Source organism: Anser brachyrhynchus (genome assembly GCF_964034855.1).
Source record: "Anser brachyrhynchus genome assembly, chromosome: 4".
Taxonomy (NCBI): domain Eukaryota; kingdom Metazoa; phylum Chordata; class Aves; order Anseriformes; family Anatidae; genus Anser; species Anser brachyrhynchus.
The window spans coordinates 16,832,471-17,117,360 of record NC_137698.1 but is presented as its reverse complement, the minus strand read 5'-3'; the positions used below and the strand labels follow the sequence as shown (position 1 = coordinate 17,117,360).

Genomic DNA, 284,890 nt, shown 5'->3' with positions numbered 1-284,890 from the left:
CCGAGAGAGGAACATTTATATTCTGAGACTTGGCTGAAGTTATTGCCCCTTCCAGGAAGATGCATTTCCCTCTTGCACTCATGGAAAGCACCCAAATGGGAGATGCTGTAAGGGCAGATCTGAGTGACCGGGCCCCGAAACAGCTGCACGGTGAATCAGGCGACAAGATTCAGACCAGACAGTTCAGACTACACAAGTAAGCAAATTTATTTTAAGACAGAACAAATATTGTGGCAAACAACAATATGCAAATTCGGTTGGTAACAGGGGTAAATATCAGACTTTGTTTTCAAATAGATATAAAATATATTCAGATTTTGTTTAGTCCAAAAAGCAGCTCATGTGGGGGGCTTAGGATGGGTCTGTCCACACCATCCGACAGCCCACGGAGCCTCAGGACTGAGGGCGACTCCTCTGCCAGCCGGGCTGTGTGTGCTGGCTCTGCAGAGGAGCTCCAGCTCCCCTTCACTAATTCCCTCCCTTGCTTCTGGCCCCCTACTGGTAAAAAGCCAATTCTTGCCACAAACCCCAGCTCTTGGTGGTGGAAGAGCTCGGGCAGCAGCTGTGGTGCTCACCTACCACCTACCTACAGATGGGGTGGTCCCCAAGGTGTCATTTTTAGGCCTGGACAAGGTCCTGGAAAGCCGGCAGGGAAGCAGCTCGCTGCAGAGGAGTCGCACCAAGTCCTGGCCCTGTGCTCGCCATGGAGAAAAGGGGATGGGATTGCACACCAGAGTATAGGGGTGCCCGCGAGCCAAGGGGGAGAGAGCTGCTTTCTGGAGAAGCCATCCCAAATAAAAGCACACATAGAAAACATTAGATTGTCAATGATGCTTTGAAACAAATTCAAGTTTATCATTTAGTGTGTGTGTGTTCACGTTGTACAAACAGAGGAGAAAGACTGTGAAACTTCAAGCTCTGGACAGCATGTCCTCAGTTAGTGTCCACAGAAGCACCATCAGGTATTGGGAGAGTTTAGCACCACAGAGTTGTAGGACCTAACTGATAACATGCGTCATTGGAAAACCTGGGGACATGGAGATCCGTGGGGGACATGGTACAGTCCATTAGAAACAATACAAGGCAATTTATGCGTCGTCATACAGTACAATACAGCCACTGACCCACCAACCCTTTCAGTACAGTACGGGACATGTAACACTTTGCACCCTGTTAACACTAGGGGACTAGAGGCGCTCACCTTTTCCTTTCCTTCTGGCCAATCCTGGTACCAAAACACGCAGGAAGGTTTAAGAGGTTTGACCCCTTCCTGACACCTGAAGCCCTGATGTGCTTCGCGGGGTCTGCACGTCAGGAGAGACGGGGTCATGAAGGCCCCCAAAGCACTCCTTACCTCTGGCATAGTGAGAACAGGGTCCATTGGAAAAGTGCTAAATTACAGTACATTTGCATTTTTATATGTCAACTATTGAACAGCAAAACAGATCGTTTGAAAACAGAATCAGTATCGTACAGTAAGTTCACACTTAATTCTTCACCGTTTCTACACTTGTAACACATGCATTTTATTTCCATTAGTTTGATGCCAGTAGGACCAACATCCTTCAGAACAATGATCTAACATTAAACAAAACTCCCTAAGAAAAATATTAAGCATCACAGAATTTCCAGAAAAACCTGTTAATCAGCATCACAATGTACTCAGATTTACATTTAGGGTTTCTCATGCCATGACTTTAAAACACCTTTTGGTTCATATCCTGAAAATAAAACAAAATAACCCCCCCCAAACAAAAATAATAAAAATAAAAATAAAAATAAAACATAAAGAACAGTCGGGGAAAATAAATTCTCTACCTGTATGTATATGCACACACACACACACATGCACATACCCGTTGAGAGGTGCATGGGTGTGTGCGCATCTGGAGACTGCTTAGTGCAATGCACGGTTTGTTTGATAAACTTGACTCATTTCAAGGTCATTCGCATGGGTCGGGAAACACTTTTGGGAAAGAGCTCTAAACTATGGAAGGAAATTAAAAAGTCTCTGTTGGGGAGAAAGAAAAAGTCAGTAAAGCATCGTCCGTGTGCCATTATGATGCACTTCCCTTGAGCTACTTCAAACCCAAACAACTAAAAACCCCTAAAAAGAACTGTCTTCTGCTTAAAAAGTCCTTCCCAAGAACGAGGTGCTGTGCTAGGGTTTACATTCGGGCCTCATGTGTGCTGTGCAGCAGAAAAAAGCTTAGCTTTACCTTCCCGAAGGATGAGGTGCCAACTCGGAGGGGCAAAAAACTACACCTGCAGGAAAAAGAACACAGAGACCTGTTCCATGCCCCCCTTCCTTGCCAGCTTCCTTTCCCAAAAAGGAAGGAGAGCGCTCAGCTCCCCGAGTTTTAAAGCTAGATTTGTGGGGTTCATTTGGCTGGGGGTGGAAAAGGTCTGGAATCTATGTACGCTTCCACTTCAAATCACATGATGGAGAATATAAGAGCATAACGCTTCAGGCTGCTCAGGGCTTGTTGCTTTTTAACCACCTTCAGTTCTGACTGAATACCCAAACCCATAAAGCTCTATCGGAGATGAAAGCTTGGATTGAACCCAGGCAAAGACAGCCATTGTCCTGACCAGAGCTGGTCAGGATAATACTTCATCTGCTGAAACAAGCAAAACCAATATGCCTTTTTTTTTTTTAGTTATTATCCTCTAGAGGTTATTTCCACCATGAGCCGCTTGCTGGCAGTGAAGGAGAAGACCTAACTCACTTCTCTCCATCCAAATCATGCAATTGACTGCTCTGGCAGTGGGGCTTATCCACCCCATATCCACGGGCAGAAAGTCCCATCAGGAAGCACTGCCAAGGAGGGACTTGGACGGACTACCAGCTAGTCATCGGGGATGACTGGGGCTCCAGGGGTGGATACCCTTGTGGGAGGGAACTGCAGCACCCTTGCCAGCACCGTGGTTTATTGGTGGCTGCCGAAAACCCGTGAGGGCTTTCTGAGAAGCAAAATACCATCACTGGGTTGAGAGGGTGTGGTTTGGGATTTCAAGGCCTGAGGATTATCAACCAGGTTGAGATCCTAGTGAATTATGACCATCTTTGCCATTTGGGACAAACTCTACCCCACTGATTTCTTGCTGGAGAGGGAGCTCAGGTCCCACACCAGCCATACCGAAATATTGCAGGAATTTTATGAGGATATGGAAGCATGTCTACATGGCTTCCTACCACGTGACCTGCTAAACTCCTAACAACGCTCTAGAAACCCAACAAAAAGCCCAATGGTTATTATGCTCCATCTTCTAAATCATCTGCAAGTCTTTTACTTAAAAATACCTTCTGTAGTTTCAGCCCACAATCAATCCCAACAGCACTTTCAGTACAGGCACAATGATGGCTTTTATTGCAATGGCTTGAGCGCAGTTGCTATTGATACCCGCACCTACGGGCGGATTTAACTTCGCTTCCTCACAGACCCAACCTGCTAGTGCAAATCAGGTTCTCATACCAAACCCGAAATTATCTCCCATACACTCCTAACTCCAGTTCTGCTTCACGTCCTGCCGTCCACGCAAATCGAAGTGTAAATTACATCACGTTGCACTATCCCAATCCCTTTTGAGACTTCTCCTATATCTTTGGTGTTTTTAAAAGCCATGCACTTGGTTTTCCGGATGACCTCAAACTTTACAACAACCACGTCTGCCTGGATGTCATTTTAGATGTTTAGATTACATTTAGATGTTTAGATTTAGATGTTCGGTCTATTAGGTACAAAAAGCTTTGACAGTTTCATTTCCCTAACTTATAAAATCGCTAAGAGATATGCAGTGGAAATCAGGCACCAGACAGCGGTCACATACACCTCGAAATTATCTTCTGATGGCCCCTAAGTAATTAACACCGCGCGTGAGAGGCTAAATAGACTGGGGAAAATAAATGTTTCGAAACTCGGTGCTAATAGTACTCACAAAAGTGCAGTGCTCAGTATAGTCAGAAACAAAGTGACTACTAGTACTTAAAGTGCTAGTTTTAAAGTTGGTTTGGTTCGGTGTCCGAAACATGGGTAGCATGTGTGTGTGAAAGCTGGGGATGAAATCAAAACCAGACGGCACTGCGACTGTACATGCCACACCAAAAGTGCTTCAAATCACACCATCTCAGAGATGCATAATGCTACTGGTCAGCTTGTGAACACAGACAGGCAAACGACTGACATCTTTTAGGTTACGATAAAGAACAGCTCCATTAACTCCATCACTACGAACCGATTCAGAAAGCAAATGGCCACAGCTTACAAAAAAATAAAACCAAGAGTCTCTTAGAACATTTACGAGTCTTTGCAACTATGATACTCAAAGTCTAGCAAAAGCAACCCTGGGAAGCCTGCCGAGCGGCTGCAGCAGGCCTCGCCAACGCTATCATGCAGTTTACAGAGGAGTCACGCTGCAGACTGCCTCCTTTTACACGCTATCTTACAGTTAGCCTATTTACGTATTTATCGGTGGGTTTGTTTTTGTTTTTTAGCTTTCTGACTGTGCATCAAGCCGTCTTTTTCTCCTAACCACCCTACCAGTGAAAGGACAAGTAGTGCAAGGACAAGACAATGAAAACCGCCTAGTGAACGCCGACGTTCCTAACGTCCCGTCTTCGCTTCTGTGAAGACCCCCCCGAGAAGGACTGTGGACAAGCAGGTATCACCCTAACACGTCCAGCACATCCTGCCACAGAGCTGTGAGGATACGAGACACGAGACATGCAAGAAGGAGCCTGGGCAAGCAGGGCTCTTCCTGACAGAGGTCGGGTGCTGCCCTTTCTTCTCTTGAGACACCCAAGACATGCTTCGTGCTGACTGCTGCTGCTTCCCTTCCAGCTGTTGGCTTTTTTGTTCCCTGCAAAGGACAGTGTGGAGCTGAAAGCCCAGACAACCTAGGGCAGACCTACAAGGACCCTCGGTAAACCGAGGGAGGTAAGGGAGGAGGAGTGGGGAGCTGGAGCAGCAGGACCTCGGGAACATAAAGGATCTGCCAGTTTGCAGAAGGATGCTGGAGGAGAACGGAAGCTGTGGCGGCACCGTGTCTGGCTAGTCAGCTGAACGTCACCGTTGTCTGGCTCATCCTCGGGGTGGATAAGGAAGACTCGCAGGAGGACTCGGGCTAGGAGGGACACCTGGGGGTCTCCAGTCCAACCTCCTGCTCGCAGGACCCGAGCTGCTCACCTCAATATGGAGGAGTAGTCCTGATACACTTAATATCTTTGCAACAGGGAAAAAATCCTTACTCATATACTGTTAATAAGAAAGTAACAGCCCTGCTCACTGGAGGCAAGCTCCCAGCTCAGCCCACAAGGGCACGAGATCTGCTTTGGTCCCAGTTTGTGCCACGGACTGGAGGCAGCTCCCAGCAAGCTGGGAAATGCTCACGCAGTGCCCTTCCTCCCACTGCCCGCGGAGCTCATCACGCGTGAAACGCGCCAGTTTGGCACAAAGGGAAGTGCCAAAAACGGGGGAGAGCAGACCTTCGGTTCTCAATAGGTTTCAGCAGGCACCCAGAAAGAAGGTCATTCATCAAATATCACAACTGGCTTCCCGGGCTCTGTTTGCATCGCTGGTGACTCTTGCAAGTGCAGCAGAAAGCTCTTTTTGAAGCAGAAGTATCCACTTTGCAGCCAGAAGCTACTGCCTGTGTTTGGCAGTACTTTCTGTGTTTTGCAAAACACTCCTGGGTTGTGAAAACAGGGGGAAACACAGCTTGCATCCATGGTGAGATGTTTCAGGTACAGCTGCAAACCTGTGTTACTGTTTTCTGTAGGTAGATGGATAATTTGCTTTCAGTAATGTTGATCTCAATGCTGGGACCAAAACTAAACATCATACGTACTGAAAATTTGCCCGCATGAAAAGTACAGTACTGAAATTGCTCCTTTGCCCCCTGAATTTTTTCTCTCTTCTGACTGTAAGGACTTTTGGCAGATGATGATCACTGGATAATAAATCTAAAGCAAGGAAACTGTGTCAAATTGGAGGGTAGTTTCCCACACTGCTCTCCCAAGGAAGTTTTCATACTGTGTTATATTTTTACTGCCTGGGAGAGAGATCCTTACCTACGACTGTGACTCCCGGCGATTTCACCTCCACCAGGATGGCAGCTGCATCTGATTTTTGACAAGCAAAGCTATTCCATGTTTTCCCCGAGAAAAGCAGCAGGCAGGCTGCCTGCTGCGCCACGCCGGGCCCGGCTCACTGCTAACCTGGCAGAGCAGCACCGCCGTCCTTCTGGGATCTCCGCAAGCAGGCAGGAAAGCAAACAGACTGCCGGGGCTTTCGGCACCGAGCTGGTGTGGCACCAAAATGCCACAGGAGATCACGGCAGCCCACGGCCTTACCTGAGCGCTGCCCAGACCTGGATGTTAAAGGCTTTAGCAGAATCACGCTTTAGCCGGTGCGCTAGATTTTCATGCAAATTTTCTTGGCAACTTTTCCAGCTTCCAAAAACAACTCATTTGAAAGTTTATGAGAGGCAACGTTTTATTTTTGGAGGCAGAGGCTTTCACTGCATCAAAGCCTGCAGATATCCGTATGCCACAATTAAATGCTGATTTTCAGCGGTGAATAAAGTGATTCCCAGACACAGCACACTGCAGAGTAAAATGCGATCCAAGATTGCTCAGTACCACAGGCATAATGCAGATCGAAGACATGGGGCCATTTTTAATTATATGCAAATTATCACAACAAAAAACAGATCCCGCAGCGGAAAACCAATTCCGGGAAGAAATAATCATCCATCTTTTGTAGTCCTAGCGGTGGTGCTCGCGAAGGAGCTTATTTACAAAATGGCAATCTCCATAAAAAGGCTGCGCTATCACCATCCAAAAAAAGACACAGATGCAGATATGTACTACTACAGCTCCGTGGATCCTGTGCCTGGAAAATTCCCGGAGGCTCTGGGATGGTGCCTGAGGAACGAGATGTTCTGAAATGTGCCCACACCAACCTGCATGGAAGTAGCCTGATTCCAGCCCAAACGCTCTCTGCCTCCACACCGGCGCTTGGAAACTAAATGTTACAAGCCTCAGCTACAGGAAGCTGTGTCCAGTTCAACTCGTACCAGCTGTGGGTCTAATGCAACCCACTGTGCCATAAAAGCACTTCCAAACTCGTGCTTTGAAATGCATGCTTTTCAGCAGGAAAATCATATGGCCTTTAAATTCTGCGTAAGTGAAAAAATGCTTTCAGTAAAAGCATCGGTGATGTGTAAAACGAAACGATATTCCCAAACTGCAGCTGGCTTTTACACTTTCTGCTTTTTGCAGAAATTTTACTTAAATGTGGACAAGTAGCATCTTTTTTTTCCCCACATGAAAATATCCGCCATGTGGGATGACAAAAACATGCCCTTTTTTTGTGTACAGTGAAAGAAAAAAAAAACAACGTACGTATGGAGCCACGAACTTCCAGTCGTTCAGAAAGGGGTGAAGAAAACCAAGCAGCAGGCATGCAGAGCAGTGGGAAACAAAGAACCTGTAGCCAAAATTTCATGGTGAGACGATTGCACAGGGACAGGGACAAATTCAGGTCACAGCCAAGAAAGCCAGTCCTCCCCTGGCAGCGGCTGCTCCTCGACCACCAGGATGCTATCCTGACCAAACAGCCAAGGCTGGACGTGCACCCAGGGGAACGATACGTACGGGATGAATTTATTCACGGGGACCTCGTGACCACAGCTGCTGTGGCTGGTACCTGGGTCCAGCACTACGAAACACGTTCCTGAGAAGCTGGGGGCAGCAGGAGACTGCTGGCACGCTGCGCTGGTGTAACCATGTGCCTGCCAGCAGGAACATTGCACCACTGGGACCGCACTATGAAAGCAAAGCATTTTATTACCACTAGTTCAGGTCTGTAATGCACGCTTACAAGTAAGGTAGAGGTTGGATGGAAATTGCTTCGCTTGTTGGGCAGTGCGTAACTGCCAGGGGAAAGAAAGGAGGATAAAGTACAGCTGAAACAGTGTGGGGTTAGTTGGCAGAAAATCCTTTTACTTGAAATTCAACCAGGAACCAATATACGTTTTTTTGGTTTTTTTTTCTGTACAAAATGCCACAGCACCTCTGACAACAGCTGGTGACCAAGGACTGCATCAAGAGCCAAGGACCCTCAAAACTCAGGTTCTCACCTAGTACCGACATCGCAAGGCTGGCGGGATGCAGGAGAGTGCGAGGAGGTCCGGGGGTCTCTGCAGGTATGGACCGAGCCCCGGGGTAGCCAGGAAGGCAGCTTACAACTCACACCTAACTCCAACGCAGCGTGCCTGCCTGGCTCCGCGGTGCAGCTCTGCAAACGCTCGCCCGGTGTTGATTCAAATGTGTGTTTTGTTTTCCTTAGGTTTCCATGCAATATTTTTGGCATTAAATGTCATCCCGAGATGGTTTCTAAAGAACGTAAGTTTCTTCCAGCAAAAATCACACCTTCAATCTAAGACCAAAAATCTGTTTATCTTTCCTGGATGTCAGAGGTGACAAAAAAGCTATTTTGGACCATCTACTAAAGCATCCTTAATATAGTTTAATGGCACCAGCTTCTTCAGCCCAAATCAGTTTACCTTCCCAGCCAATCTTCTACAAGCAGCTTAAAATTGCATCAAACTCTATCCAGAGGAACGCTTTGTTCTGATCTCTCCTTTCCTGATATTACAACTCTTTTTTCACATTAGTATCTGCATTCATACAAAATTCAAGGGAGAGGGAGAAAACTCCTTCACTGCTAAAAGAGAACTCTAGGATTTGCTAGCACCCAACTACTGATTTTTCTTCTTAAAAAATAAAAATATCAGCTGTTTGGCTAGAAAGCTGGGATACCTTTGGTGGAAGGTCGAAGTACTGGCAAGCACGACAGCAGAACAGGTTCCCGGAAGACTAAAATCCAGGAGAACGCTGGTGCCTAGGCTGAAGCAAGTGAAAAATACCCGTGCTGTAGCCTCCTGCTTGTCCTCTTGTGCACAGCACCTTCAGCCTTGCTATTGTGGAGGGGAAGAGGTTGGCACAGGGGTTGAACAACTGCAGAGAGCAGCCCTGGGGCATATGGCAACAGCTCAAGTGCTGCTGCAGGGTCTCAGCCTGGACAAAGAGCCAAGCTGTCACTGCATCTGCTGTACTCACCTCAATGCCCAAATGCTGCAGTGGCAAACCCGCCTGCAGGTGTTGACCTGGTGTACCTCTCAGGCTCCGAAAGCAAGCGTGGGCATTTTTGCTAACTTTTTCTTCATTTTTCTCTCCATTTTAAGAGGGAAACGAACCACTAGTGAGCAGTTAAAAAAATAAGTCCATTGCGGTAAAAAAATAAAATTCATTAGTCTAAAAAAACCATGACACACAGACAAGTTTGTGCTTTCTGTGTCACAGAAACTTGTGGACATGGACCGTAATGTAGCAGCACAGAGGAGGATGAACTTCACACTGTCGAGAGCCTGCGAGGGTGAGGAGGGTGAGAGGATGCCCCAGGTCATGGTTTCTCTTCCTCATCCTGCGGCACTGAAGGGCCAGAAGAGCTGTGTCTCACTTACCTCTTACCGATATTTCAAGAGCCTGCTCCTCTAGTTTTTCTGTTCCTCTTTGTGGGACTAACACTTTGGACGTGATGACATCTCCTTTATGGCTTAGCCTGCAAAAACGACTGTTTCTTTACCAGGTTTGGAGTTGCATTCCCTGCAGCACCTTCTCTTTTCTTTTTTTTTTTTTCTTTTTTTAGTAAGACAGCCAGAAGAAACCTATCGCTTGTTAACTCAAAGGGTCACCCTCCACGGTGCCGAGGGATGCCTGTGATAGTGTACGCAGAAAATGTTGTTACTGAGCACAGGGGACGCAGGAAGCCCACGCACTGGCTGCATGCTGACACACTCCGATCCCCAGGACAGAAATGTCCGTACGCTCTCCAGAGTGGCTGCCTTCCTTGGGTGCCAGGCAAGAGTAAGAGTCCCACGAGACAAAGAGGGAAGGCTAAAATAGTTGGGCTCCTGTGGTACCCAGAACAGAGCTGTTTTTGTCTTGCCTTTGCAGTTATATCATGATATTCAGTACAGATGGGAGGTGGTCCCTTGCCTGGCTCAGGTGTCTGCAGCCAGCTGGCAGCGACTGAGGGCCTCCTGGGGCTTCGTGGCCGTTCTTTGCTCACCAGCTTGACACAATCTTGAGTTTCAGGAGCGCTTGCCTCCTGCCTTTTGTCCTGGTCACCAGGAGCAGGGGTGTTGGCAGAGGAGCTCACGAAATGCTGTGGTGAAGGGGCAGTCTCCTGTGAACGTACAGTGCAGCTCCTCCTTTGGCTCATTCTCACCTTTTATGCTCTTGAGCCCAGCCAGAACACCTTCCCCTTGCTGCCATCTTGCCCCAGGTCCCACATGCAGGCTCTGAAGGTCCCTCATCCTGGTGGCTCCCTTCCTTGCCACCCACTGCAGCAGCCAGAGCCAGCGCAGGACTAGGAGAGAGTGGACAGAAGGTTGGCAGATGCTCAGCTCTTATCTCAACGTCTTCACACACGCTTTTCTGTGTGCTCATCCCACCTACCTGAATTTATTAACCCACACCAAACCCTTGGTCTGATTCCCAAGCTGACGTGGAAGTGACTTGCTGTTAGGCACAGAGAAAGAAACAACTCCAATGATTCTGCAACCAATTTGAATGTCCAGGGGAGGACGAAATCCTGGCAACGTTTAGCTCAAAACATGTACTTCCAGACTGCAGCTACCTCTGCGTTCAGGGAAACAAAATTACAGTTACGTATAACAAAGGATCGAGGCACAACATCAAGCTGTGGCAAGAAGCAATAGTTGAAGCTCACAGAAATACTTGTAGTAGATGCAGAAAGGCACGTCCCTGGGGAAGCTGTTATATGCTGACTACAAGCAAGCTTCTGCAGGCTGGAAGTCAGGGGGAAACAGGTAGTCTACAGTGAATGCGTGATCAGATCTGCCATAGGTAACTGCTCCGTGCAACCCTCCTCGAGGTGGGAATGGTCACAGAGGGAATGTGCAAGGGTTGCTGTACGGCTGAGTAGCAATTGCTTTGCTGCAGCATGGCCAAAAAGAAAAGAAAATGTCAGTGTAAAGGTTATGCTCGAAGATGAGAGGAGTGAGGTTTGGTTCACCTTGTCACACGCAGTGCCTGTTCTCAGTGTCCTAAGCAAGGGGCTGAGCCAAAAAGCCATTTTCCTAATTCTGCCAGGTTGGGGGCATTATTAAAACCGCTCAAATTTTTAAAAGGTCCCTTTGGTATTTGGAGGTTAACATAAAAACCTGGCCTATAATCTCTGGGCTGGCAGGAAATGGGACTTCCCCCGGGTGCAGCAGGTCACTGCCACCTGCAGCGAGGGGCACGAAGCGCCCGCGAAGGGCCCAGCAAAAGGCTTTCTCTCGGCAGCCTTTCATGTCTCAGAGAGAAAGCAAAGCGATCACACAACAGGAGACACGCTGTGGCTTTAGAGGACTTGAAAATAAAATCACTTTTGATGATTACGGGGGGAATGGGAGATGGATGTGCTAAATTCATACCAACTGACAACATTCACTTGCCAGAGCGTAGAAAAGAAGCTAAAAACACCTAAGTGGTGCAGCTGAACACAGTTTTAGTGCTAGGCCTTGCGCTTAGCTCTTCCCCTGGCATTTAGCGCTGTAAGTTTGTCCTTTTGGAGCTCACAGGACCACGGCCGTCAGCCCCAAACCCCTGCTGAGGAGTGCTGTGATGTGCAGCCTCCAGCCGCACCGTACACACCCTGTATTTCCCACACACCTGTGTGGGAAGTCTAAGGGATAACCTACAAACGGGGCCACTCAGCACCTCGAGCTCAACCACGCCAGCGTGCTGGGAACTGCAGGGACTGCCGCGTTGGTGCCATCAGCACGGCGACCACAAGCGTTAGGTGACATCCCGAGGCATGCGGTTTGGTGGCAATTATGCATAGCCATTAACGAATGCTGTTGGCTTTCAAGGCGCTCAGTAGTGGGAATTCACCAAAGACAGGATATTCCTACTCACCTCGAGCACTGTGTGCAGTTCTGGGCACCACAGTACAAAAAGGACGTGAAACTGTTGGAGAGTGTCCAGAGAAGGGCTACGAAGATGGTGAAGGGCCTAGAGGGGAAGACATACGAGGATGCTGAGGTCACTTGGCCTGTTGAGCCTGGAAAGGAGGAGGCTGAGGGGAGACCTCATGGCGGCCTACAGCTTCCTCACGAGGGACAGCAGAGGGGCAGGCGCCAATCTGTTCTCTTTAGTGACCAGTGACAGGACCCGAGGGAATGGTGTCAAGCTGTGACAGGGGAGGTTCAGGCTGGACATCAGGAAGAGGTTCTTCACCGAGAGGGCTGTCGCGCACTGGAACAGGCTCCCCAGGGATGTAGTCACGGCACCAAGCCTGTCGGAGTTCAAGAAGCGTTTGGACTGTGCACTTAGTCACAGGTCTGAATTTTTGTGTAGACCTGTGTGGTGCAAGAAGTTGGACTTGATGATCCTTGTGGGTCCCTTCCAACTCGGGATATTTTATGATTCTACTACCTGCACTCAGGTAAAATCGTGGCAGAGGACACAGCATGGCTATGTGAGATCTGTCCCTTTAAAAAGCTCCTCAGAGAGCTTTCCGGATGGCTCTACCTGAAAACCCATAAATTCATGAGAACCCAAGCCAAATTGTTGTCTGGACCATGACAGCTCATCCCCGCCACAACCTCTAGCTGGGAAAAACCCTTTGAAAGATGGCAGCAGCGCAATGCTACAGCTTTCAAACTCTTCTGAGTTTATCCGCACCTCACCAAACAGACTGTCCGCAGAGGTAGCTCAGTTCTGCTGCAAATATCTGTTCTGATCAGTGCTACAAAAATCCTGGGAGTGTTCAAAAATCTGGAAGAAAAAAAAGTAACTATCGTGAATGCCCCTCAGCCAGAAATACATCTGTTGACTATGCAGTGAGTTTCATTTAAACCAGAGCAACTGTAAATGCTTGCTTCTGTCTATTTTTACCGCAACAGTCCATAATTTTACTACCAAGAATTTTACACAAGGCTTCAAAATCTATTCCCTATTCCCTCTGGCCCCCAGGCAGCTCTTCTGACTAACAACGCACGGGGCAGGGCCGAACCTTTAGATTTGCCCAAACAAAAAAAGGAAGATAGGAGTGGATGAGGCACTGCCTTTCTGGATCTGAAAGGCTTCTCCGTGCTCCTGCTGTTAAGTGGACAAACTGCATCCCGCAACGATGTGGGAAAGAGATCGCAAATCTTTACAGGAGCAATTCCAGTCTGACTCCACCTGACTGAATGAAACGTGCATTCTTTTCTTGTCCCACCGTAGGAATCAGTGACACAAGGACTGACTGTCAGTTACCTCCATGGCTGGAAGATGGAGCATGGCCCAAGAGATGGGCTAAGAAACCCATGCCCTTCACAGGGGAAAGCTCAGGGACTGGGATTCCCAGCAGCATGTTGCCCTCAGACACCAGGACGTCTTTCCAGACTGGCAGATGCCAGGCCAAGAGGAAGTCTAGGAATTATTTCAAGCCCTCATCACAGATTATTTCCACGTTACGCACTGCAGCACAACATCACAACAACATAACTACATAATTATTGTCTAACAGGGTTTGCTGTCTGCTCTCTTGACTTCTTATATATGCCTCACATATACAACCACGTACATACGATGTACTTACATGACAGTGGCAGGGCTGACTACAGATCACAACAGGCAATTTTAAAAACTTTCCCGCTTGTCACATTCATCAACACAAGCGCGGTACTTGAAAATTCCTTCAAACTTCATGAGATGTGTGGGACAAAATGATGTTGCTACTCCTGGCAGAGATCGAGAAGCCACCAGTAAAGTGGACTAAAGGGCCAGGAGACCAGAGGTGACTGGAAATGTATTTGGTGTGAGTGTAGAATGAAATGTCAAGAAAATGATAGGATGCCACCTGCCCCGCCTGCTAGAGCTGGTTTATGGTATTAAGGTCTTATAAAGGAAGGGCAGCAAAAGTTAGGAGCTACTCCAACTTTATGGGCAAACATACTGGAAACAGACTGTGAAATTTCAGGAAAGAATGAAGCCCGATTACATTTTAGACCACTTTGGAAACTTTCTCAAGGAGCACCAGGAGAAATGACCGTGACAACTTGAGCTGTGTATTCCAAACCCCAGGCTGGGGGCTCTGTGCCCAGCGGCTGGGAAAGGCTATTGCAGCACTAACTGCAACCAGGTTACAGTCCTAATAAATTTACCGGAGCTCTGGCCAGAAAGAGAAGGCTTCTTATGTGAAAACAGCATCATCCTCTTGGAAACTACTCAATGTTCATCTTCAAAGGGTTCCTATTATCATAACAACAGCAGAAAAAGAAAATCGCTATCTTCACTTTCAGTTCCTGCCGAATTCCCTCCCTGCAGTCTCTCATTTGACAGTCAGAGCTGATTCCCCACTGCTGGCCAAGCAGTTGCTTCTCATACTTGGGAGAAGTCCCCCAGAAGAGCCACGGGGCTTCTCTCCTTCAAGTCCCTCACCCACAAAACTGAAAACAAGCCCTGCGAAATGTTCAGCACCACCATCTGGCGTGGGCTGAGGCCACTGCTCAACCTGCCAGCCTCCATCACCCCTCCTCTGCCTGAACCCACGGGCTGCCTCGGGCTTTGCATTTGCACTCGAAGCTCTCGGGAGGTGAGATGACCTTTCTACATCAGACAGTTCCCAAACACAGAGCAACATAGCTAAATCCTCGACATTCCTTGACCTCCCCCAGCATTTAAAGCTGGCTGAATACTGGTGAGGAAAGCTCTCCTCTGGTGCAACGCAAGCCTTCGGTGCCAATGTCAAACTTGGCCACCCGGGAGCCCGAGAGTCCTCTGGCTTGCTCCTGGCTGCGAAGCCAGCAGGGGCTGCTGCTGCTGGTGTGAGACGTGCTTCGGCACGTGCTTTAGGACATCAACGCCGAACAGCATGGATAATTAATTTATGTTAAAAATACCAGGGCTGCATTGGCACATTCAGCCTTTCCCATAGGAAGAGGATGAAAGAAAGAACAACTGCGGTGTGACAGATGTTAGTCATATGCTTAAACGCGCTTCTGGAAGGCGCTCAGATACGTGTGTCAAGTGATTAGAGCAGTGCGAGAGCCTGCACGGAACGGGAGGCACTGCTTTATGGCTATACCTACACCAAACTGTCAGATCACCTTGCAATAAAAATGTTACTAAGGAAAATCCAATTAACTTTCAACACAGATGAAGCTTCTGGGAGTTGGGAGAAAAAATTAAAACCCAGCGCTTTTCAAGCAGTTATCTTGCATCGCCGGATGGGCACTGCTTGAAGCGCAGCTTGGAAAGAGGTGGCGACGTGACCACATTATGACAAGCTCGTCGAAAGGCTTTCTGAGCAGCCCGACACGTAGCCACTGCCCAAGAAATAAGAAGAGCTGCCTAAAACCGGTACGGAGAAAGCAGGAACAGCCCAGGTAGGAGACAGAACTGTCTGAGAGTGAACATCAACATTGAATATCTTGCTAAATTAAAAAAAAAAAAAAAAAATATTTCACCCATGGAGTACAAGATATTTCCATTGCCTTCTCAGAGCAGTTGCAGTTGTTTGACACTCCTGACAATGCAAGGTGATTTGCAGCCAGATTTCCAAACACCTTGAAAGGCAAAAACCCCACGGTCACACCTTTTCCATTAGAAATACTGATCTAATGTTGGTTTCTTTTTCAGGTCCCGATGATGATGATGCCCCAAATCTGTTTAAAGCAGAACGAGTTCTTTGTGTGTTGAGTGTTTTACTGCTGAAAGGATCATGGAAAACAGAAACTTGTGTTGTCGGCCAGTTTTGCTTTGAGACCCCAATTTTTATCAAACAAATAGCAGCAATGCTAACATTACAGAAAACCAGAAATCCCATCGATGTAAGGTGAGGAGGGAATGACAGAACACAAGCGCAAACAAAAAATGGCAGGAGAATCAGAAGGAACACAGATGAATGCCAATTTAAAACAAAATTTTCTTAAAATTGGCAAAATTCAAGTAAATATGTTGGTGACTATTTAAATTATTGCATGATGAAAATAATGTTTTACATTGTTATGCAACAATCCCTGGGAGGTTTGGGACGCAACGCAAAGCCTGTATTTCAAACTAAATTGGCACAGGCAGCCACTAGGTGCATTCTTTATGTTTGTGCCTAAACAGGTATCTTGTTAGTGCTGGAGGAGACTCTTACACCTTGAGTACCACGGTTTATTCAGCATCATTTCTCCCAACAGTTAGACCATGGGCAGCTTCTGAGGCTGATTTGCAGGAACACATTTTTTCCTCTCCCTCGTATACTCCTGGTTAACCCAAGCCTGTGTGTGCCTGCAAAGAAAGCCTACAGACAGGAACATATCTTGAGCTCGTGACCACTGAAGCAATCCAAATATAAATATTGTGAAGATGGGGAGGGTGTCAATGAAAATAACTTTTATATTTAGGAGAAGGCCTGTTGATGGGCTATTTTTTCTATGTCCTATTCAGAAATAAGCAAAGGCATGAATGTTAGCTGGTGTTCTGCCACCCTACCGTGCACAAAAAAAGATTGATATTGCAAGGCTTTGTGGAAAATGTGTACTGTAGTATCTTAACAGTCCGGATTTTCTAGAACTATTAAAGAAGGGCAAGAACTACTGTTTAGACTCTGTATAGCCTACTCAGACTCAGAAAAAGAAGGGAGAAACAAAAGTCAGCAGCTGGGAAAAATCACAGCCTCGAGGAGGAGCAGGTTATGATTTATACAATTAGCCTGTTTAATTAGTAACACAGTCAATCTGGTGCGATGTATCAGGAGAGGTCCCGACGAGTTCTGCCTACCCTAGGTACTGCTCTCTTCCACATGTGGATGGATGATTTGATGATGGGTAAGAATAATTTAACCTGCAAATGGTGCATCCCTGGGAAGGACCGTGAGCTCTAGGAGGAATGGGATTAGAACTGAAACTGATCTTGACAAGGTCAAGAAATTATCTGAAAAGAAACGAGATGCAACTTGGTCAAGGTAAATGCAAGCTTCTGTGTTACTGCAGAAAAAAGCCTCTGTACAGACGAAGGGTGAGAAACGAGTGCCTTTGTCTTAGCTCTACGAAGAGGACCTGGGAGGATGCAGACTTACAAACAGGGCTCAAGTCAGCAAGTATGTTGTTGAAAAACCCAACATGCTGGGTGTATAAAATCTTAAATTGTTTGTGCTCCTTCTGCTCAAGGCTGGTAAGATGGCAGCACATGTATTTCTCCTGATTTTGGATTCTCTAATTCCGGGTTCAGGACAGACAGACTGATCAGAAGGAGTTTAGAGAAAGCAGCAAAAACATGATGAGGGCTACAAACTACCCTTGGTGGAAGGCTCTGAATGTGCTTAGAAGAGGATGCAGAAGAGACCGGACACGTCTTTAACTATGTAAAAGAGCTGCAAGCAAGGAAGGGAACGAACTGCTTCCATAACTCTTCTTGAGAACGTGGCTTGTGAGACAAAAAGGGACAGAGGAAGATGGTAGCATGGGAAACACAGGCTGGACAGGAGGAAAAGGATCTAACAGCAAGCAGGGTGAACCATGGAAACCATGTCTAGGGAGGATGGTGAATATCCAGCACTGGAGGTTTAAGAGAGCAAATTTTTCCACGTTGTTTAACTTGGAAGAAATACAGGTGTTTTTTGTTGTGTAGACCCTGAAACATACCATCAGAGGTGGCCCCACAACAGCAAAATTAAAGTTTAATGTCAGGTCAATCACTGCCTTTGTATCTTTCTGCAGCCTGAGTGCCAGCCAGGCTGAGAATCAGTGTGAGGAAGGGCTCTGGTTTAGCTAGTCCCACCCTTTGCCCGGGGGACCACCGCTGATGTTCTCTCGAGGTCCCTTATAGCCATACGTAATGTAAAACTTCCCCTCGTCCCCCTCACCCTTAGACTTCTTCATACTTCTTCCTTCCTGGGAAGATGCTGTGAGGTGGAGTTCTCGTACGACTTGTGAGATGCCATTCAGGACCAAAAAAAAACCAAATCTATTTAACAACCAAGTGTCTTTTGCAAGAAGACAGTATACCAGTGTATACAGCAGAGAAAAAAAAAGTTGGAAAACTGAGCAAAAGTCAGAAAGTGCCAGAATTAAGGATTTTCTGAATAACCTTAATTCTGACCTTTGGACATGTGCATAGAGAGTTTAAATCTGCAATCTCTTACGACTGTCCCTTCTCCTCTAGATTATGGATTTCTTTTTGATTCACTGTTCTGCATGTAACCCAAGCCTTACCTATGTGTACCTTCCAAACACTGCAGACGTATCTACTCAGTGTGTTGCACCCAGAATTTCATCTTACTTTGCTTTTGGAGATCATCACTATTGACCACAAAAACTGCAATGCCAAATGAACTCAACTTTCTCATACCCTGATGAGGTAGGGAGGTATCGTTCACCCCATTTTATCAGTGGGGAACACAGGCACAGGCAGAATAAAGCCAAAGCTACCCAGTCTCACTACTGGGAGGCCCAGCTTGCAATGCTGACAGATTTTGTGGAGTACCTGCAGTTATTGCAGCACTTCACTTGCTCAAAGCACAGCTCTCAACAGCCACTAACACTGCCTGCTCCTGTGGAGCAGACCTCTGAGTACCTACAGCAGTGTCCGGGAACAGAAAGTCTACACCGGTGGCGATCACCTGCAAAGAGCCTTGCTAAAAATGACACAAACCCTTTCGCAAAGATGGCGCAGAACGCGTTTCTGGAAAGCTGCTTTCTCAGCAGGGCCGTCCTTTCTTTCCCTCTAGTTCCCTCCAACCTTCCCTGTACGCGAACGAGCAGCTGCCCTAAAGGCAACACCATGCTCCTTCACACAGCTCCCACTGGCTCCTGCAGCGAGAAAAGCACACGCGATGCTGCGAAAACTGAGATGGCATGAGCAACCTTTGCAGGCAACCAACACCTGTCTGTTCCCCTACGCTTCTGCACGTACTCCTGGCCAAGCCCAGGCCCTCTCCAGCATGGTAAAAATGAAGTTACCTGAGTCTTTGAAAGCAAACTGGAAAAGCAGCAATGTCCTCAGCTGGATCCACTTGGCCCTGATGGGGTCCGTCGGTGAGACTCAGCGCTTCAAGTCCACAGTGCTGCATAGTCTTGGGCTGGCAGGTGACCCAGCAGCAGGCTGTTACCGCCGGACAGACGTGCCCAAAGAGGAGCGAGACAGGGCCAAGGAGACCCAGCCTGGTCCCTGAGAGCAGAGATATGGGCTTGGGCTCCCTGCCTCTCCCCGAGTCGCTGCAGGAACACAGGCACCGGTGCTGGCAGTGCCACCTCTTCCCCTACCGCAGGCAGCACTCGTCGTGCACTGTGACTCCGTGGAGCACGAATCCTGTCCTTGCCTCCCTCCACCCCCTCCTGCCTATTCATTCCTCTACCTTGGTGGGAAGCGCTCGTCTCTGCTCTCACTCCCCCTCTCCTGCTGCTTCTTGCCAACAAAATGTGCTGAGAACAACGACCAGATGGGAATACTTGCAGGAGCCTGAGGTTAACCCGCGCCTTTTATCCCACATCGTCTCTGCTGTTCTGAAATGGAGATTCTATTGCACGCAATTTGTAGTGTAAAGATCTACCGTTAAGAGTATGTTATGCTGATATTGCTTGCGAAATCTATCTCCCTGCTTGTATTGCACGTTGAACATATCTGATACGGATAACAGAACAGACGACAGCTAAAATTTTAACGTACCAAAAGTGAAAGACCTATTGGAAACGGGAAAATAATACTATTTTATATATTTATGCATATATATATATATATATATATATCACACTCCTCTCTCCCTTGCCTCTATGTTAAACAGTGTGTCATGTATATAAACTCACAGATGTTGTATCAGCACTGTGCTCGGTGGGGCTAGGCAGAGAGCCTTAGCTTTCGCTGTCTTCCAGCAGCTGACATGAAGGGTGATCGTTTCCTCAAATTAAATCTGTGCAGGGCAAATTATCAAGATTATAAAACAGCTAGACACAGAGTCCTTCTGCCTGCGGGAGGGACTTGCCCCACAGTGTCTGAGCAACCTATCTAACTAGCACATCTCTGCCCAAGAGCTCGGATGCAGGAGCTGTTGCTCCTTCCTGTTCGATACCAGTGTGTAGCACAGGGCTGAACGCCTAAAAGACAGTGTACGTCTCTGTAAAGAATTTACGGCAGCCACTTTCTAAAGAGCTAGCGATTTCCACGTGCCGGGTGAAGCATTTCAAGGTAGCCTGTCGAGTAGGGAGATGACCACAAAGTCATTAGTGAGAGCTTCGTTGGGGTGGCAGCCAGGCACCTCGACATGGGGTCAGTACTGCTGGAGACGGTACAAACACAAAACACGCTCAGCACACGCAGAAATACCAGAATGTAACACCAGTGTATGGATTTCTAGAAGTTAAGGGAAAGAAAAGGCCCCCCGAGGCTGTGGGTTTACGTTTTGCAGGGCACCTCGACACGCGGCAGGAACAACCTAATCACATTAATCGCAGAAATGCCAACGCGCCGTCCAAGGCCTGAAACCTCGGCATATGCTTTGACATTTCTAGAAAACCAATTCTTAATCAATGTCTCCTATGACTTTCATTAATGTTATTAAAGAAAGAAAGAAAAAAGACATAAGATTTCTCTGCGGAAGAAGCCAGAGGCCTGGCTTCTCCCGAAGCGCCGGCAAGAAAAGCTACCTGATAATTCCTGCCATTTGTTCCCCTGCCACGTTTCATTAGGGGCACACCGGTGGAAATGCGCCGCTGTGCTCTGCACGCTGCCGCAGCCGAGCTCCAATCGTCGGGAACCCTCCGAGCTCTCCCTACCCACCGATGGCACCCTGGGGAGCTCCCGGTATCTTATTTTAACACAATGCTTTAAAATAGCATTGCCTTTGTGGAGATACAGGTGGGGAACCCAGCACGGGTGTGACCAAATATCAGGAAGAACAACTCCATTACAATGACAACCGGTAGCACCAGGATTATCGTGTAAAAATTGGCGTCAGCTGATTAAAGCTTCTGTGGATTTTGGAGAAACAGAGCAGCAGCAGATGTGGCTTCAGCTTTTATCCCAAATGCCCGAGCCCAGGAGCACCTCGTACCCTGTCAGGGCTGTTTTCCTGTTATCCTACGGATTTCAGCCGTTTTTAGCCAAGGCCGAATTACCACGAATGCCCACTGCTGTGTGCGCACAGCCCCGGCAGGCTGAGAGATAAGAAGCTACAAGCGTCTCGGGCGTGGAGGGAAGCTGCAAAGCTTCATGAGAACCAGGCCCCGTGTGGGCCTCATGTCAGACTCCCACAAAGGAGAGCAAAGCATGTCGGGTGGGTCTTGCTTCTCCGGCTACTCCCACCTGCTTGGTTTTGCAGCCACGCAATGGAAATTTCATGGCTCCAGATGAAAACGACAGGACAGTGGGGTCAACAAAAGACATTGCTAGTAGTAGCGTGAATAACGTACAGGAGACAAAGCCACTGCTGAATGGAGACGATGCCCTACAGCCCTATCAGCAGAGAAACCATGAGGAAACACCACGTGCACAGGTGACAAGGAGCACAGCTTCAGCCTGGGGACACTTTAGGCCTCTGCCAGTGTCCTGGTCCAAGAGAACACAGCCCGAGGTCCCAGCCCACAGCTAGGAGAGCACACCAGGTCCGCAGTGGTCCGAGTGCTGGATGTACTCACTACCACGTGCATCTGTAGCTCTGCCACTGTGATATTCGCAAGATTTCTGCCGAAAGCATCCATACAGAGGACTAAAAAGCAAGGAGCTTGTGCTATGTTCAGCGTAGCCTTTACTTCCAGTCTTACTTGGGTAAAGTAGGCATCTCAGATACAAGCTTTGTTTAAAAGAAATGGACGGGCAAGAGGGGAAAGGCAGATTTTAGACAACACAATTTGTTAAATAATTAAAAATAAAGGACATTTTAATTTTGGAGGAAATAGCGTAGAAAATTAAATGGAAATTATACTTTTCTTTAAGAATTACTTTATAAATTGTATACATATACCGTATGTACAGCAAAAAGTATGAATGCAATGAAACTAAAACCTGCTTATTAATTAATTGTTCACAGGGTGCAAAGTCTGCACAATAAAGATACACACTAATAACCCCTTTTCTGCTAGAAAAATCACTACACTTGGCTAAAAGGGCTGCAAGTCTAGCCAGCAGCAGGCTTCCTAGCGACTACCAGACACCGTCCCCACGAGTTCAGGTCACGCCACCAGGCCATGGGAGACAAATGGTACCACCATTAGACTATAGCATCAGGAAAAAAACAGATGCCAAAGCCGATTTTGATAATTGCTTGATGTTTTTTGTTTTGTATAAGGGACAGTTTTTGAATACTTCCAACGGCACATTTTATGAACATTATAATAATAATGGTTTGCAGTGGATTTTAAAATGGCACGACGTGGCCCGCAGCGCAGCAGCTGGCTGTTACCTGCAGCTCTTGCTCTGCCTGCACAAGGCCTCGCAGGCAGAGTTTTGCCTCCTTTAGCCTACGTTTCCCCTTGCAGCCTTGCTGGAAACCTAAGAGATGAGATGAGTGCTTAAGAGCAGAAATCTTAAAAGGGCCGAGATAAGCAGCAAAGAGCTCTCAGTGAAATAACGCGTTTATCCAAACCGCTAGTAGGAGACACTGCCTCTTGAGCCCCATCTTTTTAGTCTGTGTACTTCTGATAAATAGATTATTTCGCTACGAGCTATTACAGGCTAGAATATACTCACATAAATATATTAATGCCTACACGTGAATATGAACTTTTATATATTGAATACATATAAGGAACACGACGAAGAGCAGATTGCCGCCACTGCTGCCTCTCTTTGGGTGAAGTTCACGAGAGGTGATGCAGGGAGGCTGGGCCGGCTGCCTGGATTTTTGTCACCTCCTCCGTAGTGCCACACAGGGAACCTGGCCACAGAAAGCCTTCCAACCTCCGGCCAGCACACTCGCCTGCTAGTCCTTCACCGAGAAAGGCCGCGGGCTGAGGCCAGTGCTGCGGGGAAGCCCCCGCAGCCCCTTCCACCAGAAACAAACCCGTGAGGGACAGCATGAGTGTCTGCTCTGATGGAGGGGAAAGCCGAGCACGACAACTCGGCTTTGTAAAACTATCTCCATGAAAAACTCCTTTTTAAGCCTTGGCATCAACGTTCAGGGCTGGGTTCGGAGCCGCCGGGGAGCCACAGCAAGCAGCGGAGCCGCCAACAGCTGAGGATGCTCTGGAGCTCTGCAAACTGCACCTCAACATCCCGCCTCGAAGGGGCCAGGAGGGTCCACACCGCCGCGCCTGTCCCTCTTACACGGGAACGGAGCTGGGTCAAGCGAGCACAACAGGTCCGTACTAGACACAGGCATGTGGGATACGACCTCTTCCAGAATTAGACTATGCTGCTGAAGCACCCCTTGCCAGGCCAGTGGCAGAGACGTGCCCCTAGTATTTACACAATATAAAGTGCATTAGGATTTCATTATTGAACTGACAGACTTTCTGCCCAGACCACACAATTTTGAAACAGAGGTGAGGGCTTTCATAGGAAATTCTCTTGTGAGAAAAGAGGTTCAGACTGGTGCTCTTCACCCTGTCCTCCTAGAATTGTTTTTGGCCGTTCTTTCTAGTGCAAATAAGCTTGTGTTTTCTCAAGTTTAAGGGACATGGCAGTTTTAGGGCACAGAGCACGAACACTTCAAATGCATGAGGAATTCAGCATCCCCAGCACTGCAATGGGCCCGTCGGCGCACAAGCAGCCTACATTACTGCTGCTCTCGGAGGTCGAAAGCGCACTGCCAAAAATAATGAGGAACCCGTTTCCAAACCTAACCGGTACAATCTTGCATTGCTACATTTTGAGTTAGTCTGTATTATCCTCCAATGACAATATCTGCAAGCATCAGTGCTACACATTTCCGTGGAAACCCGTCGTTAGTGGTTTACCCATTGGTAGTCGGCTATGAACTTGGAGATCCCGATCCAGTTTCAGATACTAAGGTGCATCCCGCGCGGGGAGTACATGCATTAGTGAATCCCATGGGACCCAGCGCTGCCCCACAGCCAGCAGGCACCGAGTTCCTGGGTGCTATTCACAACACACTAATGCAATCAGAAGGCCAATTAATTAACACAGGAAAAAGACTTTAAAAAAGAATGGTTTAAACGCACGCTGATAACCAGCCTAACTAAGATACAGCCAGCTGCACTTAGTTACCCTTTCGTCAAAGTGCCAAGTGGGCAGCAATAAGGAAAGCCATTTTGCATCTTGCCTTTTTTGTTTGTTTGTTTGTTTTAACAGTGAAGAAAATAGGCCTTTTCAATCGCTTCGCCCGTTGTGACTCTTCTCCTCACTAACAGTAAAGGAACAGAAGGAATGCATGACCATCTACAACACACCTAACCGAGGAAGATTCCAACACAGGAGCTTTCACGATGCGTGGAGGCAAACAGGGGCGCGGACTGGAAGATGTCAAGCACGTAGGGGAGGAACGCCACAGGGGCACGGGAAGGCGAGCGTAAAAGGGTTGTACATTCATAGCTCCAGGTGGCTGCAATCTGCGGCAAGTTCCTCCTTACTCCAGGCACTGTGACGAGCAGCAGCAGCCAGAGGTGCTCTCGCATGCGCATCCGTGACTCTTTTGCTAAATTCTGGTTTCACACCAACACTAGGACATGAAGTTATTGTAATGTTTTGTTTTTTAATGGGCCTGTTAAAAACATTGTGAGCAAAACCCTAAAAGCAAAGATGAACCAGCACCCCACATCACCTCCAGCTGGTTCACAGTGGTCCACTAGCAGTTCCAGAGGTGGAATGAGAAAATCCCTTACAGACTTGAAAAAGTACCTGAAAGAGCAATCTGTGCAGAAACGGATGGTCACTGTGACACTAAGCCAAATGTTTGCTTGCTGTAACTGCAATATGTAGTTCACAAACAGGGGGAATCACCTAAAACAGTGAAATTAACTTTCTTACTTCCTGTCACAACTGTAACATTTCCTAAAGGTTCTTTGGTGACTTTGGTGCAAGCTTTTTTTTTTTTCTTTTTTTTTTTCCTTTTTTTTTTTAAAGTTAAAACAGATCGACTATCGTTAGTACCCAAACTAAAGTCCAGATTATCCTCTTAGTTCCCACCCCCGCCTCCCCAGCTTTTCTTGCTATGGTTAACGTCGTAACAGGCAATAGCTTTTGGATTTAGCGTGGCCGTGCAGTGTGCAGGTGGGTCCAGACTAAGAGTGAAAACGGTCTGGTTGCAGATAAATACCTTTCTGAACAGATTTAAAAAAAAAAGGAATGGTTGGGTCAGAAAACAGCTGGTCCACATGTACACTAGGCCACTCTGCAAAAAAAAAAGCAATTCAAACGATTACAAATATCTGACTAGACAGAGCAACGCATTCTTCAAAAAAATCTTAAAGGTGGGCAACGCATTATTTAAAGGACCTGGAGCTCAACCAAATGCCCACTGCCTTCAGGAGGGAAGGAACCGGTCACCCAACAGCTGAAAAAGACCCCAAAGTTACACGCATTTTGAAGAAATGACCAAGAATTTTCAAAGTCTTTCTTCAAGACTGCTAAACCGGTAACTCTACGCACTCTCCCTCCAGGCAGACAAATACTCTTGCAGGGACTGCAAGGTTCAGGCTGCAGGGCCACCAGTAGGACTTTGTGCTGCAAGGTGAGCAGCCAGACGCCGAATTGCTCCGTTACGGCCCCAGCTGTGACACGGGGTGGGAAGGGGGTGACGGCAGGGCACGGATATTATCTTACGGTAATAACATCTGCAAAACCGAACTGACAGAAAACCTGACACAGCCTTAACCACGGCTTTGAAAATGCGCTACAGATCAATATGACAGAGATGCATTTTTATAGGAATCAAGCGGTGCACCAAACCCCCCAAAGGCCTTTCTCTCAGCAGGAGGAGAGAAACGCCCAGCTGTTGTCCTCGTGCGTGTAACACTGACCACGTTAATCTCACTTTTGGGAGGGAACCCTGGAACCTCGATCACAGCAGCCATCCAGCCTCAGAAAACCCGCTCCGCAGCCGCCTGCTGGAACCCACAACACCCCGCATACAAAAATAGCTCTTGAAATTTTGAGAAACGCGTTAAAAAAAAAAAATCATCAGCCTCGCGTGGGCAGAGCACGTAGATGAAGAGTGGGTTATTACTCATTGCCGTTAATTCGGAAGGCTTAGCACTCGAGCACAGCTTCGCTGTCCTGGGATACTCGGGTCATTCCGTTAGCATAGGACTATGAGGTTATTGACAAATCTTCTGCTCTCCACCAGCACATCATAAAGGTCTGACCGGTTATCGAGATTTCACCCACATCCTTTCAAACTCAGCAACCAGCAGGTTCCAATTTTCAAACATCTACCTCTCCTCATACATGTATGAGCAATTAATACGGGCTTGGTTTTTGTACGAGGTGCCCTATAGCTAAGTTTCTCAGCCTTTTGACTGAGTACGGACAGAATTCAGTTCCAGAAAACCTGTCATAAGCAGAAACCGATACATTTCAGCATGAGGGTGTTTTTTTTTTTTTGTACCATGCTGAAGTGCAATACAAGCCTTATCTAGACTATTTAAAGGTCAGAATGCTGTTTTTTTTTTGTGCTGATACGCATACTTCCATAGTCTTCCACACTCGAAGAAGCTGACTCATACAGACTCGGGAGGTTGTTACTTTCATGAGAAATACAGAGATGTTTTGGGCGTAATTTAGCACGATAACCAGACTCCCGCAATATTATGTACTGGAGTTAGTACGAGCTACCGGAAAGGACTTTACAAAACAACGGGGCAACTTCAAATGACTACAAATCAGTCCCTCTCACCAATTTCTGCTTTTTGTTTTGTTTATTTTGCCAGACGGCCAGTCCAATGCACTCTATTCGAGACCCTCTTGCTCTTCACCACTGTCCCCTCTGACATCCATCCTTTTTTCTTTATGGTTGTTGTAAATTCTCCTCATCTCCTCTTCATACTTGATAAAATTTTCCCCAAACCTTGTCCATGCTTTGTATGGAACCGTGATGGTGTTACGGTAGGGTGGTCTCACCTCACTTACCTTCAGAAAGATGCCATACCTGTTGGATCCCACATCAAAGTAGAACCGCTTGTTGTCCACCCGGAACGAGGTGCCTTCGGGGAGCTCGGGGGGGTCGTCGCCCCCGCCCCTGCGATCATCGATGTCCCCCTCGCCGTACTCTTCAATCAGCTGGACCAAAGCATCCCTGAACTCAATCATCCCTTGCGCTGGAAGGACAATAGTCTGCTCCTGTCCCAGGCCGTGGCCGAAATAACCGATCATGCCCGGTCCCCTGCTCATGGTTTGCCTAATCCGCAAGAAGCGCCCCCGCTGGTTCTCCTTCAGGTCGAGGTAATACTTCCTGTTGTCCCTCTCTATGTACTCCGTTTTGAGGACGCTGTGAGGGTGCTCTTCGGAGCCCACAGACCCCGGGGGCGAGGGCGGCGGGTGCTGCTGGCGCCGCCTGGAGTGCTGCTCCTTGCCATTGCTATGCTCGTGCCTGTGGCTGCCCTTCAGGCCCAGGTGGGCGTAGTGCTCGATGAAGTCCCCCAGGCAGTCCTTCAGCTCGGCGGCGACCGACAGGGAGAGCGTCAGCTTGCTTTTCCTGATGTTGTCCTGCCTGCCTCGCCCTATCCACACCTCCGCGATCTTCAGGAAGCGGCCTCGGGAGCTCTGCTTCACGTCCAGGTAAAACCGCTTCTTCTGGATGTCCACCCTCTTGGAGGCCAGCTCCTGGATCTCCATGCAGCCCCCCTGCGAGAGGGCCGGGTAATGGTACTGCTGCTGGGACTGGGAATAAACGCTCCTGTGCAAGCCGGAGCCCCCCAGGTTCCTTCCTCCTGCGCCTCCTCCTCCTCTCCCTCTTTCCATCTTTACCAATCAGCTGGAAATAACACACAACAGACACACAGATGACAACAGCAGCACCAGGGGCCTGCTACGCTACTCGCCGCGGCTCCGCTCGCTGCTGCTCCCCCTACCAAGCCTCCTGCCCAGCACCGCCATCCTGCTCGGCCCCATGCCTGGCGTCCCCCCGGAGCCCCGTCCCCACCACGCTGCGTGTCCCCCCCCAGCGGCACCGAGCGCCCCGGGTCGGCCTCCCAGCACCTCCCGTGACCTCCCCACCTTGGCGCTGACGGGCACCCACGGGGGTGCCCCCACCCCGGTGTCCCCTCCATGCCCTGCAGACCTCCCCGTGCCCCCAGCCCACGCGCAGTCTCCCCCCACGGACCCCACGTCCCGCACCCAGCCCGTGCCCTCTGTGGGTGCCCCCAGGCCCCCCCAGCACACTGTGAACCCTCTCCCTACCCACCCGTGGGTGCCGCACCTCCTGCCTCCCCAGTGCTCCCCAGCATGGCCCCCTGCCCCCCAGCACCGCATCTCCCCCCCCCCAGCGCCCCCACCACTGCCTCCCAGCGGAGCCTCTCCTGCCCCCAGTACCACATCTCCCCCCTCCCAGTAGAGCTTCCCCGGCCCCCCGGCACCACATCTTCCCCCCCAGTGCCCCCAGCAGAGCCTCCCACGACCCCCCAGTGCCCCCCAGCACTGCATTTGCCCCCCCCAGCATCCCCAGTAAAGCTTCCCCTGCCCCCCAGCACCACATTTCCCCCCCTCAGTGCCCCCAGGGCTGCCCCCAGTTCTTCCAGTAGAGCCTCTCCTGACCCCCCAGTGCCCCAGAGCACCGCATCTACCCCCAGCGGAGCTTCCCGTGCCCCCCAGCACCACATTTCCCCCCTCCGTGCCCCCAGGGCTGCCCCCGGTACCCCCAGCAGAGCCTCTCCTGACCCCCCAGCACCACGTTTCCCCCCCAGTGCCTCCACTGCTGCCCCCCAGCTCTGCATTTCCCCCCAGCAAAGCCTCTCCTGCCCCCCCCAGTGCCCCCTAGCGCTGCTTTTACCCCACAGTGCTCCCAGCAGAGCCCCCTCCAGGCCCCCAATTCCCCCCCCGGTACCCACAATACAGCCCCCCCAGCGCCCCATTTCCCCCCCATTTCCCCCCCAATGCCCCCAGTTCGCCCCCCAGCCCCCCCCCCACGTCTCCCCCCCCACTCACCCCATAGCGCCCATCGCCGCCGCTGCCCTTCAACCGGCGGCCCCGCCGCCCCCCGCCGCGCAGAGCCCGGGGCTGCCGCACCCCCGCCGCCCCGCCCCGCCCCGCCACGGCCCCGCCCGGCGGAGAACGGCGGCGGCGGCGGAGACACAGCGGTGGGCGCCGCCGGCCCGCCCGGCCCCGGGACTACATTACCCACAACGCCCCGCGGCGGCCGCCGCGCCGCGCATGCGCGTCACCTCGGGTAACCTCCGAATGTTCTTGGGGGGGGGGACGCGGGGAGGTGGACGCGGAGCGGGGAGCTTCTGTGACGTATGAGGCGCGCGCCGCGGCGTGACGTCAAGTGCGTGAGGCGGCAGTGGTGGGTGGTGGGGCAGGGGGGGGAGGAGCGCAGTCTGCGGGCTGGTTCTCGTCGTGGGGGGTTTTTGGCCTTTTTTGTCCTTTTTTTTTTTTTTTTAAGTGAAATGCGGGAGAAGTGAGCGCGATGGAGCCGCTGAGCGCCGCCGGGCGGGAGAAGTACCCGCAGTGGATGCGTGCGCCGAGCCAGGCGGGCGGCGCTGAGGTAGGCGGCGCTCGGCGGTGCTGAGCGGGCACCGGGGGTGCTGGGCGAGGCCTCCCTCGGGGTGAGCCTGCCCCGCGGCCCCGGAACTGCGCCGGCAGCTGGGAAAGCAACCCGTGGGAGGAAGCAGCAGGCTCCCTTCTGCGGTGTTCCCTCCGTTAGGCCGTAAGAGACAGTTAGCAGCACGGATACCTAAAGAAAAATAGTAAAACTCAGCTTTTTCTGGTTAAACTTCTCCCTCCGTTAACGGGAAGAAGTGTTACCTCGCGTGAGCGTGAAGCCATCGGCGGTATCTCCGTCTGTACGCTCAGGATCTCTCCCTCCCAGGCAGTTTATCGCTTCCCAGCCTGTTTTACAAAGCTCTGTCGCGTAACGGGGCCTCTCAGGGCCAGCACGGCCTCGTTCTCCAGGTGTTGCCGTGTTACCTGCCTTGTCAGCACCGGCATCATTACTTGTATGTTTCTAACCAACCTCAAGGTTATGCAAGCGGGTAAATGTTAACAGATGTCTTACCGCTCCAGTGAGTTTCTTGGGCAGTGACTTTTCATTAACAGGTTTCTGGAAGGGGAAAAAAAGCTTATCTGGAGCCTTCAATGCCACCTTTACCCGTAGACTTAACGTTTTCGTCTCTGTAAGCCACTGTCCATGAAAGATCCCTCCTTTTAAATACCGCACGTGGTTTTAAATCCGTGGATTTTACTTTGCGCGTGAGGAGCTTCCCAAAGATCCATCAGTGTGAGGTGCACTGAGGTGTGGGACCGAGGCAGTGGGCAGCTGAGCCATGTGGGGTAACCCGCTGCTGCAGCGGCACGCAGCTGCACCGTGCCACAGCTCTCAGCCTGGGCCTTGTTCCTGCGGGCGTCACTGAGCTGCTCTCGGCTTTCCCCAGTTCAGAATTCCTCTGATGCACAGGTTTCTGCTTTAGGCTGACTGTGTGCTGAAATAGAGAAGCTTCCAAGGCATCCTGACCAAATCTGAGTGACTTGGACAAATCGTTGTCAATCGCTTCTTAGACTCCTCAAATTTCTGCGGCATGGAAGTGCTGCAGCATTTAAAATAGCATTGAGGGGCTTCTGACACTGTCAAAACCGTGTGTTTTCCCTAACCTTGGTATTGAAAGCAGTTGAATCTCTTGGCCTGTGAGAATCCAAAGAAATTAAACTGAGGTGAACATTTAGCCTGCACGCTGTCAGCCTGAGTGCTTGGAGTTTGGCAAAGAGATGGGGGCATGAACCCAAGAACAAAGCAGGGGATCCCACAAAGGAGAGGTATTGCTCTGCTGTTAGCCGAGTGATTTGTGTTTTATGACATCCACTATAATAATAATAAAATAAATACCTAGCCCTGTGTGTGGCGCATGCAAGGCTCTGGTCCTGAGTCCGTTACAGGCTTGCTGGGTTTGGCGTTTGGTGGTGGCGGGGCTGCTGCATCTCTGTGCCAGGGTTACATGTGGCTGGCAACAGAGCCTCTTCCAACTGTTGTTCGGCAGAGGTGCGAGGTGCAGAGGAGCCTCCTGGAGGACGGGCTGCCCTTCCTCGAGTTCTGCGGCTCCATCGTTTACAGCCACGAGGCCAGCGACTGTTCCCTTCTCTCGGAAGATATCAGGTAAGAGCTCTTCCCTGTGTTTCTTTGGAGTGCCCTTTCCTTTCTGGGAAGGCAGCTGCTCTTCTCTGCCTGTTTCTCCTTGCTGGTTGCACGCTTCAGCCTGAAAAAACAACCGGCCTGTTGTACGTGTCCTGCTTATCGGCTGCGAGCACAAAGCTGTAATAAATCAAGTGAATTAAGTTAATTCATAATTGGGAGTGTAGGTTTGGGGAAGGGGGGGAGGTAGTATTTTACGATGCAAATAAATATATTTCCCCCCATTTTTACTTAGCATAGTTCATGTTACTGGGGGGAAGAATTCTGTACAGAACTTTCAGCGTAGCACAAGAAAGAAAGAGCAAGCTTTCAGGGGAATGCAAGCTGTTTTGTCTACTTCTGTGTCTGTTTCCCAGGGCTCCCTAAGCTGCCATTTGCATGCAGTAAGATCTGCTAAAAATCTGACTGTTTTGGGGGTATAGCATAGCTTTCTGGAACAGCAGGAATTTCAACTCTTAATATTAAAATGGTTTTTTTTTTGCCTTATGGATGTGAAAGGAAAGATGTGGCTGTGATTCCCTTAGTTGTCCTTATGTGAGATGACTCAAGCCTGATGTTCCAAGTGCTGGTAGAAGAACAGTTAAATGTGAGGAATATTGATGTATTTTCAGGCAAACTTTATCATGCGGGGCTGCTGTTGGATTTGATATTGAATGGCCACCGTCATACACTAAAGGAAAGATGGCAAAAATAGCTGTCATACAGCTGTGTGTAACGGAGGAAAAATGTTACTTGTTTCACGTCTCTTCAATGTCAGGTACTGTACTTCCTCTGCTCCTGCCAGGGTATGACCTGTCTTCTGTTTCTTGTGATTTGGTCTGAACTTTAGCCTTGAGCTGCAGCCTATTTCACTCTGATAGTTGGGAAAAAAAATCCATCCGTATTCTTCCCCGTGATGCTTAGGATACAGGTGTTTATTCACTGAGCACTCCCCAGGTATTTAGGGGACCTTAGCCCAAGGTTTGGGTGGTGTTCTAGCACACGGCCCTGTGGCTTCTAAACAGGGCAAGAGAATTTTACCTAAGGATTATTTTTTTGTTCAGGGAAAGAGTTTTAATTCTGTTCTGAAAACTGCTCAGATAATGAGCTTTCTTCTTTTTGGTGCCAAAATAAACACCAAACCTAAATTTAGCTGGCTGTGTCTCATATTGATTTGACTTGGGTAACAAAATCACTCAAAAACGATGGCCATCACGCTTTATTCCTAATTTTGTGCCATTAGTTTTCAGGAAGAATACTGAATACCTGTGTGATGCAGCTGTGTGGAGAGGGGGGACACGTGTTCAACAGCATCTGAATTCATTGTGGATGTGAATAAAAGCTTCCAAATAAGAAAAATAAGAATGGGGGGGAAGGAGGTTGCAATTTTATAACCTTCGGTTTGAATGCTAGATTGAAACTATGCCTGTGAGATGCCTCTGATTTCCCTGGGGTGTGCATGCTGAGGTGTAATAGGGATAATTTAAATGTTGGTGTTCAGTCCTTTGTCATTTATAGCAAATGAGGTGGAAAATTTAATTGCCAGAGGCTATTCAATCCAGGAGGCAGATATTTTCAAGTTCACAAAGGAAAGATTGGAGGAAAGGAAGCCAAGGAAAGAAGAGATGTGAGGAGGAGCTGAAACACTTTCGGTTTTAGGGTGAAGCTGTGTGTTTGCATGTCGATGCCAGACATGGTTGCGTATGTGCTACTGCTAACTACGAGCCTAACAGCAGAAGATGGTGTTTCTGCCTGAATTGTTTTCTAAAGCTTTTGTTTATGCCAAAGGGAGATGCACTTTGAACTGGGTAAGATGTCAGCGCTCTGCCAACAACCACAGCCAATTTTTGCTTATTCTGAATATTTGACTTAAAAAAAAAAAAAAAGCCTTGTCCAACTCAACGATTCTGCTGTTTATTACTTCTTTAAAAAAAAAAAAAACAAAAACTTTTTCCTGCGGGAAAAAGAGAATGAAGAGTTGTTGGGCTGTGTCTAAACACATCCCATAAAGCACAAAGTTTATATATGTATTGATCATGAAGGTTCTTGATACGTCTCCATTTCTTACCCTTTTTCCTTCCATGGAACGTGTCCTACTTCTCACGTTGTAGCCTCTGGGTAGTCTAGACCTAGACCTCTTTTTGGTTTATACAGTATTTTTTTCTAGAAATGAGGTGGAAGAAATGGAGCAGAAGTCATCTACTGGGAAGTTCCCACCTTTTCAAGGTTTTCCTGATATTTTTGGGTAGGGGAAATCCCTTGTTCAGTAAGTCAGCTGCATATGTGGTGTGCCTGTGTCCAGCTCAGCTGGATTTATCTCCTCTTCAGAGGAATCTCCCCACATTGTGTTATGTTTGAGGTGAAGTGTTTGTGTCTGTTTGCTCATGTAGCAAACCAGGTAGTAAAGCTGTGTGCCTTACTTGAGCCTGTGAACTTGAAAATACCCTTTTATCTAGCATTGCTGTGCAATCAGCTTGGGCTGAATCAAAATATAATAAGCAAGCATGCACACAGATGCTAAGTAACTTCTTTTACTTACAAGACTGACCTGTCTTGGCTTGGTGAAGGATATGGTTGGTTAATTCTATTTTCCAAGTGCTAGGAAATAAAATCCCGTGGAAAACAGCAAAATAGCACTGCATTTGGTGTGACAAGCATCCAATTCTGAGCATTAAAATATTTTTTTCCTCTGCTAAAGGAGTTGCCTTTTTGTTGTTTGTGGTTTTAGGATCAGTAAGACAAATGGAATAAGGTTGTCTCGTTTTTTTTGACTTAATTTGTTTTCAGATACAGAATGAATTTGCGTAGCAAGTTTTTGAGCTTTTCTGCCAAAAGCACAGGTTTCTGCAGGTGGCCTCTGTACTAGATTTTGTCGTTTCCATTAGACTATCTGGCATCTTTCCGTATCTAGTTTCTCATGTTTGGGCTTAATCTATTTTAGGTTTTCCCAAGGGACTCAAAAGACTGCTCGAAGATGAAACAATTAAAAAGGTTGGCGTAGGAATTGAGGGAGATCAATGGAAGCTGATGAGTGACTTTGAAATCAAGCTGAAGAGCTTTGTGGAGCTGGCTGACGTTGCTAATGAGAAAGTAAAGCTTAAAACCTTTTTGTTGTGGGAGGGAATCTTGTTAATGTGCTGTACAAGAGATTTCCTTGTCTTCACAGGAGTTAACTTCTGATACAAGCCTGTTCTGTAGAATAATGCAGAGAGGTGATGCAGCTTTAAAAAAACAAATAAATAAATCACGTTTCCAGAGAACTCAGTCTGCAGATTTAAGTATTGTATTTCAGTAAGCCAGTATGTTCTTGGTATTTTTCCTCTCTCAGGTCTGTTCACTGTTTGCATTTAAGAGGCACAGCTCTTTAAATCCAGCTGCTGGTGCATTTTTCTTACTTATTAGTGACAGAGATCAGCAGGCTGTGTCAAACTGGGGGTGTGTTGGCGATGGCATACGTGTTCCAGCAGAGGCTGAACCTCTGGAGTACCGCGGAGGTCTGATGCCTGTTCGCAAGGAGGCTTCTGGAAGGAAGCCAGGTCTTCCATGAAGTCCTCCGTCTGGAGGTGGAGCTCCAGAAGTATTTTCCTTTCTGTGCCTCAGAAGCTGGTGCTACCTCAGCTAACCTGGGGGCAGCTTCTGCTGTCTGACAACCCACTGCTCAGAAGCAGTGTTGTGTCTGGCATATCTCACGTTATGCCTTAGCTAGGTGCTGCTTAGGTACCACCTGATGCAGGTAAATCTGCACTCGTGTTGGGGAAGAGGGCGAAAAGTTCATTACCATCCAAATCATCCTGCCACTCTTCTTGCTTTCATAGGCCTCAAAGGTTTTTTTTGTTTCTTTTGTATATACAATGTTTTTCTTCACCTGTAGTCTGCCTCTCCATGACCTTCTATTTGCTTCTGTGCATTTTTTGCATAGTAGGATAACAGCCACAGTCACGGTTTCCTGGTGGAGCATAGATTTATGCCAAGGAATAGTACTTCCACTACCTTTTCTCTGATGCTGTGTATTCAAATCATGGTGGAAGAGAGGGACGTGATGTACCTTCAGCATTCAGGGCAGTGATGCCTTGAGCTTTAGCTCCTTGTGGGCTGGAAGCTATGCAGAGTTAATTGTTTTGCTCAAGCACTAAAAGGAGCTGTTCCTTTTTAGACTTGGAGTTTCCAGAATTCATCCCCACAATTTATTCTCCTCCACCCCCCCCCAGCATCCAGCTCTAGGATATTTTGTTATGAGGATAAGTAATGTGATCTTTGATAGCAGCTTTAAAGTCTTTTGCTGAAGAGAAAACAGTCCAAAAATAAATTTGAAAATGAAGCCTGAGAGAACAAAGAATAGCAGCTTATGTAATGGCACAGTGCAAGGGGGAGAGGAGGGGGAACCTAAAATCAGCACTGGGTAGGCTTTTGGTACCTGGTTGAAGGGGATGAACTGATAATGCCACGCTGCTGCTGGCACTGCTAGGCTCTGCAGGCCGTGTGTTTTGGCAGGGCTCTCAGTTAGCATAGCACAAGGCTGTGCCTGCAAGTCCCAGCTCCTTGGAGTCAGAAGGAAAGCTTCCCAAACTCTCAGAGCCCAGTGAGGCAATGGGATGTAGCAGCTGTGACTGACACCTAACATTATGAAAGCAATTGGAAACAGCAGCGTGGCTGGCTGGTTTCTGGAGCCTTCCGGGAACCGCTTCACAGTGCAGTGAATAATGGTTAGCATGGTATATAACTGCTCTTTGGCTTGCACTTGGTTTCTCAGGCTTGCAAAAGATGACAAAACAGTTACAGGCTGACCTTGATACTCCCATGTTTCCATTAAATACATCCTTGTCGCTATTATTTGCAGTATCAAAATATTGTTGCCAAAATCCTGGAGAAGAGCGGGGCTGACAACTAAGTCTCTGGCTCTTGTTTGCTCAGCCTGGTGACTGTGTTGTACAAGTTTCTCTTTTTTTTCCCGTAATGTGACAACACTGCCTCACAGTGCGTGGACTCACCTGGCCCTAATGTCTTCCCAGCTTGACAATGTAGGGATGTCCTACAACAGTACAGTTTTAGGGAAGGAGGAAAGTAGATGTTTCCGATGACCAAGTTATCTTTTAATATGATGACAGCAGAATTAGGCCTGAGGAACAATCGCTGCTTTGAAGAAGATAGTTTATTCTACCTAATCTAGATCTCTGCTTCTAATGAAGTATTAAGTACACTTTGCTGTTTCTGCAAATGCATTTTGACAAGTGCAGTTGCTTTCTCCTTTAAACGAGTCTTTTATTTTTTTTCCAGCTGAAGTGTAAGGAAATATGGAGCCTAAATGGTCTGGTAAAACACCTTTTTGGGAAGCAGCTTCTGAAAGATAAGACTGTCCGCTGCAGCAACTGGGAAAAGTTTCCACTCAATGAGGAGCAGAAATTGTATGCAGCCACAGATGCTTATGTATGTACAAGAAAAGATCTATAAATACCTCTTCTAACATGCTGTTTGTTTTTAGCACCCTTCTGCTACAGAACTTGGTCAGCATTGGAAGACTCCATGGTCCAATGTGGATATGGGGTGTTTCAAGGTGGAAATACCGCCACGTTGTTTACTCTCCTATTCTTTGCCCGTATTAAATTGCTTTTTAAACTGCAGTGTTCATCCAGCACTGTCATGCCATCTTCTCTGCTGAAAGTGGTGCTGCTTGTACCTGACTCAGCATCGAGACAGGCTACTGAGATCACTCGAAAAACATGCTTCATTGGATGTTTCATGTAGAAAATTGAATGTAGACAGAGAAAAGAAACCCAATTCCACAGCATCCTTGAACCTCCTGTGAGGTCTTCACCTCTTACTGTTTTATGATGTTGCAAAATCTGCCTTTTCGTTGAAGCCTGTTGCTGAAGCAGTTCTGGAAGCTCTGCCGTGCTTTCAACATGCCAAGTACTATGGGCATCGAGAAGTATGCCAGAGGAATCTCTATCCGTTTGGACTGACTTCAAGCTGTCACCTCAGGAAAGTAAATTTTGATGGAGCAATCATGTGAATTTTATCTTCATCTGTGTGAAGTCTTTCAGAGTGACTGTCCCATGTGTGGCACAGTTGATATGTAGTTATTAAGCACAATAACTACTTATGGAAGTGAACCGTGGGTAATTTTTCCTGGGTTCCCTGGTCTGCAGGTATTTGCTGTAGCTTGTTAGTGTTTTCAATTGATTTTTTTTTTTTTTTGTTGGGAGCTTTCTAGTCATCTTTGCTGAGCTGCTTATTGAGCAAAATCCAGGTTCCTCAGCTCCTGCAAAATACGATACGTGAGATAAAGTTAATAAGCAGCTTTGAAGAAGTATAACCTTCTCCAGTAGCTAATGCAACTTGGTTCTGCTGTATATCAATTATTGTAGCTCTGCAGAAGTCTGTTTTTTCACCATTTTGAAAGGAGAGAGCTTTTCCCTTGGTTGTGCATTCTGACTCAGCCATGTGCAACTGGGTGTTACCTGCTTCCTGGGAGAAGATTGTTCTTTGTGCTGGTGCTTGAACATCGCACTTCATCTCTTCACCCCTTAGGATTTTATTTCTGTGATTAGGTTGGATAGAGGAAGGGAAGCAGGACAGCGTTCACTGTTTTCTGACTTAGAAACATTGTGTATTTTCTAGTTAATTATTAAGTTTTCTAGTTAATTATTAGGCTGTGGAGGGTTTAGCTCCTGTGGAGATGTGGAACTCAAAACAATAAGGAAAGGGGTTCTATTTTTGGTCCTCAGAGCTGCCTGGTGCGGCAGCTGTAACCAGCATTTTCTAGGCAAAGCCTCTTCCTTGCTGTGCTGTCTTCACCTGGCCTGCCTTTTGGAGCATCACGGCGAAACACGAGGGAGTAACTTGTTTCTTTCTCTTTCTTCTTTAAGATGCCTTGATTAACATATGCAGCGTAATTAGCACATTGCTGGCTTTAGGCTGCATTCTCCTGTTAGAACTTCTTACTCACATCAAGGGAAATATAAAGCACGCAGGATCTTAGTAGATTCATAACTATTCTCTTGGAGCATTACATAAAATCTGAATGAGGTGGAGCAGATGGTGAGACTGGGAATGATGTACTTAGAGCTTTCTATCTGCAGCTAACTTTATAGGATAACTACACTGGGACCTAGTCACAAGTGTCCACTCTGATGTAGACCAAAGTCAGGACTCTGCCTTTTGTGAAACATCCTGTAAACTGTAACGTGGTTGTGATTAACAAGGCAGTAAGGCAGACCATTGACTGTTGTATGACATGGCCTGAGAACGCAGAATTTACGATGCTTGCAATGAATTAATGCCATGGCTTGCCAAACTAATTCTTGGCAATTTTGTTTAGATAAAATGTGGTTTAAAACGTGGTTTCTCTGTGGAGTACTAAGTATTAATCTTTTTCCCTTTCCTTTGCAGGCTGGCTTCATCATTTATCAAAAACTGAAAAATATGAATAGCAACGACAGGAAGTTATTTGGGGAAAGAAGAGGTAAATTACATGTTTGAGCATAAAGAATGTATTCAATTTCCCAATGGCTTTTTTTAATAGTATTTTAGTGTCACAATTTTCTGGCTTCTTGGAGGTTAGAGACAGCTTCCAGAGAGTGCAGACTGTAAAGGTTCTTAGGTGACCTGTGTTACCATACTCGTACTATTCCACGCTGACGTGGGAGTGCAGTCTGGGTATGTCATTTGTTTCTGCAGTACGAGGAGATGCTAAGAATTCCTGCTGTCATTCCAGTTTGGTTTTGGAAACACTTCAGTGAGTTACTGTCAATTCTGCTGACCCACGGAGGAAAATCTAATTTAAGAAGAAAAAAGACCACAAAATAAATACATGTTATTAAGTAGCGCTTTTCTTGATGCATATAAATAGGGCCCATTTTTTTTCAGAACAACTCAGCTCTATTTACTTGATCAGAAAAGTGATTCTAAAATCTTGGTTTTCCTTCAGTTATGTGATTCATAAGGAAGACTGAATATTGCATATAGTTTATGGCTTAAAAAAGGAAAAAATTGTTTCCGTATTGTACTGGCTGAGTTCTTGTCTCTCAAAGACAGCAGTACTACCCCTTTTATTATGAGGTGCAATTTTTGGCTTTGGTTTAGTCAGCACGTCGGTGTTAGCAGCTTTAGTGGGACTGATATCTGAAACTTATGGGAGAAACTTTTACATGAGAAAAGGGCCCAGGAGTGACGTTATACTAAACATCTGGATTCTTTTGTTACTGATATGGCTACAGTCCTAAAATGCGCACGACTCGCTCATGCGAAGGAAATAGCTATCTGTTTCACACAGCTGCATTGCTTTTGTGAAAGCAAAAGTGAACAAAAGCCCACAGGTGAACAACAACAACACCAAACAAATTTATTTGTGAGTCTCTGCTGATTTATGTGAGTAATGGTCTCTGACACGATGTGACTCAGCTGCTCCCAGCTGCCTGATATTGAAGGGCTGGTTGGGAGAGAAGGGGAGACTCGTGCAGTCTGTGGTGTGAAGAGTAGTGGCCCAGGACTGTAGGGCTGGTACTGTGTTAACGTCTGTGCAAAACAAGTCGAGTTTCTTCATTTGAGAAGCTGTTAAAAGCTAGACCTTATGTTAGCAGTCGTGAAGGTTGTTCACGCAGTCCAATCATTAAATTCCTGTCAGTAGGACAGTAGTTTCCAGCTGTGCCAAAGATGCATATTGAATAATTTGAACTCTGTCTTAAAAACACACCTAGTAGCCCTGTGCGTTTCTGTGTACGCTGGCAGTCAGTAAGCAGAGCGTGTCTGTGCATCCAGGGTTTGGCTGGGGATGGAGAGATGAGACTGAAGGTCTTCAACCAACCAACCAAAAAACCACCACAGTGAGTCACCTGCAGATGACGAATGTGGAACGCTGAGTTACAGTTCCTTACAACTCCAAAAGCCAGGAGGTTTCAGGTGAAAGTGCAGCTCAAGCGGGAGGAGTGTATCTCACAGGCATACACCGTGCTGTGTAAGCTGCGAAAGCGAAGGGTACAAGCAGATTCAGGAAGCAACTAGATAGGTCACGGAAGAAAGTTCAGACAGACTGCTTCTTCCCCAGCATACCCTCCGGCTTCCAGAAAGCAGCAGCTGAGTGGGATGGAGCCTGAACGGTGATCGATTTATACCAGTCCTGCTACGTGTCCTCTTCCCATCAGCATGTGTAGCAGGCTGTTGGAAGGGGTGTGCTGCTGAAGGACGTGGAAGCTTTGGCATGCCTCACTATACTACACTTTTAAGCACAGGAGAAGGCTGTCTTATCAGCTTCTGGAAGTACAAACGAGTTTGAGTACCTGTGTGTAGCTGTTAAACCTGAATGACTGTGGAGTAACTGTGGTGGCGCTTCCTGTAGGTAACGTGTCAGATGATGTGAAGGAGCACCTGGCCTCACTAGCTGAAGAGATGGTGTACCTGGCTTCTCGGATCCCTGACTCATCCGGACAACCTGGAAGCTTGCAGAGGTTAGGCTTCTGTCACCCTGACAGGTGTTTTGGTCTTGTATGCTGAGGTTCAGTACAACAAAATTTGTTGGCAGCTGTCGTTGTTACCTTTGCATCCTTTTTCAAGAAAACGCACAGCACAGTTCACTTGGTGGGAACCCTTACCTTTACATATAGATACAGCAGAACACAGATACTCGCTGATGTTTATTGCAATGGATTTGACATTGAACTTTGCTAATATGTTTGTTTTCTTGCTTTTAAATGCACAGCAAGACATTTTTAATAGAAACTACAGAAAAACAGAAACTGACTAATTATAAGTCTGGAGCCTTACTGCATGGCGATACTACAAGCACTGTGTGTAGAGAATCTTGTAGGCTTTCGTCTGTGTAAAGAAATTGAATCTTTCCTCTGAAAGTGGGATACCAGTTGCAGTTGTATGATGAGCTTTTGTAAGCGAAGTTTTGGACATAATTTACCTGGAGAAACAGAATACTTTAGAATCTTCAGTTTTATTTGGTGGCTAGCATGTATTTTACCATTTACCATTATCTTTACCATTTTGGCTTAACTTTCTTATTTTAACTTCCAGGGCTGCGGAAATACTAGCTGACATTTCAGAGAATGTAAAAGCCTTAAGAAGCACTCTGCTTGCTGCTTCATGTTTCCCTTCTGTACTGGAGAGGAGCTGTGGTGAAGCTCCAACAAAACTTGAAGTGGAAGCAACAAGCGTTGGAGCACAAAAAGTTGAAATGCCTGAACTTGCTAAAAAACTTGAAGGTGACATCAACATCTGCTCTGATGCTACGCTAGCTGGCCTCTGGGAGGGAGATGTTGATGAAGGAGAAGCAGAGAGAGGTAACGCTGCTGTGGGAGATGGGGAGGAAGCAGCTGGCTCTAAGGGCAGAGCAGACAGAAATGACTTCATGTCGCTAGACATTACTGAGCAAGAACTTCAGATGTTGGAACATCAGGCTGCAGAAGAATATCTCAACAAAGCCGTGCCTGAGGTAATGAGAGAGGACCTTGTTAATCATGGACACTCACCAGAGGAAATGATCTCACTCTTCCTTTCCCACAAGACTTTTAAAAGTTGTTGCTGAGAGAAGATTAAGGTGGGCTAGTGGAAGGAAAATGTTTGTGGAGGTAGTCAAGCATCGAGCTGCCCTTTAGGCATGCAGTTGGGAGGATTAGCGCTGAATACAGGAACTCTAGATGTTCTGATTAGCTTTCCTCTTGCTGGTGCTAGTAAATTATGATACGAAGTTCCTGCTGCACGGGGACAAGTTCTGCACTCCAACATCCCCACCTTGGTCATAAATAAAAAGCAGATCTTTAAGGGCTCTTTAAATGGCAGTCTTTCTAGTGACTGCTTAATGTGGATCGATGCCTCTTAATCTGATTATAATCTCTTTTTGTTCCCAGTGTTTCCCACATCTGGTGATACTTCTGTTGTTTTTGTCTCTTACTACAGGGCCTTGTTGTGTTCTAACACTTTTTGCAGACGTGCTTTATATAGACTGGGCTTCAGAGCTAAATATTGAGCTTATTTATTTTGTTAGTAAGAGGTAACAGCATACAGAGGAAGCTTGTAGTGTGTACAGAAGGTTGAGAAGATGTAGGTGAAAATAGCAATAACTTTGCTGATGGGGAAAAAAAAATACATGTGTTTTTTTCTTAGGAGGAATGTGCCACAGATAACAAACATAATATTTCCTGTGTCATTGAAAGCGATGAAGAACTGGAAATGGAGATGCTTAAGGTGAGTGCCTCAGTGTTTTGGGTTTTCCTCTTTCTTTTGTAATGATGATACTGTGTCAGTTCATGGTGGAACATGGCATCATTGAGGCGAGGGAACGAAGCAAATAGATACTGCTCAAAAAATGTGGACAGAAGAATGTGTGGATACCTGAAGAATTCAGTTTACCAGTGTAGGATCTCAGTATCCCGTATATCCTGCCACAACTTTGCTGTACCAGCTTCAACTTGACCCAACTGTTTCCCACACCTTTGTAGATCATCATTCATCAGCTGATTTGCTGTCGTGCATTCAAACCCTTGTCCAAGAGGCTGAGCTGAGAGAGCAGTTTGTGCTCTACAGATGCTGCTAATCTGGGCAGTAGGTCAAACAGGCTGCTTCATCTCTGTATGCTTTTCCGGCCTCTTAAGTGTTTTATTTGTGTAACATTTTTTTCCTAAGATGATGATTTAGGTATTTTGTCTCTTTCTTTACCTTGTTTCTTGTCCTGAGCCCACAGAGTTCATGTATTTCAAGTGAATTGATGGGTTTCATTAGAGCAGTCACGGGTGTTCATGTACTTACACACATGCGAAATAAAAAGCAAGATTCAAAGATCTGGGGACAAAAATTATGAATTTTCTTGTAGAGAAGGACTGAGTCTTTTAGGGAAGGACTGAGCCTCTTTTACATGGATCTGTGCTGCATGTCTATCTTCTGTGCTGTAATTAGATTACAGTTCATGTACCCCTATGTCGTATTACCTCAGGCATGCATTGTGTCTACCCTTTCGTGTACTGAATTAACTTTTTCTTCTGAATTCTCAGTCTTTAGAAGATGTAGACAGTTCTAAAGGGATTTTGACTGAAAGTGAGTCCAGTAAAGCAAGGAAAACTCCAGATGACACAGAATGGAACATTGCACCAGATGGAGATGGAGATGAAGATGAAGGCATTGAAGAAGAGGAGGAGGAATGTTGGGGTATGTTTTAAATCACAGTGCAGGATTGGGGGGGGGGGGGAAATCACTATAGAGTCAGGTGTGTAAGCACTGATATTTTGTGCTTGATTTCTTGAAACAGAAAGTAAAAGCTGATCTGGATTATTAAAGGAGTACTTAATGATGTTTCAAGATGAAAACTTAAAGGCATCCCTGTCGAAGCATAGATTTCTGCCATGATTGTAGGCTGTCTCTTCATCTCTCTAAACAATTGCCTGACATCCTGTTAGAGGGGATGCGTACCTGCCCAGCAACCAAAAACGAGGTGGAAGCGTAATGCCTTCTACTGCTGAATATTACCCATAAAGTTCGATGGACATTTTGAGCATGTTTCTTCTGAGTTTGCTGTAAGATCAGGTTCCTCCCCATCTGACATCTTCAGACTGTGACTCTGTTAGCAAATTGCAGCATTAGGGGTTAAATAACATGACTTCAGTGAGGTCTTAAAAGGGATGCCAAGTAAAACATCTCTATTACATCTTCTGAACAAGTTCTGAGTAATGTAGCTATGCCTTACAGTGTCTATTGTTTTATTATCTCATTAATAAAGCCATATGCTCTCCTTCATGCAGGGTCTCCAAGCAGTCTGTTTGTTTCTCTTTCAATCCTTAATTTTAGCCCAAAAATATCTTCAAACTTGCTATCTCTTTCTACTGGCATTTTCCAAATCTTAGGCCCTGGGCTCGCTAGCTGTCACTGTCTGTCAAGACAAAGCTTTGTCTCTTTAACAGATGATCACATACAAGTCTTTGTTTCTCTCACTAAAGATCCGTTGCTGCCAGTACCTAGTGAAATCCAGGTCACATGTCTGAAGACTTATTTTGGGCATTCTTCTTTTAAACCGTAAGTATGTTTTCAATTTGCTTTCTTTCCTCTCTTTCAATTCAGAATAGCTTTTATTACTACTTTAAGAACCACTAACAAACTTGGACCTGTGCAAAATTCCTAAGAAAAGCAGCATTTGCCACAGTGAAATACCAAAATAAGCTCATGGAGTGCTAACTGCAGTCCTGTACTTTCACAATAGGGGATGAGTTCCTTGACTATGCTGTTGGCAAACCTCTTGTGATCTAATGTTTTTGTACCAGGTCTAGCTCAGGTATTTCAAAGAACACTGTAAACTTGCACAGATGTTGTTCTCTGTATGATAAACACGCTAAGGAAGTTTATCTTTGGTGCATAGCTCTAGTTAAGGAGGGACGGGCTTCTGGCTGTCTCTGGACTATCTAGTGGAACATAATATCGTTGCAGCGTGTGCTTATTGACTCCAGCATTGCTGTTCTTGTTATGAAGGAGAACGGAATGAAACCCACCTGAATGACTTGCAGTGGAATGCTTTCTGTGCACGGCATAGTCTGAGAGCGATACTTGGGCTTTAAAAGGTGGAAAAAAAATACAACTCAAACTTTTACTCATAGTATTTAGTAAACTCTTCAAAATCATGAAGGAGGGGATTTTTTTTTTATTTCACTGCGTTTTATGTATACCTGTGAGGCCATAAAAGGATCAAAACTGTTTGGCACCATTGAAGTCCTGTTCAGAATCCTTTTTATCAAAAATGACTAGTTTTCATAGTGCATGTGGATCAGTTACTAGCGTATGGGAGACATAGTTTGTTTTGTAATCTCTGAATGTCTGCACCAGATGCTGATTGCCCAAGTCTTATAAGAGATCCCTATTGTAACACTGGTGGAACCACCTGCAGTAAACACTGGTTGCAGCATGCAAAGAGAAAACTATCAGGCAGCTAAAAGGGTTTCTTCAACACAATTTACATGTAATGTGTGGTGGCAAAAATAAAATACTATTCTTCCATTAATTCAAAGGGTCCAGTGGAAAGTGATCAGTTCTGTTTTGGAAGACAAAAGAGATAATCTTGTTGTAATGGCAACTGGTAAGTTACTTTTACGTCCTAAAAAGCAGTGAGAAATCTTTCTCTTTTAGGGGAGAATAGGACCTTGGAACTTGGGGACTGTCCATGTGGCTCTTAGGAGCAGAATGCGTAGGACTCACCTTTTCTGTGTGAGACTGCAAACCTTGGCCAGCTGTGCTGGCTGCTTGTATTTTTCTAGGTTTTTTCCCCACTGACCTTGAAGTAGGGAGGGATGCTGAATGGATGCCAACAATATATGTCTTGCATCTTTGTTCATCTGCTAATGGGGCAAACATCAGCTTCCTTTTTAGGGCTCAGGAAGGTGTTAGAGTTGTCTTATACTTTCTATGCTGCTATACAATATAGCTATACATTGTTTCACTTCTGCCTGTGTTTTTCTTTTTTCTTCAAGGATATGGGAAAAGTTTGTGCTACCAGTTTCCTCCTGTTTACACTGGATGTACTGGAATAGTCATCTGTCCTCTTATTTCCTTGATGGAAGACCAGGTACTGCAGCTGACGTAAGTAACTCAGTAGTAACAGGCTGCTGCTGTACTTTCTGTGGAAACCAGTGGATTCTGCTCGTGGCATTTCTTAGTGTTTAATGCTGCAGCTTTGTACAGCGAGCTGTTTGTGTGTCAGCTGTGAAACGTACGTTTCTCCAGAAGTGCATGTAAACTAAATTGTTTAATTCAGTGATCTAAAGATCACTGGATTTGGTGACTACAGGAATTGTAGGCTGAATTTGCAAAGGACCTGTGCTGGTGGGTGGTTTCTGAAGGTAGATCCTTCTCAATTATTTCTGGATTCAGAGGTTCTGTTCATGCAGAACAAAATGGATGGAGGAACTTCACATGTTATCTGAGCCCGTGAGAGCTCTGTCAAAATTTCATAGGGCTGCCTTTGGGTCCAGACAGTAAGATCTGAACAATACAGAGCTGGAAGATGAAGGTTGTTCAGATCAAGGTTATAGCACAGATTTCTAAGATGGATGGTGAAATAGGTCTAACACCTGTTGTCTTCGCTTCTAAATCCTGCCGCAGACCTTTTAAGTAGGCGACACTGAGTCACTCTTACATGAGCAGTTATAGGTGTGGTCAAAATCTTTGATTTTAATACCTGCTTTTTGTACTTATTTTCTGTTATAACAGCTATTCACTGTTGATATCTTTAGTTTAGCTACTGCCTGGGAGAGTTTGTTGGAATCACGCTGAGTTATCTAGTTCATTCCTGCCTTGTCACCCTTAGAAAGGGCATGTCTTTTGTGACAGAGGGGATATGAAGATTTTGAAGAAAGGAACATCAATTACGTGTGGTATTTTCTGCTGCAAATTCTGGCTTTGTGCAAATGAATAGCTGGAGAGCCTCAGCTGGCTGTATAGCCAGCTCCTGGACTAAGTATTAATCAGCAGGGTGTCTATATGTATTCAGCCACTTCTTTGGCTTTTGTACTGTTTTCCTCAGTGTAAAGAGTTTATTCACTACCTTCTCAGTAGGTCATTGATTTTTTGAAGGCTGAAGAGACTGAATTTCTGCAGCCTAATGCAATTCAGTGATTTGGCTGTCAGTCTGGGCGCAGTTCTACCGGGGACTGAAGAATGAGTGGGGGTAAAAAAGCTATCAAAACATACTGCTGTATTAAAATGCAGCAAATCACCAAGTTAAGGAGACAGGGGTTGCATTGTCCTGGAAGAGGTCAAATATAAATTAGCTGAGTTGGTAAGCACCATTATTGAATCCACCACTAAAAAGCAGTCACCTGATTGAAAACTAGCAGATGTAGCACCAGTAGCCTAGGAGAGATCATGGGGTGGGGCAAAAAATTGGAAGCTAGTAAGCTTATATCTAAGTGTGGTCAACTGCATAAGGTAATAAGAAAATGTACCTGCTATATTTTGTTCTTTTGGATGCTTTATTAGGAAACTTATGTGAAAGCAAATGTTTTTAATATGATTGCACTAATGAAGTCTGTGTCTAGAGGGGACAACTGGACAGGGAGTGGACAAGGACGTGGGTTGCAGGAATAGTGACTGATCGCTACTGTTTTTTGGAAAGCTTTTCCCATAAAGGGCCTTGGAAGAAAGTAGTCTCTGACCCCACAGCCTGAGCTTCCTTTACCAAGTGCTGGCATAGGCTGAAAACTGAGGTGGAATGTATTCATGAGTAAATCGATACGTGACTGTGCTTTTTTACTGCAGAATGTCAGGGATTCCAGCTTGCTTGCTTGGTTCGGCTCAGTCGAAAAACATCAGAGACGGCATCAAAGCGTAAGTCCTGTTTATGCTGTTTGGGACTGCAGGCCCTAATGCAGCTGTATTTGAGAGAGGTGGATCTGTCATCTTAGAAACTCTTGGTCCTGGCTCAGGCCTTGAACCTGGCAGTCAGCAATAGTGCTTGCGTTCACCCACAATGAGTGTTTGGGAGGCATAGAGCCACCCTCCTGTGCCCTCTGCATGGGGAGGGGAGGTTATTGGTTCAGCTTTGTGCTATGGTTTGTACAGGAATCACAGGTCTTAAACCTGTATTTGTCACAGAGTCAACACAGCAGCCCTTTCCAGTCCTAAAGGCTGGTAAATCTCTCTCCTGGCATACTATTTTCTGCTTTGCTTTCCTACTGATCTGGAATGCTTTACACTATCTTCATTTCCTTCCTTCTGTTGCCCACGCAGAAGTCTGTCTGGGTTCTCATTTACATGTAGACAGTCATGATTTCATCTTGTTTGGTTGGGTTGTCTGGGGGCTCTCCTTCTGTAACAGTGTATTTTCTTGGTGTTGCAGGGGTCAATACAGAGTCATATACATGACACCTGAGTTCTGCTCAGGGAATTTAGAGCTACTTCAGGATCTTGACCAAGCTATTGGTAAGTTGGGGATGAGGTTGAGGATGAGGTGGCAGGCAGCTTCATTTCATGATTAACTTTTTTAATGGTGTGACAACTTTATGCCTGTTCCTCGCCACTAGTCAGCTTGGAGGCTAGTGTATTGGCTGCCAAAAGGCAATGTCAGAAGATCCTTTATAATATCTTAATTTATCAGATTTTCTCAAAATACGGCAATAAATTCTGTTTCGAAACACTATGTTGCATGAAACACTATATTGCATCTTGGTCAGTTTTCTCAAACAGAATGTTGCAGCTCATGCATATCATAACAGCAGGGTAAATCCTAGGTACATAACACAGAAAAAAAAATCTTTGTTTAAGGAATTGAGTTTGTAGAGCTGCAGACAAGCAATACTGTTTAGGAAGATGGTGAACAATCTGAATGTCTGGAGTCCTGGGAAGCTGTATGCTTGGCCTTTCTGACACCAGGGCACTTTGAACATGTCGATTAGAATGCAGTATCTGGACTCAGGTAAAGGAGTTTTTTGATTTGGAAACGGCAAGGGTATTTTCCAGGCACATCTTTGACACTTCTCATCTTGTATTTTTCTGAACTTATATTTATTTCCTCAATACAGTCCTGAGATTCTCAGGCTTTGTTTTACAATCCAGGAAACTGGTGACATCTGTAAACAGCGTTTTTGACAAGTAGTAAGGCAGTTTGGAAAGGGGAGTAAAAAAGGGCATAACCATCAGTAATAGCTTAAGAATTTACCCCCTTGTAGGAGATGTGTTGGAGACTTGAAGCTTGGATAAGGAAGGAGAAGTGTGTGGGGGGGAATCTGTTAGAGCTGTTTCATCTACTTTGTACAAAAAGCAAGCCTATATAAAAATTGGTTTGGCGAGTCCTTACAGCAGAAGACATCCCAGAAACAAGAATGAAAGCACACTGGTGCTTTTTGAGGAAATTGAACAGAATATGGTGTTAGTATTTTGTAACTTCCCATGTTGGTTTATTTGCCATGTAAGTATTGCGTCCATGCTGTGGTTCTGTCCCCACCAGGTATTGCCCTTATAGCTGTTGACGAAGCTCACTGCATTTCTGAATGGGGCCACGACTTCAGAAATTCCTTCAGAACCTTAGGCTCACTAAAGAAGGCTCTGCCAACGGTAAGGTTTTCAGAGGTGCTTAATTACAACTTAATTTCACACAGTAGCTTGACATTTCATCGCTTGATGTTACTCTTTGGGAGTACTTACCGTGCTGTTTTTGGGAGCTTGTGCAAGTCCTTGCTAGTGAATGAACTTCATTGTGGTTTTGATCTTTTTTCCAAATCTTTAAAGAGAGGATATTCCGAACCTGGACTGCCAAAACTTCTGAAAAATAATTACTTTTGTTGGATCCCTGTGTGCTGAAAGGTGTCGATCCTAAGCTCCTGGTTTACTTGCAAGGACAAACAGTTATCACTTCCAAATGCATTCCGGAAGCATTTATTGCATAAACTCCAAAACTTAGACCTGAACTTCAGATCCTATTCTTGAAAATTTTCCCTACGTGTTCCCTAACCTTAGCCAACCACATCAGAAAATAGCTGCAGACTCACAAAGATGCAACTAAAGACAGGAATTAAGAAGTCTCTGTACATTAAATGTTCTGTCGATGGTCTACACTGTTAAGGAGGGTAGACAGAGCTCCAGGAGGCTAAATATTAACTGCTTTCCAAATAGCTGAACTGATCCAATGAACATAATCAGATTAAAGTGCCTGTTTACATGCTAATCAGTTTTGACTTGTGATCTTAAATCATTGAGAGGTATTGGACTTCTGTTGTCTTTTTATTTCAGGTTCCCATTGTTGCTTTAACTGCCACTGCAAGTCCCTCAATTAGAGAAGACATAGTGAATTGCCTGAACCTGAAGAATCCCCTGGTCACATGTACAAGCTTTGACAGACCGAACCTGTACTTAGAAGTTGGACGACAGAGTGGAAATATCCTTAGGGATTTGAAGCAGTTCCTTACTAGGAAAGGAAGGTAAGGATTTAAGCCTGTTTTGTGTTGTTCTGTCAGATATAAATCTATTAAGTACTAAGGTATCAGTAGGGTGTACAAAAAAACTGGTACCAGTCTTCAAATGATCTGGTGAGGAAGCGTCTGGGCTCTCTCCCTAGCTTGTCTGATATCACGCTAGTCATTCATCACGTTCTCCCCCTTGTCCCTCATCTTCCTTCCCTAGTTTAAAAAAGGTTTGAGGCAAAGAATGGTGGTGTCCCACTGTTTGCATGTTGCTGACTGTAGGATTTTTGACTGTAGGATTTTCAAGATCGTTTTATGCTCAGGAGACCTGCCAGCACACTAGCGCAGTTAGAATGAGAGTGGTATATTAGCTGGTGGTTTCCTACCTAAACAACAGTGTCCATAATACGTGAGTTGATAACTAATATAAAATAAGATTTTTGTGGTATTTTTTTCTGAGGAGGCTAATCTAGCAGAAGAAGAATTGCAGTCTTTCTCTGTTAGCAGACCCACCAGTATACCCACAAGAGTGGGTTTCCTGCCACTTCCGTCTCCTTGTCACAAGTTACAATGTCTGATTCTACAACAATATAAATAAATCTCATAGCTCATTTGTATGTTGTTATATAAATGTAGACCCTTTAAGTAGCATCTGTAGAAGTTCGTTTCCCGATGACTTTTGGGAACCTGGAAGGCCTTATGCTGCTACTTCTCCAGCACAGACCAAAATAATCTCTTTTGCAAGAGACACAAGACTTCCAAGTCTGCTTTTCCAAAGGACAGACAACTTGAAGTACTGCGTTTTTGTAAAAGGGGCGAAATGCCTCCTCTTTCTTGCTTTGCAAAGAGCTCATTGGCAAACTCTTCGCGTGCTGTGAAGTCTGGAGATCAGTCTCAAGCACAGAAAGCTGTGTGCAGCCTAGGAGCACAAATATGTTTGATACAATGGCTCTGTGGGAAGATGCTAAGCTGGCTTTAATCTGCGTTACTTCAGTATATAGTGATGACATTTCGTTCTAATTGTGATATTATCTCTGCATAACAACGTATAATCTGATCTGTTTAAATCTTCAGAATGATGAATTGCTGCAGAAAGCTACGTTGCTTTTTCAATTAGAGTGAAGCGGAGTTTTTGCCAAAGGATCACTTCATCTGTTCTGCATTTTAACATGTTGCTATCACTTTTAGCAGTTCTGAGTATGAGTTTGAAGGCCCTACCATCATCTACTGCCCTTCAAAAAAGGCCACAGAAAAAGTTGTGTCTGAACTGACTAAACTCAATGTGCTTTGTGGTGCGTACCACGCTGGAATGGGAATTCAAAAAAGGAGAGAGACCCACCACCAGTTCATGCGGGATGAAATACAGGTACCTAGGAAACTAAGTTCATGTTTTCTTATTTATAATTGCAGGGTTTCTAGTAGGGGAAAGAATTTGGGAAGATAATTGTGTTTCCAATTTACTTTGTATATTCTCTGTTCTGGACACGAAATTGCTGGCCTGTGCTGATAGCAGTATGGTTCCTGGCTTAGTTTCAAATTCCTCTAGTAAATCTCTTAAAATGCATAGCATGTAAGGAAGCTGGTGGTGACTGGAACAATGTCCTCCAACATCCTGTGAATTGCTTTCTTCTTCCTGTAGCTGAGCAAGGAGAGAGCTATCCTGGGGCTTCTGTTGTTGTTCAGGACAGATTTTGTCACTGGTTTGAGGATAACTGCCTGAAAACACTCAGGATTTTGCCATCACATAGCATCACTCATGGCTGTAATCCAGTGTTCATGCTGTGACCCAAATCAGGCTCCTTGTTACCAGCGAGGTAGAAGTCAAATGAGAATTTGAAGCCATTGTATTTTAGGCTGAATTTTGAGTCATGGCAAGAAGTTGTCACTGACAGTGTGAGCACTAATAGCAACCCAAACATATTTTTGATGCTCGTTTCAAAGCATATGCTGCGTGGCTCCTGTTTTGTAGTGTATTGTGGCTACAGTGGCATTCGGAATGGGCATCAATAAAGCAGATATCCGGATGGTTATTCATTACGGTGCCCCTAAGGAAATGGAATCCTATTATCAAGAAATTGGGAGAGCTGGTCGCGATGGGCTTCCTGCTTCTTGTCATGTCTTGTGGGCTCCAGCAGACTTGACTTTTAACAGGTAAGTGACTGAAGACAGCTGCTTTGGCACAGATAGCCGAAAGGTATCCAAAGAAAGGAGCAGGAAAGGTTTAGTTGAAATCATCATGAATTTGTCAGCATAGTTCCGAGTATTTTTCTGCATACACTCGGTACTGGATACTAAGTATGTTATATTTATTCTAGAAGATGTTAACATTACCATACTTGTCTGAATGTCCTTGTTCCTGTTCTGCTTCCTGAAGATGTGTTGCAAGGCAGACAGTGATGAAGCTTGGTCACTTGTTCTGTAAATCATCTGACCTGTTTATAGACCTCTCAGTGCCCTTTAGGAGTTCTGGTGCTGTAGAATTTTTTTCTCCTCTCTTCTGTTTCAGGAAACCCTGATAGTAGAGGTCTCTTCCTGACTTTGTTGATAGCCAGTGTAGGATCGCAGAAATGTCTTAGCTCACTCTTTGGAACTTGTGTGACCAGACTGCCAGTCTGTGAAACCATGTACTTCTCTGCTCTTTCTTTTCCAGGCAGGCAGAAGCTTGCCTCTTTCCACGTTGAGCTGGAAATGGTGTAGCTGCATTAATGTGAAACCCAACGCCTGCAGTACTGGCTTGTTTTCCATGCCTTGTGTGACAGAGAGCATGGTGCAGGTGGTAGCTCAAGTTTGGCTCGTGCAGCAGCTCAGAGCATGGGCAGAGTGAGTTCTCCATACACCTATAAAGTACTCCCATGCTATTTTTTTTCAGTTGGATGCTTCCAGTGACTATTGTAAAGGCTATTACATTAGGCATTAGGTAGATGTGCCCTAGCATACTGCCCCTGAATTTCTTAAAAGGAGGGTGGTTAATATACTAGCATGGCTTGTGATCTGGCAGTAGCATCAATAAGAACTTAACAGACCTTATCTGGAAAACTAGAGGCTGAGTGAAATTGCCCTCTGCCTCTTCTTCCCTGCTGTGTGGCTTTCAACATGGGTTTCTGAAGCTTAGTAGTTTGTGGTGCTAAAAGAAGCTCAGTCTCTCCTTCTGCCTAGTTTAGAATAATTGTCGTATGTAGAAAAGCATGAACGTGGTGTTCTGACTGTGCCCCATGCTGTAAGGATCCAGATTATAGAGAAACAGGCAGGTAGCTCGCGTCTGGCTTCAGGAGGATATTTTCTCCAGCTGTTTCCAGTGAACCTGGCTGAGACAGTCTGTGATACTTCATTGTTGGTATGGCGCAGGGGAGTAGTTGTCAATACCTAAGGTTCTTCACTTTTTATTTTGACTGACAGACATCTTCTAACTGACATACGCAGTGAAAAGTTCCGATTGTACAAACTGAAGATGTTGGAAAAAATGGAGAAGTACCTTACCTCAAATAGCTGCAGGAGGAAGTGAGTACTGTACTTTATTACATGTTTTGTATAACTTCAGTCGTTGTGACTCGGTCACAGGGGTAGACTGTGGCCATGAGGCCTCTTCAGTATCAAGAAATACAGCCTTTGGCGTATTTATACATATGTATCAAGTATTCCTTATTTACTTCTCAAGGAAAAAAAACACTTCCTTTTCTTTAGAGGAATCAGGGCCAAGTAATTGGCTCCCCAGTGAATTAATTAATGATGCTGATTTCAGCTCTGTTTTCTGCGATGAATTTAATGTAAATTCTTGTTCTTTTATTTAATTCCCTACTTTTCCCTTGGGTAGAATCATTCTGTCTCATTTTGAAGACAAACAACTCCGAAAGGTCTCCTCTGGCATCATGGGCACAGACGAGTGCTGTGATAACTGCAGGTGCAGGTAAGCGTTCTTCCCTTAAGACTGATACAAGAGGTTACGTTCTCTCAGGCTGACTTACAAGGCAAATTACCTGAAAGAATTGACTTTTTATGCATTTGGTTTTGCAGATGTTCAGCCTGAAGCTTATCTTTGTTTGAACAGCTGTCCCTAACTTGCTACTCAATAATTGAAGAAGCTGTGAGGCAGGTTATAAGCAATAAGTTATGTTGTGGGAAAGCCTGTAAATAAACTGTGGCCACAGTTCCCCAAGTGGTTTAGAGCACCTTTCTCAGACTGTGAAATACACAGTGGTTCATCACTTTGTAAGTCCTGTTGGGTAATTAATCCCAAAAGAAACACCTTGAAAGTGGCATGTGGTGCCGTGTGTCTAAGGTTAAATGGCCAGAGTGTTAAGGGAGCTGCTCTCCTGTTAACAGTGTGTGCAGACATGTTCTTTCTGGTGCTGGTAATAATCTCAGATGTGCTGAAGGGAAGCCAGGGGGTCAGGGGTCAGTAGTCACACAGAAATGAGCAGAAACACTTTCCTCCAGCTCTGGCGTGTGTGCACATACTCACTTTCCCTGAAGCTGTAATAAGTGATCTCTTGTTCTTACTGATAGCATAGCCCTTTATGATCAGAGATGAGATGTTACAGCGTGTTTCACTTGGCAAAAAAAGTTACGAGCTCACTTACACTTCCTATATGTTCTAGGATTAAAGAAGCTTTGTCTGAGCCCTACCAAAACTAACCAAAGCCTCTTGTTTGAGAGGTCATACATACTTCCAGTCCATCTGCGGTTACGGTGTTGTGCCAGTGAAGGGCCACACAGTGAATTTGTTACATAACTGAAATTATTTGGAATATAGAACATTGTCCTTCTTTGTTTTTTTGCAGCGATTTGTGCCAATAATTTTTGGTGCTTTTTTCCAGTCAGTAACACATGTAGTAACAAGCCATAGAAAATAAGAATTGCTGTCCCTTTCTGTTGTTTTCATTTTGTGTGTGTTTATTGGGGAGAGGAAAAAAAAAAAACTCTTGGCTATTAGATGCAATTAAACAAAGTCTGATGCCAAAGACAGTCCAAATATTCAGATACTGAATTCAGAAGATTGCTGAGATGACACTGTTCTGTCACAGTAAGTACCGTGAAGAACTGCTTAGTGTTTGGACGTGCAGCTGGGTTAACTGTGTGTGATTTTGGTTTTGGCTTGGTCTCACACTTTTGATCTTAGTTCTTTATGCTTAAAGGAATCTTTAGTTGCTCACATAAATGTAAACTGAGGTGTGTATTTTATTTGGTTACCACTAGCTAAACAACCTTTGAAAGAAAGGAGGGAGGACTTGGTTTGTATATGCTCAAGCTTCATTCCCTTGTGCCTTTCAGAGCCTCCTGTCTTGCGACCTCCAGTGACTCAGAAGGAGGCTTACAGGACTTTGGAAAGCAGGCATATCAGCTGCTGTCTGCAGTGTGCGCCCTGGAAGAGAAGTTTGGAACTAGAGTTCCCATTTTGTTTCTACGAGGATCTGTAAGTGATATTAAAAATCATGGTGTGTGCTCTGAGAGCAGAGGGGCCGTTAAGGTGTCCAGACCATTTAATGATACACCAAACATCACATTGATACACATTTATGTGTTTAGTACCTTTTTCTCACAGTAAATAGATAACTCAAGAGAGGTAGGATAAATTTCCTGAAGCTGTTCAGCAACACTTCCCATGCAGCCTTTAAATGCAACAGCAATAAAAGCAGCAAACCTCCTAAGCATGTTGTACTTTCCTCTTGTGCAGCTACAGTGAAGGAACAGCTGCTGTCTCCAAGCTCTTGCTGTCTTGGCTCTTTTTCTAAAAGGTGTAATGTGCAGCCTCGTATGGCCCAAGAGCTTAGCTTAGAAACAGTGTGTTATTTGCACTGGACAGAGCTGTCCTGTATTTTGTGGGTTACTTGGAGTAGGTTATTGACAGTTGGCTATTAACCCAAAGAGTGGTGGGGATTGTGAAGCTCTTCCTGTACGGCTTCAGCCCCTATGCTCTTTATGGTGAGTGTAATGTCTTTGCAGAGACGCTTAAGTGGCTTCTCTGTGAAGACTCATCCTTTCTGTTGTCCTGAAAGGAATAACCTCTTCAGAGTTAGACCAAACAGGTCTCTGTTTGGTAATCTGTTGGTTTGTGTTTGAATAAAGCACACGCTGGCTTGTTTTCTGGCTGTGTACTGCTGACTGATTCAGAGCAGTGAGACGGGAAGTAGCGTATTAGAGGAATATGAGTATAAATCATCTATGAATATCTTAACGTGCAATGCTTTTTGAAATACTGGGGAGGAATGCACCGGATATAAAACACAGGCATAAGAACAAAATCACTTCAAATGTTTACAGCCCAGAAAAAAATCACCTGCAGTACCTGATAACACTCAGTGAATGATGTCACACTTTCTTTTTATTAGAAAAACTGCTAATTGTCATAGAAGTGTGGCTAGGATGAAAATACATTGTTACAGATTTTAACAATCCAAGCTACTTGAAATTATTAGACGTTACTGGGAGAATTGACAATCATGCCAAATCGGCACTGCAAATATGGAATAACTTCTTATTGCTTACAAGAATACTCTTTTCTGGGCTAACATATTTTTTTCAAAGTGTTTTTCTTTGCTCTATTGCTGCAGTTTGACCTCTAGAACAAATGTATGAAATATTTTCTCAATATCACCGTAAGTTAAACATATCTGTCTGAAGATGATGGTTGTATTATTTTAAGAGGTCACATAGCTTCTGGAGAATTGATGTGTTTTTTTGTTGTTTGTGTTTTTTTTAAGTTAGTGGTATCTTTTTCCACCAAATATGTCCAGGTGACCTCCAACAGACTTCAGGTGGACCACAGGGGAGGCCAAGTTTCACTTAATATTTGAAAGCTGAGTCAGACTGAACAAGGTCCTCAGGGAAACCTTGAACTAGAGCTGCATTAATAGAAATATTATACTACCGTTCTAAACCAAGAAGAATGTGATATTTAAAATGTGCATTGTTTATCAGCGACTGGGAATTTATAGTTATGTCAGCAATGATTTTGTTATTAATAGGCTTTGTGACTCATTGCAAGTGGCTTTTAGTAGTAACTCTAACATTTAGTCATTTCTAAGTAGTTAAAATTGCAAGTGTGGCATAGGACTGACTTGTCAGAAGACAGAACAGTATGACATTTGTCCCAAATATGGACAAAAAGTTTATTGTTCTGCATCTTATTCCTTTTATAGAAATTTCTATCGTTAACTTGCTCTTAAAGTCAAAACTGTGTTCTGAAAATATGCAGCCATTGGAGTAATTAATGTAACTGGCATAACTGAAAGGAATATTTCCAGCTTTAAAGTAATGCGTGTTAAGAGTTGAATGAGGGCTGTCTAGACATGAGGATGCAGGACTTGGCTTTTTCTGCCTGCTGAGGAGGTGACTCCCTTGAGTTCAGAGTCAGGGCTTAGTGCCCTGGTCCCATGCAGCAGTGAGGTGAGTCCCTCTTCCACGTGGCTCCTGTGCCCTGCTGCCAAAGGGGTGCAACAAGCCCCTCTTCCTGCTGCTCCACTCGCTGCATGTGCTAGACAGGAGCTCCCTGGCTGCCTGAAATTCTCTAGAGTGTTCTTCCCTGCGGTCCCTGGAGACGTTAGGAAGCTCAGCAGGCCTTCCTGTTCTAACCACTGCCTTTCCTGCATCTCGTATTTGTCCTTCTCTGCTCCTCTGCATCAGCCTGTTTTGTTCTCCTTTGTAAAGCAAAATGGGCTCTTGAGGGTAGGAGACCTATGTTTGTATGGCTCCTAACACAAAGATGATTCCAGAAAACGTGCCAACAGGCATCTGAAAAGCCTACGTGAATGAGTCCTGTAAATGCAGAAGGCAAGCCTCCACACCTTTGTCCCCTGTTGTCTGAGATTATAATGTAGTCATCTTTCATATCACAATACACTTACTTATAGTATACATTTTAGAATCTTATTTATATTAGAAATAGCATGCTATATTATGTATGCAAATATTCAAGTCTTTGTATACACTAGAGCATATGTTTAGTGTAAATATATTTGTGTAATCCAAAAAATGTAGTTCTGTAGATCATGTAGTCCTCCCTAGGGGAGGAGACTTTCAGCAAAACGGCAAATACAGAGTCTGAAGCATGACCTTCTGTTTCTTATTCTAGCAAAAAAAAACAAAACAAAAAAACTTCTTTGTCTGAGACTCGTTGACCTACTATCACTTGATCCGCTGTTACTTCCCTCTTTCAGAAATGTTCTCAGCTTTTCAGACTGTCAGTGTTTCCCTTCCTCTGAAAGGGGCTTTAAGCCCTCTGCACTCTGTTTGGGTCTTTTGAGTTCATGGGGTGAGAACCTGTCAAAGAGGACCTCATAGGCTTTTTTGTCCCCCAGTGTGGACCACTAGTAAGAGATGAGGAAATAGGCGACTTTTTCAAAACAAAAAGGTCCTTGAAGTGAAGGCCAAAACATTACAATGGGCAGCTGAAGTAGAGGAGGAGCCATAGAGCAGATATCTGTAGTCAGCTTGTTGCAGACTCTTCACCCTCGTCATGTCCTGGGATTTAAACAGGCTTTTGTTTTTTTTGTTGACCTATTCACTTTTTCTTTAAGTTTTTTAATTAAAAACACAGGTAACTGCTTCTACTCAAACTCAATTCTTAGATATTCGAACATAGTGATGTATTGAATGGATCTGAGATTGCCCTGAACAGGTTAAATACAAACTGCACTAATGTGGTTTTTTTCCTTTGATGCCTTGAGTGGCTGGGTTGTTCCTATAACTTCCTCCATGTGCAGAAATGGAGATATTTTAACAGTATTATAACCTCAATGTAGTTCTGTCTGGGGGCTTGCTTCAAAATGAAGTTACTGGTTGTGATCTTTTTCACAGCACAGAAATGGGTTAGGTTAGCAAAGACGAGAATGCTCTTCAAGCAACATGGACGAGGCAATAGGAGCTGTTGTAAATGTGGTTACTGTGGGGGGTGTTATATAAACTTGAATAAATGTTTTTGGCTTGTGACTTTACAGAAAAGTTCTTCTGTGAAGATATGTTCTTGGAGACACCGTCATATCAGGATATATCTCACTGGGTATGTTGGAAACCTTCTTTCACAAAGGCTGGAGAAGCCTGACCAGTTCTCTCAATTTCAGAATTCCCAGCGTCTGCCAGAGAGGTACCGAAAGCACGCTCTTTATGGTAGTGGGAAGGACTTGACAGAGAGCTGGTGGAAGTCACTCTGCCAACAGTTGATAATGGAAGGGTTCCTCAAAGAAGTCTCTGGGCGTAGCAAGTTTGCGACCACGTGTGGGCTTACCCAGAAGGTACTTCTTGGTGTGAGACTACCTATCGAAGACTTCTGAGTAATCTATAGCTAAGCCATACGTTGTTTTTTTTCTTACAGGGAAGAAATTGGCTTTTGAAAGCTGGATCTACCTCAAATCCAAGTCTTCTGTTACAGTCCAACGAAGACTTAAACCTACAGAGACCTCCTAGAAGGTAATTATAGTATGCATGTCCTCTTGAGCACCTTACATTATTTTAACGTCAGATTGGTGTCTGAAGCCTGCTTCTCGAGGTGGCAGGTTTGACAGGAAATAGCTGCGTTAGACTTTGCAGCCAAAGTTTTTCCCTTATGCAGTAACATAATATTTTAAAGTCAGTAGATCAGGTGAAGATAAGAAACATTAAAGGAAAATCTGCCAAGGTTTACCTTCTTTTTAATGCTGATGAGTTATACCATGAGTCTTTAACTAGAGCAGCTAAGAGTTTTTTCTCTGTTTTGCACTTGACCTACATTTTCATAAAAGTTAGCTTTTCTGCTTCACATGCTCAGCCTAGGTACTACATGCCTGTGTTGTTACAAGAATTGCTTCAAAATAAATGTGTAACGGTTTGTCTGACTTTGTGTATTTTCTGAAATTTTAACTTTCAAAAATCTTGGTGAGTATATCTGCAAAAGTGGTGTGTGTTTTCAGTGGTGGTCAGTCGATTTGCCATCGGAATATATGGCTTCATGAAAATGGCACGTGAAGTTTTGCTTGTGATCTTCCACTTCACTGTTTGTGAAGTATAACTCATTTTGTTGGTCTTCTTAAATATGAACTTAGGCCAACTGTCTTTGAAGTGGAAGGTAAAGAACTGAAGGCAGCGGAGGCTTTGCTGTGACAACAAATACTGTTAGAATGAAGCTCTTCAGTGTTGGCCTTTGGACATGTCTTCAGATGTCTAGATTGTAATTACCTGATTGATTTATTTTTTAGCGACACATTGTCAGAGTGCCAGTTTTCTTTTACCTTCTCTAATTTTCTATTGTGACTTTTTAGCTAGTCAACAGGTCTTTTAGAAGAATAAAAACACTTGTTTGTTCATAAACAGTAAGAAGTGGCTAAAAGCATATGCTTAGTGCAAACCAGAAAGTTGATACTTGCATGTTTTCTCCAGAAATGGGATTTTTAAAATTGAATCTTTCTATCAAGACAGCATTGTCACAGAACTTTGATTTCTGTCATCGGAAATCCTTGTCTCTTCTGTAAGACAAGATTCTTGTTCCTCATTAAAGCTTTAGTATTTTGCATGGGCTTTGAGGTCCTTGGTGTTTCCCTGGAAATTATGTTTCTAATAACTTTAATAATGATAAGGAAGTGTGATTTGTCAAAAATTTACCTGTACGAAGTTCCATTCAGTTTGCTTGGCAAAATAGTAACTTTTTTCAAATGGCAGCATACAAACAATTCAGTCTGATTTGAGTAAGATAGAATTATTTTTTTTTATTACAACAGTAGATCTTCACCTGTGGTGTCAATGCAGGGCTCCCCGAGCATAAAAGGAACAAAGCAGTCACCAGTCAAGCAGGTCAGTATGAGTACAACTCCTCTTGTGTTTTTACCCATCCTTGTTCGTATTAAAAACCTTGCAAGTGTGTCATGGCATCACAAATGTACATTTTGCTGCTTACAGCAACTTCATTTGAAATACTGTTAAATTAGCATTTGTTTGTCTTGTTCTTCTGTGTTTTATAGATGTCTTTGTATGAAATGTTTTCATGTGAGAAAACAGCTGGAATGCCTTCAGGAAGGAATACCATGCTTAACAGGTACACTATTCTAGACTAAAACAGAATTACGAAGTTCCGACTACATAATAGAGGTGTTGTTGGTGATACAATCCTTAAAACCAGTGCTCTGCTTTGAAGTGACCGTCAAAATGTTTTGACTGCAAGTAACTAGTATTTAAAAAAAAAAAAAGACTTTAAAAATGTCATTGTTTCAAAACATTGAGCTACAACATTTAACAAGCTTTGCAGAATTTGACAAGATACGTTAAGTTTAAATACTTCTAGCGTGTCATAGGCAAAGCAAGTTTTATTAACTGTGAAATGTAAACTTTAACTGATTTTACTTCAAATCCAGTAACAAGAAAAATAGGAAAATGTTAATTAAACTGGAGTGATTGCAGCTTTATATTTGATACTTTTACTGTGGCCATTTATTTTTCAGTCAGTATTTTCTATGTGATGGTTGAAACTGTAATTGATTTTAAATTGTGTTTTAGACAAGCAACTGAGAATAATTGTTTTCAGTTAAATGTAATTAAGCTAAAAAAGACAAGCTGTGACTGTATCTTAATACTGGCAGAACGGAACATGTTCCCTGTGTAGTCATTGTAAGTGAGCATATAGGTTTAGGTTTCTGCCCTTTTATTCTCTTCTGAGATCAAGTTGAGGCTTTGTGAGGTTAAAAAATAAAGCAAGCTTTTGCAAAGGGCAGACAAAGTAATTTGTTCTCGAGGATCGTGTAGTGCTTCAGATCACACTGACCTAGCATTTTTGAGCAGTTCCATTCTTTCAGACAAGCGGCCTGATGCTGGCAGAAGATGGGAGCACCAGATGTCATTTAAGCTGAGAAACTGCCACTGTAGCCACATGGAGAAAAGTTTTTCTAGGGACAGCTACAAACTAAAACAGGTTATTTTGCACTTTGCTTAGCAAAGCAAGGAAAAGACACTCTTGTTCTAGTTTGTCTACTTGCAGATACTGCGCTGCAATGATGGCAGTCTAATTGGAGATTCCCTGAACACATGAGTCTATGATAGCTGTGATGCTGCTCTCCACACAGACATACCTAGTGGTAACAGTAGCTTATTTGGCTTACAGTATGGCAGCTGTGAGCTGTGTGAGCTTTTAAAGTTATTAGCTCTTTCTGGCAAAGATGAATATTACTGGCCATGAGTAGAAATGCAAGGTATTTCGAAGGGATGCTGTCAAAATAATGTCATGAATGGACAAGTGCCTGTAAGAATATGCTTTTGCTAATAATACAGAAATCCAGGTGTGGGTAGGGATATAGGTGGCTTGCTCACTGTTTGAGTTTTGTACAGCAAAAGGTTATTTTTGAGTTATTGGACTAGCCGTGGAGGAATTCTGATAAATCTGGCCTTGGGATATTGCTAATTCTGCCCTAATTAGCTCAAGTCCATAATCAGTGCACCTGCTAGCTTGAGGTGCTGGGCCATGGTCTGACTGTGCTGTCAAAGGGCAGGCAAAAAAAAAAAAATGTCAGGCTGGTGCTCTCTTACAGCCTTGGGCAAAGTTAATGAATAAATTAATAGAATACAAGGGCTGACTTTTTACTTCATTATCTTTCTTTTAGTTTCCCAGAGCACTCGCCTGTGAGATCTCCTTTGAAGTCCCGAGAACCTGTTTCATCTCCGGAAAAAGAACTAGAGGTAAGTCTTTGGAAGAGAGGATATCTGTGAATTGCAATCAGCCTGTAGAGCACAGTCCTGCTGTACTGAAGAAACTGGCTTGGGCAGCTCGTGATATTACAAAGATGTCTTGAAAAGGAGCCCTGAAAGAGAATTTTCAGTATGAAGATTGTTAATGGATTGTAGGCTTTTTGTGTATTAGTGGAAAGATGAGGGAAGCTTTAATTTTACCTCTCATATTTGAACTATTCCTACATGCCTGATCACAAGCTTCTTTCTGGGAATTTGGCTCTCTTCTTCACAGACTGCTCTGTATGGCAAGCTGTTGACTGCTAGACAGAAGGTAGCTAATGAGAAGGCAATTCCTCCAGCTGTCTTGGCAACCAACAAGATCCTGGTGGAGATGGCCCGAATAAGGTAAAGCCAGCATGCATGCCTGTTAGATAAACTCAAAAACCAATTGCAAGCCAAGTCACAATTTCTCTTTCTGCTTTTGGGAGTTTGCCTCATTAGTAAAGGAGCAGCGTTTTTCCTGAGGACTCTGTCGTAATACCCTTGTAAAATGCTTACTGGTGTAAGTTAAATAGCCATTAATGTTAAACTTGTCTCTTCATGCTAGTTCTTATTTAAAAAAAAAAAAAAAGCCGACTTTGCATATGTCTCTGTAACTAAGTCTTCTGTCAGCTTGACAGTCATGGAGGGAAAGGTGCGTGTTGTCTGATTCTTACTTGTCCAACTTCTCTCCAGTGTGTTTTAATCATTCTACTATGTTCATACCTGGTAAGGATTACAAGAGCATTCAGGTCAGGAGCTGTCCCTTACCTTGCACAGGTAGCTCTGTAGCACAAAAGAATAACCAAAATTTTGTGTTGCTCTTGACTACTGAAAGGAAAGGAAAGAAAAACACTTTCTTCATTGTAAGAGAGGGTGTTGTGGTGCAGCTTGGTGTTTAGTGCATCTAAAGAGCCATCCCCAGCTGCTAAACAGCATTAGGTAAACTATGTTTGGAATGCATATGTTCTTCCATACATCTCTAGGCTTATATATTTTTAGGAGGTAAAAGCAAATAAATAACGGATGTAGCTAACATCCTCTGAGGTATTAAGCAGCAAAACTAAAATTTTTGCTATGGTCAAGCTTCAAGATACCAAAGTGCAAACAGTGAACTGAACTAGTTCCAGAGATGATAGTGCAGTAAAAATATTTTCAGGTAGTGATTATTAGATCTGCAGCTCAAGCACATATCATTCAGACACTTGATGTTTCAAAGCATCAACATAGGATGGTTCCATGGCTTTTATTATTCATCCTGAACCAGGCCTACAACTGTTGAGAATGTGAAGAGGATTGAAGGTGTATCTGAAGCAAAATCAACCATGTTGGTCCCTCTCCTGGCTGAAATTAAGGACTTCTGCCAAGCAAATGGTTTGCAGGTATGATTTACTAAAGTGTCTCCTACCATGTAAGAGCACTAAAAGACATAATTTGGTTTGCAGCTCTTGGATTTCTCCTTCAGGGTTTGTCCTTGTCACAGCTTTCCTGTCCAAGCAGGGCAGCCAAACTGTTAGCCTTGCTTACAAATAGGCCTTCTACATCTGAACGTGCTATGTGGTGACAACATGAGGACCTGGATGATAAGTGTTGTCATCTTGAAAGTCCAGGACGTACTTGTAGAGAACACCCACCTAGCAGGGCCGAGTATCCAACCAGTGCCATATTACTGAGAGCTTGCAGCTAGGTTAGTGATTTTTTGGGATGGAGTCCAAGGTTTAGGAAATGTTCCCTCACCAGTTTATTGCTTCAGTGGACTCTGAGGGCAGGACTGAAGTTTGCTTCTGTAAGTTTCTCCTTAGGAGACTGACAGAGATAATAAGTCTTCTGGCTTTCATGAACACTCTGCTCTCTTTTCATAGTTGGTTTTACTTCTGTCTGAGATTTTCTGTAAAGTGGCTCTTCATCACTCTTACCCTTGCAATGGCAAGAGACTCCACTAGGGAGGGGCTGTGGAGCACAGGACTGGAGGAGCTGTGCAGCTGTTTAACTTTGGGGGGTTGAATTCTCCTGTAAATCCACAGGTATGGGGATTTAGATGTCTAGAAAGCAGGTAGAGCAGTAATACTGCTTCTCTGTGATGCTTGAGATAACTCCTTAGTACATTGAACACCAACTCATCTTTTTCCTCAACAGCAAACTATTAGGTATGGGGACTGCAAGCATTTCTGTTTTTCATTAAATCTGTGATAAGCAAAAGTTTAAAATAAATGGAGGAACTTCCCATACAAAACAGCAGACAGAATACCATAGTTTGTTCTGATGGAATAGTTCTACATATATCGTAAGCACTAACTAAGAAGTTTTGTGTTGATCTGGACACCTCTTGGGGCTTTTTTGCAAGTCCCTTGACCAATCCTATGCTTTTTGTTAAGATGGAGTATATGGGTGTCCATCCTGATTCCCTTTCTGCTTTCTTTATGTGGAATGTGGAATTGGGGTCAAAACCAACCTGCTCAGAGATGAGTAACTCTTTCTGTTATTTCCTCAGAATTTCTTCAGGTAATGGCAAGGTGATTCATTGGTTGTTACTGAGATATAATCCTTTTACTCCTCTTTATCTTACTCAGATGGATGCATTCCCTACATCTGGACCTACAGATCAGAAAGAGGCATCTCACCGGAAGCATGCTAGAGCCCTTTCTCCCTCAGAGCATGTCACATATGTCTTGTTCCAAGACAAAAATCTCTCCGTGGTAAGTTTCTCCTTGTGGAGGTCTCTTCCTTTTTGAGAACTAATGGTGGGGATATTTTGTCTAGAGGTAGGGGTTTTGCAAGTGTTTTCTCGTAAATCCTCTGCTAGGTTTTAGTTCCACTTAGTTCTGTATCTTTGCCCTTAATACTGTGAGAAGACAAAAACTTCCTGATCAGGTAGCCTGCTGGAAAAAGGATAGTCACCAGCTTAAAGTGTGCCTAAGGACTAATTAACAAGAAGCAGTTGTATAATTCTTAATGGGTAACTTGATGCTCCTTATGATTGTATACATGGTTGTATGCGCAGTGTCTGTATTGTCTGGGGGAGAAATCAGTAGAAGCATGAAACCTATTTCAAGAGAGACAAGTAACCAGTTTCAAAACTCTCCTGAAAAATGCAAGTTTAAGTGGAGTAAACGTGAGATGTTTCTCTTCGATGCAAATCTCTTAAGAGAATTTATTTAACATATTTGAAAAACAAGAGGGAATTTGTTTTGGTGCTGTTAAACATGTTCTGCTCTGATATTGTAAATCATATGGACTACTGGAAGGTCAAGCGCGTCCTAGCTACTGAACAGGAGACATGTGAAGCTTTGTCAGAGTACCACCATCTGCTTAACTATGAGGCAAAAGCCTCCACTTCCTTTGTAGTAGAACTTTCTGGGATTCAGCTGCCAGAGGGTGGAAAGAGGGTGGTAGTAAGTTGTGACACAGAAATGTGAGCTATAGAGCAGGCTGCAGTGAGCCTTCAAGGTGGCCGCACAGCACCCTCGCTGACTAGAGCCTCTCCTCATCTGAAGTACGAGGTAAGACATTGCACTCAACCTAAGAAGTAGCAGCCTTGAGAGAAAAATGCTTTTCACAAGCTGGAAGAGAAATTAGGGAAGCAATAGAAGTGATAAAGTGCTTGTGGGGTGAGGGGTCGTTGCACAGCTATGTGACAGTATCCCCTGTTGCTTTTTGGACATGGGAGCTTGCCAGGCTTTGAGCTTTCAGTTGTATTTCAGAACACGTCTGCCACCTTAATTCCTTCTGCCTTTGTTTCCCTGTTTCCCTAGAGGACTATAAGTGAGACCAGATCTCTTCCTCTTTCTGAGATTGGCACTCACCTGCTCCAGGCGATGAAAGCTGGCTATCCTGTCAACCTGGAGCGAGCAGGTTTGACTCCTGAAGTTAAACAGATCATTTCTGATGTTATCCGTAATCCTCCTATTGACTCAGGTGAGCATTACAGCCCTCATCTGAAGCTTCTCATGGCAGTGGCGTACTAATAATGAAGGGAATGCAAAATATCACAACTCTGGTACTCCTTTAAGTAGCATCTATCACTTTTTTGGAAGACCCATGACAAAGCAGAGCATGGCAATGACAGTTATTTTCCTTCCAAGGTTGTGTTTCAAAATAGGGCAGTCAGGCCTCATTAAATATCAAAATTCTACTACTCCACAGCATAGTGGAAGGATTTGTATTGCTCTGGAAAAGACCCAGGCACCGCTCTTAAATGTGTACTTACTCAAGTGGAAGTCAGGCAAGCTGAAAGAAATCAGCCTGGTGGTGTCTTCCCATGAGCAATGGCATCTGTGAACAATATGCTGAATAAGAGCAGTAGAATTTCCTTGGGGAAATGTCTCCAAGGTGATGCTTATTTATGAGGATAAGGCTGAATAGTGCAGGAAATCACAGCGCTGTGAGCTGGTGCTGTTGGCTAGTTCAGAGGCTCAAGACAGCCATGTACTTGTGGCTCTGCTCATGGGGGACTTAAAGTTCAGCCTTGCCCTCAGAGCTTAACTTCTTAAGTTAGCTGAATTTTCTGACTTTATAGCTTCGTGACTCCTGTCCTATTTTGGGTGATCGTATCCTTTCAGCAGCAGTTACAGGCCCAGCCAGACTCTCAGCTTACTTCGTTAAACCTACTGCTCTGCAAGTTGTCCATTCCAGCATAACAGAAGATGGGAGGCTATTCAGCCTGAGTTAAAACAGCCTTCCTCTCGAGAGAAAATGGTTGATAGGAGGTGCAGGTTAGAAGCAGGCTGATTATGACATTTTAGACTAAATTTGAGGGTGGTAAGTTTGTGCAAATGAGTGGGAGATTTATCCCATGATCTCACATTCTGGTTTCTTATGATACAAACCTATGGATTAAGTTTCACTTCTTCTAAGGCTTTCTATGCCTTAATCTGTTTGTGCTTTAATGAGGGAAAACTGATGCTTTACAACATAAAACTATGAGTGAGAGAAAGGACAATTCTTTTTTTTTTTTAAATAAATAAATTATATTTGTATTTTTTCCAAGACACCACCAAAATTCAAGCAATTAGAACACTTGTTCCTGCAAATATTGAACTGTATCTCATCCAGATGGCTATTGCATTATTGGAGAAAGAGAATGGAAATAAGGCTCAGCGTGGGTCAGCTGTCAAAAGGGTGTTGGTATGGTCGGATGGGCAGCAGGAAAAAAGAGGAGCATACCAAGCAAGCAAGGAAGATGCTTTGTGGAGTGAAAGAAAGGTTAGTAAAAGAAGCTACAAAACCAGGTTTGTTTAAAAAAAAAAAAAAAGTTTTCTTTTTCCTTTGTAGGAGCAGGCCAAAAGCTGTTGTTTGTTGCTGTTTTCAGTAGTGCTTGGCATTTCCATCTTCCCAATACACCTTTTCCTGACCTCTGGATAAGTCTTGCTACCCTCTAAGACAGGACCAGAAAGTTCCTCCTGCAAAGTGTTGGCCTAGGAAGAGGGCTGTCCCTGTGCATCCCAGCTGTGGTCTGCTCAATGTCACTTCAGCTGATCTCTTCCAGTTGATCTCTTCCTGTGTGGAACTCTTAGCTCACATCTGCTGTAGTAGGTACTGGATGTGCAGCCTGGGAAAGATTAGATACCCAGTGGTCCCGCTGCTGTAGACTGTCACAGCTGCAGCTTAATAATGGCGTCAGAATAAGGATGAACACTTTCTGCTGTTGTTCAGCCCTTCAGAAAGTAGATACGAAAGGTTCCCTGTAGAAACAAAGGATTTCTCAGTAGCTGGGACAGCGGAAGAAAATTAAGTTCATATTTCTGCCTGGTATGAGAGGCTTTGGTAATCTGGACCCTTTATAGACAGTGTCTACGTTCTGCTCTCACCTTACTTCTACGCATTGGTACCCGATGACCGATGTGATGTGGGAAAAGTGATCGTTTGTCTAGAAAGCTCAAAGATACCGGGGAGCTGAAAGGAAAAAGCCAGGGCCAACACCTGCCGGAGTTGTTTGACAGCCCTTCATGGGTGCCTCTGTGTAGCTGTGATAACACGAAAAGTGTCGTGCCCTAGGTCTGAGTCTTTGGGGGGAGTTTCCTTTAGGAGAAGGAAATACGGAGCTCTCTACTGCAGTTTGAGGAAGGCTAGACAAGCCTTCCCAGCCCTAGGGTGGCCTCTCAGCTTCCCCACAAGTCTCTGAAAGTCCAGCTCAGCACCTTGTACAAAAGGTTGCCCTCCACCGAGTGGCTCAAGGTGAGAACAGCAGAAATTCCTAACTGTAAATCGTCTTGCTGCCTATACTAGGATTTCATGTCTGTTCCTTACAGGGTTTTGGGATGCCGCCTTTAACTTGGGATCAAATAATTTTTGGAACCTTGCCATTTTGCTGAATTGATTGCTTCTTGCCTCCCTGAGCACTATTTTGTTCCTAAAATATTAGTGTCTGAGCCTTTTTTCCCCTGAAATTCATCTGACAGTCCAGTTTCATCAGCTGTAACTATACTTTTTTTTCTGTTGCTGTTGGAGCTAATAACAGGAATGACATGCTATTAGAGATCAAATTAATATTGTACAAATGAGTAGACTGCAAATCTAAACGCTAATCAAAATAGACTTCATTCCCTTCTCTTACAGAAGATATCCTTGTTCAGACAATATCCTTGTTCCAATAACTCTGTAGCAAACAGCTTTTAAAACTGCTATTAGGTGTTGTTTTTTAACATTACTGCTGTTTTTACAGGGTAATTTGATCAATCCTGTGCTGAAGGAAGGAGCTGAAAAAACAAATCCACAAGTGGTGCCCTCAGCTTCGGTAAATAGATGTCCTTACTGTAATAAAGCATGCAATAGATTTGCCGTTAGTGATGCTCTAAGTGAGACTGAGATGTGCACCTGATGCAAAAATCTAAGCTTTAGTTCTTTCAACCAGTGACCAACAGGTATTATATACAAATTGGGAATTAATACCTCTGTGCCTTCCGCCCCATTGTCATCTAACACCTTTACTTGAAAAACATATCTGAAAATACAGTACTTGAAATGGAAGCAAGTATTTCAAGTTCTTGGAGCCACTGGGACAGAGGAAGTATTCTTTTCCACTACAGATGTCCTGGTCAAACCACAACAACAGGGGAAAAAAAAACAAAACTACAACAAAAAAGCAACCACCCAAGTAAAACTTCCAGTTCCTGTAATTGAAATTAGTGCATTTCACTTGTTCAAATTTTATTTTGGTGAAATGGATAAATGGATAAGAAATAGTTAGGGATCTCATTCAACAGAGGTGTTGAACTCCTGTTTATAATTACAGGCTAACTTATTTCCCCCTTTTAAAAAAAAAAAAAAAAAAGACCCAGCCTTTCTATTGAATGTAGTTATTGCTTTAATGCATGCATGTAACAGCCTGCTTCATTCCTGTCACATGCAAAGGCGCAGAGCACAGATGACACCCAGCCAGGAGACAGGGGTGCAGTGGGCCACACGAAGCCCATCGCATTAGCCTCCTGGAACCAGCCAGCCCTCAATCCTGAGGAGGAGGAACTGTTTGCTGACTCTCAGCCAAAGGTGAGGCTGCCTGTAGCTTTGTGCCAGGAACAAAGTCCAGATTTGATGATTTTGCTGATTATCTTAAACCAAAATCCTGGCTTCTGTTTGGGTGCTTTTCTGTGCCTAAAACTCTGCAAACCTTTTCTGTTAATATGCTTGATGCGGATGCCCCCTGTGTTGCCCTCGATGTGCCTGAATCCGATGTGTCTATGCACTTCTACAGTAGCAGCCTGCTGTAGGAATTTTTTTCCCCTAGAAGATCTTGCCAGCCCTCTAGTGGCAGGTGCTCCCAATACCTCAGGAGGACATCTGGCTCCCTTCCCTCTATTAGGTTGCATGAGATGGGTTTCTGGTTACACTGAGGTTTTCTGTGCTGATGTTCATATGAACAAGCTGTATGAGCATACAGCTGGTGTTTCTCTAAAGGAAGGTCGCATGGCTCTGAGCAGCACCACTTGCTGTACAATTTGCCTCAATTTCTGGTTCGAGGCTGGGAAGTGGATGTGAACACACAACCTGAAGCAGACAAATCCACTGTTCATGGTCTGGTCAGTTTATCTCCATCCATAAACTAAGTTATTAGGTAGTTAAAATTTGTAACAGCACAGCAGCTATCTTATCTGAACCACTAAACATATTAGAACATTATCTTTGTTTCCTGATCATGGCTTCAGAGAGCTTCAAGAACATCAATTCTGAGTAAATTGCCTTTGTTCTCAACCAGGAACGGTGTAATGGTGTGTGTACCCTTCATTCTTCATCTGAGCGTGTGCTGAGAGCCCTGGTGTTGTGCATGCACCTCTTGTTCTAGGCCCTGCAGCAGCCTGTCTTCTGGCTGTAGATCAGTCCTCCTGGTGCATTTCCCAAGGGCAGCTCAGCAGCAGTCTTGAGACGAACATCTCAACAGAGTTTGGTCCTTCCATTATTTAAAAACAGGTGGCTGAATGGTGAGCAGAAACACATTTATCTCTTGGCTGAGAGCTATTACTGAAATTCATGGTTTATGTTTCTGTGGCATCTTTCCCATCACTGCAAGATGCCTGCTGCAGTCACAAAGTGCAGCATGTTCACACTGTCCTCCACCAGTTCTGCGGAGCTGATGACTTTCTTGTGGAGGGAGAGAAGGAACATTGCACGGCAGGTGGCAGGCGCCCACAGTGCCACTGATGGCTTTCAGCCCCTGTTTCTCAAGCAGTCATTAGGAGAGGTAGCTGATACTGCTGATCCATTACCAATTTGGGGTACCCAGGTTTGTCATCTTGGGTATGTGCTCTTCCACAGAACACCTGCAGTTCCATTTGCCATTTTGACAGATTTTTGTTTAAAGGCAATTCCTGAGGATCAGGATAAAACTTGTAGAGCTGTGCCAGCATGCTTTGGTGCAGGCCCAGTGGTTTTCTTGGGCATGCCTAACGTTTCCCTGGTATCACTTGATTTATGACCAAGTTGATTATACACTTGAAAAAGGTTCTGAACTTCAGGGATACAGACATAAGCCGTCCTGGGGCAGAGTTAGATGGTTGATGTCTCCTGATTAGCATGGTTTGGCGTGCAGAACTGTAAGTTAGAATGAGATGTAAAAAATAAAAGCTTTTTTTCTATTTTTTAACACCTTTTCCTTCTTGCAGAGTTCACAACCCCCTTGTAAGAGGAAGGTGCCTGCATGGTTTGGAGCCTCAGAAGCCCCTCTTGTGCCTGTGCCCCAGATCAAGAAACCCAAAGCGGACACAAGAAAAGGAATATTTAACTGAAGATTTATTTTTTGTAAGAAGTATACGTGTACAAATGTTAGGTGTACTATGACAGAAACTACTTTATATGGAGCGATATTTTATATGTAGCACTGATGCCTGATTTTGCTTGATCTATGCTTTTTTTTTTCACTGTGTGAAAGACTTTATTAAAAAAAAATCTTATTAAAAATAAAAGTGTGGGATACGTTGGGAGATGAAGTAAAAAAAAAAAAAAGGGGGGGGTGGAGGGGCCCGTTAATGGCCGCCAGCGCGCGCGCGTCACCCTAGCAACGGGTGGCCGCCCCGCTTCCGGGGCGGGGGCGGCGCGGGGGCCGCCGGGAGGGCGGCAATGCCCAATCGGCGGCGAGCGGCCTGCGCCTCGCGCCGCGGCGGGCGGGTGAGGGAGGGCGGGGGGCGGCGGCGGCGGCGGCTGGGGGGGAGACAAAATGGCGGATACCCGCTGAGGGGGGCGTGAGGGGAGCGGGGGGGGCGTGAAGCTGCGGCATGGGGAGGGCAAACGGGTTCGTTATTAGCTGGCCGTGCCTTAAATACTGGGCCGAGCCTGATGCCTGCGCCCCTTCCTCTTCTCGCTGAGCAGAACTATGGATCCGAGCTTGCTGAGGGAGCGAGAGCTCTTCAAAAAGCGTGCCCTCTCCACGCCGGCGGTAGAGAAGCGCCCAGCGCCATCTTCTGACTCCTCGTCCTCAAAAAAGAAGAAAGCAAAGGTAGAGCAAGGTGGCTCATCGAGCTCGAAGCAGAACGCAGGTCGGTGAGAGTGGCCTGCGCCGTGCTGCTTTTGTGTTTCCTGCCTTTTTACTGGGTGTCTTACCGTGGATCAGCCTATCCGCGAGTTTTGCTTGTGGCTATAATCATTCTTTCTCTTAAATTGTCGCTTTTTACAAAGAAATCCAGTTGCACGATGTGAAAAAAAAAAAACTTTGGCTGCTTGGGTCAGGCCTCCTCCTGTCCGTTGCTGTTACTCGGCTGGAGGAATTGCTGCTGCCAAAGCATCGCTTCGTGTCACGCTGGGGTTTGGTTTGTGGATGTCAGTGAATGCCAGGCCCCTAGGTCCTTCTGGTGAGAGAGTGCTGAAAACTGAATTCTGCCAGCCTCAAGTCAGGTAGCTGTGAGATGGATCTTGTAATTTATGCCGTGTCTGGCTGGCATACTGCGGCTAGCAGCCCTTCTCATTTTACTTGGGAACTATTCTCAGCTCACAAACACGGCTGTAGGTATCTGCCTGCCTTAGTCAGGAGTTGCCTCGTTCCCCTGAGGTGGTGGTGCTGACAAAGTGCCTCTTGAAACCAAACGAGTTCATAAAGCAGCACCCAAAGAGTGCGAACAAATGAAAGGCGCAGCAGGGAGAGGGCTTGTGTGTGCACAGCAGCCTGCTCTGCGTTTGCTTTTACTGTGTGAGAAGAGTAATTTGGGGGCCTTGCGAATACTTCTCTGCAAGCCCTGGCACAGTTCTCTGATGCGCTCTGTTGGGCAAATTGGATGTCGGGAATTACTAAGATACAAAGTAATGCTGTTGTGCAAACCGCTTGCAGGCTTGTGTTTTGGGTGCCATGTGTAGCTCACTTCTAAACTCTAAATGAAGCAATACAACTAAAAAGAGCAGTGAAGAATGTCAAGGACGATGGGAGGAGTGGAGCATCTTCTGTCCAAGGGGAAGAATAGCGAGTTTTTCTGACTTCCGTTTTCAGAGCCCCTCAGGGCACCAAATAAAGTTATCAGCCAGACGTTTAAAATAAATCAGAGCAGGCCAGGTTTCCACTGCCCCTTTGCCATGCTGCCCTTTCCAAATAAAATCAAATTGTAGGTGGGATATCCTAAAGTGCGCATCCAGAGGGAGGGGGGTTTACTGGGAAAGAGCAAGGGGCAGGCAGTCCAGGTGTGACTCTCGTCTGGAGGATTTGAGTAGCTATGTGACCAAGCAGCAGAATAAATAGAGAAAGTGTTGTTTTGTTTCTGCGGTTTTGTGGGGTGGGTATTTCTGCAAGTGCTTTTGCAGTTGTCAGATGATGAGCTTACACAGATAAAAGGTGTGGCTGTGAGGAAATGCACTTTATTTTTATGGTGCTGGCTTCGCTCCAAACAGTATCAGAAAGCTTTCAGGACTTTTCTAACATCTTTATGCACAATGAGTTCGGTCTCCTTTCAGTTTTCCCTGTAGAGTATTTACTAACTGCTGCAGAATCAGCAAGGGTGGAAGTAATGGAGAGTGAGCAAACCAGCTCTCTCCCTTGTATTCGTAGGGGCTGGTGCAGAACAAGTGTGCAGAGTGGCAAACGACAGAATGGGCCAAGCAGCCACAGGCAACACACGCGTTGCCCTGTGATGCTGCAGAGTCAAAGTCCTTTGCCTAAAACCCCATTTTTTTATTTGAATTGCCAGATCGCTAGGTACCTGTTGGGATATGCTCATGGCAGAGGGGGGCCTTGGGGAGGTGGAGTAAAAAGTGATGTTGGAGAATCCCCGAACCCCTGAAGAAGTGAAAACATAGAGGGTCCTTTCCAGTTTTGTTGTGTGGTGACCACAGAGATAATAAATAATGTTCCAGTGATTTTGTGTTAGCATCAATAGTCCCTGGGTGTGCAGAGCCTGCAAGTTCTCCGTCATTCTAGGACTCAGAGAACCTGCCCTTGACTCTTTTTTGGGATGGAGGGGCATTGTGACCATGCTAATCCTTGAGTGACCACATGGGTAAATCTAGCACGTGTCTGCAGATTTGTTGTGAGCTTTCCAGTGAGAATAGTTGTTACCAGAGCTGTCTAAAATTATTATGTGAACGAGTTACTTGACAAATTCAAAGCTGCCTTGTTTATTCAGTTCAGAATAGTAACAGGAAAATAAAGGAAATAGATCACATCTGTTTATTTCTTTTTATTGATCAACACTAAGTCTTTCTCTTGAGACCTTTGTGGCGGTGGTCCTGGCCATCAAGAGCTGAAATCTCCAGGAGCTGTGTCGCAGCCTTGCCTCTCTGGCTTAGTTCACGTGAGGGGAAGAATTCTCCTGAGGCTGTAGGGCTGCGCAAGGGGAGATCCTTGTCTTCTGCTCCTTGTGCAGACACCCAGCTTCCTGTGAAACCACTTAGCTGGAGAGGGTCCCGAGACTTCTCCATGTGTGTGCTTCCCGGGAAGGCACGAGGACACGAAGCCGGTGCAACGCGCTTGTGCTGCTCCTGCATGCTGCCTCCCCGCGTGCAGGGCAGCGGTCAGGGGAGCGCTGCCGGTGGAAAGCAGTCCTGTTGTGTTTGGAGTGGGTGCTTTCAGGGAAGAGGTGCGTTAGTGCAGCGTGTCCCAACGGCTTCCATTGCCTCTCGTGAGCAGGACAGCAGTCTGTCAAATGCACAGCGCCCCAGTCCAGAGGACATCACGAATGGGACCTTCGTCACGTGTCTTGGGGTGACTCCTCGATTGTCTTGTAGCTGGGACGTCAGCTTCTGGTAATTGTGCTTGTAGTTTGATTGTAGCTGAAAGCATTCTTTGCGTACGGGGCTGACACCATTTGGTCTTGGTTAGTGTGCGGGAGATGAATGTTTGCGGTGATAGTGGTGTCGTTTTGTGACTGAAGAAGGGAGATTGCTCTTCCAGATTAATCACTGGAGCTTCCTGGTTACTGGTGGCCTGGGTACTGTCTGACTGCTGCTCGCCAACCAGGAAGAACATGAGTCAAATTAGCAAGTCCTTCAGCGTCCGTGTCCACATCTTCTGTTGCTTAGGCATACGAAACCTGAGAGAGGGAGTTTATAAAAAAAAAAACTTTTATCAGAAAAGTTTATCATTACAGGTACTGGCCATGGCACGGAGGTATTTCTAGCAGGGATAAAACTGCAGGATTGGTGTTGTAGCTTACTTGTTCATTTGGCCGTTAGGTGGGCTTTGTTTCCCTAATGTCAGGAGCATTATTTAGGTTTTATGTAGTTAAATATCTTGTCCCACGCCTACCTTTGGTCTGGTTGGGACATTTCTCACTGGCTTGCTTTTCTCTGCGTGTCCAGCAGTGAGGGACTTACTGGGTTGTACTGAGGGCTACGCATTTGGGCATCATCATTACAGCTGTAATTTGTAAAGGCAAAACTTTCGTCTTTTAAAAGCTATAGATGCCACGCAACACGGAAGGATGATGTGGTGAGCTAGAGGTAAAAGCCGATGGTCCAGGTTTTCTGTGGTCGGTTTGTGAGAAAGAGAGGTGTGAGAGGTCGAACTCTGGGATGCATCCGCAGGCTGCTGAACTTCTCTGAGGGTCTCTTGTGCAAAACAAAGCCACGTCTTGCTGCTCATCCATCCCACCATCTCTAGTGCAGGGATTATCGTGACGTGGCCTCCTCTGTGAAGCATGTGGACACCTGCAAACTGCGTGGTGGCTGGGAGGGAATGTTGTCGTTGGTGAGGGGAGATCTGCAGCCTGTCTGCTTGCGTTGTGGCAAGAACTCGGTCAGCTGCAGTTCAGCTTTGAAAAGCTGAGGTGGGGCTGACACGTCCAGCACGTCTGATTCCCTGTAGTGTCACAGGTGGCATAGAGGCAGCAGCCTTGGGACGGAAAGGTGACCCTGTTTCTTCCAGACCGTGGTCCTAAATTCAGTGTGCTTTTGTGGAAATAATAGGAGTTAAGATAGTGCAGTGTCATGACACCCAGAAGCTGGTAAACAGGTTGAATATGAAGGAAGGGGAGAGCAGTTCTCTGGAACTGGAGAAGGGAGGGAGAAGGGGTCAAATTGTACCACAGGAGGTTAGCAAAGACTATTTTAGGGATAAATTTCATGCTGGCTTGCTTTCCCCCCATCACCCTATTTTCTTAGAGCAAGGAACCTGCAGTAAGAGCTGCCAAAGGCAAGAACTCACACGAGCCCCCCTGTCTCATGGGATCTCCTGCCTTTAAACCCTGACGTTTCCTATCTTTCTTCCCCTCATCCCTTATATGTCTGTCTTGTGCCTGTATGGCTGACCTCAGTGGGAGGCCGGTGCTGTGCCATTGTGCTCTGTATGATCACATTGCTGAGCATTTCTATAAATGATTTTTTCCAGTTAAGCAACACCGTTTTATGCGTGTTAAGCAGCGTTTGTTCGTTCAGGTAGACAAGGATCTACTCTAGTAACTCAATATGAACAACAGAAATGCATTTAAAAACAAAGAATTTTTCTTCCACCATAACATTGCAACAGATCATCCTTTTGCTAAGCACTCAGAAAGCCTTTGCTAATTATTCAAGTTCACATCCAGAGATAAAATGGGAACTGCTGCTATTACATTTAAGTCCAAAAGAAACAAAAAAAACACATGGGACTTGCTCGTTGGTAAGGTACAAGAGGATTTGTTCAAGGTGTTAAACGTTGTTCAAGTGCTGATGATCAGTCCTTCCTACACCACCTCTGTTTCGCTCTTTCTGAAGCTGTTCATCATCGCCCTAACAGGGTTGGGTTCGTTCTCCAAGTCCTTCATAGTTTTGTTTTTCACACAGCAGCAACAGTCTAGCAGTTCGTAGAGGAATGCCAGCACCACCAGAGAGACGACAGTAAAGATGAATATGATCAGAATAACAAAGCAGGCAGTGTTCCAGTTATCGTGGAAGGGGTAAATTTTTTGCACTTGGAAGCCCAGGTACTGGTAAATGGATGTGGTCTCGTTCCAGTGAGTGGCGTTGAGGGTTGCCATTCTCGCAGAGTTGCCTTAACGTATTCTCTGTCACAGATTTGGGGGCTGAAACAGAAAACAAAGCTGTTGAGGGCTCTGTTGATCAAGAATATACTGTGATTTTTATCCCAAACTAGAAGAACTTTGTCTCAGACTGTCTGCTCACACCGCCTACAGTACATGGATTGTTGAATGGGTTTATTTGCTCACAAAAGTATCAGACCAAAATGTAAACTTTGTGACTTGTCTGCAACATTTGGTTCAGTGTGACTGTTCCATACATGCACAAAGTATGTAAGTTATTCTGAACTTAAACAGTTTTGTTTCTTTATTTCAAGTACCTGCAAAGACAAAGAGGTTACAAAGGTAATTTGAAGGTGTACAGTGGTTTCAACAACCGGTCTGCCCTTACTTCTGAAGCTTAGTATTTCTGTGCCGTGAAAGCTTGCTGCTATCTTTTGGCATTCCTGGAAAAACGGGAGATCATTTTGCCATCTCCCATAGCTGAGTGCTTAGGAGAACTTTCTGTATGTTAATATCGTTTGAATTTGTTTGCTTGTTTGGTTGTTTTTTGTTGGTTGGTTGGTTCCCTATTTGGCATAGAGAAAGAAAGCTTTTTAAAGAACGGATATATATAACTATCTTGGAGGATTTTTCCAAAGAATGGGGCTGAGCTTTCCCTTGTCCTTCTAGTTCACAAATACAATCTTGGTTTCTGAAAACTCATTTTGGATTTGCCTGTTAGTACAGACTCATTACCACTGCAAAACCTTTTTGACCTAAGAAGGCCGGACTTCCTGAGGTGTTCATTCCCCAGCTGTTCCTGCACATCTGGAAATCTCAGTCCATTTGTGGCCATTAGGAGAGGCAGAAGGAACACCCAACCCAACCCTTCCTGAGCTCTGCCTTCTTATTTTCATCTGCCGTCTCTGCTTAGCCACCAGGACAGTATCCTGTCTTTTGCCCAATGCCGTGTGCTCGGACCCAGGAGAAGACAATACTGCTTTATGGTGTGGGGGAGAGAAAGTGAGAAGCTGGTTTCGGCAAATACAGCTTTGGCATGAGTGATATTGCTGTCAAGGCACGCAGTTTTAGAAAGGCCATTGCGTGAAAGCGTGAAAGCAAGCTGTGTCTCAGTAATTGGTGTAGTATTTCTAGAACACAAAAAGCAGTTGTGTCTGTCTCTGGATTTCTCTGTGGGTTATGGCAGATGAGGTGTTTGGCAATAAGAGCTTTACAGTTGTGTGTCTCTTTTTTGGTTTCCTTCTTTCTCTGGCTTTGTCTCCCAAAACAGAAGGAACTTACACTACTGCTGGTATATAGTCTATGAAGTAATAAAAAATATATCTGAGGAGCTACAGTAACTCCTGGTTATCTGGCCTAGCATACTGGAGGATACTGTCATGGCCTTTGGGTCCCTCAGGCAATTATTTCTTTCTGGAGTCTTATTTCCATGCCTCAATGAAAGATTTTTGCTTTGAACAGAAAGCAAAAAGTAAAAATGTTTCTATATTTGTTACAAAATAGTCCTGGTTACCCACATGTAGTTTAATTTCATTCAATAATTAAAACTACAGAACCAAGGGGCAACGCCAGTGTTTTGTTCGTTAAGCTGTGCTCACAGATAATGCTTTAATGAACCTTGCATAGCCTAGAAATAATTCTGCAATCAGCCTGTTTAGCAAGTGACAACCAGAAAATGCCTAAATAAACAAGATGCGGCAAAGGAGAAGTGTGATGGGGTCTGCTGAAGCAGGTTGCTTAAAGCAGTTCAATCATCTGTCATTATTTAATAATAAAATAAATGGTGTTAATGAAAACCAGAATGATGCGGCCAAGCCAGCTTGCCATGCACATCTTATTTTAATCATTCAACTGCTATACATTTTGCTCTTCATCCTTCCATCTCTTTATCCTTCCATTTTTACTGGAGTTAATTGAAACGGACCAGCTTTGTTGGTGAGAAGAGGGCCTGGCGTTAGCCTTTGATATTTACTGGAGGAGTTGCAGCAACTTACCCTTTCTTCTGTTAAATTTGTAAATGAATGCACAAATTTGTAAATGAATGCACAAAGTAAGACTGAAATGGAAGTTTGTATAGCAAATCCAAGCTAAAAATGTCAGTGAGTTGAGTTGGGTCTGGCTTTGAGAGACAGGTTTGGTTTGGTCACGGTCTAGGCAGGACACTCAGCTGGCTTGTTTCACAGGGGATGGAGCTAAATTCAAGGGAGTTCTTGAAGGGGTGGTCTGAGGAAATGAAAATCAGTGAGAGAGGAGGCTGAATAAAAGGATTTGGAGTCGCTTTTGAGGGATAACTAACACAAGCAAGATTTAAATATATATTTTAAATGGCAAGAGGATATCCTCGGAAGAACATAGGGGATTTTTGTTTTGAACCTTTTGAACAGATCTCTGAGATGGGATTTTGTTGGCATCATTACTGATAAATTCACTCACTCTGTAAACACCAGGTACAACAATTATCTTATTCTATCGATAAGAAATACCGTATTTTCAGCAGTATCAATGGAAATCAAGCTCTGGGACCACCGGAGGGGCTGGGCACGCTTGTGTCGCATAGCGACGACCCGTTCCTAGCCCGGCACGCTGCCCAGCCACCAGCTCTGGAGGTGAGGTGAGAGGAGAGGAGCTGCTCCCGCAGGGCTGGCTGCTGCCACCATTAGGGCTCTGCCTGCGTACCTGGGGAGGCTGAACTGAACTGAACGGCTGAGCCGGTGCTCCCCCAGGGTGGTGGTCAGCTCAGGCTTGGCTGGGGCGAGGCAGGCAAGTAGCAGCTGCTCCTGGCTGTCGTCGCTACTGCACCAGACCAAAGTAGCGCAATTTAAATTCATATTGTAAGCCAGTCTGATCTGCATGCGGTTGGGCTACCCAGAATTGAGTGAGTTAAATGTTTAATGAACTGGGTTCTCTAATATCTATGTGGGGATTTAATTTAAAAGTATCCTCCTTCCCAGGTGCTGCAGGAAAGCAGCTTTATTTGAAATCATATGCATGGAGCAGAGGGAAATGACTGGCAAAAAATCATTTCAATGCAGTACGGAGGAAGTCCTGTTCGAGAAACCACCGAATAGACATCTTGGGGTGATGGCATTTACAAATCAGCTGGATTATAACCTCTTTGTGTTGGATTGATCAGTGCTCCGATCTGTACAATGATGATAATACGCAAAGGGGTTTTCTTCCTACCCTAACAGACCGGTTTCTGGAACACGTTTTTAGCACATCCATGAACACGCATCTGTTTTAGCCGGTGTAATTGATGAGGTTTACAGAATACCCTCCTGGGAGACACATTCTCAAATTTCAGCTTTAACAGTCTATTTTAATTTTTTAAGGAAAATCCTTTCACTGTCATTTCCGCAAAACCATACGGAATCAGTTATAAGGAAGTGAGGCTGCAGAAAACAAGCGGCCTCCCCAGTAAGCATCAAATCCATTTTGTTTACTGAATCTTGGCTCGTTGTGTTAGCTTTTCCGTAAGATGGAGCGGTCATCAATTTTCCATTAGCACACAGATGGTGAAAGTGCCTGCCTGATAGTGCAGGACGAGCTCCTCTGTGTTCAGCAGAATAAAATCCTGCTACATCTAGAGAAAAATCACCCTGATCCTAAGAAGCTTTTTACAGCCTTGCATGTTACAGGCATATTTTCCTGCAGTCATCAAGACAAACCGAAGACAACGTTAGAAAATGATGCACACCTACCTCTTGCCTGAAAGGATGCTGAAAGAGCGCCGTGCCGTTCCCTGTTTTAATGCAGCCTATGGCACAGCTAAGATGGAGCTTCCCTGCGATTGGCCAGCGCATGGTGCTGCTGACAACTTCCTTTGTGCTCATTTGCATCAAGCCCTCAACCCCGGGAGGAAATTATTCACAAACTGGACTTTTGCTGCGTATATTAGGAAGCTGCCTCTCCCCGACTCGTTATTTTCAGGATGCTTTTGTGCGTGTTGGGCTCGGTAGCTGAGGAGCGCACGGGGGCGCGCTGGTGGCCGTGCCCCGCGCTGCTCTGCACTGGAAGGCAGCCGATCAGACCGTGACGTTGGAAGCGTTAACATCCGCAGGCTCCAGCCTCACAGCCTGCCCAGACTGACTTGTCAGGAGCTGTGGCGTGCCATAGCCAGGCCGATTAAACAAGATAATCTTCTTGATGCAATTGACAGAACAAATACGTGATAAGTCGCCTTAGCTGTTTGTTCTAGCTCCTGATTTTTACTTCAATTGCTTCAGACTTGCCGTTACACGTTGCAAAATTTCCTTCAGATAAATTTTTAATGTTAAAAGGGGATCCTGTGGGGAAAAATCCCCAAAGGCTAGACTTCTAGGGGGAGCTGGCTTTTGTTCTTCTCACTTAATTTGGTAACCAGAATAAAATGTTCTTATGTAGCTGGAGTTACACTGATTGTCCTGCGTTAATTTTAGAATTGTTACATGGCAGTGTAATGCCTCTAATACAGCATCATGTAATCGCTTGGGAATTAGCAGTTGCCAAGTTTTAGATTTGACAAGCTTTGCTTCAGCATTAGCCTTTTACTACACTAGCACCAGTTTCCATCTGAGTTTTCACCAAAATTACCAGAAGTAGATTTGTTTGAAAGCTGACTACATCCAAAATTCCCACTTCATGTTGCCTTTTATTACCAACTTACAGATCAACTAAGAAGAAGGCCGAGGTGCTGTGGGAGAGACATTGACAAAATTCAGATGAATCATGGTGACTTTGGAAACTTAATTTGCAATTTCCTTGGAACTTAGCAAGGGCATCGACATTTAACCACAGTGAACAGCGTGGCAAAGACTTTGCTTAGCAGCTCTGCCTGGCACCCACTGCAGCCTCTGTCTCGGCTAAGGCACTTCCATTGTTCTTTCTGTCCCTCAACCTATTTTTCACAGAAGTAACAGGAACTCAGTATCTCTGAGATCTCAACTGTCTGGTCAAATTTAATTTAATCAACAATGGATTTTAAAAACTCCTGTGGTGACAAAGAGGGGACTTTCCTTTTTCTGGAATAGTTGAAATTCTGAAAAGCTGTTGCTCTTAAGTTTGAACAACGTTATGCTGGTAATGGACCTGTGGCTTTTGGTAGTGGTTTGTGGATATTCCTATTTAATGTACCATGTTACGCAGTTAATAAAACTCATTAACTCAGCCTTGCAAGAATTTTTGAAACTTTATGCAGTAACAGACCTCATGATACGTTCAGATAGAGCCAGACCTGGCAGCAGAAGGGATGCTTAATTGTTGTTTCAGTGATGCAGCACGCCAAGTGAAGCAATTTGAATTTATGATTTTTTGATAAGATTTCCCCTAGAGCTAGTTTCAAAACAAACAAACTGAAAACCAAGCCCATGACAACAAATACAACCTTACTTTACTTGGGGTGCGCTAACTGAAATAAGTGGTGCTTTCTGCTCCTACTCAGCGTTATGAAGCTATCAGCAGCGATAATCGTGGGGCACAGATGAAGTGTGTTATTTCAGCATGAATTAAGGTAGCATAAATGATTATGGTATGTTAAACCACAGAATTAAACGTGTGCTCTTAGGGTATTAACGCTGCCGTTGCTTGCTGTTTTTTTAAAGCTCAAGTCCCAATACCTTCATGTTTATGGAGGTCTGCTCAGAAGTGTTCCACACCCAGCGTGCTTATAACACTGAGCCCTCCAAGGATGACTGTGCCTGGAACATGCGTTTCTGTTCATCACTGTGCTCCTGAGGGGCTGTGGAGCTAGAGTCTATCGAGGTGTTGTTGAAACCATTGTTTATTTGTGGTTTTGTTTTTTTTTTTTTTCTCCTGTTGTAGATCACAGCAATGGATCATTTAACCTGAAAGCCCTTTCAGGAGGCTCTGGCTACAAGTTTGGAGTCCTTGCTAAGATAGTGAATTACATGAAGGTACAGTGGTTTGATGTAAAAGTATAATGGTTGGAAATGTTTTAGTTACGTATTCTCCTCTGGTAGCTAAACGATGCTGAGTGTTTCAGTCTAAAATTCTTTTACTGAATTTCAAGAAACTAGTTTGTTAAATTTAAAATGCTCTCTGTAAAACAAAGCGTCCAGTACATTGTTTTGTTACTGGAATCCCAATTATTCCAGGTCAACGTAAAACCAGGAGAATGGTTTTTATTTGCATTAGAAATAGGAATTGGAAGATGTTGCCAGCTTGTAGGATTCATGAGCTATTTATCAAAGTAACTTGTAATTTGGTGCTTGACAAATTATTTTGTTCCTGATCTCAGCTGGTACTAACAATTTTTTTGCTCGTTCTCAAAAACCCTACGTTATCCCACTTTTATAGAAGTTGTAAATTATGCTTTTTTATGCTTTTTTAATGCCTTTTTAATGCTTTTTATGCCAATTTTTGTTACTTTACGATAGTTGAATTGCTGAATAAAGAAGTACAAATCACTGATAGAGGCTGTTTACTTTTCCAGACTCGGCACCAGCGTGGTGATACGCATCCATTAACCCTAGAAGAGATTTTGGATGAAACACAGCATTTAGATATTGGACTCAAACAGAAGCAATGGTTAATGAGCGAGGTAAAGAAAAGTTTAGATTTTAATAGAGATCAAAGGATAATGATAAACCTGAACTATACAGATTTATTTAATTACAGACTCTATAAATATAAAAGTTCTTCTTTGAGAAACTGCATTGATTCACATTTCTGTCTTGTGCCTCCTGCTATTGAAATAACTCTGAAATGAAAGCTCTTCTGACATTTTTAAGGAGCAGTTAGAATTACTGCACAAAGAGTAAGTTTTATGTCCAATGAATTTATTCGTTACTAATTTTGTATACTCAAATTGTTTTTCTCAAGGAATTTCTTCGTAAAAAAATCAAAGCAGAGAGTTCTTCCAGTGTCCAGGATGTTAAATTAACTGAACAAAAGGAGTTTGGCACAAAATTCATAGACTTACAGTTCTTTGTTATTTACTGAAATGAAGAATTCTGATGCGAAATCCATGTTTGGAATTGGGGGGTGATAGATCGCAAAGTTCATTAGTCTCACGCTGTATGCTAGGTGTCCTTCCTACAGAGTTGTTGTAACTTGCCACTATGTCCATCTTCATGCTTAATTGATCTGAATGTCTTAATGGGATTTCAAGACTAATAAACCAACAAAATAACCGTATTTGGTATTTATACTTTATCTGGGTTTGCTCATATCATATTTAAAACCCTTGCAACAAAGTAGTAAAGGCTGTTGATGCATGGGGAAAAAACCTCTGTGTAGTAAAACTAGGCTGGTTTTAACTAATACAGCCTGTAGCATTCCTTTGGTACCAGTGCTAATACTCTGGGGTACAGAAATCTCCAATCCAGCAATGCTGTTACCATGAAAAATTGGCTTCGTTGAAAACTTTGAAGGGTAGCTCCAGGTTGTTTCTGTAATTAATCAGAATATCAAGTCTGAACCAAAGAGCTCTTCCCAGGAAGTTTACATAAAGTTACCACTGAGTTGCTACTGGGTAAGAAAAGGTGAACGAACATCCCGCAGTGCCAAATTTAGTTACCTTTTCTGTTACAGGCGTTTTCTCCCTCCTTTCTTCTTTCTGTGTCTCTTCTCTTTCTCCTTTCAGGGTCAGGCTGGCATCTGCAGAAGAAACTAAGTAGAGTTGCCCTCTGTTACAGGTGAACTTCCATTATGGTACTGGCTGCACAGCAAAACTGATTCGGAGCATATCTTAAATCATTTCAATTGTCCATGAGCTTCTGGTCAGCTTCACTCAAGCTGGCATCATAAGTAAAATCCTGCTGTGCAGGAGGTCTGCTCTTCTCAATTTCTTCTACAGCTGCTGGTGCCAATTGACAGCAGTTGGGGAAGACTGACTCCTGTTTTGTTCATCCCAGGGTAATGCCTTTCACGTTCATAACATGCATATGACCCGATTTTGACATGCTGAGTTGTCTGTTTGCACTCTATATTCAGCCAAAGCACTTTTTTTTTTTGCATTCCATCCTTTTTTTATTTTCATTACTTTCTCAAAAAGGAACATGTGCGGCTTTCTGCCATAAGAGGCTTCATGGACCTTCAATCCCAAGGGCATTAAGTGAATGATGCTAAGCCTCCTTTGGTGCTTTGTGCTTCATGTTGCGGTGAATTACACCTAGGCTGGATCTAAGATCCAGGGGTTTAAAATCCGTTTCAAACTCAAACCTCCAAACTGGCAGCTCTAACGTGGCTGATGTGTTTGTAGCTGTTGAAAATCATACTAGAAAAATGTACTAGTGTGCACTCTTTTTCAGGTTTTAAAGTTGATGTTCCTATTACAGGCTCTAGTCAACAATCCGAAAATAGAAGTTGTAGATGGGAAGTATGCTTTCAAACCTAAGTACAACTTGAAAGATAAAAAGGCTCTGCTCAGGCTCCTGGACAAGCATGACCAGCGAGGGCTGGGAGGAATCCTTTTAGAAGATATTGAGGAAGGGCTACCCAATGCACAGAAAGCCATAAAGGTGAGTGAACCTGCTCTAGTTAGGTTCTCAGAGGGGACACGGAGGCTAAGAGAGAATTTTGTCATGAGTTATTTCTGTTCTTTAGATAACTCAAAACCTATTTCAGAAGGTCGAATAGCTTTTTCTGGACATCATTCTTTACTTTCAGATTTGGCCTGATGTCTCAGCACAGCTGTCAAAGTTCTTTCCCCCAAAAGGCGCTTGATCTCCCATGGTGCAACTGAAAGCATTTAGTGGTGCTTTTATCCCTTGATCTCAGCCCCCTGTATCTCGTCTTTGCTTTATTAGTGCACTTATTGACAATGTCCCCTTTGGATGCTTTTTGTTGCAGGTTACTTTGCTGCTTCTCTGGTTGATCTTTTTGTAGCACAAATCTGGGTCTGTTGTTCAAGCTGGAATCCCTGTGCTTGGAAATGAAGTGATTTTGAGTTCTTCTTTTGTGTTTGTTTTCGAGGCTTTAGGGGACCAGATCATCTTTGTTAATCGCCCTGATAAGAAGAAAATTCTTTTCTACAATGACAAGAGTTGTCAGTTTACTGTGGATGAAGGTAGGTGTTTGTTTACATGTTTCCATGATAGTTGATTAGCATTCATCTTAGGCAGCTGTGTGTATGTATAAGCAGTCTTTTAATGTCATAATCAAATCTTAGGTATATCCAGATTCAGTCAGTAGAAGGGTTTATATTAACACAAGGCTAACAAAAGTAATGAGCAAGTGAGTTCAGAGGTAATAGCCTCTGATTTATATTGGATACATGGCAGCAGGAACCCAGCAATTCAAGTGTAAGTATGACAGAAAAGACCAAAAGTCACCTGCCTGTGACTTAAATGGCATCTAACATCTTGCTGCCTAAAGGGCAGCCAAAAAACAAAGGAATTCCTTCTGGGTTTAAGTTTGCTCTTTTTTTCCAGCTTATAAATCTTGTGTCTTTCGTTGGTGAATGCGATGAGGTACCAGGAATGGAACAGAAGGAAAAAGCAGACAGGGAGGGGATATGAGCAGAAGTACTGAGAAGGGGCAGTTGACAACTGGGAGGGCAGTGTAGGTGTGGGGTACTGCTGCTTCCTAGAGCTGGGAGTGGAAATTAATTACGCAAATTGGGATGTGTTGCAATAATGACATTTATGCCAACATCAGATACTTGTAAGTACAGAAGGGAGAAGGCAATCCCTGGTAAAAGACCAGGGATTTTAAATTTTAAACAACTCAAGGACACTGAACACTTACTGTTGTTCACTTGTTCACAAGCCATATAAAGCCATCTTATCGTAGAAGGAAAGAGTTGTAGAAACTTCGGCTGCTCTACTTGCAGGACCATAGGAATGGAACATATAGGAACATACAGGAACAAGATATAAAGCTCTTAGTCTTTGAATAGCTCAGAGAGACCCTATTTTAACTAGGATTGAGCAACTTATTTGTTACGTACCACATTTGTACACTCAGTAATAATAGCTTTCTTCCACAAAGATAATTTAGTAGATGTCACCTACAGCACCTAAAAGTATAAAAATAGTTTCAAAATATTTGAGTCTCTTTTAAACCATAATTTCTGGCATTTCTTCCTAGTGGGAGCCCAAACTATATGTGAAATGCAGAATCGTAAGCCTCAATCTGCCTTTAGTGGGGAATTTGTAACCTCCCAAATGCCTGCAGTTTTACCATTAACACTGTCATCTTGTTCAGATTGGGTTTCTTCAGTCCAACAGCCCACGGCTTTTAGGGATCCTAGCTTTGCCAAAACCTTTAGAAATCAGCTCTATTGCAGTAGACAAAGCTTTTAAGTTTTTAGCAGCTACTGGTTGTGTTACAGTCACAATTGCTGATCATTTCTTCTTTTGTACCTTTTCCAGATAATTGGCACCCAGCCAGTCTAAAAGGGTTAGCAGAGCAGATCTCTATTCTAGTGCTCTTAGTTTGTAATAACTCCAAGATTAACTGTGAAATTTAATAAAAGAACCCGTTTTATTAAGAAGTAGCAAAGGAAATCTGCCAACTCTGTCAGGGAGCCAGTAAAAATCCAAGGCTGTTCGTATGCAATGTATTATATTTTAGCACGTCCAGCACTGATCCATCAGTGGTTAGGAACAAGTAGTGCAGCCCATTGCTGAGAAAGAGGCGGAAAGGTTAAAAAGTTTTTAAAAAAAAAAAAAAAACACAAAAAAAATGAAACTAAATGTTTAAGCTGGCTGGCTCAATCTCCCAGCGAGGAAGGCATTAAAGTCTCTAGTGTCTAATGAAAGGACCACTAGTGTGCAATGTGCTCATAGTTCAAGGTGGCCTTGCTTTCTTTCATCCGCAGGTGGCAGCATGTTCCCATCTGATCAGAAAGTGATTTTTTTTTGTTCTGTTCCTGCAGTTTTCTTGCTTTTCTTGTCACGCGGAAGATAATGCTTTGTTCTGAGAGAGGGGGGGCAGAATCCTTTCTCTTTTGTGAACGTTGTGATCTGCCTGCGTATGCCACAACTCTTGAAACATCCCTGAGTGGGTTCACTTACTTATTGCAGCTGGAATGGGTCCTTTTTTCAACCGTGTTATCCTGTGATGAGGAAAACCCATCCTTCCAGAGCAATTTCACTCTGAGATTCTCTCCAGGGCACTACAAGCATGTCTGTTAGGGAGTCCGTGGCAGAATTGTCTGCGTACAGGATGAGTTATGTCACGTTCCTGCATTAGCTGTGCTATTTCAGCTCATTATCTCCAGCAATGTTAAAACGAGATTTTAGAAGACTGCAATATAAGCCTTGAAGTGTTGAAGCTAGCTCTTTGATCTAGCAACTGATGACAGTTCAAAATATGTTTCTAGTTTAATGTTTATCCTTAGAAATAAGGGCTCTGCACTGCTCAGTGCATGATTCTGCTGTGTGGCACACTCCAGTTTTGAACACATGCTGGCTGGGATTACTGTCCTCTAAAAGTTCCTCTCCCCTCGCTGTCTGAGCTCCACCAGCCATCAGCAGAGAAAGAGGAGCTGCTGGGGCAGTTTGGAGGTTGCTGTCTAAAGTAGTGGGAGGAACTGTTTCCTGGCAGTGCCTACCTCTGCCCTGACTGCAGTCGTTTTAATGGCTGAACGAGCTTTTCTTTCTCCCCTTTGGAAAATAAATCCCGGTGTATTTCAGCACTGGTGCAGCACCTATATCGTGATCTCCAGGGTACTGGAGAAGGTATGCGTAGTGAGGAACAGCTTTTGTTCTTCCTTTTCTGTGATTAGCCAAAGAAGGTTCAGATTGCATGTGTTCCTCCATCGTGACTTCCTGACTAATTAATCTTCTGTCAGTAATGTGTAGCTGAACGGGTTTATAAAAGCCAGGCTGGATTTCAGGTGCTTCAGCCAAGTAAAGCACTGCCTTTTTGTGCTGGGGCTAAGCAAGCACTTTGCATGTGAACCAAGCTTTTACCGTGGGGCTGAATACTGAAACGCCAGTCCGATTGCTTCACTACTAGAGATGATGTCTTTCACGTCTGAAGGCAATATAGGAAATACTGTAATGCCTAAAAAGGTGGATACTTAGTAATTACATGTGTTGTTCTTCCTAAGTGCCTTTGAAGAGATTTAAAGAATGGCTAAAGCCTCTTCAATTTAACAGTACAAAAATTGCTGAGGATCAGTGAGGACTTAGGGCTTTGAATTCCAAGACGGTCCGGGGGCACCTTTTCTGTCTGGTACAAATCTAGTACTGTACTCCCTGGGACTGCTGTGGAGCAGGACTCCATCTTCCCTGCTGCTCTTTGTTTCTTCCCTTCTGTCCTCTCCACAGAAATGTTGTTGTCTGTTCTTGTCCTGTGCTCAGGTTTTAGTTCAGCTCAGTGAAGACTTTTAAGCTGTTTCTGATCTCTGACAGATTTTATTACCGGTATGGTACAGAAGTTTATCTCCAGGAGCCATCTCAGCCTTTTTGCGAGAGCAGGTGAAGCAGTCAGAGCTGCAGGATAAACTACACTGAAGTCACTGTGCAGCCACTTACCCATGACACTGTTTCCCATATGTAAGCATTTATAGAAAGAGTGTGTTGGAGCAGAATTGCTCAGGGAATGTTGGTGCAAACTGCTTTCATATATGAGGCCCCCCATGCAGTAAAGTTGCAGGAACATCCTTACCCCTCAGGTATTTCAGAGAGAGAAGCCATTTGTAAAACCTTTGTTATGCTGCCCTCTGCTTTGCTCTGTGCTTGTTACACTGGTCCAAGCTCTTTGTTTTAAGTCTGTGCGTGCAGACAGCTCGATGCTAGAGATGTTAGCAAGCATCTGAACTGGCCTTTCACTCAGCCTGCTGTGGCACTCCAGGTCTCGGTCCCTCTTCTCCTTACTCGAGAGACCAGGAGTTAGTGACCTGGAGGAGCAAGGGAGCAGCCTGTGAGTTGTGCTAGTTCTGTCTAGCTTCTGAATTGAAATATTTTAGTGGTCAAATTGCAAGATACTGCATACAGGATTTGTTTGTTCAGGGTGCGATGACCACAGCTTGCTGCCTGTGCTGGAAAAGACTGCATTTCCATTAGGACTTAAGAGCTCTCTGCAGAAAACACATGTGTCCTTTAGGGATCACAGCACCTGCGTAGCTTTGGTCAGAAACTCTTTGGAAATTTCTCTGTAGGGGATTTTTTCTGGGCTCTGTCTTGTCATAACAGCCCAAGCGGCAGGAGGAATTGTCAGCCTGTCCGAATGCAGCCTGCTGTGGTCAGATGAAGCTTAGGACTTGACTGCTTGACAGCTTTGTCTTTCCATAGCTGTTACAGGCTTGTTCTGGCTCTAGCTGTAAAATAGTTTAGTGGATCTGAGTGAAGAGTCTCCCACTTTCATCATGCTCTGATGGTGTAAAGATCGCCTTGCAGTCGAGAGGACGTGGAGAAGGGAAATCGGATGTGCTCTGGGATTGGAATGGCTGCATGCTGCAGGAGTGCATGCAGCTGATCCTGTTCTCCGTGCCTGGCCGAAGCAGGCCAGCGTGTGGCGAGATTTCTGCTCCAACAGTCCCTCCCTGCTCTCACACCGGTACCAAGCTCTCTGCGCCTTGTCACAGACAAAAGAAAGACATCGTGAAAAATGGATCTGGTGTTTCGAGGTCACCCTTCTGTCACCGTTACGTTGTCTGCTCCTCAGACACATCAGCTGAGCACAGCGGTTCTCTTTCTGTCTTCTCTCCTCCTAGAGCCCGGCCAGCCCCCCACATCCTCCTGCCTGGCCAGCCATAAGCTCGGAGATGTGTTCCAAAGGCGGTGGAGGGCAGTAATCAGGTCGTTGGGTGCCATTTCCTTGTCACTGACCCCTCTCGTGAGCTGTTGATTTTACAAGCTAGGAGCCACAGGAAAGGCCGGGGGGATGGTTTTTCAGATTCTCCTCAAAGAAGTTGGAGAAATCTCATTCTGTCGTGGGTTAAGGGTATGAATGTTCGGCCTGGAGGTGCAGAAATACCACAGCCACAATCGTGGAGCGTTGTTTGTCGAGAGCTATAGTTACTGCCAGCTTTTCCCATAGGTTCTCGCATTTCAGAGAGGATGTCACAATAATTCAGATAGTGTATTCCCAAGGTCTAAACTTTCACTAGCTGATAGGGGCAGAGTCCTTGGAGACTTCTGAATAAATCTGACAGGTAATGTGGAAATGGTTCAGCGCCAGCCAGACAGCTGCTTGCTCTCTTCAGTTCCTGCATTTAGCTTGGTATCTGGTGTTACACCGAATCGTTTTTTTTGATGAGATGATGGGCGTATTTCCTTTTCTCTTCAGATGGCACCCTAAATACAAACCGCTAGTACGCGCAGCCATCTGAATGCTTCTCCACCTTTATCCTGCGCTTTTAGTTCCGAACCAACCCTCTAACACTGAGTGTTGCCAGGGGACAGTTTGTTTGTGATTTCCCACTTTTCCCCCCGCATTAAGGTACTTTAGTGCTGTACATGGAGCTTCTGCATTGAAATTATTTTGCAATTACCAGAGTCAGAGCCATAGCGTTGAAAGCAGCCTGATTTATGAAGGAGTTTTTAAGTGGCGTTGCTGAATACTTTGTAGTGATTCTGGTGGGGCCAATTAGTAAATTAAACTGTCTGTACTTAAAGTCCATTTTAGCTTTGTGGTCTGGGTTCTTGGTGACTGTTCCATTCATATTTCTTGGACAAGTTTAAAAGGCGAATGTGAAGCTGTAGTGATGGTATAACCGCTGCGTTACAAGAAATGCAAAATGCTGGGGTTAGGTATTAACTGTGATCTGCGCTTCTGTGCATTTTGATCCTTGAAGAGCTGGCCATTTATTTTCTAGTGTTTAATTTTTCACTTCTGTTCTCCAGAAGAATGCAGGCTAGTTACCCTTAAGGAGCTATCCTCAGCTTTTTTTTTTTTGCACCAAAGCATATTTGTCCGTGTATCGTGAGCTCTAATAAGAAGACGGATCATTTGTGTTTGTAGCAGAACATCTTAACAAAAAGGCCACTGTCATGTAAAAGCCGTTACCAGTTCTCTCTTCTGCTCCATCTGCTGTACACGTGCCTGTCACATACGTCTTCGAAAACTGCTGTGCATCTCTTTGGGTCTCACAGGACTTGTCTGTGCAGAGCCAAAGGCAGTATAGGGCAGTGCAACCTCAGAGTATCTCTAACTGGGATCTCTTTAATATTCATCTGTTTATGGGCACCCTTCTCACTTAATGCATGAATCGCAGAAACGAAACACGTGGTTTGGAGCACGGTTTCTCGCAAAGTGCGATACAGCATTTGCACAGCCAGCGTGTGATCCCTCTTTCCAACCACCACCACGTCTCAGGGTCCTGCTCTGGCCTGTTTGGGTGCTCAAGACGGAGAGAGGGCACGAACAGAAAGGAAACAGCTTGAAAGAGCTTGTGCTGCTCAGTCCAGAGGACATGCTAGGACCCTTGCTCAAGCTGCTGCTGTTAAGACTTTCATCTGAGCGCACGTCTCTGAGAAATGTCTCTTGTGTGTTCAGCTTTGATCATAACACAACGTTTTCCACCTGCTGCAACAGGATTAGGTGAGAGATGATCTGTGATAGCAGGCACCACAAGATATGCCAAGAGCCTGGAATCACACCTAAAACGGATGAGGAGACAGAATGTCTTGACTACAGCGTCGTCACTCCCTGCATTAAGTTACCTGAAGATTGCTGTCTCAATGGTCCTGTTGTGCTGCATAGCCCGAACGGGAAAGCACTATCTCCATGTAACCAAAAGCGGTGTTTTGACAGGATTCAGCTCTCTTCGAAAGCACTGTGTTACCAAAAATGAATGTTGTTGTTCTCCACTGGCAAAATTCCTTTCTTTTGTTTCCTGGGAAGCTTGAACAGCCCCTTGCTGCTGGTATTGGGAAGGGAAGGAACAAGCTGAGACTAAAAGCATGTGCTTTCCTAGAAAAACAAGACGCGTTAGGAAGGGAATGGGTCCAAGTACAGGAAGGAATTCTGTCGCTTACGCCTTCTTTGCGGTGCTGTTCTGCTGCAGTGTGTCTAGAGCCAGTGTATCTGTGGCAGATCGTCGCTGGAGCGTTTCATTGCCTGCTGCACAGGACAACTTCTTACGCATGCAGAAGTTGTGGTTGTTTTGACAACTGTATACTAAATTTGTCTGGAAATAAAGGGAAAAATTTAGTCTTGTGTTGCTATGTGTGCCTCGTGTTTTATTTATAGTTTGTTAGCCAAACCTGCTGACAGGATATATCTAACTTACTGCCTGGGGAATGAGGGGAGGTAGGATTGTACCAGCCGCTGCCTGGAGAAGGCATTCCAGAGACTCTGTGAAACTTTACATGAGGCAGAGAGTGTTCAGGCAGATGGCAGCTGCTCTAATTAAGACTTACTGTCTCTGTCTTTTTTCCTGCTGCTGTGGTTTTTAAGGTATCTCTCTTCTTTTAACACCAGAGGAATTCTAGTAATTTATTATCTGTACAGCATGGTATGTATTAGATTACAGCGATAAAGGAGCTTAAAACCACTGAAGTAAATGTCTTGAATCTTCAGTAAATTGGACTATGAGATGTCGAGTCTCCCATGACAATGGCAGCAGAAGATGTGTAAATGAAGTTGCCGTTTATGGTTAGTTATTGCCCTTCACCAAGACCGTTTGAACCGAGGCTTATAAAACATGCTGACAGTCTGCACAGCTACAGAGGTGCTGGGCAAAAAGGTAGACGCTGCAGCAAATTACCATTAAAAGCACACACTGCCAATGGGTGCTCTTGATGCCGGCACGCTGGAGTGCAGTTAGCACGGATGAGAATCAGCTCATCTTCTTCCCTTAAGTGTTGGGGGCTTCTCTTTTTGTGCGTGTTGGCTTTTTTTGGAAGCGCATCCGGCGGTTGGAGAGGGTAAAGGCTGTGCTAATTGGGTGCCTGCTGGCAGCGATTGCTGCATCACAGGCTGATATATCAGAGTCCTTCAGCGTTTGAGCTCAAGTGTATTTCTCCCCCTTGGTGCAGGGCTTTGCCCAAGCTTTATTCACTGGGATATGAAATGAGGGTTTGTTTGGTCTTGCAGAATTTCAGAAGCTGTGGAGGAGCATTCCCGTGGATTCTATGGATGAGGAGAAAATCGAAGAGTACCTGAAACGACAGGGTATTTCTTCCATGCAAGAAGCTGGACCAAAGAAAATAGTAAGAGATGCAAATTACAGATTTCTGAGAGATTCCCCCTTCCTGACCCTGCAGTGTTAATTCCAAAACACATTGCTGAGCCTATGCACAGCTGCTTTGTGTAGCTCAGGGAATTGCGACCAGTTTTAAGAAGCTGCAAAACAACAATGCTGTAGCCAGCAGCCAGTGTTTTTATAACTTGTTTCAGCCAGCGTAATCCAAGCAGCATCAAGAAGAGGGCAAATGCCAAAAATCCCTCTGAGCTCCAAAGTGGAAGCTTCTGCTTAAAGCCATACGATGCATTAGGAGCGAAAGAATAGCTACTCTTTGGGGAGAAGGTTTTCTCTTTCATTTTCTTTTTCTTTTCTGCTAAATAGCCTTGAAACCCCAATACAAATCCTCTAACCTGCCAACCACCTCACATAACACTGTTCCACAAAATGGGTGCGATATGCCCATGTTTTACTGGGAGGCCAAAATGGCAACAAGGTCTCCAGAGATGCTTTCTTCCTAGCTTCTAACAAGTTTATTTTACTTTTTTTTTTACATTTATTTGTATGTGACACACTGTATTTTTCCTCTTTTGCACTGGGCTTCAAACTGTCCTTTCACAGGAGCCCTTCCACACAGGATTTGTTCTTGGTTTCTGCCGTCACTGCACTAGATGTTTTAATGCCTGCTGTCACGTAGGCATTTCTCGTGGATCCCTTGTACGCTAAATGGGTCTTTGAGCACGTAATTGTGGATATGGGCTATGTACCTCCTTCTGTAGCTGCCTGAGAGTGTTTGGAAATCTCACTTAGAAACAAATGCCAGCTCTCCTACAGCGCATGAGATACTGGGAGGCTCTGCTTTGTACCCTTTGCCAATTCCCTGCCTGGATTTGGACTGATTGCTGTTGTTTCTTCCTGCATAAAAAACCACCTTCCCCTCCTGGCCACCCTTTCTTCATGCACAGCTCTCCTTCGCAGCAAGGCAGAGCCTGTGGACAGCACAGCGGGTCAGGTGTCGCAGCTGGAGGGCAGATCTCTTGACTACTGTTTATTTCTTCTTGCAGGCTCCTATTCAGAGGAGAAAGAAACCCGCTTCTCAGAAGAAACGCCGATTTAAGACTCACAATGACCATTTGGCTGGAGTATTGAAAGATTACTCTGATGTCGTTCCTGGCAAACAGTGACCAGCTGAGTTCTGGAGCAAACAAGCATTTTTATACAGGCTTTTTGCCACTCAGGCTCAGTGTCTGCTCGCAGAAAGACTGACTGTATATAGTAATGTGATGTGTTTCCCCATCCCAGCAACTGCCAAGATGGAACAGGTCAGTTTAAGAGCAAGTACGAACTACTAAATTTAGAGTTTAATTTAATTAGCTAATGGGAAATGTGTCTTTAAGTGAGAGGTTCTCACAAGTTGCCTGTTGGCATGGAGTGATAAATGGTGCTCAGCATGTAATGCAGGAGTTCCTGTTCAGTGCTTAACTCTGTTTTTACATTGCTTAATGGGTATTTACCTGGAATTACTTAAGAGGGGCTTTCTAGTAGAATTGAATACAGTATTTGTTGTACCTATTTCAGGGAAACCTCCTCCTAAAATCACTGCAAGCTAGTTTCTTTTACCGTCAAATACACCCACGGTTTTTATGTTCCTTCCTTGCTGTGGGATTGAGCTTTACTGAACTGATGATACCTGAGGCTCAGACTCAGGAAAAAACCCTCTCCCAAGCTCCGAGCAGGCTGCAGGGCGGCAACGCAGCGGCTGCTCCGTAATGCTAACCAGAAATTGCTCTCGGCGATTTCTCTTCGCTGTAATGGGTGCACCCGTGTTGCACAGTTCTATACTGCAGACAGGAGGGAAATAAAATGACAGTGTAATACTGAAACTTTTTTTTTTTTTTTAAGTAATAAACTTACAATGCTGGTTTTCAGTGTTGCTTCCTTAAAGAACGAGAGAACTTTCCTCTTTCACTCCAGTTGTGTTTTCCTTTTCAAGGAGGTAAAGGACTCTTTGCTGTGTTTTAATCTTCTCAATGACTTATTGTTCTGGGCTAACACTGTCATCTTTTATCATTCTTGTTTGGGGGAGGGGGAAAACCACCTTAAATGAAAGCTCCCTGTGGCTGCCTGATGTTCGTTGCCATACAGACTGCCTAACGTGGAATGTGGCCAAATTACGTCCTCTTGATAACTTATTTTGATGTACTGAGCCGGAGTCAGTCAATGCTGATATTGTTTGCGCGGCACCGCAGCAGAGGGGCTGTTCCTCGGCCCTTCTGGGGTTAGGATCAAAGATAAACTAGGTGAGCCTGAGAGCCTGCCAGCAGCAGATTGCTGCTGCGCGCACATGAGCTCTTCTCTTGCTCGACCTATCAGGGATTGAAGCAGAGGCCGCCCGATCTGGACACAGGAGCAGGTGAAGAATAAGGCTTTGTTGCCGGAGCACCAAACAAGTGACGTCTGCTTGGGAAAGTGCAGGAGGAGAAATAAACTTCTGTAAGTGTAGCATCGATCCTTCTGTATAATACAGCTGGTTTTAAAGAGGGCTCTTTTGAGAAACAGACAGTGCTTCGAGCATTACACGTGTCAGTCCCGTGTAAAGAGCTGCTGAACACCAGTAGGAGGTTTCTCTTCTATTTTTATGTATATAAATACATACATAAAAGCGTCACGCTGGCTTTGAAACTGTTTTTCTTTCCTGTATCTTCCAGGTCGGCACAAGCGATTCCTCTTGGAGCTTTTTACTTTTCTGTTACAGCTCTGCTATAAAGCACCCGTGGCACACTTGCAAAACTGTTCTCTTCTGTCATTTCACTCAAAGACAAAGGTTCCCTTCCGTCTGCTGCACTTTGAGCAGTCACTTTTCTGGTGGTGGTGCTTAGACAAAAGCAGAGCTCAGAGCTCTGCATCGCCTGTCATACCTTTTGGGGTTTTAATGGGGTACCTTCCCATCATCTCACATACCATGAACCCCTGAAGCTTGCAAGGCAGACTGTAGGGCAGGCTATCTGCTTAGTTTCTCTGCTGAAGCGATTAAGGTAGTAAGGAGACTAAAGAATATGTCTGGCTACTTTCAAAGATGAAAATTACATTAGGTCAAAAAATAAGAGAGCAGCAAAGGAAGATTAACTACCAGCTCTGTGCGCTGTGGTGGTGTTGTCAGGCTCCAGTGTTCAGAGGAACAAAATGGTCCAGCTGATGTCTGGTTGGAAGGACTGGGCTGGAAAGCTTTGTCTTACTGGTGGAAGTCATCTCCTCTGCACTAGCAGAGAGGGAAAAACAAAACAGATTTTGTAGCTCATTAGGGTACAGTCACAGAGCTTGAAAGTAGCTGAAGGGGTGCCCACATTGGCCCCTTTGAGGCAACACAGTCGTGAAGAAAACAAGCCCAGAAGATAAGAGTGAGCTCCTCTCTTCTGCGTGGGTTTGAGGAGCCGGGTTTTGTTTCTCTGTCTGCTCCCAGTGGTCCTTATGGTTGTTCTTTTTCTTTTTTTTTTTTTTCCCCAAGACCTCTTGAAAATCAAACAACTTAAAAACATCTCAGATGGTATCAACGGGAGCCTGCTGAAAGCTTTTAGTAGCACTCCAGCCTGCTTCAGTCTCTTCATTGCACAATGTCCAAATTTTTTTTTATTTTGCTGAAGTTTAATGTAAGAGTTCACAGCTGCTAAAACCTTAAACTTCCTTTATCTTCCTCCAGGGTGTTCTCAGCTATCCTGTGCCTGGCGAGATGGTTCTCACGGTGGCCAAAACCATCATGCCCTCAGCTTGCTTGCTTTGGCAAAATCTTTACTCCCTCAGTCTGGCAGCACGAAGGGCTGCTGAGAGGCGTCATGCTCTCTCTCGAAGACCATGGGCCTCTTCCTCCGTTTTTCTTTGCCTTCCCTGGCCGCGTGTGCTGCTGCCCAGCGAGGTGAGGGGACCTGGGCTGCCCTCGGCAGCTGGGAGGGGCTCCGTTACCTCATGCATTGCAGGAAGGCTCCTTGGCAAGTCATTGAGATGAGTTTTTGCACAGTCTCTGCCTGTCCCTGCCGGGTGAGGACTTCCCTCTGCCGCTCTCCCGAGGCTCCTCGGGTGATGTCCAGTGAGGACATCGTTCCCACAGCGCCTGGACTTGGTGTGTCGGTCCTGCCACACGCGCCTTTCTAACCCTCTGGAGAGACGGAGGCACTGATGAGCAGTTCTGGCACACAGCACCCTTCTTCCTCTTCCTCTGTCCCTCTTAAGGTTCATCTTAAATCCTGCCTAGCTTTAGCCCTAACGTGTGTCCGTGCTGCAGCTGAAGGACTTCTCCACGCAGGGTGCTGGCCGAGCTGCTGCCTAACCTTGTCCGGGTTGGCCAGGCGCAGAGAGGCGTTCAGCCTCCCCTCCGTGATGCTGATGGACATATGGACAGGGCCCCGGGGGAGGGAGAGCTGTCTCTCAGTGACAGGAGCTCTCTGAGGTATGTCGTTGCTGTCTGCCTTGTCCTTTTGCTCGCACCGTGGCATCCTGAGCCTGTGGCTGCAAGGGAGCCGAGGGGAAGGAGGTGTTTCACCCTCTGCGCAGACAGCTGAGAGCGGAAGTGGGTCAGAAGAGGCGTGAGCTGAACCCGTAGGTGCGCACGAGCGAGGCTTCAGGTTAGGTGCTTGCTGGATGCGTGCCTGCTCCTCGTCACCCCCAAAATAAAAGCACTATGGGTGTTTTTTTTTCAAGTTACAAGGTAGATAGCCCAGGGGTGTCACAGCCCTGAACATGGATGTGTACTGGCTTCTGTCCTAAAAGTTGCTCTAGCTGAGGAGCTGTTCCTCCTCCTCCTCCATCACGGTGATCGTTCTGGAAGGGGCTGGAAAACAGCAGGGCTTTGCATGGTCAAATGAGAAAACTGACATAAGGCAGTTTGTACCAGAACTAATCTATAATTCATCGTGATCATTCAAGGCTTTTAGAGAGTGGGGCAGAGGGAGGCAGGGGAGCCCTGAGGAGCGCCGTAAAGCCTCGGCACGCGGCCGTAGCCAGCGAGCGCTGTCACTTCGATGAGCACGGGCAGGCGGTGCCGGGCCACCGGGGAGAGCCGGGCTCCCGCTACCTGCTGATGAGGGGGGATGGCGAGCTGCAGATGGCTAGAAGCAGCCCCGGCAATGACATCTCATTATTTCCAGCTTTCTTGTTCGCTTTCCGGTCGCTGCTAATGCACCAGGCCCGAATTCCTGCATGCGTTGCTGCCTCAGGGACCCCTGGGGGCTGCTTTGTCTGGGAAAGCGTGCCCGGGGGCTGAGCGCTTACCCTCGACTGGTTTAGGTGGGCAAGGTGAGCGGCTGATAGCTGTCACTGAGCGAGGGGTCAGCCCCAAAACAGCCTTCCTGGCCGTGTCCCACCATGAGGGCAGCTTCCACCACGCGTAGCTGCACCTGCTCTTCCCCAGGGCCTCTCCTGGCTTCTCTCTGGCCCCAGCCCTGCCGCTGTGGCGTGCCAGCGTGTGCAGCGGGCCAGCATAAAACAGCCCTGACTGAAAACTGCGGTTGGGACCCACGTGTTGGGCCACGCCAGCCTCGTGGGTTGGCGTTGTGCAGAGCGGGGGAAAAGGCTGGTGAGGGCGGGAGGTTTTTCTTCCATTAAGTTAATTCTTTGACTCTACCTGCACTTCTGGGCTCACGTCCAAGGCCTGAAGTACTTGCGCGATTTCCTCCTGCCTCCATCGGTTACGTTGTCTTCTCTGTTCCCTCCCGAGCTAGTTATTAATTATGGAGACCGCGGAGATGAAGTCCAGGCTCTGCTAATGGTTGACTTACCCATGTTTCAGAGGCAGCATTTCAGGGCTCTGCTAATGGCATCTCTCAGCTTCGCTTTCTACCCTCCACCATCGCCTCGGTTCCTAACCCGTGCCTGGCAGCGAGGCAAACAAAGGCTTTGGGGTGGCACGGCGTGCCCCTGCCTGCATCCCTCCTGGGGGTGAGGCCTCTTCGTGGACGTCTGCCTGGCCAGACCCCGGTGCCATCTCATCTTTCCTCTCCCAGCCCTGTTTTTTTTCCTTCCCCCCCCCTCTCCCAACCAGCGCCGGCCCCGTCTGCCCTTTGCTCCCCATGCCCCTGCTGCTGGGTTGCGTCTCTTCGGTTCGGGATCCTCCTGGCCCCGTCCCCACCTCGGGAAGGAGCCGCTCCCATGCCCCCCGCCCTGGCTCAGCCTCGCCGTAGGGGCTGGGGAGGGGAGGACTTGGGAAAAGCGGAAACAACGAGAGCACCTCTGCTGCTTTTGGTGTTTCCAGCTCTGCCTGTTCGTGCCCCCAGGACTCGCCCTGGCACCGGGTGCCAGCGTTGGCCCGGGGCTCCCCGGCCCCGTTTTGCAACCGTCTGGTGTCAGCCAGCGGCGGGGCCTTCCCGACAGCCGCGGGAGAGGAATGTGTCCCCGGCCCGCGTGGGGAAAGGTCAGCGCGGGCAAAGGGGACGCTCGCCGCTCCCGCCCCGCGTTGGTGAGGGTGACGCCGGTCAGCACAGCACCCAACGCGTCTTGGCGTGGAGGAAACAAGTGGGCCGAGAGGTGACGTGCTTCCAGCTTCCTCTCGCAGGGCAGACATCGCCCGGTCCAGCAGGAGGCGAGTGCCGGCAGCGGGTTTTGTCACTTCCTTCGCTGGAGGATGCTCGGTGTTGAACCCGCTCCCGAAAGCGTCTGCGTTTCTGGCCAACGCGGTGCCGAGGACGGCGGTGTCAGCCAGTTACCGCGGCGCTGCATAGCGCTCTGGCTGAGCAGTGTGTTCGCGCCGCTCTCGCAGCCTGTCGCTGCCTTCCCCTCCTTCCCGGCCCTGCCAGCAAACCTCCGAAGGCGGCTGGGAAAGAAAGCTGTGACTCGCAGCGGCCGCGGGAGGATTAGCATCTGCCATTAGGGGCTTAACTCCTCCGCTCCGCCCTGCCAGCCGGGCGTTTCGAGTAACACCGTGCCTCTTCCTTCCTCCCACCCCGAGCAGTTTGCAGCGTGTGCTCGTGCCCTTTAACCGTGATTCTCATGCCTGGAGCGGCGTTGTAGGAGTGCGGCCTGCTGGCGGGGGCTCCTCGGGAAGCTGGTCGTGTTTATCGGGGCAGGGGCAGAGCAGAGGAAGGAGGAGGAATTTATAGGTTGGGCCAACGGGCTGGTTTTAGAAAACTCCCAGCATGTTAAAAAATAATAATCTGGCCCGTCGTCTCTAGGTTACATTTGCCTCTTCTGTGGCTGAGCTCATGGAAAATCGCAGCTTAGCTTCTGCGCTCGGTGCCAAGACGAGGAGGTTTAAAAACTAACCGATAACATCTTTGTAAACTTGGAGTCATTTCTTAAAGCCTGCTGCTCCTTCCAGCCGGGGGTTTGGAGCTTTCCTAGAGGTCGAAGCGAGCCAGGCGGCCGGCATCTGCCCTGCAGAATCGCTGCGGCGGTCGGGAGCGTCGCTGTAAGCACCCCGAGGACGCCCGCGGGCTGCCGGTGCCTCGTGCCGGCGTCTTGTTGGGGTCCTTGACCCCGTTCCCCGCCAGGTACACAGCACGCCACGCTCTGCGCGTAACTTATAATAATCACTGGCTTTATTTTTTAAAAAATTACAATAGAAAAGTACCTTTAAACATATTTCCAAAAGCGGAGTAGACAACGTTGGAAGCTCCTTTGCTCTCTTCTCCCCAGAACAAAGTACAGGAAACGGTTTGGTACAAGAGTTACCAGTCCCTCGCCCGGGACCGTGGGCACCGTTCCTCGTGGAGCCGCCTGGGTCTCGAGTCCCTGCTGTCAGCCCCAGCGCTCACAGGCAGCCCCAGCAGCACAGTTTCCCATTTCCCCCCCATCTCGCCCCCACCCCGGATGGCTCCAGCAGCCGAATTCCCAGCCGTGGTGTTGCAGCCCACCCACGAAACCAGAGGAAGGAGGATGAGAGGCTGGGAATCCCGCTCGGGGAGCAGGCGGTCGGAGGAGACGGGGTTTGTGCCTCCTTTTGCAAGAAACCGGAATCTGGTGGAGTTCTTGTTTTGTTTTGCTTTGCTCTTTCTTATCCAAATTCCTGCTGGAGCAAGGAGGAGGAGAGACTAGCACGCCAAGCAGTCTCTTTGCTGGCTGGCTCGCCGTCCCGCGCGCTGCCTCCCTTCTTCTCTCTGCTCCTGCACGGACACACGGATGCTGAAGGCCCGGGGCAGCCCGGCGCCGTGGCACAATGGCAGGCACATGCAGTCAGCTGGGGGAACGGAGAGTTTGGTGTCTCATACAGCAGTTTACGTTGTCTGTAACAACTTCAAGCAGCCGTGGCAGGAGGAGGAGGCAAATTCTCACCTTGCTACACGTGTGGGCTCTCTCTGCCCGTCCCTGATGCGAGCATTGTACCGTGCCGGAGCTTTGCACAGCGAGCTAGTAACATAGCCCTCAGGTTAAAAAAAAAAAAAAAACGCCGTAAGGAAGTTCCTGATTGTCCTGCCTGGTGGTGTTTGGTGCGACTGGGAAGAAAACCCTAATACTGTCAGTGCACACGGAGGCCGTGCCGACACAGCCGGAGCACACCGATCCCCGGCGGGCCGTGCCAGGGCAGCACGCGCTCCACCGCCTCGAGCCACGCGCCTCGGCGTCTGCACGGACCACAACGTCACGCCTTCGCCGTGCAGCTGGCGGCGGGGGGGCACACTCCTAAGGACGGCGAGTCGGAAGTCGAGCACAAAAGTCGGAAGTCGAGCACAAAAGACGTGGTCCAACCCAGTGTAAGATTGTCCTGTTCAGAAGGTTTGGTACAAAAATACTTGCGCTCTCGCTTTCCTTTTTTTTTGTAGTCTGCTTTCCTATGGTTGTTTGAAAATACTTTTCAAACGCTACAGCACTGCCTGTCAAACCATGCTTTCAGAAATAACACACTCCTTCTTACAAATAAACAGTGTAAAAGAGGGAAATATTATTACTAGGTATGCTTTTCGCTTTCTTCTAGGAGAGCAGATGTGTGATAGAGGCTGTGGGAAAGTCTTGGAGGAATCCAAACTTGTGCAAGGATTGTTTTGTTTTTTCTTTTTTCAAGCCTGCAACAACAGAGAGGCAGAGAAGTTACAAAAGCAGCCGGGCTCGGGAGGCGAAGCTGCGAAGAGGCAGCAGCGACTCTCCCCCGGGCCGTGGGTGCTATCTAGGGGGCGCGAGGCGGCTGCTGGGGAGGGCAGAGTTAAGTCGAGTTTTTGCGCTTAGGAGGAATTCAGCCGGTGTTGATCCAAGGCAGGAAGCCGCAATGGCAGCGAGGGGAGGTTACGGGGGTGATTTAAAGCCGAGGCATTCCTGGGCTGTCCAAACTCCTACCCCGGATGAAGACGATAAGCGCGGGAAGGGCCCCCCCCCCCCCCAAGCTGAGCGCCGTGTCCCTTACCAGCACACTGCGGTTTTGTGGAGAGCGCGCGCCCAGCAGCCGCGGCGGCAGGCTCCGTTCATACCCACAAGACTGACTGTCGGCCGCCATCACACACCTGAGACCTGCGGGAGGGCACGGCGGGGCTCAGCGGTGCCGCGGGGAGGGTTCCCAGGCACGTGCACGTTTGCACACCTTTTCGGGCGAGCCGAGTGGATTTGGCTCCCTGGGTCTTGCCGGCGCGGGTTGGGGATGCCCCGAGAGGAGCGAGGTGGCACCGGGGGGCGCGGGGCGGTGGCACTCACATGGCATTCAGCAGAACTGACGGGACTTCCAGCCCTGAGAACCAGCCTCGGAGGGAGGGAGCCAGCGCATCTGCAAGGCACGTGGGGCGAGGGGTGAGTGGGTGGCGTGGCGCCGCGCTCCTGGGAGCGTCCCCGCACCCCCCCGAGCCCGCGTGGGGAGGAAACACCGCGCCTAACGGGAGCGTGGCCGTGCCCGGGGGGCGGCCGGGAGCGACACCGCGGCCGCTGGCTCCTCGCGAGGAGCGCAGGTGCTGCCTGTCAGCGCTGCCTTGACAAGGGAAGTATGTAGCTGCAATAATATTTACCGCCGCTCTTCCTCCCGGCAGCTGGCGCTTGGTCCCAGCCGCTCGGAGCCCCCAGCGCTGCTCCCCCGCGCCCTCCCGTGGGGCCCTGCCCGTGCCGAGGAGCTGCGGGGCGGCGGTGGGCGGGTTTGGGGTGCCGCCAGCCGGGCAGCGTGAGCGGTGCCGGGGTCACGCCGCGTTACCTGGGCGTGCAGCGAAGCGGGGTAGGTGAAAGCAGGAGGAGGTAGAGCGGGCGCTAACTCCGCCGGGTACAGGGGGTATGGCCCCCACACTTCAGGGCTACTGGGGTAAAGTGCAGGCACTGTGAGCTCGTCTGCAAGAGAAGAAGAAGGAGAGTTAATCCCTCGTTCTCCCCCAAAAGCAACAGGGAGGCGGGGAGCGGGCGCAAGCGGTGGGGCCGGCGCTGCCCCGAGCCGTCGCGCGCTTACAGGGCTCTCTGGCGATGAACTGAGGTACGGCGTTGGGGAGGGGTGTGCTGGGGTTGGGGGTGCCCACCAGCTTGCTCTTGGCCATCTTGGTGTTGGCCTTGGCGAACTCCAGCCGCAGCGTCTGGGGGATCTCGGGGTCAAATCGGATGCCCTGCGGGAGGGGAGAAGGCAGCAGGGGTCGGCGGGCACCGGGCGAGCGCCGTGGGACCCCAAACCCTAGTAGTGCCGCGTGGGGATGGGTGCCGGTGGCACCGGGACTAACTGCTCACTGCGGGGCCAGGCGTCCCACGCTCCCCCCTCTCCCCCTCGTCCCCACGGAAAGAGCCCTTTGGGGAAAAAAAAAAAAAAAAACCATTCCCAGCATCCCCGCAGGCCGCCGGGGCTGCCGTGACCTCATCCGCTTGGCAGCGAGCGCCGCGCGGCCCCGCGGCTCGCATTCCTGCGGCGTCCTCGGGATCAGCACCATATTAGGCAGTCGGCGTCCCGCTCGGCCACGCTCCGCTCCGGGGGGACCCGCGCGGCCGGCGACGTGCCGCGTCCAGCGCGAGGACGGGGAGCAGCCGGCCTTACCCCGCCGCTCCGCCCCAGTGCCCGGAGCCCCCCAGCCTCACAGACGGCCCCCCGGGACGCGTCCCCCGGCACTCACGTTCAGCGCGTTCTTGGCAGCCTCGGCCTCCGAGCGGCTGTCGAAGCTGACGAACCCCACGGGCTGCGGGGGGGAGAGGAGGCGAGGGGGTGAGGGGTGCCCCAAAGCCCTCCTATTTTTTCACGGGGATCCTCCCCCACCCCACCCCGAGCTGTGGGGGCGCGCTCCGCAGCCTCCTACCTGCTTCGAGGTGAGCTTTATGAGCGAGCCCTCGTAGCCCTGCGAGAGAAGAGAAAAGCGCCCGTCGCACCGGCCTCGCACCGGCCTCCCGTGCCCACCGGGCCGCGGCCGCCCCTCGCCGCCCTGTGTCCCGCGGTACCTTGAAGGGCCTGAAGAGCAGGTAGAGCTCCCGGGGCTTGATGTCCAGGGGCAGGCCGCTGACGAAGAGGGTCCTCACCTGCAAGAGCGGAGCCTCAGCCAACCTGGAGGCTGCGGAGGCTGCCCGAGAGGAGACCTCCGGAGGCCTCCAGCCCACGCTGAGCCCCAGGTGACCAGAGCTGTGTTTGCGGGGAAGGGGAAAAATCCTCGCCACAAGGGTCAAAGGCTTTAATCAAGTGTGACGTCCCCTTGTTCCAGGACATGCAGTGAGGGAGGGGTGTCCGTCTGTCCGTCCGTCTCCTCCCGGCAGAGCAGTCCCGAGGCCTCGCCTGTATTTTGTGCGCGCGTGAAGTGCACGGCCTCGAGAGAAAGCACTTGCCGCCAATTCGCTGCCTTCCTGAAATCCAAACCCGCCCGAGCCTGACTTTCCGGATAATTTAGCCCCAAGACTGCACAGCAGATAGGAGAGATAAAGGCCCCGGAAAAAAAAAAAAAAAAAAAACCTCCGAAATTAGGCCTCACAAAGACGCGGCTTCTCCGCGGTAATGACTTGTTTTCTTTGAAAGTTCAAACGCGGGTCGGCCAAGTCTCGAGCCACGGAATTGCAGCGCGGCGCTCGCCGAGGACGGAGAAAAGCACGGATTATGGGGAGGAAAAAAAAATACACCAACGAAAAAAAAAAAAACATGCCTTTTCGGCTTTCCAGCCCTGAAAGGAGGGCACGGTCGGAGGCCTGTGGGGGAGGCCAGGCTGGGAGGGAGGACGCGGCGTCCCCAGTGCCGTGGGGCAGAACGAGAGGCTGCGTGGGGAGCTGCTTCCCTGCCCTCACAGGGAGCCGGAGCTGCTCCTGCAGGAGGCTGCTGCAGGGCCTCGGGGCGGAGGCAGCCCGGAGGCCTTGGCCTCCATCCTCCGCTGGTGGCGCTCCCGGGGCCACACGGGTGCCTCGAGAGCAGCCGGGCCAGGAGGTGGCAAAATCCCTTCCCAAGGGGTCCGGGGCGACTCACGCAGGAAACCCATCGGTGGCCACGGGGACTTGGAGTCCCTGTTGAGCCTGTGGGGAGGCTCTTGCAGCCCAAGCACCTCCAGCGCAGGACAGACGAGGCATTTTTGCCCCGATCCCACTGCACCAACATCTTTTCAGCATCTCCGTGGTGCAGCGTTTCTGCATCTCCACCAGCTGTAATACGGGTCGGGAACAGCGACGCCGGCACCCCACTGCGCGGGCACGTGGTGGCAGATGTCCCCCACCTCTCCCCACAGGGACAGGGGCTGCGGGACCACCTGAAGCCCCTTCTGCTCCTCCTGCTGCACCCCACGGCCCCTGGACGGACCGGGGCCACCACCATGCTCCCGCTTCGTCCCCTCTGGGCCGTTGGTGTCCCACAGAAGGTTTTCTCCTGGTCGCTGCTCCTTGCCCTGGGAAGTCATCTCCAACCCCAGCTCCCGCACATCTCTCCCCGCCTCTGTGTCCCACCGTCACCCCCTGCTTCTCCCAACACCCCGGCCAAGCCTTTGAGGGGCACCAGGGGGGACCTGATGGGCACCGCGTGCACGCCTGGGGTGCCTGGGGTGGATTTCGTCAAGCAAGCAGCTACCTGGAGGCGGACGGGCAACGTGCACAGCCAGCGCTCACCTCCCAAAGGACGGCAACAGCGAGAGCAGCACTCGCCATCCTCGTCCGCCCCCGAGGGCACCGGGTGCCCTGCGCGATGTCCGGAGCGGTCACGGTCCCCTGCCCCTGCGCAAACCTCCTCCGGTAAACTTTAACAGGAAGGGGAACGGCGGGGAGAGGCAGGAGGAGCCGGGTGACTCATTCACCAGGCATTTAATCACCTACTTCAACCCCGGCCGCCTCGCAGCCCGGCTCACTTTAATTTTCTACCAGCGGATTAGCTGCTTGGCTGCCCGCCGCCGCGGGGGGACCTCCGCCACGCCAGACCCTCGCCCGTGGGGCTGACCCACGGCTCGCCCACGTGCCCGGCTGCTGTCCCCACACTGGTTCGGTGCCCCGCGAGTGCCGGCGGTGGGGCAGCGATGGGCGAGGAGTTGGCGCTGGGAAGGGTCCCACCGTGGCCGCCCTCCGTGTCCCCACTTCCCACCCTGGCTGTCCCCAGCCGGGGTCGAGCTGGCGAGGGCCGGGGACGAGGGCCGCGAGCGGGGTGCGCGGAGGCGCCGTGCTACCAAATAAGGCCTCCGTCCGTGCCCGCGCGTGCCGCTCTGCCCCGAGGATGCTCGGGGCACCCCGTGGGGTGCTGCGTCCCAGCACCCCGGTGTCCCGATGTCCAAGCGTCCCAGCGTCCCGGTGTCCCAGCATCCCACGTCACCCCTGCTCGTGGCTCGCCGGGCTGTGGGGTGCCCGCGCCCTGACCCGACACCCCGCAGCGGGTGACGGCTGGGATGTGCCGCCCGCTCCTTTTCCTTCTGCCCCCCTCTCCCCGCTCAAGGTCACGGCCCACACGGGACCCCCCACGGGACCCCCCCGCGGGACCCCCAGGGGACCCCCAGCGCCCTCCCCTCCCCTCCCAGCCCCCGACCCCCCCTTGGGGCGCGGCCCCGGGCTGCCGGCCCCCAGCCCCCCCGGTGCCGCTACCTCCTCCTCGGGCAGGCCGGGCTCGCCGGGGCCGCCCTCCCGCTCGCCGGGGCCGCCGCTCATGGTGCTGCCGCCGCCGCTCCGGCACCCGCCCGCGGCACCTCCGCGCTGCGAGCGGCCGGCGGGCAGCGGGCGGCGGGGAGGGACCGGGGAGGGACCGGGGAGGGACCGGGGAGGGGACGGGGAGGGAGCGGGGCGGGAGGACGGGCGGCTGGGGATCGCGCGGAGGGGGTGGGGCACCAGGCTGGGGGAGCGGGGCTGGGGAGGTGGGGTTGGGAATGTGGGATGCGGAGCTGGGGACTCGGGACACAAGGCTGGGGACACGGGGCTGGGGACACGGGGCTGGGGGTGTAGGGCGTGAGTCTGGGGACATGGGCTGTGGGACACGGGGGCGGGGATGTGGGACACAAGGTTGGGGATCTCCGGTGTTGGAGACGTAGGACACAGGGCGGAGAAGGTGGGATGAGGGAAGGGTGTCGCAGGGACACACGTGTGGGGATGTGGCACTGCCAGGGCTGCCCACGGCAGGCAGAAGGTGACATCCCCATGGGGACCCACCGCCAGGTTCTGTGGTCACCAGGCCCGGTCCCACCGGCAGCAGGGCCCCACGACGCTGATGGCCCCGTTCCTGTCCCCCCGCCCTGCCTGCAGCCCCCCCGTTGGATCCCGCTCACGGCACGGTGAGGCCCAGCCTCCCTCTGCCGGCTGCCTCAGTCCTCACCCAGCTGCGGGGCTCGGTTGTCTTCCTGGCATCTTTGACACAACCCCGCAGGACTTTTATTAGCAGCCCCCCGGCCAGGAAGGATCACAAACCACCCTGCAAGGTGAGCCGGTTCTAGTTTATTCCCCAAACAGCACGTGTGATACTCGAGTTAGCGCGCGGGACAGACAACAGATCCAGAGCGGGGCTGAGATGCTTAGCAGGCTATAAATAAAGGACACAAATAATTGACAAAAAACATTTCTGTTTTCCAGAAGGGAATAAAGGACGCAGAGACCAGCGGCTTCCTGCGGCTGCACAGTGCTCAAAAGGACAGGACGAAATCCCCGGTTAGCGACATACCACGGGAGGCTCTCAGCTCTTGACAGGCGTGGACGCAGTCTTCACGGTCTTCTTCAGATGATGGTAATTGGGCAAGATCTTCATCAGGAAATCCAGCTGCAGCGTTTGGGGCTGGAAAGAAGTGGGCTGCGAATTAAGGCTCAGCCTCGCTGCTGCCACGAGGGGAGCTGCGGGGGACGGGAGGTGGCACTTGGCCTGGCTCCCCACGCGGCACCCACCTGCGGCCGCTCGGTCTGCACGCGGCGAAGGCAGTCGGCCCCGTAGATGACGGTGTTCTCGGGGATCACCTCGTAGGTGTTGACGTTGCAGCAGGCCCCGATGATGCAGCCGCTCGTCAGAATCACGTTCCTGCCGACAAATGCTGCGAGAGAGAGAGAGAGAGAGAGAGAGAGAGAGAGAGGAGTCTCTGCAAGGGCCGAGCATGGGCAGCCCCACTCGGAGCCACACGGCACTTCTCAACCCCATGTCTCTGCCCTGCTTCCATCAGCCTTTCTAACTCTGACTTGGGCTTCTGGGTGCAGAGCGCAGCTGAGGTGGCTCTGGAGCATGTCCTCAAGCAGCAGCGCCACCGTGCCCACACACAAACCGCCCAGCGCCGCAAGCCAGACCCAGCTCCAGCCCAGGTGGCTTCTGCAGGCGCTCACCAGTGCGAAAATAACTTATGCAATGCAATCAGCTGCAGCTTGGGCACATCTACTGCCAGGTGATTGATCCCCTCCTGCTCCCAGCACCGACAGGAGCAAAAATCTGAGCAGGGCGAGGACGGTGAGCCTAAACTCACCTTGGCTGGGGCGAGGACAGTGAGCCTAAACTCACCTTTTGACTCGATGACATTGTTATCTCCCACTTTCATTGCCTGCGAATCTACGGGTTAGCGTTAAAGGAAAATGTAAAACATTTTGCTTTGATTTCACTAGGCAAGCCTCAACACCACTTTCAGAGCACGTCCCTGCCCCTCGCACAGCGCTGGGCTGTTGAACCCTTGGGAGCATGGTGCGTCACAGGCCGCTCTGCTGTGGAGCAAGGATACAGCACCCGACTTCGAAAACGTTGTTGGTGCCGATGACCATGGGCTTGGGCTCCATCTGTTCGGTTTCTGGTGTAATATTTTCTGGGTACCTGCAAGGTAACGTGAACAGATTTTAACTATTAGGCAGCTCAGTTTAGCCAGAGGCTGAAGTCGGGCCTGTCCCACCCAACCCCAGATGGACTGGCGGGGCTCTCAGACACCGTGCTCTTGCCAAGGGCCTCGTTTTCCCACCGGGCTCAGAAGGACCTGGCACCAGGAGGTGACAAACGCCCTCCTCCTCTGGCCCGGTTCTGAAGCTCACAGCAAAGGCCAATGGCATTGGCTCCCCTGGACCAGACCAGGAGCGACCCACGGGGAGCCCCGCGCACGCTGGCCGGCTTGTCACTGACCCATTGATGATGAGCGCCTGCTCCTCTATCAGGTTGCCTTCCCCGATCACAATCGGTCCCGCTTCCGCGATGATCCTGGCCTTGGGGTGGATCACCGTCCTGGGCCCTGCAGGAACCACCCCGTGTCACCGGCGCCCTGCGGCGGGGAGGTGCTGGGGGCTGCCGGCCACGTCCTGTCCTTACCGATGGTGACGTCCCCGCGGATCTCGCTCTCCACGCACACCACGGCCCCCGGCGCGATCTTCACGCTGTGAGGGGGACGTGGGGCTCAGGGGGTGCCTGCGGCACGCGGGGGTGGCACCGTCGGGGACAGTGTGGGGTGGTGGCGGTGAGGGGAGCCCATGGGGCGCGGGGGGGGGAATGGGGCATGCAGGGGAGACTGTTGGGGGACATGGGGAGACCATTGGGAGATGGGGGGACCGCTGGGGGTCATGGGGGAACTGTTGGGGGACATGGGGAGACCATTGGGAGATGGGGGGGTTCAGTGGGACATGGGGGGGCCGTTGGGAGATGGGGGGATCATCAGGAAATGTGGCGGGCCACTGGGGGACATGGGGGGACCGTTGAGAGACATGGGGGGGCCGTTGGGAGTTGGGGGGGGCTTTGGGACGCACGGGGGGGGCATTGGGGGACATGTGGTGATTGTTGGGAGATGGGGGGCTGCTGGGGGACATGCGGTGACCGCTGGGAGCCGTGGGGGGGCCGCCGGGACACGCGGGGGCACCGAGGCGCGGGGGTGACGGCTGAGGCGCGCGGGGCGGGGCGGGGCCGTTGGGGCGCGCGGGCTCTCGCCCTGAGGGGAGGCGAGGGGACGCGCGGCGGCCCCGTCCCGTGCCGGGGCAGCCGCCGGCGGGCAGCGGGCGGCCCTCACCTCTTCTGCGCCTTCTCCGCCATGTCGGCACCGCCTGCGCAGGCGCTGGGCGGGGGCCGGGCTGGGGCTGGGGCTGGGGCTGGGGCTGGGCGGGCCCCGCTCGGCTCCTCCCGGCGGCCGGGGCCGGGGCCGTGGCGGGCGGCGGCAGGCGGCCCCTGGGGCCGTGCAGCAGGTGAGGGGCTCGCCTCATGGCGCCGCGTGGGGGCCGAGCCCTCACGCGGGGCAAGGTGTGCCTGCCGCCTCCAGCCGGGATGGGAGCCGCGGGGCTGTTACCGGGGGGCGGCCCTGCCCCGCCACGGCCCCTCCTCGAGGGGAAAGGGGAGAAAATGCGATGGGAAGGGCTCGGGGGCTGGGGTGCGGGCAGGGAGATCGCCCAGCAGCTATTGTCACGGACTCAGCACAGAGATTAACGCAATTTATTGCCCGCTAGGAACAAGCCAGGGCAGCACGAAGCAAGGAGAACAAACCCAACCTCCGCACGGAGGCACGCGGGAGCCTCGGCGCCTTCTGTCCGCTCGCGGCCGCCGTCGCCGCCTCGCTGCCGCTTCCGGCCCCAAGCGGTGGCGGCCGCGGGGAGCGGCGGCCCCGGGCTCCTTCGGCCGGGTTTGGGCCCGGGCCCTGGGCTGGGCGATCCCGAGCCTCGGGCACGGAGCCGGAGCCCCGCGTGTGGGGCTGGGACGGGGCCCATTGGGCTGGTCGGGGGCTCGGCAGCGCGGCGCTGGGTGTCTGTGCCAGCCGTTGTCACAGGCCCGCCGGGCTCCTCCGTGCTCCCCAACGCACCGACCCAGCGCCACGACTGGGGGGCTCAGAACGGCCTCTGTGGGCCGGTTTTGGGGCTCAGAGTCAGAGAGCGGGTCACTCGGTTTGGGGTGTGCAGCACGGACCAGTTTCTGTGTGGTTGGGCTCAGGAACGGAGACCGTGTCAGCTGTTTGTGGGGTAAACCTTGCACCCCAGGGGCTGGGGGGGCTGTGAGGGGGGGTTGGAGGGGCGGTGGGAGCGGGGTCGGCTGGGTGTCTGGTCGTGGCGGTCCCCGAAGTCTGGGACGCCGGCATGCACCAGGCCGAACAAAGTGTTCGAGATCGTCCCTGGGCGAAATGGTGCTTTTCCCCTTCCACTGCTCATTCATTGTACCCAGTGCAGAATGATTACCCCCTTACTTGTGCAATATTTGGACAATTGCGACAGTTCATATTAGTATTCAAATTATGACAGTGATTGATTTATAGCCTTGTCAAAAGAGCACTTTATTTTTTTTTATACAAGCACAAGATCTAAAGAGCTTGAGCCAGAAACAAGCTGGAGATAGCCAGGAGACTTGAAGGGCTGGAAAGATCCAGGAGACATCAAGGGTTGGAAACTGGAACAAGCTGGAGACAGCCAGGAGACATCGAGCTGGAAACTGGAATAAGCTGGAAACATCCAGGAGACAACCAGGGCTGGAGCCATCCATGAACTGTAGACACAAAGAGCTCATTAACGAAAAATTACAAACCAACCAGCCTATACTTTACACCATGTAAACACAACATGTGCAGTGTTAAAGCTGTGACAGCAATTGATTTACGACCTTGTCTAAAGCCCACATTGTAGCAACAAGCACAAGCTGAACACGTCAAGGGCTGGACATGTCCACCAACTATAGCCGTGTCCAGGACTAACAGATCAATACAAACTAGGTTGATCCATGTCTGCACAACGCACAACTGCGCCATTCAATATTAATATTCAAGTTACAAAAGTGATTGATATATGACCTCGTCTAAAGCCCAGATTGGGTTAACAAGCACAAGCTGTGTTTATTTACCTGGAGCAGAAATCCAGCTGGAGCCATCCACAAGGGGGAGACACAGGGAGACACAGATGTCCAGGGATAATTAACCAATAAATACAATGCAAACCAATTAGTCAATACCTAGGCAATGTACCCCCGTGACATTACATTCTCATATTCACATTACTGATTGATTAACAAACTGGCCTAAATCCCAGGCTGTTGTAACAAGCACCAGCTGTAATTACCTGGAGGCATCCAGGAGACTCCTGGGGTTGGAGACGTCCAGGGCTGGAGTTGTCCAGGAACCAGAGGCACAGCGAGCTGCAGCTGCACAGGGTGAGCTGATCGATAAACACAAACTTATTTGTCAGTATCCGTACGGTGCACAACTAAGACATTCAATATTAATACCCGGGTTATGACAGCAATAAATCACAGACATAAATGACAGACATAAATCAGGTCGCACATTAACTGCCACCACCTGAGGCTGCTAGGCAGTGATTGCTGAGCACTCACTGACAGAGCACAGGTGGAACCCACGGGGGTGTCCCCACCCCTCGGAGGGTGTCCAGGTGCTGCCCATTTCTGGCCTGGAACTTCTTTTGTCAAGTTTTGTACTGACTAAGGGAGAACAAGACACAGCCCTCAGTGAAGGATGTGTCCATTCTGCAAACAAGACAAAGGTGGTACAACCTTCAGACTAGTGTTGGGCTGCCTGAAGTGGGGTTAAGTGTAGAAACTCAATGTGGTCGTTCCCCTCTAAGCCTTGGTGAGCAAACAAAGCATCTTTCGTTGCAAGACACGAAGGCGGGAACGAATGAACACCTAAGAGCCGCTCCAGCTGCACTTCCAGCAGCAGCAGTCCTTCGTTGTCTGTGCGGACCTGACAGCCTGACAGCCTGGCTGCTTTTTTCATATGCTCCATTTTGACACATGCTTAGAAGCATCCAGGACTTCCACGCCTCTGAGACAGTCTCCCTGTAGCTGAAATCCCTTTTTCAAGGCTGTCCAGCGTAATGTCACAACAGGGTAATGAAGTAAAAGGCTGAAGGTCTAAAGGCTCTCAGATCAAACTCAGCTGTTCTGAAATAGCCCCACATCTGGCATCCTAAACACATGTACACGCACTCCTGAGCCTGCCTGAACTTCTGGACTCACTTTTCTACATGTAACACATTCCCCCCCCTTATAGTTTCCTTGCAAAGTCTCATCCAATAAAAGCTGGAGAGAAAGGGCAGTGAGGCCATACAGAGTTTGAGAGCTGGTCATTCCAGGTTTTGAAATGTCACTCACGCAAACCTTTCCACTATGCACTCTTTTCTCACCTGCACGGGTCAGAGTCTGTTTGCTGACACCCACCGAATATCCCCGTGCCATGATGTCTTCCCAAGAGTCTCACTTTGGGACACTTTTGGCTTCTGTTGTTCCCATGGAAAAGACTTCTAACTTCCTACTAAATTTGCCCATCACCAGCTTATACCCAACATGTACTTTTTCAATATTGTCTTGTAGGTAAATAGCTTCACTGTGTTTCCCACTATTTCCTTCTGAGACTGAAGAACACAGAAAACTGGGATTGTGCCTTGGCACGTGCCGTACAGTCTGCACAACAGGGAGCTCTTTGCAGTTTCTCTCCTACAGAGTGTCCTCATTCAGTCCTTCAGCAGTACCTCTGTGAGTTTGTTTGATTTTAAATTCACCTTTCCTGGATGTGTGGGTTTTGAGTAATACACACTATCCCACCTCGAGTCTTTCTAATATCCTAGGGAACTCTCAAAGCCACAACCTCCATCAGAAATACTTCCTGTCGTGCTGGCCTAAGATCCTGCTGAGTTAATAATCACTCCTGCTTTCAGTGGGTTCGTAATCCCTGAGCTTCCTTACTCCCTGACATTTCTTCCTGATGCGCTCCCAGACTGAGCAGTCACAAATCGCTGCTACAACTTAAATCGTGGCCTCACGCTCAGTATCAAGTTGGAAACCATTTTTATGATTTCATCTGCCAGTGACATCCCGTCCTCTCAGCCATCCCTCACACAACACGCACTGATTGCACATGTGCCTGGGACACTGTGCTGGAGGGGACACGCAACCCCCTCTAATGGGTCTGGTGGCAGACAGAAAGCACTCCAGCTGAAGTGTGTGTGCACACACTGATATTGGGAAAAAAAAAATAGTCTGAGCTGGATATATTTTGAGGGATGCTTCTATGTCTTCCGGGTGTAACCGTGGTGGAACAGGCTTCTTTTGAAAGAGGTCTTTCAAATTTCAGGGGAATTATTTTCTTCCTCAGGGCAGATGGGACTCCTCAACAGTCACAAACCTCACAATGTATCTATCCTGAGGCATATAATAAAACATAAACGCCTGAGTGTGAGACCGATGCTCCCATAGCCAGGCAAACTTCTTGGAGACCGCCTCACTTCTGCTGCAGCCAACTATGTCGCTGGCTGCAAATCGTGTCAGCCTGGAGCTTGGGGTGGGCCTGGGATCTGGAAAAGCTGAAAAGGGGTCTTCCTTGACCGGCTGTCCCCACTCTTACTGCTTGAAATGGTCCCTTCTCATTTCAATTCCTAGAGGGAATGCAGACAAGTTAGGTGGCGAACATTCGGTCCGTAGTCTGTGCCCAACAATTGCTTTCCTACCGCCAGGAAAGAAAAGAGGCCTGACCTCACCACAGAGATCTTACGGCATGTATCACAAAGACCACCGTGTGAAGGGTGTCAGCAGCACATTTACCACACGCGTTTCTCGCTGCTCGCCCTCACTGTGCCTCGCTGCACAGAGGATGCTTTGACCCACCCTAAACGGGGATGATGTTGCCGCCTCATCCTTCGGTCCCAAGCATGCTGCCAGCTCGTGTCACCTGTGCTCTGCCAGGAAGCCACCAGGGAGATGTCAGAGCTGCTGGGTTGTGGCTGCTGGTCCAGGCTTCGCCCTGACGGCCTCACCTGGGGCCCCCGCTGCCCACACACCTCCCCATTGGTCCCGGCGCTGTATTTAAGCCCTGGTTGGGGGGTCTGGCTTCTCACTGCGGTAGGGAGTGTGCTGTGAGTGCTCTTCTGCATTGTCAGCAGGGATGTTGTGGTGCTGCTCTTCTTTTCTGCCTTGGTTTGAGCAATGTTGTTGGGCTGACTTGAGTCCTTGCGTGGGTGCTCTGGGGCTACCCCTGGTGGTGGAAGCACTGCTTTTCTTTTGTCTTTAGATCTAACCTTGCTTTATTTTTGTCTTTTCGCAAACCAGTTTTGGTTGGTTCTGTCTGCATTAGCTAAGTTTGTATTAGTATGTCACTGAATACTCATTTCCTTTCTCTCTACTTACTTATCTCTTGGGGGGGTTGATCTAGATGCTGGAGCTCAGCACGTAGAACAGGGGCCTGTGTGGTGCTGTGCTGAGGAGTGCTCAGTGCATTGGGGATGGCTCTGGATTGCTGCTGCCCCCTCAGGTGTGATGGCTGGGGTGGTAGAGTTAGGTCTGGCACCTGGGGAGACAATTGTTAGCCCCAGCTCTGCTAAAGAGCTTTCCAAGGGGAAATGATGCCTAAAAAGAACAGGAGGAGGAGGCTCTGTAAAGAAGCACGTGCCAAGCAGGCACCCCCTCTGCCCCAGGGTAGCGATGGCTGCAGATGACAGCCCCCTGGCCCCAGGGCTCAGCAGCCTGGCTTTGGGCTGTTCTCTCCAGTCCCTCCTTCTCTCCCTGCCTCCTCCCTGCATCTGCCAGGCACTGCCGGGTCTGTTCCCTCTCTGCCGCGCTGAGGCTGCAGCCGTTCTCCTCGCAGCGCTGCACTGGTGGCTGCTGCGGAGCTTTCCCTGCTGTAAGTGGGGGATCCTGGGTGAGGAGGGCGGGGGGCTGGCTGTGACCCAGGCTGGGCTGTTCCCCCCTGCTCAGCTGGGAGCTGAGGTGGAGCTGCCAGCGCTGTTAGCAACAGGTCTTGTGTGTGTGTGTGTGTGTGTGTGTGTGCAGGGGAACGCTGATCCCGCTGCCTGAGGTGGGGACAGGGCACGGGCTGCGTGGGGCTGCTGGTGGTGCCTGCCCCAGTTGGTCCCAGGGAGGGCGATGCAGCCATCCTGACCAGTTTGTACTGGTCAGCACTGGGACGCTGGGGTACAGAGCCTGACAGTGGATGTCTGACACCAACAGCTCTGTGGTTCAAAAGGGGGGTGGGGGACGCCCACACCACCCCCAGCAGGGATGGCTGGGCAGGGGGAGCGTCTGTGTAGCTGCTGGTAGAGGTGTATGTCTACGTGTGGCAGCCACTTAACCCTTGTGCAGGGGTCTGGGGCTTTATGGAGAAAAGCCTGCTCCCAGTAAGAGCACCCCTGGGGAAGAAGGTCAGCAGCTAGAGCCATTTGTCTCACTGGACCCGTTATTTTCCCTGACTATGTATGACTGTCAGTTTTAAAGGGCTGAAAATATTTCACAGGGTACTTGTCAGTGCTGCTAGCTAACAATTGCTGTGCCGAGTCTAGTCACTCTCGATGCCAGGAATCGGGTACACTTACTTTGCTGCAAACGAAGTTGCTGCATGCCTGCTATAGTATTTTGGAGCAAGTTTTCTGGTTGTTCTACCCACACTAGTCCATGTGGCACTGCTGTTAGTGCTGCCAGTGTAACTGCATTCAGAGTGAACATCAAGTGTGCACAACAATATGGAAAACCCAATCTTTAGGGGGGGAAAAAATCATTCTTTAACTCTGTCTTTTTACAGGTATAGTTACTTTACTGTTTGGTAAAGCAGGAGCAGTTATCCTTCAGTTTCAGCTATCACTTCTTGAACAGAATTGTTTTAGGAGGTAGAGAGGACTCTTCCAGTATGGGAACCCCAGGTAATTCTGATGGGGCCCTCAGAGTACAGCTGCAAAATACAACCAACAATTTTAGAGCTTGAAAGGAGAACTCCAATCACCTGCATGATTAACTTGGGTTAGGTGTAAGTGGTGGTTTCCAGTATGGATTTTCACTGAGGTCTGTGATTTGTGGTAACGTTCCAAAACAATACTACACACCGATCAGAGACAAGAGAGCACTAGGAAAGCAGGACACCTTACCTTGCCACTGAAACTGCTGGGTGCATTCATGTCACTGGTGCTGCATGCCATTCTCCTCCAAGGTTGCAGCATAAGCAGCACAGGAAAAGAGGCATGGAGAAGTACGTGGGGAACAGTTTGTTAGGACAGAAAACCAACTCAAAATCCAGGGTTTGAACCCCACAGATTACTGGGGGGGGAAGTTAGAGTGTGAATGCGCAACCGCTCCCAGGACTGGAATGAATCGATGGTGTAAACAAGTCTCGCTTCAGAGACGATGCGCACCACTGAGCCAGCCAGGTGTCCCTGCCAGGGTCTGGTTGGTCTGGGAGAGCTCACGCCAAGTTTTTGCAGGGAAGCTTTTGCAGAGAAACTCTTGCAGAGATGCTCCCTTCACGTCGATCGTGTTACTTAGTTGTACCTCTTTGGTGTAGCTAAGTAACCGGGTGCACAGCAGCAGTTCCTGGCTCTGTTCATCATCAGGGCTCCTGCTGAGCTCTTCTGGCACATCTTGGATGTCCACAGAGCTTGGAGGCGCCTGGCCAAGGAGACGGCTGCCTTTGCCAGGTTGTTTGCCTGAAGTCACCTTCACGGCTGCTCCCTGGGCAGGGACATGTGGTGGCCTTGTCACTGGAGCCCGGCGTGTCCCAGCTCTGGGCCACGGCCGCAGGATGGGATGGGGGCACCTGCACGGCTGGGGAGCAGCAGCAGGGCTTGGGGCAGGAAAGGGGCCAAGGACACCCCCAGGTACCGCTCGCAGCCCCACCACCCCCTGAGGAGCTCCCCACTGACCACTCTGCTGCCACGGCCCCGTTGGATGCTGTGGGCAGGGGGCCAGGGGCCTCCCCCGTGTGCTGCAGCAGGGAGAAGTGGAGGCTGAAGGCAGGGAGGCGCAGGGAAAGGACACCCCCATCACGCTCTGATAGGTTCATACTCAAACTTTACTCTGCAGTGCGGTGAGATGTGACAATTAGCGCCCCATGTGACAATTCATGTCCCTGCCACCCCCCACACCCCCCCGCCACGAGCACCACTGCAGCAAAACCCCCACAGGGCTGCAGCCGAGCTGCCAGTGCCTGAGGCTCAGGCAAAATGAAACCCAAAATCCCAAAATACTGAGCACCATGTTTGCAAGTGGGTTTTCTGTCTAGTTTTGCCTCATTTTAAGAAGCAAAGCGAGTCACCCTGCCTCTGCTATTACACAAGGATAAGTTGCTTTTCTTGTTTTTGCCCCGAGGAAGGTGGGAACTGCTCCCACGTGCTGCAGGCACACAATGGGGTGCTCAAGGCTCAGCAATACAGTGCCACAAATGCATCAAGTTTCCCAGTGATAGCTGAAAGCGCCGCCAGGTCCCGCGTGGAACCACGGTCTCTTCCTCGTGAGGGCTGAACGAGGCCCCGCTGCAGATACGGGCCTCCTTCCCTGGGGGATTTCTGCCCCGGCAGCATTTCCCCCTGCTCAGATATCAGCACAAACGAGCTGTGTGCGATGAGGGAGCTCGGTCGCAGGCAGAGGAGGGGGAGCCTGGACTGCTGCTCATCACACAAAGCCAGAGCCACTCCTTTTCTCACGAGAGTATAAAAATATCAGCATAGTTTTACTTACCTTTTGTTTTTCATTTTTGTGTTTTTCTTTTTTACAAGTTATAAAAAGCTTTTAGAAAACAAAAGTATGTGCTCCATTAAACTTCTGTTCCGTCGTGCAAGTTGTTGTGGACTTTGACTTCTAAGTTCACCTGCTTCACCTTCCTACCTTTCAGGCTGGAGACGCCCCCCGTTTCCCTCAATATGTTGATGTTCCTCACGGTGCAGTACTGGCTGTTCACTGCCTTCTCCGTGCCCTTGGGCAGCTCCACCTTGGTGTTCAGGGGATGCTCCTCCGGGGCAGCTCGGGCAGCCTCCCGCTTCCTCTGCAGCTTCCGACACCTCCTGGTGACGAGGCAGACTCCCAGAAGCACCAGCACCAGCAGCATGACGGCAGCGAACGCGCTCCCAAGGGACGCGCCCGTCTGCGATAAGGAGGCTGCGACCACGGCCTCCTCCATCTCCAGGATCAGTGACTTCATGTTGGTGCCGTTCTTCACCTGGTCGCCCTCGTTGTCGTAGATCAAGGAGTCGTCCAGCACCAGCCTCCCATCGCCGTCCACCACGTCCCTGCGGCTGCGTTTCACGCGGTGAGCCAGGGAGCGCTGAACGCGAGGCCCTGCGATGCTCTCCGGGCCGATGATGTAGATGACCTGAAGGTACCACTGATGCCCAGCTTCCACCTGTGAGAAAGGGGAGACGCACACAGGAAGCCTTCACTACAGGCTTTAGATGAAGCAATCTTGTTTGGTAAACACAGAACTTGATGCATTTTTTCCCCATTTTTTTGATTCATGCAAATACCAGCAAAAAAGCTCAGTGTGCTTTTATAAGCACCAGCAATGATATTTATCGCCAGGTGAGGCGTTCAGTCTTCTTGCCTGCTTTTGGCAACTACAACAATTAATTCAGGAACATTTCTAACCTGCCTTTTATGAGCTTTTTTCCTGAGTCCTTTGAAAAAAGCCCTAACCACCAGAACAAACTCCTCGTCTCCATTTTCTGTGTGGGAGTTTGCTTCTGAACTGGCTTCACTGTTAACTTATGGTGTGATCCTAGGAATGCCACAAAGTCACTTAAGCCAACAGCGGTCACCAGGTTAAAAAGAGGGCCTCTCTGGGGAGGGACCAAAAAGCCTCAGAATCTAGAATTCTGCTCTCTGTGGAGAGCTTCCTTTGTGTCCCATAGGTTTCTGCCCTGATCAGCCTGGCTCCTCCGAGGCTCGTGCTAGAGCCAGCCTCCGCGCACAGACCGGAACCGCGCCAGAGGTCACCTGCCCTTGCGAGTGGGAAGGGGAACTGCAAGCTCTGAGCTCTGCTTATCCCCAGAGCCACAGACAGCACAGCTTATGTGCCTCGCAGCTGGAAGGAACTCTGCTTTCTCACCTCACATTTTGACTGAGGCAAATCAAGGAAAGGCCTATTACAACATGATCTGCAAATGCAGATCACAGCAAGTACGTGAGTCTGCCTCGCTTCAGGGAGACCTTGTTGCGGGTGAGTGTGAGAGGAGAGCCAGTGCACTGTGTTGCAGAAGGCTGCCAGACTCACCCTAGCATGAATTTGGTTCTTCTAGGCAGTGTCAGGCCCTGGGCTTGTAATTCCCAAAGCATTTGGAAAGTCCTGGAGAGAGAAGTTAATTTTGGTGTACCACCACCACTCGGTACATACCTTGTAGAGAGCATCCACTTTCAGAGTAAATCCGTCGACTCCGGGCATGCTGCTCACTGACTGAAACTCGGGCAGCTCAGAAGCGAAGTGCGCGTCAAAAGGCACATCGTGGAAATACTTATCTGTCACTTCGGGCTGGTTTCGGTCCTGGGAATCAGAGCGGGAGCGCGTGCTGTCAGCATCACGCCCTGAACAGACAGCCTTCAAGGGCTGCTTCAGTGGCATTGTGAAGAAAAGCAATGCTAATTTGCAAATGTTAATTTGAAAACATGCAATTAGAGCTGGATGCAGGCTGGGAGGTAGTCGTAGCTTTATACAGCGAAGGAGAATTTCTGTGTAGCTGGTAAATAGATCCTCCTTTATAAGCTGCCAGTCCTGTCAATTCCAAGCCATGGTATAAACAGAGATCACGAGAATTCTTAAAAGCTTGGTACACCCATTTTTTTCTACCTCATTTGTTTTTTCTTTAGACTAAAAAATACTCAGGGATAAAGACTGAGGAGAAATTGGCCTTATCTTTACAGACTGGATATGTCTGCCCAGTGCTACAAAAAAGCCACTGCGTTTCACTTCTCATCCCTTTGTAGTCTGAATTTGTTTGCGCTAGGGGAAAAGCAAACACAAAGCAGAAGCAGAGGAGAGCTCTGCAAGCAAATTGTTTCAGTAAGGACCCCTCTAAGTGCTCCCTGATGTGCAGCCCCTCCCCAAAAGCAGGCATGTCATTTTGCTCACAGGTCCCTTAGGTTAGCAAGAAGCTAAGAGACAAGACTTATCCAGACACAATCGCACGTAACGCTCCACGTTGTGTTTTTTTCCAGGGCAGAAAACTTACCAAGAGGAGAAATCTGTGTTTCAGGTGCTTGTTGGGTTGAATGCAGCCATACTGGGGCCCCTCGTTATAGACAGTTCCCGTTGGGTCAAAGAATGGCACGTAGCCATCCTTGCCCGTGCACAGGTAGACCTTCTCCAGCTGCAGTTTGTAAGCGGCGTTCAGGTTTTGTTCGGGGTTCCAGAGCACGCGGCCATACAGGATTTGCCCTGGGGAGGTTGGGAGAACAAGTCAGGTTAAACTCTCCATGGGACATCAAGAAGGCGGTGACAAGAAGCCCCACGAGAGAAGCGCCGTGACAGCCACAGGCGTCAAGCTGCAGGTGGCTGTGGTTTTGCACATATGCATGTGCAGATGACAGAACGCTCTGCCATGAGCACATTCTGGTCCCGGTATCACAGGGCTGTGGATGTGCTCCAAATACCATCTGGTGCTGTAAAAGAGGCAAAGCCAAATCTGAGCTTTACCCTCCTCTACCACAGGAATGGAAGTTCTGAAAACAGGACCATGCCAGGAACAGGAACGAAAAAAATCCTACCCTTTGAAAAAGCCCCTTTGTAATCCATTTCTGCCAGAGACATTTCGGATTTGGTGGGATCCATCAGAAACACCTTCTCGTTGTTACAGAGCTGAAACTCCGTGTTTAGGGAGTAGACAACGGGAACTGGGCGGTTTGTCTGCTGGAAGGCAATCGGGATCAAAAATCTGAAATTGGGACGGGAAAAGAAAAAGGTGAGGTTTGGTTTGGACACATCTGAAGTTATGTGCTGGTGACCTGAAGTTACACCTGCTTTACCTTTCTTCCATCCTGCTTTTACTGTTTATAGCCCAGCAGTCCATACGACACTGGTTTTCAACACAAGCTTACATGTTTCCCCTCACCCTGCCCCATTTTCCAGTGCCAGGCCCTGCACAACCAGCTGAAGCCTTCTGAAAACAGGTTTTGGTTTTAATTACATCTAGGACAACCAAAGACTACGCAGGCTTCCACAGCCCCATGGCTGAAAACCGCGGGCTGAGACGTGTGACAGCCCAAAGGGGAGGTTCCTGCCCTCGCCATTCTGCTGTCACAGGCTGCCTGGGACCATGCAAACAGCCCAAACCAGCTGAGACTGGGTCGGGAGGTGGCGATGGTGCCTCCTTACCGCTCGGGAGCATGAGCCGTGCAGGGCAGGGGCTTATCTCCAGGCTCTATCCATGGCTGCGTGGGCTGCACAGTACAGGGGATCAAGAATATTGTGTACTCTCCAGAGTAGTCCTTCCTGAGAACAGAGAGGAGACACTGCGGTCACCAAACCAGGCTCCAAGCCATTCACCCAGCTGATGTGTTTGCCTAACATGCACGGGTTTTGAATTAGGGAAAGCAAGCAGGACAGTGTTCGTGGCAGGACCTAACCCAACCCCAGAAACATTCGTGTACTCCAGCAGGTGCAGGAAGGATGAAATTGACTGACAGTGTTTAATTTGACCCTCTGTGCAAGGAGCACAGAGGAAAGAAGAAACAGTCACAGACAGAAATAATAATAAAAAGGATTATTATTTTTTTTTTTTTTAAGTGAACCAAATATTTCTAGTTCTGGACATACCTCTCTTCTCCAAGGAGGTTAAGTTGGTTGGCACTAATGGTTAAGTGAGTTGTGAACGTGAAATCCTGCTTTCACTTGCAGACTGCAAGAACCACCTTGAATACGCTGTCACCCCGGTATTTACTTACACATACACACTAGCTAATTCCTAGAAAAATGCCTTTACAAGATGAACTGTTTTTTTCCCCCTACTCACACAACTGACAGAGCAGTGTTTCCAGCAGTGACAGCAGCACGCTGTGTGCTCTAGCTCTGAACCCCTAAATAAAGCTGGCTCCTGGCCACTCCATGCTTGCTGTGTCTGTGGCTGCTGAAAGGGCAACAGGGATTGTGCTCTCTGGCCAGGATTTGAAACTGCTCTGCTGCTGCTAATTATGTGCACGCTGATTACTTAGGAAGACTGTTAGGATTTGGGAAGCTGAGCCCGCTGTCCTCACCTGTTATAGGAGCTGGTTGCTCTCCAGAGCTGGTAGGGAGAGTCGAAAGTCTGAGCGCTCCACAGCAGCTGCAAGTCAAATTCGATCCCTCCCAGGTGGTCTGGAGTCACTAAAGATGACTTCACATCGGGCAGGCTGTGGTGCTCCATCACAAAGAGCCCTGTGGCGAGGACAAGGAGGTGACAGCTCAGGCAGAGTACTGGGAGACCCCTGCTGCACACCTCAGCACAGGGGGACTCCAAGTCTCTCTTCAGGAGCGACTTCAGAGCCTGCTCAGAGCACCAGCTGCTGGTGCCTCCCTCCCATCCAGGTGCAGTTTTTAGCTTTCAGTAGTAGCAGACTGGCTAGAGGAAGTATTTCTAGGTCAAGAGGCTACTAAGAGGAACAGCAAACTGGCTCTCGGGCAGAAATACTCCCTTTGAACACGAACGCTGTCCTTGGTCATGGCTTGTTTTCCTGCCTGAGTCTTCAGAACCGATCTGTATTTTCACAGTGCTCTCACCTCTGAACTTGGCCTGGGTCTTGAACTCGATAACCAGCCGGCCGTCCTCACGGATGTATATCCTGATTATCTGCAGTCGGGCTGAAAGGACGCTGTCCGTCTGAATCCCTGTGTGGTGCAGCAAGAACAGAGTCACTGGAGAAGCCGTGTGGCACAACAAGTCCTCAAGTGGGGTCTGTCAGCCCTAGGTAGCTTCAGAAGCAGCATTTGAGAGAGCTCCAGAAAGGCTCAGTTTGACTGGGAACACCCTGCAGTGTGTCAGTTATGATTTCCTCCATGGTCCACACGTGCTGCGTCAGTCTCACTCAAGCCTTAAGGAAGTAAATACATGAACTTCCCCTTATGTGCCTTGAATGTACCTTGTTTTACACCAGCTATACACCAAGGTGGCTGTTGTGGATGACTGCTTCTGGGTACTCCTGGCCATAGCCCCTGAGCATCCCGGGTCCCTCCTCTGGGATACTTGGCATCACCACCGCCAGGGTGAAACCCAAGGTGCCAACAGGAGCAGCAATACCCCTCAAGGCTGCAGGCACACAAGCTCCGGATATTGTGGGAAAGAAAGATAAACGAGCTGGAAATGGGAGACTCCCAGGTGCAGGATAAACCACACGGACACAGTGATGGCAGGTCTTGGATATCACCACCAGCAGAGGACGGGAACGATTCAGGGCTCGCTGCTGGCAGTGCTGGGGGTTTAACCACAAAGGGGTCACGATAGGAAAATCCCACCTGTGAGAGCCAGGAGGCTGAGGGACCCGACTGCAGTTCCCACAGCCGCTGGAAAGTGTTGGAGAAATCATGCCAAATGTCCCAGAGGGAGCAACCTCGGCCTGGCTGGGGAGACCCCTATGAAGATGTAGCTCTTTTCCTGCAGTGCCTTAGTGACGACGGTTTCCACTAACAGAGAGGCCAGGGGCAATGACAGCTCCCTTGCCAAGCTTTCACAAAAGCAGGCACTCCTGGACTCAGCCTGCATACCCTTTACTTCAGTGAGCACTACCCAAACTCAGGACTGCAGTGGCAGTGCAGAAACTAAGAAAATCGAAAAACAGAACAAAGAAATTCTCCTGTGCCCCTTCCAACGCCTGGGACCTACCTGTCCTCCAGAGAACAGTGTCGTAGAAAAAGGAGAACTCCATCTCTGTGTGATGCTCAAGAGAAGCCCAACCTCTCGGTGCTGTCACGTAAATGTAGGACACGTAGAGAGGGACGTGGACGGTTAAGAAGGACTGAGCAGAGTCCCGTACCTGTCAATAAAACCCAGTAAGTGGTCATGCACTTCGCAAAGGAGAGTCACTGGCCTGGACTCACAGCACCCACTTCATTCGTGTTCTGCTCTGCCAATAGGGAAAGCACGTAGATGCAAGTCATTTTGCCTTCCCCTTGGTGCCTAAACTATTCACTGCAGGAATACAACATCTGCATCCGCATTGCAGACTGCAGTGTAGTGGGGCGAGCCACACATGCATTGAGGAGAGCAGCACGGGTCACTGCACACTGTTGCACCTCCGAGCATCCTCGGCACCCCTGCATCATATGGGCTCTGTGGCACAGACAGGAGCAGGCTGGAGAATGCTACTCTCCCATATCACACAACAGGAATAGATTTGTAAAAGGTTGTTTAGAAAAATGAGTGATTTTTGTTTGCATTAACTGGATGATAAACATGTAAGTTATGTCCCTGACCAATAGAGAGCAGAATTTTGGAAAGGGCTCAAAGCAGCCCTCTTCCCCCTGGAGTCTAGGAGGTTCTCTGCTCCCACTGTGAACCTGAAGTTCAGTAAGTGGTCGTGGAAACCCTCACCGGGCTTCTCCAGAGAGGCAAGAAAGCTCAAGTTCTAGTCCAGGATCAGGTAAGAGCATATGCATCACTCTAGACCCCATAGTGTGTGGAGTTGAGTACCTGCAATGCACATAAATGAAGATGCCTGCAGTCTTTTGGGGCATCCCAAACTCATTATAATGCAGGAATTTGCAATGAAAACAACTAGCTGATATGCAAAAATGTTAGCACTGGACTGTCATTAACGCACCTGACAAAAGGAGCTGTGGTCACAACTTCACCTCAAAATTTTTCCCATTTAAAAATAAGCGATTCTGCTTGCTCAGAACTGCCCCTAGGAGCACCTGGTACACCACAGCTCTCCAGCTGCGCATACAGCATTTATCTGTGGAGTGCAGCTGCACTCTGCAAGCCTCCGAGACAGCTCAAGAAGAGACATGCCAGAGGGGCTGGTGCCAGTCTCCACATACTAAATTATGCAGCTGCTTGATTCAAAGAGCTTCTCTGGATCTGTGCAAATAACTGAAGCTATAACGGGAAAGTTAGCAATCTACTTCAGACCAGCAGGAATTAAAATAGATTATGTTGGCCATAACATTCTGACTGGGAATTCAGTACAAGAATCTAACGCAGACGAGATGCTCACTTGAGAGAGATGTACACGTATAATCCATCCACGAGAGGGCAGTGAGACACATCTTAGTAGCAAAAGCTACTGTTTTTTACAGGAGAGCGTTTCTGGCTTTTGGTCTGTCAGGTAGTTAATTAAGACATTACCTAAAAACTCCTATGACCTGCCTCCACTGAACCCCATTGAGGAGTACAAACTGATGGGCCTCTGCTCTGCTCTTTGCTCATTCATATTGGCTATGAATACAGTCAAAGTTGTAAAAGAATAGAGCGCAGGTGTGAATGTTCTGTATTTCTAGTATACCCTTATGTTAACAAAAAATATTTTACAGGCACTCTAAGAGAATAAAGCCCACGTCACCCCGACCAAAACAAATTAATTAAGTGCATTTCACAAAGCACTATTCTTCTCTTGCTAAGAGGGGAAAAAAATGTGCTTCAGTTGTACAGAGCAGAGCAGCAAAAATACCCAGTAAATGTTCATGAACATACAGTGGAGCTTTGCCTGAGAATGGACAAAGATCTGGACTACATGGAAGAGCTGTGGATATGCCATCTCACCTGGAAGTCCGCTGTTACGGAGCCTCCGCAGACATCAATTAATTCAGTCATGTCGTAATAAGCATCAAAGGTCCAAATGCAGCTCTTCAGGTTGAGGTGCTTGTAGAGCTGGATTGTCTTTGGCTCTCTCACTGTGGGGTCAAACTGGTAAGGGCGGTCATAGCCAGGGCCGAGAACGATGCTGTCATATGTTACTTCGTCCAGGAACCCTGCCTCTGGGATTAAGAGACATCAGGACACTGATCAGTCCAGATTTTGAAGAGTTTGAGGCCATGTACTGAAGTCCCATTTTCACTCTCAGGTCGTGTTGGTGACTTTTAACACACTGGGGACACTTCCTGGGTCCTCTCCATGACCCCAGCGGTCAAACTGAACACACACAGATCTTCAAGAGTGAAAGCGTTACAGGAATGGGGCAACAATCCTGAAAAGCAAACTTATAAACCTACTAATTAAGGGTTGAAGTTAAACTTCAAGTTTTAATGTAGAAGAGCTTGAGTATGAAATGAAGAGAGTGAAGTACAACCACCCCCTGCCCTCCATGGAGCAAGCATGGACCACATTACCCTGACTGTCAGAGACACAAACTGCCTTTTTTTTCTAGCTCTGGCACTTCCTCTAGCAACGAACTTGCTTTCACTGCTTCCCTTTGCCACACTGCAGACCTCAGTGACACAGACACAGTGATGTGCTTCCCATGGATCCCTCTCCATCTGCATGGATATCGCAAGGCAGGTTTGAAAAGCAGAACAGCCCCAGCATGGTGTGAACGTACAACCTCTTCAAACAGCAATGCTATTTAACCCCATTGTAATTTAACCATTCCTATGCACTGCATCTCATCTTCAACAGGGCAACTCTGCTCACTGCTGTTAGTACAGGAAGATTATTTGTTACAGGAAATACTATTTACATAATGTCAGGAGAGCTCAAAGGAAGACAGAGCCTACTCTGCATTTCTTCACTGGTTCCTCCCTCCTCCCCGGTTCAGAAAACAAAAGCTGGCTTTTAAGATTACCAGAGATGCCTTTAAGGTCTCTGATGGTGACCAGGTTCGAGCAGACGTGCTGGTGTCTGTAGATAGACTCGGAGAGCAGGAAGTGCAGATTGTGCAGCGGCAGGGTGGAGATGAGGGGCAGCATACCGTCCTGATGAGGGATCTGCACCGAGATGTGGATCCTGGAACAAACAGCGGATGAGACAGCAGAAGGGACAGCCTGGCAGGCACGGGAGCCTCGTGCACTACCCCACGCCATGCAGCAGCGCAGCACAGACAGGGCAAGCCTGGCACCGGCAATCTCATCCTTAGGTACAGCCAGATTCCCCCATCTAAACACCCCCCCCCCCTCACGTTGTCCCACCAACTCCCATTTCCTGAGAGGAAGGGCACCCCTGTGGCAGGGCAGGGTGTGAGGAAGAGAGTGGGAGCGCTTCCCTGAGCACCCTGCGCAGTTCGGGGGGCGCGTGAAGGGATGTGGGGTCTCCTGGCTCCCCTCCTCCAGGTTCACACCTGTTGGGATGCTCCTTGTGTTTGACATCCAAGTACTTCAGAGTGGCAATGAACGACTGCGCCTGGAAACCTCGGGCTGTCCCCGCGACTACGGGAGTGTGGCAAATGGCACTGTCTGTCCCTATAGTGACGACGTTGCTCCTCAGGGGGGTGCCCACATGGCCAGCTTTGTCCACAGCCTTAGCCACACAGCGCACGTGGAAGCGCCGGCTGAAATAAATGCTGTCCAGCACCTGCAGGGAGCAAGGGGAGAAAAATGTGCACGTGGGTCAAACGCACCAGCATTACATCTCTCAACGTAGCAAAATCACGTTGTCCCGGTGTTTTGAGGCAGCACAGAGGCAAGGCAGACACCTGCACGTGCAAAATGGGAACATGTGAGTGCCAGTGTCTGCCTGGCCAGAGGTTGCAGGTGTGACTGTCACCCATGCTGAAAAAGATGCTTCAATCTGTTGGGTGTTTTACAGCTACTTAAGTCTGCCCACTTACTGATGGAAGGGGAAGAGGGAGCCTGAGCTCTTTACGACCTGCCAAGCTCCATCTGTCCCTTGCCACCAGGGATTTACTCAAGTGTCTGAGTGCTCACAGCTGCTTCCCACAGCAACAGAAGTAGTGCTTTCAGCAGGCTCAGTGAAACAGCACTAAGTTTTCTGAAGCCAAAAGAAAATAAATTTCCCCAAAGAGGCCCCCATGTCTCGTGCTAACTCCCAAATCTGAGGAGACTTTAGGTCTTAATCTCTGTGTAACCAAAGTGTGCACCACCCATTAGACATGGCTCAGACTCCTGCATGAATGTGCGTGGTCTAGAAACAGACCTGGATGCCTGAGAAGAGCTGAGACACCACAGCTGGGAGCACCTAGAGGAAAATAGCAATTCTGATTGTGGGGCAGGACGTGAACAGTCCAGGGACAGACAGGTCCCAGGCCACACATGTAGCAAAGCAGTAAAATGACTGTCTGAAGGAACAGTGGCTCCTAAGTTGAGCTCAGCCCTTCCTGCAACCTGAGCAGGATGGAAAGGAAGCAGCCAATGGCACCGCCGAAAGCTGGCACTACAGATCACGGCAGCGTGTTGGGCTCCCCTTCCGGCACAGCCACTTTTTTTCAGTGCCAAATTTCACATATGAGCGATCACACAACGCACAGACCGACAGAGCTGCCCCAAGCCCTCTGCTGACTTGCGCCATGTGCTTCTGCAGCCTTTTCATGCCAATACCTAGCCACGCACCTTATGGTTGACGCTGGTGAACGGCGTGTTGTCGGTGATCGTTTCAAAAGGCGACCTGGCCCCGTTCCCATCCGTGGGGGTTGCTACTTCCCAGCTGAACTGTATCGACGACTGGTTGATCCCAGCCTCGCCGCAGCGCTCCTTCATGACCGCGTACTTGGGGAAGTGAGGGTCACAGGGAGTGACACAGATGAGCGGGTAGCCCGGGGAAGGGGATTTCTTGGCACCATCCTTGGTTGCTTCTTCCACACGATCATAATCAGCCAGGGTGACGACCTGTATAGAGGCAAGACAGCAGCATTCACTCGGGGCTGAGGGGAGGAATAGGAAACACAATCTTTCCCACACACTCTAAGCCTGCCACATGATTGCAGCTCTTAATTTTACTTTAGAAACCCGCTGGAGTTTTCAGTCTGTACTTGAAGGGTACTAAATCATATCCACTGCAACGGGCAGCTTACCACTGGAGGTGCTGGTAGGATCAGGCTCCCCGATGCCTCTTGATCCAAAATAGTCACTGTTGCAGTGCTGGTGTCTCCGAGAACAGCTTCCACTGGGTCGTCTGGACCCAGCACTAGAGAAAAGGACTCATGCCATTCCCGGTCTTCATTGGACATGATCTCCACCTTAAATATGATGTGGTCCACACCTGTGAGAGGAAATGCAAGAGAAACAGAGAGAACTTGAACTCGATTCATCATTGGAAAATGCTCTGAAGTTCTCATTAAAAAAATGCACAGCTGGTCTACGCCACGACCACTGAAACATTATGATAAAATACTCATTATAAATTTTATTTCCGCTCATTGCTACTAATAATTCAGCCATTTCCACACAGGAGTCTACATAAAACTCCGACTATGACAACGGATCTGATTGATCAGGTGATAGATTTACTAGCAGATGCTATCTGAGGATTAATAATGCCTGTCTTATATTAGCTGTCTGTAGTAAAAATCTATGATCCAAATTATATCCCACCTCTGCTGCAAGCAACAGTGCTCTCTCTCTCACCAGCAGGCAGAACTGTTTTGTGACAGCTTCTTGGTCTCAGTAACATGGTCTACGCTCTTACAGGATCCTGAAAGATCTCTGCTGAATCTTTGAGGACCACTTTTCCCTCACCTGCCAAGTACCAGTGCTTCTTCCTCTGTTCTGGGCACCCTTCATCTAGCTGTTCAGCCTCTTTGCATCACAAAATTATAGCTGTAGCAGAGCGTACGGCTACAGCCCAAGGGAAAGTCACACTTCAAAAAATACCACATGGTAAGGCCTCATGTAGTATATTTGAAATACATTAATAAAACAAAACAAAACAAAACAAAACAACAACAAAAAACGAAGGAAATACCACAAACAAAATAACTCTCTCCCCTCCAGGGACCCTTTACCTGGGCTGAATTTGAGCACTCGGCTCTTAGGGTAGTAATCCACTCCGGCCTGAGCTGAGCCGTCCCGGGTGCTACAGCGGACTTTTGAGGTCCTGTTCTGATCCCCTCTGCGGACCACCTTGATATTTAAAACAGCAACGCCCTCCGGGCCAGGCGGCTCCCGCACTTGGTACGCAGCTTCTTCAAACTCAATGGTGGGTGCTAGAGAGACAGTGGTGAAGAAAAAGCCCCAGGTTTGCACACCAGCTGGCTGTTTGCAGATGAATAGCGTTCAGCAAGCGGGGTGAGCCAAGCCCAGCTCCTTTTAGACTGTATTTACATGTCTGCAGAGCAAGGGGCTCGCAAGCAGGGGACAAAAGTGCAGCTGTAAGGGCTGGATGTGAATGGGGCAAGAATCGAACATGTGCCTTGGGCTACGGGGATGGCACACGATTCCCACCCCCCTGCCTTCAGTGCTCTCAGCCCGTGCCACGCAATGGTGCTATGGCCCCATTCCCCGTCACACTCGGGGGATGCTGCATCTCCTTGCTTCCCCGGGAGTCGCTCCAGGCTGTGGCACTGCAGAGGGAAGGCAACATCTCCCAGGGGAAGCACAGCAGCTCCCTGTACAACGGCAGGGGAACAGGACAAACAGTGGGTTCAGTTCGGTGTTACTTGATCCCTCCCATAAGACCAACTCACTGCACAAAGCCCCCTCAGCAGTGACCACGCTGGTCCTACACACAGGCCCATGGTCCTCCAGCACACAGACCGGTACTTCCATGAGAGTGAACCCAGCAAAACAGAGCTGTGACCACGCGACTGAGGGCATGCGTGCACTACACTGAACGGCAAACTCTTGATGAGACCGTGCTGACCACCTTGGAACTGCCTCCTACACTGCAGCTCCTCCATCCTCGTTGAGCTTCCTCGCTTACCATCTTCGTCGTTGGTGACAGTTATGGTTGCCACATCCATCTTCCCAATCCTAGCTCCACTCCAATGGTTTCCAAGCGGGCTACCAAGGTAGACCTGGAACTGTTCCTCTGGTTCAAAGGCAGAGTCATCACTGATGTGAACACTGCAGTTCTTCACCTAAAGCCAAGCAAACAGGAGAGAACAGCAGACACTGATAAATTCCCTGAAGCCACCGAAAGGCTACCTTGTTTCCTCACTATCTAGGGTTGTTTGTCTGAGTACTGCCTGCCCTGGAAGAAGAGCTCTTCCGTTGTTAAGGCTACTTCTTCAGTGTGGTCAAATCACACGGTTAAACAATGAAAGACAGCAGTGAAGACATCAGCTTCCACAAGCCCATAGCTCTCCGCTACACCGATCTTGAGTCCTTCTGACACAGAGGATTGGCATTTTACATTTTAACCAGTTTTATCATGAAACAAAGACCTCCTCCACAGTCACGTCCTATTTCCAGGACCAGAAGGATTTGTGACCTTACACATCTACGAACCCATTTCTGACAGCCTCTGTCAGCTCCCTCTGACAATGCAGAGTCAGGCAGGAGATCTGAACCTCTCCCACCAGTACTTCACTCTCCCTCTAAGGCAGGTTCAGCTCACCTTCTCCCCTTTCAAGAAAGTGATGCGGGACTCCTCTGCATTTCTCCTCTCTGCAAAGTCCTCCATGACCTCTGCGGTCTGGCTCTGGGTGTAGCACCTGACAGAGGACTCATAGCTCAGGTCGCCAGTGCGGAAGATGGGGATGTGCAGAGTACCCTCCTTCTCCTTCACCGTGAACGCATCCTTGGTGAACTGCATGCTTGGCACTGCAGAAGGCAATAAAGGGCGTCAGGCAGCACTGAATTTGCAGAGTGACAAGAGCTGATCAAAGCACATACACCCTTGGGGAACTGCTGCATGGAGCCTGACAGCCAGAGAATGAAATGGCAGTTTACTGTGCCTCAGAAGAGGATTTTGTTTCAAATAAACTAGTGATCGTGACTGCTATCAGCCCTCCAAAGAGCACAGGACTGGCAGACCCTGCAGCCCTTCAGAAGGAAGCTCTCTCTCTTCATCACCTCTTAGTCACCTACTTTCAGTGGCTGCTGAAACTTGTTCCTTCCCTAACATTTTGGTGCTGTTCCAATGTGCTGAAGAACAAGACAGGGCTGGTGGTGCAGGGATGGTGTGTTTGTGGGGCATGTCGAGCAGGGACTGTGTGAGGACTCAACCGAAGTATGGGCTAGGTCTCAAAGCATTATCCTACTGTTTGTGGACAGACATGGAAGAAATTACTAGCTGCGAAGAGGACTACTACAAAGTTAAGATTATACGGTGTGTGCTTTCCTTAAGCAAGCAAACATGAGAGAGGTTAAAACACAACAGAAAGGCAACATGAGGTGAAACATTCTCACATAGTAAGAGGACTTCAGCCCACGAAAATCATGAACAAGGACTGAGCTCTGAGCAGAGGAGGCCAATAATGGCTAGAAGGGAGTGAACACTACAGGAGAGTTCATTCTGCACTTCCAAAGACTCCAGGGTCTTGTGGACTGTGATGCATGGACAGAAACAGGGCAGCCACATGCAATGGGTGAAACACAGGAAAACAGACTAAATCCAGCCTAGGAATAACCTTACCTGGATGAGCCTCCTCCTGTGTGGAGGTGTTAAGGAAGAGACTAGCGTGGACTAGACAGAGCTGCCGTGGATAACTTACCATCTTGGAAGATGTCATTAATGGCTACGATCGCTTGGAAGGGTTTTGTTAGCTCTGCTCCGTGGGGTGAGCTGAGATAAACAACAAATGTCTCCAGCCCTTCTATCACTGGGTACTGAGCATCATCCAGGATTGTCAGAGTGCAGAACTAGAAGGAAAACAGAAGACCGTCTTTTAAAGATGTAAAGATGTAAAGATGTAAAGATGTCATCGTTCCTGGCACTCACTTTTGGGTTTCTTATGTAAAGTCATTATGTCAGGTCTTTTCTAAGTTCACTGATCGATGGCAGCAATGTTGTAGGTAAGTCCAGCATATCATTTCACAGAAAAGGCAACAACCTTTATCTCAGGAGAGGTGGCCTGACTGAACCTTCTCTGGCTGGAGCACTGATCTGATGCAAATGTGTGCCTAGCAGATTCATTAACAATTCTCAAGTGGCCCTGAGAGGATTTTCAAAATACTCAAATGGCAAATACGGAGCATGCACGTATACGAGCAAGAAATGTCCTCAGATGGGCAGACTCATCAGGAGACAAAGTGGGTCCTCACCTCTTCTGTCTTGCCTGGCCTGAATTCTATTTTTCTGGAGCTGGGGATATAATCGATTCCTGGGCTGGCAGACGGAGGGTCTGACGTCCGAGTGGCACACCACACTGAGACGGGGGTTGAGAGATCGGGTCCCTGCCGGAGGACTGGAATTTCAATGTTTCCTGCATCACCAGTTGCACACAAAAGAGAACCAAGATTAGAAAGCAGGCACATATCACAAAACCACTTCTCAACCTTCAGCGTGTGCTTCTCCCTTCATCGCTGCACCTCACTGAGCACAGGCTGTTGAGGAGAACAACCCCCAGCCTCCCCCTCAGGGACAGAGGAAAGATTATAAACTCTCTGCAGATCTCCTGTGTTTCTGCTGCCGTGCCCTAAATCAGCCTTTCTAATACTTCAACCTGTTAAAAGCATGCTTTCACAGCAAGCACCCCATGCGATGCAGAGCAGCCCCGGGGGAGCCCCTGCCACTCTTCACCTGCAGCCTCACTGACAGCAAACGTAGCGTTCCCCAGGAACACCGTAGAGGCATCGTTGGGACCCCCGATGAAGATGCTGGCTGAAGCGCGGCTGCCAATGCGTGCGTTATCCGAAGCATCGGCCAACACGATCTCGAACTCCTCCTCCTCTTCGTATTCACTGTCATCGATCAGTGTGACATCGCACGTCGACACGCTAACGCCTGGTCCAAAAACTATGCGGCTGTCATCCGTCATCCCCCTGGACTTGAAGTCGGAGCCGGATTCCAGCATGTAAGGGCTGCTTCCCTTGGCGGATTTGGGGACGGTGTAGCAGACAGCAGACACAGTGCTGCCCGTATCCCCTAAGATGCAACAGAAAAAAAACCACATGGCTTTATGGAAATACTTTTACTCCATTTGGTGAAGGACATTATACAGCATTCACTTAGACAACACAGCAGCATTCACTAGAGAAGCTGGGGAGAAACCATCCCTACTCCTAAACTTCCACCAAAGTTGAATTTGGTCTAACTTCTAACTTTGCCTATGAAAGAATATATGGCACAGTGATGGGGTCCATACAAAACACAGTATCTAGATCACAGAGAAGCAGGAAATAAATACAGGCTCATGCTGGGAAGAGAAATAGATCCAAAAACATGGAGCTTTGACATGTTTGGTGAATCTTAATGGCAGAGCTGGGGAAGAAAAAAAAATTAAGCCACTTGCCCCATATTGTTTCTTGTCATCTCAATTGTACCACGAAACTACTTCTGAAAAATCAAAGAATCGTTCCCAAAATCATAAACAAACAAACCCCCAGGGAACACCACTTGTGTTTGTTGTTTTTTTTTTGGGGGGGGGTGGGGGGTCGCTGTTTGCTGGCTGACAGGAAACTGTCACTTGCCTGAGCTTGGCAAGGGTATATGCTACTGTTGGCTGCCATCTCTGGGGCTCCTCATCCACCCCCATGGCAGAGCGGGATCGGACTCAACCCACCTTTTCTTTCAACAGGAGCGGAGAGAACACTGGCGCTCTCGCTGACGTGGTACGTCTTCCTGTCGAACTGCAGGGTGGGCTCATCCTCTGCGTCAGTGATGGTGACCGTGGCCCGGGTGACACTCCCCAGCAGCGCGTAGGCTGGCATGCTGAGCTCCACGGTGAAACTCTCCGTTCTCTCAAAGACCTCGTCATCGTTAACGACGATGGTGCAGGCCTTGGTGTCCTCCTGCTCCTCAAACTGCACCTGCAAGGTAGAAAGTGGGCTGCTCTCTCTGGACTGGGGTCTGAAACTTTCTGTCCTACCTGCACTACCCTGGCCTCAGTCACATACCCTGTGCGTAGGCAGCTCCGTACACCGATCTTAACCAAGGACAAATGGCTAGCAGAGGTCAAAGGCAGCAGCGAATGCAGCGTGCAGGCCCCCACCCTTCTGACCTCAGTCATGTTTTAGGCTTTTGCATGATCGTGAGTGACATTCCTATCCAGGCAAGCCTGCGAAGTTTGTAATCTGCCACAACACTGCTGCAAAACATATCTGCCAACATGAAATCCTGATGGAAAAAGGGACCCTCTTCTGAAGGCAAATAAAACACATTTTTTTAGAAAGGAAATAGTCTCCTCTGTGTTTTTGTCAGCTTTACTGGGACTCTAAAATCACAGGCACCATACACTTTACCAGGCAACAGCGTTGCTAGCTTTTGTGCATGAACGCTCTGAACTTTGCTCAAGGTCATAGGATCACAAAACCTACTTAAATTGAAAGAAATATTGCTCAAAGAAGAAGAAATATGCTCAAAGTCATGTCAATACTTCTATCGTATTAGCAACAGTTACAAAAATCAGGGGTTTACACAGTACAAGACAAGGCAGAAAAAGGGTTGATCACCATGGAAAGTGAGCTTCCTGGAAAAGTGTCAAGAGAGCCTTTGGGGAAAAAGATGTCACTATGAATTCCCAGTGCTTTGTTGAGGATGATTAACACAGTCCTTAACTGCACAGAGAAGGAAAGAAGTGGAAGGATGGAGGTAACTTGATCTCATGCACAACACTGAGGAGACAAAAATTCTTCAGGAAATGCTGCTGTCTCTATTCTAAGGACTCTAAAGGAAGAAATGGCCAGGGAGAGGGAAAAATCCTAACAATTATTTGTGCAAATACTGTGCAGTCAAATCTTCAAATAAAGGCAAAATGAGAGTAAGTTACTGCCTAAGAGTACCTTTCCTCTTGTGGACTTAAAAATTCCAACTCAGGTGCTTTTTATTTTAGATGTTACTATGTTTAAATGCAGCCTAGCAATTTAGTTTTCTTGGCTGCATCACTTCTCAGCCTTCTAAGAAGCACAGAGGCCGTTCAATCTGCATCATGCTCTGGCTCTGAGGTGCTGAGCCCTGCCTCTCCACCCTTCTCACCCTCAAGGTGCATCAATCACTCAACACAAGGGAGCTGCCAGGGTAGAAGAACACAACAGCAGTGCCCAGGCATCCCAGGCGAAAATGTAACCTGATTTTCAAGCGCAGCTATGATGCCTAAAAGCATGCTGTTGCTTTCCACTGGCTTCACAGTGCGCCCTGCCTTCCAGCCTTCACTCTCACTCCTGGCTTGATGGCATGTACGGTCAGTCCTTCCCTCTCCCGGTGCCCCCAGCCTACCTGCCCCGCATACTCCACGTAGTCCTGCTCCCCAGGCTGTGAACCGGAGCTGGAGGTGGCCGTTCCCTGCTCCGTGCGGCACAAGACGATGGCGTACTGGTTGAGGTTACCGATCCGCCGCACGGCGACGCTCACAGAGCCTGCACTCTCACTGACGTTGTAGCTGGAAACACACCAAGCAGAGACAAGTAACTGGCACCACTTAGCCCACAAGCCAAAGGCGCTGGAATCCTACAGGGACCGTGGGGATTAGGACCTTTGGGCTGGGCAGCAAACCCTGTGTGTTTATATGGACACCAATAAACCCATGCTGGCTACTGCCCCCACGGAAAATCCGAGGAATGCTAATAACCAGGGGCTCAGGCAGACGTCAGTTATTCACAACCCTGCTCCACAGTTTAACCCGGCAGGCAACCCTCCTCACTCACACACACAAGTTCCCGATTCCTGCTGCTGTTGGCTCCCTGGCACAGGCAGAAATCAGCAGTGTGACTGCTGTGTGTGGTGCTAAACTAAGACTTCAGTCCTGATGGGGTGCCACGGAAACACAGGCACAAACGATGGTAATTGCCCCAGAATTTCATTTCTAAGTTGTAGGTCCATCACATATGAGAGAGCTCAGCCTGCCTCACTCCAGACCAGACCCCATCTGTCAGAAGAGTGCTGTAAACCCCATGGCATTTACCTGGTGGAGGTAAAGCTGAGGAGAGACCACTGGATGTGGAAGACATTGCCACTGACCACGTTGGGTTTGCTGTCCTTCACTAGGAACTGAAAGCTGTCCATGGTCTCCTGAACCTTCTCCTCATGCATCACGTACCGAACGAGGCCCTGGTTCACATCCTCTGCCGGGAGGAGACACCCAATGAGCTAATGCAGAACGTCAGCAGTACTTTTACAGACGAGCAGTGTAGACACATACATCTGCACAGCCACAGGGATCAGGACCTCCTCCATGTGCCCTTCACACCGCTGCAGCTTTTCTAACTTCCATGGTCTTACCTGTGGCAGAAGCCAGCCTACAAGCTGAGACAAGTCATTCCCTTGCCTAGTCTTTATCTGTAATGGCTCGTTCAAAAATAAGGTGAATTTAAAGTAGGTTTGATCAAATGCAAGGAAGAGGAATTTGCCTGGCAGCACGTTTCAGCTCTGTTCTATAAGGGGGCACGTCCTAGCAGGGCTCCTTCTCGTTGCTGAGATTCAAATAACTTTGGTCTTTTCCACTTTTTTCTGAGCACATGGGATGCCAGGCTTGGCTGGCAAGGCCTGATGAGAAGGGACAGGCAGAACTGCTGACTGCATTTGTACAGGACCTAACGGTGTGGTGCGAGGCTCTGCACACTGCAGCAGCAGAAATGCTAAAGGCTGTGCTGCCACCTCACTCTCAGCCTGCCTGGGGGAGTCTGGAGGCAGCAGTCAGAAAGAACACAGGGGCGCAGGAAGCAGAGTTACTCCCTCACCTCGTGTTGCTGATAGAGGGCCCCATAGTCCTGGAAGAGTGAAGTTTCTACATGCTGATTACTCTGCGGTACTGGATAAACATCTCCCAGACCTTAGGATTATTAGATCCACATGCAAAATCTGCACTGCTCTATATTGTCCCAAGCCAAATCTCTAGCTCTAACAAGTCTGGAGAAACAGAGCATACAACAGGACACAGGTTGGCATCCAAAAAACCCTACAGGCTTTCTTCAATCGGCAGTAAAGTTCACTTCTTATTTTGGGACATACCTTTGAGATTCCAAAGGAGCAACACTCTCCTGACTTGGCAGTATAAGACTCCCCTGAGGTCAGGGAAGTTCTGGATATGATTTTGCCCCTTGTCTTCGCTCCTCCCACCATTTTTTCTCCCTCACACAGGCTATCTTGACAATCTGAAGCAGCTGAAGGAAAAAAGCAACAACATACAGCTCGTCTTCCATACCCTGAGTAAAGGTGGTCACCGTTGTTCCTGGCTTCAGCTTGTTCTCCACATAACCATTTCTGGGCCCGCTTGTTATCTCATAGATCAGCTGTTTGTCATCTGTGTCGGGATCTGTCGTTAATAATTCCTTCTTAGTGATTAGATTGGTTGCCTGGATTAAAGCCAAACCGACGGAGTTAAACTCTGGAGATCCAGCAGTGCAAGTCTGATTGATTATTCATCCCCAAACCCAACCACTCCTCTGTCACAGTGTTCCACGAGGGAGAAGCTGGGCTGTTGAAGAGCATGTGGCACAGAGTGGCCCTGAACACCCAGAGGCTGTGGAGCCCAAGTTATGCCCCACATCATGTTTGACAGAACAGGAAGGATTTAAATTCTGTCTCAGATATGGTTTAATTAAAAAAAAAAAGGGGGGGGGGGGCTAAAAGAAAAGCAAATTCAGAGCACACTGCTGAGCCCTACCTAGTTGGGGCTAGAAGATATGACAAACCCTTCAATTTCACCTGGAAACCACTCCGTGAACTGGGCTGATGCTCAGGTGAGCCCTGGCTTTGCCAAATTTTTTTGCAAACAGCCTGAAGTTGAAGGTTGCACTCACAACAGTTCATGCTGCTTTAGTGAGCTTGTACTAATCCTCTTTCAAATGACCTCACACAGATGTGCCTCATTTCCACCACATTTTTGCTTTCTCTCTAAAAAGAAAACATCTTTAAAAGTGGGAGAAACCGAGAGAAAGAATTAAACTGCCTGAGGCTGCAGGAGTGGTTTTTCCAAAGTCAGGAATTTGAGCTGAGGTAGCTACTTCTTAATACAATTTCTTAATACCATGGTTTCCAATCATTTTCTCGGGAAGAACCAAAGTACTTCTTTGCTGTTAATGCTGGGTCCTCAAAAATGAGCATGAGATATCACTCCCTGGGGTTTTGTTTAGACTTCAGCAAAACAAAGGCCTATCATGGCAAGAAATCCCCGTACCATGTTTCTTTGAGAGCCGTACATCTCTCCTGTGGCTGTTGCAGCACATAATCAAGGCTTCTCTGCCATCAACAAAACTGAAAATGCACTGCCTGGGGAAGGAGGGCAAGGGGCAGGACACCTCTGTCCCACGAGGTGGGCAGGAGCTGTACTGAGCTGGACAGCTTGCGCAAGAGCCAAGAAGAGCCAGAATGGCGGTCCTGCTGATGTAAGGGAAAGAAGCAATTTTGTGCCCTGGAGCCACACTGCCTGGATTAGCTGAGCTGCAGTGCAGGCATCCCTACACACCTCTGTCTTTTCCAAGATGCTCCATGAGCACAGAGGGGCACCTGCGGTCTATCACAAAACTAAAAATGCTGAAGGATCACAGTGCTCTCCTGTGAAGCCACTTCTTCTGGAACAGCCTGAGAAACAATCTAATCCAAACCCAGACAACCAGTTACCTTGCCATCCATGTACTCCAGCCACTGCAAACCCAGGTTGGTGACAACCCTGGGTGTCCCGTCATCCACAGGGAGAATGTCCACCTTGAAGCGCTGCGGTGCTGCTGTCACAACCTGAGAAAAGTTCAGAGAGATGGACGTTACTTTGGGAGTCAGAGCCTTGGCCACCATATTATCAGCCTTGCTCCCATCAGATCTGTTAGGATCAAGGTCCTGGGGCAAGTTTGCAGGCATGAAGTTTGCCATTACACCACTGAACAAGCATATGGCATCATGTAGCCAAGAATACTGAGCCCCTATCTTCAGTGGAGCGACAGCAGCCAAGTCTCCCTCCTCTGAGAGGAGGCAGCCTTCAACCACCTAGTTCTGCGGTCTCTCTCGCCTCCCTCTTTGTCCGCTTACCTTCTTCCCTCCATCCTCCACAACGAAGAAGGGATTGGTCCCATCAGACACAGTGAAAGCGAAGCGATCCTTCAGCGAGTTGCTGCCGTCGTGACTGTAGCTGATGCGGTTCTGGTAGACGTCATCCATCGTGAAGGTGGCGGTGGGGTGGTACCGCTGCCCATTGCTGCTGCGCTCGATCAGGCCATGGCGAGGGGGGTGCACGACCGTGAACGTAATTGACTCAGCCTGCACCAAGGAGGCAGGGTGGCACAAACAACTGAAGGACCAGGTCAGGAAGGTCCCTACAGCTTGAGAGCCCTGGGGAAGGACTCTCTGCATCCAGACAGTCTTCCTAGCACAACGTTTCCAATCAGGGGCTGACAGGCAGCACTGCACACTGAATTGATTCACCATCAGCCCTGCCTGTCCTCATCTCTCAAAAAAGCCAGACCCAGAAGGAGTAGGAGGAAATGCCATTTTCATCTGTGCCAAGCATAAACTCAGTATCAAGACCTCAGCTCAGGTCAAATCCACAGTGTTCAGAGGGAAGGTAGGACAGGGCAAAGGTTCGCTCTGATGACAACTTCTAAACATTTTTCATGCAGATTTGCTGTTTATGTGTCTCAGAGACATCCCAGATGAAGTACGTATTTCTCAAGCCTGGGCTTTGCTTTGCTTGAACGTTCGTTCATCTATTTATATACAAGCCAGGCCTCCCACAAGCGGTTTGTTTGAAGTTGTGATCAGACAGGGTATGTGCAGGGGGGGATGACACTCAGTATAACCTCTTTCTTTGAACACAAGCCCGTTTTTCTGATACGCCAGATGTGCAACAGAAAAAGGGAGAGCGGAGGCAAAGGGGAGTCCTGCCTTACCTCTGTGTCAGCATCTGTTGCTTTAAGCTCAAACTCTGTGATGGTTTTTCTCACACCTTCCTGAACTCTCATCCCCAGGCTTTGCACTACAGGTAAGGAGTCATCCACGGGGTTTATGGTGATGTCAAACGTTTGGCTCACCTGGAACAGGAGAAAAAGCCTCTCTCAGTGAATTCAGCCTACCAAAAGCACAACTCCATTGAAATGGTAACACTATAAGGAGACCACAGTGACCCACTAAGCTTAGATCACTTCATTTTGGACTTGTTTGGTGAATCAACAAGAGCTTCTAAGCTCAGATCCTGTAAATACGGCTCTTCTATCCTTCTGCACTAATTTCTTCTTCCTCTTTCTGTCACATTTATGGAAACGCACTTCTTCCTCCACTGCTCGCTCTACTTTGTCATTATCTCTCTATTTGTAGCCATGATTTCTCCCTTTCAGAAGGCAGGAAGGAGACATTTCTCAAGGGTCTAACTGTACTTCTGGGCACTGTATCAGTGCAGTGAATCAAAGCTGATCTCCAGGAGCAATTGGTAAACAGATGGAAAACAGACATTGCAATCTTGGTAAACCAGTCTCATGAGCCTACACCTCAGGTAGCTCCCCCTTCCCTTCACAGGACTCTCCTCTCCCTCTTCCCTGTGGTACATAACATCCCTTGCAGCAGGGGAAGTACAGGGTAACCACCTTCCAAATTACAAGCTGATGTACGGCTTTTCTTCATTCCCTTTGCTACATGTAGCTCTCCCTTGAAAGCACACGAGGAAAACTGATTCCAGCATATCCTATGGAATCAATAGCCTGCTCTGACTAAATGGAAAAAACATGCTGTGACCTACCTCGTTTGTCCCATCAGACACAGAAAAGGTGAAGGCATCTGTATGCTTTTCAACGTCACTTGTGTGGACATACTGGATGCTGCGAGAGGCCAAGTCTGCCTGGCTGAAAGAACTAATTCTTGTCCCTAGAAAAAAAGAACAATAGGGGAAAATGGGCTATAGAAAGAGGAAAAATACAGGGATCTGGACATCTGTAGCCATAAGCACTCAGTCTTGGCTTGTTGCACTTTAATTCAGGCTGTACCATGAATCTCCACTGAGCCACGGACTTAGCTAGCACGGAGCCTCCTACACACTCTGCACAACTGCTAAATGAACGTAGTGGCACCCCTTCTGCAAACTTCTTCACAGGCCTAAAATTATACCATGGCACCTCACACTGCCAGCACACCCCATTTGGGATGGGCTGCTTGGCTCACAGCAAGAGAAAAGCCATTACAAAAATAGTAGATGGTATCTTTTTTTTTTTTTTTTTTTTTTTTTTTTTTTTTTTACTTTTTCACTGCCACGCACGACTGATCTAACCACAGCGTCACTGACCATGGGCAAGATTCCCAACCTCACAGCAGCTTTCTAAAATACCTTCAAACTCTCTGCTCTTTTCCCCTTCTCATACCTCAGCATTTAGAACAGACTAAGCCCAAATTTCAGCACTGATTTATACGAAGATCTTTGCAGGTCCTTACGTGTGACACACAGTGTGGTGTAATTGCCTAATGTAACTAGGAAAATAAAAGTAACATTCACATTTTAAAGAAAATGTACAGCACTGAAGAGGCTTTCAGGGTAGGGCGTAGCTGCATTACCTGAGCGTTCCCTAGGCCTCCAACCTCAGATGCTGTCGCACTGGGGGAACCTGGTGTGCTGGCTCTAAGGAACAGTACGGAGCGTAGAGTGGAGTGGAGACACCACAGCTAGGCTCTGTGATGAGATGGGGACTCGACTGTTCTTGTACACACCGAGACCGATAAGCCGCACGTTTTGCTACCCTGAGCCAACGACCTGTCATGGTTTGACAAATGCTGTACTCTAGTAAACTTTTGCTCATTATAATGCCATTATAAAACCAAAACACACCTCCATCCCAAAAGCTACCCGCCTCCAAGGTGCGACCACCCCTCACTGAGCACGCGCTCTGAATTTCTCGGAGCCTATTCCTTTAAACGGAGACGGGAAAACTTTTCACCAATCATAACTAAGATATGCTTGACTAGAGTCACTCAAGCTCCACCTAAAAGATAGAAAATAATATAAATTGGCCTAAGAGAGAGGGGAAGATACCGTCGTCGGGGAAGATACCATCATCAGGAAAGACACCATACCTCCTGACTCCTGGCATCAGTCGACGGGCTGAGCCTCTCTTCCCCCCCCCATTGGGACGTCTTTGGGTGAGATTTGAACACTTGGTTACACCGGGTGTCTCCGCGGAAACTTAGAAATCTCTATAGAGTCTTTGTGCCTTTTAACGTGTTAATTTCCAGGCTGTGCACCTGTGTATTTCATTCATGCTAGCTTGCTTTGGCAGACAGTAAATTATCGCTGGCAATCCGAAGAACCTGTGTACCTGTTGCTGTAATAAATTGCACCTAACTGCATTGCTCCGAGCCGTGATAGTTCTCACAGAACGTGACTAGAGTAAGGGCGTGATACGTTGTTGGTGAATCTGTGATCGTGATAGTTCAGTACCCTGAATCCGACCGGACCTGTAACAGCTAATCAGCTACACCCCTTAACCCCTTAACACAGCAAGGCACCCAATAAGCATTTTTAAAAAACCAGCCAAGCCTTTAACTCTCATTGCTATATTTGTCAAGTTTCACTGTTCTTAACAACAACAAAAACCCTGAAAAAAGGTTTTCAACTAGTTTATCATTTATTAAATGGCTACTGACAACTATTGACCACAACACCAAAGACACTGTACCTGGTATAAATAAATGACCCAAGAATGAATGATTAACCAAGGTTTCCTCTGAACTCATTAGCTTTCAAGTTTTGTGTCCTCTTTTGAGGACTCCTGTCCTCCCTCCTTAGGTTTAGGCTATTTAAATCATGAAAGCAACTATTTCACTATGTGTGACCCTGCATGTTTCTTAGTCCACCACGGACCCCAAAAAGCACAGAAACCAGAACTGTCACATCTTAAGTAACAGAGGAATAAAATCCCTAATCCACCTCTTTCAGATTTCAGAAGTACAAGACACAGTGTTTAGTTTGCAGCTCAAACAAAAACATTGCAAGTTTTTAATTTTCTCACAGCAGGGGGTTTGCTTATTTATAACTTTCATTCATTATTCCTGCCCTCTCAACTTGTTTGCCAGAGCACATCTTATGTTGTGAGATGATGAAGCAAACCATAGACTAAAACTTAGCTTTACAGGGACTGACTGCATCCTGAAATCACAGAAGATATTTGCACTTTAATGTCCCATCAAGGGGAAATCTAATTCTAAGAAGACTTGTATCTTAGGTGAGCATAATCTAAATAAGAGGAGCATATTACATGACAGTATAGATTTAGACCAACTCAGAAGGGAGGAGTACGACACTCATACTGTTAGTGGATAATGGGGCATTCAAGGCAACTCTAAAATTCAGATCACGTTTGCATGGAATTCTTGTTCTGAGTTTCACAGGATTGACCAAAAACCTCCTGAACTGCCAGACTTCATTATCTAGCATATCCATCACACCACCACATATCTTCATTCTGTAATAACTCACTGGTTAGTCTCCTTCCTTTCTGCAAAGCCCAGCTGCAACATGAGGCTGGAATTTATGGATCAAGGGACATAGTGGCCAAGAGGGGGACTAAAAGTAACTGTTTACCAGGGAGGGTGGCTCAAAAGCCCTGCTGGAGCTTTGCTGTTAGGAGCACCCAGCCAAGCAAAATGCCCTCCTGCTAACCTGGGGAGGCCACGTGCTCCAGGTGCCCCAGCTGCGGCTGCTTGGTGAGCTTGTACTGGAGCTGGGCAGGTTCGCTGTCCTGGTCGGTGGCAGAGAGCTGCAGGGTTGTGATCTTCTTCGCTGAGTTCTCATCCAAAACCAGCCCTTTGTTAGCAGTGATGGAAGGGGGGAATCTGTCCTCTGAAAGGGTTAAATGCAAAACAGTCTGAGTTAGGAGGTGGTCCCTGTCCTTCCCTTCGTGTTATTCCCACTGGGTATTTGTGCTCAAGCAAAAGACAACAGGCACACAAACGCCCTCCTCTGAAGGGAACCCTCCCAGACTGGGAATTCCAAAATGAGTATGCTGGGTCTTGTGATCAATGGAGGGGGCAGAAATGTCTTAAGACAATCTAGACAGTATGGGGTAATTTTTGTCTTTTTCAGCAAGTTTGTCAGAAGCCAGAGAGCTAATCTTTACATCCTCAAACTCTCCCCATACCCCAAGCTTCAAAGGCCTTTGAATTAACAGAGAATAAATACTGCATCTCAAGAATTACATCTTGACTTGCTGTACATGTAGGATGGAAATCTATGAAGGCCTGAGCTTTGCAGCAATGATAACATAACTTCAGCACTATAATTTACCTAAAATACGAATATAAAAAAACTGGTCCATCAATTTGTTGCCATCTGCATCGATCACATCAAAGGTGAAGGCAAAATTTCCACCAGGATCTCCCTTCTTGTGACTGTACACCACTTGCCCTGGAGAGGGGGACAGGAGAAAAGAGGTGGTTTATTACAGGCAACTTCATTTAATTCCTAGTTTGGAACCAGGCTGGCACTATAAGTGAAGAGACTTGCAACTCCTGGACTTGGGTTTCATTACTTCTTCCCTTTTATTTTTTCTGTCCTGCTCAGAGAGCCTTTTTAACACTTGCTTAGTGATGTGTTTCTCCTCTATCATAACAACCTTATCTTCTTACTTCTTTCCCTCTCCCTTCCCTGCTTCAAATCATCCTTCCCCTCTCAAAAAGATATGGCCACATTTTACTTGCCATGATTATCTGAAGTCAGGCATTCTCACCTTTATTTATATCAGCCTGGGTGAAACTTCTGACAGGTCCTTTGACAGAGATCTGGACTGGATTATCAATATTAGTCAGCTGCAGACGGCCAACGCTGGGGTCCTTCTTCATGACAAATCTGATCATCGTGTCATCTGGATAAATAGCCGCTGCTTTCAAGTGCTGAGCTGTGAGGTGTGCTGCAGAGCCTGGGCCAGAGAAAGAGAAAGCTAACAAACAGCTTCAGCCAATCCAGCCAAGTGACTTGTCTAGACTGGACTAGATAGCCTATAAATAGTAGGTGAGGTCCTATTTTACAGAACCAAGGAAGCTGTACTTCTAGGGGGGGAAAGGAAAACTCCACCACAAGTAAAACAAGTGGAGGGCTCATCTAGGAGGACGTGGCTTGTCCAGAGCCTCCATCGGGATGCTCAGTGTGGCACAGCAGCATTCAAGGCATCTGCTTTGCTCGTGCCTCCACTGCCTGCACACTAGGCATGCTGGGCTAAAAACTGTGTGGGCATTTTACAGGCATGGAAGAGTCGTTTTCAACCTCGCATACTTCTTCTTAACAGCCCTGCAAAGAGCCATTACAGCTTACCTAGAGCTGTCACATTTTCAGAAATGTGAAATAAAGTTGAGTGCAGGGCAAGTTTCTGAAAGGTGAGCAGGCTCAGACAGCAGCTGTCTGTCAGGACTGCGGTTAGGTGCTCTAACACATGTCCCTTCCCAACTAACAGACAGAAAGCCCTGGACTGTACATTTGTTTTGGGGAGGCAGTGCTTAACTACAGCATCCCCTCCTATAATAACATGAAAATATCTCTGCCTGTGATTATTTTTCCCCTGCCCCCTTCCCTTGTAACGGACCATTGATCCTACGAGGAGAAGATCGTTTTAAAAAGACCTTCCTAGTCAAATCAGAGGTAAAAGCACACACCTACACCTTGTAATTACACTCAGTGGGAGATGACAAGTGTCTCCCAGGGGGCTGCCTAAACAAGCAATACCATTCTCCCCCCTCCCCATACCAGCAGGGAGCTGCAGGACCCTGTTGACAGCCAGTGTGGGCAGCGGCTGCTTTGGCAGCTCCATGGAGAACTGCAGCCTCCCCGTCTGCGTGTAGAGACCATCCGTGATGGAGAAGCCAAACTCGTCTGTCTGTGCTGCTGCACCGCTCTGAGTATAAACGATCAGCTCATCCAGAATGTCCTGGTAGGTGAAGGACGAGCCCAGAGACAGCACATGTCCATGCTCTGGGGGCTCTGCAGCAGTCTCCCTCCTGCGGAGATGACCTGACAAACGACAGATGCATGAAAATCATGGAAGTGGATGTGGCCTTGCAGGAAGAACTGAGGAAGTTTTCTGCTTGTTGCCAAAACTGCTAAGAATTTGGCTACATACGTGAGATCTGAAAAATGGCACACAGGCCCCACTAGTTTAGGAAACAAGGTAACACAAAAGGGAACTTCCCAAGGAAATGGGTGCAGTCCCCCTTTTCCCTCTCAAATAGGAAAAACCCTCAAAGAACAGGTCTGCCCTGAAGCACAATTGCTGCTCCGAACACGGACTAAACGTGCCTTATACAAACATGCCAGGCTTCTGTCTCACATCAGGGGTATTAGACACACACACAGACGCACAGACAGACGTTCCTGCTCCAACCCCACCTTGTCGGGACTTACCATGTTCAGGACTTTTGGTAACCACGATGACAAGCTCACTGCTCTGGGTGTCCAAGTCCTGCAGGTTGAGGGAGGCGTTGGTAACAACCACACTCGAGCTCTCGTGCACTCTGACAGGCTCCAGCACCATCTTCGGGGGCTCGTCGTTCTGCCGCTGCACAGATCCCAAGGGGACACAGTCAGAAAAGGGAAATGGCCAAGGGGAAATGACTGCTGCCTACCTGAATGAAATACAAACTCCCAAATGACAGTACTGCTGCTGGTACCAATGCATGGACTACGTCAGTCTCTCCATATCTCTCCAGCACTGTGGAGGCTTCTAACAGAGAGGAGAAAACTGAGAAATAAGCCCTGGGGAAGAGGCTGCAATGCACAACTACTCTCTGGTGTGACAGGGAAATTATGGGCCTGTACTAGGGGAAGGAAACAGATAGGAGGATGGAAACTCTCTTTAATCCACTTCCCATGTGTTACAAAGGTGTGAGGAAAGCTCGCAATTCAAGGGAGCTGCACTTTAAGAGCCAAGTGTCTGTGTCAAGAGAGGGTTCTGACGGCCAGGGAGCACAGGCGCACCTGGATGGTGATGTTAATGCTGTGCACTTCAGACTGGCTGAAGCCATCGCTCACGTAGAAGCTGAAAACATCGCTTGTCGGCTCGATGCTTTCATGGACGCTCTGGAAGTAGTAAATGCTGCTCTCTAGAACGTCTTGAATGGAAAAGGACGCGTCTGTGGTCACAGCACCCTGCGGTCCAAAACTCTCACCTGCACAACAGAATGCCTCTGGTGAAAGGATGTTCAGCTCACTGATAAACTAAAAATAAAAGCAGCAGCATTAAGAGAGGAATGGCACACCGAAGTATGTAGAAGGATGTTCACTCCTATAACATGGTTTTCACTCAACTTATGACCTTTGTAGCAGCAGTAGGTCCATCTGCTGCATTAGAGCAGACATTAGGAAAGCTGCAGTTCTACACACAGTGCCAGCAAGCCCACGTCCCAGAATTGCTTATGACATTCTTCAGTGATGAGAAAATGGCTGGTGTGCCTACTGGCCTCAACACAATCACTACACCAAACTGCACCTTGCAAAACTAAAACTAAAACCCAAGAAAATCACCCAGCTGTGGCCTGTTCGAGGAGAGAGGCTCACCATCACCCAAATGGCACAAACCGGAGTGCACTCCTAGGGCACGATTAGGAGGGGTGATGTATAATGGTTAGGAGCCCATGCACTCCAGAAGGAAGGCAGTAACAGTTGTAACAAGCTGCCCCACTGGCCAAGCCATGGTGATATTTTACAAAGGGAAGTTTGATTTAACTGAAATTATACATGTCATTGCTGTTAGCACCACTGATAGGATTAAGCAGACAAGCCTCCTGGATGAAAATCTCTGGACAGTCCAGCACGGATCCCATAGTAATACAAAGACAAAATTGAGTGTTACCAGCCATGCTGTGCCACAGCTCTCCCACCCTTAAATCTCACTGTGACATTTAGAGGAATTCAGCGAAGTTTGTTCTGTATAACAAACACAGCCAGAATAAAGGATGATGAAAATATAATGCACAGTCTTGAAAAGGCTCTCAATGCCCCCGTTTACCTGTCTTAGTGTTTTCAATGTAGCCATACATGGGCAGAGTGATAACCGTGACCCTCAGGTCTTCCTTGGCAGCAGTATCATAATCAGCAGCTAAGTGGTGATGAGCCAGCAGCGGGACCCTGCCTCCCTCATCCACCTGGAAAACAAAAAGATACAACAGAACTATAGCCAATGCACACAGCACCACAGGAATCATTACTGAACAAGCCTGCAGCATCACTCCATGGAGGAGGCTTCCCTGGTCCTCACAGTGCTCTCATTTCTCTGAAGTCTTGTCCCATCCTCCCCCAAATCTGTTAAGTATGAAATCTGCTGGGAGGCAAGGTGGGATGCGAAGAACAAAGCCTGCCTGGCCCTAAAGAGGAGCCTGTGAGTGCTTTATCAGGGGAAGAAGAGAACTAGCAGAGTCATGCTGACCTCTTGGAAGGCAAAATCTGCTTTTCTTGTTGAGGGGAACCTTTTGAAGGCAAGGGAGGTTGAATGCAAAGCTGAAAAAGAGGGAAATGACTTCAAAAGGCTTTGATAAGGAGTCTGAAATGTTTTGCATCAGTCCAAAGCACCAGATGCTTTCAGACTCATCTTCTGCTCATCTTTTAAATACAAGCTGGTGAAAGAAGGGGCCAAATATTAAACAGGAGTAAGTCAGACTTGTTCCACTGACATCAGTGGAACACCCTTGGGAGAAGCTAGCTCCTGACTAGAACGGATGTGAGCAGGTGAGGTTCAGGGATGCAGCAGTACTGTCAGTCCCCTCTGGCCTCCAAGTAATTTATTGACTCTTAGCACTCAAAAGACTGTGTATTAACACCATGTTCCTACAGTGATTTGCCTTCAGTCCAGGAGAACCGTTCAATTCCCCCCACAGAAGACATTCCTGTCACTGTTTCCAGTATCCTGGGTGGCCACTTACAGTGATATGGTCAGCAAAGGCAATGAGCGATGGCACCGTCTGGGCAGAGGTGATAGTGATGGTAAACATCTGCCTGTCAAGCCGGTTATTGTCAGCGTCAGAAACAGTGAAGTGGAAGGTGTCCGTAACTGGCTGATTGCTGGTCTCAAATACGGTGGAGTAACTGAAAGTCAAAGCACAAGCTGTGTCAGGGAGTCTTGCTGACAGCCAGGTAAAAACGCCAAATCCCTGCCTTTAGAAATGAATTCAAAAAGAAGTGGTATTCCAGTTCCCAACTCCGTTCATTCCCTGAGCACTTTGAAACCACTGTTTTTCATGTTGCCTACCCTAATTATCACCATGACATTGCAGACAAAAAAAATTCCTAATTTGAAGGTACACCAACTACTGGCATTTCGGACATGCATAAATACCTAACTGTGCACTGGAAAAGCTCTCATTTGGAGTCTCACAGGACACAATAGCCAAGAAGAAAAATCTTTGACATATTTTACTAGCATAACATAGCCCTGAGTTCCCTGTGGAAAGCCCACTGAGCTTTTAACTGGCGTGGCTTGAAGGACAATAGCTATTTGATACCTGATCCTCTGGTTGTTGATGTCTTCCATGGTGAAATTATAAACCTTAGAAAGCTCTTCATCATGAGAGCCAGACGCCTGTAAGAGGGTGCCATATGTGGGCAGAGATATTAACTGGATTCTTATCGCTGAGTCAGGAGAATTGCTGTCCTGAAGATGAAGGAAAAATAACAAAACCAACACAGAACAGGATTAGCTTTTGTTTCCCTCCGCTAAAAACAGAAAGAAAATGGTTTTTAGGAAAATATATCAAGCAGTTTCCCAGAGATAAGCCCGGTATTTTTATTTTCAAATTACCCTCCTAGTGGACTGGACCCTTTATGTAATATGTTTTTCCTGACTCCAGAAAAAGTGAGCCAGAATTTATCTGATACGTGGCAGAGGGGGTAACTGTTGCCCATCAATGCTTCAGACAGAGACACAGCTAAATTCAGTTCTTAGTAAAACAAAGGTTAACGTGAAGCGATGCTGCAAAGGCCAATTTCGTATTAAACTAAAAGCTATTCTTGGCTCTTTTTAACTACACAGAGTATAACCATCTTTGTGATCTCATGGCTCAGATGTCATCTTTCTTATCAAAGTTTTTCGTGGTTGCCTGAAAGATAAGACCCAAGGCAGAAATCGTTTTCTCAGTATATAGATCAGGAATGAAATCCTCTTTCTTGTGACTGTTCTCTTCCGCAGATTAAACCTGAACAGCTCCCTTGTCAGCCTTCTGCCTACTAAGGAGAACAGGACAGACCCATGACTTATACCCAGACACATCCTTTGGAAGAAAAGCATTCATTTGCCTTCTTATCCTACCTGACTCCCTGCAGATCCCTAACCAGCTCTCTGACAGCCACTACACGAGGTCTCTTCAGCTTCACACGTGCACTGTCATCTCTCCAGCCTCCTCCATAAGGAGAGCACATCTGCATACCCCAAATCCACTGCTGGTGTCTCTGCAGCTGTATCAGCCACAAGCAGAACACCTTTCCCTGAACTGTACCAGCAGGATGACTCTCATACAACACACAAACGCTGACTCAAACTCCAAGCTAACAAGGAGCACAGCATCTTGGGTTGCTCAAAAAAAAAAAAAAACAACCCTCAAGCGTGTGCAGAAAAAGAAGCAGGCAATTTCTGAAGGGGGTGAGGGGGCAGAAATTTTCAAGGGATTATCAACTAGCAAATCCATGTGTGTTGTTAGCAAGTCTGTTTGATACAAAAATCTGGGATTAACTCAGTTTTCATGTTAGCATGGCAGTTCACCTCTGTTCCAGTCAAACAGGGATAGCCTTAAAACCCTGATGGAAGAAAGAGTCTATTATCCCCGTTTTGGCAGCCATAGTCAGGAGACAGTCAAAAACTTGAGCTCTTTGCCAAGAATCCACACTAAGGGCAGGGAGGTGTGGGTGGCAAGGGGTCTGTGGGGGGATTAGGAATGGGATGCTGCCAGCATTCACTGGGTTTAGAAATAGATGACAGCTTACAACATAAGCAAGGTGCAATCGAGAGAGAGTCACAGAGCTTTTGCTAGCCACGGTGATTGCCAACAAGCAGCCCGGGGCCAGCTGTGGGCCGTTGTTATCCGGCAGGGACACTTCCACCCGCAGCACGGTGGTCACTGTGGTGACACCATCGGTGACAGAGATTTCTATGCTGTCCTCTGCTGCCGACGAACCATCGTGCACGTACTGCAGAGCATTTCGAGTGACGTCCTCGTAGGTGAAGGTGTCGCCTTCCCAAAAAGAAATGCACGAGTCAGAAAGACCGTTCAGAGCACCAATCCAATTCAAATGGCATAATGCCCCAGTTTTGCAAAAGACTTAATCACATGCTTACCTGGCATTTAATGCCAAACTTACTGAGCCGTGAGTTATGGAGACATTTATTAAGGACTTAGTATGTATGTAGGGCAGAGCAAAAGCTGTAACCTTAACTGTTTTCCAGACACTGTCACTCTTTGGGACTCTTCCAGTGACAGTTCTCTGGAAGTGCACAGATCCTCCTTTCTTCCCAGCTGCTTTGTAAGCTCATGCCTGTCATAACTAGATAAGGCTTCCCTCTCTACATCTCTGTTTGCACTCCTTTCTTAATGACAACATTTGTTCATCTGATCACACACTGGAAAACTGCTGCCACCAAAATCAACAGTAAAACTCCACAGAAGTATTTGACTGCTTGATCAGCACAGCTTTGCCTGGACTTCAGTAGAAAAGTTTACTGAGTACTATTTCAGATATAATTTGGCACCTAAACCAAAACATCCCTTTTGCTTAGCAGCTGGTTACTTTTACCACAACACAGTAACTGCCCACCAGCCCGCACATACTTGGTACAAGAAATGCACCGACTCAGCCAGGAACTAAACAACAAACAGGAAAACATCCTTCACGCACTCTCTCCCGCAGTCCCACTCTTCCAGGCAAAGAACTGACATATTGAATTCTGTCAGAGGCATCCATCTCCTCCTGCCCAACTAAACCAGCCGCGTGGACAGGCCCATGCTCACCTCCTCCCCTGCACTGAGGAAGATTTCTGCTCAACTCACCTGCTCCCATGTGCTCCTGCACACCTGCGCCCTGCTTGAGCACAATGCCATGACGGGGAGGCTTCACAAGCTCAAAGAAGAGCCCCTCAGGAGCTGTATCTGTGTCGCTCACAGCCAACTGGATCCCTGTGCCAGGGAAAGAGAACACAGGCTTCGGCACCCTCAGATACTGCACTGGGAATATCCCTTAAGTTTGGTGATCAGTTTTTGTGAATGGAGCCAAAAAGCTTTAATTTAATCAGTACCTGGAAAGTCAAGTAATTCTGGAGCATCCGTAGCCCAAGGGCTTGCTGCCTTCATGGAAAAAAGTAGTTCCCTGACAATGCTTAGATCTGATTTATCAAAGAACTTACTGCACACCTGAGTCACAGTATTGCCAGCATGACAGCTATACAAACCCTCAGTTTATGAGATGTGCATGTATTCATATAGAAGGGGGCTATCTGTAAAAGTCTCAGAAAACCCCCTGACACCACAAGAAAGTGGCTTATGCCAAACAAATCAGTGCAACAGCACTTAAGAGGGGAAAAGTAAAGAAGCAGTATATCCCTTATCATGCTCTCCAAGACTCAGCCACTGAACGGACACACCACATACCAAGGAGCACTGCCTCATGCTCAGACACTTGTCTGAGGCAACACTGCACAGTTTTCTCAGTGGCTCCTGTTACACCTGCACTAGCACAGCTCCTTGGCCGAATGGACAGAGCTGCATGAGACCAAAACTCTCCCTTGCTCCATCCATGTGGCCTCCTGGAAGTAAATACCGTGCCTCAGGCAGAGCTCTGCCACCTCACCCTTTCCACCCTACTCACCGATGGTGGCCTTGCCCCCCTGGCTGACCTCCAGGAACGGAGCTGTGATCTGGAAGACTGGAGGCTGCTGCTCCGCAGAGACCAAATGAATGACAAACACCATCTCCGGGGTCGTGTGTTCTCCATCAGACACTAGGCACAGACAGAAACCACGCCCGAGTGTAGGGATGTTCTTTCAGGGACTCACATTGGAAATTGACTGTTCTCTACAAATCACCACCCCGCATTACTGACTTTCTTCCCACCCTGTCAATTTACACCTTCATCTATGGACATAAAACATAATGCACACATACCCAGAAGTATGTATTTATCTTTGTCCCTAACTAATCTTAGTATGACAAACATAACTTGAATAAGTCTGTGCGTGTGTGCCTATGTACATACTATGTTCCACATATCTATCGGGTGCACTCGTAAGTCAGAACATGCACTTCTCTTTGCTAGTGGATCACTTTGCATACCTGTGCTAAGTAGTACATGGAAAGGGGAATATGTATTAAGTAAGCAAGCAGCTTATTAGTAGCAATTTAATTGTGGAAAAGTTTCCATGGTATATTAAAAAAAAAAAATCAGAGTAAACCACTGATGCCCTTGTTCACATTGGAGGAAAAGCAGGAATGAATGAGGCTTTTAGGACACATTTGAGGCAACTACTGAAAAAGATTTGTCTACTGAACTGCATCTTGGCTTCTATAAAACACTTTGGGACATAGATGAATGAGTATTCTCCAGGCACATGCACTTCCAGAAATTCCTACGGACTGCCCATAGATGTGCCTACAGAAGAGGAAAGGCCAAGGAGTAACAGGCAACGTGAAGGGCACAAGGAGGAAAACTGCTCTGGAAAGCAGGAAAGAGCCAAAGGTTTGCATACCTGTGAATCGGAAGTTCACTGACTCTGGAAGACCTGACGGGATAAATATAAGCACACAGTAATTATGGCTAGAACATACTGATGTGAATTTAGACAGCTTTTGGAGAAAGCAAGTGCTGTTGTTCAACCAGACATCTTTCCTTACCAAGGAAAGCACTCTTTTCCACTGCCTTCTCTCCAGGTAATGAGAGAACACGTGTTGCCCTCCTTCAGTCTGTGAAAAACCACCTTGGTGCCAGTGGAGGGCATGGTGATGCATCGAATTGCATCACACAATCCTAGGTATCAACTGGTCAAACATGCTTGAGGTTTGTCACATTGCCCCTCTGTCTCCTGCTCCAGGTTGTTATCCCTCTGATGGCAGAAATCTAATATCCTGGCTAAATTGATTCAGTTCACACTCATCATTTCTTGTCTCAGTCTCAAGGACTAAACACGCACTGCAGCACAGATCTCAAGCACAGGAGGAGCAGTAATTCCTAACCACAAAGCACTGGATAAGCAGTTTGACCAGTGCAGCATCGTGTTAGTGTCAACAGTGCTAAATGCTGTAGTGAACATGGCCATATTCCAATAATTCACTGCATGTTGCTATACTGAACAAGAAGGAAAATCATATTGAGGTCACAAGAATTGGGTGAACTTTTGGAATGTTCCCACAAAGCAGATTCCCATATACTTTATATCGTTCATACCACAAGCCCTAGTGAGTATGGAAATAACCACAAAGTCATTCCAGGACTGGAGGAGGACCAGCAGCCTGACTTGGTGCTGCAAAGAACGTTCAAATCCTTACCTGCAAATGAGAACGCAATGATCTCTCTCAAGTGCGGAGCTGCAGTCGGTGGACGATAAGCAATCTTGCCATGGTTTATATCTGCCTGAGTGAAATACCTGACTGGGGAGAGAGGCCTGTCTCTGTGCTCCACAATACCTAGAGAAACAGAGAGCTCAGTATTAATGGAAGGAATCAATTTTAATTTTAAAACCAGATACCAAAGGACGTGGCTAATTTTTTTCTCCCTGATACTTCTTTTTACATCTTCAGTTGTTGCTCAATGAGTCAGATGGCTGTGACTGCACCAAGTACGGGTTCTACCAATACAGGACATGAGAAATTAAAATAGATTCCTCACTTAGCCATTTCTTCAAATACCTCTCACTAGTGAGTCTAGAAGTAGAAAGCCATGGCGTGCAACATTCAGTATATTCCAGACAATAGTAAGAAAAATGTCTCTGTGCTGCAGCTTACTCCTAAACAAGCTGGAGAAACTGGGTTAAGAAACAAGGTGTTTGAAAGCTAATGAAGGAGGCCAAACAGCTTAGCAGATGCCTACACAGAATGATACTCTAGGAAAAACAAACAAACAAAAAAAAATTAGATGTGCTGAGAAAGTATAACAATTAATTCAGCAGCAAGCTGCCATGTTCTGAACAGCTACACTTGCCTTGTCCAGGAAGGAGAGGGACAGTCACGTTGAACAGGATTTTTTCACTGGGAATCTCCGGGTCTACAAAGGAGAGGTGATGGGGCTCAATCACTGTCACACGGTCCTCCAGCACCTCGATAAACACATTAGACCAAGAGCATCAATGCCAGAGACATGAGAAGACTCAGCAAGACAAGTCTCGCTGCATCAAGTGAGAATTTGCTTTGCTATACTTCAATGTAAGACAGTCTTTGAATGTAAAGGTGTGGTTCTTAGACCTAAAACTGACAAGGAACAGATGGGCTGAACCTTTAACAAGTTTTCCAAACTCCTGCAGAATAGGAACTAATTGGGATGAGATTACAGAGGACAATAAAGCTTAATAACGAGTAAAATTTGCTTTTAGGAACCATCTAAACTCACTTTCAGCTCATCTATAAGCCAAACTGAATGTGCAATGCAGAACCTGAGTAGAGTACCATCATGCTCAACAGAAGACAACACTATACAGGCTCACCTCTGTTAAGTTCTTTCTGGAGAATTAGAAAGGGTCTATAACCTTTTGAAAAAAAAGGAGACAAACACCTCCTCCTTCCTGTACCTCTAAACTTACCCTCACACTTTCAGGCTGTCTGGCAAACTGGCAGTGTTATTAGTGCACTCCATACCCCGCAGATGCACAACCTCCACAGTTGAAGGAGTTTCATTATTCTGCCTACAGCAACTAAGAACAGACGAAGAAAAATCTGTTTTAATCAAAAACTCCCTGGCCAAGGATATAACTCATCTCCTAGCTAGTTTTCTGGTATAGTCTGAGGTAGCTGGACTGGATTCGCTTTTTTAAAAAGTCCTGAAAGCGTCTTGGCCTTCTCCACAAGAATACAGAGGAACCAAAGCTTTCCCTTTCTTTTTAAATCTGCCTAAAAATGTCCTGATCCTTCCATTATAAGGTTATCATTAGTCAATGGTGGGCAATTTGTTACAAGAATTACGTTGCTGCATGAACAGACTTAAGTGGACATTGGCAATTTACTTGCATGTATTCACGAACCTTCATCCTGCGGAATTAACAGCTACGAGAAGTCACGGAATTAAACAGTTCAGCTGAGTATGAAAAATATCCTAATCACTAACAAAATATGAGGAGTACAAGCTAAATTAGGGATAAGGGCAATTAATTCATCTGCGTCAGAGCACAAGACGATCAGGTTCAGGAGCAAATGACAGGTTTCCACCCACCACATCAGGCGCAGCCCACTGAATCCTGATGTCTTCATGCCTGTATGGCCACACTGTCAAACCTGTGTCCCATTCTGCTGCTCCTGAGGCCCGGTCTGGACACCAGAGGAAGGTAAGGTTCCCTGACCACAGCTCAGTGCATCACAATTGGCACCAAACCCCCAGTTCATCTCTCTTCAGTATCATCATGCAAACGCATCAGAAAAGAAACTACGGCCTATGAATGACTGTCGTGAAGCAGCAAATAAAACCACGACAACCCTTCTTAGGTGTGCAAGAGTCACATATCTAACTGGAGTCAAAAGCCACCAAGTGTACTGGTGATACCAGCACCACTATATACAGCCTCTGTACAAAAAAGGCTTAAAATTAACGGTGGTGTCCCTTTCATGCAGCCGCCTTGGGAAGAGAAGGGAGGAGAACTTTTTCATATGCTTACAAAGTTGTCTCCTTCACAAACCCAATCTCTTTGCATTCAGCAAGTGCAAAAGCTCAGGCTCCTGCCCTCAGTTGTATCAGTATGGGGAAACAGGTAACTTGAAGGCAGGAAAAACAGCACAGGTGTCTGCCCTGATTAACCACCAAAGCCTCACCAAACTTTCTTTGACCTTTCTTGGTAGGACACTCAAAGACAGCGTTTACAGGTGTGGAAAGACTGCACATTTTGTGCTTGCTCTTCAGCTGAGAAGACAGTCTCGTTCTGAAGGAGTCTGAAGATGGATGAGCAGAACTCAATCACACTGACGCAAGGAAAAGATTTAAGGTTATGGTTGCCTCACAGCTGCCTCCAAGGCCTATTTGTCTCTCCCAGAGGTAGGACCTGCAGGCTGTGAGGCGCCCCTCACTAAAACGTATTTTACGGCGCTATTGAATTTTGTGGTGTCTAATTAGCTATAAAATCCAGCACTACATGGCTTAGTCAGACACCTCTGCCATCAATTTTGTCAATAATGGCAACAACAAAAAGTCAAGAGAAGAAAGATACATTGCTGGCTATTGCTCCAAGTAGCAGCCTGAGCATGTTTTATTACTGCCTGTGAAAGGTCACCACTATTTTAAATCCCGACAAGGCCCTTGTGTCAGGACTTTTCACTAAACTTTCTCACACTGCTTCCTTCAGTCTTTTCTGGCCCCATGCCTGGCAGGCTGTCCTGGCTTTGAGGTCCTTTGCGTCCCCTTAGGAGGCTGCTCCTGGGGACCCGTTGTCCCTGGGACGCCTGCCACATCTGCCCTCCTGCATCTCACAGGCCTCGCAGCGTGCTTTTGTCTGCCAGGGAGCGCCCATGGGCACAGGCTTTCTACTTGACAGTGCTGAGCATACTGCTGGCACCTCGCATGCTCTAAATAAATCACCAGGACTGAGCAGTGCCAAAGATGACTGCACGCTACAGTCAAGCCTGTAGCCCCAGCTCTCTCAGCACGCAGCTCCTGCCTGAAGGGTTGGCCACAGCTCCACACACATTTCCTGCAAGTGCTTCTCTCTGCTTTCTCATCACAGCCTCCTCCGCCTCACTGCCATTGCCTCAGGATGGATTATGATCCTGGGCACCCACAGAGAGCCCCACAGACCACAGCAAGGCTAGGTGGCTGAGGTGATGTCTGAACCAAACTCCTTGCCTCTAAGATCCTGGCTCTCCGAGCTTCCCGATGACAAAGGTGCAGAGCCCTGTAGTTCTCCTCCAGCCCATGCACTCAGGATCCCTCCCTATAGGATCCAAGAGGTGACAGAAGACAGCAGGAGAAAGAATGGGGAAAGCTGGATTTCACCCACATATGATGAGGACGCACGGACAAGGCACACACCAAAATTGGAGGGCTCACAAAACCAACTTTAAACTTTGAGGTCATCTTTTAAATTAACACAATCAGGGATGTAACTATGTTAGAGAGACCACTGTTATCAAAATGGCTGTTCCCAGAATCGATGCTGCAAGAAAAAATAGTTCAGTTTGTAACCTGTGTTCCTGGCGTTACAATGATTGATGAAAACCTTCTGATGTGAGTGGGCTACTGTTCCAATAAATAAAGTTTGCACTGGAATTACTGGCAAGATGTCTCCCTAATCCACAGTTTTTCTCTCTTGCCATTCCTAATGGCTTCTCAGAAATCCGTATTTTGAAATTGCTAGGAATTCCATAAAAAATGTTTAAAGATTTTCTCTTTTCCCAATCCCTTCCACTCTGTATATTCAGCACTTCTGAGTTTTTTACCTTTTAATGTTTTTTATTTCTTGGTGTTTGGTTTTTTTTCAACCACTTCCTCTTCCAGCCTATCTAGCTTTTTTAATTTATTTTTTTTATTATTATTTCTACTCTAGTTATCTACCTGGTGCATACACCCTGTTCCTTGGATTCAATCTTCGAACCAAGCACAATTGCACAGACTACGGCAAGCAGAGAAATCAACATTCGGTGGTTACTCCTCGATGTGAGGCTTTGGTCACTGAGCATTGCAGCAAGGAACACTGAAACCAGCAGTCAGTGATGTTTCACACTTACAGCCATGTGCAAAGAGGAGCCAAGGGAAAGCTGAGGAGCTCTGGGTGTCTGCGGGAGAACAGCAACATTGAAGACATGGCTTTCCAAGCTGGCTTGTGGACTGGCAGAGCTGGACACCTGAGAATAGAAGATCACATGAATAGAAACCTGGCAGAGGACATCACTGCATTTCAAGACCAGTTTCATACTTTTCCTCTTCTCCTAGCCTGTGAAGGCAAAGACACGCACCGTTCCAGCAGACACCAACCCAATGCACATGTGGATGCTAACTGCTGGGCACTGAGGCCTTCAAACAGTAACCAGTTCCTCCATAATTGCCTGTACAGTCCATAAGTGGTTCACTTCTTTATTAACAATGTGAAGGATGTCTGTCTGACAGTTCTCTACCCTCATCTATTCGTTCCGACCTCTGCCAGTCGCTGCCTCAGTTTTACTTCAACTGTCTGTATACTTCAGTGGAACTCTTCATCACAAGAACAGAAAAGATTATCTGTTTTTAAACCTTCTTCTCACCCTTAAAATGACAGCCCATTATGCTGATGAGGTGAAAACAACTGGTTTTCTAACAATGGCAGCGACTCCGCATGATCCCAACATCTCCCAAGACAGGATGTGCTTCTGTTTCAGAGAAACCCCATAAAGGTTTCCCATATGGCACTCCAGCAGCAAAACTAAGTCAACTGTATCTAAATTATAGTAGCAAACTCATATTAATGATATATAAAGCAAGTACTATTCCACTGGCAAAAATTCAAAGGACCAAAACCATTCCATAGAGATATGCCTCCAAGTGTTCACAGCAACCCTGGGAGGCAAGCCCCCATAGAAATACAGCCTCCTTCTTCGTCAGACTTGGTTACAGCTTCATCTGTCAGCAGAGATGAAAGTCCACACCTGACTTCAACAGGGAGATCCCTCTGTCAGCCAGAACGGACTTCAGCACACAATTTCAAGAAAATGCATTAAAAACGCTCTGCTGAACAGAATGGAATTATTTTAGCCATTTGCTGGACCGCTTCAGAGTTCCTGTCATCTGAACAGTGATTGTCAAAGTACTGATGGAAAACAACTTGTCAGCTTTTTCTGACGCGCCCCAAGCCACAGTTCAAGGCTCAGACAGATGTGTTATGGTCTCCTGATGTCACCCGGCTAATCACAGCTTCCTTTCTCAGCAGGGCTCTCCATACAATTATCGCTACCTACTAAAACCAAACATTTAACTCATGCAAAATGCATACTCTATAAGAGGAACATGGCAATTAAGCTAAAGATTAGCTTGTTCAACATCAACACTCACAACTTCCTCATTATCACTTATGTTAATTACTTTAGAAATTACCTTAATTGCCCCTCCGGTGCTACAGTAACAGCTTCTGAGTTTTAAACCAGATGTAGCAAAAACTGCATGCAAGTGTTCGTGTTGCCTTAGCATTATGGGATGCTGTTAAACCTTCCACTCAAACAGCAAGGACCTGTCTGAGGGATTTTATGGCCATTAAACCTGTGGGGAGGTGGGATTTATTTTAGTGCTACATCTGCTGGAGAATACTTGTACCTTTTTGTCTGCCTGTAAGAAGAACTACTCTACACCAAAACTTTAATTATTAGCTGAGAGACTGCAGAAATCAAGAGGGCTGTTTGGTTTTGGAGCTTGCAAAACAAACAACTTAAAAAAAGGCACTTAGAATACTTTCCACTTGGAGTAAATACACTTGGAGTAAAGTACAGGTTTTAGGAAAGGGAGATGTATTTGCTATGTAGTACCAAGGGGTGAAACCTACTGTCTGAAATGGGACGTTAAAACTGCCAGGATATGAGCTGCAGTAACACACACTGCCTTTTCACTCAGGTCTGGATTTGCAGGGATGCCCTAGGAAAGCGTGAGCCAGAGGACTTCAAGGATCTCCTTGCGCAGATTTGCTACCCAGCTGGAGGATCCCTAGGACAGCCATACACATAGCCACCTGGACCCACATCCTGGCTTTTCCCTCGTCTCCTGGGATAAGCCTTATCTCAAAGAAAGCTGGGGGAAAGGGGACAGCAGATGACAAGTTATGGGAGTTATCTTGTTACCTGTTCTGTTACCTCTTCTAATGATTGGCAGGCAAAAAACATTTCCTGTTCCCATTTCTTCCCCAAAAGATGATTCCTCTCACACCAACCCCAAGCACATCAATAGAGCGTCCCCAAGGGTCAATCCTACCCTACAGGCATAGGGCCACTGGAGAAGTGATCAACGTCACAGAAACTATCAGTCTCTGGTTACACTGTCCCTCTGACAGGCTGCTACAAGCCTGCAGGTTTCCTCTCATGGTAATTAGAAGTGCACACCTGCTTGCCCATTCCCTCTGGGGACTCCTGCTCTGAGATCACCTTCCTGCCTACAAAAGCTAGTAGGTGCTAGGATAACAACACTCCTTTTCTACAAAACCCTTTTCTTCCTGAAATAGGATTATTCTATGGGAAGTCAGACCAGCTATTAGTTTAATATGTCAAATGTTAGACGCTATTTGAAAGACAGTTTTCTCCAGATTTGCAATATGGCCTGTGACTTGACATCTGGAAGGTTAACGCCAGCGCATGAGGCTCAACACTGTGGGTAGCTGGCTGGCTCCACTGCTACAGATCAAATGTGGTGATTCACACACAGTGAAAGCTTTCTTGGACACGAATGACAGTCTCCCAGGAATACAAAAAAGGAGTGCATCCACCCTGACAGATCAACACGTGGACATTCATTTACAGACAAACAACGTGCAACTATATACACATAAGTCTGCGTGTAAATATGTATATATGTTATAATTATATATAACTGGTCTGTGTGTAAATATGTATATATATATATATATTTACATGCGTCTTTGCGTGTGTGTTTGTTTATACATGTACATGTATATATAAAAACCTTGTGTCAAAAGATAGAGGGAACGATAGACTAAATAATCTCACAGAAAAATGCCTGCAGAACCGCTCTGTGATCTCCTGGGAATATGAAGGGGAGGAGTACCTGGAACTGGAAGGAGTCACTCTCTACTTGGGTTCCAGAGTGCCTGTACCACACAATGCCTTCGTTGATGTCCTGCTGGGTAAAAGAAGTTGTAGGAGAAGCTGCTCTTCCATCAGGCAAAAGCTGCCAGGAGTCTGCTGGGCCATCTGCTGGCATTGGGACCAGAAGCACCACTTCACCTGGGGAAAGCAAAGATGAACAGCCAGGGCACAACTTGTGAGAAAACAAAGAAAAGATATTGCCTTTTCAACAACTAATGAGCATCCAAAGACAAATGTCCACCAACTCTACATCTTTTTCCACCTAGTGAGACAAGCAGATTCAGCAGTAGAGCTCCTATACACCACCAAAGAACCTCGCAACACCCCAGTGACACAGGGAAATTTTATTTCCTGTGTGCCAAGGCAAAGGGCAGATCAAACAGCTTGTACAAGGACACAGAAGAAATACTTGGCCAAGCAAAAAACAGGATCTTGACTTCAAACGCCCGAAATGTATTTCTGCCCACTGACCAGCACACTGAAATTGTGCTGAAACCTTGAAATTTGCCCGTCTGATAAACTGAGCAGAAAAGCAGGCACAAAGGACGTGCCTCACTTTCTGCAGCTCCTGTGAAAGGACAAGAGAGAAGTGAGACACAATCAGGCTTAAAAGCACTGCAGCAGACTATCCATCTTCCCCTCAAGGATACAACTTAACTATCAGAATACAGCACACTAATTTTTCAAGGTCAGCTATTTTCTAGCTCTTCTGGGCACTTATTACACCAAGAAGTATCCTCAACCGATTTCTCTGAACAGAAATCTTTAATTGAAGAAGAGCTCTTGAACAGACAGAGTAAAAAATCCTCCGTATCATAGGTTGTACAGAAAGTCTGTATGCCCTGGCTCGTAGCTCCTACTCCAAAGGGTATATAGCTTCTGTATCTGTAACATTCAGCTTATTTCTGGTTTTTGTACTGAGAAACAGGCTCTCAGCTGGACTGAAACGTCACTGGCTCCACTGCAGATGTGAGAGAGAAGAGCAGGATGGGAGCACGTCCCACTGTTTTTCAGCTTTCCTCATGTATGCCTGCAAGGTCTGAATTTAGATGTCACTAGTGATATTCAACAGACTTTGTTCTAAAACCATTATTTCGACACGATTAATCAAAGAGCCACATGCTACCCACCAAGAGAAGGGTATCAAAACCTTGGTCATCGGTTTCCCTGAGACACACAAAATGTGAACATTCTTCCATCCACATACACAAAGGAAATAAAAACCTGACAAAGAACTATATTATCAAAATAAATGGCATATATTTTTTTACTATTTTACAATGTAATTTAATTGCTTGGGAGTTAACACAATCTGTGAAAAAAGTTATGTTTCCCCAGTCTTTCCTACTCTTGGCTATATATAATTTAGCTGCTCTCCACGTAACTCGTTAGTTGTATATTGTGCTGTTTTTACCCATCTTTGAACGTACCCCTCATGGCTACCAATTCAGAAGCCATATTTATTATAACTCACTCCAGCTCTCCCTACAGCATTAATCATTCTGTTATGCAAAATATCCATCAGAAGCTCTCGCAGTTCATTTCCCCAAACCACCCTCCAACAGTGTAGTAAAAAGATAATTCAAACTGAAATATCACACTTCCGTTTTATAACCCAACTCTCTGTTAATATTCCCTTATCAGTGAAATCCACTGCCCTAATTACATTCCCAGTCTGATGCTTTTGCTCACGGGAGTTTCCCACCTGAATCTTTTGTGTGATTTATAAAGATGCTGATCACATACCCAAAGGAGTTAGGACCTGCAAGTTGTTTGCCCCTCCCAAAGGAAGAGAAGACACAACGAGAACATACAGCAGCTTTAAGCAAGATGCACGCCTGCATGTCTTATAAATTAGCATTTCACTCACTCAGGAAGAACAACTCTGTGATGTTTACCTAGTTACATAGTCTGTGATCATCATTTCATTTCAAATTTATTTTAAACAGAAAAGCACCCGCTGATATGTTACACACATGAACGTACAGCTTGTGTACACTCAGGCAATTTCTTGAAATCCACTGAGACAGCTGCATTCCCAGGGCTGCCTAGAGACTTCAGGTACTGAGGTCTCTTTCTTTTAGAAGTGAGTGGACAAATACCATTTTTCACTGGCTTTAGAAATTTCATCCTCTACGAATGTATGCCACACGGAGCAGCTTAGGGTATTACAATGCCTACCCATAGAAATAAGTAGTTTTCAAGTCACAGAGCTATGCTGAGGCATCCTGCGGGCTGGGAGAAGAGCCAGGGAGGACACCGGTTCTATTTCTATGGACAAAATGATGTTCAGCATAAAGAGATCCTTAGAAAGATCAACTGTGCTCTGGCAACCAACTGAACAGTAACAAATCAACCCCTGCAGATGGAGGAGGTCTGGAGAGGGATCTTCCTTCCCTAATCACATCCCTTCTGTTGGGTTTCTGGGTCTTGAAATAAAGGGCAGGAAGCATTCTTTGTACATGCACTTGTGCTACAGAAATGTGGGAGCTAATTCCGAAGTGGTTTTATTTCCTACCTAAAAGCGCGTGATGCATTTCCTACAGGTATGAATACCTTTTCCATTAGTCAAATACTAAGATCAGCAGATAGGTCCTCCTTAATTAAGGACCCATTTTCAACATTTCTCTGTCTTATTTTTTTCCTCCCTTTCTGTGAAATAGCATTTTAGATAAAACTTTGAAGATCGTTGATTCCTACTGCATATTCCTCACTCGAAGCTACAAACCCATTTGTGTTATTGCAATTAATTACAGCAGAGATAATTATGGTGATACAAATATAGGGTTATAAATTTTGGTTAGGGTTAGGCAGCAGGAGACAAACTCCTCAGGGAAAAAATCTAGTTTTCATGTAAATGCTTATTAAAAATGAGAAGATAGCTCTCCATCTGCAGAAAATGAAAGAGGGAATACAAATTAATTACTTCTCTACTAAATTGCAAAAATAACATAATCTATGTCTCTGTCAGGTACCAGCAGCTGTTATGGAAACCAGTCTATCCTTACAGCAGAAGGCAAAACCACAGCACTTACGTTGCTGAAGTGACCCTTTCATTTTATCTGGCCCAGCAAATTAAAATTAACTGTACCATTTCATTGAAGTACAACATATGCTACTTATAGACATGGTCCTAATGAAGAAAATGGGGATGCTGATGGTGAAAATAGCATTTTTCTTGTCTGTTCTTATTTCCTTTTCCTCCATGTATGACATCTTCTCTTTTCTATCCAGCTTCTCTGCATTTCTATCTGTCACAAATCCCAGCACGTTCCACACTCCTCGGCCTGGGTCTGGAGGATGTTCTGAAAGCTGCAGTCCTTCCTACGCAAGGGGTCACTTGAAAAGCCATTGCTCTGAGAGGTGAGATCAGAGCCTCTCAAAAGGAATTTGGAAACAAGAATTATAAACAGATGCAAATGTCACCAATTTCTGTTTGAGTCAACAGTCTCTTCCATTAGTAGAAATTAAATGTCATGGAGTTTAGGGAGTTCTCCAGTTCTTCAAGGTAAACTTTTGCTCAGCAGTTTCTAGAGGCAGATATTGCTCCATGCTGCTCTGAAACCAGACATTAATTACGGGCTATTATCTTTTGGCAGAGTGAGATTCTGCTCTCACAAAGCTGTAAATCCACCAGGATTTCACTACCCTTAGAGAAAAACAGTGGCAGAAGTTCAGGTTACTAGGCAGAACAACAGTGCTTCATTACTTTGCACGCCCATCTGAACTAGAAAAAGATGAGGTTAGCGGCACTTCTTCAGTATAGTATTACAAAGAAATTATTCCCTCAAATGCTAGTTCTTGTGGGCAAAATACCATAGAAGAATCAGCCCAGGAAAGTCTAAGAACATACTTTTCCCTTGAAGCAACCAGAACCCTGCACATTTATTTAGTGGTTGAAGACTTTGAGACGTGCAGGGTGAAAAGCAAGACCCTATAGCTGGTTTTTGATAATAAAACTCCAAACAAATTTACCGTGTCTTGGCTGGTCCTTGATGATGTTGAAAGTTATCTCGGAGTCACGGGCACCGGGTACCTCAGCATGCAGAATCGTCTTGGAGATCTGCAGCATGCCTCCCTGGGGCACCCAGACCAGGGAATTTGTCACCAGCCGAGGGCTTCTGTCACTCTGCATGTGAGGGGGACAACAAGAAGAGGCTTTCCTGAACATCAGCAATGCCAGTGCAAACAGATTTTCAAGTGAAAAGGATGACACCGAGTATGTTGTAGTTTCCTAGACATTCAACCCTGGTCGTCTTCTTCAAGAAAAGGACATGCATCTTTCACCTGTAGCCCTCGGACACAATTCTCCCCCTGCAGAACCGACCTGGCCCTACAGTGTTTCTAATTGCTTGCCTCCAACTCTAAACCTTCCTGATGTCAGTCTCCCTCCATAATTTTGTCTTTCACCACCATCCTCACTTTCTCTCCAGTTGACTTTTGACATGTCTCGACAGAATTTATCTCCTTGGCACAGTGGAAAATTCACTGCCATCGCCACTGGAAAAAAATGTATCCAGTCAACAACAGCTTTTGGATCCACCTTTGTTGTTACCTCTCCTCATTTTATTTCTAAAAATACACACCTGTCAAGGGTGCTTAGAGAACCACGGCTTCTTATCCGTTCAAAAGAATCTCTTGGTGGCACCTCCAGTATCTTTACTCACACCCTTAACTGTTACTAACTCTCCATGAGCAAACCCAGCTTTAAAACCAACCTCATGCTTTTCTAACAGAAGGTGGGGAAAAATTCTTTCAGTCAGCTTAAGAGTATTCATTCAAGCTTTTTGAAATCTGGATGTCGTGACTGGATGCAGTAATGGTTTCACTGCTGACATATACTTCAGTAACACTGCTCTGGCTTTCAAGGACTGTATTAGCCCTTACTGGCTCTACATTATTTCGTTAGCTCATGCTTTGTTAGACAGGCCACCAAAATCCCTGTGACCTCTTCACTGTCACAACTCTTTCTTATAAGCCCACTTGCTGTAAATGTGATTTCTGTTCTTGATTTCTGAGGATTCATCTTGAAACTGGCTGTGCTGAATTGCATCATCAGTCAAAATGACAGCTCCATGTAAGCAATCATCTTCCTCCTCATTACTATTCCACATAATAATGGCTGACCCCAAGAACTGATAAAAAGCCTTTTTATTATTCTCTTCCAAATAAGCAATGGAGACACCAGAGAGGGCTAAAAGGATGCTTTAAAAAGAGAACCACATTACAGGGTCATTACCCATCTCCATTTTGACATCTGTCTGCTGAGCATTTTTCACCCATTTAATTTGTATTTATTTTGAGGAGCTAATTTTTAAATTCCACATGATCTGGGACCAACAGTTTCCCAGCGTGATGGCTGCTTTATTTTTACATAAAGAAGTACGCCAGGCCCAGTGCCAGCCTAGAGAACCCTGCCAATACGTACGATAACTTTCCTCCGACCTTATTGATGTGACCACATCGTGACTCGTACAGGCCTAGCAAAGCCTAACTCTGGAAACGGAAACAAACAACAAACAAGGCCAGAAAGGTCCCTGGATTTATTGTGTGAGGAGAGAAAAATGAAACTGGCCACACTTCAAAGCACGACATGCGAAATACACTCTTTGAAAATAAAATATTTTAAAGTAAATGCTAATTCAATATGAGGTGACACTTTTGCTATAAACTTGGAACCCTTCGGCTTTTGGGGAACTAAATGATTGAGTGCTTCTTCACTGGCCACATTAAACCAGTCAGGCATTTTGTAATACCTTTTCCAGCTGGCTTTGATGCTGTGATCTGCTGATTAATAGAAAGACAGTCGTGAGACAGCTCTTTTTGCTTGGTAAGCTTTAAAAAAACATATCCAGTGACAAACTACTGCCTGATCACAGTGCTTACCTCACTCTGTGTTCAGCAAAACAGCTAAAATCACATTAGATTTTTTTTTTTGCTGGTGCCTGTGTGGCAAAGTTTTATGAAGTGAACAGAGGCAGCACATTCAACAAGACCTAACACACATGCCTGGAACAAGCATCTCCTGTCCTTTTCCTGCACCCAGAAAGGAAAGGCTTCCATATCCCACCAGCAGCGGGCAGATGACATGAGCGTTGGTCTGACCTCGTCTGACTTACAGGACACAGCCTGCGGTCGCGTAGTGTGGGGAACGGGCTCACTGTTCCCCACTGGAGCACCACTGGTGGTGCTCTGCCAGACATGGAGCACCAGCAGGTCTCAAATTAACTTCACAGAAGCTGTAACTGCTAAAGAACATCAACAGAAATACACAGCAGTGCAAATCATTATTAAGAGCTCTCAAAATTGAGGCCAGCTGTTCAGCCTGCAGTAGATGAAATGAAGTGTTGGGATAGGGGCAAATAAGGAAAAGCAGGCTGTTAGTAACCAAAGGGACTGAAAAAAGGACCTTGCAGCAAACAAGGCACACCCGTTGTGAAGAAACAAAAGCCTCCAATTCATAATACTTTGAAGGTTATGTTGTCCTTTTATGTTTTCACATTTTCATTGCAGTGCTTCTGTGGATTAATGTCTGAAAATTATACTGTCTGAGCCGATTGAATGGGAATCCTAGAAATGTCCTTTCACACCAGGACTTAGCACATAAAACCATCCAGCAATATATTCTAATAAGCTCCATGTACTTAGATAAGCAGCATGGCTTAAAAACCACCTCTCAAACTCCCCACCCCTCCAGCCAGGGCCCTACCAGGCTCTTCAGCAATCTGTGGGTATAAACCAAGGAAAGAGAGAAGTGTCTCTGCATGCCCGTCCTGACAGCACCTCAGCAAAAAACCCTGCATCCATTGCAGCTCCCAAGGCTACTCGACAAAGACAATAATTAGGATGAGGCAGGCACTGGGTGTCTGCCAGCTCTCCCCTCCTACTAAAAGCTGCTCCACTCTCACCTCTGTCACCACCTTCATTCTTCTCTGCAGCCAAGTGCTGCACAGAGACTTGGAAAGATAATGAGAGACAAGGGAGCACAAAATCGGCTAATGAAAGAAACTGTAACTCAGCGATTCACCCTCACTGGCATTTACAACAAGGACCTGCTTAATCAATAGCAAAACAAAAACAAAAACCAAAAAAAAAAGTTACAAAGAACAGAGTGGTATCCAAGCATTTCACAGTCCTCCTGATCTTCTGTGGGCTCTTCAGGGCCACGTAAGGGTAAAGAAAACACAGGCAGGGCTGCTCTTATGCTGTGAGTCTAGTAAGTCAGCACCAGCGTTGTAAGCAACCTTTTCTGATTTCCAGACTGATGTGTGAGTCGTGTCACTAATTACCATTAATTACTGCTTCAGACTTAGAAGCACCCGCAGGGTCCAAATGGGTTTGGTTCCTCCTTGTGCTAACCGCACACAGACACATGTAGTGCTTGTAAACCTTCCTTGAAATTTGCATGCCCAAGGTGCTACAAGAGACATCTAGTACAGCAGAGAGGAGGACAAAAGAAGGCTAACATCATCTCTTAGCTCCCTTTTATGGAGTGCAAGCACAGAAAGATTGTGCAATTCTCAGATCCATACATAAAAAGACTGCAAACAGTGGACTTTTTTTTATTACTTTTTCACATTAACTAAGGGATAAGGAAGTTCTCAGCTTTTTTTTTTTTTTTTTTAACAGCACCACAATACCAGAACTGAAATGCTTGCAAGCACTTCAGCAACTTTATTTTTAAAAGCCTTCACCACACAAACGGTATACATTTCATGCTTTGGCTGAGGTTAATTTCAAAACCAAACAGATTAAAGCATGACTGTTTCTAATTTTACTGCCATAATCCCTGTAAAATTTAATACCCAGTGCCACTTCATGTCCAAACACGGAAGAGACAAACAGCTGTTTTTTAATTATGAACTGCAATACAAGTAAGAAACAAAAATTAAAATACTTATGAATGTTTTCTGAATTTAGGTATCTATGTCCTGTCATTACAGAAGGATCAGGTGAAAGATTTCAATGGAGAGAACAGCAGAGATCCTGACACCACCACCACAGTACCAAAGACACACCCTATTAGCAAAGTCATTGAATTCACTCGTGTTTGTCACTCCCACCACGCTCCCATCAGCCCAGTGAGTGATTTCACTATCTCACCAGCCCTCTCTCCTGCCATCCACTCTAATTTATTGCCCTCACCAGGGCAAAACTCTCACCTGCGACTCCAGACCTATTTACTTTCTCCTGTCTCTGAGCACAGCCTGATGGTAATGCAGGATTAGTGACACCTCGGGGGACACAGTACTACTTCTTATTTGCCTGTGAGATTTTATGTCATGGCACATACCTTGGGAGCAATCTTAATGAGGAACAGGATGTTCTGGAAGTGGTACCCATCATTCACTTGGAAAAGAACTGCATCATCTTGGCTGTCAGAGCCATCGTGAGCATAGCGGAGCATTCCACCAGCAAGGTCATCAAGGTGAAATATGTGGATTGCAGAATCTGACTTCCCAGAAGGTTTGATCAGCTGCCCGTGACGTGGAGGCTCTAAAACCATCAGCATGACATCCTGAGGATTGTCACCATCTCTCACACCAAGCAACAGGTCTGTTATGGTTCCAATCTCCCCTCTGCGGACAAGGAGAGCCTCATTTCTCAGCACGTATGGGGTCTGAAACATAAAAGCAGCTCTTAGCTGTTTGCTTCATCTTAGTGACTTGAAGGAAAGGAAAAAAAGGAAAGGAAAAAAATGCAGGGTTAAGGAAATTAGCTTGCTTCACCTCTGGAAGCCTACAGTATCTAAGCAGCAGAGGATCTCTCTCCACACTTTCCCCCCAGTGGGAAGATATAATAATATCTAGCAATTTAGACTGATTTAATTACATTAAAATAGGATTCTCATGCCACAGCAAGCTTTGCAAGGAAAAATACTTGGGACATTTATATAGAAAGCAATTTAGTTATCACCCAGAGTCTGTACTCCCTTGCTGCCTGCACAGATAAGAGACAAGGGACACAGGTTTGCTTTACTACCATCCACAGAAATTCAAATGGAAACACGGACCCCAACTATTTTGGAAGGGCTACACTTTATATGTACGTCAGCAGGCCCATCTGGAACACAAACACCTCAGATACTGAAGATTTACGTATGTGAATAAGAAGTTCAGGGTTGGAATGGAGATGTACCACATTTTCCCTGTGTATAACCTACAGCTTTGACAACTTCGATGTCTTTCAGAGCGCTAATGCTTGAAAATAAGACCCTCCACAATCTGTGTGCCCAGGTTAGCTGTTTAAAATGAGTAGCAGAGAGGGAAAAAAGAAAGAAAGAAGAATACCAACAGTGAACCAAACTGACAGGCAGAGGCTTGAATTAACACTTCTAAGTAGAAATACATCCAGCAGCTAACACTTAAGGATGTGCTTTTGCTTGTCTTGGACTGACTGAGTCCATCTCAAAGACAGCAAATCTGGGTGTCATCAGCATCATTACTTATCTTTGAAGACTACACACAGCCTTATTCCTGCTAGAAAGGAGACCAGCTAGAGTTCACATTCCTGCTGATTCAAATTAGTTCCCTAGTTCTTCGCCATCAAGAAAGTTCAAATTTGCAGTCTCTACTGATCACAATAAACAACATTTGCCATCAGTAATACCCTGCCTCAGGATGTGGGTGATCCTGCAGAGACAAAGTCAAAGCCCAGGCAATGCTCATCAGAGAGCTAACTGCTGCCATCTCACCTGAATACAACTTATCAGGGTTATTAACGATTGACAGGCAAAATTCCCATTATTAAACTTCACTTATGCATTCTGGGGCAGTGACTGCAGCTCTTATTTAGCTGGATTTCCTACTGAGGCAAACAAGAGATTAGATTGAAAAAAGATTTCAGCGCCAGCCAGAATCAATATACATGCAACAGGATCAAAATCTGTAGTTTTTCTTACACTAAAAGTCAAACTAGAACATTTCAGAAGTTATGGAATGACTCATATGGAATGTGACGACTAAAAGCAATAAAATGCAATTTTTTTTATATAGATAAATTCCTAACCATGAAGCTACCTTACGGGAAACAACTCAAGACATTATGTATTGAAACCTGGCCCCCCCCTATAGCAAATGAGCCCACGGGGAACTTCTGGCTACCGTGACTAGCGGCCAGCAAGGAGCTAGGCTGGGCAGCTCCAGCACATCCACAGCCCCCACAGCCACGTCAGAGGAACACCCACAGCTTGAGTGGGAATCAAAGGCTACCAGAGGGGTGGGATGGGCACAGGTAGCTATGCTGGCCTTGAACAACTCCTTTCTGCAATGCTGTGCCCTCTCCCTCAATGTGCATCTTGCATACCTCTACATGCCTTGCCTTTTAGAGGGCCTACCTTTAGAAAACGAGTCATGCATGTACTGCCTGTTTAGCACCTCTTGGGTGATGCCCCTCCACAATATCATGCTACAGATTTTAAATAGCAGTAACGAGAGACCTAGACACTTGACAGTACCATCAGCTTGAGTAGAAATGGAGAGTAGTTTAAGAGACGCACTGTAAAAAGCTTATGCTCATTTAATTCCCAGCTGCCGTAGAACAGAGCTTTTAAGTAAATGCTCTTGACTGTCAAGACATCCCTACCATAGGGATCAATCATCATTCAATTGCCCTGCAGTAAGAGACTGAACTAGACCTTCCGCTGATCCAAAGAATAATTTAAACAGTAGGGACTCCTCAGCCCTCCCTGATAATTGCTCTGTGATTGCTCTGCTGCAATTTCCTGCACAAACAAAACTAGATAGGCCAGCTTCTTCGATCACTTACCCCAAAGTCCACTTCTTGTGTATGACTCTGTCTGCCTCTCAGCTGAGGGTTGTGTTTAATCTGCCTGACCTGAACACCAGCTTAAGTCCTGCCTAGCTGCTTCGTTATCACTGCAAGAAGCTAAGGCTCCAAATGGTACAAAAATTGAGGCTGTTTCCAAGCTTTGTTACATTACCTGTGTTGAAAATGCTTGAATGTTGACCACCAAGGGATGGGAGAAGAACTGTTGATTGCTGACCTTCAAGGAAAATTGTCCTTTCCTAAACAAGTCCCCAGAAAGCCAAAATACAGGATAATATAAATGAAGTGATCTCGCAAGCCTCAACAATGGTATAAATATTACATATTAAGTAAAAATGATTAACCTAGCAACAGATACTTTAGCTCAAGTTTTTGCAATTATGTTTTTATAGGACTTTTGCTGAAGAGTCACAATAGTCACAGCATGTAATAAATACCTTTAACTATGTAATAATATCCCCTCATTTCCCATTAACTAATGTTACCCACGTAGGATGGTGCTTCCAAGATTAAGTACTGATTCTAAATGTCAGCTATTCTCTGCTGAAGAAAAATGTCACTTATCTGGCTTTGAGACAGAAGTTCCCACTCTTCAGCATTTTTGCTTCCTATTTACTCTTCAATAGTGCAACCCCACAGCCTTGTACATCAAGTAGCTACATTTCTCATGACAAGAACTTGATGTTTCATCGTGACTACCAGGCAGAAAAACAAACCGTGATGCAGAAACTCATGCTGCTGCCTTAAAGCTGGTGAATATGAGCTAACCCTTGGCATCGGAAGGACACCCCAAGAATCTTATCGTAAACAGTGGATCAAAGAACACCCTGATATATACAGGCAGAAATTTCAAGCAACTCCACTGGTATCAGTCTGGGCCAAGGCTTTATGGTGATGTAAATCAAGTGTGAAATTTGGCAGGATGACTGGCTCATTGCCTGGCAGCAGGAGAAATCTGCCTCCTTGCAACATGCTTGCACTGTGAGCATTGCCAGATGCTAATCACTGCTAATTGTCCCCGAACACTAACAGGGCTCATGTTGCAAGCAAAGTTTTAATGGATGAATGCAGTATATGCTGCAGAGCATGGTCAGTGGTGACATCATTTGAGCATCTTCCTGACAGAAATTGTTGTAAGAGCCAGCATAGTACATCGGTTTTAAATACACGTCAGAATATGCTAAAAATCAGACAAGACTCCTGCACCCCCAGAGCTCAGGAGGTTTGGCAGACGGATCACAGTGATCTCTTATACCATGAACAAAAGTTTTGCACCACCATTTACAGTATGGCACAATATCTCCAAAACACAATGATAATTTGTTTAGTAGCAGTGAGAATCGTGCTTCACTGTAAGAATGTTTCCAAGGGACAAAAGAATACCTGTTCTCAAGATATGTACATTTTCTTCAGGCAAGAGCTAAGAAAAAAGTATCAATGCAGTCACCTGGATTTCTCTTTGCTGTGCACAAAGCGGACTCTATTCTCCTTTACATCCTTGAAGCTGAAGTGGTCGCCTTTGCTCAGCTGCACTTCTTTCCCATTCACCACCATCACTAGCCTGCCGTTGGAGGGAGTGCTGTCGATATGGAACAAGAGCTCTCCTGCATCACCATCCAGATCATGCACGCCCAGTAAGGAGAGGTCTAGGGGTTTTACCCTGCCAATCCCTACTGTGAAGGTACTGTTCACATGAAAGCTTGAGGGATGCTTGCTGGCTAAAAAAACAACAAAAACAAACATGAAAAAACCTCACTTAGAAAACCATGTACATTCACATTTTATGAAAGAACATGTTGGAGAAAAACTAGCTGCCAACTTTCAACAGCCAACACAAAACTGCACAAAACTGAGTTCCAAACTTGTCACTGAATGAACACTACTTCTGGCCTTAAAATCTGCTGGAAGCCTGCCAGCTTAGTTGCTTTCTCAGGAGAGACACTCACCTTCACACTCTCTGGTCCACTTGTTGCCAAAGAATCCCTGACCACAGGCAGGAACGCAAATCTTGTTCTTCAGAAAGGTGGTGCTGTCACAGAGGTGGCACAGGCCATCACTTTCACAGTCCAAGCAACCAGGAGGACAAGCTGCATTGGAGGGAAAGCACAACTCCATTGAGCCACTGCAAAAACAAAGCAGCTACTGGTGTGCAGGGGTGTCCCTCAGGTCAGGATGGAAACACCAATGCTATTACCGTCTTACCGAATTGACAAAATCAAAGAGAGAAGGCAAACAGTTCAGATAAAAGAGCTGTTAATAAATTCCTTTCTAATTTGACCAGTGTTTTTCATACAGAGAACCTGACACAATCTTCCAAGTGGAAGAAACATGCTTTTAAGTAACTGTTGTACCTCTTTGAAAAAAACACTTTCAAATACAAATTAAAGTCCTACACAGTTTTTTAACCCACAAATACAACTGAAACATTTCTAACAATGTGTTTTTAATACTGATTTTTTATGTACAGTGTGGTTACATTGAATCTCATTCCTCCTGAATTAGACGTGTAAATGCAGATGGAGCCTGTTATTTAATTCTCAAGTTGAGTGCACTACCTCAACAGTGAGTTTAACACGTCATCAAAGTGCCTTGCAGAGAAATATCAGTGTACAGAACACAGACTGCAACCCTGATCCCTCTCCACCACATCATGCTCACTTTGCTTACCTGTGCATTTTCGCTGTGCCTGGTCTGCATAGTATCCCTTCTCACAGCTGTGAACACACTGAGCATCCAAGAGGAAAAACGGGGCTTCACAAAGACTGCACTCGTTTGGTTGGCGACACTGAAGGCAGTGTTGATCACACCCTAAAAATCACACGTAAAGAGTTCAGCTCAACACCACTTCCTACGGCTTCCTGCACGGTGCTGTAACACCCCAAGAACCCCAAGCTCTTTTGTGTGTGTGCGTGCTGGAGGGCAGCGAGACCTGCCGCTGTAGCGTGTTTTCTGAACGCAAGATGTGCACAAACTGGAGACAGGCAGAGAATCACTGGTAGAAGTGATTAGAGGTAACACACAAGAAGAACTCACTCTGACATTCGTCTGATTCCTTGTAGAAAGCTGCAGGGCACTGTTCCACACAAGCTCCTTTGTGAAGAACGTAGCCCTCCATACACTGCAGGCAGTCGGTCCTCCGGGGGCCCTTACAAGCATTGCAGCTCCAGTCACACTCTGGAAGAAAAAAAGTCCAGGTAGGGCAGCCCTCTCCAGGGTGAACAGCTCACCCTGCACAAGAGCTTAGCACAGTGGGATCTGTGAGCTGTGGGAATGTAAGTCCTAGGAGCAGAGAGCAAAGTAAAAGCTGTTAGAGAGATACTTTAAAAAAACAACAACAACAAAAAAAACATGATTAGTACTGAGTGTCTTACTACAACACAAGATGTGTATTTTTTTTCCCTTCTTGGACCTGACATGTCCTAACTATGTCACATTTGAGCAGGCTTAGCCTCTTGCTCAGCATTCAGACCTGCTAACACTGGCACGGTTTTCTTGCCCATGAAGGATAAAGTCCAACATTATCCTTTAAGTATCCGTGCTCCTCCTCTGCCAACAAGTTTGTTGCTCATAATTATCCACCCTGCTTCATCAGTCTCATCCTTTCAAACGACTCTGACCAAAGGAAAATTAAATTGTTGTCCCTCACAGTCCAAATGCCCGACTGGAAAGCAGAACCACACCAGATCCAGCTGGGATTAGATCTGTCCTCAGATGCCCTTGCACTATCTCCCTTTGGTCTTAAGCAGAGTCCCAGCCATGCAACTGTGCTAAAGGACTGCTTGGGTTGCCAACACTGCTGTTTGTGCCCCAGTGGCACTCAGAGGGCTTGTACCAGTAATTAATGACAGACACATCTAGCCGACGAGACAGACAGACAGACAGGAAGAAGAGATGGGAACAAAGACTCACCAAGGTGAGCCAATGCAGCATGCCCAAGGCAAAGCCAGCACAAGCTTCCTGCCTCATTCCAACCCGCTCAACACTAGGCAATGTCACCCCTCTGAAGAACTGCAGTGCTAAAGGGAGTGGCGCCACTTAGTTAGGGCGCATTCAGGTATTGACAGAGCCAGATGGAAATGAACACTGAGCTGCCATTTGTGTTATATCTGCATGCGGTGGTGGTGGCACGCAATAAAGCCACGTTATCCTCACTTATTCCCATTATGGAACACTCTCCTTGGAAGTTTTGGAGCTCTGTCACGCTATGTGTCTTTTAAATCACTTGAAATTCTTGTTTCTGCAGTCAGCCAGTGATGCAGTATTTAATAAGACAGAGAGAAGCAGGTAAGTACACAAGGCCCTCTAAAAAAGATTTAGAGCGGCAAGCTCACTCGTTATTCAGCTGACCCATGACTAAATGAATTCCAGGACCTGACCTTTGAGAAGTTTGCTGGCTCACTTACTAAATCGTTTACAAGAGAAGGATTTGCAATAATCTTGTTTTTCACTGAAAGGCTGAAGTATGTGACAGATGACTGCTGAAAAAGAGGAAAACTGGAAAAACCTCACAAGTGCTCTGTCACTGAGCAACTCCCCCCATACACCAATTTTAAAGCAGACTACTTGTACAGACCGTGCTGTAATGTAATGGATTATTGGTCAAGTTACTTGTGATTTTTTTTTCTTTAAGCCAGCAATGTGTTTTTCACCTCTGCAAGTCTTGGTGGAAAAATCCAGATAATACTGCTGAGCACAGCTCTCATACTGGCATTCTCCAAATAACAGGACCTTAGCTGGATCTCTGCAAGACGTACAGCCTGCAGCTGACTCACAGTTCAGGCACTGGCTATTGCAAGCTGTGGAAAGACAAAGACAAAGAAAATAACTGTAATTACTGATGCACCAGCCAACTGTGCAAGTAAAAATGATATTATCATGTAGCCTCTCTACTCAAGGTCCTCTTTGAGAGACACCTGTGGAGACTGAAAAACCTGGAGTTTTTTCTTATGTTCCCTCCCACAGCCTTCAAAATGTAAAAAGCCCCCTCCTATTTGAAAAAGACTGGTATGTCCCCTCATAGAACCTCACACTGTTTCTTTCTCTCCTCTGGGAAGATCAGGGTAAAATGATGCCCTTGAATTCAAATCCCCAAATAAGAGCTTTCCCTGTCTCTGTTTTACTTAGTCTCTTTCAGTAACCTTGTGTTTCACATAATTTCAGACTTACCTCATAAATGTGCAAATTTAGGGACCATAATAGGCTCCTAGAATTAGTAAACCAGGGTGGGACCAAAGACCTATGTAATTTCACTTACTGCTTCCTACTATTTATTTAAACAGTTTAAAATTTGGGAGCTCTAGGGTGCAAATGAAGACAACAGGAAAAAATAATTCAGGGATTTACTGAATCTAGCATCAAAGGCCAGAGGTTCAGAGTACTTTAGCTCACCTCTTTGATGTCCAGGGTCTAAACTTCTCAGGAGGTTGTACTAACAGCCAAGTGCACTCAACGCTGATATCACAGCTTCTAGCTAATTTACAGCAGAAGGTTTAACAGCAATGGACTCATAAAGACTGAAAAATATTTCCTACCCCTGGGCCTATACACTGAAAGCCCTCTTGGATTCTGGTAAGACCAAACTTTGCAAAAATAAGATGCAGAAAACTCATGGAGTTTCACATGCCTGCTTTATACAAACAACCGTAACTCCCTCTTAGCAAGTACAACGACAGCTTATGCAAAAGGCACTATTAGATTCCCAACCAGCTACCCACGAGTGTCGCTAAACACATATGGAGTCAGGATCTTTGCCAAAGCTCAATTCTGCACTTAAGATAAATCTGAAAAAAGCTCTGAAAACACAGCCCCAAGTATCTGAACTAAAGAAAAAAGCTTAGGTGATTGTTTCTTAATGGCAAGAAGAAAAAAAACCTCTCCTAGGATTTAGTGCAATTACAGTTCAGGTGCCAAATACCAACATGCTACTTGTGAAAATCCATTTTCATTTGCTTTTCAATCAAGGTGGATTTTTGCAGCCACAAAAATTCAAGATACAGAAGCAAATGTGAAAATACCCATATTGCTCTCATTGAAATGAGATCCAACGTCCTTCAAAATAATTGCTTGTTCTATCTCATCTCAAAAATGTCACAAAAGGTCTCTATTTTGTCAAGGTGCAAATGAATTTCCAACAAAATGTTTATCTAAAGAATCTAGTAACTATTTTCAGGTGCTCTGGTGCCAGTGCCATTTCACCTAATTTACGAACAATATGTGGAATAATCATTATTTGTGAAGTGCTAAGAAAAGCCAACTATTAAAAGTACAGCAAAACATTCCACATGAGGTCAAAATCTATTAAAAATCAGGCTTTCCAAGGAAGCATGCCTTGTAAGCAAAAGTATATTTGAATGCAATTCTGCCTGTTGGTTGTATCAGCATTACTTTGTATCTGCATTTCTAAACCCATGAAGAACTTGTTAAGCTCTGCACTGTTCTTCGGACAGTATGTCGCTGGGCTTAAGAGCATGTCAGAGAGCACATGCATGCATTCAGCATTTCTCTGAACTTCATTCCAAACCTGAGTTCCTCAGAACTGCAATGTGACTAAAATAAACTTTGAAGAGAGACCAATTTTTCCCTGCCTAACTGCCAACCTCTGATTAAACAATTTTCTTCACCTCTAAGTGTTAGTTTTCCAGCAGCCTGGGATAGTTGGTGTCTACATGGCTTATCAGCAGCACTGCACTTGAAAAGGCACAAGTGACACTTGGAATGAAAAAAATCCAGTGCACCAACACACTTTGCCTTGAGTTTCCCGCCACAGGGATTACTTACACTTCTTAAAAAGCCATTTGTAAGTGAAGAGATTAGAAATGTCTCATTGTAGCTGACTTTGCTTGCAAAAATCTATTTGCATTTGAGCTACTGAACCAAATTCAGGAAAGGCGCAGGCCTCAGGAACATTCCACTTCTACCAAGATGTCCAAAGTGAGGGGACGCCAGCAGTAGGTAAGTTTTCATTAGGAAAGGACATTCCTCTTTTCATTCCTTTCCTTTTTAAAAAAAATCTTATGATTACTGAATAGCCTTTTTTCTGTCAACTGAAGAATGGTACAAACTCTTCCAGCTATTTCTTTGAACTTATGCAAGGCGTCTCTATTTCCGCTGATAAGATGGAAATCATAGATTCAGGAGGAGCAGATATTTCAATAAAAGGCAGGTAAAACTGACAACCTTATCAGCTTCCTCCTACATGGCCTCATCAGTAAAGAAATTGGGTCTAGATAGGATGATACTGATACCTACACTCATTGCAGTGCAACAGAGTTCTTCTATCATAAATTAGGATATTTTAAATCAAGGTAATAGAGGACTTAACAAATCTGAGTGTTCGGGTTCAGAGCAACCAAACCACTTAAGCACTCACTCATTTTTTGGTTTGTGTATTATAGTGGGTCAATTGAAGTGGGGGTTTTAAACTATTTTTTGTTATGTCTGTGGGCCATGTAATTTGGCATTTTGGAACATCAAGCCCAATAGTTATGTGAGGAATAACTCAACTGACGTCAAGGCCAGAGTAAGCACAGAATAATAAGAAGAGAGAGAGGCCCTGAGAGATTCACAAGGGACAGCATGAGTAGAATAGAATATTACTGGACTTAACATCAGATCAGTTGCATCAGATCATCAGGAGATACAAACGTCACAGCTCAACTAAGTCAGCTGGGTATTGCCTACAAAGCTGTACCTTGTTTCTACTAAGGCTTCACATGTGGGGAAATGGGGCATAAATGCTAAGGCTGTAACACAGCTCCCAAGGCAGGTACTGGCAGATAGTGCAGTGAGGAGGGGGTTGCCTTAGTAAGAATTGATTAGAACTGTTCTAACCTTGCCAAGTTTTCACAAAGCCCATAATCCACCAGCATGCCTGGCCACTTCTCTGTGTACCACCTAGAAAGCTTACCAAGGAAGCCTACATGAGCTCTCCTGGAGCTTTTTACTGTGGGACCCAAAAGCCTCCTGTCTTTGAAGTCAATAACAAAACTGCAACTGATGTTCAAATTTAAACCATGCTGTAGGCTCAGCTTCTAAGGCAGCAAATCACTTTTGTCAACGCACATCTCATTTTTAGGCACTTGAAATCTCTGTTTTCCTGGCAATAGGAACAGTAACCGAAGGAGCAAGAAAAGACATGTCAGTGAACACACTGTGGAAAGGAGAGAGGGCTTGGAGAGAAGCACTCACGTTTGCAGGTGTGGCTCTCATCCCTGTAGTATCCTGGGGAACAGGCAGGAACACACATGTTGGTGTGGGACAGAACCAGGCTGGCGTTGCAGGAAGAGCAGGAAAAAGGGCCCCCGCCCCTGCAGGTTTTACACGAGGGGTGACACCCTGCAGGGACAGCAAGAGCAAACATTTCTGTTCAATTAAAGGTAGATCTTTGAGCAAGTTTCAAAACACTGAGGGCCAAATGTTCCTTCTGAGGCCTAAGCCCCTGCTGGTGCTCAGTGCTCAGGAGCAGAACCACAAACATCCTAGCTTGTGAAAGATGGCTTAAATGGTTTTATTTTTGTTCTTAGCCATACACACTAGCTTTCTCCTCTCCTCTCAGTTCTTTCTCGTTTTACCCATTCCTCTTTTTTTCAGTCTTCCCTTCCCTTTAAGAACAACCCCACAATATCTGGCTAAGACGTGCCTATCAGAGAACAGCAGAAACAGGGCAAGCACGTGTCAGTACACCCTGCTCATACTTTTTCTCAACTATTTTCAGGTCAGATCCTCCTGAGCCTAATGTATTTTGTCTGTTTAGAATCCTCCCCCAGAAACCAAAAGTACTTTTCCGACAGCTCCCTGAAGATTTATATCCATCCTTCAGCAGGAGTTGCACAGCCACTACCAATTCCAAGCAGCGACACCGACAGAGCGAGATGATCAGCTTCTCATCCCTTCTTCTCCCACTTCTGCTTCTTAGTCTGACTGACGAGATTTAAAATACCATAGTGCAGGAAGCCAATGGATCGCACCAGTTTCTCAAAAGGGTTACACATGCACAAAATTGTTAGTCTGTTTCACTTCTTGATAGACCTTTACCTAAAGATTGATGCCATCATTACAACTATCAGGAAAAATTAATCACGAGTGAGAGCTGGCAAAGAAATCAGATTCACACCATAATGGAGATCTTAAATGCTAGCATGAACTGTAATATGAGCTTCGACACAGTTAGAATAATGCAAAACTGTTTTAAAATAAAAACCTTTATACGAAAGGGAAGAAATGTTACCCCTGGGCGTAAATTTCCCGGAAGGCAAAATATCTCTCTCAGGGGTTTTTTCCCCATTAAATGACACTGAGTATATTTCATAAGAATCTGAAACTTCATTTGTCAAAAACCAAATAAATAAACACACAGCTCCCAGTGCGCTTGAAAGGAGCATCAAAACATTAATCATCAATAGTTAGACCGGATTAGGAAATGCCAATTCCTGCAAGGGGAATAAGCTTGGCATCTACATCTTAATTCTAATGTGCAGAATTTCTTATTTGATTTTCTTCTCTTAAAATAAACTGCAATACTCTTCGCTCAGCGTGTGATGCTTTAACATGTCTCTGTTGGCCACGTAACAAGAAAAGCAGCCTAATTCCTTCTAAGAGTCCAAGAAATGTAAAGCAGCTCAAAGCTTGAAACGCGAGAGCACAAACAACAACAAAATCTGGAGAAGATGGAGGGATAAGGTGAAGGCACAGGAAGCTGGAGAGCAAAATGTGCTATCAGTGCAGCTTCACCCACGCAGCTGAGATCTACCACGCATCTACCATGCCATGCTATGAGGCTGAATGGGACTGGCTTTCTGTGTCAGAGGCTGCTAGGAATGTCCGCCTTTCAACCATAACTGGAATAAGACAAAACTGAATGTCTATCAGTGTGGAAGGGGACAAACTCCATTTCAAGTTGCAGACTTCCTGACAAGTTCCTACCAGCAGGAGTTCTATTTTTTTTGGCGTGGTCCTTTGCAGCACACATCCACAAAGTATTTTCAAGTGTCAGTATCCCTTAACAATGCTGGTACCAAGCAAACTGGAGACTTGGTGACAGGCACATGAAAAGTCTCTGAAGTTACCCCTGATTATGGTTAAGTAGCCCGTCTCTTCACAGAAGCTGCCCCAGGGGAGCAACCCAGGAACGACCTAGTGTACTGTCACCCTGTTTCTGTGCCACTGCCTTTGAGAGGTGGAATTTCCTGGAGAGGAAAACTCACCTTCAACTTCTCCTCGCAAACACACTGCTGCCTGGTACTCATTACGCTTATTAACTGTATAACAGTGGGCTAGGTCCCACTAGCCTCAGTGTGTGCTCAGGACAGCAGAGCACTGCCTGCCTCAGGTAACTCAGCCTGAAAACTTGAAGGTAACCCCCAGCTCCACGTGTGGTGTCCTGCCTACTGGCTGGACCAAGCTCCCCTACTGAAGAGGAGGCATCTCATGGTACATCTCGCGAGGATCCCTGCCACCTCACTGCTACTTGAGGTGTCTGGAGGGACTACTCACTTTTGCAGGCACCACTCTCCGCGTAGTATCCCCCCGGGCAGTCAGGAAGGCAGTGGTCCCGCAGGAGCAAGTGACGGGCGTTCTGGCACTTCACACAGATGCTGCCGGTGTCCCACAGGTTGGCCACGCAGTGACGGCACAAAGGATGGCAGTCTGAAGGAAGCAGGGAATAACGGAGACCGTCAGTACAGCTGGACAAAGCAGAGCTGCCACGGGGAAACACTGATGGGAAGGAAGATATTGGGGCCTTCATTTTCAGAGACCCTTACTGTTATCTGGTGCACAAGGGCAGGGCTCAGATGCTAAACACTGCACTCCCAGATATTTGCAAGAGGGGTGAGCAGAAATTACCACATTCAAGGAGCTCTCCTCTCCTCTCCTCCTGCCCTCATCCCCACCTTGTGCTCTTCCCGAGCACCACAACGTTTCCGCTTTTCCCCAGCAAACACATTCTCTGCATCTCTCCTGTCCCACCCAAGTACCCTCCACCCCATCTGTCCTTAGGTGAGCTTGAGAAAGCTTTGTACAAAGCCAGATTAAAGCCCTTTGCTTCTCCCAAAACTTTCTCTGATTTTAGGTGCTCCTACTGACAGATTTGTCTTCAACCAACTCCCCCTGCTCCCACCCTCCAAGAAGGAAAAGCACAACCTGCACAGCTGCATGGCCTTCTCCCACAGTTCATCCCGTTCAGACTTTCCCACACAAATGAGACAATTTCTCCCACACCCGGAGGAGACCACGGCAGACCTCAAAGCCAAGCCAAGAGCAGCATTCAGCAGCATGAGAACGCCTCAAAACCTTTCCCTTTTCTTCTTTTTCCCTCAGCAGCGCACAAACCTATGTCTCCTGACCTCTGCCTGAACTTGGGCGCTTCAAAAGGTTTTACAACAGGCCTTCTGTGTGCACAATGGGGCAGTGTAAGGTAACCTGGAAGCCAAATTAATCCTCATCATGGTAATTCAGAAAATTATAAAGGAAATGACAATTGTCTTGAAAGAAATGTAATAATGAGGCTTGAGTCGAGTACCTGGCCTCTTGTCAGCTCTCTGCTGAAGGTTCAGCTTTCTGCCTTTTGTCTCCCGCGACAGCACCACTAGATCGTCAGGCAATCTAATTTTACAAGCTGAAGACAGGCTCACATGGGAGTCTTGGAGATTGCTGCATCCATCCCTGCAACTGTGTAATTGCAACTGGAACCTAAACCTAGCCCAATTTCTTCCCATACGTTACACACACATGACTCTCACCGAGCACTGGTGGGAAAGCAGCGGTGCAGCACGGAACTGAATGCAATCCTGACTGCAGGCAGGATTCAAGACCCTTAAAGCAGCTGCCTCTTTCCTCCTGACCTTGCACAGGGTGTATAGCCCCTCTGTTCTCTGCCCCGCGCTCCCAATTTTGCAGATGGGAAGGGAGAGCCAGAGGGGAGGTCAAGGTGGCTGAGAAGAAAGAGTATGCTTAAGATAGTGATCCTTTAAGCTCTCAATCCACCCCAGTCAGGGCAGTGGTAAGAATCACACCCCTCTAGCTTAATCTCTTGCTGGAACCACTGCTCTCTGTTAGAGAGAGCTCTGGCTCCCAGTTTGGCTGGATGAAATACATAACTAAACTCTGCAGCAGTTTTTCAGTGATCGAGAACAAAAGAGACACCCGGGTACAGTCAAACAGGTTCCAGACACAGGGAATAAAAATGAGACAGGAAAATCTTAGGGCGCCCAAAGAACCTGCATCTACTGTAAATAACTAGACTCTCCCAAACTTACACTTACAAAGCTATGTGTCTACAAAACTAGGTGCTGCTGAAGCACAGTTTTCTCTTTATGGCCCTTGTTTGCTCCTGCATGTTGAAAGAGATCTTTTTCTCAGCTACTGTTTTATGAGAAACCATCCTCATTACTCTCCTGTTCCTCTGCAGAGCTGGAGATGAAAGAGCACAAAACACCTAACAAAAGAACACTGCCAACAAAAAAAACATGACGCTCGTGGTGAATCTGAGGGACGCTGGAGAACTAGTGACAGAGTAAAGGAAGGAGTGAAGTACTTTGCTTTGGAAAAGGTTATTTAAATTTTTCACAGCGGGCTCCCTTAGAAATGAAGATGAAAAGAAGCAGAGTATTTTCTTTATGCTTCTCAATAACACCTCACGAGACCGTACGTGTTTCCTGCTTCTGCCTTCTCCTTGCCCATCCTCAGTCCCGCGCAGTTAAAGGCAGGTTGTCTGCGTGCTTTGGGCTTCCAGAGGCTTCGCATGCAGTGGTGGTTGCACGTCAGTGAGGGGCGGTTACTCAATTCCATCAGACTTCTTCCAGTACCCAAACTGCATTCTTCAGGGCAGCGTTATCATCCTGCTCATAGTTCCAGTGCCTCCCTGCTCACCTTTCTGAGATTACTGACCTGTCTCCCACTCTCCAAACACAGCTTTTTCCTGCAACCCCTTCAGCTGGGTCTAATACCTCCTTGTCAGTTCAACCCCCTATGCAAAAAACTTCAGCTATCAGTGATCTTCCTATAAAGCAACTTTCAGTGTGAAGTATAATACAGTTACTTACACAGGTTTCGATTTCCAGAGATGCTCTATTTCCACATCCTCTTTAGCTTTCTCTCAGCATGCAAACAAACCAAACAAACTAAACACTGTGCTCCTCCTAGATGGGAAAGTATCTGTTATGTACTGTTCCCTTGCCTGTAAACACACAGCCAAAGCATCCGGGGAGAAAAAAAATGACCTCTGAAATGTTTCTGAACGCTCATAAAGGAAAGCAGAGACATTTCTACCTCTCAGTTCCCTAATTTGCTAAGCAATCAACCACTTGTATTGTCTAAATATGCCTCCCCTCTTAAGGGCTCTTCAGAAAAAGAAAAAAAAATTCCCTGATGCAAGTTTAGTATTATACTCTAAGGTAAGGTATAAGGTTTACAACGGAGCACTGCCTTAAATCAGTACCTCAAACACCAGGTCATTTACAGGACGGTCAGCATGCAAACGTTCTCTGGCACCTTAGAGTAAGTCCAGAAAGAAAATCAGTATGGTTGACCCAGGACACTCAGCAGTGACCAGGGGATTGGTTTGGTTTTTGGAAGGGTTTGCCTCTCCCATAAAAGACCTGAAGAGGGCTTTGTCACAGGGTGGTGGGAACTCCTTGCAACAAGCAAGAACTCCTGAAGTGCCACCATGTCTGCAGGGAGCAGCCTGCATCTTCTGAAAGAGGTGGGAGCTGCTTTAGGCAGCAACACGTGGGGAAATCCAACTGAAAGGTGCCTGGCACACATAGACCCAGACCCAAGCAGGGAAACGATCTTCCATTTACCTCAACTGCCAGCTCAGCTGCAAATTTCTACAGGAGGTTGCATGCCAGCGATTAAATGGAGCTAAGCTACTGATTTCCCTCTTGCTTTGCTCAGAGAACCTGCAGCTCTTTGTGATGACATCAATGTCTCTCTCAGTGTACAGCTCATTAATTTTACAAGTAGCTGAGAGTATTTCTTGTTGTCAGGGTGTCCTTTCTGGAATTCTATGAGCAAGGCAGAAAGGCTTGTTATAGGCAACCCCCTGAGCGAGCTCTTTGGCTGATCTTTGTACATTTTCACAACTGTGCCCAGCCTAAGAAAGTAAGGGCCTGAGGAGCTGATCAAAGGAATTGGGAGCTGCATGGCAAGGAAGATGCATTCAGAAGTTAATCCAGGAGCTTGGAGGATACTGTATCAGTGGGTGTTTTGACTTGCATTTCGCACCAGCTGCCCTCTGCACTAACTCCTGCAGAGAGCCCTTTCATCTGGTTCCATGTTAGCTGAGCAGGAGTCTGACAGCTCGCAGCCCTGGCTGTGAGCTCCTCGCTTTGGCCACGGCATGGTCCATCTGCCTTCTTCTAATTGCCCTTGCACCGAGTCAGGAAAAGATCGATGAGGAAGCCTGAAGACTGATGAGGAAGCCCCAAGACAGGCACATGACTTATTCAAATCGGAAAAGTAACTGCAGGGTTTTGTGAGCGGGCCAACAGTTTTAGCAATGGTGTTATTTTTTAGATTGGTGACTGCAACAATCCCAGAAGCTAAATTTGTGTTGGATAAGCAGCTGAGAGAGGGAGAGAAATCAAAGAGCGTGTTCAAAGCAGGAAAACACAAAACACAAAAGCCTTGAGACTCAGTAGGGGAGCGCAAAAGACACAAACATATTTCTATACAACCACTTCAGCTATGAAATAAAATTTATGAATTGAGCATTCTTAAAGAAAATTAACACAAATTCAGTGTGCTCCAAGCAGAGCTTGGAAACTCACTGATCCTTTGAAACTTGAGGCCATTTTGTCTTTCCTCTGCTTACATTTGAAATGTTTATTTGGTAAACTGCTGAAAACAAGGTTCTTCTCCTATTAACGAGGCAAATATTCCAGTCCTCGCTTAGGTAACACGTACAATAATGACATTAATTCACAGCCAATGGTTTCAAGTGACAGTTTTCTTCGTCCTCTATGAATAAAGATTTTCCCCTGCACATCCATAAAGTATGACAAGTGGCTGTAATGCACAGCAGTCCCTGTACGTCGTACCACAGGTTCTGCCTGGAGGGTCAGGAATTAGAAAAAAATGGGAAGATAATAGTAAAAAAAAATACTGCTTTGGGAAGCAAAGAGAATAGCTTTGTTAGAGTCTGATGCAAATTATATATTATGCAAGTGTCATGGGTTTTAATGTTTTCTTTTATGGGACAGCTGCTCTTTAGCTGGTAATTAATAACTTGCAAGGGCAAATTTAGCATTTCATTCAGTGCTGAATGAGGAGAACAAGTGAAATTTAACAACCTGGATGTGGAGCTCTTTATTTGTAGCAGAACTGGCAACAAATATCCTTTGCTTAAACATCAGACATGAATTTGGCACAAAGAGCAACATACCTAGGACTGCAGATCCAAGACCAAAGCACAACTTTATTATTTTTTTTAAGGCAACAAATAACTATGCTCCTCTACAAGCATTTTTAAAACTTCAGTTAGATAAAGAAGCATCACTGCATCTACCTGCAAGACCGCACGGACATGAAGGGTCCACATGCTCCAAAGACCAAGTAACAATATGCAGTGGCCTCTTCAAGGCAGGAGTGACATGGGAGAGTCGCAGAGCAAGACTAAAATCAGAGCTGGGAGGAAGAATGATACCTCCTTACACTCTTACCATGTTGTACCTGCAAAGCCTTCAATCCTGTTTTAGGGGCACAGATCCAACCACTGCTGACACTCCATGATGCCAGGCACTATGAACCAAGTCTTGAAAACATATTCCTCCTTTGAGAAGACAGCTCTCGAAACAGTGGACCACGTTCAGGGCCTACAGAGCTCCAAAGCAAAGCTTGCTAGTTTGTAGGGAACACATGAATCACCAACTGCAATTGCTCTGGAGCCCAGGAAGCCAAGTGAGGTTCTTTGCAGATGATTCATCACTGTCAGCGTAATGAGTCTGGAGGTCAAACTATGCCCTGCGCATTGCCTGAGCGACCCCACTGTTTCCAATTTCTTCTCCTCATTATTGCCAGGCACTGTGATGTCTACCTAATCGTCTGGGAGCATGCTTATTGCTCCATGACACCAAACTTTCAGGAAACAGTTGTCTAAAAGGGATAATTAAAGCACACAGCATGCATCAAGCAGCAGAAACCCTCCTCAGAAAGAATCCTGGTGTATGATAAATGGTACTATTTTTTCAAATGAAACTGACATCTGGAAGATTACATTTCCAGTGGCTTTTTTCACAGGAAGTATAATGCAAATTAATGGGAAAACAAGGTGGAATATACACGATGCATACAGCTATGATGTTACATGACATCAATGAGTATCGTTACAGTCCCTGAGATTTTACAGGGCAGAAACAGCTTTTTATACTGAAATGCTGAATTATTTCAATACTGTAACTACTTGACTGTCTGAAACACCTCGACTCCCCAACCTAACTTCCTATATACCTAGAAGCATTTAGGATCTTTTCCTACTCCTCAGATACCTTGTTTCACCCTGCAGACTAAACAGTAACTTGTTTACAAGGAAGGTGAAGAAACGGTTCATAAAAGTAATCTGCTGAGAGGAAAGAAACAAGTCTTTCATTAAAAACAAAACAAAAACCAAACACATATATTGTAAGCAAAAAGAAGTCCCTGTGAAAGGGAGCCATCTAGATTAAATTGAGAATGATAGCCTCTCAGTGGATGTATTCATTACATTTATTGCATTTTTCCCTTTTCTTAGGATTCTTTATATCCTATGGAACCGTTCAACCTAGCTTAAGCCCCACATACCGTACCGTTTTTTGATAATCAAAAAAAAAAAAGGGTTGATAAAGTTTAGAAATTGTTGGAGCTCTTCCCAGGATATGTTTATACATGTCTGCGTGATGGATTAAAAATGATTTTTCTTTTTAAACAGGTAAATGCAATCAGTGGCTTCTGATGATAGGCTTAAGTGCAGGCACTTGAGCACCCAAGTATAACCCCTGTGTATAAATCCTAATATCTCTCAGAAATGCACACAGCAATCCTAGCTGTGCCAATTTTAATTTAGGGCCCCATAAATTGCTTCTCTGAATGACAAATGTTTCCTTATCTCACTTTGCTGAAGCTCTTTGCAGGACCAGAGCAGCTTTCCTGGCTGATCTCAAGTGATCTCAAGTCTTAGCACCAAACCAAGCAGCAACAAGCTTGGCCAAAGTGTGCCTTATCTCCCCCTCCCTTCTACCAACCTTACACAATTTGCAATTAACTTCACGCAGCTCTGTGGAAGGCATGTAGTGCAGGAGTGGCCAGTGGCTTTCCTATATCCTGTGTACACCAGAGAGTTCCCTAATGATATTTTCATCCGTCTGATGTTCTATCCATAACAGGCATTTTGATTTCTTCCTGGTGCGTGCTCAAGTAGCCGGTTAATGCTGCAGAAAGATCATCACCCTGTACGACCCCTTTCTGCCATTGCCTCTTACTTACCCACACAATATCCCACCATGTTGAGATACTGCTCTTCCTTGCAGCTAGTCCTGCACCTTCCACCAGCCAGAGCTGCATGGGGATGGCAGGTTAAGCACTCCGACTCAGAAGGGCCGCGGCATGTCTTGCATGATGGGTGACAGGCTGGATAAGAAAATCAACACTCGTTATGCTCTCGGTGCACTCCATCTTACACTCTTCCCTCCCCTGAAAAACAGCCCCTATAATCATCATTTACTCCTACAAAACGTGGGCATAAATTGATGCTAATAGCACCAGTAACTGGTGAGTTGTGGTTTGGAAGGCTCTTCCATCCTCACTTTGAATAAACAAGATGAAAAAAACAGTTGAAGATTAAAACAGCTGCATTTGTTCTCTGCATTCATCAAGGTAGAGATCTACACAAAATATAAACAGATTGAACCTTTTATTCCTCCCTCCAGCATATGCATGCGCATATAAGAAAGAGAGGGGGATTGTATAAAATTACAGTGGCATGAGTTTGATATTCATGAGTGAGGAATCAAGGAAATTATTTCTGCACAAACACCTCCCAAACTGAAACGGATAAAACCCGGATGCTGTGCCAGCGCATTAGCTATTCTGTCTCCCAAAAGCTCAACAAAAGGGTTGCAGAAGAAGCGATTAAGATTGCTCAAAACAATTTCACTCAGGCTGCTTTTGTTTCCTTCTACCTTTACAGCCAGATGCCATATTTCCATGATTTCCAGGCTAGAACTGAGGGAGACAGAAATACTACAGCTAATGATCTGTAAAAACCTCTTAAAAACTACTTTAAAAACTCTTCCATGAATAAAACCACACAACTTCAAAGTCTCCCACCTCAGGACTCCCCCAGGCAACATACAATTGCTCGCTCCCCACGTGGAAGCTGGGCTTTTCACAGCTGCCACAGCATAAGGCTCTAGTGTTTAAGATCCAATGCATCAAGTCCCACTTCCTTCCCAGCTTCTCAGAAATCATGCCCGTGAAATCAGTGTTCAAAAGGAAGAATCAATTTTCTAGACGCACCTCTATTAACTGAGCTTCGCCGTTCAAAAACTGCAGGAGATCTAAGCTGGCAGCATACAGAAAGATGCCACTTCCCTGACACTGAAATTCTGTTTTGTAAGACATTTACATAAGCCTGGGATATGGAACTGAGTAATGCAGCATTCAGCAGTTACCTCGGCTCTAAGGTGGCAGAGCACAACCTCAAAATTGATGAATCTTTACAATAACCTGCCAACTAAAAGTGTTTATAGAGTTGTTCCTTGGACGAATAAATTGCATAAACAGAGTGACAGACTGGGGAAGGGGTTCCTCTCTCTAAACCTGAGCCCTCGCAGGGAAGTGACTAATATAAATTCAGCAAATTTATCCTACTGCCAGAACAGATGCAGGGATGCCTGTCCCAATGAATCTATTATAAAACAACAGACACCTTTCAGATGACCTTGAAGGGACTAACCAGATTTCAAATGCCAGCATTTCCTCACCTATTGTACTTAGCCATTAATAATGAAAGACACACCCCAAAGGCTGTAATTTTCTGCAAGTGGCATACAGGAGTTAATTGATACAGTCACTTGGAAGGTCAGTAGTCACAGTCATCCGCTTAGATGGGATCAGACAACGTGACCAAGAAAGCCACTTGCTGACCAGTGGGCAAAGCTGAGACACAAACAATGCTGTCCCCTCTACCAGTGAGGCATTTCCTGTATCTGTGGAATTCCTTCTTTCAAAACCCAGCCCTATAGCCAGCAGTGGATTAAAAATAAAGCTAAAGCAAATTCAATATGCTTATCTAGTCTAACAAAAGCAGACCATGTTTCAGTGCTGTCCAATAAGACCTCTTCTGCTACAGTGCGCTGGCTAAGAACATCATCCAAGCCTAGTGAAATGAAAAGCAAAATATTTTCAGGGAAGCTGTCCAGGGAAGCAAAACTGATTATAATTTACGATTCAATGTGCATGCCTCTCTCCCATTAGGAGGAGATTCCATTTTCTGAAATTGGACTATACTATTCTCCCCTGAAAATACTTAAATAGCCTCATATAAATCTGACAGCATCTCTAATTACATTGAGAAATGCTTTAGAAAACTTGCATGCAATGAAATTCAACAGTATAAGCTGCAGGTGCCTGCACTGTGCACTCACGGGAGCAGTGATCTTCGTGGCTGAACAGCCCCTCTGGGCACTCAGAGAGGCACCTGCCTTCCAGCAGGACGTGGGAAGAAAGGCACGACGTACAGTCCTGGGAAGTGTTCCCCATGCAGCCTGCACAGGAGGAGTGGCACTCTGCAGGGAAGGGAAAAACAAGAAGATAGAGAGAATGAAATTGGTTTCTAGCTTATCTGTGTTGTTACCGTCCTAGAGCATAGCTAGATTGCTTTGTCCCCCAAGACAACAGGAAGGCATTTCATTTACAGAATTGTTTGCTTGTGAAAGGTAGAAAGGGCAGGCGTGCAAAAAGGCAGCACAGCGCACTTCTTGAAGATAAGGGGCAACCACAGATAGCTGCATATTGAATGTCATTGCACCCATGCACTTCATTTCTGAAATGGCAAGCCAAGATGCATGACAAAGTATAATACCCTTCTCCTCTGTAAGAGCCCTGAGTCTTGCAGACTTACAGAGTCTGAAATCATCCTTTGCTATCACCCTACAGTTATCCTAGGAAGGATTTTCTATCCAACACCAGTGCACGGTTTTCATCAGCTATTCTGGAGCAGTGAGAGCACGCGTACAGAGCTGGGCTGGCCACCGGACTTTATAGCTAGTGAAGTGCACACTCATTAAAAGGACAATTCAGCAAGAATAGAGAGTGCAGTTAAAATGTCAGACCTCTTCACCTTGGTCTTTACTGGTACTGCTTCTAAAACAAGCCAGCTTAAACTAAATAATCTGATCAAATAAATATACAAACTGATTATTTAAAAACCAACATTAGTCTTTATAGGAACAGTGACTTGAGGCCACAGATTCCACTGTGTTAGTCCCTGTTAAAATACACAGAGAGACTTCCTGCCCTCTAGGGAGACAAGACAGACACAGGGCTGGAGAGAAGAAATGAAATAGAATGATTTATGCAAGTACACTTAGCTGTCTGACTGTCAGAGAGCCAGAGAGAGAAATCAGGGATCCTCATCACAGATGTAATGTCTCCAGGACTATCTCCGGCTCAGCTGACTCAAATCAAATCAGAGAGAAATCCCTTACAGTTTCATCAGGGAGATCTCACAGCATTCAAAATCCGGGGACAGGAATATTTCTGTGCATTGATGAGAAATTCAGAACTACAGAGGTAAAACTTTCAAAATCAGCATTTTAACCTACATATGAATGTGTTTTTTCCGCACAGACAATGCAGGCATGCTCCATATCTTTTGGGGGGTTACATTCTCAGAAAGGTGTATCTATAAATTTTACATCAATATTTTAGATGTGTAGCTCAAAATCTCGAATCGTGAACATTCACACTCTTCTGCAATAAATCAAAGGACTGTTCTAATGCCACTACTAAAACGGCATCATTAATAAAGCAGGGCCGTGCCGGCATTCTTGCCCAGTGACATAACTTAGCACTGTCACCGAACTCTGCTCAGGCCTGTTTGTGCAGGTCTGCTCACCCACTTCAGGCAACAGTATACAGATTTCTTCATTCGGTTTCTATCCCATAACCTGGACTCAGCCAAGAAAAGCCATTCCCTGCCAAGGGACAGACACTGCTTGGATTGGAGGCTCTGCACTAATGCCTTCAGGAGCCAGCCCAAAGCACCAGGCCCTTTACAGCCTGTATATGTCACTGCTAAAGACAGAACCATTCTGTAAAAAAAAAGACTTCTTCCTTTTTAAAGAGACCCTAAGGCAAAAAATGAGCCCACGGTCTCCTGTCAAGTTGCCGTGAAGAAGCACAAGCAACATAAATTTATTTTAAATTACGTCCACTTCCAGAAAATATTTTGACCAGGAAGAAACAGCCATCACTAGCGCTGTTGCTGCTGCTGGTTTTATTACTTTTACTTTACTCGAGTGCTGTAGAGGCACTGGCTCTGTGACTGTTCTTTCCACACAGGGAAAACATTTCCCCCTATGAAAGTATTGCTCCTTAGGTTTAGAGTGGTCTGTGCTGCCACGAGACGTTCCGACTCATTCAGCCTGTATTTCTATGCATTGTTTTCAAGACACTGCAAGATGTTTGTTATACAGACATCCAGACTGGCTGCCACAAGCTCTGTACAACCCAACTGACTGACCTGCTGATCCACCCAGAAACCATTCTTAGCTGAAGTCCACAACAGCATTGTGTCAGAGCAGTGGGAAACCATATAAATCCCCCATGTACACTATCTTAGCCTCTCTTCCAAACCTTCATGGGAATGCTTCCTACTTGGTGTTTCAGGAGCAGCGATAGCACTCGGGCTGCAGGGCATGTATCAGAAGAGCTTCCTCAAAAGAAAAGCCTGCTGTGGGATGTCTTGACCTGCTCCAGAGGCTAAATAAAGAAAAAGCTCAGTCTTTTCTGAAAATGATTTAAGGATTGATTCAAAATAAGTCAGTGCTAAAAACTGTATACTCAACTTCAGTGAAAAGAAAGCTAAGCTAAGATGGCCAGACTTGAACCCAGTCACTTAAAAAAAAAAAAAGTAACTAAGGCCTTTACTTACAAATTGTATATAGAGCATATTTTCTTCCAGAAGCATTACAGAGGAGCTCAAAGCATGTTACAAGCAAACACAGTACAAAGTCTGTACAAACACATCAAATTCAGTGCAGCCCTGTGCCTCAAACAACTGCTCCCCTTCTCTACTCACGTTTGCAGACTCCTGTAACATCCCGGTAGAACCGGGCTTGGCAGCGAGAGAGGCAAAGTCCATGCACGGCTCCTTCTGCAGGCTGGTGAGGCTGCAGCACCTCCTCTGGCGCCCAGCACCGCAGGCACTGCGAGGGCGCCAGGCCCAGGCAGGTGCGGCAGGACGGGTGGCAACCTGTGAGCAGGTGAGGAGAGCAGTCAGAGCCGCAGCCTGAGGACAGCTGTCTCACAGGGACAGGCAAGGCCCGATAACCACGCAAACGTGGGCATCTCGTGAACATGAAAGGGGAGAAAACACTGGTTTGAGCCTTCCTGTTCACCCCTCTTTGCGGTTTTGTATTGCTGTAGACGGTTTGAAACTCCAAGAGCAGACACCTTGCAGCAACTCGTGTGCTAAGGAATCTATTCCATGACGGGATGGAGTGCTGTATTTTCTATGATGGAACAGCCATTTTGGAAAAAAGTATTTTTCACTCCCCAAAATAACAGCTCTTTTCTCAAATAAAGTTGATAAAGTTGGAAGAAAACCGTGATACCGTGCTACAGGCAGTCAAATTTCATTTAATTTCTGGAACTGCAGAGATGACCATAACCTCACTAGGACAGACAGCAAGAAATGGCAATCTGGAGGGCTTGTAGGAAGCTTAAATTCATCTCCTGAGTTTTCAGGTTTTCCATCGTTGCAAAACTGACCATAAGTCTTTGCAAGTATACTAGGCGTGTGTACAATTCCATCCAGCTCTTAACCTGTCTCAAGAAAAATTTGGAAGTGCTAGCGATGGACATTTATTTCAATAGCACGGAGAAAATAAAAGTTCCCAATATCAGTAAATCCTGAGGGTGTGAAACCACAAAGTACTTGAGAAAATTTGATTTTTCTCAAAACAGGAAGCAATCAGTAAGCAAAAGTGGGAATTATTCATTCCTTGAATGGTTTCGCATAGAATAAAGGATCAGTGTCGTAACTGGGTGCACTCTGAGCGCCTTCCAACAAAAGCCAACATAGATACAGTGACTTACAGCAGCTGAGGAACTTAAACAAAGTACATTGCTTACCCCTGCAAACGTCGTGATCCTGATAAAAACCCTCCCCACAGCCTCGCAGGCACTGGCCCTGGCGCAGTGCCAGAGGAAGGGAACAGGAGGTACAGTGCGTGGCCAGAGGTCCCTCACAGGTGGAGCACGAATCGTGACAAGCTGATAAAGAAAGAGAGCACACCGAACTGAAAAATCCTCATTTTCCTCCTTGCAAATTGTGTTGCTGACTACAGTATCCTCCAGGCAACAATGAAAACTCCCAGCTGGCACGATATTCAGCTATGTGAACTAATGAGAGCAGAAGTGCACAAGCATTAATAACCAGGAACACAATAATAATAACTCCCACTCACGCAGTGTTTCGAACATGTATCTCAGTATGTCTTAATATGCTTCACAAAGCAAAAAGGTTATTTCAAATAATCCATCAAAACTGAACCAAAGAAAATGAAAAAATCAAATTCCCTATCCCCACTCTCAATTCTGCGCTCTTAAAATTCCTTCCCCAAAGGTAAACATTTGAGGAAAAGAAGACAACATGTGGACGGTGCCTGGAAAGACTTAAGAAGGTCCATGCATATACGTCTCTTACCTCTGCATCTTCCATGACTGCCTGGGAAATACCCATCTGGGCACTCTGAAATGCATTTCCCATTGTGTAACAGCTTATCTGAAGCACAGGTTAAACACTCGGGTTGGTCTGAATAGCATGTTTCACAGGCCTGGTCGCAAACTGCCAGAGAAGGATAGCTTGTTAATGAAACTCACTCAATAAGCAGATAAAATAAAGGAAAACAAACCATGCCTTGTCCTTTCTTTGTCAGAAAGGCATCTTTTAAACGTTCCTCTCCAGCACAAGCAACCTTTCACACTTCCCTGGAATAAGTAGTGACATTCACAGGGGTAGACGTGTGAGTGCAGACACGTACTCACTGACCCGTATCATGTCCAGGACTCCTAAGTACAAATAGCAGGAACAGGCCTACAGCCACGCTACCTCCTCACATTCGCAGCCCCCACGGGGCAAGGAAGACTCTTACAAATCCCACTGGTCTTCTGTTCTCCATAAGCAGCCATTTGGAGTGAAAGGTTTGCATCTCTATGCCTGACCCAACTGTTACCGCTGCTGGTGCTTTCTGGTGCTAATGCTCCAGCGAGGTGAAGTGGGGTGGAGGATCTCACTGCTGCTTTCCAGCTTCTGTTTCCCTGCCTGCAGCAGGGTTGCCTCCCATTTGGTCAGCACACACCTCAGGTCTGAAAGGATTTTCTTCCCGGCAGCAACATTACCAACTTAAGTGGCTGAGCTAAAATTACATTAATGCTCTGAAACTCAGTGTAAAGGACTCTGCCTGCCTGCAACTTTGGTCTGCTGCCATACTGAGTGATACCTTAAGCTGAGAGTGGACATCAACTTTGCACATTGCATGCAGACCAGACACTCTTCCATCTATTTTTTTGTTTCCTAATGAAAAGCTCAAACACCTATCCAGTGAATCCAGAGACAGGTGTACATGTCCCAGGACATACAGAAAAAAACCTTCCAGCTAATGTTTTTTGTTTGGTTGGTTGGTTGGTTGGTTTTTTCCTGTTCAACAATGGTCTCACAAATAATCCATCTTATAAATCTACATAGCTTTGTACAACAAACATCAGTTCTCAGACTGTGCAGGAAGTAAAAGCTGGGAGAAAAGTTGAGCAGAAAAAATTATTATTTCTCCCCCCTCTTTCCCTTTTCTTCAAATTAAAGTTGTAAGTGTGAAAGTACATCTAAAGTCAAGCATGATAACGTTTCTAATCAATTCCTGTGGTCTGTATTCTCCCGGGCAATCAGTTCTGAAGTTAACTGACCTGTTGTTTAGGAGAAGTGGTATGAAACTCTGCCTTCCCTAAGTCAGCAGAACTGCTGCTGTGTATTCAGAGGGGCCAAGCATTTTACTTAACCAGTTTTAGTTTCTTTTCACCAGTCAGACAGCCTCTCTTAGAACAGCTTACAGGTCTCCAGCTGGGTATCAAAATCAATGCTTTTGGTGGAAGATGAAAGGCCTGAATCCTGGCGGGTGTGGAGAACAGCTATGCAGTTTTGAGAAATCACTGGCAATAAAATCACGAATATGGCCAAGCTGCACCGGAGTAAAATTTCACTTTAGGCTTACTTGATTTCTAGCTAGATGTAAGATTTCAATTCTGCGCATTACAAAACACAGGTGTGTCAAATTTACTGGTATAGACATCAACCAAACTGAAGGGGAACCTGGTCAAAATGTGACTCATCCAGAAGTGGTGAGAATAGCAACAATTTTGTCAACATGCTCCAGGTTTTAGGCTTTCTAGCTAGCTGTGTCTCAGACAGGGCTATATAAACACAACCAACCCCTGCATCAACACTACCGGCTATGCTGGAGAGTCCTTCAAAGCAGCTGGAGGTGGCTGCCACCAGAAACACAAGAAGGGCCTGAACGGTTGCAGGACATTTTAAAACCTTTGATTTTTTCCCCTTCTTCTGAGAAAACCTTTCCAGCTCTCAAGCCTCATCTGTTGTGCAGGTATTAGTTACTGTGATGCTGAATTATAATCAAATTTATAGAAACCTGCTGGCAAGGGCCATTTTTCTTTCCGCAGACAAATGGATTTGTCAAGCCCCCAGAAACAACTCAGTCAGGCTTTCAAGCTGTTCAATGAAGGAAAAAAAAAACTTAAACCTTTCAGCATCTGATTATATTAAATGAATTAATAATCTTACAAACAAACATCAGCTTTCCTCATCCGATATTTATGCACGAGGTGCATCTGGCTTCTTAGATGTGAATAAAATCACAGCTGCTGCATGGCTAAACGAAATATTGATTTCTGTTTTGCAGAGCATTTCTCAAGCTTCTTGCAATTAGAGGAAGAAAACAGGCATTTACCACTACAGATTCCATCCTTCAGATAAAATCCCTGTCCACAGCTGGCCACGCAGAGCCCTGCTTTTAGCACGTGTGACATGTCTTTGCAGGACAAACAATTGTTGTCAGCAGGTCCCCAGCACGAGGAACAGGACTCATGACAAGCTGCAAGAAAGAAAGGTGAAAGATTAATGAACGATCGACTTCCAATCATCGTTTTAAAATGAAGAATTTGCAGCAATTCATTTATTTGCAGTTTTGTACCTTAAATTCAGAGGCACTCACTACTTCAGAAAAGGAAAAGAAGACAAAGGATAACTGCTTTTGCTATGTTAGTATTTTCATCCAAGTCGACTCATCTCAGGGGTACGATTTACACCTTTGCTTTGTACACGCAGTGTGACATGTAACATACATCGCCGTTGTCTCTGGAGCTGTAGTCAGATTAGGAGAATGTTGGTAACCCTGCCAAGTCCTGCTCATCACGGTGCTGGGTGCTGCATGAGCCCAAACGGAAGGGAAGTGGGAAGAGTCCCTGTCACACACTATGAAAAAACATTCCTGCAATCAAATCCTTGCAGCAACTACTGACAGTAAGCCAACTTCATGAGCAAACACAGAATCAGACGGCAGGGCTGCAGTGAAGATCCCGCAAAATTAGAAACAAGATGGCCTACATCTAGAAACAACTCTTTCTGCCCTGCCAGGACTCTGCACCCGTGCAGGAATAACTCAGTTCTGCCTGTTGGCTGACCCTTGTTGGGCAGGGCAGAAATTCTTGCGTGATCAGACTCAGTAATTCCTGGGGACATGGGGGCAGTGGGTCCCTGGTCCAGGACAGCGTGCACTGCCTGTCTTTTCTCTGACACCATATACCTGAAGTACAGCACATGCCGGCAGTACAGGCAGTAAAAATGCCCTTTCAGGAACCTGGGCACAGGAACACGTAGGCAGAACAGTCATCCTCAACCCATGATGATGTCTTACAATTCAGCTAATAGCTGTAGGGAGATCAATTCTGCCTCCCAAAGCAGCTGTCGAATGAGCTTTATTGAAATTTTTATTTGAATGAGTTTTATTTAAAACTGTCCAAATTCAGCTGTGAGGAAAATGCAGCCCACTGTGCTCACCATTTATGGGATCCGTGCAGAAGACGCACATTAAATCCTGTCCTACCAATGCTTGCACTAACTGTAAAAATTACAGTTCCTTTAACCATTACATTTTTTTCTCGATTATGCCCAAATATGTACTAAAGATGTTCTTCGATTCAGTCTTTCACAATGAGGCAGGTACATGCTTGTACTCCCAGACCACAGAAGGTGGGATAAAACAGCACCTTATGACACTTGCCCCATATCCACGAACATGCCTGAAGTTGTAGCCACTCAAGAAAAACTCAGCTCTGAGTTAAGTGTAAGGCAGGGACCAGCAGATGCAGCAGCAGCTGGTCAGCAATAAATCTGGCACTCTCTGGGAAGCTTAATCCACACAACTAAGAGCACGCCTATGTACGGAACAGTGACAAAAGCAAACACCTTCCTGCCAAAATAAACCCCTAAATGAGAGGCAATTCTTCCTGTCCCCAGGAACAGGTGAGAGTGAAGTGTTTCCAATCCAGGACGACATCTAATATTTCAGGGCAAGTGCAGAACGGAGAAGGAATGACTATGCAGCAGAGCACGTAGCTGTAAATAAGTTTACAGCAAACAAGCAATCACCAACACTCCCCTCTCACTCCTGTTTTGCATGGTTTTTATGCTTCTTCTGTCTGCTTCAGGCCACAATTGCTCTTGTGGTTTGTTAATTAACGAGACAGAGCACCTATGTTTGTGCTTATATATGAGACACACTGCGCAGAAGACAAACATCCCATCTGAGTGGATCTCATCCCTCCCCAAGGCAGGGAAGCATTATCCTCTCCATCTCATAGGCAGGCAACTGGAACACAGAGAGGTGTGATGTGACATGCGTGGGGTTAGAAAAGGGAGAACTTATGGGGCCAAGACACAGGACATTTGAGTACACGCCCAGCACTTGGTCCTTTGACCTTCTTGATTTTCTTTCTCCCTAATTCCACCTTTATTTATTTTACCTCTTCTGATCTTCCTCTTCTATTGCCTTGCAACTGGCTGTTCACTTTTCTCTCCTGCATTATTCCTCATGTCTCCAGAAAGCTGTGACTATTCTATCTCCTGAATACTTCCATGTGAGGAGTCCCTCACAAGGATGCTGATCATCCTGCACCCGAAAGGCTCTCCACCACTCACTCCTACGGCAAGGTAAACCAGCACATATGTCACAACTGTCACGTGCATCTAATCGTGGCTGAATCACAACATGATGAATACTGGGCATCCCATCTCAAGGTGAAGATTGTGCACACTTTTCTGCTCCAGTTGATAATTTCCCTTGCTGATAGAAAGCTGCATCTCATTCCAGCTTGGATGATTCTCAGGGCACGTCTACACTTGCAAGTTAACTGCAGAGTATGAGTTCATGCTGTAAATTCCTAAGGACTGAAATGTCCTCACTTCACCTTCCAGCCACAACTGTTTTGCTCCTCTCTGAGCTCTCTCTAACTTTCAACATCTTTTGGAAAGGTTGGACAGCAGGACTCGAGCTCCTAATAATACATTTCCCACTGCACAGCTTGACCTCCTCACTGTTGACCTGCCTAAATACTTTGACACATCCGAAGTTACCCAGTTATTTCCAAAAATTCTCAAGTCCTCTCTGGAGATACTGTTCCTTTCCAGGAAAGGCTTCTCCCTCATGGTTGCCTGGCCTCCAGACTCCGTTCAAAAGCAGACAGCCTTGCATACAGCTGTATTCAAAATGCCCTTTCGATGAAAGCCAGGTCAGCTGGGCAACTGTGCTTGGGCTCTAAGCCTCTCCCTCCCACCAGGCACCGTTCGCTGCCTGCAGCAGACCAAATGTTCCTGAGTACCTCCTCACCTCAGCCTTGTTCTCTCATACAGCTGCCTTAAGCTGTCCCTCTGTGTAGGGCAAAAGAAAGACTTGGCCTCCTTCCACTAGCAGCCGTTTTGCTGGGTCTAAGCCATATAAGCAATACCCATGTTGGAAAGGTCCTCGCCGTGGCTGGACCAGGCTCCTCTCTGGAGACTCTGCCCAGCAGTACTGCCTCTCTGCCCCCGTCTGCATGCAGCCATTCTTCAGGGCTGTCCTCACCCACGCCTGATCGTGGTTCCAACAACCCTCTCTCCCAGCTCACCTTCACTTCTGGCTCTGGCCCTCGTAAGCCTTTTTGGCAGGGTATCACAGCAGCTTTCAAGTGAGGCAGCTATTGTGTTTAAATTGCAGGTCTTCCCAGGTGGGGGGATGACTTCTGTGGTACCTCAGCTACGGTGAGAGAAAGGAACTACGACCTGCCAGAGGTTGTCAGACCTTCGGAGAAGGTGCAGTGAATTTGGCAAAAAGATAAGAAACAGATCCTCTGCATCCAGACTACTTGACAGAGTATATCTCTCTGACATACATCTTCTTTCAGCCAGAAAGGAAGGGGATTTAAGCAGTGGATTTGGAAGAAGGGAGGAAAAGGAAAGGATGCAACCTGATTCTTAGCAAGACAGGCCCATTTAGCATTTGGAAGGAGAGCAAACGACTCAAAGTACAAGATCAGTGACAATCTCCGCAAGGTGGGACAACAGACAAGTCTTTGGAGCAAGAGACCAAGCTCTGACACAGTGCCCCAGTTACCAGCTCTGCTTTGCAAACTCTCCCTGAGTACAAAGCCCACAGACTCCTCCGACACACCCTGCCTGCAGAAGCTTTGGCTCTTTTTAGCACTGGATCACTTCCAGACTCAACAGCTGCTCCTTGCCCCAACAGCCAGTCACCAACTTCACTGAAAAAGCAGGGGAAAAATGGAAGCATTCAATGAGCCACTGTCAGCTAAGGCATCTTTGCCTGCAGCAAGCGGCTGTGTGAAAACATGTCAACAGAAGTGATGGCATTGCCAGGAAACTGTTTTCACCCTTCCTTGCTGTTTTCAGATCAGATTTGGTAGGAGCCACTTTGTGTTCCCTGTTCCCTTCTGTGGATACTGGACACACTTGCAAGATCTTGCACCTTAACCAGACACTGCTGCTGAAGGCAAGACATTCATAAGAATGTATTTGACCTTTCTCTTGCAACAGGATGCACAATTCTCTGCCTTAGCTGATGCAATGGCATTCATGAAGCTTCAGTTAGGTATCTTCGCAGAAAATCAACACTAACCAGACAAAACTTCAGAGGTCTCGCCTCTCGGTGAGAGCAAGAGCACTCCAGTGGCTCCTGAGCCAACGGGTCTCTTTCTGTGCTGTTCCTCAGGAGTCATGCAGAGATGACATGGGCCCAGGGCTTTTTAAAGATGAGAGATCCAGAGTAGTGATGTTTCTGTTCTTTTGTGATTGACCAGAAATCCGACAGTCAATTAAAGATCCACTTCTCAAACTGTCTCTCATCCATGTGTAGTATTTCCTGGCTTAAAAACAGCGGGAGGGCTAGTGCAAAGGGCACCCCAGCAAGAACACAACGCAAAATTATTGCCTGGCTTTGGGAAAGCACAGAAGGGTCCAGGCTCTGTGCTGCGTGCTACCAATAAGCACCTCTAACCTGCCATCCTTACTGTGGGCTTGGCAAGGTCAGCTTAGACCCATTCAGTCATTTCCTCTCCAGGTGAGCCTCTGCAGGCAGGAAGCAGCAGAGAAAAACAACAGGTTGTGAACAAAAATCCGAGCGCTTTGCTGCAGAGCTAGCTGGGTCTGTTAGTGTCAAGTTACACGTTTCAACATCAGCGCTTTGGGAGATCAAAGCAGGAACACTTGCGTTCTGCCTTGGCTTTTGAATAATCTTGAAAACATAAATAATTAAGTTAGAAAAATGCAATGAGAGCACTGAGCACTGCAAGTCCTTTGAGCCCTTCTGTTCTACCAGGCAGACATCTTTTCTTTTTGCTTCACTTTGCTTTGCCTTTGGTGGGGGGGTTCTTAACTGTTTCCACGGCCTGTTTCTGACAGGGAAGACTGCTTCTACTGCTCCGCCACAAGCCCAATTCAAAGCGACCCACGACCTTTAAATACACCACTGCATATCTGAATCTATCACTTCTTATTCTCAACTTTACTTTCTCTTACTGGTTTTAATACTTTAGAGAAGCAGGTGTAGCGAGGGAGGCAGGAAACAAGCCTGCCGTAAGACTAAAACTGGGAAGAGATCAAACAACTGCACTGCAAAATTTCAAATGGATTCAGTTAAACCAGATGTGATAAAACGTGAACAAAAGGAAAGACTAATTCCTTGTCTTTTGTTGCAACTCTGACAACAGTGTCTCAGCAGCAGGACGGAGTAAGAAACCTGTTTTTACAGGTGTTTTTCATCTCCAGAGTGAATTCCTCAAGAGAGAGTTTACTGGAACCGTAACCATTAACAGAGCCCCGTTCATCCTTTTTACGCTTTTGGAACGTGCTTATCGCAGATGTTAGAACGATTACGAGAAAATTATTCCTCAACAGCCTAAGGCCTGTCTGGACAATCAGATTACAGATTTATAAAAATGAAGAGGTTACAAAGAAAGAGTGAATGGAAACAAGTTAGGGACCGTATCTGCAATTTAAGACTTTCTCCACTGGTTTTACTTTATGCAGAAAATGCAGCCAGGCAGAACTAAAGCAAATTGGTTTAATTCCTCTGAGGAAACAGGAACAAATTTTCCCAGCAACTTTCAGCTACAAGCATGCGTGACTGCAAATTTGGATGGAATGTACAATCAGTAATCTACAAACCAGTAATAAAATGAAACATTAGCCTTTCCCTACTGCTCCAGCAGTACATGGGCACTGCCAATTAAAACACTGGGAGCAGGTGGAAAGGAAATGGTAAAATAAAACCAAATGAAGTAGAAGATTATTTGGTACTTAAGACTGTAAATTCTTTTGGACTGGGTCTCTCTTTTCTATTTATACATGCACAATGGGGCCCTAGTCTTCCAGTCTCTGCTGAAAGACACAGGTTTCTCAAATTTTCAGAACCTGAAACAAATAATCAGCTCTTCAAGGCAAACCACTTTAGAAAAGGAAGTTGAACTTGGAATCAAAAGTGCTTTCCCTTGAAACCTGCCCTAAGTTCTAAGCCTGTATTTAATTTTATGCAGTTGGGCCAGTCCCAAAGAAATTAAAATGATGGCTCAAGAAGTTAAGCATGTGCTTCACACCTCTGCTGAATTAGAGCTGTAGAAATTAGAAGCTTTCTAAAAAGGCCAACACCAAGAGGAGAAAAGCGTTAACTTTAGAGAAAACAATTAAACTGTCACAATGAAAAAGCAACTGCTTTACAGTTTGGGAAAAAATACAAATATTTCAAAGGAGTGTAGGAAGCTCATAAAAACACTATCATGGTTCCATCAAAGAGAAAACTGTAACATGCCAATCTTAATCTCAGTCTTTCTAATAATTAAGATGTAGGATTTAGACACATCTCAGTGTCTTACGGAATTAATAATTTACTCTGTAAATATTCTTCCCGAGAACAGTTAGCCCAAGAAACTTTCAGGAAGAGAGAGCACCATATGAAAGGAATAATGGTAACACAGGATAAAACTTTTCCAAGAAGTGTTTTCTGTGCTTTTTTCTGGGTCCTATCGATCCCCCATTCCTCCAAATAATTTTCCACCTCAGAGTACTGCCTCCTGAGAGGTCTGCCATTAGCAGCTGCAGCTTAGTTCACACTGAACTCAAGAGAAAACCCTTATGGCGACCAGATTGTCAGGCACGGTTCAGGGTGTTATATCCTCTGTAAAATTAATGCATACACCCTGCTCTGAACCCTCGACACCACCAATAACATTTCCAAAAGAGAATTCTGAACTGGAAGAGGACAGAGCTGAAAATCAGAAACTGACCTGTACAAAAGCACAGAGTTTTAGACCAACCAAACCCATCAGCTGAGGAATTTTAATGAGTAAACCAACCAGTAATCAGTTTTACACTGTATGACTTTGGTTCCTGTGTTCACTCCCTGCTTAACTCTAGGGTGAATATTAACACCTATGTCAACAGCATGTCCCTCAACAGAGAGTCTATCTATCTGATAGTTTGGGTACAGCTTTTGTCTGCCATTTTGCTATCACAAAGCATTGCAGTCTTTTTAGCTTTGGGTTACCTGCACACAGAAACTGATCCTGGAAGTACCCCTTCCCACATGAGGTCACACACTGCCCATTCTTCATTAGCAGGGATGTCTGGCACGAGGAGCACTCAAATCCGTTGGTGCAGGCTGAGCATGTTTCATTGCAGGCTTCCAAGAGAAAGCAAAGGAAAAGAAAGATGTATTAATTCTAAACGTCTTGATGCAGCAAGACACCCCTGCTCTGATTAAGAGACGATTTTGTCTCACGTTTGCAAAAGAATTTGAGAACTCACATTTTTCAGGGGCTTCCACCTGAAACCTTTGAAAGCCTTAAGCTCATGGCTACTGTTCAGGATGTGCCTGACTGCTTTTCCAAGCACAGCCAGACAATTTGTTTATAGTAAGCCTGGGGGATCCTGCAGACAAAAGCATGGCAAGCCCCAGGAGAGTCATCTGACAGGGCATATAACTCTTGCAGAGGTTACCTAAGCAAGTGCCCCCATCCTGGTAGAAGCCCGGTGCACAGGTCTCCACACAGCGCCCATTCTGCAGCTGCTTCCTTGCATCACGGCAGGCGTTGCAGTGATCAAAGGAGTGAGAGCAGGTCAAACAGTCTGGGTGGCACTCAGCTAGCACAAAGAAAAGATGCAAAGGCAAAAACCAAGAGGAGTGTTTTCAGCCAGGAAGACATAAAGCAATGCATATTCCAAAATCCAAGTAAAATTCTTTATTAGCTTCTGTTGCTGGTTCAAGGTGCATTAGTTTTGGAGTGGCTTTCTTCCAAAATGGCATGCAAGGGGCTAAACATGATATTTATTTATTTATTCTGATATGTGGGAGGGTATTGTTGAGACTCTGGTTTCCTGACTTTTTTATTGATAAAAGCAATGTTCGTTGTCCACACTGTTGCTCAACAGTAAAAATCCTAGGTCATCAGGAATTAATGGCTCAAAACAACCTAAATTTGAATTTCCTTCAGCTAAACCCTGCAATAAGTCAAGACTGTGCCCACACCTGGTCAAAGTACAGGTGGCAGACCACATCCCCTCCAGTCAAAAGCTTTGTGTCCCAGCACTGTAGCAAACACTGTTTGACCACAGGTTATTTTCTCAAAGGGCATGGCTGATCTCCCTGCAGAAGCCAGGAGGAAGACTATTTTTTTCTTTACTACTGAGCTTATTTTGCTCATTGGAAGAAAAGCTGCTCCTTTTTGCTGACGAGTCAGCAAAAACGGACTCAATGCTGAAAACTCTCCTTCATTTACACTAAATAAACTGCAAGTTTCCAGGCAGTTGTACCTAAGGAAAGAATCGGGACTCAGGAGCTACAGAAGGCAGACAGTTGTAAGGTGATGAGGAATCCAAAGTGGAAAAGCAGGAGAAATGAATAGGAAGTTCTGTCTCTATTTCTTACCAGTAACTTCCTGAAGGTACATGCTGCCCGATCCTTACAGGCTGACAATGAACTGACTTGCTCGGAGAGCCACAGAACAGGCAATTTTTCTCTAAGTACAAAAAAAATCCCTCTGCTCCAACACAAATGTTCTCAGTAAGCTGGCATATTTGCTGTTTTTCACCAAAATATCATTGTGCTTAGGGCTAGATGCTCTACAGTGGCTGAGAACAAATGGCTTCTGTCTGCCTGCTTCCCCCAGCACATCTGTGAGAAGCAGCCATGAATTTTTAGTGGCTTTAAAGATGCAGATGTGTTAGGAGCTGGTGCTCCTGGCTCACAGGTTGAACTGCTGCAGGCTGCGTTTTGCATTTGTTTCTCATCCACTCTGATGCAAAAACAGAAAAAAAAAAAAAAAAAAAAGGAGAAAACTGTAGGCTTTGGTAAGGGAAATTTCCATTTGCCTATCAGGACACAAAAATGCAGGTTTGGCTCTGTTCGTCCACTGCCATGACTTCAAAGGATGCCTTTGGCAGAGCACTACCACTGCAGAAGCTGAAAGAAGAGGCCTGATTTTCAAGGGTAACCAGCACACAGTGGTACCCCTTGATAAGAAGAAGAACAGATGGGTGCTGAGAGCACTTTAGAATCTGTCCTCTCCTTAGGAGTCTATGCAGGCACTGTTCCCTTTTGAAAATCCAGGACAATTGTATCTGAACTGCCCAAAACCCATTTTCCTCACTTTTCAATTTGTAGTGCTTTGCATTTTTATTAGCATGCAGTAAATAATAAGCTTTAAAACATTAATATGGCAAATGTGCCAAGCCACTCCTGGAAATGACAGCATAATTAAACTGTGAAGCTATTTTCTTTTTACTCAGATAAACCATTAACTGGAGCACTCTGATAAAACCAAAGTTAGATGAATACAACAGGAACAGCTACCAATATGAAAAATTAGCAAACCACAGATAAAGCCTACCAACTAGGAAATGTAAAGCATACTAACTGTGAAGTGGAAATGAAGGAGAATGAAAACGTCCTGGAGAAAAATGAATTTATATGCAAAATTAACACATAGCTAAGGCTATTTTGATTTTTCCAAACAATTATTAACTGGCAGCCATCCAGCACCAGGTGAGCTTGTGGCTTGACAGTGCAGGCAGGTTCCTTCTCCTTCCCGCTCCTGAGAAATACTCACGAGCCCATAAACTCCAAAACACTTGTTAGGAGTTGCAAAGGTACAGACCTCTGCCTTATAAAACTTGCTGTCTTGAATATAAAGGAATAGACAAAACATTTTCAAAACACCATCCCATCTTTTGCCAGTGGAAAGCCATGATTTAAGGGAAGGGAAGTCAGCAGGATTGTCTTCCATCCTTTGGATAGAGCCCTAAGCCTCTCCAGAAACCTTAATTATGGAATCATAGAATGGCTGGGGTTGGAAGGGACCTTAAAGATCACCTAGTTCCAACCCCCCTGCCATGGGGAGGGATGCCACCCACTAGATCAGGTTGGTCATCCAGCCTGGCCTTGAACACCGCCAGGGATGGGGCACCCACAACTTCTCTGGGCAACCTGCTCCAGTGCCTCACCACCTTTACAGTGAAGAAATTTCTCCTAATGTCTAATCTAAGTCTCTTCTCTTTCAGTTTAAGACCATTCCCTCTTGTCCTATCATTATTTACCCGAGTAAAGAGTCCTTCTCCATCCTTTTTATAAGAACCCTCTAAGTATTGGAAAGCCTCAATGAGGTCTCCCTGGAGCCTTCTCTTCTGCAGGCTGAACATCCCCAGCTCTCTCAGCCTTTCTTCCTAGGAGAGGTGCTCCAGCCCCCTGATCACCTTTTTGGCCCTCCTCTGGCCTCGCTCTAACAGGTCCAGAAACATGTGGAAGACGGTCAATTTACAACTGCAAACTGAAGACAAGTTAAAATTCACGACCGGCGGTGAGAGCCGCCTGGCGCTGGGTCGGTACCTGGCTGGCAGCGCGGGCAGCAGTCGCCCTCCAGCCCAGCAGGCAGGCTGCCCGGCGGGCAGGGTGGGCAGGAGCGCTGCAAGCAGATCACCTCAGCGTCCCGGCACTCGCACTCGCTGCATGGCCCTTCCTTCCATTTCTCTCCGCTCTGCAAAAGGTGACACCAAACGGGCAGCATTAGCACCCCGCACCACAGGCACAGCTGCCGAGCTCTGCAGCCCGGCCAGGCTTGGATCGTGCTTCAGCAGTGACAGCCGGCCTGCCGCCCGGCGGGGATTCCCTGCTGCTTGTTGCCTCCACAGCAACAGGGAGCCTTTGAACAAATGAGGTGTTTTCCTCATGCATGGAAATCCCCAGATATATTTCCAGGCTACATCAGTGCTAGCAGCGAATTAAACATCTTGGGGGCTGCTTCAGGTGATGTGGGACCGTGCACCTCTGTAATGTTCGCCCTCCAGATCAAGGCAATCTGCAAAGTGCTCACGAATCCCTAATTGCACTTCCTCTCAGCACTCCCTCCCCAAACCGGGGTGTTTTTCAGTTAGCAGTCTTCTCTGCTTCTACACCTATCTTCAACTGCTCTAACTGAAGGCATTTTCTTGTGTTCCCACATCTTGCTGCCTCACTTGTCCCCTTCTTTTTCACAGTCCAGTAACAAGTCTTTGAATCTGCCCTTTCTCTGAACAGATACCTGTAGTCTGTTCTGGGTGTGAATCTATTCATTTGCATAATAACCTTTTCACCACAAGGTAAATTTCTAACCTCAGCAGCATTTGACTTCCTCTCCTCCTCTCTTCTGTTGCCTTGTTCTCCTTTGCCTGCCTGACGCTGCCTACTTTTACAAGTCAACGGAGGGGAGAGATCTCACACCCTCTGCGATCCCTGGGTCTGCTCAGAAGGTCACTGAAGCTGCCCTCGATGGCTGAGGCTCTGCTGGTACCAGGTGACGAAGTCAAGAGGCAGAAAAGTGTCAGCAAGCCTTTTGCCCGTGAAGCTTTTGTGCCAGTTCCTCTCTTGAAAGGGATAAAGCACAAATTGGAATAAACCTGATATCTGAATATGCTTTACCTCACTTCGGTCAGAGAGAGAGATGTGAGGAAGGAAAGGGATGTGTTAACATTAAAAAAAACAAAAGAGCAGCATTAAACTTCTTATTTCTCACATCTGTTGGCAAACAGCAGCCGTTAGCTGCGGCCCTTATCTGCCAGAGCAATGAAAAGTCCATTACTGGTAAATTTCAACAAAGATACTTAACCTGCTCCTTCTATTCAACTCCAGAAAAAACATTCCTTGAAAATATTCATAAAACAATGGACTCTTGTTACAGAGAAAATCATAATTGATGGAATAGGCAGAATGCTATACGTTGCCTCTGCTATGCAGCCTCTTCTGTGTCGGATGAAAGTCAGTCATCTTTAACTCCACGAGATGTACAGGAAAGCAATGAGTATGTGTATTAAATATTAACGGAAAACGATTGATTATACCGCACAGAGGAAAGCAAGGCAAACTTAAACTCTGCAGCAGACGCACACATTATAAACAAGTGTTCTGTAAATTATAAAAGCAATCTGCAGATAACATTAATGGATTATTTTTCTGCTATACTTGCAAATAATATCCTTCTTGGAACTGGAGAGGGAGAGCCGGTTCTCCAAACCTCTAAAGCAGAATTCTCTATTATGTGCTCCAAAGTACCAGGATACTTACAGCTTTTCTATGTTCTTTGTAAACACAATAACTATTACTCGAAATACATTCAGGACAGCACTTCCCATCTAAGTGAATTAATTCTTCACCCTGTGAAGAGAAAGGTTGCAGCAATTCAAACAAAATCAGCAATACCAAAAATACTGTGGAATGCAGAGGCAGAACAGCTCTTGCCCTGGAATGCAATCTTCAGTATCTAATTTCACGTTATCTTCTCTCTATCCTACTTCATCTCTGTAGGTACAGTCTGAAAAATGTGCTTAATGAATATTGCAGTCACACAAGAAACCTCAGAGAAGGCCAGGGAACTCAGTGAAAAGGGTATTGCTTCATCCCTAAATCCTGCAAAGAACCCCCCAGTAGAATCCACTGCAAATACAGAGAACAGGAATGCCATTAGTCACTGTCCATCTCCAGCATTTTACTGGACCACTGTCAAGATTCAAATGCACAGAAGCTTACCTTCATTTTCAATGTTTTTTTTTTTTCCCCAAGAGAATTTCAAAGCACATGCTCTATTTATCCCAGATGGAAAAAGCCTGTTCTTTGTTACAAATGTATAACTCCACAGGATTCACTTAAACAGCTCTGGTTTGAAGGTAAGAATTTAGCAGCAGGAGAAAGGAATGACGTGCCCTGATTGGTCACAAGCCCTCGTGGAAGCTGAATATTTAGGAAAGAGGGAGACTTCATCTTAAAGAACCAGGATACAGATCAAAAGAAACAGCTTCAATTTCCTCTTCAAGGACCACACACAGCCTGAATCTCCCCTGGTTCTATACATTTTTGCTGCTTAAATCATTATTTCAAATTGCTGTTGGCGATGGTTGGCTCTCATGTCACTGTTATGTGTTGTAAACTCTCCCACCCCCAGCCCTACCCACATCCCCACCCACACGCAAACACAAACTACAGGAAAACCAACAACAACCAGGCATGGAACATGGCTCCCCTACACCTCCAAAAATGCAACCACACTGCTCTGCCAGAAAAGGGAGAGGCTACGGAGATTTCTAGGCCACGTGTGGCTTTGCTGAAGAGAGATCACTCCGAATATTTCGGGTTGGGAATGTTGAAAGGCCGTGTTGGGCTGGGAGGCAAGGAAGGAAACCTCTACCTCTACCTTCTACCTCTGTTTCTTCTAAATACCAGAATGCTGCTGGCAGCTTGCTGGCTGGGTTAGGCACGCAGCACCCTGCGAGCTCTGCCTTCCTGATCCTGTAGTTCTGGGGCTGCTAGGGCTGTTGGAAGTAATACTGAAGGTGGGCAACCCAGGCACCATTACTGGCCCATTCAGGTGGGCTGCAGCATCCCCTCCGAGCACCTCAGGCACGTACCTGAACCTCGTCACCAAGTGTGCTTACTTAGCAGGGCGCTGGGACGTGCTTCAGCAGGATTTTGTGATGCTGACAGCCTGACTAGCTTTGGTTGAGCGCATCCACTTCAAGATCCAAAGCTATCCCAGCCTGCCACATAAATTGCACCCACAGCTCGTCAGTAACCTGCTGAAAACGGCTTTTTGAAGATTAGGTCAGAACCACCGCAGACGTTTTCATTCGGCAGTTCTGCACAGGTTTATTTGAAAGGGTTTAAAAGCTAAGCCTCCACCCTACCTTCACATAATGCTGCTATACTGTGTTGAGCTGTCTAGGATTTGCAGTTCATATCTGTGGCCTCATTATGTTTTAAACAGGACGATGTGACCAGAAAATTAATATTGCCTTAATGAAGAGATGAATCCAAATGCTCCTAGCTTCACATCAGCTCTGATTTACTGATGCAGGTGCCTAAAATCCAAACCTGCATCTCAAAAAAAAAAAAAAAAAAGGAAAAAGGAAAGGAAAAAGAAAATATTTTATGTGCTTTTTGAGATAATATTTTATTGCAGTTAACTAATGGGCACCTTGCACTACTGAGATAAACTATGACCACACATAACTTGGGGAAGCCAGTTTGTCTTGAGGGAAGCTACGTTGGATAATAAATCCTTGGGCAAATATCTTTTATCAAATGGGAACACAACTCTTGTCTACAACAAAGGAGATTGCCTTCCTCCTTGCCACTGTCCTCCTCGCAATCACGCTTCATTCAATTCGAAAATGCAGCAGTTCATACTCTGATAAATTATATCATTTTTACTTGTGCCAGCTTTGAGCTCGGTGGTTACCTTTGAGAGCCTCCGTTTGAAAAAGAGCTGCATGAATGATAATGCTGCACACTTTTGAACCCTCCCTTTTGAACCTCATGTGTTAACATCTCCAGCTATCGTCCTGTAAAAGAGCCCTGGCTTTTCTGAATAATGGATTCTTTGTCAGAATCCAAGATATGAGAATGAATATTAAATCATTTTCCCTATTGAGCCATGACAGCATGCCATCATCATTAGTGTAAATGATCCAATTTACAGCCATAAGCATGCAGGAAGCTGACTGAAACAGATGCAAGTGCTCAAGATTTTATGACAATCACAGCTTTCCATCCAGAAAAATCTCTCCATGCAGTTTGAGGTCAGATGATAATCATCAGCACTGCACCAGCAACAAGAGTTTGGGTCCCACACTCAGTGCAATTTTGCTATTTAAAGGGCCCAATCTCAGATGAACACTTTTATTCCTAGATGCATTCTCTCTGTATGATGCATCGTTTGGGACCCTGTGTGTGGATTCTAACTTTTTTTTGAGCACACATTAAAATGATCTAATCTGGTGAACCCATTGTGTGCACTGTGTGGATTTTGGCTGGACTTCAGGCACAACACAAGGGTGCTACTAGTCAAAATTTATCATGCATGCGGAATCGTCAGAAAAGCTTTGCCACTGAAAAGAGACATCTCAGAAGGCCACAGTTCCTTTCCTTCTCTTCCCTGACTCTGTGGAGTAGTTGGTATGATCAGGTATTAACCCACCGATAAAAACAGATGCAGTGAGAACAAACACTGAAGTCTTACTGCAGTGCACGAAGGCAATCCAAAAAGTGTGTGCACGCGTGTGTTTAAAAACATTCAACCCTATCTAATGCATTTTCCACATCCACTATAGAGCAACTATAACATAACCTGTCAAGTTATTTAGAGTAAACAGCATTTGGAATAAAACACCTTATCAGCTTCACTTCCATGCCCATAATGGCATGGAAAAAATGGAGAAAAGTAGAACACAGTCTCCCATGTCCAACCACCTTACCGAAATCCACAGTTGCATACCGAATGAAGACAAAAGGAACACTTCTTCAGCCGTTAACTATCTCTGACCTGTACATCTCTCCCCACATTCAGCTCCCGGTAAAGCAAGTTTTTTCTGAAACCAGATGTCTCTGACCCTCCATTAGCAGGCAGGCAGCAGTGGTGGAGAAAATCCAAGTTAAATGAGCCACTGACTCAGACTAGCTACCTTCACAGTGCAAGCCCCTCTGAGCAGTCAACCTTGCATGGAAAATCCTAGGTTTTTACTCGCCTTTTCTGTGAAGCGCTTTCAAGGTAATTGCACCAAACAAGCCCAAAAGAAGGGCAGCTTCTTTGTCTCAAAATGGCAGTTGAGAAAAAAGGAAGAAAAAAGGGGGCAAAAAAATTCACAGGACTTGATGGATACCTTTTGAAAGAAGAAAACCTCTCTTACCTTGGCACACTCCACTTTAGCGCACTCTGCTTCATGACAAGTGACTTGACCTTCATCACACAGGCAGAAGTCACAGCGAGTAATATTCCACATCTCCCTGTGGTACCTGATTGTGCCGTCATACAAACAGTTTCCCTTGGAAGACACACACTCCTCACAGCACTTTCCAGAACGCTGCACTTTGTTCTCCCCCTACAAAACATCAACAACCATTAAGCAGGACTTTCTGAACCCTTTCACGTGGGCAAAGTGACATCTGAAGCCTGGGCATCAGAGCTGAAGGATTTTCAACTACCTTCTGACACGTAATAGAGTCACAGGTCTCTCTCAGACATCTGACTTCTCCTCTGTGACAAGCACATGCAGTGCAGGCGTTTTTTTTCCACTGTTCACCATGCTGTTTGAAAAGAACACAAGAGATGTATACAATTGTTAAAACACCATAAATAACTAAATTCTTTCCATAAATCTGTGTTGCCTATTAAATATGATGGCTCCTTCTGCATATCTGTATCCAATACCAATTTTTTTCTTAAGAGATGCTTATTTCCACACGATCAACAAACAGGAAGAAGAGGTATGAGGCTTAAATGATGCTGGTGTGCATTTCTTCTTAATTGCAAGCCAGTGACACTGGGAGGCCTTCACTATCATTATCAGCAAAAAAGTATTGTTAAAAGAAAACCCCACATATGTACATTCATTAAACAGTGCATTGAATTAATTCCAGATGACACAGTGAAAGCTATGAATACTTTTGACCTTCACCGGTGCTTTTTGCTTTCCTCCTTCAAAAAAGCTTTAAAAGAAAGTAACTAACCTGCTTCACCCTGCAAACTTTCTTCCTGCTTGCCAGCAAATTCTTATCTAGTCCTAATTTCTTTCAACTCTTCTGGCTTTCCAGGAAGAGAAAAAGCAACGGTTGTACTAAGCTATTAGTGCTGGCAGAAAGTCAGACGTGAGGGAGAAGGGAAAGAGGTATGTGCCAGAACTTGTGAACAGCTGGCTTTTGGTGTGGCTCATCAGAGCTTACCTGGTACACTCTTCCTGACACCGAGCAGGGCTTTGGAACACATTCTGGGCAACATTTTCCAGGAGACATAACCATAGCTTCATCCTAAATAGAAAGCAGGTGAGACAAGGAAAATAAGCGCATGAATAGTTAACATGCAACTTCGCATCACTGCCTGGAATTCCTGGTGTTTACTATCTGTGTGATAAACCACAGTCACTCAAGGCTTGGTTTTGGCTCTAAAATCTGGGGCCCATCTTTGCACTAGGAGATCAATGTAGAAGGCTAGAAATAAAAATATTTCCCCCTTCCCATTTTCTGGCTCTTCTTTGGATGGCAATCAAAACCCAGATATGTAGACAGGTATATAGGTATAGATAAAGACACACACGCAGTAGAAAAAAGTACTGACACATGCTCAGGTATACAGATAGACAGAGAAAAAAATGTGTATATAAAGCCGTATAGAGAAGCACACTGAAATATGAGATGGAGGGATTTTTTTCTGGCACCGCTGTATTATTAGGCTCTGAGTGGGTGATTTACACTCACCATCTCAGGAGTGCTGTACAGAGGCATTTGCTATGCTTTAGTTAAATCCATACAGCCCAACTGACTATGCAGGTATAAAATTATGCTTAAAACTTAGACTATTCCAATTTAAGCTTTGTCATGACTGATTTAAATCATGTTGGGATAAGCTGGCACTTCACATCAATATAACTGTTCCTTCAGGCCTCAAATTCCACCTGTTCAAAACGTGAAATCCCCCAGCTACAACACCATGTACATGCAATGATTGGGAATGGGCACAGTACTGTTCACCAACACCTCCCTCCAGCCACATCAGGATGACTGCAGGACTGACTTGTGGACTGAAAGTAGGGCAGAAATGCTCAAGCATTATCATGTCATCTCCTTTGTAAATCAAATCACTAGGTCTTAAAGAAAAAGTGGATGACTTTGTATAAAACTTAGCAACCACAGGTTTGCCAGCAGAGTTAAAAGAACTCATTCACCGTGGGTTTTGTTGGGATAGCATAACGAAGACCTTCTGTTTGGTTCTTCTGGTGGCTTACTGGCCAGAGATAACTAGTGGCAAAGCTCCCTGCAGACAAGTACGCGCAGTGAGCTCAATCTGCCAGACATTCATTCTGCACTGGAAGCAAGAAGCGAGCTGGGTTGCACGTTCAGGGAGAACACATGCCCAGAAAGCATGTTCTTCACTCCTGACATTTTTCATGTTGTCTTAACATTGAGCTAAAAAGTTAGGGCTTGCCCTGCCCCACAGATCCTCTTCTCCTATGGTGGGACATACTCAGGTGCCCTACTGCATGCAGCAAGCATTTTTGAAGTTGCTCTCACTCAGCACTAAGGCACAACTTCTATCCGAACGATGGAAAATGAGTTTAATAATGGTGTCATCCTGTGGGGTGAAGTTATTTATTCACTTTTGACAAGGAGTTGAGAAGGAAGAAAGGGAGAGGGATAAAAGACACATGCAAGAAAATGTTAGGTGCGATCAAGACCAGAACAGAATCCCCACACATCCTGTCAACGCTCCTTCCACTAGGCATGTTTCCTTGGCTGGAAACAACTGGAGCCCCATCAGAATTGGCTTTCTGCTACATTAACTTGTGTGCTTTCAGCTGATTATTCTCAGATACATCACGGCAACAACACAGTAATTTCTGTTTCCACTAATTAAATCCTAATGATTAGCTGATTAAACATTAGTGCAATCAGTCAGCAGGCAACATCAGTCCATTTGGGGTGGGAAAGGGAGGAATGTAAAGCAGGCATAAATCTGTTTTAATGCACAGTACTTAGTCAACTAATAGTAATTGAATATCTCCAGACAAAGCAAAACAATTAGCATGCAGAGAAACAGGTGGGTTTTCCTTCTATCGAAAAAAAAAAAGCGTTAACTGCACAAGCATCTGGTCCAGTAATAGTAATCTGGGTAAGCATCAATAGGAAAAAAGGTTTATGACTACTGCTTTTTTTTTTTTTCCTTGGTGTTACAAGGAAGTGCACTCAGCTGAAGCACACATTTTAAGGGAGCTTAACTTCTGGATTCAGCATTTGAGCGTGACAATAGATAAAAACATTCATGGGAAATGGCAGCCCCTATAAAACAAAGTGAAGGTCAGAAGGAGGGACTCCCAGGGAGCCAGCTCCTGCATTTCCAAGAGGTCCTTAGCATGGCATACTGTTGTAAGGGAGCACACTGAGATGCCCAAAAAACCTGCTACAATGGGCTCAATGAAAAGAAACCAAAGAGCATAACACGCCCTCAAGCACTTCCACTACGTAATATAATAAACAGAATTTAGAAAAAATCAAATCAGTTTTATAGAGCGTATTGTGCATACTTTGCTGTCTTTACTGACCAGTGTGTTGGCACTGTATATAATCCTGTGGTGTTTTGGTTGGTTTTATCACTGCCTAAGTGCTAAGAAGTCATCGTTTGTCCACAGCAAAGACCTCAGAGACAGAAATGTCCCAATTCTCTCATTTGATCTAAAACAGAGAGTCACTATTTGAGCTTGGGTAAGTCATCTTACCGTTTTTTTATTTTTTTTAAACACAAGCAGATGTAAGGAATAGTGCTCTGAGACTTCTGTTTTGGCTGAAATTGTCTTATTTCTAAGGGGAATTTTACCAGCATTTGACTGGTGAAATTTGACTGACTTTTTCAACGGTATTTCTACAGTTCTTGTAAAAAAAAAAAAAAAAGTCCAAAGCTGCAAGCCAAATACTAAAGTTTATGAAGATAAACTCCCGTTAAAATCTTGTGCTTTCGTTCCTTCCCCCAGAGAAATAAAAACATTTTCTGATCCTTCCTACATCATTTTTTTAATTATAAAACCAAAACCGCAGTTTCTTTAGAGAGTATTTGTGCTCATTCAGCCAGCAAATGCATGATAAGAGTAAATTGGTGGGGAAGGAACGTAGAGGGGAGGAGATGGACAGCACATTTATACCGACAGACTTATCCATCACTCCACACATCAAAACTCCCTTTTTCAAATCTCCCACTTGTCACGCAGAAGATGTGCCTGCTAACTTGTACATCAGTGTGAGAAATGGATCTTGCCAAGGGAAAGAAGGCAGTCAGGAGCAGCGTCCCTGGAAGGCCGACGAGTCCTGACCTGGTTGCACAGCACAGGCTGGCAGGAAGCTGTGAAGCACTGAGTCGCGCCATCCCTGCAGACACATTTGGAGCACTGACCGAGGCGCCAGTCCTCACCATCCCGGAACAAGCGGCCATCAAAGTAGCAGGGCTCTAAGAGATAATAAAACATCGGGTCATTTTCTTTTTCAGTGTCCCTTAATCCCTTTTCCATCACCCACAGTTAAAACACAGACTTTATGCATCTCAGAATTCAAAATTCTGTTCTGTCAAAGCAGAAAATAAGGGTAACAATTTCAACAGTTTCCAAGGGTTTTAGACTTGAGAATTAAGAGCTCTGGATGCACTTCGGCCACTAGATTTTAGCAAGAAGAGGTATCCAATACCTCAGACATTTCTGGAACTTGCAGTCCAAGTCTGTAAGTGCCTAAAGTATCCTCCCTACATAGGAAATATCTGCATTCTTCTCCCTCAAATTGCAATAGCCATAATAAAGAGCTATTAGGCACATCTGCTCACTGCTGAAATCTTATCATTTGCTACTGGCCTGGGGATGAAGCTGTTAAAAATGTAAACACGGTAGAAGAACAGAAAGAGAATTGAGCGAAACACTTGACCCCGGTGTCTTCCCAACAGAACAGAATGCAAAAAGAAAAGCTCTCCGAATTTGCCAGCCAGGGAGATCACTGCAGCCAGAGAGTGTCCTGTTCAGATGCGATACTCACCGCCAAGGCCCACACAGGTGGGACAGCAGGCTCCCTGAGCAGTGTACTGCAGCTCCCCTCTTCCACAAGCCAGGGCTGGGCAGCCCGTGTGGGTGCAGTTCACCTTCCCGTGGGCACAGGAGCACAGGACACATCCAGAGCTGGCCCACTGTGTGCCGTGCTGCAGCGCAGAACACAACCAAAGGCAGAGAAAATACATCCATGAATCCAGCTGCCAACGAGACCTGTGAATACATCTCCTTTTTGAGCCTCCCCATAATAGTATTTAGCTTCACTCTTCTGCCAGCCCAATCAAGCTTTGTACATCGTAACCCTTACTTCTGGCAGCACTACTGGGGCAAAAAATAGGTTAAAATTGGTGACGTAGCAGCCCTGCAGACCAGCCGAATCCCCCCAAGCGCAGAAGCATCCAGCAATAACCCCCTGCCTGTACCTCCTCTCCACTACAGCTTCTACAGGGTGGACGTTCTCTTTAGGGAAACATTCAAGAGGTGCCCCAACACACACATGACAACACTGAACACCCCCTGCCCCATATACTTCAGCTCTTCACTACGAGTAAAATCTCATTAGCTTTGCTTATTCATTAATGCAGCAACAAATATCTCTGCCCTGAGGCAGGGTGAGGAAAAATTGGCCCTAAGAAGAAAGATGTCAGTGTATTGTAATGCTCTCCAACAGAGAACGTTAATTTTTACAAAACACACAGTATTAAATTAGGCAGGGAGAAAAAAAGCTCTTGTTAGATAAAGGATACAGCTTTCCTTCGATGCAGCTGCCATCAGGGCCAGTGCCACTAGCTAGACACTTGCAGGATGAAGTCATAAAGCACTACGCTGGCCTAATGACAAAAGAGAAAACTTCTTCCTTCAGGCAATCTGTGCCAACCATCAGAACGAGACTTTGTACTGCCAAAAAACTTTGTTTGATGTTGCCCTCACACAGGAATTTGGGTGTGACATGTGGCACATATACAAATACGCTGGCTGTGGTCCCCACGGGCATGCCTACTTGTTCTCCTGACTTGAGTCCCAAAGGACAGACTTAAAAAGAGCCGAATGGCAAAAGCCATAGCTAGAGTACAACAGAACAAAATGCAGCAATAGCAACAAGAAATACAATGTAATATAACACACTATCACCCAAATCAGGGGTACAAAGAAATACGAGAAAAGGATGGATGAGCTAAGTATTCCAGTCTTTGACTGGATTGCAACAGGTTCGTGCTGGTTGTGCCAGATGCTGAAATACTATTACAACTTCCATCTGAAACACAGACTGTAAGGTCCAGATATTCAAATATATCTGGGCATTTCAGCATATTTCTTAAGATTTGGACCTGAACTGCCTCTTATCAAACAAAAAGGTCTGTAAGAGACCACACATAGGACTCAGGTTCACTGTTAAGCCATTTTTTCCCGTATGCGTATTGTTCAGCATGATTCATTAACTACTACCCACGAATCTTTATTTTTTTTCCTATCTATAGACACTTACTCTTATTGGTTTGGCCTTCCAGATCCCCTAGGTGAAACCACATGCTGAAAGCTGCTTCTTGAATAATTTGGGATTATGAAATACATAAACCCAATTTGCATGACAACAATCAATCTCTACCAGCATACATGGCTGCTGATAGAAAAGCCTTCTTTCAGGCTAGCTAATACACCAAGTTCAACGTGTTTTGCTTCTCCTAACGTTACTAATTTGTCTCAACAATCCACAGAAACAGCAAATGGGACATTTTCTCCTGTTAAGCCAAGCAGGACACAATATTGCTCAAAGACACATCCCCTTATTGCAAACCCTGCAGACCAAACTCCTGTTTTATTATCTGATAGTAACAGAATACAGCCCAATAACCCATCCTTCATGTCGGCTAAGCATCCTTCACTGACATGAAACAGTCCGAGAGCTGGAAACTGGAAAGGATTGTCCCTGCCGAGGAACGTGACAGAGCACTCACGCTGTGGATCTGTCCTTCATGCTGGCAAAATCCTTCAGCTCTTGAGGCACAACCAGGGCAGCACTTGTTGGGGGCTATTTGAAGCACTTCTCCCTGAAAAGACACAAGAATCCAATAAGCCATGCATGTAAAACAGAGAGTTTCAGATGAAGTGAAAGATATGGGGCCTGGCTGGACCCAATGCTCTCAGTTTAAAGAGAAAATACATTATTACAGAAGACCCCTTGCTGAGAGCCATCACATCATTTTGCTGTATTTGACATTCTGCCTTTAAAGCAACAGGAGCAGAACTTACACTCCTAACAGTGCAATCGGAAAATCCCCAGCAGGACTAGTTTTCAGATCAGAACAAAGAATAATAACTGGAAAGCACTTATCCAAGACAACAAATGAGATTATTCACCGACTGTTCTCTGAGGAACGTGGTATAACCATAATTTTTTCAATAGACAAAAGTTTTCTACATGTACAGGATGGATCTCAGTCTAACATTTTGCATCCTGTTCAGCTGCAGGGAAAGAGATGATGCTGATGGAAGCAACTCATTGAACAAAGGGAACAACACATCAGTGAAGGCATCAGCCAGCATGGGGAAAGATCTTGGCCTCCTGTCTTTGAAACGTTTCCACAAACTCTCCAAAGCAACGCTTTCATGTTCCTCCCAGCTGCATGTTAAACCTTACCGCGCAAGGGTGTCTGTCACTGATGGCAGCAGCATCTGAGGGCCCTGACACGGCCTTAGAGGTACCACAGATCACAGCATTTTTCTCCCACAGCTAATAAAAAAAAATCAAAGCACCAGACAATTCTACTGATGTAAGCACAGCAGCTGGAGAGGAAGAAAGCAGAAACAGAAACTAGAGAAGGTTCAGAAAGAGAACTGCAGAAATTTTTTTTACCAACAAGACTACCTTCTTCAAAATATTGCAAAAGTGTTTCCCAGGAGACAATCTCCATCCTTTCTTTCCCCAAGGTTAAGGCCAACCTTCAAGGGATTGTTCGTGCTCAGGAGGGATTCATTATCTGTTTTGTTTTAACAAAAAACGAAGGCTGTGCAATGCCCCAAATTGTCTTACTTGTTACCTCCTTAGTTGTTTAATAAACATGAGCAGAATGATTTGAAATGTCACAAGGTTTCACTGTTTTCTAAAAGAAACATTTGGATTTTTCAAACTGAAAAAAAGTTTTTTTACTTCAAGATTTCCTTCAATGTCAGATTTTTAGGAGGTGGAACACAAAATTAAATATTTAATTTATCTTAAACCATTAAATTGTATTCAGCTGTGATCCTGGTGAAGGGAAACTGTTGTGGGCTGTTGGGGTGGTTTTTGGTTCACACAACGGAAACAGTTTTTGCTGCTTTTACGTCTGTTTGGAACATTCGTTCTTTCAGCCTGCCCATGTGCAAAGAAGGTCTGTACACCCAGCAGAAGGCTGTACATACATGTGCAGAATTCCACTTGGGTGTGCTTTTTGTAGACTTCCTTTTTTTTCTTTTTTTTTTTTATGCCTCGTTGCAATATTAGCATAAATCTCATAATAAGCAGATAAGAAATAAACCATGGAGAGGGATGGCGATTTCTGACCTTGTTGATCAGCGGCCAGAATTTTCAAGGATGATCAAGATTTCTGAGGGTTGATCCAATTCTTCTCCCCATTTAAGTGGCCACACCTTTACATAAGACTTAAAATTCTTCGTCTTTAAGATTACCGATATCGAGGAGTTTCAGAGATTCATTTCACACTGTAAATCTATTTTCCATTATCAGCATTACAGTTCCTACCTTTTCATTCATCTGTGTTGTTTTTTTTTTTTAAATGAACATCATCCTCTCTAGCCCACTCATTATTAGGTGCACCATGACAGCTTTCTTCTTTTTATTTCTCTCTTCTTTAGCAGAAAAATTTTTAAAATCTCAGTCTTGTCTTAATCAACCCACAGTGATAATGATGGGGGAAAACAGTAAGGATGAAAATTATTTCCCCGTTAATGCTGTCATACTGAAAAACATTTCAACTAGGTTCGTAAAGCAATATAATTATTATATTGGCAGTGCTTCTTTAAAACACTAATTTTTATTGTCATTCATGCGTACTACCCCAGTCACCCAGATGCTAACGCAACGCCAATTCCATGGCCAATTAGCTACAACCATTAATGAAGGCTCAGACAGAGGAAGATAAACAGGAGACAATGAAAGCTCAACAACCATCACAGGGCACAAGAAGAGGGAAGACAATCTCAGCTCTGTTGTTGTTCGTCAGAGCAGAAAGCGTCCGTCTGCCTGGGTGACAGCGACCCAGCTCGGCGTTCAAATGAAGGGTGAGTGGAAGCTGGGCTCCTGCCGGGAGGTCCGAGCCCACTTCAGGGGCTCCCTGCAGGGACCAGACAGCCCCTGGAGCACGGGCAGCCCGCACGGCGCTCCACCAGCAAGCCTCTGGCTGGAGCGTGGTGATGCAAACAAAAGCTTCTCACGCTGGGATATGCCTTTCATCGGGCTGTCCTCGAGGAGGAGCGAACGTGCACAAAGACTGTGCCTGACCCTGGGCAGTCACACACACCCTGGGAGGGAAAGCGTGATTTCACTGCTCCCTCTTGCTTCCCCTAAACCCTGCTGGGAATCAGACCCTCACGTTCAAAGGGAGCTGCATGGAGGCCGCTGAGCACACAAGCCTGATGCAGAAGTCCAATTGCCCCCGCCATACCTTTATGTGTAACACCCCGTGTGCATGCCCATGTGAACGTTTTAACATACAACTATTCCAGGAGCTGAAAGCAGAAGGCTGGGAGCTACAGGATGACCTGACATTGCTCCTACCAGCCAGAAGAGATCAGCTGGCGGCGGGATGGCTGCAGCCCCTTACCTTCTGGAAGTCACACTGGGGGTGTCTGCAGACTATAGGCTCACAGGTGATGACATTGCTACGGCAGCGGCACTCTTGGCATGAATCTGGCTTCCAAATTGTGTTATTCTGCAAACAAACATGACGTTTTAAGTTAGACCCACGCTGCAGAAGGTGTGCGTTACTTTAGGTGACCGTACATGGCTCACGTAGCTCAAAACAGACAGGCTGGCAGAGTTAAGTCTCCCTCCCATACGCTTATCAATCACAACTTTGGTACCACAAATCCAAACGCACAGCTGAAAGACACGGGCACGCGTGGCAAATAACCAGCTCCAAAGGCAAGATAGCTGAGAGGACATAATCTCTATACTCTCTTGTGAAACTTCTCTACCCACAGTTTGTGCAAGGGCACCTGAGCCACCTTTGAGGCTACCCCAGCCCTGGGCAGACATCTGTGGCAGCACACACCCCAGCATGTGCTGCTGGGGGGCAATGCACAGGAAAATACGGACAGCCTCGACTCCAAGGGAGCTCCTGCTGAATGCAACATTCAACATTTTGAGCCTGCAAGGAAAGCAAAAGTTCAGGAGTCAAAACCATCTCCCGTTCGGTTCTTCAGTGAAAACCAAAACCGAGCTTCTTGCGTTGGGCTATAAGATGGGAGGAAAGGCCTGAGGAGCGTTATTAATGCCTGGGCAGGCAGAGGAGGCTCCGCCTGGTCGCACCCATTCCATGCCGACACGGAGGAGCCCTGACCACGCAGGTGGTCCGGCACGCTTAGAACCAGCGGTCACCGCCGCTCGGTCAGGGTGCCCGACCGGAAGGCCCGCAGCTAATTTGCAGAGGTTTTCGCCACCGCTGCCTGACCCCTCTCCGTTCCCCCTGCACCGAGGTCACGATCCCATGCCGCCGCCAGGCTGTCATAAGCCATCTCAGGCCCTCGCCCAGCTGCTTGGGTGCTTGCCAGACTTCCCCTCCCCTCCCATCAGTTTCTCCAAGGTCTGAACAGCCTCTCGGGACTCGTTACTTCTGGCGAGACGCGCGGAAAACAAAGCTCGCCTTCCCTGTTCCCCTGAACGCTGACTTCCAGCTCTCCTGACACCGCACCGCAACACCAGCACCCCAGAGAAGCAGCCAGGTCTGCCTGCTCCTGCTTTCCTAGGAAAATGAGCCTGATGAAGAAGAAAATCTGCCTCAAGAGCCAGAGAAGCTTCTAGCACGCCCCACACCAGCTTTGGCAGAGAAAGGGGCTGCGGCTGGATTTGTGACACAGGGAAAACAGCAGCACGTCCTGGCACTGGGTCAGGGGGAGCAGGCTCCCTGCTGGCACGCGGGGCTCTCTGCTAGAGGAGGTGGCAGCTCCTGAGGCAGAAGGCTGGCACCCCGGGCATCCCCAGAGCTGGGTGCAGATAAGCAGAGCAGAATGAAGTGCAGACGGGGGCTCTGGTGGGCCTCCTCCCTCGCAGGCAGCATACGAGCAGTGGGTATCCCAGGGGAGGCACGCAGCTGGGTCGGATTTGTCTGGCAAGGTTCAGCCCAGCAGAACAGCGAAGGTTAGTCAGCGAGCACAACGAGAGGATCCCCCCGCGAGGAGTGCTGTGCCTTGCTATGGACAGCCAGCTGTTGGCGTTCCTGTCACTCGAAGGCTTTCTCAAAAGGTAATGCAAATGGAAAAGAGTCCCTCGATCTTGCAGTGAGAAGAAGGAGAGAAGTGAGGGAAGGAGCCTCTCTTCCACTTACCATCAGTAAGCCTTGAAGTTCCACGGCTAAATTTGCCTGTTCTTACTTACAGAGTCTCGGTGCCTCCGTAAGACATCTCACAAAAGCAAGGGTTTGCTGCTGGGATGCTTACTGGGTAACCCACAGGGTGAGCGCTTTGCTGCCTTGGTTTCAGGAAGCTCTCCTCTTGCCTGCGCTCAGCTCCTCTGCAGTCGCCAGCTCTCCCGTGCCAAACACCCTCTCTCCAGCAGTTTAAAAAAGCAGCTGGTAGCTACACGCAGAGGTATTACCACTGATACAATTGCTCTATCCATATTTTATTATCTGCTTTATTATTGCTTTATTATTGCCTCCCTTGGGAAACAGAGCTCTTTATCCAAACAAAATTGCTTAATCTGTGACACCGAATCAACAGCGCAACAGCGCAGACCTGCAAGCGGGAGGATAACCAGAAATCCTAATGCCTCCTCACTGCTCTTCGTCGATATCAAACAATGCTCTTCACTCGTAGCAAAGCTCACAAAGGAACAAACGCTCGGGCAGGATCAGGAATTTCGGGAGATGCTCTGCTGAGGACGGTGGCAGCGCTCACCCCAAGCACAGCAAGGATGGCAGCAAGCCCCTCGGGGCAGGCTATCCACAGGCAGAGAGGAGGTCGGTTCTGCTCGGGTGATACAGCTGGGTCTCTCCTCTCCTACACGCAGCTGTGGCTGCAGGGCAGAAATCTAGAAAGCGTCTCTGCCAGCAGACTTACTGCAAAGCTACAGAATAAATTCAGGTTAAGTTATGTACATGCAAAGCTTGAGCTAGCACACGTGCTGTGGTTAACTCTTCCAGCTCTCTTTAGCAAACCCGTACCACACTCAGATCCCCTTTAACACCACGATCATACCCACGACTCCTAACATCTTCCCACTGGCAAAAAGCAGCGTTTAATCATCAAACCCGTGTGACAGACCTATTGATTTATTCGTGCTCGTTTGTTTCCAGCTGGAGGGGGAACCCGAGAACGGTGGGTGGCGAGGGAGAACATCTGTGCACAGAAGACGATGCCAGCGTTGAGAAGCAGCAGTCCGCTTTTCAAAACCGGCAGCTCGCTGCAGGGTGAGGCTGCTGGCACGCCACGGGGCTGCTGCTGGCCACAGGGAGAGGAAAGGGAGAGAGCAGGCGGAGCACCTCGTCACTTGGGGGTGCACGTACCGCCGCTCACAAGGGGCAGCTGGGGCTCTAAGCCTTCACCCTGTAGCCTCTCGATTTTAATTTAAAAAAATAAGCGGTATTTCTACGGAGGAATGGTGGCCAAAGGACTCATACGGCAAGCGATCAGTGCTGAGCCAGCCTTACACACATTTGGAGATGCAAATGCTCAAGTTTCTGCTAAAAACAACTTCCTCCCCTGACTTCTCCCTCCCTCATTTTCTATTGTTTCTGTATTGCAATATATTTCCATATTTCTATATCTCTATTTCTACCCAGCAGAGTGGGTCTCCCTGGGGGCTCAAATCAGCTTTCTTCCAAATCCTCCAAAGGCGAGAACCTGAACTGGACCCCGGGGTACCCAGTACACGCCTGCAGCCACCCGCAGGTGTCAATGACTTTCATTTGCTGGTGGCAGACCAACACCTGCACATCACCGCAGGGTTTCAGGAATTCGGAGAACTACTGCCTGATTTTTCAGATGTGAGAGCTTTCCAAGCAGCTCACAGATCTCACCATTCAACGTTCAGCTCCAGACTGCTGGCTGTGGAGCACCAGACCTGAAATCAAATTTAAAAATCTGACTCCTGGCGACAATCAATTTTACTGATCTCTCTACGGGAAGGCAGGGGTTTTATCTGCTGTAATGCTACCAAATGTCTGAACGTTACAGCCACGGCAAATTGAGCAAAACGCCACGTCCCAGCTATGAGCCATGTGAGGTGCAAGCCATTTCATCCTTTGGGATGGTTCAGAAGAGCAGGACGCCTCCTCCGTACGCTTGGTGGAAATACAGAGAGGAACTGGGAGGTTACTGCAAAGGTTACTTTCGGGTGGTGTGGCTGGGTACTGACTATTTTAGGACCACGTTTAAAACTAATTTTAACGCGCTCCCTGCACACACACAAGTGTGTTGCTAACAGCTGCTAATGCAGAAAAGCACAACACGATTTATCAGTGCCTACGCGGCGCCTATCAGTGCCTCCTAACCTGGAAATGCAGACTGTAATCTTTCACTGCCAGTATTTTCATTATTCTTTATTTTTTCCCATTTCAAACATGCCTCGATGGTTAAGACAACCAAAGAGGGGCCAGCACCTTGTGTACGTTCTCCCCACTTTTGCCCCCAGCTAACCACGAGCACTCGGTGAGCCCAAGCCCCTGGATAACGTGCTCAAAGGCACACACAAAGAAACTGGAAAGTTCCTAGATATTACCACTTACAACAGACAGCAAAACTTTACTCTGCAGACACTTAAAGAAGAGCTGTAAATCCACGTTACATCTTTTCTAAGGCACTGAGCCTCGGTGGATAAGCGATGTGCTACAATTTAAGCACCACATTCCTATCCTGTTAGGAGTGTACTTTTATCAGCGACAATTTAAGGGGCTTTTTCCTTACAAGTGCTAATATAATTAACAGTATAAATAATGAAATACTGTGCACAGAACACTTTGAAGATAGAAAGCGTTCCTTAAGCACCGAGCAGTGCCATTAGGATTAATTAATTCTCTGGCTTTCCCTACATCAAAAGAAGAAGGGATCCCGACTCAGCCCAACTTTCAATGCTGAGCCACAAGGAGAGCGACGTGCGCTACCTGTGCGCTGCGCACAACAGGGACCACAGTGCAAGGTGTGCTTCCAAGCCTCCAGAGCTGCAGGCACCCGGACACAACACAAAACAAGCCCCAAGGCACTGGAGCACAGCACGAGCACTCGGTGGCTTCGGAGAATACTGATGAGGAGAAAAAGGTTGGAGAGAAAGCCTAATAGCTGCACTCAGAGGGAAGACTGAGAAGAGAGGGTGTCTGCTGTTATCACCGAAAACAGCCCGTGCTTTATTCTAGTGCAGTGGCTGGAAATGGGGAGAGTGCAACAGCGGGTTTGTGTCCCCCCCTCCCATCGCTTAGAGCTTTGTGAAAATGCTCAGGCAGTCCATAAAATGCCACTGGATGCTGCGTTTCCCCCGCAGCACAGCAGGCTCACAGACCTGGTCATCTGGCTGGGACACTGCTGCCATGAGTAAGCAGTGCAAAACCAGCAGTCTGCAGCTGAAGCCTGAATTTTAGCCAAGAACCAAGCTTGAAATTTCTACCACCACGCTGCAAACGGCATGGCTGGCGTTGCTTACCGGGCGCCCTCCTAATTCCCTTTCCTGCTGGTAGGAGAAACCATCAAACTGGATGCAGAGAGGCCCGGGAGCGGCAGGTATCGGGTGTCTAGGAGGAGGAATCCTAGGCTGCTTTGTTGAAACCGCGGGCAGAGCCCGGAGCAATTACACTTTTGGTAACAATTACCAGCATCAGCCACCAGCTGCCAAGTGAGGAGACTTGGCAGCTCGATAGTACTGCTTTCATTTCTCATTTCCACTCCAATTAGCTGACAATACCGGGCAACTGGCAGAAGAAACCCAGACGTAAGGGAAGCTGAGAGCGCGCTCCGTGGGCTGCGGGGTGGATCCGTGAACGGAGCGATGAGGAGATGAAAGTAGCTCAAACACATAAAGGATTCCTGGTGCCCGGCGAGGCTTAGACTTTGTGTTTTATCCTGCGTAACAGGCAGCAGTTGCCAAAGCCGAGTGTGTTTGCAAATCTGGTGCGTTATCACGTATAACACCCCCTGACAATGGCCTTGCAGTGGGCTTATTACAGCATGCTCCTAGGGAGAAGGACGCGGACATGGCTCGGTCTCTGAAACCAAAAGGCAATTTGGCTGATCTCACTGGAAGATCTCACTGCGTCCCTAGGAGAGAACAGAGCAGTGAAGGCAGAGCCCACAGCTGGATTATCAACACGTCAGCAGGAGCACATCGCTTCAGGAACTGGGACCTCTTTTTCCCCTTCTTCCACCCAGGGAGTTAAAAAGCCACGCATTAAAGCAAGGCACTGTTTCCAAATACGGTCCATCAGTCTGATGCTTTTCTAGGTCTTGTGGTTGAGGGTTATGTCTTTTACCAGATGCACTGGCCTTTTAAATATCAAGGGTCTACAAATACCACTTTCCAACAATCCTAAGTAGCTTCAGAGACAGGAGGAAGATGAAGCAGGTATTCTTCTATCACCCAGGTGCTGCTGCAAGCTTCATCCTCCCTTTCATACCGACACAAACCCCATCACTTAGCTCTCAAACCAACTGAATTCCCCGTGACCAAACAGCGTACATGAATTAAAACAAATTTTGGAAGTCATCGGCTCTAATCATGATTTAAATCTTTGTTTAGACCAACAAGTCAATTGTTTTTCTGCAGCAATTTCTGCAAAGGTTAATACATTCTGATTGCTAACCATTAAAGTATATTCATCTGCAGTCAAATACATCCTTTATAATAAATACTGTGTATTTTTTCTCCTGGCTGGAAGAAACACTACCACCTTATTAATAATCCCTTACGTGACTGTAGTTTACCCCACTTTTATTCTGATTCTTACACATTCTTTCCCTGTTGCAATCAATTCATGGCCATACTTCTAAAATGACAAGTTAACAGCAATGCTATTTCTAAAACACTCTCTATGAGTTCAATGATTTCCTCTGCGTTGAGTACGTAAGAAAAATAATTTTAGGAGAACTTTTTGCTTTTAAAAGCATTTAATTAAAAGTAACAGATGCATCCCACTGAGTTTTTAAGAACTGGTGGATCTCGGCCCAGATTTTAATGCTGAAAGGTATTTTTCCCCTGTGCCTTTTAACAGCCCCAATCAGACAGGTGAGAACACAAAGACAGACACTTGTGTTTCTTCCAAAAACGCCCTCCACGCAGTTCACAGTTCAGAGACTTCCTAAGCCAGAAGTCGTGCTGCTGCATTTAATCACGCTTACGGCTTTCTCCCCTGTGCATTTGTCCACTCTCCCCTTGAATCCAGGTAAACTTTAAGCATCGACATTTCACAGCAAGGTTTTAGCGCTTAACCACACAGGGAGCGAAAACAGCATCTCCCTGGTGGAGAAGCACAGCCTGCACCGTGCTGTTGTGAAGCAGGGGCAAAAACGGGGGTCAGGCAAATAAATGGCAGGATAATGCACCGGATCCTTGCAGAGAGTGGACATTTTCCCAGGACGGCAGCTGAGAATAGCTATGGGCAGGCAGGGAGCAACAGAGGGAATAAAGAGGAAAGCCTGGAAGACTCACACTCCACTCCTACTTCTGCAGGCGACTCCTGAGCTCTCAGGCAAGATCTTTCTCTCCTCTGTGCTTGCACCACCCTTCCCATCCTGTGCCTATGCCTTATTTCCAGGCACTTAGAGCAGTCTTTCTTATTCCTTCTCCAGCATTTGGCACTGCGTGCCCTGATCTCAAGGCCTGAAAAGGAGCCGGTGCCAGGGTGTCTGAACCAAGCCAGCACAGAAATGGCAGTGCTGCCGATCCTTGCCTGCCCCCACGCATGCCATGGGGCCGTGAACAAAACCCTTGCACACACGCCTTCACCGCAGCGAGCTCGGAAAGGGCCCGTGGAGAGATGACCATTAAACAAGAAAGGAAAGAAATTTACTTTCCTCTTCTGCAAACTTTTTACACGCCCAGTTGTGCGTTAGGTTTGATGAAGCACACGCCCCAGCAATTCTCCCCAGCATACAGAAAAACATTTGGGGTTCTCCTGTTCTGGTTCCTCCTCGTCCTCTACTTCACGTTTCTTAGCCTGCCACCTGACAAATTGCAGACATCCTCCCACAAATGACTTCTGAATGGATACCAAACCCAGAATATTTGATTGGGAAAAAAAGAGGTAAAGGACTGATTGAACCTAAGCTTGATCAGAGCTTTAATTATAGCATTTATTCGGGTATGATGGCTACCTCCGGAGCAGCAAAAGTCACATTCTCTGGCATGTGATAGCCTGCGTGCACAGCACAGGTGCACCTAAAGGCAAAGTGCAGCTTTACCTGTCCACGAGCACCGAGGAGGTTTTATTCTACCCTCTAAAAACGATGCTGCTTGTTTGAGAGCTGAACACTGAAGGCCACAGAACCGCAGGCAACCGCGGTCAGCTACTGCGCACAGAACCGCAGCTCAAACAGAAAGGAAAAAAATCACACGTTTGAAAACGGCCATTAAACCTCCTTAATCCCGTGCATATATTACAAGAGATTCCCTGCAGAGCACAGCCTTACTATACTCTAGGAAACACTGCTGGCCTTTTGAGCACTTTTTGAAAAATGTTTTCAAAGGGAGGACTCTGTAGACCCAGCAAAGCTATGTCAAATGACGAAGTAATATTGCCGGCAGGATGCATAATTTCACATTCATCCTGTCGTGCTGCTGAAACGCAGGTAACGCTGGACCAAATGCTTCAGTGTTAGCTGTACCTAGGCACGGCAGAATGAACGAGATAGACAGATAAAAGACTAAGCCTTTTATCCCATTTCTGACAAAAAAACATCAGGGTATAAAAATCATTGCAGCTCAGCCAGCTGATTCAGTGGAGGAAGAAAATATCCTTCAGTAAAAGTCATCTGCAATCGGCCCTCGAAGTACCGTACTGGGTGAAACGTAGCTCTATTTCTACTTCTTGAAGGCAACAGTACACCCTAGGGCAATTCTGCAAGCCACTTTAGCAAATACCTGCACATCTCCAAGTCCAAGCTGGATATTTAGGAAGTATCCTTTGAAAGTGCAAAGCAAGGCATAATGCCCTTCGGATCCTCCTGGTGTTACTGCGGATCCAAGCGCAGTAATCCCTCACGCAGCTCTCAGAAAATACAACCCTTCATGTCCTTATCTTTAATCTGTGATCCTCATGCAGATTAATAAACCGGTTCTCTCTTTCCTTCAAAGGGGGCAGGGGACGCCTGCAACAGTCCTACAGCGTCATGAATCTGTGAACAAAGGTTTTGTTACTGAACAAAAGTGATTGGGAAAGGCCTGTAGGAAAAAGAGATTTCTTAGGCAGCCTTCATGTCCTCTAGGATTGTTTCAAGAGCCCCTGGTTCACTGGGAGCTGTCAAGATTTAACAAGGTGGTAATTTTATGACTAAAGAAATTGAAAATAATGGCAGCAAAAGTTATGTAGCAGCGTAGTGCTTTACTCGAATACCTAGGCTCCATGGTGCCTACTGTTACAAATGTTTAAACTAACTGACTTTGGCATGCAGAAGCTATAGGCTCAAAAACAAAATGAGGCTTAAAATACCCTAAAAAAGGCAAAGATGATATAAGTATTTGTCTGCTTCTTATAATAAGGAAAGGGGTCTCTGTGATAAGAGACGCTGGTTTTGAAATGCTTCACACCACCCATCCTTTGCCTCATTTCCTCTCTGTTTATACCAAGCTTTCTACAGAGCAGTGTTTGGTGTTCCTCCACACCACTGCCCCATGTCTTCAACAGATCCCACAGGGAGGTTTTTCTTCCTGCCCCACAAGAGAGGGACCAACCCGACGACCTCACCTGGGGGTAACCAAAAGACCGGGACAGGATTCACAAAGACAACGGAGAGTATGTGAGGAACAGACAAAGCAATCTGTTAAATACGGCTGCCCAGATTCAAACCTCGGCTCCAAAAGGCCCTGAACTGCTAATTAACTGGAACAGGGAGAAGCATCACACTTACACTGTCCCCATTTTTTACCCCTTTCTCCTACAGACCTGGCACCAGGCCCCGGGGTGGGAAAAGCCCAGGTCTGTTGCCAGCTCTCTGGCAGGTCCAAGCAATGCACCAAAAGCAGTTGTGCGATGAGCTGCCCCCTGGCTCCCTCACACAGATATGTCCTGCACGAAAACCAGAACCAAAACCGACCGACTGGCACCTGCCTAAAGCTGAGTCTGAGGTGAAGGAAGAGCCTGAGATTTCTGGAAGGAAGTACCGGGGTGGATGTGGGTACTACCTTACTGTACGTTGCTATCAGCACTCTCCACACACACCTGAGAACCAGCAACTCCTCCAGCAGTACATTTTTTCCTTATTACTGTTTGATTTAGGGATTATATCTGTCCAGTCTCTATCTGCATTATCAGCACATTCAACCGCCTGGAGAGCGTGCAGAAAAACATAACACACAACCACCTTTCACCTTGAGATATGCCAGAACTGGCTTTCTTCCCTGGCCGACTTATAAAAATACAAATCAGGTAGTGATGAATATATATATACATTAAAAATAAATAGAAAAAATTAAAAAGCCAACTCCCATTGTAATTTGACATTTTAACTCCCAGCACGATTATCACTGGAAAGGAAGGGAAGACACAAAGATTTTTCTGTGCTCGTCCTTCTGTCTCTGTACTACAAAAGCACACATACCACCTAAAGGAAAAATCACGTGTGCTTATAACTGCAGCTCAAACTATTACAAAGACACTCCTTTGGCACCAGGGTGGTGAATGGTTGCCAGGACAGATGAAGAGTGACAGGTCCTCTTACAGCACAGGAGGAAGGAAGGAAGAAGCTGTTGAGTTAAGCAACGTGGCCCCTACTGTTCACCGGGTCACACGTGCTTGAGAATCATAATTCCTTGCAGTGACAGCCCAGTGCACCCCACGTGAAACAAGCTGAGGAGAATTACAGTCAATTATCTCTGGTTCTACAAGAAGAAATTCCATGGGTATAAGGTTACCCTGTCGTTTGGTTGTCTTCATTTCTTCCACACACCCCTCTGCTAATAGGAGGTTTTCCTACCGAACCGTAAAGACACTCAACCAGGCCCTGCTTGGGGAATTAACAAGTTTTATTTCTCCATAGACTCTTTCCCTCTTTTTCACAAATTATTCACTTTTTATGAACTTTTCTTTCTCTATTGCACCATTAAATAACAGGAGCACAGCCTTGCACTCATGGCTAGTTGGAGGTAGAGAGAAAGGTGACCTCCGTGTGGCAAACTGCCGTCAGCAGTGGCAGCCTGAAAATGAACAAGATGCCACTTACCCTCCGGGACACCGCTGCCAAGCACAAAATCTTTCATTCAAGCTAATATTAACCAAAAGTGAAACAGCTGGTTTTCAAGGAGGGCACGTTCAGCAGCAGAGAAGACAACAGCTTCGCTACAGCCGTCACGGTACACAACAGGGTCAGAAGTCAGCAAGAAGCAGCTGAAGGTGGGAGATGGTAAAGGCAAAATAAAAGAGGGGTGGGGAATGACAAAGATATCCTTAAAGAACTAAGAAACTGAATCGATACTACTGGTAATTTGTACATGGCTTTAAATCTATTGAGAAGAAAAGATTTGGCCTGAAATGGCCAAAAAGTCTAGCCGACCTCCAAGCTTTAGTGCTACCATTTCCAATCGTCTACCTCCACGGGCAATTGCTCCCCTGAGCATCACCGATACTTACAGGTATTCTTAAAAATAAAACATGCAAACTGTGTTGTGATGCAGGGAAACACGCCCACTTCCCTGCAGTTTCACCCTGAAATGATGATTTCCCCAGAGGGCAACAATCACCTGTGGACACCTCCGCTGAGCATTCAGCATTGCTGTACTCCAGTCCGCCAGGCTACTGACGGCGAGCCGAGTGTTGTTCTTTATTACGGTTATGAACCCACCTGCTTCTGAAACCAAGTATCATTTTTTGGGGAACAAACCCACAAGTTTTACAATGCCAAAACTGCCATCGATCAGGATTTTCTCTAAAATACATAAAGGGAGCTTGACTCGTGATACCAAAAGCACTGACAAGACCCTGCCAGGTCTATGCCCTGAGCTTCGTGCTGGCTCAAGGTACTTGGCACCAGAAAAAGCAGCGAGGGTTCAAGAGGAGGAGCACAGGCAAAAAGTTGTTCAGGGTGCCTGCAAGGGATCAGTTTTGGCAGCAGAGAGAAGAAATAATGACAGAGAGATCAGTCAGCTGAATCACGAGCCACTGCTTTTCGGGGAGGCAGAGACAAGAAACAGTCCTGTAAGGCACTGAAACTCTGGCTCACGAGTCAGCTAAGGCAGAAGCAAAAATCAGGGCACAGTTGGTCTTTGCAGGAGAAGCATTGTTGTGGCAATGAGCATGATGGGCTATTAGCCAGAAATAAATTGCATTATGCATTGGTAAGTGGCAGCATTCAGCGAGAAGTAAATTGCAGATGTCTTTGGGCTCGTGCTGGAACGGTCATTTGGCTTTTGTTATTCAGAAGCACTGCACGAAGGGTCATGGCAAAAAAAAATATTTCTTTAAAGTTAAAGCCCTATAATCCTACCTAAAGTACATTTATTTTTTCAATGCATAAGAATGCGTAATGCCATGATTCTGTGAATTGCTCTTCCAATAATGCCAGACATGTCAGGAGTTGCTCTGAAAATAAACACAGTCTGTACCGTGCACGTCTCCCCAGTTTGCTCACTTTACTACAGGTTTTCTGCTACTGAGAAGCCAATTTTACAAAACTCGACTGTCCAGAATCGAAGCAAGCTAAGGGACAGAGATTACCATAACCTCTAAGGCTCATGCACATGAATTTTTCTCTCTTGCTCTCTTCTCAGTACTTAAGATCTTGCTCAGAATAAATCTGCAGTAAAAGCCGAGGAACAATTTATAGGGTGACCGGAGCAGTCAGGGTAAGAAAGAGCACAGGCATAAGCACTTATTTAGTCTCCTGAAAACAGATCAGGTGGTCCTTAAATCTCTTTGATGTTCACAGTTTTAAGAAGGGACGGTTTTAGATCGAATCATTTCATTCCTTCAGTGTAGTGCTGTCTTAATCTACAGGAGCTGCTCTGCGGAGTATTTAGCAGAGGCAAAACCTTTGCATCCCTCAAGTTCAGGTTGCAGAAAATGCATCTCCCCTCCATCCTCAGGCATGCAACACTGGGCCGAATATTGAAATATTGAAAATTTGGTTTCGTTAAACTTCTAGAACCATTTTAATTCTGTTTCTTTAATAAGCTTCAATGAATGCTCACTAATGTGCTTTTTCAAAGCGCATCTCTTGGGTACAGGAAGCCCCAGGCTTCAATGTCCACATGTATTCGGAGACGAAAGACTAAGAGAGAGCTTTCATCACATCGCTCTCAGCGCTGCCGTGGATATTCGCCAGCCTGAAGACGGCTCACTGACATGGTGTGAGCTAGTTCTTGTCGTGCTACTTCACGCTTGCCTAGGAGTAATTGCTGCCTCATTACAAATTTAATAATGACACTGTGATATGGGATCACTCTGCAATTTCCTTCTCTTCCATTTTTTCTTCTTTCTTCTTCTTCAACACCAACTGCTACAGATTCCAGCAATTTTAATTAATTTTTCTTTCCTTAAAAAAAAATAAATAAATCCCATTTGTCAAGGTTTTGCTCAGGTAGCGCTTACAGAGCTTTGGAAACATCTCCATAGTGCTTTTAACTCCTGGTTCCTGCAAGACCCTGAAAAGGTTTCTAGTTTTCCTTCATCTGCATCTGCTCTGAGAAAGCGCGATGTCTGCCTACGCCCTTAAAGATGCACCGCTTCCCAGAAGAACAAAGAGATTTAGGAAAAGGTGCAAAAGAAAACCTCTTTAAGGCCCTTTCCACCCTATGGGTTAGGAACAACAAGCGCATCATTTCCCATTTTGCTCTCACCTTCCCCACTGTCAGGAGAGCTGGATCTTAAATCTACCTCGTACCTCCACCCCAGCCCACCCCAGGCTGTAAAAGAGTCTCAAAGCAGAACAGCGATCACACTCACCCTCTTCTCGCTGCCAAAAATGACAGTCTGCTGAGCACAGGCTATGGGAGGGGGATGCTTCACTGCCGTCTTTTCCAAGCACATGCATGTGTAACACCATTTCAAGAGTCACAAGAAAAACTAGGCTTATTCCCAGTGCCCCAGCATTGCGTTCACCTTGCCATTACTCAGAATAAAAACTCTGGAAGCATCACCCCAACATGCATCAAAAAAAACTATCTGCATTTACTTTGTCTCTCTTTCCATCTTCCACCCAGCAGTGAGTGATACCCGGCGGGTGGATGTGGCATTGTTCCTTTGTAATCTGAGGGGACAATTATTTTCTGGAAGCTCTTAAATACTCTATGAACACAGTGCACCATGAAGACCACTCTGGGTTCAAGTGTTGCTCTAAACCAGTCTGAACTACAGTGAGAGGTTCCTCAGACACACAGCGATGTCTGGAGAGATTATTTCACACCCTCATCTCCCCACCTTCCTCTCACCTGTTTTGCACTGTGCCATAAATGCAGCTGATGTAATCAGCAGCCTGGAGACTCCCCAGAGCTACGGGAATCCCACAAAAGGTATGAACGCGGCCCATCTGATTGCATGGGTGAAAGTGTAAGGAAGAAGACCTCCAAAGAAAAAGGAGGTTAATCCTTTGCTGCACAAGACCTGATTCTGAGAACGCTGCAGCGAACACGAAGGAGCAGTCCTGGAGCTACAAGACCTGAGAAGCACTTTCAGCAGCTTGTTCCAGTGCAACCACCTCTCCCTGTGACCTCGGTGATGGCAGTTCCCACTGCTAAGGCCTTGGTGCTTCTCATGATTTCAAGCGTCTGTCCACACCTTACTTACCGTGATTTTCAAACAAGTAACACATAAATAAAAGCACAACCTGACAATAAAAAGATAGCAGTTTTACAAGAACATCTTTTATGCTTTTCCATCCTCTTCTTTTGCCTTTTTTTCCTCCCAGTAGAGAAATAACGCCAAACTGGGAGATGCAAGACTATTGAACCCACTGTCTTTTTTGTAGGCTATTTCCCCATGGCCACCAGATAATCTGGAAGGGGAGAAAAAGCCCTGCCACACCAGTAAGTGCTGATTTGAACTTGAAGACCCAAGCCTGCTGGACTGAACAGTGTCAAAACAAAAACTTATTCCAGGTTTCACTAAGGTGCACTGTAAAGACAAAATAACAAAACAGAGGCGAGAATGCACAGAATCCTAAAAGGAAAGAAACATATAATCAACGATCTCTACTATCACGAGACACCTGGAAGCACATGCTGAGGACTGTAATTAAGACAGGCGAAGTGCTGCAGAGACGGCGCAGGGCATGTGCGGATGCAGCGCTGCTCAAGTCCCTGGTACTGTGAACGGAATAGCTGATACGACTCCGGGGAGGAAGCCACACGATATTTATGATGATAGGGTTAGCTCAAGGGAAATAACTCTGTTTTACTGCAAATATCAGAGACAACGAAGAAGACAAACTATCCTCTCCAGCACTGCTCTTTCGCTCCTCTGCGCTGCAAGACTTTCAAGGAGGTCTGTGCAGAAGAGCACGATGGGTTTTCCAACCAGCTGCAAACACCGGCAGGCACCAGCTACCTTTTACAGGTATATGGACATGAGCTGTCCCTATGAACGGTCTCCTTTCTGAGTAGGACTCTTGGGGTTGCCATTTTTTGCCCAAGTCCAAGGATCTTTGCTTCTCCTGAGCTGCCCAGAGTAATTGGAGAGACTGTGGAAAGTGTATCCCAAGTCACAGCTTGTGCCTGATGTTTCCTCACTGGCATCACGAGAAAGGTTGTCTAAGGCTTTGGAGAGAAACTGCCGTAACACAGGCATGGCCAGACAGCCTGTTCTTCACTGGGCTGGGGTCATTAAGCATTTCAGTGCTCTGTTCTATGCTGCAGTAAATATTGTGCTTTAATCCACCTGATAGGTGTTTAAGTCCTGTTGTTAATCTTACTTTCAGGTTCTGGGACCCAAAATACAGGTTTATGGGTTTATTCCACAAGCTGAGAAAGCCTGAAAGAAGCTACCATAGCTGTAACCCTCACCAATTACTGAGCAGTGGCCTAAACAAGAACATTTCTGTGTAGGGCACCTATATGCAGTGTCCTTGCCATCATTTCCTTGCCAGAGTCCAAGCAAGCCGGAAAGCTGGAAAAAAACACAACTCCCCACGTCATACCCTAGAGTTGGATTTGTGTTCAGTTTCTGGGGCTGCATACAACCCAAGTCTGGAACCAGCTGGGAGCGCATAGCACGGTTTGGCATGAATGCTACGTGCACATCTGGCAGCGTGGACTCACCACCTTCACGTTAGGAGCGTCTCCTATCTGCAGGAATGCATGATTCTCCTTGCACAAGCTCTGAAGTATTGACCAGAGGTAGAGCAGTGAGACATGAGTGGAGAGCGGCTGCATTATCACCTTTCAGGACAAATGTGTTAAAATAGCAGCTACAGCAAGTGGGAATTGCACCTGTGAAGCCTGAAGGGAGCCATCTAGCATCTTCCCCCTGAAAAAACGCACCAGGCAGCTTCAAATTGGGAAAAGCTCCTCAAAATACAAAGGGTTACCAAAAGCAAACCTGCCCACTAAAAATTCTTCAGCTTCCCCTCACCTTCAAAGGGACATCAGTCTTTTTGAAGCCTGCAAAGCGCAGCGTGTGGCTGAGGGAGGACGTCTGCGTGCAACACCACTTCTTTCAGTCGATGAAAGATGCCTGATGAGGGCCTCGAGAAAGCCGGGGCTCTCCCTTCAAAAGCAGACTGCACAGGGGAAAAGCCAAGTGCTCCACGCTCCTCTTCCCATCCCTTGCCAACCCCCATCAGGCTGAGATAGTGAGGCAGCCAAGCCACCCTGTGCTTGAAAATGGAGATAAAAACCTGCTCCTTATCCCATTATTACTCTGAAGAGCTTTCCCATCCCCTCAAGACAAACAAAGAATATAGAATTTCAGAGTCTAGCTCAGTCTTGGCTCGAAAGCAAGCCAATACAAAGATTTTGTACAACTCTTACCTGAATGATTAATCTCATTAGCTCTCCCATGTCTGCAGACACAGTGTACACCAAGAGCCAAGTGCCCACGAACTACGTGCACAAGTCAAATCGCATCCTCCCCCAAATCCCTTCCCACCCCCCAGGTTTGCACTGTGGTACGAGAGTTTTATAAAACAGAGGGGCTCCTCTCTGTGAAGAGGAGTAGCAGCTCCAGTATAACTTCCACAGCAGCCAGCAATATGTTATTACGGTTGTGTTCACACGCTGTATCTCCAAAATGAAAAATATGCCACCCAGGACGCCAGGAAAGTTTGGATTTTTGCTCTCATTGCCATGCTGAAGTGGGCACATCCAGATCCAAGAACATCTCCCCAGCCGAAGGGCAGAAGGATGGGGCAGAAGGAGAGCAGCCAGGCCCCCAGGCTCCCTGCTGGGCTGAAGAAAAGGGACTGCCACTTCTGATAATCTCCTCCAGCTGCTTCACCTGCTAGGAATCATCAGCACATGGTCCCCACCACACGCTACGGGATAAGAAAGGTCACGGAGAGTGTACAAAACTGAGAGCCTGCCAGCAAGCCCTGCTGTGCACACTCAGGGAAGCAAACTGTAATTCAGATGCCTGACGAGGTGCTGCTTTGGAAAAAGGGATAATATCAAAAATTATTGCAAATGCTTTGAGTCAGAAGCAAGATTAAGCACTTTCCACCGTTTCCTATAATGCATCTTTTGCATCATTTCTCCTTTCTTCTCTCTGCTACTTTTTTGTTTCTTCTTGTCATGAAGCATTCATTTCTCACTACTCACACCATTTTACTTCACCTGCTGTTTCCCACTTGCCCCTGCACCTGCTTTGTTTTGTTGGTCAGCTCTGCTCCTTTCTGGTCGCTTTTCAAAACTTCACTGGCTGTGGAAAGTTACAACGTGACATGAGAAAAATACAGATCTTGCCATCCATCCTGGTGCAATCTCGTTATCCAAATGTCTTGAAAATTTTCAGAGATGTCAGACGAAGTCTCTGAATCTCCTAATTTTTATGTTTTTAAACTTTCCCAGAACATAAGATCACTCTAAAAGAAGAAGACACTTCAGTGGTGATATGAAATACTTCTGAGGACAAGGACAGTGAAGTATTCCACCAAAACATCTAGTTTCTTGAAAGCGTTTGTTCCCAAAATCTAGTTGCTCAAAGGAAAATTATTTTGGATACTGCCACCACACGACCTAACACTACTGGCAGCCGGTGACACTTAAAGGACCCAAATGTAAGGCAGATCCAAGGCTGGCAGCTTTGCTGACCCTAAATCCAAGGACTGCAAGCAGTCATCTCTCTCAAGGAAGAGTCAGCAACCAGTGTAACACTAGAGGAAAAATTAAAGCTCAACTACTTAGGGCAAAAAAATATTACCTTTTCTCTCCAAAATGTCTCCCCTGGATGTTGAGCCCTAATTTTCAGCTGGACACGTGTCCCATCCCAAGAGCTGAGATTTTGATTTGAGCAATGCCAACGTAATGTAAAACAACTTCAATATTTCAGGTGGTTGGGTCTGGCAAGTCTTTCTCGATGTCATTTAAATCTTATCGAGAGGCATATGAAAGGGGATTTATGCCAGATGGAAGCCGTAGGAGTGGCCCATCACACACAATTCTCATACTATGTCCATTGTTCCAGCATCACTGCAAATTGCACGAATTCAAAGGAAGGAGAGAGCAGGGAACCGTCCTCTCAGGAGAGCAGGGAACCATCCTCGTAGGAGACTGGCAGAAAAGCAGAGCTTTCCACTTTGTGTCAGCAAGCTGTTAATGAATGACAGTCATTCCTCTTTGGTGGCCTTCATAAAATGAGCCAGCAGTGTCTGTTTTACTCCTGCGTGGTCACATGCCAAATCACACCTGGAAATAAGTGTCCCCTTACATGACAGTTTCAGCAAAATAGACAAAATCAGATAAAATCTTAGAACACGAACTGATCTTGGATCCCCACAAAGCACTTCCCTCAGAACTAAGCTATCCAAGGGTGTTTTGGCTGCCATGTGCCCCTTGAGAGCACCTTTCTAAAGCCCAAAATACTAGGCATCCATGACTTACTAGCATCCTGTTACACATCTTGCTTGCTCTCTCCAGAATCTCCAAACTCTGTCTCCAGGATCCAGGTATCTTTGCTGGCAACTGAAGGGGAACACTGCCTGGTGAGCACACTGAAGCACAAACGGCGCTGATCTGAAACACAACAGCACTAATACAGAGGAGGTGACAGTGAGCAAAGCCACCTTCCTCACAAGGGGATCTCCATTACCACACTCCAGAAAAAACAACCTTTCAGCAAGACTGTAAAGAGGAATGAGATAAAGTGCTCCACAAAAAATTCTTTAAAAGGGCCCAGGTAATGGCAGACAGCTGCCTTTTTGGAGACCATTTGTGCGTCTCTCTATGAGCAATCCAGAAATAAAGCCATCATTCCTCATTTTTTAAATAATGGAGTCCAACAAAGCCAGCAGAAAGGCATCCTTTTCTCCACTGGTTGACTTTTTCCTTCTCCCAGCCAAACAATTATTTCATGTTGGTGTTCATTCAGGCAAGCTCTCCACCCTCAACTTCCAGCTAATGAATCAAAAACAAAAGCTGCACTTAACCAAACCCACGTTTGACCCTGCATCAAAGCTGTACCTTGACCTGCTTTGATTCTCCCACAGATAAACAAAATTAAACAAGTCCCTGGCCTACAATTAGCTCATTTCATCCTATCCTCCAGGCAAACTGAACTTCAGTCCTGCTAAGGATGGGGGCACCAGAAATACCCTTGTGCAAACACTTGGCTTGTCTTAATTACTTGATCTTTGTGCATTCAGCATTCTGCAGACACATCAGCAAGTATAGCCTTCCCATCCTTTTTTTTTTTTTTCCTCCACTCTTTCTCTCTTTGTATCTTGTTAAATTCAGGAAAACTAATCCTTCAATTAGAAGCTAAGTTAAAGCACAATTGCAGGAAAAATGTGCGAAGTGTCTGCTTAGGTCTCCAGCAAATGAGGGAACCGTTATCATCCATCCAGTTGTCACCAGGATTTGTATCATATGGTTAGGCCGATTTAATTCTTTTATATGGTATCTCAAAGTCATTTACTTGCAAGAGCTTGCAATTAACTGGACCACATCAGCCACGGTTGCACAACATGCAACACCCTTTATCACAGTCACTCATCAGTACTGAAACAGGCACCCTTCATCATATTTGAGGAAGTGCTCAGCAGCTTAAGCAGGAGAAAGGCACAGATCAATTTGACCTGAAGTTGGTCAAACATCCAGCAGGCAGCTGTGATCAGTAAGACTCTTTGCAACACCATCTCCTGCTGATAGAAGACTACTGAATATTTACACCCAAATTCTCCCCAGAAGAGCTTCCTATGCTAACTGCAAAGTCCAGTTATATAATATAACCAGGCTCTCCTTCTCCTGACAAATCCCGTGGTTATGGGTGAGGAGCTATCTCATGTGAGACTGCAGTGGAGGGGCTTGCTCTGCAGCCACCACTTTATTTCAAGTGGAATGGCAATTCCCAGGACTCTGGGGCTGCTTTCCTCTCCGTTCATGTGCAGCAGATATGGCTTGTGACCTCCCACCGAGAGGAGCTGTAAAAAAGTAAGACACAGCCAACAACAATTTCGCTGTTGCCCAAAGCAGCAAAATGTGTTCCAGTGGCTAACCACATCCATCAACCCCCTCCAGTTATTCAGCCCTGTAGAGCATGCATGTAACAACCTCCACAAAAGTGCTAGTGTCAACACTGCATCACAAAAAAAAACTTTAACTGCTTCCATTTTTTTAAAACATTCCCCTAATTAGAGACATTTTGAAGCTTCCCATAAACAAAGCCTTGTAAGAGAAATGCAAATAAAGACAAGGTTTACCCAGAAGACCAGAAAACCTTGACTACTTTAGTCTTCTTAAAGCAAGAAAAAAGAACCTCCAAAGTACCAAACCATCCTTTTAAGACTTTTTAGAAACCCTCCTGAAGAATGCCATGTTTTACAGTTCTGTGGGGGCAGTGAGGCAGGGAGTATTTTGTCCTGTCCAGGATCTCATTTTCATGCAGGATTCTCCCCAGCACCTTCCCCACCACCAGCATGTAAAACTCTGCAAGTCGCCGTCTCCCCTCCTCTGTCTGTGAAACGACAATCAACATTTACCGCTGTCCTCTCGCCTTCCAAACTTCAGCAGGATTTCTCAGATCAAAACGAAGACAAATACTGGTGCTCGTGCTCAACACCACGTGTTCCCTGTATATTCTCTGCAGTCAAAATATAAGGCAAGACCTTAAGAGTAACAGCAGGCTTCCCTCTGGCGAGGAGTCATAAGATGTTTTTCATTGACAGAACCACTGAACACAGCTGACGTCAGAGGTAGGATCTTTACAGACCTGTTTCTGGTAGGATTATAGATTTGAAGGTTCTTTGGCACTCATCCATTCGAAAAGCATCATGCAATAGCATTACCTGGTTCATCTAGGAGACCTCAGTACTACGCAGCACCTGCCTGTGCATGGTACCAACAGCTACTCTGTAGAAGGATCTGTCCCTAAAAAAGAGAATAGCTGGAGAAAAATATAAAGTGGAAACACGAGCTGCAGGTGCAGAGACATCCAAGTCACAGCTGTCACTGTCACTAAGTGTAACCTCTTCTACCATCTACTTCTTGCTACAGAATCATGCAAATTCCTTTTCCACACAAAGAGGAGTCAAAAATGAGGAAGGGGGCATCTCTTCTGCTGAAATCCACCCCCACACATTCCAGCTCCCATCTCACTTGCAATAGCTTTGTCTCATCTTGTACTGTCACTTCAGGAGGACGGCTTCCAAAATGGAAGCTGATTTGGGTATTTGGGTTTGGAGCCTGCATACGAGGAGACTCTCACTTCTCCACTGAGAATCCCTAGAAACTCCAGGGAGAAAAAAACAGTTCCCAGCAGCACACCACAACACAACTGGATGCAGCTCTACAAAGACTCAAGAAATGAAAAACAAAATAAGCTATTTAACAGACACTTCAGGAAGAAAGAAATTTAAAAATATAGATATTCTAACGTAAAAAGCGCCTCACAAGAAGCACGTATAAGGTCTGCTAACAAAACAACAAGCCAGGAAACAAAGACTAACGACAAGAAAAGCAGAGTTTATTATTACCAACTAAGATGATCTTTCAGTGATGGCTTTGCCAAAGAAAAAGGTCCACAGCAGCACCAACATACACAAAAAGGATGCCCAGTGAGCAGAATGAATCCAAGTCTCCTGGAGCTAATGCAGGTTACTCTTACAGATGGTGGCCATGAAATATAGAGGCTTTCTGAAAAAGCCTCGGAACAGATATATAGACGTAGATCGATAGACAGATATCAATATATCTGTATCTGAGATGCTCTCCTGCTTTCTGCCCAGTCAAAACTGCAAAGGAGGCACAGGAACCTGAAAACAAACCTGACAAACACAAATTTTGGTGAGTCTGATCTGTTCTTCAGTCACACAAAATAAATGTTTCCTTGATGATAAGGAGAACTTTAGATATTGCGCTTCACAATCAGGAACACTCATTTTTTCAGCTAGGTTTCCTTTTAGTGCTCAGAGGGTTAGCTTTTGCAGGGAAATGCGTTAAGTCATGACTGAAAAAATAAGGCAAGCTATCCTAGATGCCTCAGTGAAAGCAGCTGTGCATGGCAGTCTGCCCTTTTTGGTACGTTTGCCCGGATGAGAGAGCTTTACCTGTGGTCCCATTCACATTCTTAATAAGAGCACGCTGCAGTCTGACCCACAGCACATTTATGTCTCAGCTTGCCATTGAAGAGATGCCAATACTTGAAAGCTGACCCTGCACCCTTCATTTCATTCTGTCATCTGTTAATTGCACCAGACATTTTACACGTAAAGTACTTCCACAAAGAGCCATCAACGCGCTGAATTTATCAGACACAATGGCTCTGCACAAAGAGGAGTCTCCAAAAACATTCCTTGCTGTTCCTTTACCTAATCAAAGAACCAGATCTCCACACACAACAAACGGGCTGCTCATATCTCACAAGACGCAGCTATTTCCCACTTGGAGGAAAAAGGCCACATAGAGCAATTGGCAAAAAACTAAGCGAGGTCTCTGCAAGAATCTTCTTTTATCCCAAATTCTCCTGAGATGAAGCACTTGATATGAGAACAAAAAGTTCTGCATTTCTTGTGAATAATTAACTTCAGTACAAGAAAATGCTCTTCTTGGAAGACAGCTTTCCCGAGCAAGCACAATTCACAGCGATGGAGATGAAGTAACAGAAAGGAGAAGGTGTTAAACAGATGATGATAAACCAAAGATTTCTCCAGGAATATTCCTCTTCAGAGCATCTGCAAAAAAGTAAGTACTAGGACCTCGCACACAAAACAAATACCTTGGCAAATGGGAAGACACCAGCGCTACTGCAGGAGGCACCAGCTCTGAGACGTGCAGCCCGAGGCAGACCAGCCCTGGTCAGAACAAGCCCTTGATCTTGCAGCCTTACATGTGCCTTAACTTAATGAATGGGGCACAGCAATAGGAATAGCGAAACTAGCTTGATCTTTGCAGGATTTAGCACGAGTTAATGTAATGTAGTTCTGCAAAAGCATGCGGTAGGCATAATTATGCCTTTGCATACCATTAAAAAACTAGTTAATATAAAAATCTGCTTTTGGCCCATGTTCAAGATTCCTAATAGTATGTGTAACACTGCTCGGTTTTAGTTGATAATTGAGAGGTGCCTTACAAACACAGAAAAAAGGCTAAATGCAGAGTCACTTGCTGGCCCAGGTAGGAAACAAGGTGCTGCGAAGTCTTGAATATCAGGTAAGCCTGACACAGTTCAGCTCTCCCGATTTCAGTTTGACAGATGTGAAACAGGTTTGTGAATCCCCTCTGAGGACCTTGAGGTATTTAAAGAAATCTAACCAATATTTTTGCTCTGAAAATATTTTTACAACTCAAGGGACAGCTGGATTGACAAGCTTGTATTCTCTTCCGTAGGCATGATGCAGAAGAAACACAAATTATGGCAGGTCTTGTACACGAGGACTAATTCTGAGCTAGAGCTGCTGCTGAAAACCCATGGCTCGCTTTTGCAATGGAGCATGGGGGGGGAGGCAAGGGAAGCAGTCTGTGGAAAACGTGACACCTTGGTCACACATTCAGGATTATTCCTCTCAAAGGAGTTTGGGCTTTTTGACCAGCTGTGGAATTTCACTCTTATTCCCCGGGTGCCATGTATTTTTGGCCGGTCCTTACAGTTGGCACACTCAAGTGTTTCCAGGCACCAAAGCGAATGGCTGTTTTCTCCAGCAGCCACAGACACCGACACAAGTTCCACAAATCCCACAATAAATCACGCCACAGGGCTGAGATACAGGCACACGTTCAGAAAACTGCCATAAAATGCACTTAGCTGACAGCAGGCGGGATGCAAGGAGAACATCTCCAGGCGGGCTGAACAACCACGGACAGGGCTGGCACTCCTGGTGACGGTGTTTCTGAAGTCACAGCACCCCACGTACCCGTGTCACCGCTCCCTGAAGCGAACTGACTCGGACAGCAAAAGGTCCACCCGACGGGGGCTGTCCGGCCACGAAGCAGGCCAGGTAAGGAGCGGGGTTACAAGCCAGGTCCCCGTGGCCCAGCCACTCACCTTTGCCAAGCAGATTCCAGTACTCACCACACGTTCCCACAAGACGTCGAATGTCTCAACCAGCTTCCAATTCTTCCCTATTTCCCCCTAATCCTTATGGGCTCTTTCTCTTTTTAAGTATAAAACACACAGCAAAGAAACGCAAAGGCAAAATGTGTGCCCACGCTGCCCTGTCGGTCTTTCGGTTCCACCCTCTTCGCCTTCTGAACTGTCAGAATGATGTCCTTATTTCCTTCATCACTGCACCTTTTATAAGTTCAGTTTTCTATATCTGTTTCCTAAAGCTCCTAAGACAGAACCTGAAATTGCACGTAACTGGAAATCTGGAAAGCAATTTATTTGCCCACACGCATGTAAAATGCTATGCTTTTTCCCCACAATGGCTTTAAACATCTTTTAATTGCCTTCAGCTTTGCAATTCCATCTCTGGGACCTGCTGCAGGAAAGAGCACCAGAGAACAGCTGTGTTTCAAAATCCCCAAACTCGTAAATAACGTGTGCCTCCCCCTGTGGGAAGTCAAGCTTCTTTATCGTTCTCCTACCGACTCACGCCCATAGCTTGACCAAGAACATCTCCCTGTTCAGGAACTGTTCTGCATTTTCCAGACCTACCCTGCCTGCTTACATCAAGATGCAGCATGGACTGCAGACTGGAACAGAAAAGAATTAGCAAGGCCATTTTTAAATGGCAACAAAACAAAGCCCTGTTTGGGGACACTTCTTTCCTGGGCCATCATGTTTCATGCTACTCCAATACAAAGGGTGATTTATTTGCTGAGACTTCATCAAACACCACCACCGTCCCTGTAGGGAACAGAAAGACGTGTTCCTTTGAAAAAAAAAAAAAGAAATGGAATAAAGACCTTTCCATCACTGCAGCCTCTGCAGAAACAGTTCAGAATTTGAAGGCAGCACATTCAGAAAGCACAGCCAGAGTTTAAAAGTATTACTGTATTTACTGGAGCAGGAGTCTTGCTGTGAAAACATGCATCTTCCTGCAATTTGTGGTTTTAGGACCATTTAAAATTATTTTCCTCACATAAAACAGCTTCTGCCCTCGATGCTTATTGAAGTCAAGTGCTAGCTGGTGTTTATACGGAAGAGAAAATATTTCAAGGCACTATTATCTCCTGCACTTGCAAACGAGGATTTTATTGTTTCTTAACCTCAGAAATGTACCATTTTATTTCAGCTTCAGAAGTAGTAATGATTACAAAGGGACAATCTCCGCCAGGCAAGAGCCTTGTTTAAGAGCAATCTGTCCTCCAGTTGCGCCTGGAGACCGCACACTAACACTGCAGAACGCCCCAGTGCCATGTGCCTTAAAAACAAACAGAAGGTTTTGTAACACCACAGAACAGCGCACGAGACAGGAGGAAGGTAAAATCCCTCATCCCTTTGGGAAAAGAGCTCCCAGACTTTATCATTTCACGCGTGCATGCACAGAAATGACACAGCCATAAAAAGTCAGAGAGGAAAAGGCGAAGGAGATGTGTGTGAGGGCTGCAGAACAGAGCAGACGTTAGAGGAGACAGGTTTGCAGCTCTGTCCCAGACTACAGCGTGGCCTTGGGCAAACTGCTTAGCAGCTCAGCATGGCTAAAACAGGGTGAATGCCACCTTTGTGCCGTGGCGGCAAATTGAACGCAGACCACAGGGGTACCTGATTTTATAGGAAGGGCAAACACACCGTAACTTCCCATCTGCAAAAATGCTCTGCCTGTCTGCAACGGGAAATTCCTACCGTAACTTTGAACACACACCTGTCCCGGAGCAGGCTCTGCAGGCAGTGTGTCACAGCAGCGGCCACGGGATAAAAAAAGCTAAAATCCTGGAAAAAAAACAAACACCTTCACTTTGGCTAAAGCTCAAGACCAAAGTTGTTTGCAATTCGGCTGGGTTTGGACTTGCATTACTTTATTTTTTTTGGTACTCGACATGATTGGCAGCTTGCCTGCCTCACAGCCATGTCTCTGGCTGCCGAAAACCAGGCCAACAGAGATGCCATTGATACGCCACTCATCAGCTTTGTAGAACCGTAGAGTTTAATCACACGCAGGGAACAAAATACACACGGGCTGCCTGGGCTGTACCTGAGCAGAAGAGAACAAGGGAGGGAAGGAACAGGTACCGTGCAGTTGCTCCAACACCCAGGACGCTGCACAAGCACAGTGCTGTTTCCTACTGAAAGGGTCAAGCGTAACGGAGCATTTTTAGCGCATGACAGAGGATTTCCCCTCAGTGGAATAGTTTCCAGAGGAAAAAGGAATTTTGCAGCATTTAACAACAGATTATTAAAATGCCAACACTTCCCCTTAAAACATGTGCTTGAACTGCTGAGCACAGACACCATACCAGGCTCTCTGATGGGGCCCAAAGGCCAAAATCTCTCTTCAGCTGCATCTAACCCGTGGGGAACCAGAACTGATCCCCATCAGCACTTACACAGGCCAGTGCAGGGGCAGCCTTCTAGTCCTGGCTACATTAAAGGAAACTTTACTGTCAAAATTGCGTTAAAAAAAAAAAAACGGACTTAACACCAATATGAAGGAATTGCATTGCCTCAAATTTACCTTTATTAAATGGTGCATCCTTTTTACTTGCTTTGAAAGAAACATTATGTGAAAGCAGATTCTCTTTCAAGCCCTCCCAAATTACTGTTATGGTTTTAAAAGTCAATGTTTTCCAAAACAGGTGTTTAAAGCCTACATTCGTGCAGCAAAGTACTCAGTGTTATTCTCCAAAAATATTGTATTCAATTGGGCCTCCAGAAGCCAAGGGGAGCTAACACACAGTTAAAAAAGCAGCGAAAAGAATCAATACACAATCAGGGTCCCTAAATCTACAGCCTGACTTCAGCCTCCTGATTTTGAAAGAGCTACACAAGTCATGATTTAAAGGGATGTCCACAGGCAAGGATTTGGGAGAGGAGGGAGAGAAGGCAGGGCAATTTGTGGGGAACTTTTGGGGAAAAAAATACCCCCTTTGGGTATTAGATATACTACAGCTCCTTTAAGGACAAGCCATTGTCAGCGCATAATTCTTCAGAACAGGCGAAGGGGCACAGCTATGAGCATACATACACTCAGGAAAGTCCAATACAGTGTCACCTTCTGAATTCAAAATAGGCAAAACACACCGAGACATAGCAGACTACAAGGAGAAGAAGCACTCTGAAATAGAAGCTTGGCTTTTTCTCCACGGTTAATCCTCCCTGCCTGGGAAGTGAAAGCCCAGTTAATTTAATCGGCCTTTTAATCGGTTCCTTAACACTGCAATAGGCAGGTTTGCTCGGGGTGAGCTCAGGAGTTACAGATGAACTAACCCAATGGGGGCCTCCATCGGGAACTCTCTCCTTGACCCACTCTCCTTCGTGACCTGCTTCCCAGCGCTGGCACCCCTGTGACCCTCTGCTGAGCAGATTCAACTTGCTAAATCAGCAGAGAATTAATCACTTCTCCCTCATTCAGGAAATCCCCCTGAGGGAGTCAGGGGAAAACCTCCCTTTTTGCAACAGCACACTGTAGCCTACAATTTGGCGCAACTTTAAATGACACCCTCACATTTCCAGCGACAGCTGGCATGTGCTGAACTTGAATTTGCTGGGCTTCTCTTTAAACTAGAAAATAACACTTAGCATATCGATGTACAGCAATGCTTAACTCGTACAGTAAAACATTAACTTGCAGCCAAAGTTACACTCCAAGCCTCCCAAAACCCCTGCATTGTAATCAAACAGCAGCCAAGTGAAGTTGGCCTCCTGTGCTTTTTCCTCTCAGACTCCAGCCAGCAAGAAAGAATTGACCAAATACATTTGGTTGCGGAATATCAGGAAGGATTTAGCACATCAGATAACACAGGACTTGCTGACTAAGAGGAACTCAACAGACACTAGCAAAGTTTTTTTAACTCAGGCTATCAAGGCTTCCCCACGTAAGAAGTTTAAAAGCTTGTGGTTTGAAATTCCACCGCTGAAGGGTAAGAGGTAGAAGAAATTGCGTCAGTGGATTTAGACACTGGAGAGATTTTTAAACTTCCCACGGAGTATTTTTGTTTTCTTCCCTCATCGTCCTATCCCATTTCTCAGAGATTATAGCACCGCTACCGAGTTTGCCTAATGAGGTTTACACAACATTATAGGTACTTGATTTAGCTGTCACGACTACCATCTGTAATTAATCCTCCCAGGAGCTAGAACGCTGCACAGCTTGTTCCTGCAAGCTGCATTTCTGATGCAGTGCAAGCTTATAACCTCCATAACTCTGCTCTCGCACCAGTTTTCTGCCATCGTAACTTCTCTGCATTCATTTGGCCACTCGCACCAGCCAGCGGAGAGCGTGACCCCCAGGAACAGGCTGTAAAGGAGCCGGATGTTAACAGGAACGGGACTAGGAGGGAGCCCTTTCCCTTTTTCCTTTCCCTTCCCTTTTCACAGAGCAAGAAATAAAGGAGCACACAAGTGATTTGACCATCCAACGCTTGGAGGCTATTTCTGTACATTTTGCACACAGCTTCTTCAGCAAGTGTGATCAAGACAGATCCTTTAAAGCAGAAACAGGTGCAGTTTTTACCTTGTACTAACTTACGCACAAGAATTACCACAGTAAAAAGGCAAAGAGGTTATGGCACTTCAGCCTCCCCCTCACTGCTACGTGAAAAAGCAGGTGAGACGAATACTACACCTTCTCCATGACGCCATCTATGCTCCCGTACTTCCACAGACCTGATACCAAGATGGAGCTTGCCTTGTTTTTAAAGCAAGGAGCCCTGTGCTCGTTGACTTCACAGAATAAATGAATTCCTGATTCTGGTCCAAAAGCTGCAATTTAAGCATAGCATATCTTTAAGGGAAAAAAGCCAACTATGATTTAAAGATTTCTAGCGATACAGAGTAATTCATAGCACACCTCAGGGAACTGTTCCAATCATTCCCTCCCTTCACAGTTAAAAGTCTACTTAATTTCTAAACCGAATTTACCTAGCTTTCAGCGTCTGGCTCCTCCAGTTCCTTATGGGCAGAAGAGTTTTATTTCTTAGAATTTCTGTTCCCTCTGTAGTCTTTTCCACCCAGTGCCCAAATTACTGCTCAGCCTCCCCTTTGAGAAAGTACACCTCTTTGTTTGAGTATAGTAATCCTGCCGTGCCTCCCCAAATCCCCATCAGGCAGACCTCGTCCAAGCTACCAGCAAAACATTCGCCTTAAATAAGAAAGCACGCAAAACCTAGAATTCTCCTATCTAATTTCTCCTATATCTTATGGCCAAATTTATCGAGGCCATGTTCACAGATACTTTTCAGTAGCAGCACACTTTAACTCTGTAAACAAGACCTGTAAATGAACACATCCCTGAAGTGTGTTATCTTCTCTCACTGGGGAAGAAATAAAGGAAAAAAGCTGGAGGAGTTTGTTCTTTGAGAAAAGTGAAGACTAACCAGATAGGAAACAGGCCAAACCCCGAATGCCTGAAGACCCCCTCAAGGTTTGTCCTCTCTATCCAAATTTATCTCTGCCTGAAGCCAATTCTTCGGCAACGGAAACAAAAACGTGCAACTGGTCCTGGCTGCTGGTGCCAGATAAGAAGAAATGAATACTTCTGTGGTAGATTCTGCAGATAACCTGCTATATGTGCCCGAAGGAGCCATGTGCAAACGCATCAATAAACACATGAGAAGTTACTGCTTTCCAAGGCAAACCCCGCTTTGCACTTCCAGTTTGCAAACTTGGTTGAGACAGACAGTGAGGAGCAACCCTTACGCTTTTGAACCTCTCCGTTGCTCGTTCGCTTTAATGAATTAGATTTCCTCTGCCTGGGGCTATCAAATGATCCCATCCTGGACATTTGCTTGTTGTGAATGGCACGCGAAGGCTCAGAGGCAAGCTGCTTTCAGTTACGTGGTCATTTCCAAACTGATGAGCAGGTCTCTACAGCCACCTCAAAGGGGCAGCTACTGCCCTCTGGAACCACTACAGGATGCCAAAGCAGCAATAAGCATGTGGATAAGGGGCTTTGCCAGATCACACGGGGACAGGTGCATAAAAAAGCTTAAAAGGGGAAAAAAAAACCACATTTCCCAGTCTGAAGGAACTAAGAAACGTCTACAAAGACTTCAGTTCTGATAAAACTATCAATGTGAGAAGGACAAAGATAAGCACCTCTGCTCACAACGAGGCCCTCAGCAACTTCCACGAATAATTCTTACGTGTTACAAACCAAGTTTGGGGGCCCAAACTGGCTCGGGGTTTCCAGCCTACGTGACCTGCACCAGCAGCAAGTGGCAGTTCACATTATCACTGCAGAAATAACCTAATGCTGAGAGAAAGAAAGCCAGTCCAGCTGGGAGAGGGGCAGGAACTTTTCCTGAGTTACTGACGGGGGTCATTGACAGAGCCACAGTGCTGGCAGAAGCATTTGCTTCTCTCCACAGCACCTTCATGCACAGCCCCAGTAAAGGCTGGTGATGTATTTACCAGAGCTGGTCAAAATACTGAATCAAAAGCTTTCAAATTAAAACCATTCTGAAAACAAACAAAAAATCTTTACGCACAGCCTCTTTCGCTAAAAAAAAAATCCCACAGAATTTTTTAAATGTTATTCCATGGAACTACTCGAAGACTGCACTTAGCAACAAGCACATCTCAGACTTTGTATGCACAAACTAAGCTCAGCAAAACCTCCGGTCGACAACAAATCTCTAGTTAACCCAAAGGCACAGAAATCCAATCACCCACCTTTTTGATCAGCTTCCAAGATGCGTTTTTAAAGGGTACACACACCCCTCTCAGAAACCTGGCACAGGACGCACATACCTGCTTTTAACACATCAAAGGGTCGGGGTACTTGCCCCGACACAAGCCAGCTGCTCTGGATATCCCTGAGCGCTGGCTTTTGTCCACAGCAGAGCCGACCCACCAGCGTGGGAGCACGGAGGACAAGAAACCTTTCAGCCCCTTGGTTATCGGCAGAATGGGACTGGGGACCCGAGTGACAGGCACACCTTCGGCACAGAGGGCAGCTGCATCAGCGAGGCGCAGCAGAACAGCTTTACCGCCAAAATACTCCCCAGAAGCACAAAATAAGAGCTGGATTAAAAATTAAGCAACAACAAAAAGAGCACGCAGCAAAATTTGGCTTGGGGCTGCAGTGAAGATCGAGAAGCGAAGCCAGAGGAGAGCAACCCACCCTTTGCTCCTCCGCAATACGGACGGGACGGACAGCGGGATGGCAGCACCATCCGGTAGCACCAGAGCTCTGCATATTCTTATAAAGTATTAGCTAATTTCCCCCCCTAAATACCATCTCCAACACAACAAGCAATTTACAAGGACACAGAAACAACCTGCCATTAGCTGCCACCAGCAGTGAAACTAAGCGTCCTCGCTGACTGTACAAAACGGGGTGCAGAGCCCAGCTGGGTGACAGCATCTGGATCAACGCAGAAAGCTACACGGGGGGACACCGTAAGCAATTCTCCCCCTTTTTCTGTCTCCCCACTAAAGGTTTCAACCTATCTTTATGAAAATATGCTCTGAATTGAGTGGAATCTAGCATGTAAATTACTTCAACTAATAGCCTTGGTTCGAAACAGCAAATTAGGTAAATGCTTAAAAGAAATCCCTGTCAGGAAAGACATCAAGTATTTGCTTAATTTAAAAAACAGGTGGACAAAAACCTGTTCTTGCAATCTCTGAACTTCCTAACAGTACCAAAACCACAGCAGAGCTTTCAGAAACTTTTCAAAAAACAATTAGCTCTGGGCCCACAAATCACTCAGCACCATGCGGCACACCATAAACCCTCGCTGGCTGTCCCCTGCTCGACAGCTCATCTCTGTCAGCACTTTTCCCTGCGAATTACTTCCTTTCACCCCTCTTCCTGACCCAAAATAAACCTAAACATCATAAACTTGAACATGGTGAAGTCCCTCAACCAATTTTTTTTTTTTTTAAGTTATCTGTCTTTCTGCCTACACACCAAAATCTCCCCCAGCAGCACATCCCACGAGGGAACTTGTGCTTTATCCTCCTGGTCCACTTTCACACGTTCGCACAATTCACACCCATGGCTTAAAAATATCGCTGCATTCTCTGCCGAACGAACCTCTGGGACATTTTTCTCAGAGTTTTCCCTGAGCTGGAAGGTCACAAGCGAGCAATTCGGTCATCCAAGTACTCGCCGCCCTGGCTGTTCGTTTCCATCCTACCTGCAGAAACAGAGCCAGGACTCTGCAGAGGAACTCCTCCCACCGCAGGTACCCTTCCTAGAGGAATTCAGAGCAAACACTGCTACAGTGCTCTCTTGTTGGCCCAGCTTCTCTCAAACTCTGGCCTCCACTGTCTAAGGTCCGCAGCTAACGGTGGAGAGGCTTTTTGCTTCCCTAAATCTGATAAAATTGGAAACAGGCTCCTGTAAGTGCAGTTATTTAAATGTATTGTGCAAAAACATAATGACGTCCACAGGAACTTTTATCTATTCATGTACACACTCATATTAAGAGTCTGGTGAGAAAAAGAGAGGGAAATGAAAAGGGTCCCAGGAACCTCCCTATAAACAAAACCTTGCCTGTGATCAATTTTTACGCTCTCCTGCGTGCTAAAGATAGCAAGAGATTCCAGCACAACAGTTGTGCTGCACTGCTTTCATTTCAAGGTCAGAATATGGACAATGTAGGCAATAAACTAGCAATTGGAACACAAGGAGGCCAAAAGCTGGTCAGAAAATCCTCTGGAAGTCTGCATAAAAGCACGATCAAAAGAAAGGGGTGGGGAGAGGGAAATGCAGTTTTCTTTGGATTCCTAAAGCAGCATCTCCCAATTCCTTCAGACACAAGGGGGTTGTCACCTTCCTAGTGACCAAGCTGCCTGTGCCAAGGAAAGAAACACACGGCAGAAGACCTCATTTGCCTTCTCAGCAGTCACAGAAGCTGCCTTGCCAGGAAACGGAGACAAGAACACAAAGCAGAGCCAGGAGCTGTTCCCACAGAAGCCGGAGGCAAAGCACGGATGGATTTCCAACACTCAAAGTGCCTGGAAAGGCAAAGATAATCATGTTTGATTAGAGTGGAACCTACTGCAGAAACGTGCACGGAGCACAGCAAATTCCCAGCCACAAGAACCCCAGCAGGACACGGACTGGTGAGTGCACCGGGGTATGTGAAGGGAGAGCTTCAAGAACCACCCAGCCGTGCTCCAAGGGCTCCCCTACTCCAGCGCTGAGCCGCCTCAGCAAGGATGTCTGGACGGCAGAGCACGCTGTGCAGCACACGCCGCCAGCTCCAGCGCTGATGCCGAGCACGGAGTAACTCGGATCTCAATGTGCACCAGTAACTCACAGAGCACACTACAAAAGGCAGTGGGGTAACACCCACAAGCACCTCTTGGGGGGTCCAGCCCTCAGCTCTTCATCCACACACAACCTCCAGCACCCCTTGTCTAATGCCAGTGTCTGTGTTGCTCCACCTGGCTTAACCTCGAGCTTTCAGACACCCTGAGTACCAAGGAATGCCCACAAAAGGATACGAGCTCTATGCTCTGCCCAGCAGTCTGTTAACACCCACGTAACAACCGCTTTTGTGGTCAGGAGGTGACAAAATGAAGGATTACCCCTAAAGAGGGTCTTTCCATGACACACAGAAGAAACACAGCGCTGAGTGGTTGAACAAAATAACGAGTCGTCCCACACCTACCAGCTAAGCTTCAGAGCTGGTACCTTCATATGCCCAGAGACAGCAAACAGCACCGAGAGGGAAGGGACAAGTCACTGAGTAACTTCTCTCCTCCCTCCCACCAGGGCAGATCTAAAAGACGGATGGATCTGGTAGCCTCTAAGATTGTTACTGTTATCTTGCAGGCACATCTGCAGTTGACCACTTACTCATATCCAGTGCTAAATCATTTCTTTGTCTGAAGGTGTGTGCGCTTGGCTCAAAGCAAGGAGCCAAAACCTCACGAATGGGGCCAAGATGAGGAAAGAACATGGGACAGAGAAGCCCAAATCTCTTACAAGTAAAGTTAAAAGGCAACCCCGTGCTTACTAAACACGAACTGATAAACTGGTTCCCATTTTGCAGCCTTATTTCAAGTGCTAAATAAGCTCAGTGGCTCGAAGGCTGACTGCCAGCGTTAGGGTCAAATGCTCAACTGGTGAAATGCCCGGCCCCACGGACATCAAAGCAGCTGAAGCCATTTACAGTAGCAGAGGACCCAGGCCTGTAAAGCAGAACAGTATGGGAATTTGGGCTCCCCAAAATAGAAATACTGATCAGGTTTCCATAAGGCAACTCTGGCCACACCTCTGGATTCTCTGCAACACTGCAAAGTGTCAAGTCTACAGTCACCACCTCCATCACACTGGCACCGCTTTCCAGGGAGTGAAAGATTAAGAAAGAGATCAGCTCTCCATACCAGCCGGGCAGATACTTCTTGGCTTTCCGACCAGCGATCCTCACACAACCCCCCGCTCTATCTCGCCACTCAGACATTGCTGTCAACACGGTTGCAGAGAGCTCAGAGAGCTTTCCAAACATGAATGCCAACAAATCACAGCTGTGTCACTTCCACATCGCTTTGCAGTCAAGGGTCAGGGTAAGCCCCTAACAAAAACAGCCCAATTTCACAGTGGAAGAGTGAGGATCAGAAAGCATCCCCTGCACACAATACTACAACGCCCTGAAGAGGAAAAAGGAGCCATGGCCCACAAAACTGAAGGGGAAAACCAAGCAAACAAACACCCAGCCGTGCTGAACTCAGCCCACTTGTGGATTTACTTGCACAGAACGCCCCAAAAAGTAGACAACTGCAAACAGAAAGAAAAAACCGTCTTCAGCAAAATCAAAGCTGCCAGATACACCCTCCTCTGCGGTACGGGAAAACAAGAGGTTATAAGCAGAGCTGCCTGGAACTACGTGTAAGCTGAAACGTGGCTCTGTTTTTACAGCTCTCATAGCTGACTGATGCTGTCTTCATCACAGAAAAGCACAGCGGTGACACTTATGGCACTCTAATTATATTAAATATCTAAAGCCTTTAAAATATTGGTGTATCATCTAAAGGGGGAAAGGCTCAATTACCGAGAGTATTTTTTCTATTTCATCTAACAGAGAATAACTGTTAAGAGGTTGTTGTACAAGATGTGATGGATTTAGCCAGATGCTCTCATCATTTTTACTGCAGTGCTTGAAAAAAACAGCTTCTATAAATACACTAAAAAGCCAATGAATTACAGAAGCATGAAATGACTTCAGTGAGGTTAAAAAATTGTTGGCATCATACAGAAAGCACTGAAAATATTATGTTTAGAGACCTCAGCGTAGCTCTTAGAGACAGCACTGCTGATTTTAACAAGGAGGTTACTTATCGAAGCTGCAATATGAGCAACGCTCATCTCCTCAGCGTGAACGTGGGGATTTCTCAGCTAGTTCTAGAGGCTAAAGAAGGCATCTGGGTAAACGGGTTGCTGAGTGAAGGAAATGACCTCGAAGATCAGATCAGCCCCTTGCTGGTACCTGCAGAACAAAATGCATATTCACACACAAGACTAAAAGGAGGGAAATGATCAGATATTAACAAATTGCTGTGGGCCACTGTGCTAGACTTTCTTATAAGCAAAGGCTCTAGCAATCCACACCTCACGTATCACAGTGTTACGGTTCTAAGACGAAACACCTTGTAGCAGGGAGGCTGAGTCCAGTTTCCAAATCACAGCTGCCTGCATCCTGCATATCCGTAACAGAGCCACAAGCTCAAAAGCACCAACTGTTACCTGCAGATACCCAAGCAGTGGAAGTCCAGCAAAAATATTCTGTGTGGAAGGCACCATTCCTAGTTTGTTTCTGATGCAAACGCTTCCTATTTTTATCAGGGAAATCAACGTCAAAATAATAATTAAACAAAAAAAAAGGCTGAGGAGAAGGCTCCACACTACAAATCAATAAATAATGCTTCTGACAGCCCAGCCCCAGGAACGTTCACCACAACACATCGAGCACCCACAGCCACCTATTACTAAACAGAAATGCCATGCCAAGGGGGTAACTGGACAAGCCAGAGGATGCTAATCCCAGCAGAAAAAGCAGTTTAACTGCACAGCCCCCTCCTAGGATGCCAAATATCGCGGATAATACCTTTTCCTAGGGATTTCAAGAGGCTTGTCTCTGATCTCTGATATTTCCTGCCTGAAGCAAGGAGAAGTGATACTCTTAGATCTTGTCAGCTTAGATCTTGGCCTCAAAAAGAAAAGTATCTATGGTAAGTCCAGCACACTGCTCTCCAACGCCTGAGATCCTGAGGTCTCATGATTCTTCTACAGCCAGCAAATCCTTCTGAAACTCACAGGAAAGGATCCCACGGCCTTGTGGAGTCAGGCTGCTGCTGTAATGACAGAGCAGACTGGACAGCACAAATAGAAACCCTATGCTGCAATACCAAAGGACAGACACAGGGCTGTCAAGCTGTCTGTTAAGCCACGTCTTCAGAAAGAAAAGGTAGATCAGTGCTGTGTTAAGTCGTATCTGATAAATCAAAATATTAACGGACCGGACAGACAGGAAAAAAGGACCATTACAGAGGTAAATGCTGTTAAACTCAGTTCTACTTCTACCATGCCAATGTGTCGCAGCTATCTTGGGCCACCATGGGTACACCCTTAGTCTACCTGGTCAGTCACACATCATGCGCACGGGATCACTTACTGGATTACAGTCAAACATTGGAAAACCTGCTAGGAAGTAAAATTACGCTTTTTTTTTTTTAATATAGTAAAACAATACGTTGTAGTCATGCCCAAACCTCTGCAGTTGCAAGATCTACTACTGCCAGATAATGGGGCTGATAGCTGCATTCATTGTGGCTACAACCATGGGGTCTTCACAGGAAACCTCCATCCACGTCGCGTTACATATCGTGCTGCCACCTTCAACTTGCCCAGTGTAAGCAGGAGCACGATGAGAGCATTCTGCTTAGCCAGATAAGGTACAGACCGGCGCCAGGACACAGCATTCAAGTATGGAACATGCCTTTGATGAAACACTGCACTAATAGAGAAGAGACAAAGGTCTGCAGCTCTCCAGGACCACCCTTGCCTTTTCCCTCTCACAGGAAACGAGAATTGCCTTCCTATTTAAAATCCTGCTGAGCCAAAGCCCAGCTCCTTTTGCTAGAGCACTCTTTAACCATGCCATTTTGCTTCCAGAACACCTTACCTACTACTCCTTTTGACACTCTGCCTGCAGTTTCCTAGCAGAAAAGCCAAGACGTCCCTGATAATGTTTACATTCTCAGAAGTCTGCAATGTAAGATTCCCCACTACTTCAGCCTGACAGCACCGAGTTTCCCCGATGCAAACACAGTCCACTTGTGATGACAGACAAGTCACCTGCACTAAAGACACGTGCAAAGTGCTCGTGGGCAGAGGGAGCACATCCCGAGCCTGAAGGTTTTAAGTCCCTCTTGCTCTGTAACACTGCATTTCAGTATTTCTCTGGACTGTAAGCAAGCTTTGCTGGTAATAAGCACATAAAGAAATTTCACTTCATCTACCTAGGCAATGTAAACTTAAAGTCTGGGACAAATTCTGCTCAATTTGTATTTGATTGTAACTCAGTTAGCTCCGTATTATCTCATAGGATGTCTCCAGATGTCTCTGAAAGTAACGTATTCGTCTTTGTTTTGTCCTAAGGATTTCATTACATTTTAAACAGATTTTCATTAGCTTTCTTGTTTCATTCTAGGGAATCTATGTAGTAAATAAACTATGGAAAAGAGACTTAAGAATTACTCCTTGGTCACTCAATGGAAGCACATAATTCACTTTTGTTTCAGAAAGTTTCCCACAGGAGGAGACTGGGGCACTGTCAGCTTCACTGAGGAGCTCAGGTAGAAAGGAGTGGGCACAGTTTTCAAGTGCATCTCAGTTAAGGTCCAACCCAGGTTTTCAAAATGGAACATTTCTCAAATTCTGGTTCTTTACATCACATTAAAACACCTGTGGAATAAAAATGTAGCAAGTGATGTTTATTCTGTAATATCGAGAATTTAACTGTAAATTAACTCCTTAAATGCTAAAGAAAATAAGGTCTTTACATATATAGAAGAGTCTATAAAACTGCTAGCAATGCGGAAAAGAAACTGCTAACAAGTTTGCTCATGTTTTCACCTGAAGCCGCTCTACCAGACTCAGTGCATGCCAGGATTTACTGCACCCACCAGCTCAGAACCGGCCATTAGTGTGTCAATGGTGACAGCTCTGTCTAAATCAGGGCAGGTATGAAGTTCCTAACGAAACAACTGACCCTGTACTTCCTCTGATATCCATGAACCACAAAAGACACAACCTACACCGTATCAGGTAAGTTGTAACTCTGGTCTGGTGCTGGCTAAGCACCCAAAAACAACCATTCCAACATGACTGTGACCACATCCATTAATGCAGAACAGCAGCTGAGTTCTCAGAAAACAAAAAGGTTTTATTTTTCAGGGACACCACATTCCCATTAGAAATCGTAAGATTTCAAGTTTGATAACTAAGATAAATGGGTATGCATATAGCTGCAAGGTCCAAAAATCCCTATCTTTGTCATCTCGCTACAATACCTTAACTTCAGCTCCCACTGATGTCACTGGAAATTTATGTTCAATATGAACTTATACGGATGAAACAAATTACAATTTTCTAATGTTGAGCTTGCACGTAGTTTAATATTCACCTCCGTAAAACACACACAAAGCACTTTATGAAACTTGGTTTCTCTTGAGCAAGGAAACATCTGGTTCAAAATTCTACAAATTAATACAGGAAGAAATAGGTCGTGTTTGTGATTTCTCATCTGGGAGAGGAGGGGGGGCTTTTTTTTTTTCTTACAGATCCTCAGAAACAGTTAAGGATCTCTGAAAATGCCGAGGACTCTCCTTTAGGCACAGCATTCCAGCTGGTAATACCAAGATACTTCTGAGGCCAAGCTCACAGGGTGAGAGGATTAATTACCAAATGATTCTGAAGTAGCTATAATGATTACGGAATAGGGTAAGCACTGAGTATTTTATTCTAATGGGCCTCCCTAATCTATGGTTCAACAATAAATCACAGCATTAGGAAAACTACAGTGGTCTTCCAATGGAAGTCGGCTGCATATATTTGCACGAAAAGCTATTTAATATGCATGGTAGAAATACAGACATCTCAGCACCATAAACTTCAGTGCATCATAGCATCACATGGCTCTCTAAAGGTATTTTCAAGGTGACAGATCTGAGATGTGGTATAAAAGCAATGCCCCCACCTCGAAGAGTTCTCCATCTAGTATATGGCCTCCTGAAAGCACCAAGGAGGATCTTAGACTCCTTGTGAAACTCATCAGTTACAACAGCAACAGCTGGAGCACAACTGAAACGTCTCAGAGAATGTTTTATCCTGGACAGCTTGGAATCGATTTATTTAATAAGCCTGCGTAACAACTATAATGACAAAGGGATCTCATACTGGCATTTCAGATGGAGACACGAGTTATTCACGGGAAAAAAGAGGAAGAGGAAATGGAGAAAACCAACGTGGAAGATAAAAAATTCAACATGGGACCACTGTCCAGACACAGCAGTCCTATTCTGCTTTATGACTGATTAAAACACTAACAATTTATTTCCAACCACGGAGCAGACTTCACCAGTTCCTCGGAATTTCTTTGCCAAAGATGTTTTGAGTTTGAAGAACAAGGTCTCGAACCCAGCCTCAGCTGGCAAATGTGCAAGCACAGCCTGGCACCGGCACAGTGCAAAGCTGCCTGTCACAGGAGCAATTTGACATGCAGCATGTAGGAGCAGACAGAACTCCCACAAATTCCCCTATCAGCAGCCTTCCTCCACAGCTGTTTCTCTCAGCTGTCTCCCCGAAAGGAGTAAGATATAGGATAAACATCTCTAGGCTCTGCCAGGTCAAGTAGCTCTGCTCTGGCCCCCAAACTACAGAGAGCCAAGTCCTATTTTTCAATACTGAACACAGATTTTTGCTACCTACATGACTCGAGCTACCCAGATGCAAACCTTGGCCTTAACTGATTTGCGCAGCATTTTGGGAGTCAGTCAAAAAGATCACATCCCAACTACCGTTTATGTATTTGCTGTTACTTGGTGATATACAGACACATCTAAACCGGGCTGTTCCATTTGTCTGACTTGCTCTTGTGCCAGCTGATAGATATCCTACTGCACAGACACAGAGAGCTGTTTATACAGGAGAAATTCACTCTATACTAACAGTTTCTTTTTCATTTATAAACAACACAGTTCGTTTTGAGTTTATTTTTCTGTATGTAAGGAGAAAATTTCTTGCTGATACATATTAGTGACTGCAACATTTTTAAATTCTAAAACTAAAACCAGGATTTTCCTATACCCTTGCAGGAGAAAGGTGCTCAACATCCGCTCACCTTTCATCAGTTGTCTCACAGATTTCATCCAGAAGTTCTTTGGGGGTCATCAAAAACATACAGCGCATTTCTATTAGTTGGTGGCACTCGTATCAAGTGCCAATTATTTTTCAAATTCCTAAAAAAAGATCCTAGCCCAAAAGACCTTGGTATGACGTTCAACGTCATTCAAAAGAAAACTTTGGCGGTTGAGATATAAACCTCTGATAACTAGTATTAAATAGAAATTAAAAGCACTACTGAATCCACGGCTTCTGGGGAAGAAGCACTCAGAACTTTGAAAAATTGTGTTGGTGTTTCCAGCACTTTTTCCAGATTCTGGATCTGACAAGTCCCTCCAGCAGAAAACCAACATTACAAGGAAACAGCCCAAGTTCCCAGATCATGACAGCCTTCAACGAGATTTGCCCGCATATATGGATACAGATATTTCTCTCCAATACAGGACCTTTGTGTTCCTAACACAAACTCATCCGATTTTTTTGCCCCAGCCTCACGCCTTCATTTGTTCTCTCCTAAAGCTGCTGATACACGCACACACTCATAGTGTCAACTCCGCCTCCATAAAATCTTCCCTGGGAATAATCAAAACTATATTGACTTTCTTGTTAAGTTCAAAGACCTTAACAAGTCATCTGATGAACATTAGCGTTACGTCCCAGGAGCACGATTACAGACTTACTAGTCCATAAAACCGACAAGACGACTGCCTCCAGCACTGCGCCCTGCTGGGCTGCTTTCTGCAGCTCAGTCACTGCGCCGAAGAGAGGGGAAACCAGTTTTTCAGTGAGTTGTCCTTTACCATTCAGGAGAGAAAGATGAATATCAAGTGCTCATTGTCTAAAGTCACATTGTGGCACACTTGCCCTCCAAATGATACAATGAGATCCCTTCTGGAGAAGCAGCAATGCCCGACCTGAGCATCTTCTGTCGTCTTCTGCCTGTGCCACGCGGACCTGTCACGGCAGGGCACACCTACGCCTGCCCCTGCTAACCCAACCGAGCAGTACCGCCCTGCTTCCACACCTCAGCCACACGGAACACCAATGCCTTCATGTTTGCAAAGGCACTGCCACAGCGGAATAAGTGTACAGGTTTAATGACCACCGCTTGCCATTTCCATTTTTATCATACAGCCCTCTGCAAAACCAGCTTTTTTTCCCCTCCCAACATTTTCACCAGCTGTGGGACGCCGCTTCCAACCCCAAAGCTGGCACTTGCAGCCCAAAAGTTTTCAGCAGAGGGCCCAAGTTTGGCACACACCCCAACATGACAGGGTCCTCAGCCCCTCAGTTACACGCTGCCTTTGAGACAGGTCCCGAAGTGAAGCAAGCTGTCGCCTTTCTGTAGCTACACTGCTTTGCACTGCCCAGAGGCTTCCCCTTTTAATGCATTATAGCCTTGTTCCACCGGCAGAAACTGATCTCTACCATTTCTTTTACCAGTTAACTGGACATCACAACCCCCATCCTCTAAAGAAAAAAAGCACAGGAACCCTGATTGAGGTTTTGACAGGGTTGAGGAGAGGGAAGGAATGAGGAAATACAACCTGAATTAGTGACCTAGCAAAAAAAAAAAAAAAAAACAGAAATTTTCATGCGGGGAACTTAGGAAGAAAAAGTAAATGACAAATCACAAGGAATTACGTCCTAACCAAGGCTCTTGCAGTGCATACAGAGAGCTGGAAGACGCAATGTTTTGTAAAATGTATAAATGCTGGGTAATTGTTGAATTGTTGTACTAGTGAATGAATCCACGAGCAACCCTGCCAAGGCTTCGGCCTATAGCTCCTGTAACTGTGACATTAAATGTTAATCATCTACTTAAGGCAGTGTTTGGGGACGAACAGCCGCCATGCAGGAAGGGCACTGAAGCGGAAAATATGGAAGAGGGCAGCTCTTGTAAGGACCCACTCTCCAAACCCAGCTGGTCTGAGATCTCCTCCCACGACGCAGCGCAGGGAGAGGAGCCCGGGTGGAGATGACAACAAGCAGCAGACCCTCAGAGCTTCAAGGAAAGAAAAACTACAAGCTGCAGAGAGTCACCAAGCCCTGGGTCCCCCCCTTCAGCTCTTCCTGCACCCAGTACAGGACAACATCCAGGCAGCTGTTAACAAGGCTCACAGCCTCCAGGTTGCCCTTTATTCGCGTTGTGAAAGGACCTTCAGGTGCAAGTGGGGGTAGTTGCTGGTTTCTCTGATGTTAGAAACCCAACGCCCAGCACCTCCCCACCACAGGGGTTTTTAATTGAAGGGATAACAGTGGGAGGGGGTTAAGGCTCCACCTGATTTCTTCACAGAGATAAAAAAAGAAAAAGCAACTGGAAAAGGAAGTGATGGGCCAGCTATGCTGCTTGTCTTTATGCATGATGTACAACCCAATATATTGCAAGACAAAAGTGAAGTACACCCATGCTGAGGCTTATACTATGTGGTGCTTAGTATTCAGAACGAGTTTAGTTTCAAGTGCCTACAAAAAAAAACACAAAACATGATAATGCTGGAAGATAGCAGGGCTCAGCTATGCTGCTCGTGTTCTTTCCTTGTAAAATTGGTGTTTGCATTCTTAGTCCCCAAAAAATGACTTTTACATGCCTTCTGAATGAGAACCACTACAATATAAAAGAGTTATTACATAATACTAAGATGTGAGCCTTGATCCACCAAGTAATAACTCTTTACTGATTAAAAGACAAGATTTCACTACATCCTCAGGAGAATAATCATCTTTCATAAAAGCTTCTTTTACCTCGTGCCGTAAAAAAGGAGCCTGCCCCCATCCCCCTGCCTTATGCTATTATTTTAAGGAACACAGAGAACACAGCCAGCATCTGTTTTATTCAAAAACAAATTTCATGCAAATATTTGCCTTTTATTTTTGATCTTCAGTTGATCTCAGCTTTCTGGAAGTCATTTCCTATGTGCAAAGTGTCTCATCAATAAGCCTTAACGACATACAAGTCATGTAAATCAAGAGGCTTATTTGCTATCACCTTGCACGCCCATTTACAGGCATACAATGGGAGAACAAATTGGATATTAAGCACTACACATAGGACATTGTGTTATGTATTTGCACTAAGATGTGAGGCTGCACAATGGCACTGCAGGATCAGGCCCCTGCTACACCAAATTCACCCCCGAATTCCCCTGGCCTTTCCTTTGTTACCTGGGAGAGTCGCAGTATCTCACTGTACCTGTTCAATAAATAAAATTCCTCCATATATAGGATATCAGTCAGCTCTCATAGCTACGTTTCCACCCTGCAATAGCAGGAAAAAGCTAGCTCAGTCTTGCAAGCCTCCAACACATAGCTCATTACCTCCTGAATACCTTCGTTCTCCTTTGCAGAAGAGCAAACCGAGCGCAGGCTGCTCAAAGAGGAACCCCCAGCAAAGCGGGCAGTAGCGTGTTCTGGGCAGCAGTTGCGGGAACATTACACAGAAGGGAGATTCACGCTGCGGTAAACTAGAGTTTATAGACACAAAATGTTATATGCGCATTATAAATAGGAGTTTATAGTTTGCTCCCTGGAGGAGCTGAGGATGTAAACCCCAGGCTAAGTGGTAGCAATTAAATCACATTATTTATAAAAGACATCTTCACTATCTTGAAAGTAAGCAAAACCTTCAACTGAAATCACTGATTCTGATCCCATTTTTTTTCAGTATTTTTTTTTAAGAAGGATAACAAGAGGTTGCTACTTCTTTACCTCGCTGTTACCCTACTGTGTTATGTTCCCTATCCAGAAGTGCTCTGCACCTGCCAAGAATTAATTTTAATAGTCACTTAATTCATTTAAAATAGAAGCTATCCAGAGTGGGAACATTTACTTCAAGTTTGAAGAAACATCACTTTTTATATTTTCCCATTCATTTTTGACTCAAAGCACAGATGGAAACAGAATTAAATTTAAAATGCATACAAAGAGGCTTTCTTTAGAGTTGAAACAATAGAGTTGAAACAATATACTCGTATAACCTTGAGATTTCTAAGTCTGTAATTTTTTTTTTAAATGATAAAAGAATACTGTTTATTAAGAAAGGTGTTACATGCAATCACTCATGCCAAATTTCTTCAAATTGTTTTATTGCCACAAACTTCCAGACTTTTCACATTAACATCTTCATGAGCATTCCTTTCTTCAGCCACTAGCAGGTAAGAAAACACCCAGCAACAAGCCCCTTCCCTCCTCAGAACTTGAAAGTAGCACTTTGTTTCTCTACTCTGACTACCCTAGCCACTGAAATGAATTAAATAACTCAAACGTAATCCAGTTTCAAAAAAAAAAAAAAACACCACACTGGAGCTGAGCAAGAAGTGACCTCTTACACAACACATCTCCATGCCTCCACTTTTGTTTTTGTTTTTGGTTTTTGGTTTTTTTTTTTTGATTCCCTCAACTTTTGCTAGCGACCCTGCCTGTTGGTCCAGCTCCTTGCAAGTGTTTCCAGAAAGTTACAACTAAAGCATACACTGAGCTGATGGTCAGATTTGAAATGCAGCTGATGGAAGTCGGTATTTATACAACAGATGTTTGCCAACCTGTGATTTTTTTGTGACCTCTCCCATGACTGATTGCAGAGCAGAATTAGAGAGACGAAAAGCTGAATGATCAGAAGAGCTACGACATGGGTTTTTCCCTTTTCCAGAAAGGCGTGTTGTTCTTCTGACTGACTGCTAAACCTAGGTCTCTTCTCTCCAAACATTCAAGTCAATTAAGCCCTTGAATTACCTTGATTCCTTTTTCAGACAGTTCCAAAAGGAAAAAGGGAAGATAAATTTTTGGTAGAAGCACAAGTACAGTACGTGTGGGGGTAAGGTTAGGGCTTTGTATTCCATCTAGTTTTCATCCAAACTCCAAGATTAAAAACACATTCTATTTCAAGAAAAGTTGCTTAGCTTCATTGCTGCTTTGTAATGTTAGAAAACCATTGTATGCGTCTCCAGAAATTTCCAAATGAGTTTGTCACTCCCCAAATTCATTCCTGCATCCGTTACCACAAGTGTTGGAGCGGACCACACCTGTGTTTTAACACAACCAAAAGAAAGTTTAGTGGAGATCGCTCAGCTGGACTTGTCCTTCCCTATTGCAAAGTCTACGAGACAGAAAGTGTCATTTATCAAACCACACTTTCCATTTAATCCAACTCCCACCTTAATTCACAGCCCCATTCTTCTCTCATCCTCCCAGGGCTGAGAACTACTCTTGGTACAAGCCAGCTGGAAGAAAGATGCAAACACAGACTTTAACAATACCTCCCCCAAACATTTACCTTCACTGGGGCATGAAAGTCTCCTCAGCCCACCTACACTACCCTCCAGCGAAGAAAAGCAAGGAACGTGCATTTTCTTCTTTGCTAAATAAAAGCAGCAGCAGCGCCAGCTGTGTGGACCTGAAAACTCCTTCAAAGGTGAAGGAAGAGGGAATAACACAAGCCCCCTCAGCACAGCTGGAAACGAAACAGAGATGTTTTTCCTCAGAGGATATGCACGAACAGAAGCTGACCCTTGATATACAGCCAGCTAAGTCAGCCAAGCAAGATGCAGAACGCTCTCCTCAGTGTTAACGATTCACGCAGCTCTGCAGCACTTCCATTCACTGTTCTTGAGTGTCTGATTTATGCCCAGAGGATTTTTCAAGTGACTTAAGAGTTCAGGTTTGCAGCAGAAGCAAGGCAGCCAAGTGCCATAAAGCAAGACTTGCAGCAACTAGCGTTCCTACAATAACCTAGGAACAGCTCACATACAACTACTTGCACCCAACACACCAAGAAAAGCCCTGAATAACATGAGGCTGAAAGGAAAAACAGTGTTTCTAACCATAATTTTGGATGTAAGAAAATTTCTACAGACATATTTGCAGGGAGGGGGATGAACTGCTCTTTTAGAGCCATGGACACATTGCAAAGCTGCCACTGCAGGCGACAGCCACCAGGAGAGGTTGCAGAGTTTGGCCCGATGCCTTCTCGTCATTCAGAAAAGCTGTCTTCCCTGGAAGTAAATGGTTTGTAAGCAAAGGCACCCAGAAGGCACATTCTTCCTCTGCAACAGATTCTGTCGAGATAAGATCCCTCCTCTGCAGGTTTGCCCTGCCACTGGGATTTCTCCACTGAACATGTTTTTATATGCAGCTCCCCACAGTCGCACACAAACGCTAAAACCACAAAGTTATCCCCCAGCCTGCTCCTCTGCTCCCCTCGGGGCACGCAGCAGCATCACCAGCGAGGAACCCCACAGCTAAATTCTGCTGTCAGCCCCACCTGTGCTCTCACAAGTCGGCCCCCACTGGTGTAAGACTTGCTTTAACCCTGCTGCGGACAACAGCGGAGATGGCCAGCATGGGGAGCTCAAGCCAGCTCCAACGCCGCTGCCTACAGCAGTGCTGAGCGCAGCTCAGCTCCCCTCCAGCCGGGACGTGGCCTGCCCTTGCTTTCCTCTGGCTTTCCAGAGCACAGGCGAAGGCACAGGGAGCTCCTCGGGTACAGACAAAGTCACTCGGGTCTACTCCTGTCACCCACATGCAGCTTGGCCACATGAGGCAAATCCCTCGCATGCTGCTCTGGCAGTGCTGCTCCTTCTAGAGGATAGGAGCTTGTTCGAAGAATGATAAGCTTAAGTCGTTCCAGTTTTACTCTATTATAAATGTCAGAGCAAAAATACTAATGCAGGTGCTGAGCTAAGTTTTACTGCAGAGCAATTCTCTTGTGCAGCTAATGAAAACTAGTACGATTACAGAAATGGTTTCCAAATAAAAAAAATACAAACTTATTAAACACAGATAAAGATGGAGTCAAGGATACGGGGAGCAAGTTCTTTAAATGGGGACATCTAATGTGAAATATCCCCACACGCAAAATTTGTATCACGATATCGCCAAGACATGCACTAGCATTTCAGACACAGCTGCAGGGGAAGTGGAGAAACAACAGCAAGAAAACACAGAATGCAAAAAAAAAAATTGCAACTGACATCAGTGCGAAGTGGTAACAGATTAAAACCCCTCATTTACCAACCTTTCAGCTCACTGAGCTGCAATGCTCAGAAGAGCGCGATCTGCCATACAACTCATTAAAGTTGGAGCCTAGACAAACTTCCCAATTGCTTCTAACACACTGAAGCTCCACAGTGCATTATTGAGAGAAGCAAACCCGATTAGCCTGACACAGCTTCTCCCCAAGCCACCCACTGAAAACATTCAGATCCAGCAATTTGCACTACATTTCCCTCTCGGGGCAAAAAAAAAAAAACTTCCAAGAGCGAGGGTCCAGGTCAGAAGGCCAAAAGCTACACACAGGGGCCATGCTTCTCTGACACGCCACATGTTTGGCTAACTTGCTGGAAGAGAAATGAACACCCAGGTTTTCCCTGGCTGCTGCATGTTGCTTGCCAGACCACAGCAACAGATCCCTGAGCAAGTTGGCTGTGGGGTCGGAGGCAGGTACAGGAGCACTCCAGGAAAGCAAGCTGCTCGGCCTTTCCCTCTCAGCCCAAAGCACCTAAGCAATGCTACCAAGTGTTACTGAACAAAGCAGTTTGTACAAGAATCACAGATTTTGACTATTCATGAAGTTATTTGTAGAATATGTACACGTAAAGAGGAAGACACTAAAACAAAATACTTGAAATCAAGAAAGAAGCATCAAGGTACCCAGTACTTACCATAATCAATTGAGAAAAAGTGTTAAATTGCTGCCACTAATAGCTTATATATTTAGGGGGAAAAAAAAAAAACACAGAGCATACCTAGCATCACTGAGACATTTTACAAAAGATTATTTTGTCCTGTCCAGGACCACACACTTATGATTTCTATCTTCCAAGCTGTAAAATCGCACACATCCTTCACATGCTGAACAAATAAGGAGCCCCAGTTAGAAGCAGGCAGAGCTGTACTGACATGGAGAACGGTTGGGTTCACAAAGGCCCAGGGAGAATTGCTGACCTCCCTGAGGGCGATATTTATTTTGCTGTTGTTTTCCTGCAGGCTGAAGGCTGCTCTGCGACCTGCTGCAAGATCAGCCATCCCCAGCAGAGGTGACAAAATCAGCAGTCAGAGTAAAGTTCAACAGCACCTCCTCAAATATTTTCCCCGACATAATACACTGAAGCTTACCTACCTCAAAAACCAAGCCTTGGTAGACACAGGCACCTGTGGGACGACAACAACAACAAAAAAAAAAAGATGGATTAGAAGAAAAAAAATTACAGTCACCAGTCACCTGCCTTATTTTGATCAGGCCAACCCATTCCCACAAGCACCATATACTCCCTCAGATGGGTGACAGATTCCTGTGTTTGGTGCCTCTCATGCAAGGGGTACATCTTCTCTCCCTCTGCTGCCACAGCTGCCTCCTCCAAGGAAAAAGGCCTCACAATATACACATAAGATGAAGCTTACAACTCTATTTCTACTTTGATTCATGGCCTGAGCTCTCGCTGAAATACAGGCAAGCCACTGCTATTCAATGGCAAAATACAACCCTTAAAAATGCAAGGTTACACAGCACTTAAATTGCATGCTGAAGAGCAGGCTCTTCTCTGTGCTCCTATAAATCCTTTTACCATCTACAGGAGAAACAAATAAGCACGTGAATATACACATAAAAACGCGATCACTGTGAGAAGAGCAGCCATGAATTCCTGCCCCTAACTCACTCCATGGGCAACGCGTCGCATCTCCCCTGCTGACAGGCTCACGGGACTCCCGCCCTTCAGGCTTCCCACCTGATGCTACTGGGAGAGGGAAAGCTTCTCCAAGCAAGTGACAGAGAGATGCGTGCCCATTCGAGCACACTTTATATATTCTGCTTCAATAAGCCAAATAAGAGGTTAGAAAATAAAGCCATGAATGAGCTCAGTGACACTTCTTCCATTGATTTTCTGGGAAACAGCCCTTCTCAAACAACAGCACGTATCTGTCTACTGTGACAAGAATGTGAAATCAAAAGCAACCCAAGAAACCCAAAGATTAAAAGCAAAGAACGGGAGAAAAGCTGCCTCAAGGGACCACCCAGAGAACTACAAATTTCCTTGTCAAAGAGTGGTTTTTCCCATAAAAAGCAGATTAGACAAATTTGTACAGAAAACCTTGGAGCCGCACTGCTTGAGATTGAGAGCTCCTCCTTCGAGCTGGTCCTCAGCTCAGCTACAAGAGGCTGCAGAGGCACCATCAGGAATTATTTACCCTTGCCAAAAAGATGAGCCCTAAGAGCCCAGTTGTGTTTCTTTCAAACTCTGCAGGTACCTTTCTACTCATACTGGCACTAGGAAGATCACACATGCAGACTGAGCACGGGAGAGGATGACATGCTGAAACGTCGGGTTTCAATCTCACATCCACTCTGCATTTTCATGGTGGTGCCAAGGTACTCGAGTGCCACTAAGACCCAGTCTCTCAGCAATTACCTGTTCATTAATTTACTTGGCTTCCATAGCAACCCAGGTTAAGGGAAAAAAAAGACATTACCCTATCTAGACTTCATGATACTGCATTTATTTTCATCAAATACCAGTTATTCTCCTGCCCCTCACATCCCTTTTCTCCCCCCCATACTCTTCTTTTGAGAGGAGAGAATAATTTCAAGGTTCATCATCCTCCTGCACCTCAAAATTCAGTGCAAAACGCTACAAGGTCACATATGGTTGGAAGGCACATGAAAAAATAATACTTAACACCAATTATTTAAAGCTGATACAGCTTGACCATTTTAATCCTGAAAAGGGCTCACTGCCCTTCCTTCTTTACTTAATGACTATCGTTCCTTAAAAGTACGGAAAAAATGACTTAACATCATAAAAAATGAATTATTGTGTCATAGCCTTCACTAAAGACTTGAAGCTCTTAAGAAAGGCGTGTGAGGGGGACACACAAAAAAAAAGTCACTACCATTTCCTATCTCTGCTTCAAAAGGCTGTAATTACATCTGGGGCCCTTTGCGCCAGGCACTGTAAATACCTCGCGAGAGAGCGGTCGTGTGCCAAGGAACTCATCGCCAGGCAAGCATCAGCAGGGATGAGAGAGGCCTTCGAGTCTCTCTCTCTCAGCACTACAGCCTACTCCCTCCGCTGCACCCTCTGCACACAGGCTCACCCCATGTGCAGCTACAAAGCAAACAGAGCTTTGCAGCACCCTGGCTTTCCACACAGCTCCAGGTCACCGGAGTGACAGAGGACTGTTTGCAAAGCCCACCTGAAAGGGTTCCCTCAAAAGAGCATGGTGCCTTCCATACACTGAGCGAGTTATGGAAGAACCCCCCTGACTTTGTCTGGTTACTTGTGCTGGGCATACCAGATACAGGTGGTTGATAGGGTGGTTTTCTGATTTTTTTTTCTTTTTGAAATGAATCTCTCTGCTCACCAAGTTAATACCCCACATTCACATCTGCCAGTTCCCCCATTCACACACAGACATGGCTACTAACTCCTGCTGTTCGTTAAGACAACTAAAGCAAACATGACACATTACACTGGGAGCTGTACGTGGGGAGTCTGTCACTTCGGGAACCAACAGCCCACAGCCACATGGTCAAAAAGAAAGCCAGAAAACAACCTAAGAGCACAAGTGCAGCCCTGGTACATTGCCAAAATCAAGCTATCGATGACCTTAACCCCTGCACTGACAGCTGTAGTAAGATTAAAAAAACCTTCGCACTTTTATAAGTCTCTCCAGAACACTTTTTTTTTTTTAATTCAAGTGACAGAAGCAGTCAGCGGTCAATGCCTTAGCTGCACTCAGAGCAACATCCACGCAACGTTAAGTTTACCTCAGAAATCTCTTAAATCAGCGCAAGGTGATGCTGCTGCCTCCTGTGCGCTCCCCAAAGCCCCTATTATCACTGCCCTAGCACAGCGCAAGCAGATACCCTATGGGCAATGATCTCTACCCTCCCCACTGCCACCAACAGCGGTGACAAGCGGGATGGGACAGGGGCACGAGGGCTCTGCTCAGTCCCTTTCGCACCCAGCCACTGGAAACCCATCGTTTCTTAAAATAAAAAGGACCCTTAAAATAAAAAGGACCCTGGCTTTGGAACCCCCCAGCCTCTTAGTGGATTCTCAGCTGTCCCAAGCCCCCTCCTCACCCTCCATCACCTCAGGTGCCAAGCCTGAGGTGAAACCCACAACCAAGCCCCACGGTGCGCACCCACCGCCCCTCAGCCGCCTGCGGTCCCCCCCGCGACCATTTTGGGAGCGGGCACAGCCGGCCCGAGCCGGGGGGCAGCCAAAATGGCGGGGGGCGGGAGACGGACCCCCGGCCGGGGAGGGAGGGAGGAAAAGCGCCCCAAAACCCACGGGGCCCGCCTAGGGGGGGCTTCTCCTCAGGGCACCGACCCTCCTCCCCTCAGGGCACCTCCCGGGACGGGACTCACCTGAGGCGGCAGCAGCCAGCGCCGCGCTGAGGAGGCAGAGCGGCGCCCAGGCGCCCATGGCCCCGCCGCGGGCGGAGAGGAGCCCCGGGAGCCCTCGGCAGGTGCCGGGGCAGCTCCTCGACCCCCGGCCGACCGCCAAACTTTCCCCGCAGACAAAGCGGCCCCGCTCCGCGCCGCCAAAAATGCGCCGCAAGCCGCCCTCCCTCCGCCCGGCCCGGCCCCCGGCCGCGCCTCGCTACCCCCGCCCCCGGCAGCCGCGGCTGAGGAGGCTGGGGCTGCGCCTCTCCTCCTCCTCCTCCTCCTCCTCCTCTTCTTCCTCCCTGCCGGCAGCTGACCGAGGCAGGGGGAGCTTGGGGGGCTGCTTGGGCAGCGAGGGGCTGGCGCTCAGAAGTCGACCCCAGGAGCGGGAGGTTTCTCCTTCATTTTGTTCGCGGCTCGCTTTTGCAGGGTAAAAGTCGAAGGGGCACGGTGTTTGCTGGAAGGGACCGAGCCCTGACAGAGGTGCACGCTCAAACCATCTTCCCACCACCGAGTCCAGAGCTCAATACACTTTGCTCCTCACCCATTATATAATTTCCTCTAAAAAAGAAGAATTAACATTAGTGATTACAAACCAAGCACTCAGAACTTCACAGAACCTACCAAGTGCACCATACACCTGAAGTTCAACTCTTCACCGTAGAAGATTTTCTTCTTTCAGGCACTTTCCAACCTCCTGACCACTCATTACGAACTTACTACTTCACACCTCCAGTGCCAAACGCGATAGAAGAGACCGGTGCTAATTTCTCCACATGCTTTTGCAATATGAATTGCTTTCTGCAGTAAGTCATGGGATAAAACCTTGTGGCTGGTTTTCTTTAAACCATGGCCATTCAATAACTCTAAGCAAAAACCTAAAATAGGGATGAAATAGAAAATTGATCCTAGTTTTGTTAGGGTATGAATGTAGTCCTCTTCAGTTCGTGTCAACGGACGCGCTTCATGGCTGTATCCTAATCAGCAGGTAGCAGATCCGTCATTTGTACAATGCTGCACTGACGAAGTCTTTTCCTCTTGCTTGCTTTAAACAAAGCTTGTTTGATTAAATGCAAGTATGCCAGCAAATTTAATAGCAATTCCTCATAGTAATTCAATCTGTTCAATTTTGATCACTTTCTAATGAACACTAGTCTCTTGAACTCAGAGTTGGAGGTCATTTTTTTTCAGGACTGGATGCCATTAATTTCTGTAACAACTCTAGCAAGAAATGGGAGAAATAAGATGTACAGCATGGCACCGATCCAAGTTTCAAACTGTAATTTGCATGATGAGTTTGTCACTGCTTTACCAAGTTATTACTCATTAGCTATTAGCAGGAGCTACTTTTTTTTTTTTTTTTTTTTTTTAAAAAACAGGAGCAGAGAGACTTCATAACCACTGGTACACACACAAAAACACTAATCAAATATTTCATGTTAATTTAGAATAGTGTACAAATTATTAAGGGAATAAACACATACGCCTTAATTCCCTCTTAGTTACTCAAATGAAAAATCAGGACAGCTCGACTGAACTCAAAGGAACACTAGCTAAGCAAAGCAGGTGGAAATAGTAAGAAGAGCCAGGCATTCAGCGTTCATTAACTTTATAGATGTGCAAAGCCCTAGAGATGCCTGCCATGTAGAGGCACTTTTATACCAGGTGCACGTTCAACAAAACGACCAAGTGGAACACTTCTGGTTGTCCTCGTTTTCTGTTAACCAGTGATATAAACTAGGCAACCAAAGACAACGCTGCCAATGTTTGCTCTCCCTATAACCATCTTCCCAAAATGCACAGCCTGTTTCAAATTACTGCTGCAGAGAAGTCTAGCTGTTAACTTTGGATCATCCAAAGCCATACAGAAACACAGCCTCTGCCATACAAGCATTTCAGTCAGTGCAGGAGAAAAGCCCTAAGATGCAGTAGAATCTAGTAATAAGTTATTTTTGACTGGCACCACTCCACCTACCAGTTGAAAACAACACTTTATCACCTGCTCATGCCCTTGATGAGATTTTAATTCATACCAATCCATTAACGTGAGCAAAATGGGTCTGTCCTTTCTACATAATATAGAAAGAAATTGACAGAAAATAAGTGATTACTGAGGAATGGCAAAAGTATTTGGGAGATCAGTCTTGCTAGTCTTTTGCTTTCACAACTATTTTTTCACTGCTGTGCTCAACTGCATACAAGACTTCTGTTCTGCTGTGTCCACGGGGAGGATGGAGGGTATGCATACAGAGGGAACAGAGAACAAGTTACTTACCTGCAGATTCTTCGATTATTTCATGTTGCCGTCTGTCTTTCCTCAATCATCCTGTCTTTTTACAGTTTGTTGCCCTTTTTCAGCTGCAGCCTCCCCTTCTCTACTTCTCCTACCTTCCTTTCTGCTGTTCTCAGTTTGATTTTCTTTCCCTCTTGCTTTTCTCCCCATCTCCAGTGCTGACCTGCTCATTGTTCCCATGCCACTATCTTGCTTTTGTCATTTCTCCAGCTTCCTTCCAACAGATCCTACAGGACAGCTCACAGTTGCTGACATCTGTGAAGTGACAAGTTTTTGCTCCTTTGGTAAAAAGGCTGTGGCTGTTCTCCATGCCCAAACTGTCACAGAAAAGAAATCAGGTTTAGGAAGGTCAGATCTGCCGTGCTTCCTTGCACTCCCTGTGTTAGTCATATCTGCCCATTCAGCAGGGTCTCTCTGCTATCAGTGTCATCCCCTCTCTAATACTCTCTATTCCAGCTCTAACATATTCCCACAATCTCCAGCCCTGCTGCTGTGAAGCATTTCGCTCCCTGCTACATCCTGGGTCCTACTACTATGCTATAAGCCTAAATCCTTTAAAAAAAATTAAGCAGGAAATTCAGAATTCAAAGTCAACCAAGGCAGCTCTTTAAGGTGTGTGAGACCAGTCAGCAGGCAAGAGAAGCCAAAGATGCAAGCTGAGCAACAGAAGAAACGTGGCCCTTCGGGGAGTCCATTTCTACACAACACTACGTCACGCCCTCCTACAAGCTCTGGTACAACACAGAGGAACAGCAAAGACTTAAGTCAATTCCTTCTCATCTCACAAATGTATCCAGAGTGAAGGAATACACTTTTCCAGCCAGTATCCATACCTTTTCAGTCACACCAGATCCAAATAAGTGGATTTTCTACCACATTATTTCCCAATTCAGCCGTCAAGGCAGATAAGAGTTACAAGTTTTAACTCACTCTCAAGATTACCATGAAAGTAACTTACTTTAATATTAACACCATTCCAAAGAAGCTGTTAAAGTCAGTCATAGAACTCAAGATGCATAATTGACATGATTTCAAAAATTTAACCATTCCAGAGGAGAATATTCTTCATTAATATCCTGGAAAAGACAACATATTTAAAAGAAAACATACCAAATTTTGCACCAAGGCCTCAAACTGAAAGTTTTGTAAAGCCTTGTCCTTGACATCTTGTTTTTCAAGCCATAATTCAATATAAAACCAGCATTTTTGAGTCTGTTTATGAGTTAACAGCAAACTAAATTACAGAATGAACTTCGGACTATCTAGAGAAATATGAGATTGCACTAAGACTGGAAGTATGCATCTTGCAAAGCAATAACTCAACTGTCAACCGCAGCCACATCTCAGAAATGGCAGGACAGAAAGTCACTGAGGTTGAAGGATTTTTTTTTTTTAAAGCATACTTTATCAAATCTCTAGGCTGAGGTCAATTCCCTGTGCATTTGTGTTTAGGCACTGTTTCTCAATTTGGCATGCAAGTCACTGGCTCAAGTGATTCGGATAAGCCATAACTTATGTCCATGGAAAGCTGGGCATGCACTGGCACATACACACAGAATAGCTTAAGAAACACGTTTCTGAAAAGGACCCATCTCAATCCAGCTCTGTTGGCTGAGGTCTCTTCTCAGGGTTTTTTAAATTGCTTGGAATTTAGCCCACATTGTCCAGACTAAGAAATCTATGGGTTAGGCCTTCCAAAGATTGTGACCTCCATCTAGGAACTCGTTAAATTGAAGCAGACTCAGGTGCAGTCTGAATCAAGTCTTCTAACAAGCCAGGTGCTTTCTGGAACAACTCAAGTAGACAATCATGAAGTGGATTTTTTTGTGAATTCCCCAACAACAGAAACCCTGGCACCAGTTCTTACAGTTAAAACTTCTCCCAAATGTTACCTGATATAACTGTGCATTCCTTCCTGTAAGGGTGCTAAATCTTACTGTCTCAGTAACTGTCTCAGTCTCATAAAAAGTTCTACAGAAATAAACATGTTATACAAAAATATATGTATATTAATTACATTTAATCACATTGAATTTGTAACTTCCAGTCAAACTAGTCACTGCTCTTGTGTGGAAAAAAGTAAAGAGGCCAAAATCTACCCTTTGCACACCTCTTCCTTTCTCCTACTGCTAAGACTTCCAGCAGTAGACTTCCAGAGGGCAGCTCTGAGCAGAGTTTTGCCATACTTGATTTTATTTTATTTATTTTTTTGGCATCTTGGTCTATTTCTGCTCTGTCTTCTCTGAAGATAAGTTGACCTGATGAAGTCAGAGACTAGTGTAATGAATTGACCTTCTTCAATGAAGAACAGTCTCACTACTGTGCTTGCACAGATCAGAGCTTTTTAACATCTCCAGAAAAAAAGCAGCTGGCTTTCTCTATAGAGAAAATTGAGGAGAAAGGAACCAATAGCTACAGGTACGAACAATCCACAAACAAATTATCCCTGTACCTCCTTCCCTTCCCTGGAGTGAAAAAGTGCACATCGGATGCAACTCTCCTAACAAATATTAAATAGCAGACAATTCAGCTCTGATAACAGTGCTTTGCTGAATTCCAGGCAAACCCTGTCAAAATTGAATGAACATCTCAAAAAGTAGATATTTTTCTTGGCACAGAACAATAATGTGCCAGAGGCTGCAACTGTGCCCTAAGTAATTCACAGTTCTCATATGAAAAATAAACAAAAGTGGAATTATGTGGCATAAGCTTTTTGGGAGAGGACTTAAACTCATTCCCTAACATGTCAAGACACTG

The 284,890-nt window shown here is 46.3% G+C and overlaps 7 protein-coding genes and 1 long non-coding RNA gene across 31 annotated transcripts; 3 read left to right on the top strand and 5 right to left on the bottom strand.

The window, feature by feature from the left end:
- Positions 1 to 182: 182 nt before the first annotated feature.
- PURG (purine rich element binding protein G) lies at positions 183 to 29,259 on the bottom strand. 4 transcript variants are annotated; one of them, XM_080590437.1, is made up of 5 exons: positions 29,087 to 29,259; positions 27,093 to 27,917; positions 12,766 to 12,853; positions 11,993 to 12,088; positions 183 to 10,708 (listed from the first exon to the last, which is right to left on the bottom strand). In XM_080590437.1, exons 2-5 carry the CDS (start codon positions 27,902 to 27,904, stop codon positions 10,703 to 10,705), a joined length of 1,002 nt encoding a protein of 333 aa, XP_080446563.1. In that variant the 5' UTR covers positions 27,905 to 27,917; positions 29,087 to 29,259; the 3' UTR covers positions 183 to 10,702. The 4 variants fall into 4 exon arrangements, 3 of the variants coding, with proteins under 3 accessions (XP_080446563.1, XP_080446564.1, XP_080446562.1); XR_013950530.1 differs by having other exon boundaries at positions 10,324 to 10,436; positions 10,526 to 12,088; XM_080590438.1 differs by lacking the exon at positions 12,766 to 12,853 and having other exon boundaries at positions 29,087 to 29,258.
- Positions 29,260 to 29,437: 178 nt separating this feature from the next.
- Positions 29,438 to 72,189, top strand: WRN (WRN RecQ like helicase). 11 transcript variants are annotated; one of them, XM_080590386.1, is made up of 36 exons: positions 29,438 to 29,645; positions 31,132 to 31,247; positions 31,895 to 32,040; positions 34,204 to 34,352; positions 36,537 to 36,686; positions 37,120 to 37,245; positions 38,652 to 38,724; positions 40,597 to 40,705; positions 41,280 to 41,697; positions 42,369 to 42,449; positions 43,253 to 43,406; positions 44,192 to 44,267; positions 45,251 to 45,318; positions 45,710 to 45,818; positions 47,496 to 47,564; positions 48,076 to 48,158; positions 49,183 to 49,289; positions 49,965 to 50,152; positions 51,326 to 51,500; positions 52,104 to 52,285; positions 53,531 to 53,632; positions 53,946 to 54,038; positions 55,403 to 55,544; positions 59,191 to 59,361; positions 59,442 to 59,536; positions 60,820 to 60,892; positions 61,060 to 61,133; positions 62,689 to 62,764; positions 63,048 to 63,160; positions 64,062 to 64,176; positions 65,365 to 65,490; positions 66,547 to 66,709; positions 67,782 to 67,996; positions 69,456 to 69,527; positions 70,145 to 70,279; positions 71,890 to 72,189. In XM_080590386.1, exons 1-36 carry the CDS (start codon positions 29,568 to 29,570, stop codon positions 72,010 to 72,012), a joined length of 4,545 nt encoding a protein of 1,514 aa, XP_080446512.1. In that variant the 5' UTR covers positions 29,438 to 29,567; the 3' UTR covers positions 72,013 to 72,189. The 11 variants fall into 11 exon arrangements, with proteins under 11 accessions (XP_080446512.1, XP_080446513.1, XP_080446509.1 ...); XM_080590387.1 differs by having other exon boundaries at positions 51,323 to 51,500; positions 60,823 to 60,892; XM_080590383.1 differs by having other exon boundaries at positions 51,323 to 51,500.
- GTF2E2 (general transcription factor IIE subunit 2) lies at positions 71,903 to 96,622 on the top strand. Of its 4 annotated transcripts, none has more exons than XM_080590443.1 (8): positions 71,903 to 72,025; positions 72,593 to 72,759; positions 83,458 to 83,549; positions 84,089 to 84,196; positions 85,935 to 86,117; positions 86,572 to 86,665; positions 94,591 to 94,706; positions 95,743 to 96,622. In XM_080590443.1, exons 2-8 carry the CDS (start codon positions 72,597 to 72,599, stop codon positions 95,860 to 95,862), a joined length of 876 nt encoding a protein of 291 aa, XP_080446569.1. In that variant the 5' UTR covers positions 71,903 to 72,025; positions 72,593 to 72,596; the 3' UTR covers positions 95,863 to 96,622. The 4 variants fall into 4 exon arrangements, with proteins under 4 accessions (XP_080446569.1, XP_080446568.1, XP_080446570.1 ...); XM_080590442.1 differs by lacking the exon at positions 71,903 to 72,025 and adding an exon at positions 72,280 to 72,391; XM_080590444.1 differs by lacking the exon at positions 71,903 to 72,025 and having other exon boundaries at positions 72,396 to 72,759; positions 86,579 to 86,665.
- Positions 74,861 to 83,459, bottom strand: SMIM18 (small integral membrane protein 18). The gene is made up of 2 exons (XM_080590458.1): positions 81,360 to 83,459; positions 74,861 to 77,700 (listed from the first exon to the last, which is right to left on the bottom strand). The coding sequence occupies exon 2, from the start codon at positions 77,653 to 77,655 to the stop codon at positions 77,362 to 77,364; it is 294 nt and encodes a 97-aa protein (XP_080446584.1). The 5' UTR covers positions 77,656 to 77,700; positions 81,360 to 83,459; the 3' UTR covers positions 74,861 to 77,361.
- Positions 96,623 to 102,179: 5,557 nt separating the features above from the next.
- Positions 102,180 to 108,736, bottom strand: RBPMS (RNA binding protein, mRNA processing factor). Of its 5 annotated transcripts, none has more exons than XR_013950534.1 (9): positions 108,566 to 108,724; positions 105,977 to 106,054; positions 105,838 to 105,876; positions 105,658 to 105,720; positions 105,012 to 105,162; positions 104,766 to 104,896; positions 104,282 to 104,351; positions 103,998 to 104,101; positions 102,180 to 103,662 (listed from the first exon to the last, which is right to left on the bottom strand). XR_013950534.1 is itself a non-coding variant. In XM_080590447.1 (8 exons), exons 1-7 carry the CDS (start codon positions 108,626 to 108,628, stop codon positions 104,289 to 104,291), a joined length of 588 nt encoding a protein of 195 aa, XP_080446573.1. In that variant the 5' UTR covers positions 108,629 to 108,725; the 3' UTR covers positions 103,996 to 104,101; positions 104,282 to 104,288. The 5 variants fall into 5 exon arrangements, 2 of the variants coding, with proteins under 2 accessions (XP_080446573.1, XP_080446574.1); XR_013950535.1 differs by lacking the exon at positions 108,566 to 108,724 and adding an exon at positions 107,609 to 108,463; XR_013950533.1 differs by lacking the exon at positions 104,766 to 104,896 and having other exon boundaries at positions 108,566 to 108,735.
- Positions 108,737 to 109,387: 651 nt separating this feature from the next.
- On the bottom strand, positions 109,388 to 112,008 carry DCTN6 (dynactin subunit 6). Of its 2 annotated transcripts, XM_080590450.1 has the most exons (8): positions 111,919 to 112,008; positions 111,231 to 111,295; positions 111,048 to 111,153; positions 110,659 to 110,747; positions 110,445 to 110,492; positions 109,847 to 109,989; positions 109,629 to 109,739; positions 109,388 to 109,490 (listed from the first exon to the last, which is right to left on the bottom strand). In XM_080590450.1, exons 1-7 carry the CDS (start codon positions 111,939 to 111,941, stop codon positions 109,641 to 109,643), a joined length of 573 nt encoding a protein of 190 aa, XP_080446576.1. In that variant the 5' UTR covers positions 111,942 to 112,008; the 3' UTR covers positions 109,388 to 109,490; positions 109,629 to 109,640. The 2 variants fall into 2 exon arrangements, with proteins under 2 accessions (XP_080446576.1, XP_080446575.1); XM_080590449.1 differs by having other exon boundaries at positions 109,388 to 109,739.
- On the top strand, positions 111,977 to 122,416 carry LOC308194466. 3 transcript variants are annotated; one of them, XR_013950542.1, is made up of 4 exons: positions 112,046 to 112,090; positions 112,349 to 112,855; positions 113,183 to 115,370; positions 120,484 to 122,416. It is a non-coding gene; the product is annotated as an uncharacterized lncRNA (long non-coding RNA). The 3 variants fall into 3 exon arrangements; XR_013950541.1 differs by lacking the exon at positions 112,349 to 112,855 and having other exon boundaries at positions 111,977 to 112,090; XR_013950543.1 differs by lacking the exon at positions 112,046 to 112,090 and having other exon boundaries at positions 112,097 to 112,855.
- FRAS1 (Fraser extracellular matrix complex subunit 1) lies at positions 118,542 to 280,050 on the bottom strand. The gene is made up of 73 exons (XM_080590382.1): positions 279,823 to 280,050; positions 276,571 to 276,602; positions 227,882 to 227,989; positions 225,017 to 225,109; positions 223,051 to 223,210; positions 222,345 to 222,478; positions 219,211 to 219,294; positions 218,473 to 218,574; positions 218,178 to 218,369; positions 214,564 to 214,653; positions 212,854 to 213,001; positions 209,970 to 210,113; positions 209,518 to 209,652; positions 202,375 to 202,518; positions 200,061 to 200,201; positions 199,487 to 199,627; positions 198,432 to 198,605; positions 195,775 to 195,915; positions 193,613 to 193,756; positions 186,647 to 186,799; positions 184,343 to 184,489; positions 180,805 to 180,951; positions 179,189 to 179,329; positions 178,823 to 178,963; positions 178,102 to 178,242; positions 177,603 to 177,873; positions 176,310 to 176,394; positions 173,661 to 173,987; positions 169,343 to 169,496; positions 165,327 to 165,505; positions 162,317 to 162,433; positions 158,598 to 158,712; positions 157,946 to 158,083; positions 157,150 to 157,182; positions 156,273 to 156,404; positions 155,459 to 155,584; positions 154,398 to 154,645; positions 152,924 to 153,072; positions 152,345 to 152,507; positions 151,435 to 151,570; positions 150,405 to 150,595; positions 149,832 to 149,985; positions 149,178 to 149,441; positions 148,168 to 148,356; positions 147,726 to 147,845; positions 147,102 to 147,281; positions 144,195 to 144,319; positions 143,353 to 143,493; positions 142,496 to 142,723; positions 142,094 to 142,207; positions 140,676 to 140,826; positions 139,437 to 139,596; positions 138,752 to 138,914; positions 137,100 to 137,346; positions 136,118 to 136,462; positions 135,640 to 135,800; positions 135,090 to 135,237; positions 133,991 to 134,196; positions 133,355 to 133,511; positions 132,438 to 132,638; positions 131,508 to 131,695; positions 131,047 to 131,322; positions 129,819 to 130,051; positions 129,327 to 129,487; positions 128,309 to 128,523; positions 126,431 to 126,581; positions 125,332 to 125,439; positions 124,830 to 124,989; positions 123,952 to 124,068; positions 123,345 to 123,511; positions 122,810 to 123,015; positions 121,978 to 122,124; positions 118,542 to 120,990 (listed from the first exon to the last, which is right to left on the bottom strand). Exons 1-73 carry the CDS (start codon positions 279,878 to 279,880, stop codon positions 120,406 to 120,408), a joined length of 11,967 nt encoding a protein of 3,988 aa, XP_080446508.1. The 5' UTR covers positions 279,881 to 280,050; the 3' UTR covers positions 118,542 to 120,405.
- Positions 280,051 to 284,890: the final 4,840 nt, after the last annotated feature.

Bases quoted from the DNA above. Each gene is read 5' to 3' on its own strand.
- PURG (XM_080590436.1), bottom strand. From the start codon at position 27,904: ATGGAAAGAGGGAGAGGAGGAGGAGGCGCAGGAGGAAGGAACCTGGGG.
- WRN (XM_080590383.1), top strand. From the start codon at position 29,568: ATGGAGCCGCTGAGCGCCGCCGGGCGGGAGAAGTACCCGCAGTGGATG. The intron at 31,248-31,894 runs GTAAGAGCTCTT...ATGTATTTTCAG, and splicing joins CTTCTCTCGGAAGATATCAG to GCAAACTTTATCATGCGGGG. The intron at 63,161-64,061 runs GTAAAGCCAGCA...ATCCTGAACCAG, and splicing joins GTGGAGATGGCCCGAATAAG to GCCTACAACTGTTGAGAATG.
- GTF2E2 (XM_080590443.1), top strand. From the start codon at position 72,597: ATGGATCCGAGCTTGCTGAGGGAGCGAGAGCTCTTCAAAAAGCGTGCC. The intron at 72,760-83,457 runs GTCGGTGAGAGT...CTCCTGTTGTAG, and splicing joins GAGCTCGAAGCAGAACGCAG to ATCACAGCAATGGATCATTT. The intron at 84,197-85,934 runs GTAAAGAAAAGT...TTCCTATTACAG, and splicing joins AGCAATGGTTAATGAGCGAG to GCTCTAGTCAACAATCCGAA.
- SMIM18 (XM_080590458.1), bottom strand. From the start codon at position 77,655: ATGGCAACCCTCAACGCCACTCACTGGAACGAGACCACATCCATTTAC.
- RBPMS (XM_080590447.1), bottom strand. From the start codon at position 108,628: ATGAGCGGCGGCCCCGGCGAGCGGGAGGGCGGCCCCGGCGAGCCCGGC. The intron at 106,055-108,565 runs GTAGCGGCACCG...CCGCTCTTGCAG, and splicing joins CCGGCCTGCCCGAGGAGGAG to GTGAGGACCCTCTTCGTCAG. The intron at 104,897-105,011 runs GTAAGCGCGCGA...CTTCTCTTGCAG, and splicing joins GTTCATCGCCAGAGAGCCCT to ACGAGCTCACAGTGCCTGCA.
- DCTN6 (XM_080590449.1), bottom strand. From the start codon at position 111,941: ATGGCGGAGAAGGCGCAGAAGAG. The intron at 110,748-111,047 runs GTCAGTGACAAG...GTTACCTTGCAG, and splicing joins CAGGCGCTCATCATCAATGG to GTACCCAGAAAATATTACAC. The intron at 109,740-109,846 runs GTGGGTGCCGCG...ACTTCTTTCCAG, and splicing joins TGCAGACCGAGCGGCCGCAG to CCCCAAACGCTGCAGCTGGA.
- FRAS1 (XM_080590382.1), bottom strand. From the start codon at position 279,880: ATGGGCGCCTGGGCGCCGCTCTGCCTCCTCAGCGCGGCGCTGGCTGCT. The intron at 151,571-152,344 runs GTAAGTGGCCAC...TTTGTTTTCCAG, and splicing joins CCTTTGCTGACCATATCACT to GTGGATGAGGGAGGCAGGGT. The intron at 120,991-121,977 runs GTATGTACCGAG...CCTTTCTCACAG, and splicing joins AAGTGGATGCTCTCTACAAG to GTGGAAGCTGGGCATCAGTG.